Here is a 287,842-nt window from a genome sequence, read left to right as displayed (position 1 = left end):
TATTTAATTGGCTAAGAAATGTAAAGCATCTAGCACAAGCCTAGTATAGATCCTCCAATATTATTTATGGTAAGACTGTAATAGTGTGGCAACTGATGATCTGAGATTCTCTCTGGGCCTCAGTTTCCCCATCTGTGGAATGATGAGATTAGCCTAAAGTCCTTTCTTGAAGAAGCTTTTGGAATGTGGTTGAGCCAGTTATGATGGAATTGACTCCCCTTGCCTTTAGACTTGGGTATCACAACCATTAGTATTCACAGCATTCTTTTTTTTTTTTTAAAGAGAGAGAGAGAGAGAGAGAGAGAGAGAGAGAGAGAGAGAGAGAGGAGAGAGAGAGAGAGAATTTTTAATATTTATTTTTTAGTTCTCGGCGGACACAACATCTTTGTTGGTATGTGGTGCTGAGGATCGAACCCGGGTCGCACGCATGCAAGGCGAGCGCGCTACCGCTTGAGCCACATCCCCAGCCCACAGCATTCTTTTTTTGAACCCCAAATGATAACTTATTATTTTAATAACTTGTCAGACAGACCTCAGGCTGTCAGTTATTAGACCATTCTCAGTCCTGTGGGGATTGCTTCATCTGAAGAGAGCCACATGGTCATGTCCCACTCCCTAGGATAGTTTCCCATGACTGATAGACATGGGAAAAAGCTTTGCACCCTGTATTTGGATAGCTCTACAGGGTCACCCCATCTTCCAAACTCCATGAAGGGTTGGCTGAGGTTTCTGTTGAGATCCCAAGGCAGTTTGACTTCTCCCCATTACAGCTTCCTCCTTCCTGCTTCCCAGTTGGAGTGAAGCACTCCATAACAAATTCCTGAGTGCTAAATTTCCTTGTTTCTTGGGGAAGTCAGGTTGAATGGAATAGTATGGAAAGAGCATGGTAACTGGTACAAGTGGGGAGGAAGCACTGAGGGTCTGCTGCATAGGATGACTGAGAACAACAGGGGAAGAGGAGACAGGTCCTGGAACACCACGTTAATGACATCTAGGTTTTACTCTCAAGATAATGGGTAGTCATTAAAAAATTCTCCAGGGAAGATCATGAAATCATCATAGTTCCGAATTTTTGAAAGAGCTTTGGCAGTGTAGGGAGAATTCTAGGAGGGGTATGGGAACAACGATTCAGAGGCAAAGACCCATTAGGGAACCAATCCCATAAGGACAAGACAGAAATGATCATGTTGGTGGTGGGTCAGTTGGTGCCGTGGCAAAAGAAATGGAGATGAGAGGCAGATTCAAGGCATTTTGCTGAGATAAAATTAGCCTCTCTTAGGATCAGACTAGAGATGACTGGTTTCAAGATTGGGTCCACATGGAACTTGGAGACTGTTTCCCTGGCATCAGAAAGGGAATTAGATATGGAACCTGTAACAGCGAAGGGGCTGAGTGAGGTATCTGAGGCTGGTGAGTTCCTGCAGAGGCTTGTGGGAAGGCAGGGGGGCCACAACCACCTATGCCTTCCCTAGCTTCCATTCTCCCCAAGTGCAGCTGAATTCTGGACCTCAGCCCCTGCCTGTTCACCAACTTTCTCCCTTACTGCACTCCTATGACCCCAAAACCTGGCATTCGATTCCGTTATCATTGCCTTGCCAGAAACTTCTCCCTTGGCTTACAGAATAAAGGTCTCTAGCTTGGTGTTTCTGCGATATGTGTGAAGTGTCACTAAATTGTTGACTATGAAGTAAAATATGATAGAATAGCAAATTGGGAGAATGAATGAGAAATAATTGCAATAGTTTGGTGTTTCCAGGTCATTTCTATGCATTTACACACACACACACACACAGAGTTTTAGAATTTAGAATTTATGTTGTACGCATTTTGAACACTAATTTTTTTTGAGAAGTTAACCCAAAAGAGCCTCAAATGAATAATATCAAAACATTACATCTAATTTTCAGAAACTGTAGGTGAGAATTCTAGTTTTAGAATATTTTTTGGGGGGGAGTTAATCAATCTCTACTTTTCACATTATAATGACAATACAAGTCTATTCACAGTTGAGCTGTGTACCATGTATCTTATGAATCCATTTATTTTCTTGTGTTCCCTAGGATAATACTAAGGACAAAGAAAAGACCTTACTAAAATTAAAAAGATTTATTTTCAAAGTGATAAGAAGTCTAATTTCCAAGATTCAATAAAAGAAAAAGCTGTTTGGGTTCTCACACACCATTTTAAGGTCCTTATTTTTCTTTCCCATAAATAGGTTCATACTATACATATTGTTTAGTGACTTTTTCCCCATTTAACAGTGTGTCTTTGAGATCTTGTTGGTACTGTTCATAGACGTACTTATTCCATTAAACTCAGTATTTTAGAATTGGATGTATAATAATTTGTTTAGCCATTCACTTATTGGTGTATGCTTATTCTCCTTCTCCTCCTTCTCCTCTTTCCTCTTTTCACCTTTACCAATATATTTCTGAGAACTTTCTTGTGTATATACTGATATTCTTGAAAGTGGAGTTATAGGGCCAAAGGATATATATATTTTGAAAATTTTAGTAGGTACTATCAAAAGTTGAATGATTTATATTCTCACCTACAGTTTCTGAAAATTAGATGTAATGTTTTGATATTATTCATTTGAGGCTCTTTTGTGTTAACTTCTCAAAAAATTAGTGTTCAAAATGCATACAACATAAATTCCTGAAGTTATTGCAAAACCTGGCTGTTCCGTTTCTTTTCTGGATTGATTATTCATCGTTTATATAATTGAAACCTTACTAAAATTAAAAAGATTTATTTCCAAAGTGAGAAGAAGTCTAATTTCCAAGGTTCATTAAAAGAAAAAGCTGTTTGGGTTCTCATTCTAAAGTGGCAACTAACCTACAGTTTTTTTGTTTTTTGTTTTTTAGTTGTCAATGGATCTTTATTTATTTATATGTGATGCTGAGAATCCAACCCAGTGCCTCACACATGCTCTCTGCCACTGAGCCACAGCCCCAACCCCTCAACCTACAGTTTATTGACTATTTTCCTTGATTTCTTAATTCCTTTCATTCATCTCCTCTTTCTACCTTAGCTCCTCTCCTCCAAACATCTCAGTTAAGTTTTAGAATTTTGCGGGGGAGTTAATCAATCTCTACATTTCACATTATAATGACAATACAAGTCTATTCACAGTTGAGCTGTGTACCATGTATCTTATGAATCCATTTATTTTCTTGGGTGCCCTAGGATAAGAGTTTCCTCATGTTTAAAATTTCTTCTCTGTATGCTAGTGAGTAATTCATTTCTTCAAACTCTACCATGAGTGTAAATCTCTCTCTAAACTCATGCACAGCCAATATCCTCCCAGTCCCATCTTTCTAGAGACATCTAGGTGTTTTTGTCCTGCACCAGACAAGATTTCTGATTCACTTGGCCTGTGACACAGTTATTTTTCTAGAAACTTTCTTCACCATTAATTCTGAGCACCATTATCCTCTCCTGGGGTGAATGTCTTATTTCTGAGATTCCAATTCCATGTCTTCTCTTTGATGATTTACTCCTTTGTTTTGGTGGAACACTTCCTTCTGTAGCTCCTTGAGGAATGATACAGGGATTTTTTTTTTTTTTTGAAGTTTGTATGTCTGAAAGTATTTCTGTTCTAACTTTACACTTACATAATTATATGCTTAAATAGAATAGTTGGTTGTAAATACCTTTTCCTTAGCATTTGGAAGACATTACTTTATTGTTTTCTACCCTCCAGTGTTGATGTCAAGTCCAATGATCTTCTGGTTTGTGATCTTTTAAATACGACTCTTATTCCTTTCTCAAAGATTTTAGGGTCTTTTCTTTGTCCTTAGTATTCTGCAGTTTCACCAAATGAGCTTGGAGTTGGCAATTTTTATATCCATTGTGCTAGTATTCAGTGAGACTTCTTGGTTGGAAAGTCATTGGAAATGTTTCTTGATTTTTTTTTTTTCATAATTTCTCTCTCTCTTTCCAATACTGGAGACTGAACCCAGGGTCACTCAACCACTGAGCTACATTCCCAGCCCTTTTCTATTTTTAAATAGGGCCTCACTAACTTGCTGAGGCCAACTGAAACTCGTGATCCTCTTTCCTCTGCCTCTGGTGTTGCTGGAATGAAGGGTGAGCGCCATTTCTGGCTTCCTTCCCTCTTTTTCATGTGGTCTTTTTTCTCCAACTTTTTCAATAGTCTTTCTGGTTCACTGTGTCCAGAAAATAAACCTCGAGTCTTCGGTTGAGATGACAGAAGTTCTGTCCCCTGGCTATTCAGAGTAGAGAGGATGGGATCAAACTGGGAATCCAGCTACCTCCTTTGTGTGTTGGGGATCTTGTACCCTGCCAGATCCTTACGAGATCCTACAAGACCCTGTACCCTGCAACCTTGCCTAACTCATCTCTTAGTTTTTACAAGTTTATTTGGGGTTGGAAAGTCATGCTTTTGTTCCTTCAAGATGAGTTATGGCACCTCATGAAAAAGTATGAGTGTGGTTGGGATTTACTGAAGAATGAAATGAGTTTATTTTTCTTTCTATAAAATAGAGACTCTGCTTCCAGGTGGGGCAATCATTACTAAATTTATTATGACATGCTCCATTCTCCGAGTTATTGGGTTAAACTCCTGGCCTCGCTTCTCCAAGACGATAGGGCCTGTTCTTACAGTATCATGATTATGATTCAAGAGCCAGTCTCCTCCTTGTCCAGCGTGTTATTTCTCAGAAGGGAGGGATATTGGGTGACTAAAGGAAATTCTCTCCTCAGGATCAGAAAAGGCAACAGGAAATCTCTGAAAAGGAATGGTGGTAGGTTTTGTAACTGGCCTTCTACTTCTCGTTCCCATTAGGCCACCATGGCTGCAGCGCCTGGGTCAGCGAGGCAGTCTCCTCCTTCACTGCTCGCTCGCTTTTCTTCTCTACCGCTGGTCCTCCACGTTGCAGCCACAGGGATGTTTCTCAGGAATGAATAGAGGCAAGCTACTCCTCTGCTCAAAACTCTTCCATGGTTTCCCAATGGCTTTAGGGCAAATCCAATTTACAAGGCCACTTTCGACCAAGCCTGGGCTATTTTTCTCAGTTTCTACACCCCTGTGCTTTACACCTCAATCTTATGAACTTGAACGCATTTTCAGACTCGGCACAAACTGTTCCCTGTGGTGGAGCTTCTTTCTCTATTAACTCACTCTTCCTCCACCCGCACCCATATGCTAGTCACCGAATGGCTTCCATCCCTCGTTAAGGCCTCACTTAGATGTCCCTTCTACTGAGAAACCTTCTCTCACCCTCCAAGTCTGCAACAGATGCTTTTCTTTGGGTTCTCCTAGAACCTGATGCTTTTCCTATCACGTTTCAGGCTTTAATGTAACTATTAGTTTCCTTGTCTATCTTCCCTAATACTCTAAGTCCTGCGAGGGTAGGGATCACATCTTATCAACGTAGCTCACCATTACAGTGTACCTGGACCATAGTCGTTGTTAATAAGTATTAGGTAAAGAATTATGTATTATATGTATGTATGTATATAGGCACTTTAGCATTTGTTGACTAACACACCAGAACATGCCCCACCCCATACATGTACATCATGTGAAATTCAGCCAGAAAAGCAAATCACATCTTGTTTTGAACCTGAAGAATCAGTATGCGAGTAAAGGGAATGTAACTTTAACTTTTTCTTCTGAGTCCTGATGTACCACTCGAAAGATTGTGTTTAACTAGAGTTTTGCTGTTGCCACATGTGCTCTGCCATCAAGCTTTTGGCTTAAATTGGGGGTCCTTTTCACCCATTGTCCAAGTCCCATTAACCCCAGGTAGAAGCCAAGGCCATTGGTGTGACGTTGAAGCTTAGCAATTCTTTCAAGTCAGTATACCAGCTGTTATGTTTCTGCAATATGTTTGAAACAGTAATCTGGAATGCAGAATCAAGTTGAGGTCATGTGGAATAGAAGATGCTGGGTGGCCCAAGATCAGGGGTCATTTATATCATTACTGGAGGCCGATAGTACCAGTTGCTCACCTCCTACCCCTCTGGCTCGAATCAACTGAAAACTAGGTACCAAACACAGTTCCACATTTAAGTGTCAGAAAATAACTCTTGAAATTCTCTTTCTCTCTCTGCTAGCATTTTTTCTTTTCTTTTTTCTTTCTTTTTTTTTTTTTTTTCAGTTTGTCAAGGTTGACTCCTACTTTCCATCTGGAATTGAATTTACCCATCCAGTCACAGGTAGAGAAGGGTGGAGAGGGACAGCCCCCCTGCTTTGTCAGGTACCCAGGGAAGTCCTTACCTATCAGGTTACATCCTCACTTTTCTCTGGACTTGTGAAGACCCGAGGCACTGGAACTTCTCCAGGAACCCTCCTAAGTGGTAGGAGCATTGGCTGGACTCTGTAACAAAGTGCTTTAATTATCATCCATCTTAACAATCTACAGAAAAGTTGAGAGATCTCACTGTTCTCTTAATTTGTTTTTACAGTTCAGATTGCTATTTCTAGGTCTGGAATGATAAAGTTGGTTTATTAGGACAGCTTATTTAGCTTCTAGTGATTTCTAAGTGTACTTTGAAAAGCATTTTTGTGACAGGTGTGAGGTGATTTCTCTTTGTGGTTTTGATTCAGATTTCTCTAATGGCTGGCGCTTGTTAGATCTTTTTTCCTGCACCTGTTGGCCATATGAATATCCTCTTTGGAAAAATATCTGTTCAGGTCTTTTGACCATTTTTTTAAATTGTTTTTGTTTCATTGCTACTGAGTCTTAGAAGTTCCTTCTGTTTGGAGGGTATTTGTCCTCTATTACACATACAGTTTGTAAGTATTTATCTCTTGTTCTGAGGTTGCCTTTTTATTTTGTTGACTCTTTCCTTTGCTGTGCAAAATGTTTTTAGTTTGATGAAGTCCCAGTTGTTTATTTTTGCTTCCATTGCCTACGCCTTTAGGGTCATAGTCATTAAATCATTGCTAAAACCAACATCAAGGAGCTTTCCCCCGATTTTCTTCTACAATTTTTATGGGTTAGGTCTAGTGTTTACATTTTTAATATATTTTGGGTTGAGTTCTAATTTTATTTTATTTTATATATTTTATTTAATTTTATTTAATATATTTTTAGTTGAGTTCTAATTTTATTTTATTTTTGATTTTCTACGCAGATATCCAGTTTTTCAAACACCATTTATGGAAGAGAATATCTTTTCTCCTTCGTGTACTCTTAGCGACTTTGTCAAAGATTAATTAACCTCATATCAGTTAGGGTGGCTATTGTGAAAAAAAAAACTGTTAACAATTGTTGACAAGAGTGTGGAGAAAAGGGAACCCCTATATGGTTTGAAGGATTGTAAATTGGTGCACATTATGGAAAATACAATGAGAGTCCTCAAAAAACTAGAAGTAGAACAACCTAATGATTCAATAAACACAGTTCGGGTATACAGTGTACTTGGAGGAACTGAAATCTGAAGCTTGGAGAGACTCCCCATCCAGTGAGGCATTATTCACAATAGCCAGGAAAAGGAGACAACTTAGGTGACCAGGCAGGGATGAACAGATCAAGAAAACATCATGTGTGCATGGGTGCATGTGTGTGCACATGCATGCACACACATGCACACACACACGTGTCATCGAGCCTTAAAAATGAAGGAAATCCTGCCATTGGATGAGCTTAGAGGACATTACACTAAATGAAATAAATCAGGCAAAGGAAGACAAATACTGTGTGATCTCACTTACACATGGAACAGAGCAAAAAGGTGGTTTCCTGTGGGCTAGGGGTGGGGGAAATGGGATTTTGATCAAAGGGTACAAACTTTCAGTTATAATATGAATAAATTCTGGAAACCAAATATAAAAGAAGATTGCTATAATTAATAGTAATGTATTAGGTACTTTATAGTTGCTGAGAAAGTGCATCTGAAGTGTTTGGACCAGACACACACACACACACACACACACACACACACACACACCAAAAAAAGGTGAGGTGTATGTTAATTAGTTTAATTTTGGTAATCAGTTCTCAATGTATATTATATAAAACAATATGCTGTATTCCTTAAATAAATGCAGGTTTTGTCAATTATACCACAATAAAGCTGGAGGAAGAAACTCAACACATGTCTACGTGCATGGTCTCCCTCACTTTTAATGCATACTTCACTCTCCACGTCCCCCTGCTAAACTATCTGAGCATGTGCTGTCCACATTATGACACTTATGTCAAATATGTCAGAATGTATCTCCTACACAACTGTAATAATGTAAAAAATCATCATTTTGAGATATCACCTAATATCCCCTACATATTCGAAATTTCCCAATTGTCTCACCAATGTCAATGATGTCTCTTTTATTTTTGTTTTTCAGTGTCAGGGTTGAACCCAGGGCATCATGCATGCTTGGCAAGTTCTCTGCCACCGAGCTATGCCCTTATCCCTTTGTCTTTTTTTTATTAATTATTATTATTTTTTTTATTTAGCCCTTTGTCTTTTAAATCCAGAAGGCTGGTTTCACTCTGGGTTCAGAGATTGCATTTGTTTTATTATGCCATCTGTGTTGCTTTTAACCTAGAAGAGTTGTCTGATTTATTTTTCTTGAATAGTATTGACTTTTGGGGAGTCTGGATCAGTTGTCTTATAGAATAAAATGTGATATGGATGGATTTGGTTTGTCTGATGGTTTCCTCATGGTGTCATTTAACTTGTCTCTCTATCCCCTGTATTTCTCACGACCATATTTCTTAGACATAGTTGGCCAGAATATTTCGTAGGTGATATGTTGCAACTACCTTCTCAAATGGTCTGAGGAATCTGAAGAATTTGAGATTCTGAAGGAATCTTACAATGATCCCACTTCTCCTGAGCTCCTGTAGGTAGTCTATACTAAGCTAGACCAAATAGGGGAATATAAAGAAATAATAGTCCCTGACACATAGTAGATGCTCTATAAGTGTTTACTGGCTGCTAAATTACATTTAAAAAGAATATAAAAGTCGGATGAATGCTGCAATGGACCTGTGATGTGATTTAACGAACATCTAAACACCATCATGCAGAGTTGCGGCTGCCTGCCGTGGTCACTGCCAGGTACTGGAAATGCAGCCATCTGGCAACTCCAGGCTGCTTGGCCTTTGAGGAGTAAATGCCTCATCATTCAAAAGTTGGAAAATAAATTTAGGTGGGAATAAAGAATTTGTATAAGCACCCAACAGTAGGAATTGGAGTCAGGTTCTGGGAGACTTTGAATGAAGGCCAAATAACTCAAGACATCATAACAGACATTGGCTTTCTAATACATAGAGATTTGGAGGGGTAGCAGTTTGATTCGGGACTGGTGCTTTACAACTTATGTGGGTCTTATTTTGCTTGTTTGTAAGGTGAACAGAACAATGATAGATCACATAGCTCATATCTATTGAGCATTTACCAAATGGCAGATTCAAATCTAGAGTTTCTGAATTCCACATATAAATATAAAATCTCTATAAAATATAATGTACATTACATATAATTTAGAAACGTATAATCTCCTTTGATGGTCATAATGGCTCTGTAAGCCAGTTTCTATCTCCCCTCTACAGATGAGGGTGCGAAGGGGCACAGAGGACAAATGATTTGTCCAAGATTATATAGCTAGTGAATCAAGGACTCAGGGTCAATATCAAGTAGATTTTAGAGATTATACACAATATACTACATTGCCCATAAGACAACAGAGAGGGTTAAATGAAATCTGTTGACTTAATCAGTGTTTGGTTTATAGTAAAACTCAATAAAGCGAGTGCCATTTTATTTCACTTGAAGAAATCCTTAGAGTGGTACTTGCATCCATGTGCTCTGAGGAGTGTGTCACAATTTAAGTGCTAATTTCTGGAAGATTCGAGTGACTCTGTTGAGAAGCATGGGACACAGAAAGAGGGGCCTAACACGAAGACAGATGGAGACTTGTGATAGTCCAGCTGAGCACAAGGAGAGGGCCCAGAACTACCTGCAGAGAGAAGCTAGAGTTGACGATCAAGCAACAGTACTCAGGGACACCTGAAGTGCACAGATAACTGAGGTTTACCGCGGGCAAAGGGAACATGACACAGTTCCAGAGCATGTATCACAAGTGCCGTTCCTTTCTTCTTTATCTGTCATTTTTTGGGCAACTGCTATGAGCCAGGTTCTTGTATGTAAATGGTTTTCCTTCTCATAACAATACTGCAAGGTAGGTATTATTGGTATTATTTTTCTGATTGAGGCTCAAAGGTAAGAGACTGGGATGGGTTGGGGGGGGGGGGAAGAGGTATTTCCAGAGTTCAATTCCAGACCTGTCTGACTTCAGAGCCCATATTGAACCAAGAATTTTGAACTTTAGAATTTCCATGCATTTTCTGAAACTGTAGGCCAAATTTTATGGAGAGATGGGCACTTAGCATGGATTCTTAAAAGGAATCTATGACTCCAAAAGAGTGAGGAATCATCCTCTTAGACTGTCAGGAGGACGGCAGAAATCAAAAGTCCACTGCCCTCATTTCAAATTTGAGCAAACAGAAGCACAGAGAGGGGAAGGATCTGTAGCAGAGGGACTTGGCGGCAGAACCACCACTCGAACCCTGTCCTCTGGACTCCTGAAATACTGCTTTTAAAAAGGACTCTTTCTGTGTGTGTGTGGTCAGGGGAATTGTACCCAGGACCTTGCCCTATGTGTGCTCTAACGCTGAACTTCATCCCAGCCCTTGATAGTTTATTTTGAGTCAGGGTCTTGCTAAGTGGCCCAGGCTAAGCCTCCTCTTCCTCCAGAGGAGCTGGGATGACAGGCATGTGCCACCACCACCACCACCACCACTGGCTGCACTTCAATTTCTGATGCCTCACCGGAGGGCAGCAGAAGCCTGGGGCAGGTTGGGAGGCATGCGGTGCTCTGGACCACCTCTCTAGCCAGGAGTCACTTAGGTACCTCTAGAGGGAGGTAAGTTAACTCTTCTAGGACCAGGTACTAAATTAGTACCCTTTGGTAAATTGCCACTTTGAAGGGTACCATTAGTAAGTGACTGCTCTAATGTGAGCTGCGGTGTAGAAGAGCAACCCGGCTATCCAAGGGCCTGCTTCCTGCCGGGTGTGTAGTTTTCTCCCCAGGTAGAGGAGGCGCTGAATGTGCTGTGGGAAGTCAGGCGCCTTACAGGAGGCTGCCATGAGGGGAAGCAGGGCCAGCTGCTTTCTGCACCAGCCCGGGCTCTGTCTGGATGCAGGAGTGACTTTCATGTAAGTAAGTGCAATTGGGCTTCACGGACCCTCCTCTTTTTATCTTCCGTGTAGCCCCACCTTCTTCTCAGCCTGAAACCTCCGCCCCTGGTCTACATGGTCTCTTTGCACTCCTCTATTTTACGGTGCTGGGAATTGAGCCCAGGGGGCGCTCTACCACTGAGCTACATCTCCCCGCCCTTTTTATTTATTTATTTTTGTTTCGAGGCTAGGTCTGGATAAATTTCTGAGGATCGCCTTGAACTTGTGATCCTCCTGCCTCAGCCTCCCACCTGTAATACTGCGATAGAACCCAGGGTCTTGGGCATGCTAAGCAAGTGCTGTACCACTAAGTTACAGCCCCAGCCCATCCATGCACTCTTCAGGATCATTTTATTCTACCCATCAACTAGCTGGCTTTTAATTGATATTTACTGACTCAATTAATGGATGAGATTCTACCCGCGTCCAAATCTTTTTTTTTTTTTTTTTTGTAGTGGTGGGGCAGCTGAATCTTGGTTCCTCTACTTATAAGCTGTGTTGTTGTTGTTATTTTGTTGTTGTTATCATCATTGGATCTTTATTTTATTTATTTATTTATTTGTGATGCTGAGAATAGAACCCAGTGCCTCACACATGCTAGGCAACTGCTCTATCACTGAGTTACAAACCCAGCTCAGCTGTTCTTCTAATAAGAAGTCAACCTCTCTGAGCAATAACACATATGGTTACTTGGTAGAAAACAGATGATTTCTTCTTGGGACCTGGGCCCAGAGTTGGTCCCTAGAGGAATGTAGAGGCAGACTGACAGCATTGCTCCAACATGCTCCAGGGGTAAGTGTCCTTAGATCTGATCTTGGGATTAAGCTGGAATTCACTTTTAGGAAGGTGGAGCTCATTCCTCATTCTTTTCCTGCCTCAGTAATGCAGGAGAACTTTGACCTTTTTTGCTGCTTTGACTCGAAAGCCCTCCAACTTTCCCTTCTCCCAGGTAAAATCAAATTTGTGTCAGCATCATTCTTTAGGATTCTTTAGGTTGTATCTAGAGGATATTCCTGCTCAAGGGAATTGAGGGTGCAGGTTTAAGGTTTCTTAAAAATGGCCCTTCCCACTTCAGATAAATTCCTGCTACTTCTCTGTCCAGAAAATGATTTTTGTTTCTAGATTAAAGCCTCTGCAGTTTCATACCTGATCGTGGTAAATCTACTAGGAATTAATGCCTGTCTGACATTAGACCAATTGCCTAGAAATCATGACACTCATAAGAAGCAGTCAGCTCTTTATTTGAATGAAAACAAAGCATTCCAGGGCAGATTAAAAATGTATTATTTTAATTTTTAGTGGAAAAGAATTCTTTAAAGAGAATTGTCAATGATCAAAACTGGTTGATAAATCACATGTGTAACTATGTAATTAAACATCTCCATTCCAAGACCTGCAATTAGAGTTCTTCGTCTACTTACCCATAATGATTCATTCTTGGTAATATGCTAAGGAAGAAGGGAGTCAGGGAGAGAAATTTAATTGGAACTTTTTCATAATTTGGATCAAGAGGCAATGGAAATATGTCTAGGGCTATGGGGACATGGGTTCTAGTTGTCCTGACTCTATTTCCTATTAACTGTGGGGCTTTAGCCAAATTGTTAAACCTATGTGAGCCTTTGTTTCCCCAGTGAGAAAACAAAATAATAATGCCTACTTCCGAGTTTTATTATGAAGCCCTGATGAAAGGCTGGGTGTGGCAGTGCTTTGTAAATTTTAAAGCATCTGCTTTAGAGTGTGGGGCTCTCTTTTTCCTCATAGCAGGCCAGGCCCTCTGTCGGTGGAAGGAGGAAAAGGCTTTCATGTACAATGTCAGCCTTAGTGAGGTGGGAAAGGACAACAACCAGAGCCAGGGTGCTTCATTGCCTGTGTGTGGGATTGACGGAAGTGCTGCTTATGAGAACCAGGGATAGATTGTTAAGAGAAATGCTGTGTGCTCCCAGGGTTGGGACTTGGTTGTGCCTTCCCCATTGTGGAGGGTCCCTGCAAGTACCTCAGGGGCTGCAGCATTAACTTTGCTGGATTCATATTTAAAGAGAAACTGCCCATTGGGAGATTATGGGGGATTGTGACCAAAACATTGGGGATTTATGGGGTTCATCTGGAAGTCTCCATGTGGGACCCTAGGATAAGAGTTGGGGGCTTGAGTTCAAATGAGTGTCAGAGGTAGAAAGTACTTAAGATAATCAGTGTCCTCAAAGTGTGGTTGATTGCAGCATCAGCATCACCAAGGGAACTTGTGAGAAATTCATCCTTGGCTCCATCCTAAGAATCTGCCGAATCAGAATTTCAGGCTAAAGTTTGATCGTCTATGTAACAAGACCTCTAGGTGACTTTGATACGCTCTAAAGTTTGAGAAACACTGTTCTCAGCCTCATTTTGTAAATTCTTTTTTTTTTTTTTAAAGGCAAAAGGGGTAGGTGGACACAATATCTTTTTCATTTTTATGTGGTGCTGAGGATCGAACCCAGTGCCTCATGCTTGCTAGGCGAGCACTCTACCACTGAGTCCCAGCCCCAGACCCACAGTTTGTAAATTCTTATAAAATTTTGAGCCTAGTGCCCAATATCTAGTGAATAGTGCATACATGGTAGTGGTTGCTCTAGAACCCAAATTGGACCCTCTGGCTGAGACTTTTGCAGTGTTCCTTAGCAATCCAAGTAGCACGATGTGCCAGTTCTTCTGTGGTGACAGCAATATGTAAGTACAGTTGCTGGGCCGTCTTTGAAGAGGAGGGTGACATGGCCAGTTGGTGACAGAGATTCAAGGTAGCACTTAGGTAATAGGTGGACTCAGCCCTTGGTCCTGTTTTTATTAGAACATTATACTTTTACATAGCAGTTGGGTTCATTTTGACAAAATCAAACAGGCATGGAATTTGATTTTGGTCTCTTCCCCTCTCAACTTTCCTTCCCCTCCTCCTCTCCCTATGCTTCTTCCTTTACTGATCTTCCTTTTGCTTATTTATTTATTTTTGATTGGTACTTTCTACATACACATAGAGGTGAAATTTCCGGTGGTATAGTTACATATGCAAATAGCATGATTTTGTTTGATTCATTTCATATTTCCTCCACTTTTCTGTTCTTCCTCTCTCTCAGTCTCCTGTTTCTACCCCACTGATCTTCCCAGTATATCTATGATATCCGTTACCTCCCTTCCACCCCTTCACCACCTCCTTTGCCTTATTTTGTTCTAGTTCCACCTATGAGAGAAAACATTTGACCCTTGATTTTCTGAGCCTGACTTATTTCACTTAGCCTAATGTTCTCCATTTCCATCCATTTACCAGCAAATGCTATAATTGCATTCTTCTTTATGGCTGAGTAAAACTCCATTGTGTATATATACCATCTTTTTTTTTTTTTTTGATCCATGCACCTATTGATGAGCATCTGGGCTAATTCTAAAATTTGGCGATTGTGAATTGTGCTGCTATCAACATTGAAGTGGCTGCATCACTAAAATAGGCTGATTTTAGTTCTTTTGGATAAATACTAAGGAATGAGTCATATTGTGGTTCCATTCCTAGTTTTTGAGGAATCTCCATGCTGCTTTCCAGAGTGGTTGTACTAATTTGTAGAATGAGTGTAAGCTTTCCCTCCACATCCTCACCAGCATGTATTATTATTTGTGATCTCCATAATTGTCATTCTGGCTGGAGTGAGATGAAATCTAAGTGTAGTTTTGATTTATATTTACTTGATTGCTTAGGGATGCTGAGCATATTTTTTGTATGTTTCTTACCATTTGTATTTCTTCCTTTTTTAAAATATTTATTTTTTAGGTGTAGTTGGACACAATACCTTTAATTGATTGATTGATTAATTATTTTTAGGTGGTGCTGAGGATCAAACCCAAGTCCTCCACGTGCTAGGGGAGTGTTCTACTGCTGAGCTACAACCCCAGCCCCATGTATTTCTTCTTTTGAAAAGTTTCTGTTTAGTTCTTTTGCTCATTTATTGATCAAGTTATTATTTTTCTTTTTTTGGTGTTAAGTTTTTTGAGTTCTTTATATACTCTGGATATTAATCCCCTATTGGAGGAATAGCTGGCAGAGACTTTCTCCCATTCTGTAGGTTCTCTCTTCACACTCTTAATCATTTCCTTTGCTGTGCAGAAGCTTTTTAATTTGATAACATCTTGGTTTTATTTCTTGAGCTTTAGAGGTCTAGTTGAGGAAGTTGGTGCCTGCACCTATACAACCGAGTGTTGTTGGTCCCATTTTGTGTCATACAGAGAAAGAAGACTGTTCTCCTGAGGGACAAGAGAGATATTCCAAAGAAGAGTAATTAGTTGCAATTATTATATTATCTCTTTTGACCATAACAACCAGGAGAATCCGGTATAAACTTGGCACACTCTCCTCTGATTCAGTTCCTCCATCTGTAAAATTAAAATAATGTGATTTCCTCATTGATTAATTGACACAGAGAGGATAATTATAAGGTAAGAACTCAAAAGACTCTTTCCTCTATTAAAATTTAGTTTCATTTAATTTTGTGATTATAAATGGAATATATGGCTATACCTCTGTAGAACTTTAGAAAAGTAAAAAAAAAAAATAAGAAAGTTTAAAAATCATCCTAATTTTACAACTCAGAGAAAACCATTGTTGGTGTTTTGGTGAATTTCCTTCTCACCTGGAATTTTAATAAAAACAGTATCAAATCAAAAGATATTATGAAGGAAAGCCTTTATGTATTGGGTGTCTACCATGTGAAAGACAGTGTGCTAATTGCTGAAGATATATTAAATCAGTTAATGCTGAAATATTTCAGGAAGGGTTTTGACCTTGACTGCATTTTAGAATCACCTGGAGCAGCAGCAGCAGCGTGTGTGTGTGTGTGTGTGTGTGTGTGTGTGTGTGTGTGTGTGTGTATGCGTATATATACGTGTGCGTGCTTCCTGGGGGTATGGCCCATGCCTCAGACTAATTATACCAAAATTTATGGAGCTGGGACCAAGGCATCATTTCTTTTAGAGATTGTCTAGATTATTCCAATACAAAATCAAGGCTAAAAATCTGTTACGGACCAGTGGTTCTCAAACTTTAGTTTGCATCAGTATCATCAGGGGCTCTTGTGAAGGTGCATGTGGCCTGTCCCCTCCATTTTCATCCACAGGTCTGCAGGAGGCGTTGAGGATCTTGCATTTCTATCAGATTTCTAGGTAATGTGTGTGCTGCTGGTTCAGACACCACTTTGAGACTCTCTGAGGAGGATTATATAGACATTATTTTACAGATGAGGGAAAAAAATGAGACTCATATTAAATAACTTGCCCAAGGTATACAGCTAAAGATTTCTAGAGCCAGAATAGCACCTGAGCTGGTACAATGCCTAAATTTTTCACCTCTCAATTTCCCTCTTCCCATCAGGATCACTTAGCTCATGTCCACTAATTTAAAATAAGTTTTATCTGTGGTAATATAAATTTTTAAGCCTCCCAGTCCCTCTATCCTTTGGGGGTGGGCAGTCAATTAACCCCAGTTAATCTGAGACATGCCCCCAGCCACCGAGATATACCCCCAGCCCTTTTAAATTTATTTTGAGACAGGGTCTCCCTAAGTTGTCAAGGCTGGTCTGGAACTTGGGATCGCTCTGCTTCAGTTTCCCAAGTCACTGGGATTAGTGGTGTGTGCCACATCTCAAGGCAATCTCCATAATTTCAAGTGGTGGTTAAGAAAATAGCTCCCTAGCTAAGCTAGGGAACAAAATAGTAATCAGAAGCCCAGGGTAATATTTTACAAGGTTTAACCCACTCTTCAAAAGTGACCAGTAGTGGGCAACCCAGGGAAAAGTTCATCTCATCTATGAAAACTTCACAGAATCGCTGAGGGAATTCCCCTTAGCTTTTCTCCAGACTTCTGAAGACTTCCAGCAAGCTGTCCACTGAGTTACAGAGTTAGGGTTGCTGTCCTCTCACCTGCTCTTCCTGCCTATTGGGCTTTGTGGGTTCCCCTGAGACAGGGTAGGTAGGGCTTTGCCTCAGTTGCAGCTGCTGTCAAGCACACTCTGAGTGGTTTTCAGTCTTTGGTTTTCATCATATTATGACAGTTTAAACCCAGATTGACATACATATCTGGAGTAAATTAGATAATTGCACATACTTTCCAAACTGATTCAAAAATCACACGGGAGCTGTGGAGCTGGCGTGGTTGCTGTTGGTGACAGTAGAGGGGAGGATGGGGTTGTATTTCACTGCCTCTCTTTCCAGGGGAGGGCTTCCGGAAACTGACTTGCTGGCTACAATCTGGGGACAGACTGCAGAGGACATCATCCTAATATCCTGGGTGCTTTTGTTTTGCCTTTTTTTTTTTTTTTTTTTTTGCAGTACTGGAGATCAAACCCAGGGGCCTCCTGCATGCCAGGCAAGTGCTCTACCACTGAGCCACACCCCTAGCCCCAATATCCTGGTCTTTTGAGCCTCACTGAGCAGTGTGACTGTGGGCAAAGGACTTCACCTTTCTGAGATTATTTCCTGATCTGTAAAATGACTATAATGACATCCTGCCTTTTAGAGTTGTTATGGGAATCATTTAATCACTCTGCTGTCCACCCAGCAGACAGCACGTGCTCAGTGCTTCACTAATTTTATTATGGTCTTCATTACTAGAGATAAGCCAAAGCTGGGGAAAGAAGTGGAGGATTTTGGCTAAGGTATTCTCTTTAAAGTCATCTTCATTGCAAATACTTATCGAGAATTTACCACACCAGGCATTATTTTGAGCACTTCACATGCATTAACTTATTTATTTTTCAAAACAACCATGCAAATAGGTTCGTCCCTCCTCCCCCATTTTAAGTTTGAGGAAACTGAGATATAGAGAGGCTAAGTCATTTGCCAGGTTTTTTATTTTTTTTTTTAAATTTTTCATGGTGCTGGGGATAAAACCCAGGGTGTTCTACATGTGAGGCAAGCACTCTACCCACTGAGCTATATCCCTAGCCCAGAGTTTTTTATTTTTTGCAGTGCTGAGGATCCAACTCAGGGCTTTGAATGTTAGGCAACTGCTCCATCACTGAGTTAAGCCCCCAGCCCCAATCTGACAGCTTTTAAAGGACAATCTTGGGAGACATAAGCATGAAAAGCACCCTGGAGAGAACAATGCAACTCGGTTACAGGGATGGAGACAAAAATGTGTAAGGAACATGACCAACATCTGACCTGCTCCCCAGAATTATAAGGAAGGGAGGAGTCAAAACCCAGGGTGAAAGGGCATGGAGAACTTGTTTTTGTTGACTGTGACCATCAGGCTGGGGAGCCCACGTTGCAGCCTGCAGGAGCTGCTGCTTTGGACTCCTAACTGTTTTCCCAGGTTATTGATCCTGAAGGCTTACAGCTGAGAAGGATGCACACAGGTGGAGTCATTGGGAAGCTCTGTTTCTGCTGCCCCTCAGTGGCTCTGGCCTCAACAGAGGACACTGTTAGAACTGTTTCATTATTAAATTCAGTTCATTGATCTGGTACTTTAAAATCATGATCATTTTGAGGGGATAAGGCCAAACCAGAAAGACTGAAAAGCAAGCCTATGCATAAATGTTCTTACCTTGTTTAGAAAACATACTGTCAGCATGGTTTATGACTGGACTAATTTGGTAAAACCTACTGTAGCAAACAGGTCCTATGCTTATGAGGAATAGGGCTAGTATCAAAAGACCAGCCAAATACCAGCCATGTGACTATGGCACGTCATTTGACCTTTTGGATCCTTGGTTCCTTCATCAATAATAAGAACAAAAATTGTTAATTTGTTTATTTAATAAGATTTACAGGAATACTCTGTATGATCATCCAAGGAAAAGATGTTTGCTTACCATAAAGCACATGTGTGAATGAATATAGTTATTTTATAACATTTGCTTATTAGGACCTGTCAGTGGCTCATATGTATTGTATACCTTTTAGATGTCATTGTGCTCGGTGCTGTTGAGGCCTCTGCAGTAAAGGTCCAGTCTCTGCCTCAGAACACTGGCTGTGCAGCTGGGGAAGTGATGTGTTCACATAAACATAGCATCACCTCACCTGAGATGTGCAGGGGCAGCTTTGTGGACATCGCTGTGGGTTCAGGTGGTCTGGGACAGCTCTCTGGGCAGAGATGTGGATCTGGGCCATGTGGAGTGGTGCACACCTGAGGTCAGGGGAACCTTGTGTGGTAGTGACCAGAGGTGGTTGCAGTGGGGCTGAAGGTGTCAGACGTAAGGGAGATAGCCCAGCTGGGTTCTCATCCAACCATGTACTTCCCCCAGAAAGTCAGACATATCAGACTTTCACTTTGGAGGCTATTAATAGCAAATAATTTTAATGATAATTGCAAATTAATGAGCAATTAATATTATCAGTCTTAGGGCTGAAGCTTTTAGTAAATTTCACAATTGCCTCATTTACGAAACTGACAACCTGGTGATGTAGTAGCATTATCTCCATCTTGTGGGTGCAGAAACAGTTTGTTGTGAGCCCCTGGCTGGTCAGAACCAGGAGTCAAATGTAGGTTTACCTGGCCCCAACCCACTGTCTAATCCACTGACTTTTGTTATCATGCCTCATCTGTTTTTTTTTTTTTTAAGTGTTCTCTGCATTCATTTCTATCTGAGGGGTTGTGGTAAAGATCATTTCATTTGGCTTCCAAGGCCCCGTACAGATACTACCTCTTTCATGAAATCTTCCCTTTATCCTGAGTAGGCAGTTTTTCTTAGTAAAGATGTCAAGAAATAAGTCTTCTTAGTTTGTACTTGCCCAGCAATACACCACACTTCATTTTGTGTTATTTGGGTACAACAGGGTCTTCTCCATCAGTCTGATCCTCAGCCATGTATCCAGGTAAGCATCTCTGTCCAGCATAGATTTGCTAATAACTGTATTCCAGGGCAGGATCAGGAGTTCTCAAAATCCATAACTATCAAGGCAAATCTGTGTAAAACATACATAAGAATCTCATGTGATTTATTGGGTTCTCTTTCCATCAGGTAAAAAAAAAAAAAAGAATAAGGCAGGGAAAATAGGAAAGAAAGAAAAAAAGAAAGAAAAGAAAGAAAGAAAGAAAGAAAGAAAGAAAGAAAGAAAGAAAGAAAGAAAGAAAGAAAGAAAGAAAAGAAAGACCTCAGTTTTTATAATTGTTCTGCCAAAATGGTCCTGAAGAGGCAGGTGACGATAAATTCAGTGGTGTGGAGCTTCACGTGGGTCTGGTTTGCCGAGCGCTGCTCTCCTTGCCCTTTAATCAGATAATAGAAGTGACTGAAAGAGTGAAGGATTGGGGCCAATAGTTATGCGGGGTCCATTCTTCCCATTGATGCTTAAGGGATTTATGGAGGTAAGTCCCATTAATGTTAATGGAAGTTACATGTGTAATTCCCCCTTTTTCATCACTGAGAGAATAGAGCTTTCTATTCCTTGGGTAATTATGGTACTGGCACTGTTAAGTTTTTTCAGTTAACTTTTTCACCTGCCTTTCCTGCTTGGACTCTTAAGAAAGGAACTGAATTCTTCCGTTCTAAAAGGAAAATTGCCAAAATATCTGAGAGGTGAAACAAATGTAACCAGATCCACTTGGTGAAGGGGGAAAAAAGGCAAGAAAACACTAGGGCAGGAAGCTCAGGGTGCGCCTGCTAATTTTCAGATCCCAGGAAGCACGTCGTGGTCTGGATTTTCTAACAATGCAGGGCTTTTCACTGGCAGCCCATTTCCTCAGGTATTTGAAGTGAGAGGAAAATAAGTCCCTGAACATTTGGCCAAATTCATTTCAGCGTGTCCGGTTTAAGTAGCAAGGCCTTGGTCTCTGCAGAACCTAATCGGGAATTAATCTCGGTCTCTGCCTTAAGAGAAATACTTTGGTATCTGAGATTTGGCTGACTTCCCATCCTGTTAGAAATGTAGGTACTTGGGGTATTCTCTGTCATGCCAGGCACTTTGCTTAGAGTCTTCAGCAGGTCCAGTGTTCCTTAGGATAGAGCAGTGCCCATCCCCCAGCCGGACATGGGAAAGCCAGAATCCTAGTCTTGCTATGGAGATAGGTCGGTTTTTAAAAACAGGGACCAAGGCTTGATTCCCCTCATGATGTTATTTTATGCCATTTTTTAAAAAAATCAATTACTTTTGTAATTGGTACAGGACATTTTCAGGTTTTGTGGCAACCATCAAATCTCATGTTGGAATGGACTCCAGGGTCCCCTGATTCAGCCAGCAGGGAGCTTCCTTCTAGCACTTGGTTTGGAATGAGGTTGAGTAAGTAATTTCAGCCACCCGCCCAGGGTGGCTCTTCTCTCTTTGGACAGCTCTTGAGTTAGAAAGTTCTTACTCCTAGTGAGATAAACTACATCTTGCTCGTGTTTTCCTTTTCCCCTGGGACCCTCTTCTATCCTGTCACCCACTGGCCCCTGCTCTGCCCTCTTGGGTCCCTCTTTCACTTGAGGATTCTTCACTGATTTCTCAGAATTAAACACAAGACAATTCAGGGCCTGCCCTCCCCCTCCTAGATACATGCTACTTTGCTTCCCTGGGTCAGGGCTGTGGCTCTTCACTCTCCAGATGTTCTCTTGTCTCTTGATGTTGAACCTAATTTCTCCAACTTGCCTCATTTCCTGAGGCTTGCAACAGAAGAACTTGTAGCCACCACTTTGTCTTTTAAGTCTTCACACCCACATGACTCGTCTATGTAACTGCCTGTCCCTGAAGCCCCATTTGGATGAAATAATCAAAGCTTGGAGAACACTCAGATATACATATCATGTGACTACCTTCCCCAAAACAGCCTAGTGTAGTAAAAAGAAAATCAACTGAGACATAGGAGACCTAGAGTTTAGCCTTTTCTCAGCTGTCGAAGCTCCCTATTTCAACTCTTGTCTCTTCTATCCATTTAGTTATTATATTATGTCACTTTAAATCCTCCTGCTTAGGTCTTAGCCTAAAATCCAAAATCTTTCCTGAGGCCTAAAAGGTCTTCTGTGATCCTCTCTACCCCACCCTCAATTTTTACCTTTTTTTCTGCTATGGCTTGGATTTGGTTTGTCCCCCCAAAGATTCATATATTGGAAGCTTGGTCTCCAGTGTGGAGTTATCTTCTTCAAGTTCTGGCTTTTTTCTTTTTTCTTTCTTTTTTTTTTTTTTGTAAAGGGTCATATAGAAAAGATGGTGGGCTTTGGGGCCTATTGTCTCTGTTACAGCCATTTGAGTCAGCCATCATGATGTGAAAGCAGACATAGGCAATGCATAAAGAAATGAGTATAGCAGTGTTCCAATAAAGCTTTATTCATAAAAGCAGGTGGGGGGCCAGGGATAGAGCTCAGTGGTAAAGCACTTGTTTCTCATATGCATGGCCCTGGGTTCAATCCGTAGCACCATAAATATAAAACAGGTGGTGTTGGCCTGACGGTCATGGTTGGGCTCTGACCTCTGTGTGTCTGGTGGTTTACATGCATGTACTCTTTATGACAGTCTGATAGACAGTTATTTATCCATTTTATGAGAGACTTAAAGTAACTTGTCTGGAGCCACTTGGCTTTGTAAAGGAAGAATTAGACTTCTAAACCAGACTTCAAAGGTTAGAGCAAGGAAGGATCAATAAAATTGAATTCAACAAATACTCATTCAGCATTTGCTATATGATTATGGTAGTGATAGACACTTGGAATGACTAGCACCTTTAGATCTCATTTGTCTCTAGGAAGTAAGAGTTTAAAATAATTTAGGGAGGCATCAAGGTGTGGTTAAAAATATTGTGAGTTTTTATGACCCAGATATGGTGCAAATCTTAATCTCATTATTTTGTGAATTGGGGAAGTTACCTTAGTTCTAGCCTTAGTATCCTGAGACCCAAAACAAACAGTGTGACATGGATTGATGCTAGGCCTCCATTAAATAATTTTTAAATGAGATTTTATAGTCAAAGGGAAATACTCATATTCAGAGTGGACTTTGGTGGGCTTGCTCAGTGGTTTTTACAGGTTGTGGACATTTAGAAAAAAAAAATGCCGCTGAAGAAGTTCAGTTTATGGGAAAGGAGTTTCTGACCAAATCAGGACTGCTGATACTTCGGAATTGTCTTTAGTCTTTGATTACATTATAGAGACCGCATCTTGATATCGGAATCTCTTATTCCCTAGGTGAGGCCATTTCACATTGCAGGCTCCTAAAGGCAGAAAACCTTATCTTCTGTGCCTCTCTAGTCCTGAGGCTACTTGCTTCACACCACATGAAGCACCTTTCTGTGTCCTCTGCAGGGCCTCCCAACTCTCTGCCCTTATCTGCATCTCTTGTGCTAACAGGGGCGGGGGGGGGGGGGGCGGTGGTGGTGTTCAAAAATCAGCAAGGAGATTAAAGTATAAGCTGGGTCATGGTTGAAAATCTGGCATTTGGTACCCTTTCAGTATTCCAGAACCTTATCTTTCTGCTTTTATTAGGTGAAAGGCAAGCTCCTTTGACCCAAGAAGTTGATCATTGAACTCTGTCAAAAACTTCAAAATCTCACCATTGTCCATCAGGCACCTCATTAGCATAATGTGCCACCCAAGGTGTAAATGTATGTTCTCTAAATTGGCACGTAGCATAGATAGTACTTGGCCATGTGCTGAGAAGGAAGGTTATTTGTTTGACAGGTGATCGAGTGAATGAAAAGTTTTCTGCAACAATTACTATTCTTTTCTTTTCACCTTTTCTTCCAGAAACTGGGAATGAGTTGTCATACAAATTTAAAGGAAGTCATTGAGTTGGATGCTACACTTTAACCAAATGAGACCATGCATTCCCGAAGTCCTTCTGGGTGGGACAGGATGGGGATCTGATTTTCATAAGCATGTCAGTTTGGTCAATTAGGATAGAAAAAAACAAATGTCACAACTAGCCAAGTTCAGCTCTCAGAGAACCAGATTATGAGCTGAAGTCATAAAATGGAGAATCTGAGAATCCACATTTCCCTTTGCCCCACTCTGGGGCTTCCTATCCTCTCTTTGTGTGTGTGTGTGTGTGTGTGTGTGTGTGTGTGTGTGTGTGTGTGCGTGCGCGCGTGCGTACAGCTTGGGTGTTTGTAGAACTCACTTCACTGGTATTAAAGCTTTGTGCGATTTCTCTAGGATCTCCATGATGATGTTCCTCTTTTTTAATTCCTGAAATTAAAATGTGTTGGAATGCGTGGCTGCCTTTCACTCCCTCCTCAATGGACCCTTTAGTTCTTCACACCAAGGTGTCCTTCTTCAGGGTGCCAGGTCAGGCTACCAAAACAGCTTCTAGGAGGGGATTAGGACCAATTAACATCTTTGTACACAAAAGCCACTGGCAGCTGAACAGGCAGCCTGGTGGCGGCTCCGGAGCTGCATTTTAAATAGGGGCCTTCTGTACTCGGGTTCAAGTAGGAAGAGGTGGAGAAAGTTTTTATTTATAATTGAAAACGCTGTTTTTGGATAAAGTCGAATGAAAGAAAAGCAGTGTTCAGAAGGATCTAACAAATACCATTTGGATGTTGGTCTAGATTGTCTGCAGTTCCATCGAGGAGGATGCACTCACAATATAGGCTCCTGGGCACACACTGAGATGTGGTGACGCTGCTGCTCCCTGTGACAATTTTGTCTTTACACTTCTCTTGTTCCCGCTTAAATTAAAAAAAAAAAAAAAAAAAAAAAGTTCAGCTGGATCCAAAGGCACAAAAAGGAGCTGCTCCAAAGATATAGGGTCTTAAAAGCTGGTAGCCTTTTCAGAAGAAATCTATCATATGGATACCTGTACCATAAAATCTTTGTTTGGGGCTAAATAAACTGGAGTCATTGTGCAAAGTTTGTTTGCTTTTAACCCTTCAGTTTGAGAGAGGTCGAGGTATTTTTGTTTTCCTTTTAAGCACAGTAACCATTTCTTTTCTTTTTTCTTTTTCTTTTTCTTTTTCTTTTCTTTTTTTTTTTTTTGATAGCAGCACTCTTATCTTTCTATGTTCAAGAAGACTGGAATCAATAAAGATATTAGAGTAAAAACAAAAGAGCTTTTTGTGAACTAAGTCATTGGGCAGAGTCTTAAAAAGAGATCTGGGTGGAATCTCTGTAGACGACTGATGTTAAAGGTGTAATGGGACCTGTTTCTACACGTGTGGACGAGGGTGACGAGTTTCCAAATACATTTTTAAAGCTCAAGGGACAAAGTTGGAGTGTTTTTAAATCCACTTAGCGAAGCACCTTCTGGGCTCCCTCTGTTGCAAGGCATGTAGCTTTCTCTATGAATGGAAGTACTAGAAACTAAAATGCTGCTTTCAGAATCTTGTCTAAAAGAAGACAGTGGGAACCCATGAGAAAAAAATAGAGACCTGAAAAGAGAAATCAATGAATATATGGGAGTCCAGATGAACGATGCATCCCAAACTTACTGAATCCGGGTGGCACGTATGAGGAAAAGTGGGACCACCTGATATTCTAGTCCCCGTCCTGTTATATATTTTGGTTTTATGGAAGGAAACGATGAAGAGAATAGTATGCATTTCTCTTTCAATGGCTTGAATGGAAAATGTTTTTAAAAAGTCAGCCTCCTGGTCCCTAATCTAAATTATGGTCATTTTCAGTTTCCTGGGTTTTATACATAACTCTAGATTCTTCTTAGTGTGATATTTTCGAAGCAAACCTTAATACAGTCTCAATGTGTGGTTTGCCCCCTGGGTTTTAGTTTCAGATACTGTATTGTGAGTCCTCAGACATGTTGAGTCCCCCTAATGTTAAATGGTAATTGCCAGAAGTATAGGTGGGGATGGAAACATTGTTATATTTTGTTCATTTTTCACACTTCAACAGTTATGCCTTTTTCTCTCTTGCTGTATGCTTATTAGGGTATGAAATGCAGGTGTGTGGGAAATGGCTAGCGGACATTGACAGGTTATTTTGTTGGTCACTGCCTAATTAGTAGCATAGTGGATGCACCCTGCTAAGCTTTAGTGCGGGGCAGCCGAGCTGGTCTGTTCTAATTTCCTCAAGGCTTTGATATTCGCCAAGAGATTGACGGTTTACACAAAAAGCCAAGGCCCGAAGGAGGCCTGTGGAAACAATGAGCCTTCTTGCTTGTAGACACCACAGATGTGAGAGAAAGCTGGCTAAAAACAATCGGCTGACACTGTCTAATTGTCTCTGATGTCAGCGTCATTAATATTTTCCCATGTAAAACGGAGAAGGCCAAGGTTGTATCCTCCCTTTATTTTCAGGCACATGATTATGTAACTTACCGAGATTAAGTGTTAATTGTATTTGAGCAATAAAGAAACTGACGATACCTTGGGTTTAATGAATATGTGCTTAATTAATTTTGACAGCTTTTATCTTTATTACCTTTGGAGTAAACCTGATCAGAATTAATAACATTTTTTTCCCAGTAATTAAAATCGCAACTCACACTGAAGGATAACATATACTTACGTTTCTTTCTGAGTGCAAACCAGAGAAATGAGGATGGAACTTGGCTTATCTTCGGAAAGCTTCTTAGGAGTGTGTTAAGCAATGATCAGAACAATTGCTTTGGGATGTCGGCTGAGCTTTTCAATTAGACTGACCCAAGTATTCTAAGGAGATGTGCGGTCATAGTCTAGAGGCACAGAATTACAAGCTACCCCTGTGAAACTCCAAACCTATTTTTATCTACGAAATGGTTTTAAAGATTTTCTCCTGAGGAGGGGAAAACTGGGGAAGGTGAAACCCTAGGAAGAACTAACAGATTGTACTGAATTTCAACATTTATTTTTGCAGGGTAAGACCTGTAGTTCCCTGTGGTGCTGATCATACTTCAATCCAAACCGAAGTCTATGCTTTGCCATTGTAATCAGCAAGTATTATCATACAGTTTGCACCGTGTGGCAACATCTGTGACACCAAAATAAATCAAGGCAGAAACTGTCATTTATGCTCCTTTTGATATTTCTTAGGTCTTTTGGGGGCAGTACATTTTTTTCCATCTGAGCAGTGCAGAGCCCCAGAGTAGCAGCAGAGGGGCGGAGTGTGCCAGGGAGAGAGATTCTGTGATTTGTTTTGTGACATTTGTGATTTGATGTGTCTGGGAAGCTCTTGAATTGGGGAAGACCATATATCCTGAGTTCCACATTCAGTTCAAATATATCAAATTTGGGATGGGGTGTAGCTCAGTGAGAGTGAATGCTTAGTGCGCACCTCAAAATCTATATGTATATAATTTATTCTAAAAACTAATTGCTTTGAAGAATTAGTCTCCTCCCTAGAAATCACTTTTCCAGGAAAGCCCCATGTTTCATGTATCCAGATTTGTCACTCAAGCACATAACCGTCCCTGCCAGGAAGCATTGGTTTTTGAACTTGGGGTCATGCATGGAAAATTCTTCACTGACTGTTTACCTGGCCACATTCCTTCCTTTTTGCACAACAGCACCTGCAGAGTGCAGGGCCATGAAGGGCCAGTACATGTGGGCCCAAGCAAGTTCACCGTGTTTGACAGAGGATGAGCTAGGACAGCCTGGTATCATGAAGGGCACAGGCTTTGGGTCCAGGTAGAACAGAGAAGAGTTTGGATTCATCCTTAGATGCTTGCTAGCTGAGAGACTGGGCATTGCCTCTTCAAGCCTCATTTTTTTTTTTAATTTAAAGGGAAGAATAATAATACTTTGCAGGGCTGGTCAGTAAAGGTGATTGTGAATGCTCAGCACAGATGGCCTTTAGTGGCTGTTCTACAAATGGTGGCCACCATGACTCTTACGATGGTAGCTCCTGCACTCCAGGGCACCTGTGCTTGGGCTCTGCTGCCTCTGTTTTCTAAGTGTATATACTTGAACAGGCCACTAAACCTGTCTGAGCTTCCACATATGTAATATGGAGATGATCATAGTATATACTCATGGTGTTTTGAGGAACAAGTGAACGGACAATAGCAATATTAACACGAATACACATAATAATGGCTATTGACATTTAGTGAAGGGAGACTCAGTACCAGATGCCATGCTGAAGTTTTCACGTACATTATCTCATTTCATGCAGATTGCACAGAATCTTCAACGCAAACATTAGTTAGTGTTGAATTTATTGTGAAACTTTCAGAGTTGTTGAATTTCAGCTCAGCCAGATTCTTCACTTATCACTATTTGGGGACCCTGGTAAAACAGTTCCTCAACCCAGCTTTTCATCTCTAGGAGGTTAAGAAAGTATTACCCATGAGCCCTGACCCTCTTTTTTAAACCATGTAGCCTCAGTCCCTCCCTTTTCTGCCCCTCATTTTTCCTAAAATTTGTTCTCTAAAGTCAGCAACAGGGTGATGCTTACCCTGAATAAGTCTGCTCTTCTCCAGAAAATGGTAATTATGTATCTTGATTTATTCCAGTATATGAGCTATCTGCATGCAGCTTTTCTCTCAATGACCTGGACCAGCTGGGTACTGTGCCTGGTGATTGGCAGATCCTTATGCACTGGGTGCAGCCAGATGGGCCTAGAGAATGCCCTCTTCGACCCTTTGTGTTTCTTGGTTTAATTTGCCCCCAAAGGGGATAAAGTTTCACAATTTTTAAATACTGTACCTACATTTGTGTGGATTGGTTTATTTTAAAGACAAAAGATATTTTATTCCTACAGGTTTATCAAACTTTTTCATTTGATGAAAATTCTGGACATACGGTGTGGGAGAGTGGTGAGCTAGGAAACATCATCCTTCATTTACCAGAATCTGTTCAGCTAACATGTCACATATCCTCATACCAGGTCATTTAGCTGATGGCTTCAAATCAGCTCAGTAAACACTTCCTAAACATCAGTTATTTGCAAGCTATGGTGTTAGACATAGAGAATACGAAGCTGAATGTGGGAAATATTTATAGAGATTACATGTACAGGTTTTGGGATCACACCTGTGATCAGCCTTTATCTGTCTCCTATTGGCTTAGAGAACCTACCTGCTTCAAAACATTTCTCCCATTTTGAAGGAAGGGGTTGAGAGTACCAACCTCGTGATTGTTTGGGGAGTTAAATGAGATGCTGTATGTAAAGCAGTGGTCACACAAATCATAGTCGCTAATAAAATAGCCTTGGCTGCGGGTGCAGCTCAGAATTAAAGAGTGCTTTCTTAGCGTGGGAGGCCCCAGGTTCAATCCATAGCATTGCGAAGGAAAAAAAAAAAAAAGATATTGTCTCTGCTTTAACTGGAGGGGCAGACACGGAAAAGAGATCACTTTTGTGTCATGTGGTAAGTGCCCTGGGCTTATCCTGGGGGTGGGTGGGGGAGGAGGAGGAAGTCTTCCTATGGACCCTGGTATTTGACCTCCATCCTGATAGATAGGCAGAGTCCTTCAGGTAGAGTGTGGCAAGGTGTCTGTCCTCCCAGTGGAACAGGAAGAAAACATGTCTTACGCCAGAAACTGCAAGAAACTCAGTGCTCTCCGAGCCACAAGCCCTGAGGCAGAGCTGGCCTGGTAGAAAAGGCCCCTGGGAGGTGGATGGCAATCTTCAGGCTGCCTCCTGGTTTTCCTCCCCTCAGGCCAACTTAGCAGGTTCCAGCTCCCTCTGGAAGGAGATGGCCTCCAAAGAATGCCAGCCTTTAATTTGTTTATTTTCTGTTTTGAAAGGAAAGGTCCTGTCTGTTATTTAAGGAAAAATCAAGTATGTATTTCCAGATCTTTTCTTTTTTTTTTTTTTTTTTTTTGACTGTGCGACCTCAGGCTAATTTTTTAACCTGAGTCTCAGATTCCTCATCTACAATATTTAACATTTTAATGATACAGGCTGGGGGTGCAACTCAGGGGCAGAGCACTGGCCTAGCATGCACAGGGCCCGGGTTTCACCACCAGATTTGGAAAAAAAATAGAAAAAAAACTTGAAAAAGATATTAATACTATTTAGCTCATCTGGATTGCTTCAGGATTAAGTGATATATTCCAAGTAAAGTATTTGGACCAGTCCTTGGCACAAAAAAATAAGCTTAAATATTAACATTGATGTGTTGACTATTCCCAGAAGTTTTTCCATTCAGAAGAAGGCGGTATCTGACTGAAAGAAAGGGCAGAATTGTTCACCGCGATGTCAGTGGGAAGAAGAAAAAGTCATCCAGGTCTTCAACTTTACCTTCCCAAGAAAAATCTGCTACAGCTCCACACACAATACAGTTTGAAATGGGAAGCATAAATCCTAAACAGTCATTCTGAGCCACTCTGTGCTATTGTCTCATAGGTTCAGATGATTTTAAAGCAAAAGTCCTGGGAACAAACCCACCAGACATGGTAGGACCTTGTCCTTCTTCAGGCCGCCTCCCCACTCCTCCCTCCCTCCCTTTCTCCCTTCCCCTCCCTCCCTCCCTCCCTCCTTTCCTTCCTTCCTTCCGTAGGGTGTTTGGCTTGGAGAACAGAGTGTAGGTTGGATTTTAGACCCTAGCTAGGTGCTCTGCTGCAGGACAACCTGTAGTCACAGGTGATGGCTTTCTCTCCTTCTGAATTCTTTTTTTTTTTTTTGGTACTGGGGATCGAACTTGGGGACACTTGACAGCCACATCCCCAGCCCTATTTTGTACTTTATTTAGAGACAGGGTCTCACCAAGTTGCTCAGCACCTCGCTTTTGCTGAAGTTGGCTTTACACTCACAATCCTCGTGCCTCCACCTCCCGACCTGCTGGGATGACAGGCGTGAGCTCCGGAGCCTGGCTTCCTTCTGAATTCTGAACTCCTGTCTGAGCCCACTCATTGGTTATGGTTTTAACTGCAGTAAAATACACATAGCATAAATGTCACCGTCTTAACTATGTTTAAGTGTACAGTTTAGCAAGGTATATTCACATTTTTGTGTCACCAGTCTCTAGAACTTTTCATCCTGCCACACGGAGACTATACTAAACAACCCTTCCTCCTTCCTGCCTCCAGTTCCTGAAACCACCATTCTGTCTCTGAATGGGGCTTCCACAAGTGGAATCATATCCTATTTGTCTTTTATGACGTAAAGTTGACGTAGCAGGATGTCCTCAAGGTCTCTCCAGGCTGCATACAGCACGGGTCAGGGTTTCCTTTCTTCTGGTGGAAGAACACATTCCATTACAGGATTCATCAGGGATGGACCTTTATACCCTTCCACCTTTTCCTTACTGTGAGGGATGCCGCTGTCCTGCTGCTGTCCTGGTGTTCAGATGTGTCTTCACGACCCTGCTTTCAGTTCTTTCCATGTAGAATTGCTGGGTTGTATGGGAATTCTATGTTTAATTTTTTTTTAAAGAAATGCCAGAGTGTTTCCATAGTGTTTGCACCGTTTTTCATGCCCACCAACAGGGCACAAGTGTTCCAGGTTCTGCATATCATCGCCAGCTACCGTTATTTTCAATTTTTTTTTTTTAAATAGTGTTCACTCTCCCACCTCATTGTGGTTTTGAATTGTATTTTCCAAATGAAAAGTGATGTTGGGCATCCTTTCAGGTGCTGATTGGCCTTTCAGGCATCTTTGGAGAAATACCTAATTTACGAGTTTTTCTTTTCTTTTTATGATTTGGGTTTTTCCCACTTAAAATTTTTTTTTGTTTAACCCAAGATCATAAAGATTGTCCCATATTTGGGCTGGGGTTGTGGCTCAGTGATAGAGCACTTGCCTTGCCTGTGTGAGGCACTGGGTTCGATCCTCACCACCACATAAAAAAATAAATAAATAAAATAAAGTTTTTTAAAAAGATTTCCCATATTTTGTCTTTGAGAAGTTTTATAAGTTTGACTCTTAAATTTAAGAGTCTTAAATTTAAGACTCTTAAATTTAAGTAGCATTTTTGAAAAGATTGTCTTATACCTATGAATTTTCCTGACACCTTTGTTGAAAATCAATTGACACTTGATGTATATACTTTTGAACTCTCTTCTGCTCTGTTAATCTGTATGTATCTATCCTTAGGCCGATGCCACACTATTTTGGTTGCTTTAACTTTATATTAAGTCTTTTTTTTTTTTTTTTTTTTGTACCTAGGATTAAACCCAGAAGCTCTCAACCACTGAGCTACATCCTAGCCCTTTTAAAAATATTTTTATTTAAAGACAGGTCTTGCTAAGTTGCTTAGGGCCTTGCTTAGTTGCTGAGACTGGCTTTGAACTCATGGTCCTCTTGCCTTAGCCTCCCGGGCCACCAGGGTTATAAGTGTATGCCATTGCGCCTGGTTTTTTATTTTTTTTATTTATTTTTTAGTTGTAGTTGGACACAATACCTTATTTATTTATTTATTTATGGTGCTGAGAATTGAACCCAGGGCCTCACACACACTAGGCGAGAGCCCTACCACTGAGCTACAACCCCAGCCCTGCATCTGGCTTTTTTTAAAAATTAAATCTTGAATTTAGATCAGGCAAGCCCAAGATTTAAAGACTTAGGTCAATCTTCTAGCTCTTTTATTTTTCAAAAGTGTATTGGATACTATAGGTCCTTTGCATTTCCATGTGAATTCTGGGACTCTAAGCTCTTTAGGTGCAAAACCATTTATGGTTCCTGATGATACATTTCCAAATTTGTTGATTGATTAAAGTTAATGGGAACCGATTGAGTCAGTAGGATTTAACTCACTGAGTTTAGAACCTTAAGATTGGAAACAGACTTATGAGGGCACCCGGATGAAGATTAGAGCAACCACCTCATTAAATAGATAGTAAGACTGAGGCCCAGAGAGATTGACTCACTTGTCTATGCACAGATGGTGGTTTGTGTCTGCTGGGACCTGAACTCAAGTCTTTGACTCACCTGTCCCTGGGTTAGGCACAGGGCTTAAATGAGTTGGTGGGTCTATAGAGCTCTATTATGTATAGATTATAGGATTTCATTTTCCCTTTAGCACCAGCATTCATCAATAATGTGCCAGGTCATAGGGACACCAAGAGCCATGGGACCTGGCACCTTCATGTTCATGGTCTGTTAGGAGCTACTTTTGTCCTCTTTACTGAAAGTGCCCCAGACAAGATCCCTATGTGTGTGTGGTCTAGGAAATGGGCCTAAAAAGAGACCCAAGTATCTGTGTTTCAGCAGCAGACTTAAGGCAAGTTCGTACCTGAATGAATTTGATCAAAGACTCTTTCCAGAGACACAAGCGATAATGCTGTGGACGAAATTCTTGCAAAGTAAACAGGCTGCACATTACAGGTGCCGTCATCTGCACACCTGTATTGGAGGACTTGCTGAGTACAGACATTCTGACTTCTTAATGGATGGCCGTGAAATTGACAAATTAAGGGGAAGGAAATTGCATCTGTGAAAGCTGGGAGTTCATCCTTCTGGGAATGACTCAGCTTCTCCTTCCCCTCAGGCTAGAATTTCAGTTTCTTTTCTAATGGATGCGTTGATATTTTGTGCTTATTTCTCACCTTATGGCCTACTGAAAATTTTCTTAAAGGCAAAAAGAAAAGTTAGAAGGTATAATTTGAAAAGTGGCTTTTATGTGAACCAATTCTCCCAATATTAAAATTTAGGCAATGCCTTATAATGGAACATTTCTAAATTTTAATCACCTGTGAATAAATGTGACCATCTTACTATGACAAAGGTGATTATTTTCATTTCCTTTAAAGTATTTTTATCTATATTTGTTAAAAATAAATGTTAATTATATTTGAAAGCATTAAAATCTGCTCTTTCCTTTATCAATGAGAATGTGTTTTCCTGATACTTTGTATTTGAACCCCAATTAAACAAATTAGATTACTATAATGAATATAAAGTTGGCTCAGGAACTAGAAATTTTCAATAGCAATTACTGCTGCTTGAATGTTCTCCCTCATCCCACTCTTTAATCTCTTTTTCAGAGGTAACCACCATCCTGAATTTTGTGTCCATCATTACCTGGCTTTATTTTGTTTTAAAGTTAGACACCACACACACACACACACACACACACACACACACAGGCCTAAACAACCCATTCTTTAATTTTGCATATCTTTGAACTTTATAAACGCACCTCATGTTCCATAAAGTCTCCTATGATTTCCCTTTTTCCCACCTGCAGTCTGTTTTTCATTTTATTTCCATGTCACAATTCATTGTGTGACTATTTCACATTTTTGTTTCCCTTTCAGTACTCATTTGCACTGTTTCCATATTTTTTTGTGAGATCACAAATATTTATGTTATGAGTATTCTTGAGCCTGTCTCCTGGTGACATGTGCAGGGCTTTCTTTCAGCTGTCCATGTCAGAGTGGAATTGCTGAATTACAAGATGTGTCAATGTTCAGCTTTACAAACTACTGTCAAATTTATTTTCCAAAGGGACTGTGCCAATTTAGAATTATATTACCCAAATATAAGTGATTCCATTACCCATGTATTGCTAGTTCTGCTCTGACACAATACTTGTGTACTAAAAATTACTGGACTATTTAAAATCACCCAATAAAGGTGGAGCGTACAAGAAAAATGGGGTTAGGGGAAAACTCTCCATGGCACAAATGTGCTTTTATTTTTTTCAGTGCAGGAAAAAGAACCCAGGTTTGCTCTACTATTGAGTTAAATCCCCAGCATTTTTCATTTCTTATTTTGAGACAGGTTCTTATCAGTTTGCAAGGCTGGCCTTGGCTTGTGATCATCCTGCCTTACTCTCCCAGGCAGATGGGTTTACAGGTGTGTGTGCACCACTGTGCTCCACCACTTTGCCATTCTTCAGTTAGTTTTTTTTTTGAATCTTTATCTTTTCTGTAGAAGATGTTTTGTATATCCATGTTATTGAACTATTATAAGTTAGTTATAATATTGCAAAATCTTCTCTGATTTTATAGTTCATCTTTTTACTTTAAGTCACCTTTTGATGAATAGGCACTCTCCGTTTTAAAGTAGCCAGTTCTGTTAATTATAACCTTTTATAACTCATACTGTGTCTTGTTTAAAAACTCTTTTCCTCTCCATCACCTATTTTTTTTTTAAGTTTAAAAATTTTACTTTCCATTAAAATCTTAATGCACTTTTAGTTTGTTTCTGTGCATGGTGTGAGTTAGGAATCCATTTTTATTTTCTTACATGTAAGAAAATAAAGGCCCAATGATATGTTACTTACAGAAAATCCATGTTAAATAATTCCATTTATCAGTCACCCCTTATCCTCATGATCTGCCATGTCATCTGTCAAGTGTCAGTTTTAAATAAATATGTCTGCTTTGTATTCTCTGTTAATCGTTTGTCTAGCCCTGATTTTTGTCTTAATTATTAAAGCTTTTTTTTTAAACAAAGTCTTCACACATAGTAGGGCTACTTACCTTTCCTTATGCTCTTTTAAAATAATTGATTTAAATACACATAACATAAAATTCCCCACTTTAACCATTCCTATGTGTATAATTCAGTGGCATTAAAGTACATTCATAATATTAGCTAGCCATCACTATTATGTATTTCCAGAATGTCTTCATTACCCTCAACACCTAAACCTATTGCCTGTTTGGTGCCTGATTGTACTCATTAGGCAATAATTCCCTATTTCCCCCTTCACCCATCTCCTTGTAACCTCTAAGCTACTTTCTGTCTCTATATATTTGCATATTCTAGATATTTCATATAAGTGGAATTACAATAGTTGTCTTTTTGTGTCTGGATTATTTCCTCCAGTGTAATGTCTTCAAAGTTCATTCATGGTGTAGAATGTACTGAAACTTCATTCCTTTTATGACTGAATAATATTCTATTATATGTATATTGTCACAGTTAGTTTCTCAGTTCACCTGTTGAAAGACATTTGGGTTGTTTCCACCTTCAAGTTATTGTGAGTACCACTGCAGTGAACCCTGGTGTACAAATATCTGTTGAGTCCTTGTTTTCAATTCTTTGGGGTATCTACCTCGGAATGAAGTGCTGAGTCACATGGTAATTATGTGTTTAACTTTTGAGAAATCACCACACACTTTTTTTTCCTAGGGGCTGCCCCATTTTATATTCCCACTAGCAGTGCATGAGGGTTTTCTAATTTCTCCATATTCTTGCTAAAAGAAGTATAATTGAGAAGTATAAGAAAAGAGAGAAAATTGGATCTTATATAATACTAGGTTAAAACCAGAGAAGTCAGAAAACAGTGGAGAACAATAACAAAAAAGAACAGAATGATGAATGAAAAACATTTACAAATATTGTAGATACCTGTCCAAATATATCAATAATCATTTTAAATGTGACTGATCCAAATATATCTATTAAAAGACCGAAACAAAACAAAACAAAGAAAGTCCAATGATATGTTACTTACAGAAAATCCATGTTAAATATAAAGACTCAAATGGATTTAAATTAAAAGAATGGAGAAAGATATGTCATACTACCATTAATCAAAAGGAAGCTGGAGTAGCTATATTAATTTCAGACAATGCAGACTTAAGATCAGGGAAATTTGTCATTGGTATGGAGACAATGGATAATGATAAAAGGCTCCTTTTTTCAAAAAGATACAACAATTTTAATGTGAGATAATAATTGAGGCTTGTGAGGAGAAACAGGTAAATCCCGTATCATAGTTGGTGAGTTCAACACCCCTCTATCAGTAATTGATAAATCCAGCAGGGAGAAAATCAGTATGGACATAGTTGGACTGAATTATCAAGCCAACTGTATCTAGTTGACATTTATAGAATACTTCATTCAACTGCAGAAGACTGTATATTCATAGCCTAGATCACATTCTAGGCTATGAATCACATCTTAAAAAATCCAAAAACTATGCTTTCAGACCAAAATGAACTTAAATTAGAATCTAGAATAAAGATAGCTGGAAAAATCCCCCAAATAGCTGCAGATTGAAAAACATATTTCTAGGTGTTGGCAGTTTAGCTCTAATATGTGTGAAGCTCTGGGTTTTATCCCCAGCACCACAAACAAACAAAACGACACTTCTAAGCCAGGCAGGTGACATGTTCCTGTAGGCCTCTCTACATGGGAGGCTGAGATAGGGGGATCTCTTGAGCTTAGGAATTTGAGAACAGCCTAGACAACCTAGTGAGAACCTATCTCAAGAAGTAACATTAAAGAAAAAATAAAACCTACTTCTAAATAACACACTCATCAAAGAAGAACTTTCAAGAAAAATATACAAACATTTTGAGTTAAGTAAAAATGAAAATAAACATTACAACTTCTGAGAGCAGTCCCTCTAAACACCATTTAGAGGGAATGTTATAGCACTGAATGCACATATTAGAAAAGGAGGAAAGTCTATAATCAGTAGTTTAATATTCTATATGAATTTTAGAAACCAGAAAAAATGTAAGTATATTAAATCCAATGTAATTGGAAGAAAGGAAATAACAAAAATTAAAGCTGAAATAAATGAAATGGAAAACGGTAGATAAAATCAATGACACCAAAAGATAGTTTTAAAAAAAAGTTTTTTAAACTGCATAGGTGCTAAAGATAGACACAATGGATCAGAGCAGGATTGTTTATTACTCACAGGATAGCAAACCCCAGGAACATAAACATGGCACCCTTGTTTCCAAAATTATGGCAGAAGTTTATTCTCAAGTACTATTATGATGTGACCAGAATCTGCTACTCTCATAGTTATGAAACTTCCATAGCCAGAGTAAATATTAAAGGCACAAGATCCTGTGGCAGGAATAGGCAGATACTCACTACAGAAAGAGGTAAGTCAACTGCTGATAGGAATCACCATCCTTACAGACCAATTTGTTTCTTTTACTTACAGATGGAAGCCCATATCTTGAGCCCATTGGGTTATGTTGGTAGGTTTGCTGTGCCTGGTCTAATGATGAATTGGGTAATGATGCTGACTGCCATGTTGTATTGGCTTTATTGGCCACTTGGTTCCATTTAGTCTGGTCTGGGTCTGGATTCTTCCCATGGGCATCCATGTAGGTTACATAAATATCTTCTGGGCTGCAGTAGTGGCTTTCTAGTGCTCATGACAGAGAACATCTTTAATATGCCAGTTAGTCATCAGCCAAGGGTCCAATCAGGTATCTAAGCCATTAGCTATAGGCTAAGAGTCAGTGAAAATATGACTCATCTGGTCTTTAATATTGTCTAGGTGGAATCAGGGGAATGACTTTCAACTTTGCCCATTGTGTTCACTGGCCCTTACCACAGTCAAGGGTCCAGGACACTCATGTCATTGAGGCTGGAGGGTTACTGCTGCCCAGTGGACACGATCAACTTTTAGTTTAGCTCAGTCATCAATAAAACAAGTCAAAGCAGCCTTTGAAACTTCATGGAAGCAGAGTCCCCAGGAAGCCAAATGCTGCCCCTGTGAGCTCTTAACATGTCCTGGGAGGAATTTATACCTACAGGATCCAATTTGATTATCCTTTGCTCCTTTCTGACTTCGTCTGAGTAGACCCAACTCAGGAAGAGGGATATCTGGATTCAGTGTTTCTTGGAGATCCTGAGTAAGATATTGGGTCTTTGCATTATGCAACAGCCATCCAGTAGCTGTTTTTTGAATGGAATATGGTAGTTGACCATATTGGAATGATGGCACCTTTGGATGGAAGCTGCTCCCTTTGCCAGAGGCTCTTATCAGACTAGTTATCAGCAACAGATACCTATAGTTCAAAAGGGTTCTTGAGTTTTCAGGCCCTAAGGACAGGGCTACTAAGGCAGCCTGTGGTATTCTTTATAATGCTGCCTGCTAAATTTGGCACATCTTCTGGTGGAAGTTTACATGGGGGCCAGCAAAAAGCATTGGTGAGGCAGAGACTGTTTCTGGTACACAAACAGTTCAATTAGTGCTAGACTTCCTTTTGGTAATGGGAAGCTATAAGTAAGAAACTTTTCTTTTACTATTTTAGGGATTGATCTCTCAGCCTCAGACCATATTGCTCCTACAAATTTAAGTTGCGTGGCTGGTTCTTGTATCTTGTCAAGATTAATGTGCCAACCTAGGGGATTCATCCCTTGACCACTGCACAGCCAGACTAGAGCAGCTGTCACCCTCACAGTTTGGTTTAATGTTTTTATTAGTGCATTAGAGTGATACATAATAGTGGGGTTCATTTTGACATAATCATAGGTACATGGAATATAATTTGCTCCATTTCAATCCAGTGCCTCCTCTTTCCCTTCCCTCCTCCCTCCCCCTTCTCCTTCCTCTACTCCACTTCTTCCTTCTATTTATTGATTGTTTTTTTTAAATTGGTGCTCTATAGGTATGCATAAAGGTGGAATTCACTATGGCATATTCATACATGTACCTAGCATACTTTTGTCTATTTCATTCTATGGTTCCTTCCTTTTCCTGTCCCTTCTCCCTCTCCCTCAATTCCTTTCCTCTACTCCATATATCTCCTCTCTATTTTTATGGCATCTAGTCCCAAAGTTTTGAATAGCTTTGGTACTAGATATATAGGTAGATCTAAGAGTAAAGATCTAAGAGTAAAGGATATATAGAGCTAGAGCAAAGGATATTAGATAGATCTATCTAATACAATAGATCTCCCATGGATTTTATGAGCTTCATGGAAGTCTCTCCAGGTTGGCTGTCATGTAGTGATTGACAAGGGAATCCAAAGTAGCAAATCTTGTTGTGTGGCATGATTCTGGTCCAGCTGGACAGTCTGTATGAAGGCTCACATATGATATAGTCTTTTGCTGCCATTGACTCTCTCATCCTCTTTTCAGAAACCTAGCAGTGAATCTGTAATAGTACCCAAGCAGCCCTAGATTTCCCTCTCGTTACAGTCCTGAATCTCATTGCTTGTACTCAGAGCACTTTTCTCATCCTTATTCTGTAGAAGAGCAAGCCACCAACAATTATATCATTTGGGAAGCTTGTTTCAATCACACCAGTCACTACTTAGCCACAAACTATTGACGCAGTTCATCTGTATTAACAGATAGTGTAGTGAGCCATGTCTTATTCCTCCTTTAACCCACTACTCCGGTGGGAGCATTTGTTTCTGCCAGAGAGTTTTGTCATATCTCAGAATCCAGGGTACAGGATCCTCACCTTTTCTTTCATGAATTCTTATCTATCTTGGTACCCTAATCACTGTTCCAATTTTGTCAGGGAAGAAACTCAATCTTACCAAAACTCTGTGGGTGCCCAAAGAGGATAACAAGACTCAGTAGATTCAAGAAAACTGATTACTCACAGCACAGCAAGCTGTGTTAGTTTGAGTGTGATCGCAATGGTTTCCGTGCCCACAAGTCATCTGGTACAATAATGGATCACGCTGCCATCAATAGATTCACATGATGGTCGCAAACATGGCGGGCGGCGTGAAGAACCCATGGCCAAAGGCTATAGTAAGCAATAAGCAAGCCAACCCCCTTGTACTGTCCATGGCCCGGTTGCGCTAGGGCAGTGGGATAGGTGGTTGAGAGACCAAAGAAGCCACCTGGAGATGGGATGGTAAGATATAAGGTTTAATGAAAAAATGGTTGTGGGAAAGATGCAGTGGCAAGAGGCTGGAGAGTTGTACTTCTGATTCACACAGTGCCACTGGTTCTCCACCAGAAAATAATGCGTCCGTTCCCTCTGTTCAGTGGCAGCTGGCTAGGTAAGCACTTCCCTCTCCAAGGTGTTCTGATCCACTGCAGGGAGGGGGTTTTAGAAGTTAGGTTTTAAAAACAACATCAGCTTAGCTTGCTTTGTCCCATTGTATGACCAGCCCTAAGGAACTTGGCATGCAGACAGGAAAGCAGCTTTCTACAGATACTACTAATTACTTAATTCCCAGCCTACATAACAAAAAGCCAGTGTCCTTCAAGATAATATTTATTTGGACATTCCAGCCCAGGCTTACTTTCATTGTTCTCTTAATTTGGTTAGGTTCTTTGGAACAGAGAGGGCCACTTCAGGGACAGGGTATTTAATTGTCCTCCTTTTCTCCAAGGATGACACACCCCTCCCCCAGGAAGTGACAAGCTATAAGGTAGTCATGCTATAGTCATGTGACCTACTTAATTGCCTTTGTGAATAGCTACAGAAATAGCTCTGGACAAGCCTTGAAGTTTGGCATACACAGCAAGGATGTGTGGAGGTATTCAGGACCTGGGCAGGCTGGTTCGCTTAACATTTTCTTTTTCTTTCCTTTTTTGCAGTGCTGGGGTTTGAACCCAGGATCTTGTGCATGCTAGGAAAGCACTCTATCACTGATTGATACCCCCCAGCCCTTTACATAACATTTTGTTGATCTGAAAATATCTTTACTTTAACTTGAGTTTTGAAGATTAATTTTACTTGGCATAGAATTAGAGTGACAGTTTTTTTTTCAGCATTTTTTAAAAAATGCTATTCCATAGTTTTCTGGCTTCCATTGTTTTGATTGAAAATCTATCTGTCCTGCAGTTGCTCTCTATCTAGTAGGCAAAGCCTTTTTGTTTGTACCATCTTTTACTTGCTAGGGACACAAACGCAATGGGTTTCATCAATATGGGGACTTCTGATGTCTTTTAATATACTAACAAGTCTTATGAATTTTCCAGAAGGGCCCTAGATTATGTGCCTTTTTGAGCATTTCAGGACTATGGTTTTATGAATCTTATCCTTTAAAATAGTGTTGCATGACTGTGGACCTCATGCTAAATGGTTGGATGACCTCTTAGAGTCTACAAACAGAGATCAATGGCAGGTTCCCAATCTGTCTCATGGTGGGTGGGGCTGATTCCTAAGTCTTTCCATCCTCCTTGTCTGATTTTCCTCATGGATTTACTGCTTTAGTTACTATTTCAAAGTATAGAGGTTAGTAACTTGGCCTTTGGAAAGAGAGAGATCTAAATTCAAATCTTTGTTTTGCTAGACACTGGCTGTATCACTATGATAAATTACTTACTGAGGTTGTTTTCTCATTTGTAAAATGTATACTTACCTCCCTGTCAAGTCCACACAACATAGTTGTGCCACAGCAGTGGGACAGGTTGCTTAGAGACCAAAGAAATCACCTGGAAATGGCATATGAGGCACGTGGTTTTATTGAGAAGTGCTTATGGGAGGTCCAGTGGCAAGAGGCTGAACAGATAACACCTCCACCCTTGCCATGTATTGTCCTGTGGTGGCTCGATGTGTGACATGTGTCTTTTCCATAGTGCTCTCAGTTCCATGCCAATAACCACTGAGAAGGGGGTTTTATATGTTAGGCTGCAGAAGCAGTGACACCATCACCATTAGCTTGCTTAGTTTGCTTGTATGATCAGTACCTGTCCAGCCATACATGCAAGAAAGTAGCTTTCTACAGATAACATTGCTTTTCCTAGCTTCCAATGTGCATAGGAAAAAGCCAGTGTTCCTACAAGATAATATGTACATGGAAATTCTAGGCCAGACTTGTTCTCATTGTTCCCTTAACTTGGCTAGGTTTTTGGGAACAGAAGGAGGTCTTCAGGAATATGGACTTTTACTGTCTCCTTTTCTTTAACACTGATGCACTAGCTCATGGATCTTTTGAAGCAATTAAATAAAATGATACATTCATTCATGGGATACATTCATTCATGGGTACTGAGTATGTATCGGTTTAATTATTTTTTTCTACTTCCTTTATCCAACTTAATAAATTAAGAAATATATAGTTATAAATTCTTTCCTGACTTCTCAAGTAGAATCTGAGGAAAATGGAATAGACTATAAAATTCCTAACCCATATCTTTTAAAGCTCAATTTTATGTTTAAAGATTCTCTTTTAAAATTCTACCTTTTAGTTTATATAATGAACTTTATAAAATTCATTTTATGAACCTTTCTTCCACATACAACTTAATATGTGACCTTTTATTTAGTTAAAAATTCCTGTAGCATCAGTATTATTTTAGAAGGGTTTGTTACTTGGTGTTTTGAGTGTAGAGAGAAATTGGACTTTCGTTCATTTGCAGTTTTTTCTTTTCTCCTTTTGGGCATGTGGAGCTAGTGATCAACATAAATCCTCCAAAATGGAACCTTGTCCATCAAAACCATAATTTTAAAGATTTGAGTGATTGCTCCATAGAGGCTGATTGCTATAAATATCTAGTCATCCTTTCTCCTGAGGACAAACTTGCCCACAAAAGCCTTGTTTTCCGGGTTGGGGATATAGCTCAGTTGGTAGAGTGTTTGTCTCACATGCACAAGGTCCTGGGTTTAAATCCCTAGTATCACAAAAGAAAGAAAAGCAAAATGAAAATCCCTGTTTACATTGGTCCAGACAGTCATTCTCCACAACTTCCATTGATAAGCCTGACCTCGTCACTTGTTACAAGTCACATGCCATTCCAAACTAGGTCTTTTTACCTTAACTCTCCATGATCTTCAGTCAAAATGCACATTTAGCTTCTTTCATTCCTCTTTCCCATCAGCAGTTGGGAAAAGCTTGCATTCTACCACGCTTTCTACTTGGTGAGAATGCTTATGAAACCCACAACATATTGTGCCTGTTCACAGAAGTGAGACATTTTAATATTTGTCACTCCATATTCCTTCTTTTGGGCTGGGGGAGTTTAAGATAATATGAAGAAATACAACAAGAGGTACTGGGGTCTGAGTATACCAAGGAAAGTTCTAAGAACTTTTCTTCTGCTACAAGAAAGCAATAAGTTAGTACACTAAAGACAGCACTAATGAGATTTTTATGCATCTCAAATTAATCATAATGGATACTGTGCAATTACTTTCTGTTTGCCACCATTTTTTTTCCCAGAAACTTGTAAATTGGTTTCACTCTCATGCTCATAACATGAAAATTCAGAGGCTTCTACATGACCTCGGACCAATTAGCAAGAGGCATTTTTTCCTCCCTGTTCTCTTTCCACAATGTTAAGTGTTTTTCACATTTTAAGAATCAGAATTCATGCTGATTTTTTTTTCTAGATGCCCCAACTTTGAGTTGGAAATTCAGATTAACTTTGAATGCTTGAAATGATGACAATTCTTGGTGACTTTTATACACCATACCTAAAAGCCTCTGAGTAAGCTTAGTAATCTGTTACCATATATGAAACTGTGGCATGCATGTGTTTATTGATGCATGTAATTGTTTCATCTGCAGACTTGAGTATTTCTGTTATGGTATATTTCCCTTATGTTGATATCCTCAGATGATGGGTTTGGGAATGGGCATTGCTCACTTTTTTAAAGTGAGGGATGGAGGAGGTTTTTTCTAGTTTTTCCAGTGAAATCCTAAGAAAAAGACATAAAGTTGAAGCAGAGGGAATCTGAGCCTTAGGTCAGCACTCTACCAGGTAGCACCACAGATGGAACTGACCACCCATAAAATCCATTAGCTTCTTTCTACCGCTACTGATTCTCCCTTTCCTAAATTAGACAGCTATCACTTCCCCCTTGTAACTGGGCTCTCTGCCCTTCATCTTGGCCCTTTCAACACATTTTGATGCAGAACTCAAAGTTATATTTCTAAATCATTCTATCAGTATCCTGTTTAAAGTCCTTCAACATCCTTCCATTGGTCTCAGGGAAAAGTCTCAGTTCTTTAACACGACTCCCACAGATTTCACACTCTGAGCCCTCTCTGTCTTTCCTCTAGCTACTACCTCTTTATGTGATTTTTCTAATATTACTGCACTTAATACTGTTATTAGCCATTGTGCTCTCAGTTCTTCCTCTGACCCATACTTTTCTAACTAATTTCAATTTTTCTTTCATGTCCCAGTTAAACCATTACTACCGCTGACCACTTTCAGCCACATTTAGGTCCCCTTTAAATGTGTACCCTCACTCCCACCACAATGCTTATTAAACTGCATGATAATTGCCTCTAATTATTGGTTTGTATGCCCCACCAGATTGAAAATTCCATGAAGTCCCATGGAATTGGACACTGTTTGGCTGGTCTTGGTTACTGCTGTACCTTCAATGCTTAGCAAAATGCCTGACATGAAGAAAGTGTTTAGTATTTATCTGATAATAACTGAAGAATAAGAACTTGTGATTTTGGTGCCGGGCTGACTCAATGACTTAACCACACAAGCTATTTTGTGGTATTCTGTGGTTTGTACCAGGATCACTGTAAGACTCACAGATAGAACTTGGTATAGAAATGGACAGCACTGCCTTATCTAATTGGTAACCTAGGGAGCCCCTTTTTTGGAGAGCCGGACTTGAGGGACAAAGGATTCTCAGGACCTAGTGTCTAATAGTGAAGCAAAGCAGAGTCCTAAGTGCTATGTTGGAACTCTAGATAAAGGGGATCCTAGGACATTTCTACCAGCCGGGAAAAGGTCAATGGAAAACAATAGTACATTTCTATTTCTACTAATTAAGATGTGTAAAGTTCAGTTCATTAGGTCTATATTTTTATTTTATAATACACAAAAGGATCTTTTTCTTCTAAGATTTTTTTTTAATCCCAAATTCCCTTGGAGGTGTTGAGGAATGGAGCCCCAGGTAGCACTAGTGTTTGTCTGGATTCCTTTGGTAGAGTCTTACTTTTACCCAGAGCCATAGTAGGCCACCTGCCTGTTCTCCCTGTGGACCATGAGTGCAAAAGCAGGTCATTTTCCCTGGTCTTCTTATGTGTCCCCCAACGTACCATAAAAACTTCTACTCCTGCCCTCCTGACTATTGCATTTCCTGTTCCCATCCTTGGTTTCCTGTTCTTCTAATTATTCTGATAGAAATGACACAAAGTACTAAAATCGAAATCCTTATACTTCCCCAAATGGTCCAGAAATAAATTTATATATATATATATATATCAAAAGTGTACAAGGGAGGAACTAAGATTTGTGGTGATACCACTGAAATGCTGCAATTCTCAACTTTGGGGAAGTGGTGGATTCTTTGAGAATGTGATGGAAGTTACAGATCTTCTCCCTGACAAGATGCATATAATTTTGCATATAATATTGAATGTTCAGGAACTATAAATTAAGGACTTTTGCTGAATGTGTTAACTGAAGGACTCTCCTAAGCTTTAAGATTTGGATCCTGGGGGATGAGGAGTATTTAGAGATGCTTATGCCTATGAATTTGTTATTAAAAATGAAATACATTTTAAAGGCATGCACCCCATCACAGAGTTTGATTATATGCATTGACACATGCTTTATTAATTTCTGACACTGTCAGCACAAAGACTATTAGGGAGTCACAACAGGGTCATTTGGTATTTGCTGAGAGTGGTTTGAGACCATTAGCTTTCTAATGAAAATATATGGATGTACAATTAGAAAAAAGAGAATTAGCTAAATTGAGCTAAAAGGGAGAAAACTATGTGCTTTAAACTAATATTTCCCAAATGCCTGGACTTTTTTTTTTTTTTTAATAGAGCAGCGCCCTCTTCCCCTCCACCCCACCTAGTGCTTACTCTGCCCTTCCCCCATTCTAAAAATCCTGACATATTTTGTGGGGACTGGAGGGATTCGGGGCTGTGGGTAGCTGGAGCAAAAACCTCAGCAAGTTCAGGAGAGGGATAATGTCTACAGGGTGCTAATGCTGGTGGCCATCTCAAGGACCATGACAAGGGGCAAAATCCACTGCTTAAATTTAGCAGAATGGTTCTCCAGGTGCTTTACTGTAATACCACCTGGCTTTACATGACCATTTCTCATTTTTAGCTGTCATCTTACAGCAACCTCTTTTTAGGCCTCTGATGATCCCAGTCCAAAAGGGCTTGCTGCCCCTGCTCCACTGGTTGCATTTGCCATATATATATCTTGGTTGTAGATGAACACAGTACCATCATTTATTTATTTATTTATTTATTTATTTATGTGGTGCTGAGGTTTGAACTCAGTGCCTCACACGTGCTAGGCAAGTGCTCTACCATGGAGTTACAAACCCAGCCCTGCCTTTTTCTATCACTATCATTTTAAATGCTCAGAGCATTTATAATTATATGATTTATATATTATAAAATAGATAATCATATCTTTTTTTAAAAAAAAAAACTTGTTTGTTGTCTGCCTTCATTGTACTCTACTTCAACAGAGGGCTGATTTATTAATTAATCTATGGAGAGACGACACAACCTAATGAGCAGAGGTAGGATTCAAATGCTTGCAGTCTGATTCCAAATCCTGCCTGCATTCAAATGCCTGCTCTTCCACTTATTAGCTACATGACCTGAGATGGGCTATTTAACCTCTCATCTAATTTTTCTCATCTTCAAATTGTGGATAATATTAGTATCTTCTTCACTGAAACCGCTATTGAGACCTGGGTAACCAGGTTCCTGCCCTGGGTCTTGTGCTTTAGTTGATACAACTCACTCTACCCTGGTTACATCATCCCTCTTGCCCCCCAGCAGTACATAGGGCTCAAAGAATCTGCTTCTATCTCCTGGTATATATCATACTTCTAATAAAAACTTTCCTGCCCAAATAGCTCTAAGGACCCTTCTAGAGATGGCTGGGTTTGCTCTAGGTCATCCTCCTGGAGCCAGATGGCAGCAGTAGTGTGCATATCCAGAGACTTTATGGTAACCCAGGGTCTGCTCTTTGCAGTGGGAGGGTGGCCAAAGCATCCAAATGTGGGCCACACCCACTGACGCAGACCTCCTTGAGTGGTGCAGAAATGATTCTGTGGATGAGGAGAGAAGGGAGTAGGCGAGGGTCCTCCTCTTTGTTCTTGCTCCTGTCTACTGCACAGAGCGTTAGGAGGACTAAACAATATATTAGATGTAAAGCCTTTAGAAAAAGGCCTGATGTGCTAAGTGCTCAATAAATATTAGCTATTATTATATTTCTGGTTGGCTTAGCATAGGACTTAGTGCTTAAGAGGTTTAAATTATTTTTTAAATGATTGAATAAATAAACGATTGCTTGAACTATTCACAATTCATTAATTGGGGGTCCTGTCTGGTCCTATTGTTATGTAAAATCACCCATGTATTTGAACTAAAGTTTCCTTCCTTTATTGTAGACATGATTGTTCAAAAGAAAGAAATACTGTCTTGACATCCACAGTTAAGTATGAATTGCAAACTTCCTTTCAGGAATAAAGTCTTGGTTATTAATCTTATAGAAGGGCATTCCTTAGAAAGGGTCTGCATTTTATTTGAGCTAACAGATCATTGTCTTTCTCAAGAAAGCCACAGAAATTTGAATTTATGCACTATCAAATATTCCCTGCTAGCACAAATACATTTGCAGTGACATATACAATAGATAGAAGGATTTGCAACAGAATCCTAGGCTTCAAGACAATTCTGATGATTTTTTTTTTGTCAGCTTAGAGAACCATTATCAGAAGCAAAGTAAGTGGCTGCCTATTTATCTTAGTTAAGGTCCCCAAAGCCCAGCCCTTTGGGCTGACCTGCAGCTAAAAATCTCAGGTTTTAAGTCATTTTGTAGTTCATTAATATATATGAAAAGAATGTGGACTTCAGAGAGAGAACGGGGATAAATCCTACTTCTATCATTTATTAGGTAAGTGATCATAGGAAATTTCTTAACTTCCCTTGGCCCTGGTCTTCTTATCTGTATGATGGGATAATAAAATCCATTGGGCTGGATTTGTAACACCATTGGAGGTCCTAGTACAGTTCCTCCATGCAGTAGATTTCATTCCCTTCACTATCAAATCACTATTTAGGGGGTCCTGACACATATCTTATTTTGACAGTATAGTTATACAGGAGATACTGAGCATACACTTTCAAATCTGATAAAATAAATATTTCACCAGTGCAAAGTGTCACACACAAACAGCATAATCATTGTTAGCAAGGGGGCACAGCAGAGTACTAAAAGACGAATGTTTAACTCCAACATTCATTTTGCTTCAACTTTGTAAAATGGCTTTTTATTAGATGACATTTCTGATTCATGTAAGATAATCACTGTTTTGTTGTTATAGCAAGTAGAAAAGACAAACAGAATATTTTAAAAATGAAGCACAATTGTATTTTAGCTTTGATCTTTCAAAACCTCTTTTGGAAAGAAAAAATTCTTGTTCAATTCTTGGCAGTCACCTTGCTGGGGATAGGGAGGTGAGGAAGAAAGTAGAGAACGTGGACAGAAGGGCAGATGAGGATGGAAGGACACAGGCAGTCGATAGGGAACTCAAAAGAAAATCTCCACTGACTGTGGTTTTAAAATAGAATCTGGAGTTTTGAAAATTTTTAGTTGAAGCAATAGACCATAATTTAAACAGGGGAAAAATCCCACCAGAACAGACACACAGAATGTTCCTCTCATATCCACTTAGTGAGGGTTTGCTGCAGTTGAACTAATATTGACTTCAGGGTCCATTATGAACATCAAGGCAGCAGCTGGATTTTTTTTTTTTTTGACAGTTTGATTTTGAAGACTTTCCTGTAGCTTTTAGTACTTTTTTTTTTTTTTTGGATTCATCTTCATTAAGGATTTAAAAGCAAAGGTCTTTGCTTACATTGAAAGTGCTACTTTTTCTAGCACCATACTTCCTTGCTAATGGGTTTCTGAATACCATTTTCATTATTTCATTTTTATAGAACTCTACTTCCTTTATTATTACATTTGCTTTTGTAATGTGTACGATCTGTTGGCTACATATTACTAGGCTTTAAATATTTTTCCTGTTTATCATTAATAAAAAATGGTTGCTGATTCATTTGCTTTGAAGAATAAATCACTACCTCATCCATGCCCAACAGAAAAATGGCCTGTATTATCTCTCGATTATAGTCACTAGCTATTTTGCTCTGATCTTTCTCTTTTCCTCTATCCTAGTGAAGATATAATGTTCCTTGGTTATAAAGTAGAAACGAGAAGAACAGTAAGGCTGCTTGGACTTCCTACATTTAGCAGTGATCATTTACCTACTTAAATAACATCAGCACTTGACAGTTAACTGAGGACCTTACTTTGTATTCTCTTCTTGGAATCATGAAGGGTTGTCCCAATCATTGTCCCAATTTACAAACGTGACCTACACAAGTTCATGATTAGTAAGTGACCCAGGCTACCACCCACTTCCTTTAATCACACTCAATTCTTTTCTTTCTTTTTTTTCTTTTCCCCTAATTCTTTTCCATCTAAAGAACCACAGTTCCCTTTCACAGTCTGACATTCCCATTGAGCCACAACCCTCTTCTTCTCCCCTTTAGAACTAAGTCACTAAGTGGTCTGTACCCCTTTCCCCGCTACCTGGTTTCCCATTCAACCTGAAATCCCTGGTTGGTGCCTGCTACTGTGCTGGGCGACCCAGCTGGGATCCTGGCAGCTTCTCAATCCTTTCACTGTCTGATTTGACATTATCGATTATTCCTGCTGTCTGTGGCTCTTTCTTGGCCTTTGGGTCCTCGCCTGCTTCCTCCAACCTCTTCAGCAGAGTCTTTGTTTCCTCTTGAGTAATTCCTATTCTTGAGGTTTTTCCTTAAACACTGAGATTCCTCGGGACTCCAGCTTCCACTCACCTCCCTTTCCTTTGTTCTCCTTCCCCTTTCCTTCTTATTCTAGAGCAATCTTATCCGTTTCTCACTGTTTCCTCTATAGGCAAATGAGTCTTTGGGAAAAAAAAATAAAAACTATTGCAGATGTTTTCAAACACAAGCAAAAGTAGAGGCAACAGTGTAATGCATGCCCATGTGCCCTGGCTCAGCTGCAGCAATTACTCCCATCGTGTAGTTACACTTGCAAATACCATTTCATATGGGCTTTTGAAAGTCACAACTGCCATGCCATTTTTATACCTATGCGAAATTAACAGTAATTATTTAATGTCATTAAGTAATGACATTGAACCCAGATTGAAACAAGAAATTGATGGTTTTTCTTTACTTTATTTTTTTTGAGATGGGGTCTTGCTATGTTACCCAGCCTGGCCTCGAACTCCTGGATTCTTTCTGCCTCAGCCTCTTGGGATTGCATGTACATGGGTTTTCCGCTTCTAGTCCTGCCGGGCTCCACACCTGAATGTCTATCTGGCCTCTGACAGTTTCACTTGGAGACTAGAAAGTTGCCTCAGATTCTTTACAGGTCTACCTTAATTTCCTTTGGCACACAGAGCTACTCTTTATCCCATGTTTCCTTTCGGTAAATAACACCTTGGTCCACCCAGTTGCTCATACTAGAAACCCAAGGTCCATCCTTGATAGCTCCACCTCACTGATCTCCTGCACCCAACGCATTGCCAAATACGACTAATTCTATCTCCTAAATAGATTCTCAGTCTGCCTTTCCACTTCTATGCCGTTATCTCGATTCAGCTCTTTATTTTTCCCCTGGATTGCTGCAGGTCACTATTTCTAGTCCTGCCCCCTCCAAATGTTCTCCTCCTTACTGCTAGGAATCTTACTAACATTTAGTCTGCTCCTGTTTTTCCCCTTCTCAAAACTCTCCAGTGACTCCCCATTGTTTTCAGGATAAATTTCAACTCTCGAGGCCTTCAGAACCTAATGCTTCCTAGCCTCATTTTTCTTTCTCCTTCAGGCACACATACCCCTGATGATCTTAGTTCTTTCTGACCGTGGGCCATACGTCTGTGGTCCTTCTGTCCAGAAAGCTCCTTCATTTTCTCCCACTCTCCTTTCCTCATTGGGTGAGGTCTTGCTGGTCTTCCCATCTTTGCTTAACACTTTAGGGAAAGCTTGTCGCCCCCCAAGCCTGAATGAGGAGCCCTCTCTCTGGATGACTGGGGCATCTGTAGGTATCTGGTTCTAACTCCTTTGGTAGCATGTATTCCACAGTTTTACAATAATGTGTTTATCTGCTGTCTGCTGTCTTATTTTTGGTGTTAGTCTTAGTGTCCAGAGTAGTGTCTGCTATGAGGCAAATGCACTCAATAAACATTAGTTGAGTGAATGAAATCTAAGCCCCATGTTCTTTCCAGTATACCACTGGCTTTCTTTGAACTGTATTTTAGGTCATAAGCAGTTGCTATGGCATCAAAGTATACATTGTTGAAAACTCAAAAATTCAGTTTAAGTTTTCAGAAAATAGTTGAAAGTGACAATAATGTGGTATGGGGATAAAGAATATAGCACTGAGGTGGGGATATAGCTCAGTTGGTAGAGTGCTTGCCTCTCATGCACAAGGCCCTGGGTTCAATCCCCAGCACCACACACACACACAAATACAGCATCCATTCTCTGCATGCCAGGCAAGCACCCCATCACTGAGCTACACCCAAGCCCTCCTTCTCCTTCTCTTGAGGAGTTGTGAAGAGCTGTCTGCTGGACACTGTCCATTAGGCCACCTTGCTTCAGTGGGATGATGATCATGTGCTAATATTAGCAGAGTCATAAGAGAAGCAAGCACTGGGAGAAGCGCTCACGAAAAAGACAAACAATCAGGGAACTCTCTGAAAGAAACCTTTTAACAAACGGTAGCGGCAGCAGTTTGCCTACGTCAGCTTTGGAAAACCAGCTTGCAGAGACTCATGCGAGTCTCATTGATTTTGCCCAAAAAACAATCAGTCGGGTTCAATTAGACACTGGCTTTCTTTTGATACAATTGTGTGGGACTTTGGACAGTAATGACAGTGGGGCAGGGGAGATTGCCTGGGAGGATGCGGTTTGTGAAAGAACATTCCTATTGAGAGGCAGAAGCTCTGCCCTCAGAGACAAGATGGAGCCCGAGGCTCTGAGAGTGGGTATGGAGGGCTGGATTAAATGATCTTCCTGGGTTCCTCCTGACTCTTCCATAGTCCCTGGCTGGTTTCAGGATAGTGTCTGTTTGGCAGCCACAGATACCGCAGGGTTGGCACATCTACTTGCAAGTCCAGCTTGGAACCAAAACACTTGTTTTATCTAGTTCACTGACAATTGAATAAGAATAGATGACTAGAAAATTGAAGAATAAGAATGGATGACCCCCATCTTCCTGGTTTGTGGTCCTCCGTGGCGGCTGCCCCCTGAGCCTAGCTGAGCAGGTGGAAATGAGCACAGCAGAGAGACTTCTTCATAAAACTGAGTATTTAATCTCCAGGACTATCCTTTAATCTGAAGTTACCCTTTTAGTTATTGTTTTCCTTTGGTGGAGTATGGTGAGAAGTATATGTTTTCTTTTTTTCTAATCAGGGATTGAACTCAGGGGTGCTCGACCACTGAGCCACATTCCAACCTTATTTTGTATATTATTGAGAGACAGGTTCTCATTGAGTTGCTTAGTGCCTTGTCATTGCTGAGGCAGGGGCCTTTGTTGTTTTTCAAGAACAAAGGCCCTGGAGATTCAAGAAAGGAAGGTCCTAGTTGAGGCTTGGGAATCTTGAGACCACACCAAGGGTTTTTCACTTTTTCCCAAGAGAAATAGGAAGCAGTGTCAATGAAAGACAATTAAGAAACTCAGAAACCTCTTTACATATTTCAGCAGAATGAATTTGATCCAGGAAGTCCATTGTACTGTAGGACCAAGAGGGCCGGAGAGCCTGTGAGGGAACTTGATATTAGTGCTATGAGTCTCCACGCCACTAACTAGAACCCAGAAGGACCCTTGTGGCAAATGGTGGGATATTGGAGTAGGGGGTCCTAAAGGACAGATCCACTTAATTTCCAAAGTTGCTGTCTGAAGCAGGTGTGGGCTGGGGGTGAAGTGGGGCTCCCCTCGTTCTCTTTTCTGCTGACCTGCTGATGCTTCCTATAATAGAGGCTCACAGGAAGTGTCATTTAGACTCCCAGCCACAGCATTATGAAGCAGAGTGAAAAAAGGGGGGGTTTGGGACTAAGAGACACAACAATAGAGAATGAGTTAGTAAAAGGTTTAAATGAAGAGAGGGATAAGAACTTCTGAATCGCAAAAGGACTGATATCATGTTAATGACAATTTCTCTTCTGGCATTTACAAGATCATCTCCATGTGGGGGTAGTGTTCTCCAGCGAACGCCCACTTGCTTAACTCAAAGCCTGTTGATCTTATGTCTTCTTTCCAGTGAGTTATACAGGAAGATCAGGGAGCATGGGGTACCATTTGTTAAATACCTGCCATGTACATTGCAGTGTCTCAGTGAATCCTCACAACAATGCTACTATTATTTCCATTTTATACTAAAGGTAGCTGAGGTAAAGGGAGGCACCCTCAGAGATGTCAGTGCTGATGTTTGATCCAGGGCTTTCTCACCCAAAACCTATGCTCTTCCATCATAGCCCAGAATCTGGTGGGATCTCTTCCACATAAACCTCTAGATGGAAGTTAATTCACAGATGTCCAGTTTCTTAATTGTGAGAAGATTCCTGGTAGGAAACCTGGTTTAGTGAGGAGGAAGCACAGTTTTCAGGATTTTTTTGTGTTTTGAACTTTATTTGACCGAGAATACTTGAAATTTATGAAGAAAAAACTTTTTGACTGTAGGGCAAATGTTTTCATTTTATGAATAAATCATATAATTCTCTTCCTGGCAGAGGAGAGCTAAGATTTATTTTCCCCTTCACTCTACTATTAGTATTTTATTTATAATCAGTTTTTTTTTTAAATCGGGGAGAGAATACACAGTTGGGTTAAGAGGTAGACCAGTGTAAAATGTTATGCAGATAATTTGAAGAGGCCATGTTGCCTGGAATAGGAAGGAATTCTTCTTGAGGGAGAGCTGAAATTCCTTATTAGTACTTATCGGACCCTTTTTTTTTTTTTGAGTTCAATGGCAATGCAAAAGCTAATAGTGTTCGGAGATCATTTAAATCTAAAGCAAATGCATGAAATACCATTATAACCTACCTACAGTTCAACTCAGAGGAAGAAATAACTGCACACACATTAGTCAGAGAATGCTATTTTGATATATATGTTTTGTAGAAGTAGGCTAGTTGGTTGGTGCTGACTCTTCGGTTTCTCAGAGGCTTAAGTGGAATGACCTGCCCTTTCTGTAGAAAACCTATTGAAAAAGGAACGGTTATCTAGATATACACCAAAGTTTCAGGCGATATAATAACAGTGGAGTTGTCTTGAATATGCATAATAATGGAGTGTTAACATAATATGAACAATATCAGTAGGCCTTGACCATTTTGTTCAAAAAATGTGTTGTCGTTTCTTCCAAATTAGGTTCCTGTACTAGTTCAACAATAGATGATTTTAAAAAAAAATTTTTATTAGAAGCCAAGGTCTTTGGCAGAACCAAACATGCAGAGATACTCTGTATTAGGCACTGCACCCTGTTGGGGTCCTCTCACTTCCCATGTCATAAACCATTTTAAAAACACCACAAGTGGGGCAGGGGATGAGACTCAAGCAGCAACGTGCTCGCCTGGCTTGCACGGGGCGCTGGGTTCGATCCTCAGCACCACATAAAAATAAAATAAAGATGTTGTGTCCGCCAAAAACTGAAAAATAAATATTAAAAAAAAAATACCACAAGCTTTCTGTAACATTTGTACTTGAAAGACCTCTTGGCTCTGTAACAAACTACAAGACAGTGGAGTTATCTTGAAAACAGTGCCACCCCGCTTGGAATTTGATTCCTTTTGTATTCCATGTTATCTACCCAAGAAATTCTTGGGTGTGGTATACATTTCTGGAAGGTCTCCTTGGTTATGTAGATGACTGCTGAAGAGAGAAACAGGGTGGAAAGCCATTACATTTATGTTGCTCTGTTTTTAATTCTTAGAAGTCACATGAGTTCTAGGTTAAATGCAACTACTCTTGCCATAAATGGAGAAGTGCTTCTAAATCTATTGGCCTACTGCAGGAGAACCATTCTCACACCATTCTTAAAAATTATTCAGGATGCCCCAAAAGCTTTTCTTTCAGCCAATTATATCTATCGACATTTATTCTGTTAGGAATTTAAAAATATATTTCATTTCACTAAAAATTATAGTAAGCATGCTGCATGTTAATCATATTTTTAAATGGCAAGTAACTAAGTGTATTTAATTTAACGTTTTATCTTGAGATACTTGTAGATTCATATGTAGTTGCAAAACAGGATACAGATTGATCCTGCGTATCTTTTACTCAGTTTTCCTCAATTGTACAATCTTCCAACACTGTGATACAATAACATCACAACCAGAATACTGGCATCAATACGGTCAAGATCCAGAACACATCTATCACAACAAGATTCCTTCTTTTGCCTTGTATGGTCATATCCCTTCTGCCTCCACCACCAAGACCTGGCCATCACTGATCTGTCCTCCACTTCTATAGTTTTGTCATTTCAAGAATATGATGGAAGTGGAGTCACACAGTATGGAAGCATGGGATTGGGCTTTCTTCACTCTGGACACAGACCCATGTTGCTGTATGTGTGAAGGTTTGTTCCTTTTCATTGCTGAGCAGCATTCCACGGTGTGGATGTATCACAATGTATTTGGCCATTTGCTCATTCAAGGTCCGGTTTTTGTCTATTACAAACATGTCGGCCGTGAATAGAGCAGGTTTTTGAGTAACATAAGTTGTTGTTGTTTTTTTTTTATTTTTTTATTTTTTTAATTTCTTTGGGATAAATGCCTCAGAGTGTAACTGCTGGGTTATATGGTGGTTGGGTGTTTTTGTTTTGCAAGACCCTGACAAACTGCTGTTCAGAGTGGTGAAATATTTTACATTCCCACCAGCAATGTATGAGTGACCCAGTTTCTCTGTATCTTCACCAGCATTTAGTGTTACCATTATTACTATTTGTGAATTGCCATTTTTTTTCAGCTTTATAATTATGGTAAACTACACAAGACATAGCAAGTATGCATTCGGTGGTGTTAAGTCCCTTCACGTTGTTGTCCATTTCCAGAGCTCTTTTCATCTCACACAATGGAGGCTCTGTACCCTTTAAACCCCAACTCACCATTCCTCCTTCCCTCCAGCTCCTAGCAACCATGTTCTTTTTTTTCTGTGAATATGACCATGGAGGTGCTTCATGTTACTGGAATCCACAGTGTTTATCATTTTGTGACTTACAACATCTCCTCAAGTTTCCTCCATGTTGTAACACGTGTCAGAATTTCTTTTTTAAGGATGAATAGTATTCCATTGTGATTACGTGCCTCATCTTGCTCATCCATTCATCTGCCAATGAAGACTTGGGTTGCTTCCACATTTTGGCTCTGATGAATAATACTGCCATGAACATGGGTGTACAAATATCTCTTCCAGACCCTGCTTTCAATTGATTCTTTAGCGTATGTGCCCAGAAGGAAAATTGGGGAATCATTTGCAATTTCATATGAATTTAAGGTTTTCTCTTTCTGCGACAAAAAGCCATTGGAATTTTGATAGTGATTGCACTAAATTCATAGATAGTCTCGGGGAATATTGTCATCTGAACAATAGTAAGTCTTCTAACACATGAACATCTATTTAGGTCTTTTAAAAGGCTTTTTGTTGGGGCTGGGGTTGTGGCTCAGCAGTAAAGTACTGGCCTAGCACATGTGAGACGCTGGGTTTGATCCACATAAAAATAAATAAATAAAGGCATTGTGTCCAACTACTATATATATATATATATATATATATATATATTTTTTTTAAATAAAATAAAATGCTTTTTGTAATGTTTTGTAGTTTTCAGTGTAAGTCTTGTATCACATTGGTTAAATTTATTCCTAAGTATTTCATTCATTCATTCTTTCTTTCTTTTTTTTTTTTCTTGGTACCAGGGATTGAATCTAGAGGTGCTTACCTGCTGAGCCACATCCCCATCTCTTTTTAATATTTTTATTTGGAGACAGGATCTCACTAAGTTGCTTAGGCCCTCGATAAGTTGCTGAGCCTGGCTTTGAACTTGCGATCCTCCTGCCTCAGCTTCTTGAGTTGCTGGGATGACAGGTGTGCGACACCACACCTGGCTTCATTCTTTTTTTATGCTCTTATTAAAGAAATTATTTTCTTTTTTCTCTTATGGTGTTCGTTGCTTGTCTATATAGCAACCTAAAGAATTTTTACGGGTTGATTTTGTATCATACAATACTGGTAAATTCATTTATTACCTCTAGTGTTTTCTCTGTGGATTTGTAAGGTTTTCCACATGTAAAGTCACGCCATCTGAGAATAGAGAGTTTTACTTCTTCGTTTACAATTTACGTAACTTTTCCTTTTCCTTGCCTAATTACTCCCTCCAGGGCTTTCAGTGCAGAGGTCAGGTAAGCTTTCAGTCTATTTTGTCCTGATTGTGGGTGGAAAACTTTCCGTCTGATACTATGTTAGTTTTAAATTTTTGTAAATGTCCTTTAACTGGTTGAGGAAGTCCTTTTCTATCAATAGTGTATTGATAGATGCAGAGTTAAAAGCATTGATTTGAGATCTTTCTCTTTTTTTTTTGGTGTAGGCATTGTCAGCTGTGAATTTCCCTCTGAGCACTGCGTTCACTGTAAGCCCCCCACCCCTTTGGTACTGGTGACCGAACCCAGGGGTGCTCTACCACTGAGCTCCATCCCCACCGCTTTTTATTTTATTTTGAGACAGGATCTCACTGCCTTCCCCAAGCTGGCCTTGAACTTTTGGTCCTCCTGCCTCAGCCCCCTAGTAACTGGGATTCCACAGTACCACTCCCAGCTATCCCATGTGTTTTGATATTTTGTTATTTCATTTTCATTCATCTCAAAGTATTTCTAGTTACTCCTGTGATTTCTTCTTTGACCTCCTGGTTGTTTCACCTCTTACAATTTTAAAGGCTACAGTAATATCCTTGGTATCATTTCTGATATTGATGACTTAGGTATTTTCTCTTTTATCTTTCTCAATCTTGCTAAATGTTTATCCGTTTTATTGATTTTTTTTTCAATGAAGCAGCATTTGCTTTATTAATATTTTCTACTGCTTGTGTTTTCAACTTCTTTTAATTATTTCATTCTTCTATTTGAGTTGGATTTAATTTGCTCTTCTTTTCCTAGTTCCTTGAGATGATTATTTAGATTATTGGTTTAACATCTTTCCTATTTTTTGATGTAAGCATTCAGCAGTTTAAATGTCCCTTTCGTTATTATTTCAGCTAAGCCCCACACAATTGGACATGAACTTTCATACAGAAAAATACTTAAGATACCAATTATATCACAAAATCTGCAGTAATTAGGCTAATGACCCTAGTTTTCTCCACCACAGCCCCTCTCTTTTATTCATACTTCTCTTAAATACTGGTCCCTAGAATGTAGAATTCTGGATTATTCCAGATATTGCAAAATAGACTTGGACTTTCTATTTATTTATTTTTCATCCATTTACTCATTCATTAATCGAACAGAAATTACTGAGTTCCTACACCAGGAGCTGTGCTGGTTAGGAATATACAGATGATTAAAGCAGATGTCTTCATTATTCTAATGACCCTACCTGACAGAGATGACAAATAATCGAATAATTTCAGGGGTGACCTCTGTCTCCCTTTTACAGAAACGCTATTCCCATCAACAAAAAGGTAGTTAAGATAGTTAAACCCCATGAGTTTGTTTTTTTTTTTTTTTTCCCCCAACCATTCTGTCATTTTCTACCCTATTTCCAGAACTCTCTGGTGCTTTGATGTAAGGTGATCCTTAGGTGGTGTGCACTCTACAGGCTACACCAGTTGCTTAAAACTGTCTTCTTTCTGATTAGTGGAGGCTGTGGTCAAATGGCTTGAACATTCCTGGTTTGATGATTGCAAACATCTCTGACACTTCCCACTGATTCCTCTTGGGGGATACAATCTCTGCCCACAATAGAGTAACATCTTAGAATTGGATAGAATGACCAACTAGTGAGGAGTTCTTTTGTTAGTTAAGCTTTTTGGTCCTCCCTAAAATCCTGGGTAGAAATAAGCCCCAATTGGCAGATGAGGAAATTGAGACTCAGAGGCTAAGCAGCTTTCCCAGGTGGGAAAAATCAAGAACAGACACTGGTTTCTAGACTCCCACCAGGCCTTTACTTCTTGTCTCCATCTCGTTGCCTCCCCATAGCTGACCATTAAATATGTTTTAAAGAGGGCAAAGTCCAATTGCATAATAGATCTGCCTGTCTAAAACATGATGATTAGTGCTAATGGTCGGGTATTACCTGGCATGCATGTGTTAGGTTTACAGTAAAGAATGTCTACTTTTTATTAACTGTCCTTTTAGATATATTAGTGACTGTCACACCTGAATTATAACAAAGAAGCACTAGAGAAATTCAATGTGGGCGGCAAAATTCTTTGAAGAATAACTAGTTATAATTGGGGAGTCTGAACACATTTCAGAGTTGCACGTTTAATATGCAGTATGGTTAATTGCACTGTAATTACAGTATTTTAGAATGCCATGCTAAATGTTTAATCCTTTTCAGGTTTGCCCTCCAATCAGTGGTCTGCCTTCATTTTTCCAGATTGATGAAGTCTGCCTGAGAGAAGGGGGTAGGTAACAAGATTGTGTCCATGTGTCTAATCAGCTGGGAAAGTTGTAAAATGAATCTTTCCTATCTGGAATTTATATTTAATCATAGTGACGCTCTCTTTATGAATGAGGGCTGATTAGTTAGTTGTTGGAGTAGGAAAACAATAAGAGCGTTTATTTACGCAGATAAGTTATGCCGAAGTCATTATTTGGTCTGATTGAGCTGATGGGGATATTCACATTACCTCAGCACACAGACCCACTTAATCTTATTCATAATGTTAATTATATACTCCAAGAGTTACTGCTGTGCTCTTATTTACCGTGTTTACTATTAGAGTTTGTTTATCCATGTGGGATTTTATGGCTTCCCTCTCTTTCACTGGACTATGCCCCTTTTACAGAAATAAAATGCATTTCTACTCCTAGAAACCTAATCTTCTTTAGTTTATTCTCAGCCATTCTGATGACATCTAATAAAGGAAAGGAAACTCAGTTTAGTTGCACAGAGTTGGTTAAGACTGTACCGTCAAGCTGAATTTTTAATAGTATTTTTTTTGCCTTTGTGTATTTGCATATTCTTTTTCACTGTCTAGAGTTTTCTTTCCCTGTATATCCCCTGAAAAGCAATTATTCATCTTTGAAATCCATTTCTTGGGGGAATAGTCCTTAATCCTACCAGAGAGTTGACCATTGCTTCCTTTCTCTCAGTAGAATCACAGCCCTGGTATATTGTATTGCAATTATCTTTTCTTAATTGTTTGCTTTCCTTGACAGACTGGTTTGTCTGTTGTATTCGTCTGTCTTATCAGCTAAGTCTAATAGTGCATAGTTCTCAGTGCTGATTGACAGTTTTTGAAAAATAATTTTCAAGATCTACTTTACATACCATACACTCACTCTTTCAAAATGTACAGGTAAGTGGTTTCTAATGTACTCACAAAGTGGAAAACCATCACAACCACCCAATTTCAGAATATTTTAATCACCTCAGAAAGAAACCCCATTCCTATCAGCAGGAGTCATTCCTTATTACCTCTTTCCCCAGCTCCTGGAAGCAACTCCTCTGATTTCCATCCGTATGGATTTTCCTATCTGGACATTTCATGTAAATGGAGTCATATAATGTTCCATGGCATATTTTCCAGGATATCCATGTCCTTGTATGCACAAGTACTTTGCTCCTGCCCAATGCTATTCCATTGTGTGGATATATTATATTTTATTTATCTACTTTCAGTAGTTTTTCACTGAAAAACATTTCAGTGGTTTTCACTTTTTGACTATTATGAATAAAACTTCTACAAACATCCACGTACAAGTTCCTGTATGAACATACACTTTCTGTGATCTGGAGTATATTCCTGGCAGTGGAATTTCTGGGTCTTATGGTAACTCTGTGCTGCACTCTTTGGGTTGTGGCCAAACACTTCCCAAATGGCTGAACTGCTGGGTACGGTGGTGCACCTGTGGTCCCCACTAGTGGGGAGGCTGATGGGAGGATGAATGGAGCCCAGGAGTTTGAGGCCAGCCTGGGCAGCCTAACGAGACCCTATCAGAAAACAACCAACCAACCAAGAAAGAGTCAAGCAAACAGAAATCTAGAATGCCTACACCATTTTATATTCCAAAGCTGGCAACGGATGATGCTTCAAATTTCTCTGCATTCTCCCCAACCCTTGTCATTGTTATCCTACTGATTACAGCCATCTTAATGGGTATGAAGTGGTATCCTTGATGTTTTTATCTGCATTTACCTATGACTCTTCATGTTAAACACCTTTCACGTACTTATTTGCCATTTTTTTGGCCTCAGCTTTTTTGACATTTTGCATGTGATGTGCCTAGGCGTAGACTTTTTTTTTTTTAAGTATTTTTCCAGCTTGAATTTCTCTGTGATACTGGATCTACAGTTCAGTCCCTGATATTAATTTTGGAAAATTTTTAGCCTTCATTTCTTCAAATACTTCTCCTATTCCTTTCCCTCTTCCTTCTCCTTCTGGTGTTCAATTACATCTTCCTGTTACACCATTTGTAATTATCAGCTGTTCTTGGTTATCGTCTTCTTTTTTTTCCCCCACTTTTGTTTCTTTCTGTTTTTTTTTTTTTTTTGGTTTGTTTTTTTTTAGTTTGGGAAGTTTCTGTTAACATATCTGCATAATCAGATATGTTGTGTCCAGACTATTCGTGAGCCCATCTAAGGAATTCTTCATTTCTAATATAATATTTTTATTTCAAACTTTTATTTTTATTCTTTCTTGGAATTTCTATTGCTCTGCTTGCCTATTTCATTTGTTCTTGCATGTTGCCTGCTTTTTTCCATTTGGTCTCTTAGCATATCATACTTATTTTAAATCTCCTGTTTGATGATCACTAAATCTGAAACTGGTTGTGATGTTTACTATCTCTTTAAGCTGACTGTTTTTATCTTTTAGTATGCCTTGTAATTTTTTTCTTTCAAAGCTAGACAAGATATATTGGGTGAAAATAACTGAGGTAAATAGATCTTCCGTGTGAGGTTTTTCTGGCTAGAAGTCAGGTTATGTTTATTGTCTGCCCTAGCTCCATGTATCAGAACCTAAGTTTTCCTTTGTTCTTGTCTCCCCTGTTGCTTATGAACTAAAGACCCCTTAAATCAGATCTGAGACGTGACATTCTTTCCACTGTAGTTCCCTCTATTACACAGGAGCCCTGTATAATGTAGAAGAGGTGGTGGGGTGTGGGAAGAGGGGACATATGCTGCAGTCCTATGATTAGGCTTCAGTCTTTCTGTGAGCCTACACCCTCAGGCCACGACCTTGTAAATGTTTCCTAGCTTCCCTCTAGTTAGAGAGACAGGAAGACTAGCGGACTGGCATTGGGTATCTTCCTTCCCCAAATCAGAGGCATAAAGAGGTTGGTTTTGTTTGGGTTTGGTTTTGTTTTGCTTTTTGGAACCACTTGGAAGGCTGGAGCAGGACAGAGTTGGGCAATTTCGTTGCCCTGGCCGGTTAGGCTCTGATAAAACCTTAGTTGTTTGGACTTTGATAAAACACTTTCTTCTGAAGGCAGGCCTTGTTAAGGATGAAAGAATGCCCTGGACATATTTAAAAATGGCTACATTTCTGCTCTCCTTGGGGGGAGTACAAGGGGATTTTTCTTCCATATTCACTGTGAGAATCTTGAAGGGTTACTAATGGTAAAACTCACAAAAATGTGGGCCCCTCCCCGCCACACCTGGGTGGCCCTGAGGTTTTTTTTTTTTGTTGCTGTTGTTTTTTGGTACCGTGGATTGAACTCAGGGGCACTCAACCACTGAGTCACATCCCAGCCCTATTTTGTATTTTATTTAGAGACGGGGTCTCACTGAGTTGCTTAGTGCCTCACTTTTGCTGAAGCTGCCTTTGAACTTTCTATTCTTCTGCCTTAGCCTCCTGAGCCCCTGGGATTACAGGTGTGTACCTCTGCACCTGGCCTGCCCTGGGGTTTTTAAGCAACAAGCTTGAGCACACTGAGCCTCCACTGATCCATGCACTACCCTGTAAGTTTTCCAGTGGCAGCTGCTGTGTCTGACTTGTGCTCTAGGAAGTTGGGATTCTCTGTACCTACCTGTCTTTCACCAATTTGAGGGGTGAGGGTACTGTTTTACCCTACTGGCCTCAGGTTTTGGACTTGTCTAGATTTTTTAGTTTGTTCATATTTTAATTTATTAGAACTAGTTAACAATTTCTAAGCTTCCTATATGCTATATCCAAAGGTCTCTTCTTTTTTGGGGGTGGATATTGGGGATTGAACTTAGGGGCATTCAACCACCAAGCCACATCCCCAGCCCTATTTTGTATTTTATTTAGAGACAGGGTCTCACTGAGTTGCTTAGTGCCTCACTTTTGCTGAGGCTGCCTTTGAACTCGCGATCCTCATGTCTCAGCCTCCTGAGCCTTTGGGATTACAGGCATGTACCCCCGTGCCTGGGGATCTCTATCATTTTTAAAGAATAGTTTTGCTGGATACAGAATTCTTGGTTGGCAATCTTTTATTAAGCATATTGACTATGTCTTCCCACTTGTCTGACCTCTCTGACTTTTGACAGTTTGATGTAACTAGGTGTGGATTTTTGAGTTTATCCTATCAGGAATTTATTGAGCTTCTTGAATATATAGACTTATATCCTAAGCACTCATGTAACCTTTTAGATTTTTAGGACTATATCAGAACTATTTTTTCCCTTTGTGGTGCTGGGGAACCAACCCACGTGCTAGGAAAGCATGCTACCACCGAGCTACACCCCCAGTCCTTATTTCAGAACTTTTTAATATACCCAAGCACCTCTCATTCCCTAAGTGTTCCTTCCAAGTGTTTCATTTGGCTTATTGGTTACCCCAATTGTTTTTGTCACCTGAATTTTTGCTGATTCTTTTCAATAAATGCCCTGTGATTGTTGGCAATGGGTGAGCTCTGAGTTGGAGCAAATAAAGATAAGCCTTGTGAATGGGATTTTCTGGGCAACTGCCATACAGACCAAAGGGTAACCGTATCTGGAAAGGGGGTTGTGGAGGAACTCTAACTCCATTCTGCTTCCTCCAGAGGCCCCTGTGATACTGTTCTCACTATAGTTTTAGGACCACTGGGCTGCAGATGCTACACCCTAGGAGTTGCGCGCTTCTGACATTGTCTTCACAAGACTCTTGCAGTGGTCTGGAGAGCCTTCTCTTGCCTGCTTGAAGTGGTGACCCTCAAGGAAAAGCTCATTGCACCAGTTGCCGAAGAGGAGGCAGAAGTTCCCAAACAATAAGATCACTGTAATGGCTGCTGGACAAGTCGATATGGCGTGTGCAATCAGCATTCTGGGAATTTCTCTGGCTGATGAACTTGCCCTGGTGGATGATTTAGAAGATAAGCTCAAAGGAGAAAGGATGGATCTGCAGCATGAAGCTTATTTCTTCAAACACCCAAAACTGTAGCAGATAAAGTCTAGTCAGTGACTGCCAATTCTAAGATCGTGGTAGTAACTGCAGGAGTCCGTCGGCAGGAGGGGGGCAGTTGTCTCAATCTGGTGCAGAGAAATGTCAATGTCTTCAGATTCATTATTCCTCAGATCATCAAGTACAGTCTCTCAATGGCATCATAATTGTGATTTCCAACCCAGTGGACATTCTTACATATGTTACCTGGAAACTAAGTGGATTACCCAACACCGTGTGATTAGAAGGGAGTGTCGTCTGGCTTCTGCTAGATTTTGCTATTTTATGGCTGAGAAACTTGGCCTTCATCCTAGCAGCTGCCATGAATGGATTCTGGGAGAACATGGCAACTCAAGTGTGGCTGTGTGGAGTGGAGTCAATGTGGCTGGTAGTTCTCTCCAGGAACTAAATCCAGAAATGGGAACAATGATAGTGAAAACTGGACAGAAGTATGTAAAATGGTGGTTGAAAGTGCCTATGATGTCACCAAACTAAAAGGATACACCAACTGGGCTGGTGAGTGAAGTGTGGCTGATCTCATTGAATCCATGTTTAAAAACCTATCCAGGATTCATCCAGTCTCAACCATGGTGACAGGGAGGTATGGCATTGAGAAGGAAATCTTTCTGAGCCTTCCCTAAGTCCTCAATGCTCAGGGATTAACCAGCGTTATCAACCAGAAGCTGAAGGATGATGAGGTTGCTTAGCTCAAGAAAAGTGCAGGTACCCTGTGGGACATCCAGAAGGACCTAAAAGACCTGTGACTGCTGAGCTCCATGCTATAGAAATTGGAACACTGCAGGGTGATTAACCCTGAGCCTTTATTCTCCATCCATGTACAGGGGTCATTTGCTTCTTCTTTAATATGTGATATGGGCTACAGAATCAAATCCCAGGTTTGCTTTAATGTGCTTAAAAAAAAAAGACTACTGGTATTTAATTAAGGCTACTATGGAGTTGGGGAGAGATGGATGAGAATAGATTTGAGTTAAAATGCCATAAAATTTATAGTTTTTACTATAATATTTTATATATTAAAAATATAATATATATTTTTTCTTTAATACATGCCCACTAGATTGATGCAAACTTTTGCTTATTTTCTAGATTTCTGAAAAAGTTGATTTTTTTTGCAATTCTTTTCAGTGTTTGCATTTAATTTTCTAGTGCATTATAATTATACATAATAATGGGGCTCATTTTGACATATTTGTAAATGCAGTTTTCTCCCTTTCAATCCCCAGCACTACCCTTCTCTCCTCCTCCTTCCCCACTTGATCCCCTTCCTCTACCATACTAGTTTTCCTTCTATTTATTTATTTTTTAATTGATGTGTTATAGTTATATAGAGTATTGGAACTCACTGTGGAACATTCAGACACACACCTAGTGGAATTTACCCTCCTTCATTCCCCAGCTTTCCCCCTTTCCCTTCCCTCCCGCCTTCCCTTGTTTCCCTCCATCTACTCATTGCTGTTTTAAAAAGGAGAATTTCCAGGTTTTGTTACTCTTCCATATTGGCCAACACCATTCCAGACTATTTTTAAACAATGAATTGAGAACTTGCAAATAAGGGCCCAGATTGTGGCTCAGTGATAAAGTGTTTGCCTAGGATGCATGAGGCACTGGGTTTGATCCCCAGCACCACATTTAAATAAATAAATAAACAAACAAAAAAAAAATATTAAAGAAAAGAATTTGCAAATAATACAAATTTCCATTTCTTATAGAAAGGCTTGGCAGTAATAATCCACCAAGATAGATTTTGTAAGTTTGGGAAGATGTCAGAATATCCTGCAAATATTAATTAAGATGTGGATTGGTGTCTGATCTAAGCCCTTGCTCTCTCCTTTCCCCTCTCCATATATATATAGTCTTATGTAACTTAGCTGAATTTTTAAATGACACGAATCACTCAGAAACATCCTTTCTTTTTAGCGCTTTTTAAAATATAGGTGGACACAATGTCTTTATTTTATTTTTATGTGTTGCTGAGGATCGAACCCAGTGCCTCACACATGGTAGGCGAGCCCTCTACCTCTGAGCCACAACCCCAGCCCTCTTTTTAATGCTTTAGTAAGACAAAATTGGAACTTTCATTAAAAAAGATTATAAGCCAGTGATGAGATTTCATTGTTTCTCCTTGTTGGGTTTTACATTGAAATATTCTGACTGTCCTTTCACTTCTTCTTTCTTTTTTTCTTTAACTTTTTTTTTAGTTGTCAATGGACCTTTATTTTATTTATTGATATGTGGTACTGAGAATTGAACCTAGTGCCTCCTGCGCTCGGCAAGCTCTCTACCACTGAGCCACAACCCACCCTGTCCTTTTCACTTCTTCATGGGTGTTTTGGCACACTGTGCTCAACTTTTCCAAGAGGTTTTCAGAGACATGTTTTTCAATTCTGATGTTCCCACTCTGTTAGGTCAGAAAAATTCCAAGCTATAATGCTTTTGACCCTGTTTTTGGGGTACTTATAGGTTCCCAACTAAATTGCTTCTTTGACTTCAAATTGATATAGAATAGTCAGCATAGATTCCAAGAATGGATTCTCTACATCATATATTTATGGCAGTTTTGAGAATGATAGCTTACATGGAATATCTTATTCAGACACAAATTGCATCATTATCATCAAAGTTGTTTATAATCTATTTTATTCAGTTTTAAGGGCTCTTGTTTTCAATATCTATAAGGTTATTATGTAGTTGGGTAGACAAGTAGTCTACTTACATATAGTTGAATGCCATGTAGCTTTAAAAATAAGGCAAATGTAACTGATTAGAACTATTAAAAATAAGTTTAAATAATAAAAAAAAATTTAAAAAGGCAAATTAATGTGACAATATGAGAAGACCTTGAAAATATATTATAAAGTGAAAAAGCAGAGGGTAGAATAGTGCAAATGAGCTGTGTTTATAAAATATGTATATAGAAGTATGTATTAACATTTCCAGAAGAATATCTATGAAACACAGTAACAGTCATGCTTGTGTAGAGTGTATGGGTTGGGGAAGAGCCAAAGACTCACTTTATTAATATACTTGGACCCAAAAGAGCAAACATTACCTTTATAGTTTTCAAAAACTATTTTAAAAATCAATTTTCAACGTGGCATGCAATCTACAGACTAATAAAATAGTTCTGGAGCTAAGCTGACCCTGGAGAATCACTTAATGTTTGCAGCATTAAAACATATGCAAATTTCCCCTTTGTTTCTCATTCTTCTCCATATATACAATTTTCATTGTGTTTTCCTTTCCTCTACCAAGCCCCTCTCTATTTTATCAAGTTATACTCACCTGTGTGAAGTTACAGATCAGATCAGTAATTTCATACTTACCAGTGTAAAGTTACAGATCAGTGCAGTAAGTACATTCACATCTTAGTATAATTGTCTCTGTGGATCTCCAGAACCTTTTCATCTTCCTAAACTGAAACTCAGTACCCAGTAAACAATGAAGCTCCATTTTTAGGAGATGGAAATTTGTCTGAAAATCAAGTGAAGTAAATGAGAAAAAATACATGGAAAAATAAGAATGGATTTATCATGTCCATCTAAAATACTGCTTTCAATGATCTTTCATTACTACTTAAAACACTGCTTTCAATGACCTGTGCTTATTAGGAAGGTTTTCAACTCCATACAGGTTAAGTGATTATGTTTATCAATGCCACATTATTTGGTAGAGTAAGAAAGAGGAGTTGTGCAAGAGCTATTGATCATGAACATAAAGAAAAGGCATCCCCAAGGGAGCCTTATCTGGGAATGCTTTGCACCAGATTGGATGGTTGTCATGATAAAAGGAGGCATTTACTTTTCTCTGTAGAGAAGTCAATGAGTGTACTGAATGGTTATCAAATGTAATTACTGAAACATGGCTAATGTTGCTGTGGGACTTTCTGTATTAGGATAGAGGCCAGTGGAAGGAACATCTCAGACTTATCACCAGGGAATGTATCCTTGGCTCTGGGGAGTAGCCTGAGTTCTATTCTATCACAGGCAATAAGATGTACCCCGTAATGAGGGGGTGGAGTTCCTCAGCATGAGAGTTGCCTGATTACATAGGAAATGCTACTTTTGAGCAGTTGTTTTGAATATCAAATGGCCTTTTGGTTTTGAAGCCAGTGAGCTACCAATCTTGGCAAAGATGGCTTGTAAATGTAAAAAAAAAAAAAAAAAATGGCAAAAATGTGCTGTGAAAAACCAAAATGCAGTTTTGCTTTCCTTCTCTCCCTCCTCACGACTTCCTCCTCCTCCTCCTCCTCCCTTTCTCCACCAGCATAGATACACCCGAAGACCTGAAATCAACTGACTTGCTTAGAACAGAAAAGCTGGGTATTAGCTTTTGATTTTCCCGTGCACATGAGAAAATGTCATTTAATCTTTGTGGATCTTATTTTCCACTTCTGTAAAAATGAGAAAGTTGGACCAGATGATATTTTAGGTTCTTTCAGTATTATCATTTGGTTAGTTCTATCAGAAAAAGGATTTGGAAATTTAAAATTAGATGATTTGTCATATTGGTTATTTTAGAGAATGAGTAACCCCATGTTTGAATTTTTGCAAAGAATAATGTAGTCTTCCATCTGTATCATCTGTGCAATAATACTAATGGTAATAAAGGTCTGCTCATGTAATGGGCTAGTGGTAGACCTGTGGGATGAGAGCCACTCTAATTTATCTCTAGAAAACTAAGAAAATCACAAGTGCTTTTAGTTCTCAAGTGCTTATCTGAGAAAGTAATCTGATTTTTCATGACAGTGAGTTTTAAGCCAGGGAACCTCTCCTCTTCCCTGGACTCCAAGTCTGTGAGTATTCTCATATGAAATAATGTCTGTCACTCAAACAGTTGGGATACAGAAAAGAAGTACATGTTGTAGGGTTGAGCCCTGGGCTAAAAATAAGCTTTTGGGCTCCCAGGTATTACATCCTGATTCATTAAGAGTATCACTTATTTACTGACTTTATTTTTCTTTTGATATTCAAGATCAGTTTTAATAAAAAACGGGTAGCTACTAATTTTGAGAAGTCAAATAAAAAAACAGTCACTTTCTGTTTCAATGTCTCTGGCATCTCAATAGTTGAACTTAAGTTAGGAAAATATATTAATGAAGTCATACTTAGCTATAATGCTGGACTGAATATTATATTTTAAAAAAATGGGTGAGCCAGGTATAGTGGCATATGCCTGTAGTCCCAGCTACTCAGGAAGCTGAGGCGGGAGGATCCCTTGAGTCCACTTAAAAAAAAATTATCTTGGCTACTTTAGTTCCTTTATATTTACACATTGTCTCATTCTTGAAGAAAGGGGGACAGTAAAACACCATGTTGTCCCTGAGTGCTTCTTTTCTGTTCTCTACACTGAGCCAAATTAAAGAACAATGAGGGCAAGCCTGGGTCAGAAAGCCCAAGGTCCAGATTACCTTCAAGGGTACTGGGAATCAGGGCAAGTTAGTGTTATCTGTAGAAAGCTACTTTCTTGCATGTATGCCAGGATGGTTGCTCCTTGGATGCTGGACAATCTAACTAAGCAAGCTAATGCTGATGATGTCACTGCTTCTGCAGCCCAACTTGGAACGGAGAGCTCTGTGGAAAGGATTATGTGTCACTTATACTGGGGATTGAACCTGTGGCCCTGAGCCTGCTAGGCAAGTGTTCTACCACTGAATTATATCCTCAGCCCCTTTGTGTTAAGCAAAGATCTGTATGTCTATCTTTATGCCAGTTCCACGCTGTCTTTATTATTGTAACTTAAGTCTTCAATTCCTTTTATATAAGTGAACCAAATTATTCTTGTTTTTCAAGATTTCTTTGGTTATTCTATGTCCTTTCTTTGCCATAAACTTTAGAATTGACTTTACATTTTCTACAAAAAACACCTACTGGAATTTTAATTGGAATCACATTAAGTGCATAGATGAATGTGGTATTTTAACCATATTGTCTTCTAGTCCATGAGCATGGTATAACATTTTATATATTTATGTCTTTGACTTTTCAGCAGTTTTTAAAAATTTTTCAGTGTATAGATCTCACATAACATTTTTGGTAAAGCTAAATGATTTCATTATTTTCAGTGTTATTAAAACTGGAATAATTTAAAAGTTTGACTCTCTGCTAATTGTAATTACATAGACATATAAATTATTTATATGTGATCTGAATCATATTGATTTTTATTTTTTGCCATTAATATGGTGGATGCCAATTGACTTTTAACTTCTTATTCTGGAATAATTTTAGATTTATAGAAAACTTGTGAAGATAGTACAAGTATACCTAGAATTCCTATGTACCCTTTACCTAGCCCATGAGGTAAATGATCATTATATTGGTCAAAACTAAGAGATTAACATGGGCACAAATCCTCTTAAATGTAACTCTATTAGGATTTTACCAGTGTGTCCACTAATGCCCCTTTTCTGTTCCAGGGTCCGCTCCAGGATACCACATCACTTGGTCATGCCTCTTTCCTCTCCTCTGGTCTATGACAGTCTTTCCATGTTTTCTATGATCTAGCAGTTTTGAAGAGTACCGGTCATGAAGTTTGTAAAATGTCCCTCAATTTGTGCTTCCTTCACATTTTTTTCTTAATAGATTGAGGTTATTGGTTTAGGAAAAATACCAAGAAAGGGAATACCTTTCTTATCATGTCATATCAGTGGGCACAAGCTGTCAACATGACATATCACTGTGACTTAACCTTGATCACTCCATTCAAGTGCTGTTTGCTAAGTTTCTCCATTTTAAAGTTACTATTTTTCCTTTTCCATTTCTTCTCTTTGGCAGCAAGTCTCTTAAGTCTAGCCTACATATAAAGGAAGGAGATTAAATTCTGCCTCATGGAGGGGGACTATTTACATATATTAGTTGGAGTTCTTTCTTCCTCATTATAATTATGAGGAATTATACATAATGATTTGACTTCTATCAATATGGACAATATACTCCCTGCTCATGTTGTATCATCTTATATCCCTCCTGCTTCAGCCTCAGAATTAACCATTTCCCTGAGGAGTTCTGGCTCCCTTTCTTACATAATTGCATTTAGGAATCAAGATCTGGTTTAGGTTGTGCTCATGGATACTGGTATAACTCTGTGTCTAGGCCTTCTCAGTGGATGAAGAGAGGAGATAGCGATGTGCATTAACCCATGCACACACACACATCTTCATCTACTTACCTATTTGTCTACTATTAAAAGAAACGTGAATTCACACTGATATCTTTGATTGTGCTCCAGCATCACAACATTCATTTTAGACTTCCTTTCTTCCGTATTGATATGGTTCTGATAGCAATGTTTGCTTTGGAAACAGAAATTCACTTTTGCATGATTTCATCTACGAGGAATGCTAAATCAATAGAAGAAACTACACCCAGTGTAATTAGGCTGAAGTAGAATACAAAAAAACCTGTGTGCACACTCACATTTCAATAGCTACCTTAGTCATCACGTGTCTTCAACAAAGTTATCTTTTGTTGCTCTTTTGCATTTATGAGGGAGTGACATATACATCACACCTCCTATACCCCAAACACATTTAAGTGTCCTGGTTCAAAAACACCAAGCAATGAATGCAAAGGGAAAGCCATATGTATTGTGGAAAAGATTAGAATAATAAAGCGTTTTTGAAAGAAATAAAAGGACAAATAATATCTCTCATTCAACAAGCATAAAAGGATCCACATGTGGACCATCAGAGATGATACTATGAAAATAAAAATAATCTACAATGGCATAACCTCAAGTACTGTGACGTCAATAAGAACAAGGTCTAAAGAATTAGAAGAAATGAAAGATTGTTGAGTTTATGAATTGAGCACAAACAGAAAAAAACAGAAGCATCTTTTCTCACAATCACAAAGCAAGCAGGATATCTGAAATTGCCACATCCTGCAGAAGTGGTTCCTTTTGGTGCTGATAGTGGCTGGGTTAGTGGTTGCAAATATGACCACAATTTCCAAAACCTTCAGCTGGTAGGTTCAGAGTTGAGCAGGGAAAAGCAAGCCCAGCTGAGAAAGCAGGAAGAGAAGTTCTAATGGTGGTTTGGAAGTTAATTGGAGAATGCTCTATATTGTATTGGTATTCTAATTTGGTTATAAATGCTTTCCTTGAAAGACCTACGAATCAAATTCAGAAAAAAAAAAGCCTCAGGAAATAATACTGTGAAAGACTGTGATGTTGGAGTCCAAACATCAAACTGTGGACAAGGAGTTACACCCATCCACAGACAGTGTTACCACTTTCCCAATGGATTTCAGACAACCCTTCCCCCACCACTTCACAATGACTCCAAAGATGCAGCCTTCAGGATGCCCATGCTCATGAACACTGGGTGTTTTTCAAGCCAAATGCCCAATTAATTGTAGCATTATGCATTTCTTAATCATTTAACCTGTGTAAAATGATGCTACTGGTTTTATTAGGTTCTCTATATTTTATTTATTTGTGGTTGGAGAAGCATTTAAGTGCTATGCTTCTAATCTCATTTCCCCCATGACATCTATGGTTTTTATTGTGCAGTTCTGCACAGCATGATGATTTTTAAGAATGCATAAGACATGCTGCAGCAGAACTGGCTAACTTATCTATCTGACAGTGAGAAACCCACGGCCCATCATCTATGGTTTATTGACTTATTTATTCAACTCTACTATACCTGTAGAGAAGTTTTAGAATTGCAAATCCATACTCCAGTATGAGGCAAATTTATCAACTTGTATTTATGGACAGTTTCTTTTCTCTTTAGATTTACAGTATTCAGTGAAAATTCTGTTTTTTTAGATTACTCGGGTAAGGTTGTTTTTACTGTTCCTCTTTAGTGAAGTAATGTCATGCATTAGTAATACTGTCTTTGGGGTCTGGATTATTCAACTTAACAAAATGTATTTAACATCTATCCAGATTGCTGTGTGACTAAGTAGCTCATTTTTTAAAATTGATGTATATGTTCCATTTTGTGGATGTACTATAATCTGCTTATTCATTCACCCACTGAGGGACTTCTTGGTCATTTCCAGTTATTGGTGATTATGAGTCAAACATTTACAAAAAATTATATATATATATATATATTTATCTATGAACATAAGTTTTTGTTCATTTGGATAAATCTGGAGGTGTAAGATTGCTGGATTGTATGCTAAATGTTTGTTTGTTTGTTTATTTATACCAAGGAATTAACCCAGGAGTGCTTGAGCACTGAGCTATATCCCTAGCCCTTTTTGTTAAATTTCTATTTTGAGATAGGGTCTCACTAAATTGCTTAGTATTTTAGTCAGTTTTTTTTTTTTTTTTTTTTTTTTTTTTTTTTTTTGCTGCTGTGACTAAAAGACCTAATGAGGACAGTTTTAGAGGAGGAAAGGTTTATTCAGGGGCTCACCATTTTAGAGGTCTCAGTCTATAGACAGCAGGCTCCATTCCTCGGGCTCTAGGTGAGGCTGAACATGGTGGCAGAAGAATGTGGTGGAGAGAAGTGACTCACATGAAGATCAGGAAACGGAGAGAGACTAAGCTCAGCTCACTCAATATATACCCTAAAGGCATGCTCCCAATGACCCACTTCTTCCAGCCATCTCCTACTTGCCTTCAGTTACCACTCAGTTAATCCCTATCAGGGAATGAATTCACTGATTGGGTTAAGGCTCTCATAACCCAATCATTTCTCCTCCAAACGGTGTTGCATTGTCTCACACATAAGCTTTTGAGGGACATCTCACATTAAAAGCATAACACTTAGGGTCTTGCTAAATTGCTGAGGTTGGCTTTGAACTGGTGATCCTCCTGCCTCACCTCCCAAACCACTAGGATCACAAGCGTGCTATACCTGGTATGTTTAATTTTATAAGGAGTAACTGATTGTCTTTCAAAATGGCTGTGCCATTTTAAGTTACTTCAGTAACAAGAGAGTTTTTGTTGATCTGCATTCTTATCAACATTTGCTATTGTCCTTTTTCAATTTTAGCCATCCTAACAGAAATTCAGTATTATCTCATTGTTGTTTTAATTTTCATTTCCCTAGTTTCAAATGATGTGGAGCATCTTTTCATATGCTTATTTGCTGTTTAAGAATCTTTTTTGGGGTAACATATCTATTAATATTTTTGCCAATAAAAAGTTTGGTTTTTTAATTATCAAGTTTTAAGAGTTCTTATATTTTGAATACAAACACTTTATCAAGTATGTGACTTGCAAATATATTAATCTATAGCAAGTCTTCATAATCTCCAACTTCTTTTAATCTTAGTAGAACCTAAAATATCAGCTTTTTAAATTAATCATGTTTTGGTATTATATTTGGAATTAATTGTCAAGCCTCAGGTTACACGATTTTCTTCTGTGTTTCTCTTTAAATGTTTTACTGTTTTAGGTTTTGAATTTCAGTCTATATTTTATTTTGAATTAATTTTTATGTAAGGTATGTGTTGAGGTTTATTTTTGTATGTGGATTTTTAGGTGTTCTACACTATTTGTGAGAAAAAAATATTCTTTTTCTATTGAATTGCTTTTGCTGCTTAAAAAAGAGGTTGACTGCATTTTGTGGACATACTTCTGACTTGGCCATTCTGTTCAATTTTTAGTATGTCTTTTTGCCAGTACTTCATTGTCTTGATTACTATAGCTTTATGCTGAGTTAAAGCTACAGTAATCAGCTACCTGAAATCAGTAGCTTAAGTTTGTTCAAACAAAGTCCGACTTTGTTCTTTTTCAGAGTCATCCTGGCTATTCTAGATCTTTGGTCTTTCCATACAAATTTTAGAATCAGAGGGTTGAGACTCTAAATGAGCTTGTAGGGATTTTGATTGGGATTATATTGGATCTAGAGACCCACTGAGGAGAATTGATGTCTTAGAAATATAGTCTTCAAAATGAATATATCTCTCCATTTATTTAGTCTTTGATTTTTCATCAATGCTTTATACTTGGTTAGCATCTAGATCTTCCACAAATTTTGCTGGGTGTATACATAAGTACATTTTTTAGTGCTATTGTAAATGTATACGTAATGTGTATTTTTCCTTGGTTTTTGCTTTTATTTTTCCCCCAGTGCTGGGGATTGAACCCAGGGCCTCACATGTGCTAGACAAGCACAAAATTACCGTTGAGCTACAACTCCCGTCCTCTGTGGCTGATGTTATCTTTTAGCAGCTCCACTACAATATGTCTAGATGTGGGCCTTGTATTCATGTGCATTATTTACAAACAGACAAATTTTAGTGACAACCCAAATGTCTAAGAATTTGAGAATGGCTAGTATTACTTGATTAATGGAAGAACAGGACTAAGTTTGCTTAAGAAGAAGTACATACAAAATACTGTTTAGTTGCTGGGTGTGGTGGCACACACCTATAATCCCGGCTACTTGAAATGCTGAGGCAGAATGATAACAAGTTGGAGGAAAGCCTGGGCAACTTAGTGAGCCTCTCCCTCAAAATTACAAAAAGAATAAAAATGTAGCTCAGTCGCAGAGAACTTGTGTAGATGCACAAGGCCCTCAGTTCGAACCACAGTACTACACAAACAAGAAATACTGTTTAGTAAAAAATAGAACAAAGTATTATGTACACAAATATTTGAAAAATTAAAATATTTGCAGAAGAAACATGTTTAAGAATGTGAAAATCTGATTTTTTTCCACTTTTTTTTTACTGGTGCATTATAATTGTACATACTGATAGGATTTGTTACATATTTGTACATGTGCACAGTACAACAATATAATTTGGCCAATATCCCTCACCAGCACGTTCCATTTTCTTCCCCACCTTCCACCCCTTGGTCCCTTTTCTCTACTAATGTCCCTTTGATTTTTAGGTGATCCACCTCCACCTTTCTTTTTCTCTTTTCTCTCTGGCTTCCACATGTGAGAGAAAACACATGACCCTGGACTTTCTGAGTTGAACTTATTTCACTTAACATAATATTCTCTAGTTCCAGTCATTTCCCTGCAAATAACATAATTTCATTTTTCTTTATGTCTCAATAAAACTCCATTTTGTATATATAACTACATTCTTTTTTATTTATTCACCTATTGATGGACACCTAGGCTGGTTCCATGGTTTGGCTATTGTGAATTGTGCTGCTATAAATATGGGCAGGCATGTATCACTGTAGTAAGATGACTTTAATTCTTCAGGATAAATACCCAGGAGTGGTACAGCTGGTTCATACGGTGGTTTCACGCCTAGCCTTTTGAGGAACCTGATTTCCATAGTGGTTGTACTAATTTACAATCCCATCAACAGTATAAAATTCCTTTTCATCACATCCTCTCCAGCATGTATTATTATTTGTATTCTTTTTTAAAATAAGTTTATTCATTTTATTTCCCCTAGGGAGATTGATGTTGCCAAATCGCCAAAGGTTCTGGTTCCTTGCGTGTGCTGTCTTCAGATGCAATGGTATTAATTATATATTGTTCATTTATTGTATTTATTTCATAGTGAATTTTAAGAAGGACAGCGAGAGTCTGAAACATATCCAGAGGAAGATGACAAGAATGGGGAGGGTTTCCAAAATCTTCACGTCTGAGGAATGTGTGACAGGCTTGGTGGTATTTGGAACAGAAAAAGAGAAAACCTTAGTGAATCCATGCTCACTAATTTGAGTCATTAAGACAGTCCTGTCGACAACTCTCCTGTGTCATTCTGGAGGCAGGAGGGAGACAGAAGTAGGCGTGGTGGAACAGTTTAACTAATATCCTCTAGCAATTAGAGTTGTTTAAAAATGGAATAAACTGGTTTGAGAGCTTCATAAGTGTTGAGAGCCACAGCCCAGTCGGAATGGCCCCAGGCATTTTGCCAGAAGTAATGGTTGTGAGTCGAGCCATTAAGATGATGCTGGATTGATTCAATTGTATATAGACCCCTGCTGCCTGATACTTTGGAGTTCTCGGGGAGGATTTCCTGGGGAGTTGCATTGATTGGGGAAGTTCTGGTAGAGGAGCTGCGTGGGTGGCGTTTGGGAGAGTTCCCGGGGAGTGTGCTTGGAGTGCTGTTGGAGTTCAGGCAATAAAGTTTCCTGTTTGAAGATACAAGTGCTTTGTGGTGGTTGGGTGATTTGTGCCCAGCCAGACTGCGGCACATAAGTACCCCTTTACTGGAAGCAAATGTTAAGAAACTGAATGATCATCAGTGAAAGATAAGGAATCTTGGGGGGAGATTGGACAAGTTTATTATTTGCATTCTTTCTTTTCATAATCATTTTGAAGTTTATTTTACAGCACTTTTATTGAGACATCATGTAACTTATTGACCAGGACTGTTTACAAATGTAATGTTTGGCCTTTGAGACAATTAAAACCGTTGAAGTACTAAAATTTGACATCGTGATTTGTTTAACTTAAGGAGGGTTAAGATGATGAAAACTAAAAGAAAAATTTTCAAACAGAAATATAATTTTCACAAAAACCCTATATTCCTCCCTTACATGAAAAGAAGGGAGGGAAGGAGAAAGAAAGGGAAAAAAAAGGTGTGTGTGTGTGTGTGTGTGTGTGTGTGTGTGTGTGTGTGTGAAAACGCAAAGAAAAAGAAGGCAAGAAAATACTCTTTTTTCCCTGTTTGCAAAATGGAGGGAAATCTCTGAGGTCTCAGCACATAATGTAATCAACCAGGTCAGTTTATATTAAATCATCTTCTTTACATATTGTTGAATCCCATCATGCCTTTCACATTGGCAGCTGCACCCTGTTGAAACTGCCTCTTCACTGACTGAGGTCCTGCCATGGCACCCATGTGATGAAGAACTTGTGGATCCATCATTTGGGCCATTTGTTGATTCAATTTTGCCATCTCTGATTGGCTCACATTCTTAGGCATGTCATCACCTTTGAAAAGTCCCTTGATATCTCCCATCTTTTTTACTATCTGTGTGAACTTGATATATTACCTCAAAAGTTCCTGAACATCTCTTGTTGACATGCCTGATCCTTGTGCTCCTCTTTGGGTTCTTCCTGTTTGCTTACTACAAACCATGGTGCCATCTGTACTGTTCAGTTCTTGATCATTTATACTATCCATTATTGTCATTAATTTCTTTATCCTTGACATTGACTCCTTTGTTCATTTCCTTTGCTTATAAAATCTGTTCCAAAAACCAGGGATCAACCCCAAGATCTGACTGAACGGGCCCATTTTAATGACATCTTGAAATCATTCATACATGTCTTGCGATGTAAACTGACCATGTTTCAACTTCTCTATGAGTCCTTCATTTCATTCAATTTCAACTCATTGACTTTATCTATCAGTTCTTTAATGTCACCCATACCCAGAAGTTTGCTGATGAAAGGCTCAAAGTCATCAATATGTTCCCCTGTACCCATGAAAACAATTGGACTTTTTGTGGCAGCAACCGCACTGAGTGCACCACCTCCTTTTGCATGACCATCAAGTTTCATCACTCTTTTTTAAAAAAAAAAATTATTTATTTTAGTTAGGTATAAATGACAGCAAAATGCACTTTTCTAAAATATTTTTATACCTTTATTTTGTTTACTTTTATGTGGTTCTGGGTATCAAACCCAGTGCCTTATATGTGCTAGGCCAGCGCTCTACCACTGAGCCACAACCTCAGCCCAACAGAATGCATTTGATTCATTGTACACAATATCAGCATAACTTTTCTCTGATGGTACACGATGTAGTGTTGCACCCTATGTGCAGTCATACATGTACCTAGGGTAGTAATGTCCATCACATTCCACCATCTTTCCTGCCCCCATACTTCCTCCCCTACCCTCACTCCCCTTTGCCCAATCAAAGTTCCTCCATTTTTTCCCATTCCCCCCAACCCCATTATAGATCAGCATCCACTTATCAGAGAGAACATTTGGCCTTTGGTTTAGGGGGATTGGCTTACTTTCCTTAGCAGGATATTCTCCAATTCCATCCGTTTATCTGGAAATGCCATGATTTTATTATTTTTTAAATGCTGAGTAATATTCATTGTGTATATATACCACAGTTTCTTTATCTATTCATCTATTGAAGGGCATCTAGGTTGCTTCCACAGTTTATCTATTGTGAATTGAGCTTCTATAAACACTGATGTGGCTGCTTTATATAGACAGAGGAGTGGAATAGCTGGGTCAAATGGTGGTTCCATTCTGAGTTTTCTAAGGAATCTCCATACTGCTTTCCAGAGTGGTTGCACCAATTTGCAGTCCCATCAGCAATGTATGAGTGTGCCTTTTCCCCAGATCCTTGCCAACACTTATTGTTATTTATATTCTTGATAACTGCCATTCTGACTGGAGTGACATGAAATCTTAGAGTAGTTTTGATTTGCACTTCACTAATTACTAGACATATTGAACATTTTTTCATATATTTGTTGATTGGTTGTATATCTTCTTCTAAGAAGTGTCTGTTCAGCTCCTTAGCCCATTTATTGATTGGGTTGTTTGTTTTTTTAGTATTAAGTTTTTTGGGTTCTTTTTTTAATATTTATTTTTTAGTTGTAGGTGAACACAATATCTTTATTTTATTTTTAAGTGGGTGCTGAGTATCAAACCTGGTACCTCAAGCATGGTAGGTGAGCGCTCTACCTCTGAGCCACAATCCCAGCCCCCAAGCCACAAGCCCAGCCCCCTTGAGTTCTTTATATATCTTGGAGATTAGTGCTCTATCTGATGTGTGTGTGGCAAAAATTTGTTCCAAAATGTAGGCTCTCTCTTCACCTCATTGATTGTTAGTTTTGTCACTCTTACTGAGGCTACATCTACTTTATCTTAGCCTTAGCTTGGGCTTCACAAGCCTGACCAATGGAGGCATCTATCACATAAACAATGTTATCAGGTTGTATAGCATTAGCAACTTGAAGTATTTCTTTGAATAATGAGTCTTCTTGTTTGTGGCAGACACTTGTCTCAACAACAATAATTTCAAAAAAAATGTTATTTTTCAATTTCTCTACTCCTTTAGAAGCAATGACAACAGGATTCATTTCTGTACAGCTTCCATAGAATAGAATTCTTGCTTTAGTAGCATTCTGGTTTAGTTGGTCAAAAGCCCCTGCTCTAAATGCGTCTGCATGTATCAAGCAGGTCTTCCAACCTTTCCTCTGGTAATAATATGCTAATTCTGAACACATTGTTGTTTCACCACTCCCTTGGAATCCAACCAACATAGTCACATTCTGTTTTCCTTCACTGGGTGTCCATGCTTTAACTCCAGGGTCTACAAGCTTCACAAGTTCTTTAAAGACCACATGTTGAATCATTTTTCTTTTTGTTAAGATTAGATGCTATCACTTCAAGATCAATAGGAGACTTAACATTTTATTTTAGTTGCTTCATTAGTTTAACATCCACTTCTAACAATGCTCTACATACTTCTTTTAGCATAGCACTTAATACCTCTTCATTGATGATGGTGGCAATGCCCAAAGAGTGTAATGATGTTATTTTTCTTCCAAGGTCTGCTTGAACATTCTTGAAGACTTTAAGATGTGCTTATGAGGAACTCTTTTGCCTCATGAGGAGATGACATCATTCAGCATAGTTCAGTCTTTCTGGAAGAGGACATACTTCCAAAAGGATCTGGGGAGATGTTTCTTTGTTTTGATTGGCTTTGGTTTTACTTTTTTACTATTAAATAACTGAGGCAGCAAAGTTAGTGGCAAAATAGGGTCTCTAGGGATACAAACTAGGAAAGAAAGCCAGGCCTCTAGGAGCTACTTTAAGAAAAAGGGATTAGATCCAAGGAGGTGCTCTGGGGAAACTCCGAAATGGGGCATCTATTATTTATATTCTTGATGACTGCCATTATGACTGGTGTGTAATGAAATCTTAGTGTGGTTTTGATTTGCATTTCCCTAATTGCCAATGATATTGAACATTTTTCATATATTTGTTGGCCATTTATATCTCTTCTTTTGAGATTTGTTTGCTTAAAATGTTTGCCCATTTGTTAATTGGGCTATTTGATTATTTGGTGTAAAGTTTTTTAGTTCTTTATTCTGGATTTTAATCCTCTGTCAGAAGAGTAGCTAGCAAAGATTTCTTCCCATTCTGTAGATTCTCTCTTCACATTCCCAATTGTTTTCTTTGCTGTGCAGAAGCTTATTAATTTGATGCTATCCCACTTATTAACTCTTGCCATTATTTCCTGAGTGTTAGGGGTCTCATTGAGAAAGTCATTGCCTGTGCCTATATGCTGGAGTGTTGACCCTATGTTTTCTTTTAGGAGGTGCATAATTTCTGATCTATTTTCTAGGTCTTTGATCCATTTTGATTTAACTTTTGTGCAGATTGAGGAATTAGGATCCAGTTTCGTTCCTCTACATATGGATAACTAGTTTTCCCAGGATCAGTCATTGAAAAGTCTGTCTTTTCTCCAATGTATGTTTTTGGCATGTTCGTCAAGGATGAGATGACTTTATCTCCGTGGATTTGTCTCTGTGTCTTTTATTTTGTATGATTGGTCTATGAGTCTGTTTTTATGCCCAGTACCATGCAGTTTTCGTTACTATAGCTGAAAAATCTGTTCTTTTATAACTGGTTTATTGAAATATAATTTACATGCCATCAAATTCTCCCATTTGAAGTGTATAGTTCTATAGTTTTTAATCCATTCATAGAATTGTGCAACCATGAGCACAATTTTTCTGTATTTTTATTGGTGTATTATAGTTGTACATAATGGTGGGATTTGTTGTTACGTATTCGTACATGCACACAATATAACAATATAATTTGACCAATATCATTCCCCAGTATTTCTCCTTTCCCTCCTCTCTTCCCAACCCTGGCCCTCTGGTTTCTTTCCTCTACTGATCTCCTTTCAGTTTTTATGAGACACCCACACACACACCTTCCTTTTCCTTCCTCCTCTCTAGCTTCCACATATGAGAGAAAACATACAACTCTTAACTTTCTCTTCTCGATGGCTGCCATTTTGAGTGGAGATGAAATCTTAGTGTATTTTTGATTGGCATTTACCTAATTGTTAATGATTTTGAATCTTTTTTTTCACATATTTTTGGTCATTTGTATTTTTTCTTTTGAGAAGTGTCTGTTTAGTTCATTTGTTTATTTATTAACTTTTTTGTTGTTGTTGAGTTTTTTTATTTCTTTATGTATTCTGGATATTAAACCTTTGTCAGAAGAGTAGCTAGCAAAGATTTTATCCCATTCTATAAATTCTTTCTTCATTTCTGTTTCCTTTGCTGTGCAAAAGAAGCTTTTTAATTCGATGCCATCCCATTTATTAATTCTTGGCATTATTTCCTGAGTTTTCAGAGCCTTATTGAGAATGCCATTGCCTGGAGCATTTTTTGAGCATTTTTATCACCCCAGAAAGAAACCACATACCTATCAATAGCCATTTTCTATTTTCTCTGTAATCCCCACCATGCCTTGAGTTTCATACAAATTTCTAATCAGCTTTCTCTTTCCATGGATTTTCCTATTGTGAACATTTTATATAGATGCAGTCATACACTATCTGGACTTCTCTGTCTTTCCCCACTCAGTATAATGTTTTCAAAGTTCATACATGTTGTATCATGTGTCAGTACTTTTTTTAATTGCCAAATAATATTCCAATGTTGCATTTTTGCATCATAATTACCATTACAATAAGTAGCTCTGTACTGAAGCCTTTTAAGATGGACCCATTAATATAGAATGAGTGGATCAAGGAGGGCCAACTTTTAAAAATATTTTAATCTTATTTATCTGTATACTTCAATGGATTACATGTAATGTGATTTTACTTTAATTACCTGAAAAAATCAAACAAATATTAAAGAAAGAATCCTTTTTTTACTACAGCACTCTCCCACTCCACCCAGACCCCTTGGACCTGTTCTTGTAGCCTGAAGAAAGTAATTTTCTTGAACTTTGTACAAATATTTTCAATTCATTTTTAGAAAGCATTTTTTCTCTCTCTACATATACATATATGTATGTAAACAAACTCATTTTTAAATGTTTTAAATTGCATGTTGTATGCAGGTTAATAGCTCCAATGTGATGCCTGTAACATAAATCCCTATGTGCATTATTTAACAGAACAAAAACTAATTATACCACTTCTATCCTCTCATCAATATTCATATCATATAAATAAACCATAAAGTAATGGGAGATCTGCATCCCAATAAGTAACTCTAATAGTCATCCTAATAATTCATACCATGCCCTCAGGATAATACCATATTGTATTTCAGGTGGCTATTTTAATTTCAAGGAGGGTAAATGGAATTAATTTCAAGGGGCTTCGGATTGAGTGTGGGACCAGAACACTTAGTTTGATTATAGATTTGATAATTAACTCATCCTTAAACTCCAAAAATATTACCTAAGGGTAATTGGAGTACACAATAAAACCAGATATTTAAGAGAATGGAATTTTGTAAAAGAATACAAATACCTAATGGACACTCTGCTTATGTTTGGTAGAATGTGAGAAAATACTCTGGTTATTTAGGTTTGGAGGGAACTCTTCCAAATTGCCCAGCAGTCAGAATGACAGCTCAGGTTTAGCATGTTTCCCCACTGCCATGCAAGAGCTACATGGCCATGATTTGACACTCAGTTCTCCAGTATTTTACTCCCCTCTGGAAAGAAATTATTTCTTTTCACAAAATACCCAGTGGCAGGACATATTCGTGGAGCTAAGTTTGGATTGGCTCATACTTCTAGCCCCTTCTTTCAATTCTGAGGACTAAAATGCAGTTTCAGGGAAAAGGCCACGTGGTTGTCTTCTGGAGATCATCACTGCAGCTGATCTGCAAATACTTTGAATTATTTTATGAAAAATTAGGGAAAGGATTGAATGATTAAAAACTCAAACCAATTATTTTTTAATTTTTAATTCACTCCACTAAAAAATACTTTGTTGCTATTTTTAGATCATTCTACCACCAAATGACCCATGCTAAAACACTATATTGCCATTTTTATAAAATCAGAAAGCAGTGCAACCATTTTTTCAGTTTATTTCGAGTCAATAGTTAGTAATATACTAACTATTGACTCGAAATAAGAGAAAGATACTGGTTACAGGATTCATCAAATTACCAGGCCTCCTGCCCATCTATCCCGGAGAAAGGGACACAGCAAATACAGTTGGATATTTGCATAAAATATCAAATGAAGAGTGATCAGAAGCACTGTGCTGGTGTCCTACTTATGAGCTTAGGATAGAAAAATCAAGATGTGCAATAGGTCTAATCCAGGTTGGATTTATTTTCTATGCTAACTGATCAGTGTAAAAGAACTTTGCCTGTTTCAGTTTATAATTAGCAACCATAACCCTTTCTCATACCGGTAATTAAAAAAAAAAAAAAAAACCAGCAACTAAATGCTGCATTCTGGTTTGGCGTTTTGATCTTTTTCTTCTCTGTTCAATCCTTACCCTTCTCCTGGAGAGTAGGCATTATTACTTTTCCCATCCTTTAGGTGAAGTTCAAAGAGCACAGGAGACTTGACCAAAGGTTAGCCAGCAACCTGGGCCTGGGGAAAGTTGCCCTTCAACCAGTCAGACCTACAGCCTCTCTCCTGGTCAGGGTCTATTCTAGAGCTGGGTTTAAATAGTGCAGAGGGCAAGAGGGCAGTGAAGGGGAGCAAGTGCTGGGCTTCATTTCACAACACCAGGCTCTCCTGCCAGGTAGCTGTTTGCCTCAGGCATTTGAGAGGCAGTGGTCGCCCCCCCTAGAGTGAAGGTCCTCTCAAGCCAACCATAAGATCCCTACGCGCCTCAGGGCCCACGTTCCAGCCTCTCAAACCTGATGTCAGGTGGAGAAACCCGCCAGGGCCCCAGAACTGTTGTCCGACTACCACGCCTCTCTCCCAACTGAGTGGTGACCTTACCAGCTGGGCGGCCCGCAAAGCGCAGGATGGCCTATTTCGCCCCTTGCTCTATTTCGCAAGGTGCTTGAGGTATAACCTGAGGCTGCCTTTGCAGGCCCCTAGGTTTTCCAGCCCCTAAAGGTCTCCCCGATAGACCACTGCGTGGGAACTCGGGGCTTCTAGTGCCCGCCACTTCCCGCTCTAAATCGTTGGCTCTTAGTGGCGCGGGTAGTGACCTTCGCGCTGCGTCCAAAGCGGAGTTCCCACAGGCGCTAAGAACCCAAGGCCGGGTTTCTCTGAACGCGCGTGTCCGGGGGCGGAGGCGGGGAGAAGGGGGCAGCAGCGCCCAGCGGCCGCACGCAGGGCCGCGCGCCCCCCGCCTGCGCGTCCTGGGCGCGGGCCTCCAGGGAGGATCCCGGGCCGCAGCGGCCGCCGCGGGCTGGGACACTTGTTCCCGCCCCCGCCAGCCGCCGCCCCCACCGCGGCCCAGCGTCTCGGGGCCCCGCCCGCCGCCCGCTGCAGGTGAAGCGGCCGCCGGGAAGGTGCGTGGGGATGATCTCACTCGCGCGCTCGGCGCCGGGAGGAGGAGGAGCGGGAGCGGATCCAACTTCCGGGTAGTGCCGCCGCACGCCACCGGCATCTTGCTTCTTCTTCCCCCTCCCCCGGGGCCCCCTCGCCTCTCCTCCTTTCCTTTTATTCCCAGCCCCACCCGCCAAAATGAACAGCTCGGACGAGGAGAAGCAGCTGCAGCTCATCACCAGCCTGAAGGAGCAAGGTAGGCGGGCCCGCGGGCGCCAGGTGTGGGAGCCGCGGCCCGTGGGCGGGGACGGCTCGCGAGCTGGGTCTGCGGCAGGTGGGAGCCGGGCGGGGGGCGTTGCGGCCGTCGCGGTCACCCGGTAGCTCCGTCACCTGGCAGTAGAGCGCAGGCCGAGACGAGGTGCGAGTGTCGGGGAGGGTCGGGCCCCGCCGTGGGAGAGGCGCTGCCGCCTTGGCCCGAAATTGGAGATCCGGGCCAGGGACAAGGACCTGGCGCGGACCGGGGCGCGCGACACCCATTCCACGCGGGAGAAGCGGGTGGGGCCGGACGCTGGGCGGCTCTGGGCGGCTCAGCTGGCCGTGCTCCTGGCCTTGGCCCCACCCTTGCACATTTGGGGCGCTCGCGGGCCTGCAGCGCTGCTTCACAGCCTTTCCAGCATTTCATTGGGGTCGGTGCAGTTCCTCTTTCCTTAGCCAGGATTTTCAGGCCGCGATGTGTTTTTATCACTTCCCATTTTTAGCAGTGTATTAGTCAGTGAATCAACACCCTGTCTGTGCGCCTGGTTTCCTGAATGAACAGTGTTGGCGCTGGGCACAGGGCAGCCAGGCCCTGTGCACACGTTTCTCTACTGCTTGTAACTGGGGATTATCCCTCAATAAAGAGCTGTTTCAATCATTTTCATCATACCACCCTTCTGAACAAAGCCAGATCAGAGAGCCATTGTTAATCTAACACATTTTAAAAATTCTTATTACCCTGATCAAAGGGTGGTCTGAGAATGTGGGTCAAGAAGGAGCCGAACATGGAGATTTAGGAAGTAAAAACGAGTAGGTACTTGTGCTTCTCTGAGTGACTTGCTGACATGGCCAGAAAGTGAAAGGGGCCCTGCTCTTTGGCTAACCCCTGGTTTAGTCTCAGTTCTTCTGCTTCTCTTGGCTCAGCTCAGAAGCTTTGTGAACTTGGAGGAATGTCCGCCCTTCCTTGGATCTTGTGGTTTCAGTCAAGCCTTACCTGTCTAAAAACAAGGACTAAACCAGGCGTCACATTGTCCTGTCCAGTACTATGTATAACCTGTTGCTTCTTGATTACACCATCTTCCCATCTGCAAGGGTACTCCTTGCAAAAAATTCTTAACAGGACCATGTACTGTGTGACCTTGGAGGAAATTACTTAACTTTTCTAAAGTGGACATTGCACATTTCTCTTTGATATCTAGTATCTGGAATGTGCTGGATAGATGTTAGTCTTCTTGGTCCTAGCACCCTCACTTCCCAGCCTAGACTAGCCAGAGGGCATGAAGTCAAGAACCAGTGAATCTGCTGGATGGGCAGAATTTCCTTTATAGGAAATCTTAAGTTTTATTAAGGGCTGCATTCTATTTGAATGTTATTTCTAGACTCTTGATTCATATTCCTGGACACATGGAACCTTCATTATTAGTATTACTGGATATCACATCTCTTGATGGATGCTCAGTCTTCGAATAATAAAAAGTTACTTCCTTTTCATTCTGTATATATTTTTAAGGGTAGATTAACAATGCAAGTAACCCACAAATTGTTTTTATTTGATTTTGGAACACGTTCTCTGTCTCCATGTTGGATTAAGGAGTGAGGAAAAAGGGTGTATTTCTAAGTTTATGGTTCTTCTGTTGTATTGGGAAACATCCATGGTGTTGGTATTTTCAGAGGCTATATTTCCTTGATTAAAGGCATATCAAAGGTAATAGAACAGTTGACTTTGAAATTTGTGTTTATTAAAAGTACACTTTTTATAATGATGTTGAGTCTAGTTATCCAGGTGTGAGGATTTTTTTCAGCCCATAGTATGAATTTTATATATCTCAAAGCAGGGCATTTACCATTGGATCATTGACTGTGATAACAGTTAACTTATTTCAAGAGTATTTAATTGTTACTTGACTTGTGGAACTAACTGGAAAGCTAGGGATTTGAAATGAGAACTCAGGCTCTTTGGGTGTCTCCAGTATTATGATCAATTTTGTAAAGTTTCGGTGTGTTCTACCCATTAACACTTTGAGTCCTCATTTCACTACCCCTGTTTGATAGGAAGGAGAAGAACCATCATTGAGTAGATATACTAGTTTCCTTTTTTAATTCCAAGTAAACACATGTTTTCCTTCCTTTAACAAATACCATGTGGTTACCACAGGTGAGGCCCATGTGCTAGGCACTGGGGGCCCAGGGAGTGAACTAGAAAATTTTTGTCTTTGCTTTTTTTCTTTTTTTGTCTCATAGATATCATTAATCAAATAATCACACTGATAAATGTCCAATTACCCATTTTTTTCTGGTATAGATTCTTAGACGTGAAATTGTTGGGTTAGAGGTCATGTACATAATAAAGTTCTGCTAGATAGTTAAAAAAATTTCCTATGGGGGCTGATTTTAGCTCAGTGGTGGAGTGCATGTGAAGCCCTGGGTTCAATCCTCAGCACCACATAAAAATAAATAAATAAAATAAAGGTATTGTGTCCAACTACAACTAAAAAATAAATATTGAAAAAAATGCCCCCTAATATGGCTATATCAGTTCACATTCCCCAAGTAGCCTCTCTATCCCCACGTGCTGGTTAACATTGACTGTTAGCCATCCTTACTAATTTGACAGCTTGACAAGTTTCTGAATTTTTGCCAGCCAAGTGGGCAAAATGGTACCTTTAAAAATTTGTATTGCCCTTGTTATTGGTGAAATTGGAGGTATTTTTATGTGCTTATCGGGCATTTGAGTTTCATCATATGGTCCCTTCCTTAGTGAGTTTTAAGTCTCAAATTCGAACCCATTCCTCAGGAGGGTATGCAGAAAGAAGGTCTAAACTGCAGCTCTGACAGCAGTTTCCCTCATGTGACGCCTTCAGTGGTGTGGTGAATGAGGTTGCTTTTGACAAAAAGTTGTGAAATGCAGTGACGGAGTCTGTCATAATATGAACAATCTCTAATTTATACTTACCATTCCCTAGGCTCTGTGTCTTATAAATCACACCCACTTCTGAATTACTTCAAAACATTGTATGTTCCCTTCTAGTGAATGGTATAATTAGCTATATTATGTCTTTCTAGAAAGTTATATTATGTCCCTTAAAAAAAAATTAGCCAGTGTGTGATTGCTTATGTTCAAGCAGATGTTGAGGTAATGAGGTAATTCTCCTTTTGTCTTTTTTTCTGGCTTTATTTTATTGGACTGATTGACATCTTCAATGCACAGAGAAATGGCAACTTTGGATACTATTTCCGATGCATATTTCCTAGCTACTAAAGTGGACATTTCCCTTACAAAACACCACACAATTTGCTCCTCTCCGGAATTCTGTTGGAAAATGATAGACTTAGTTCAGCATTTGTTTAAGGTGCCTGATTTTCTGTGTAATTCATTGAACTCCCATGTGCTGAATATTCATGGCCAGGCACTGTGCTAGGCATCAGAGATAGAGAGATGAGTAAGACCTGGTCCCTGCTGGTGAGGAGTTCTGGCCTGAAGATGATGGCAGGCATGTATATTCCAGGAAGAGTGTCTGATTGGTCTAGATGGGGTCATGGATTCACATCCTTTGGCCGGGAAGCACTGTGATTGGCAGCCACGGTGAAGATCCATGCAAGGGAGTAGTTGTCCAAAGCAGAATGAATGACCTGCCATCATCAGAAGAGAGGATACAACTGGAGTGACATAAACAACAGGTGCCCACTAACCTAGTCAGAATAGTAATGGCCACCCTGTGGAGCTCAAAAGTTTTGAAGAGAGTGATTGCTGCTTACTAGTAGGGATGTTCTTTTTTTTGTGGGTGGTCCTAGGGATCAAAGCCATGCTAGGCAAGCACTCTACCACTGAGCTGTAGCCCTAACCCTAAAAGGATGTTCTCATGTAAGACCAAACAACAAATTCCCCGAATGTATGGATCATTCTTGGGTAATACTATCTAAAATGGATTTTCTTTAGCTTTTTTTTTTTTTTTTTTTTTTTTTTCAGTATTGGGGATTAAACACAGCTCCTGGTGCATGCTAGGCAAGGGCTTTTCCACTGAGCTTGCATCCTCAGCTCAGATGATTGGTTTCATAACAAGGAAACCTCCTTTCACTTTTATAATTAATATCATTTCCCCCAAGTTATTGAGCTGGCGCTTAAGATACAGATGGAAATTCAGTAAAGCTCATTCTTAGAGCTAAGCTAGTAATTTATGTATGCTTCTAGTGTTCTCTTGGCTTCTGGGTCAGAGGAGGATTATTTTGTCAGAAGGGGCCCACACTGTTGCCTATCACAGTGACCCTATCAGTCTGGAAAAGCTAAAGCATTGCAGTCACTGATCCACATGAAGTCACTCAGTAGAAAGCAGTTTGGAATTAAATGGTTGCCTTGGTTTCAAGCACAATCTTGGCCTTACACCAGTGTTTTCCTAAGTGTGGTCCAGGGACCAGCTACTTTTGAGTTATCAGATGTGTATTAGAAACTTACTTTCCTCCCAGATGAAAGAAAACGGGTGCAGGACTGATCACATGGGCACATCAAAGGTAGAGGCATAAGCAGATTTATTGCCAGGCACCTGACAAGGCTCTCTCTGGCTCAGAGAACAGCAGTAGGAAGGGAGAGCAGCGGGAGTGGGGAGCAGCAGCAACTCCCCCTTGAGCATGACTTTTAGAGGCCAGAATCATGGCCACCCGTTAGAGGTGGGTTTAGCCCTTGTGACTGGCCTAGCAAGCATCACCTGGTTTTTGTGGAAGGCAAGTTACAGTTCCTTGGGAACAGAGAAGAGCAACTTTTTATCGCTCAAGGAGAGAACACAGACTAGCAAGTTTCTATCTCTTGAGAATAAGAACAGTATTCAAACAATGGGGGTGGGGAAAGGAGGGTGGCTGTAGTTATGCCAACCCCAGAGTCCGTGAATCATTGCCGAAGAGACGCCAGGCAGGCAGCCCTCCAGGACACCGGTGCTTAGCATGGCTGGCGAATAGCATCTTCTAGTCAGAATTCTTCTCTTCACTTAATACTTCCCGTAGGTAGGTGAGTCTTGTATTTTTTTTTTTTTTAATTAAATCATAATGGGATGGGGTTGTGGCTCAGCGGTAGAGCGCTCGCCTAGCACATGCGAGGCCCTAGGTTCGATCCTCAGCACCACATAAAAATAAATAAAGGTATTGTGTCCAACTAAAGCTAAAAAATAAATTTAAAAAATTAAATCATAAAATAATCTCATGCTTATAAAGTGAAAAATACAGTTATCTGTTCTATCTAACTCATTGTTTCTCAGTAGTTCTTTTATTATTCTTCTCCTCCTCAGGAGCCTTTTTAGACATTTTATGTACTGTGACCCTTTGAAGGGCCACAAACCATCATAATACCTAAGATTTTTTTTTGCCTTGTTGAGAATGATATTACTCCCTATTGACAATGCTTGCTCTACCCCATTCCCATTTCTCAAAGTTTCTGACTGTTAATCTTTTGCGGTGTTTCCTTCCAGAAATTGTGTATTTCTATGTACACACATATTTTATTACCTAATATGTAATTTATGTCAGCACATAGAGAGTCACGTTATTAAAAATTGATTAGATAGTGTTTCACTGTATTCATCTACCACAGTGTGTTTAATGTCCTCTGGATGGATATTTCTGTGTTTCTTGTTTTTATTTTTTTGCTATTTAAAGTAATGTTTGCAGTAATGGATTCAAGTTGGAGACATCAGTATGAATTCATATTTAGTTTAATGTAGATAAAGATGGTTATCTTTAAAATTCTTACAGATACGTACACGTAGTTGGGTAGTGCAGACAGATGTGTTTTCTTGTTCTGCCAGATGAGAGTCAGGATGCACTGGTAGCAATGAACACATCTAGCACCCAGAGCTGGGTACTAATACCATGAAAGGAACAGGGTTATTGGGAGAAACGGCAGATTCTAGAATGAGGAAAGAAACATACAAGATGAGCCTGAGTCATCTAGTAGTGCTCAAAACTAAGGAAGTGGGACAAACTAATAACCCTACAGTGATGGGGCTATCAGAGACACAGGAGCCAACTGAAGGAGCTTCCCGTGGGCAAAGACAGAACGATTTGAAAAAAAAATATTGTATTGTAACCCAAAGTATGAAATAAATATTTCTGAGTCAGTACTAATAGAAGTAATTCAATACATTAGCAGGGAGAAGAGACAAATTTCTAATGCAGAACAATTTCAAATAATTTATGTAGCTCCTCCCACTTAAAAAAGGTGTGGTCTTAACTCCCCCATCCTTAAGTGGGGGCTGTTCGCAGTGACTTCTCTCCAGAGATTGCAGTGTAAGAAAGGCGGAGTAGAGTAATTTCCATGGAAATCTGGCAGATGCTACCTCAGTGAGGTGATGCTGGTCAATATCAACAGGGATAAGTCATGTGGATAACTCATGTCTTTGATACAGTATAATAAAAATGGCACTTTATCTCTGTGGTTGTCTCCTAAAAACCTGTAAGCCAGTCTACCTGTCAAAGTCAAGAAATGCCTAAGGATATATGACATCTAAATACAATTCGGCATGTTTGATGGGATCCCAGAGCAGAGGAAGAGGACATTAGGTAAAATCTAAGGAAACCTGAATAAACTGTGGACTTTAGTTCACAATAAGGTGTCACTGTGGGTCCATTAGTTGTAACAAATGTGCCATAGTAATGCTTATGTTCATGACAGGGGAATACAGGGGAACTCTGTACCGCTGGCCCTCCAGTATCCATGGGTTCCACATCTGTGGATTCAACCAACTTCAGTTCAAAAATATTTGAAAAAAAATTGAACATGTACAGGTATTGTTTTTGCTTATGATTATTCCCTAAATAATACAGCATTCAACTATTTCCATGGCATTTATATTGAATTAGGTATTGTAAGTAATCTGGAGATGATATAAAGAACATGGGAGTGTATGTGTAGATTGTATGTAAATAGTACATCATTTTATATAAGAACATTTCCAGAGTTTGGTATCCACTTAAACCACCAATTCCCTGTGAATACCAAGGGATGATTTTACTATCTTTGAGTTTTTCTATATCTCTAAAGCTTAAAAAATTAAAGTTTATTAAAAATAATAATGCTGCATACATTCTTGTACATATATTTGTAACTACAATTGTAGGACAAATTCTTTTTAAAAACATCAATTTTAAAAAAAATTATATAATAATATATATTCATGGGTAAAAGGGAAAATTTATCTATGGGTAATAGGAAAAATTCTTAAAAGTGAAATTGAGGAATCTAAAACATTTAAACTTTGCCCTGCTTTACATTTTATTCTTACTTTTGTTTTTGTGGTGCTGAGAATGGAACCCAGGGCCTCATGCATGCTAGACAAATTCTGAAACACATCCATAGCCCTAGATTTTATTCTTTAAAGCTGTTACACAGCTAGACTTTGCTTTAAAATGTAAAACATATATAACTTTTGTTTTTTTTCTTCCTTGCTGTGCTGGCTAAACATTTCAAACATACATTCTGAAGTTTTTATATGGTACCATGAAGAGTAATGTACAAGATCCTTTTAGTAACTTGGTTTTGTCTCATGTCCTGTATGACACAAATCTAGGTATGATTTCTGCTTGCAATGTGTGTTGCTCATTTAGGGTTCTTTTAAAAAAAGACTTATTTTGAGAAGTAGGTTTACATAAAAATTGATCTGAAAGTAGACAATTCCCACATATGTCCTCATTTCCCCTCAGCCCTATTTCTTCTATTAATATCTTGCTTTAATTAGTGTGGTGAATTTGTTAGACCCGATAGGCGAATATTAATAAATTATTATTAGCTAAAGTCCAGTTTACATTAGGGTTCACTCTTTGTATTGTACAATTATGGGTTTTTACCAATATATGATGTACATACAAGTCTCATGCAGTATAGTACAGAATAGTTTCATTGTTCTGAAAATCCTGTGATCTACCCATTCATTGTTCCTTACCCCAGAACTTGGGGCAACCACTGATCTCTCTTGTTTCTTGCACAGTTTTGCTTTTCCCAGAATCTCACATAGCTGTTTTCATACTAGATGTAGCCTTTTCAGATGAGCTTCTTTCACTTAACAATATGCATTGAAGTTTCCCCTCCGTGACTTGATGGCTCATTTATCTCTTTTTTATCACTGAATAATATTTTGTTGTATGGATATACCACATTTTGTTTTTCATTCACATCTTGAAGAACATCTTGGTTCCTCCGAAGTTTGAGCAATTATAAATAACGATGTTCTAAACATTGGTGTGTGGTGGTAGGGTATGAAATTAGTCTGTAGTTCTGGTTAGATCAGAATCCTCGGGTTGGGTTTTAGGAGGCTGTGCCCCTGGACTGTGACCTCCCACTTCTGTTCAGCTCCCACTTCCCTAATTAGGCGGAACAGAAGCTGGAGGAGGCTGCACCTGGACATTGCCCTGCCTTAAATCCATTAGACTCTAATACGGCTGTTTCTCTTGAGGCCAGGCTTTAAGAACAGAATGCCCCTGAGCATATTTCAGAATGGCTGCTTTCCTCCTCAGCCTGCTCTCTCTGATCTTCTCTGAACAAACCTGGCCAGGTTCTCGAAAGTAAAACCAACAAGTGTGCACCCCCACCCAGATACCCACTTTTAACTTTCACACTTGTCCAAATGGAGCCTCCAGCAATTTGTCAATTATAGCTTAGATTTTCCTGTCTTGCTGTTGGTTTCTGAGGAGGTTTCTGCTCCTGGGATCTGTTCCCATAAATTGTGGTTGTCTGTATCTGCCTGTGGGTTCCTCTAATTTTGGGGGGTGGCCTTGTGACATTAGTTCTCTGACAGACCTAAGAGGAGTTGTTGATTTTCAGCATGTTCTGCTTTTTTTTTTCTTGTGAGAAAGAAGTGATTTATAGGATCATCACATGCCAGATTAGAAATCCGACATATATGTATTTTAAAGATACTCCGTTTCCTTCTTTTCTGTTGGTTAATTTGAAGCCATTAGTACAGTTTTGTGGCGAGTACTTCTTAATCATCATTACTTCATTAACACCGGACTGTATGTTCTACCAGGTATTGAGTGAATTTCTGTTTTGCCATAATTTCTTTTCAGATATGAAATCTGTTACCTTTGTTTTTTGATCAGTTTTTTTTCCAGCAGTGTTTTTCCCAGCTTTTATAATGATTTAATTAACAAGTGAGGTATAAATGACTTCTCTTTCTACTCTGGCTTTAAGAGGAGGACCCATTGGGATGCGTGCAGAAGGGAATCTAGCCCTAATTGAACACCGTCTTTTGTGACTCATGTCCTCATTCCCCATTAGTAACATTTCAGGGCTCCCAGAGTCTCAAAGGTACAGACTCAATGAATGTAAAGCTACATTAGAAGATCTCATGAGGCAGTGTTTCTCCGGTTACATTTGGTGGCTATTTAAAGTTTCATTTTGATTAAGGATTTCCATGTAACATAGGATGCAGAAGACCTATAGGGAGGAGAGTATGTGCTCTTTCATGAGTTGCGGGTGTGAAGCCTTAGTCATTCTTCCTTCCTGCTCAGTTTATCAAATGCCTGTTATATGTCAGGCATCATGTGGATGTGGGTGTCTGGATGAACGAAGGCACTGTTTTCACCCTAGAGGATTATTTCCGACTTAGTGCTTTATTGCATTGTGCACAGTTATGCTCAGTACTGTCTTCTTCCCTGAATGACTTTGGGAATCAAGAGACAGGTTCTGCTTTCGAAAACTGTGGGATTTGATTTCTCTATGGATTTCTGTCTTCCTTTGTAAAATGGGGATGTTAATATTTGGCTCAGTTGTTTTGCATCACAGATTCGAGTGGACATAGCCTTTCATTCAACATAGGCAAGAACTCTGTGTTTGGTATTTTGCACAGGCATAGTTCAGTCAGTTGGGTGGAAAGAAAGATGAGAAAACAACCTGTATGCAGCTAATTTATGATGGCTGTGTGTAGGGGCTCTAACAGAGCTACAGGTTTAGTTCCTGTATCCAGGATGCTTACTTTGTATTTTTAAAATTTTGGAATATTTGCATAGACATTACTAGTTGAGTATATCTAACAAGAAAATTTTAAGTCCAAAATGTTCCAAAATCTGAAACTTCGGTGCTCAAAAGTTTCATGTTTCGAAGCATTTCCAGTTTCTGATTTTTGGAGTAGGGCTGCTTAACCTATATGAACAGGGCCTTCTGGTGTTAAAAGAAAAGTGCTGACTTTGCCTGAGATACGTGAGGAGAGCCTCTTGGAAGACCTGCATTGCAAGGAAGGAGATGGGGAAGACCTCGCAGGCAGAGGAGAAAACATTTGCAGAGGCACCTATGTATGAAAGGTCTTACAGGATTCAGGGAAGCCCTGGACTCTGGGTGTGATGGAGTAGCTTGTGGTGGACTCTGAGACTGAATGGCAGGCAGTCAAGTGGGTTCCAGATTGTGAAGCTAAGGTTTTGGAGGTTTTAAACAAGAAGATGGAAGAAGAGGATTTTTTTTTTTTTTGTCAATATGCTGACCGCCCACTGTGTAAAGAACAAACTTGGGATAAAGTGAAGTTAGAGCTGGATCGGAGGGTTTTGTTAATATTGAGGGTCTGAATTGGGACAGAGATCCTGGCTACAGAGGAAGGGCAGATTGGAGAGACATTTTTAGATACAGGAGTTTGATGCTGTGTAGGTAGAGGGAAGTGGACTCAAGGGAGACCCTGTGGGTAGTAGCTTGGGGGCTGGGTGGAAGGTGACACCAGTGAAGGAGACCCTGTGTGCTGGAAGCAGGAAGTTTGAGTGAAGGGGGATTGCTGAGCTCACTTTCTAACATGTTGAGTTGAGGCGCTTATAGGACATCAGGACAGAGATGTGCAGAAGAGTACTGACCAGTAGAACTTTCTGCTGTGTTAAGAAGGTTCTGTGTCCAGTGTCCAGAGTGGTATCCAGTAGCCACACATGGATGTTCAGCACTTGAATTGTGACTAATGAACCTAAAGAATAGAACTTTACATTTTAATTGATAAATATTTAAATGGCTACTGGTGGCCAGTGTCTGCCTTATTGGACAGTGCAGGTTTACAAAGTGCTAGTTGGAAATGCTTGTCTGGAGATACCAATAGAGGTAGTCAGTCAGTCCACATGGGACTGAGAAGTGTGCAGGGATGCTGTACTTTCAGTGCTAAAATGGACAGTCCCAGGCAAGCCATGAAGGTTGTTAATTCTCGCCAGAGGCATTGTTATTGACTTGTGGTTATGGACTTTAGTTGTCACATTTTTTTAAACAAATATGTCTACTCAGCAGCCTCCTGAGCTGTTTCGTGATTTGCAGCTTGGAATGAAAACTCCTTTTCTTGGTATTAGGGAGTTAGAAAATGGAAAACCAGCATGGTTCTGGATACACGTGCTCTGCCTGCTATTCTCCTTGTTTTCTCCACCATCTTCCTTTTTCTTCCATTCCGTACAGTTATGTGGGGTTCCCCACCTTGGCTACACATTAGAATTACCTGGGCACTCAATTCTCAAGAAAAGCAAAGGGTGCCTGAGCCCCACCTAGACGAGTCAAATCAGAATCTTGGTGTGGGAGGTGAGGGGACTGGAGTCTGTGTGACTGCAGTGCTGCCCAGCCCAATCTAATGTGCAGCAGGATTGAAAAGTATGTCTCTCAGATGTGCTTCCACTGCTTTGTAGCAAACGTTTCTTTACAACAAATGATTCACACTTGATCTTTAACCCCTTTACCCCTCCTTTTATTTGGTGAAGGATGATGGTGCCCTGGGTTTCAGATTTTTCCAGTTGGCCATCTTTATGGGCCCTGTGGGACAAAAGTAACCCAGGATATCAGGGCAACCTGATCTCTTTTGTCATGCACTCAGGATTTGATGTACTTTACTGTTTGACAATAACCACCGCTAACATGTGTGGAACACTTCATGTGCCTAGACACACATGTTAACTCTTCTCTTAATAACAGCTCTGTGGGAGACACTGTTATCAGATGAGGTACCCCGAGACTCTGAGAGATTAACTGACTTTTCCCAGCTCCTATAGCCAATGAGTGCTCAGCTGAAAGTAGGCTGTACATTTTAATGACTGTCCTAGATGACCCTTTGGTATAGTGACATTTGCTATACCCGTATACCTAGGAGATGAAGTCTCCCCAAGCTGTGAGGATCTGTCTTATGGCAGAGAGTTGGGTCAGATTCCTCTCTTCTTAGGCATTGATCAATCCAGGATTGGAGGATCTCTGTTGTCAAATCACTTAAACTGTGCAGGCTTATTATTTAAAATTTGCAAACTCTGAGCCAGTCCTGAAATAAGAAGAAACTCTATGACCCCTAGCAATGCTGTCCACCAAAAAAGGTCTGAATAATAGTTTAGGTCACTTCAGTTTTCACAAGTTTTGCTGAGGATGGGGTTACCTGTGTGTCCCCTTGATACTTGTGTATATGCATTGTGTATATGCATGTATACGTATTATTTATGGCAGCAAACTTGGTTTTTAAACCCCAAATACATGCTTTGTTGTTCTTTTATGCCCATTTCTCAGTTATCCCCTGCTTGGTGCCAAGTGGTTGAATTCTTAATACTTTCCTTTCCTTGCATCTTGCTTTTTTTTTTTTGAGTCTCATGTAGTCACAAGAAAGCATATTTTCTGTGTTTTGCACTAAAATGTGATAGGTGAAGGGTTCTTAATTAATGCTTTTAATAAAGAGCCAGTAATTGAGAGTTTACAATGTTTCATCTGGGTTCTATTGGCAATATAATGGAAGAATAGTATGGGTGTTTTAAAAAGGCTTTCAAAGCCATTATCCGATGTTTTAAATAGAAAAAAATTTCTTAATGTCAATATGAGATTATGGTTTTATAAGCCTTTATTGTTTGTGCGGAGGTCTATAAAGTAGGGCACCAGTAATAGAGTGTTAAATCAATTTTGGTTTTTCAACTTCATCTACAGATACTTTTAAATGTCAAGTAATCTAAATCAAAGTCTCTTAATAAAATATTTTTGTTATTTTTTTGAAGCAGTATTAGATATATTAATAAGATTCGGGACCATGACCAATGGCGGAAGTGGATGTTTGTAGAATCTCTTTCTTAGTTAAAAGGGGGCCCATCTCATTGATTTTTAAGATCCAAGGACACTTTAGTTTATCCTCAGTGGTGGGGGCTGATGAGGGGCTGAAGTGTAAAGGGCTTCAATCTGAGATCAGTCAAATCTTTTCTGTTGAAAATATAATTGTTTTCAAAGTGCTCTTATCTCTATGGATATACATTCAGAGCTATTTAGTGGGCTATCTAATGTTCAAGGATTTGGGGGTGTGGGGGGCTTTAATAAAGTTGACATTAATTCTTACTTCATGTTTACGGGGTGCTAATAAAACTTCTGGACATTGTTGGTGTAATCTCATAAACGTGGGATTAATAAATGCCCTTGATAAAGACCCAGTGATTGGGAGTTTGCAGTGTTTCCTGTGGGTAGAATTGGCAGTATAATGGAAGAATAGCATGCATGTTTTAGAAAAGCTTGCAAAGCCATTATCGGATGTTTTAAATGGAAGAAGTTTAGATTAGATGTTAAAATTTAGGTGCTGCCATCACTGCAAGTTCTCTGAACCTGTAGGCTCACTTGAAAAAGCAGAGTGCCCTTTCCCTTGTTGGTTGTTTATTTCTGGGATGTTCTCTGCTCCAGTACTTAGAATCGCACAATCATACATTTCTAGAACCAGTGACCACATTATCTGGAATGTTCTTGAAGCCACTGGTTTGATTTTTTATTTCTGTCTGATTATTCGAAGAGATAGGAAGTTTTTTTTTTTTTTTTTAAAGAAAAATAGAGTTTTTTAGGAGCTAAATCCCAATTAATTTTTTAAAAGATGAACGTCTAGCCTGATAATTCACTGGCTTTGTGGTTGGGGTAGCTGGGGTGGGTGAGAAGCAGTTCTAGATTTACCTTAGATGTTCTGTTCCCTCCATGATCTTAGGTGGTTGCCCAAAACTTTGTCTCAGGTTTACCTTGAGGATACCTAAGAATGGGGTTTTTGCTAAAAGCTGAATGAAGGGGTTCAGTTATTTTATTTTTCTAGCTACAGGGAATTTTCAGTAGGGAACTGTTTTTCCCCCCACATAGTTGGAAATATGTCTGATTTACACGTATTCCTGACTCAGTGAACTGAGCCTGGCAATTCCTGGTGGTGGCTTGGTGACTGCCAGTCTTGCCTGGAAATGGTTGTTCTTAGCCAGATGTTCATGGGGTCAACTTTTTGCTCTGGAGAAAGCTGATACGTGACATTGGGAGGTATGCTTCATTTTCTAGAGGTCCATTCCCAAATAAACCTCTTGGTTGTGACACCACAGACTCAGTGTTGGAGGAACTTCCCGGAACACCTCCTGAATCTTTTCACAGGACAGGGTGTTGAGCCTGGAGGAGGAGGAGCGGCTTGTCCTGGGGCACTTCTGGCTCTCACCTTCCTAATGACCCGGGACCGCTGAAGGTCAGCGTGGTGGGCCATGTTTTCTTCCTTACACTCCAAAGCAGAAGCCCTCCTGGTTTCTTCTCCATTCTTCCCAGCCTAGAAAAGAGCCGGTGGGGTTAGTTGGGTTCTTGGGTTTTCCCACAGTAAACTTTCCTCTGAGTTGTAATGTTGCTTTCCTTTTTCTTTTAGCAATAGGCGAATATGAAGACCTCAGAGCAGAGAACCAGAAAACAAAGGAGAAGGTTTGTACTTTACCCTTTTCTTCCCTTTTCTTCCATGTGTGAAAGCCTAGGCAGCGTAGTGTATTGTTCAGCCACCAATTTCAGTTAAATGTGAATGAGGGTTTTTTTTCCCCCTTCTTTTCTCTTGCATGTGTGGTTCAAGCTAATATCAACTCCAGGCTCCAGATGGTAAAGAATAGCAGGCATGCCACAGTAGGCGCAGCTCTGGGAGATTAACGACACAGCTAAATGTGTGGTGAGGCACTGGGCCAAGCAAGCTAGTCCCCAAGAATTGCACTTTTTCCTGACAGTCAGATTTGTGATTCTGGGGATGAAATTGAAGGCCTTGGACATTTGCCTTTAGGACCTAGACATGTAAGATCCTGGAGAGAACTCCATGGAATTAGTGCTTAGTGGTTAGCCGATACTGCCATAAACCTGCTGTATAGATACTTCTTCTGCCTGTGTGAATAATATGAGAGAAGTTGAAAAGCACCCAGTGTGAAGAAGGGAAACCTGGTGAAGGGGAAGTCTGGCAGTATAATTTTTTAACTGTTAAGTAGCTGAATTCTTTATAAACTGTATCCATTTGACTCTAGCAATGTCCATATAAGATTTGGGAATGTTTGCTGATATCTGTCTGTGTATCCATCCCCCCACACATGTGCATACCTACATATACACATACACACATATACATACATGTGTGGCACCTACAAATACACATACACACATATACATACATATGTGGCATGTATGCATGTGTGTATGTGTATGTCTGTAGCCCCCTATAAATTTAAGGGAGGACAAATAGAAGGTCAGAAAAGTAGAGGGAGTGAGTAGAAAATGAAAAATAAGAGGTAGCAAACAGTATTGTCTGTGGTTGTTTTTAGATATAAATGAAATTTGCTTTTAAAAATTATTTTTTTTGTATAGACCAACTATTTTAAAGCATTATAACCCTAGTGGGAAATTAATAAAAAAGGTCCGTAGTGGTTATTAAATAAGAAGGGTAGTTGTCACTACTATAAATTATGAAATCTCATCATTAAAATTTCAGAGTAACATTGTAGTAAAAATTGGTAGTGAGCTAAATAGTTGTGAACCTTGTGGCTTATTTGGTATTATTTATTGGGCCATGGAGAATCGTGTTTAACTGTTTCACTCATATTAATTTGCCACCTTTAGTTGTGGTGTGGTTAGTGATATTAACAGTAAGTACTCTGTTTCAAAGCGGGTTATAATAGATTTTTGGATAATTACTTTCCACCTACTTCTAAGGGTCCTTTGCTCTTTTATAAGTTAACCCCTGGTGGTCTGTGAAATCTCAAGTTTCTTCTCTTTCCTTCATCATACAATTCAGGGAATGCTAGGTGGGGATGATTAAAATGTCCGTGATAGAAGTGGCTGGTCCTCACCTCTGTGTTAAGGGAAGAGTCCATAGAAATTGGCTTGGCCAGATATTTCTCCTTCCCTCACCATAACCACCCTAGTAATAGATGTCCTGAACGTATCAACAGGTGAAGAGGGTGTGTTCCATCTGGCATGCCTGGATCCTGATAATTTCAAAACACATGTACTGCATGGTGCTTAGATTAGATAGCTTGATCCTCTTTCATGAATTACCCATCCTCCCACTAGGGAGGAGAAAGAGGCTGCCAGGTCGTCAGCTCATGGAGTCTTGCTTAGCTGCTCCTGGCCCTGGAAGGGTGAGAGCAAGGCAAGTTGGGAGGTGGTTGATTCAGAAGAACACTCTGACACACCCCAGGAGACGTGAGGGACAAAGCAAACCTGTGTCTTCATGTGGTAGAGAAAGAAGGATGCAGACAGAAGTCAGTAACAGAGGAATGAGAAGACTAAATCATAAATCATTTTTGCTTTATCTTTTCTTCTTCCTTAATCCTTACTATGTGTAGACCTAGCAGCACCCTAAAAATAGGAGGTGCTCTGTAAGCATCTCTTGGTGGTGGTGGTGATGGCTGTTTAACTGAGAGCCACTTTCTGCAGGGAGGTTTTAAGTGAGCCGTCTGTTATGCAAGTGGAATTATAGGTAAAATGCATTTGGTCAAAGAAGGATTATACGTTACCCTAGCCCATTAACTGTTTACATGCGTCTCTGTGCAGAGTGTGGCCTAATACTTTTGTAACATCTGTAGGCATTGTTGACCTGCTTCTGTCCTAATTCTTAAAAATAACTATTAACAGAAAGGGGAAGAAAAGAAATGAAAGCAATAAGGAATGCTGTGTGGTTGGGTAAAACAAAGTAGAGTGGTTTTAAGTTCACTGCACTCTGTTTACCTCCTGTTAAAAGACTAGCTTGCTTATTACTGCAGATTTTTTTCCCCAAAAGGGGGGCCGTGTTACAAAGGAGGGAAGCATATAATAAAAGCCTTTTATACAACATAGAATGAGTAAAAGCAGCTTTAGTTCCGGAGGTGGTAAATGGAGGACACCATTTTCTCTGGGAAAGCACTTTCTTGTGCCGGGCTGGGGGAGCTTTGTCCTGTCCACTTCAGGAAAGACAAGCCGCCATCTTTGTCTGATGGCCCCCACCTAGAGTCCAGTTAAATCTGTCAGGGATAGCCTTCTAGAGTAAGGCTTGTTTTTTTTTTTTTTTTTTCCTTTTTGCCGTTTTTAATTCGATATGGGGAAATTCGGCAGGAGTAGGGGAAAAGAAAAATAGATGGCAAGGTATTTCTGCCTTCCATGTGTTTCTGTTAGGTCTGATTATCTTAGCTGCCAGGCAGGAGCCTTGTCAATTGGAAGAGGCAGTGGATGTGACTCCTTTGGGTAGGGTCTTCTTGCCTGATTTGGGTCTTCTCTGTTGGGGCAAGTGTCAGGATCCATGGTCTTCAGGGAAGGCAGTTGCTTATGAGGTTGTTTATTAAGAAGCCATTGTGGGACATCTGTCCTCCTATCTCCCTCATCTAATGCACCAAACAGCCCCATGGGCTCCATTTCGTCCATGCATGAATTGGACCTCAGCTGGAGTGAGTTTCCTGAGGTCAAACAGGTAGGTAGTGTCAGAGTCAAGATTCAAACTTGGGTCTTCCAACACAGTGCTCTCTTACAAGCAGGTAAACTGATGGGAGCAAAGTGACTCATTCCCCACAAAAGTCCTCATTTTATTCTTTATCATTGGTGTGTGAATTTCCCACAGCAAATTGTCAGACTCAGTACTTTTCTGGGTCATGTGCCTTTACCATTCATCAGTTTGTGTTGAAAAATTGAAAAATGAAATCAGTCTCATGTCAGAAGAATTCGTGTGTGTGTGTGTGTGTGTGTGTGTGTGTGTGTGTGTGTGTCTGTGTTTCTGTATGTCTGTCTCCCTCCCTCTTTTGCAGGATTCTGACTAGGAGCAACAGAATGTTGACGATTTTATGGTTTTTATCAATAACTTTAAGGTTGGAATCAGATTCTGTTTGAGTTTATAAGGAAAGCTTTTTTGAAGGAAAACCTTTCTGTCAGATGCCTTCTGAGCACCAAAGTATAACGAAAAATACATGAATGTTCTACTCTTGAGTTAAAACTCTGTCCAGGGCACAGACAAGTTGACAAGTATTCATGATGAGTTAGCAGTCATTGTATAAGCAGGTGTCTGGAGCCTGGTGGTGGAATGGAATAAAACATAAAAAGACAAGGTTTCTGTTCTTCCCAAGTGACAAAATTGGGTCAACTTGAATGTTTGGATTATATGTCACTTATTTTTATTTTAAATCTCTTCGAACTCTCTCACAAGCAGAATTAATTGCTTTTTATAGTAAACCATCTGCATATTTCTTATATACTTGTCACATTTATCAGCCAGAATTCATTATTATCAAAATATTAAAAAGGTTCTAAGCAGTTGGTTCAGGTTGCCTTAAAGTATAAAATAATCTTGAGACTTTTGTGTTTTAACGTCAAGGTAAGTGGGAATTGTGAAAGAGTGCTATTTGCTACTTTTACCATTAATTTTTGTCCATTTTCTAAGTAGCATCATCAATTGTATGTGAAAAAATCAGAGAGCCTATCACATTTAAGGTAGCAACTCTTCTAAGTCTGTATTTGGGGGCCTGGCAAAATAGATGATGATATATTTGGAATCAACCAAATAAAAATGTGTCCCTTTGCTTGTGTAGCAGTTACCATATTTAAATGTCAGCCATGCTTTTACAATTGAAGGGCATTCTCTTCTGACTCACTCAGGATCTTTGTCATAATCCTTTGGGTTTTTTGCTTATATGGGGGAAAAGTCTTATTGGGCTTTGAATGGAATGGCTTTCACATTTCTCAGGGTGGCGGGGGTGTGTGTGGAGTGTGCAGAGAAAGAAGGAACTCTGTATAATAGAAGAATGTCTGTCGTTAAATAGTAAGTATTTATGTTTAATATTATGTTCAGAGATCGAGTTTTGAAATGCATAAATGTTTAAGTGGCTGATTAGGAGCCGTTTGGGTGAGCTGCTGTACCAGTGCATCAGGCGGCTCTGTCAGCTTGCCAGGAACAATGACTGAAAAGGGAATGAGGCAGACACTTTCCAAGAGTTGTGTTTCAAGAAGCAGGCTATATGATAGTGTTTGCGTGTTGGCTCAGTTGTCTATTGTTAAAATTTCTTCCTCTTGTGTAATATTCAGAGGTGAAGGTCCCAAAGTATTTTATTTAAAAAAAAAACCATAAAGAAGCCACTTTAAAGAACAAGATATGCATCCATTATGCTAACTATTCATGCATAATACATCCACATACATGCAGTTTCTTTGAGACAGAGTGGCAAGTGGTTGTGCCAGAGAAAAAGTAATTACTTAGCAGTTTGAAAGTGAAAATGAGTCTCTTATTAACAGCAATCTATCCAGAAACAAAGAGCAAGGATCTCAGTTCTGATGACATGTGTTTCCATCTAACACACAAGACCTAGAATTTGGAGAATGCTGTGAGACAGCTTGGGGGGACAGCTACTACTTCTTTATTGCCTATGAAAATTGGAGGGAAAGAACTTTGAATTGGAAGAAAGAACACCAAAAGAGAAAGAGAGTAAAAGGAATTCCATGCTAGTGGGAATGATTTAATGTCTCGCATTCTTTAAGGATACACCTGTAGAAATCCAGAAAGCACAGTTGAGTACTAGCCAGACTTACACAGGTGGAACAGTAGAAGTGTCAGTTACTAAAAATGTTTCGATGGTCCTCTCACCGCATCACCAAGGATTCTAAAAGCAGGTAAATAGGTAATTCTGCATAATTCTGATGCCATGCATGTTTACAATTTAAAATATGGTAACCAGATGTGAAAGAAATGGACTGCAAGAGATATGACCTAGGGTTGAGACCTCTCCATACCTGGTGCCATTGCCTTTGCTCTGTGTTCCTGCAGCAGTGTGGCATTTTTCTCGTTTTACCAGGTGTCCTCACAAATTGCTTGTTTTATTGTTGGTTTCTTGGTAAAGATACGTTTTATGAGCACACAGTGTCTGTGGGGTTCCACACTCCCCTCAGTGCTTAGCACGGTGCCTGGCAGGTATGGGTTTGGCATGAGTTTGTTCAGTGCTCTGAGGACAGAAGTCCAGATATTCAATAATCACAGGTGGCATGTGATTAGAAGTTCAATTCAGTCAACTGTAAGGTATTTGTATATAGATTGTCCCCTCTTGGTGATGTTTGCAGGCAGGTGCGTGTGTCTGCCTCTTGGGTCGCAAATTGTCCTGTCTAGAAGATGGCAACCTTCCATTGCATTGTGTACCAGAAAGATAAAAATGAATTTTATAGTAACTAAAATTAGACACAATTGAGAATGTTGAAGGTTTTTCTTGCATAAAATATATACAAAGCAAAAGATAAAGCTGTCTTGCTACTATCAGTATCAGTTATCTGTGCTTCAGCTGAGCCTGGTAAACAGCCACTTTAGTGTTGGCAATAGTTGGATGATGGTCGAGGGGGAAAGAACTGAGTAGCCCATGGTGGAGGGGGGAAAGTACGGAGATGCTAGTTCACACTAGAGGGACTTTGCTCTGCACAGCAGCCTGCCAGCACTCTGAGATCCTGGTTTGGTTTTATCTGCCTGGATGAGGCTCAAGGAAGAGATATGGAAAATAGCCGGAGCTTCTGATATTAAGGATTTTCAAAACTAGCGAGGCCAATGTTTGGTCAATTCACTACTCCACAGAGAGCCAGAATCGAAACTCTAGAATAGCTGTAGTGTTACCCAGCTTGCTTAAACCAGCCAGCACTCACGCTGCTAAGTCTTACCCCAGCCTTGAGCTGCAGAGAATTGTTGGGCATCCTAATTAAATGACGTGGGCCCAGGAACATCTGTTGCTTTTGCAAAGTCTTCATGAGCAATTCTCAACACAAAAAGAAGCAGTTTTTATAGATGGTGCAGCTGCATGGGCAGGGCAGAGCAAAGGGTGGGATGGGTGAGGGGCCTCTGTGTGGCAGAAAGATGCATCTCTACCAAAAAGACCCGTAATCTTTGCTAACTTCTCCCTGTTTATAGAATGATAGATTGCAAGAGATGTTTCTGGATCTACCTAAAATGAAATAAGTGGGTGTTTGAATTCTTGTTTAGCAAATGGGTACATCTTTCATATTTTGATCAGTTCTAGTTTGGAGTAAGTGAGCTGCATTTGTAGCATGTGTAAACTCACCCCCCCACACACACCCTTTTCAGCGTAGCAGATGGTAAATTCTGTGACTGCCAGTTCTATCATAATGTGGTTGCAGAAAATAGAAAGCAAAGCGATATGAAGGCCCCTGATGGAACACAGCTGGGCTTAGGGGGAGACCATGTGAATCTGTTGGTGTTAAGTAGAGGGCTAGTGTGAGCTGGACTACAAAACTGCTTACCTGCATGGCAGCCTGCGACTGATGTGGAGACCTGTTATTAGCTAGAGCCTGTCTCCCTGGGCCTTATGAGTAGAGAGCATAGACAAAAAGTCTGTCTTCTGGGTAACTGGTACCCGCCTGTCTGAGACGACCAGCAAATGGTAGCTGTGTTGGTGGCTGGTGGTTGGTCTCTGTTTGTTTGTTTTTCTTAGCTGTTCATGTCTCTTTTTAAACATTTTTTATTATTTTGTAATTTGCTCTAATTAGTTAAATATGAATGCACTTTGATACATCATACATAGATGGAGTATAATTTCTCCTTCTTCTAGTTGTACATGATGTAGAATCCCACTGGTCATATAGTTATATATGTACATAGGATAATAACATCTTGATTCATTCTATTGTCCTTCGTACCCCCATGCCCTCTCTCCTCCCTTCACTCCCCTCTACCTAATCTAAAATAACAATATTCTTCTCTATCCCCTCACACCCCTTATTGTGAATTAGCATCCACATGTCAGAAAAAACATTCAACCTTTGTTTTTTGGGGATTGACTCAATAAATGAACCAAGGAAGTGAACAGACACTTCATAGAAGAAGAAATATAGTTGATCAATAGATATATGAAGAAGTGTTCAATATCTTTAGCAACTAGAAAATGCAAATCAAAAACTACTCTAAGATTTCATCTCACCCCAGTCAGAATGGCAATCATCAACAATAAATGTTGGTAAGGATGTGGGGGGAAAGGCACACTCACACATTGCTGGTAGGACTCCAAATTGGCGCAACCCTTATGGTGAGCGGTATGGAGATTCCTGTTTATGTTCTTGTCATGCAGTCTTAGTGACAATTCAAGCTATGTGAGATTTGGATGAGCCTCTGGTTCCTTCAGAAGAACCACTCTGAAACACCAACTCTTGGATGATGGCAGTTTTCACAGGGCATCCCACGCTTTCAGAAATGCCAAATTAATTCAGGAGTAAAACAGAAAATTAACAGAAAATTAATCCAGAAGTTATACAGCAGATATAGATATTTCATCAGCACTCATGACTCAGGCCCTTGAGTCCAGTCACAGGTTGAAGATTTTTGTGCCATTCATCCCTAATCTTTTCCCTGTTTCCTAGAGTACAGCTTCTGTCATAAATTTTATATTTATCCTTCTATTTCATGCTCATATATTTTTGTATATACCATACATATCAAAATATATGTACATATAATATAAATATATGAAATGTTTTTGTGTGCTGAAGACATCATTTGATATGTGTTCTGCTACTCCTTTTATTCAACATTATAATATACGTGTGCGTGTGCGTATATATGGCTTTAAGTTATTCGTTTTCACTGTTCTATAGTGTATTTTGTGAATATACCAAGACTGTCATTATTAGAAATGCGGAACATTTGCTGGGTGTGGTAATGCATGCCTGCAGTCCCAGTGGCTAAGGAGGTTGAGGCAGGAGGATCACTAGTTCAAAGCTAGGCTCAGTGAGGCCCTAAGCAACTTAGCAAGATCCCTTTCTCAATATAAAAAATAAAGGGTTGGGGATGTGGCTCAGAGGTTAAGCACCCCTGGGTTCAATCCCTGGAATTAAAAAAAAAAAAAAAAAACTTGAACATTTTTGTACAGTTCATCTTGTAACATGGCTGGAAATTCTCCAGGTGTAGACACCTGGAACAGCAGTGCTGACTCAGAGGGGATGTGTGTTATCAATTTTGATAGAATATTATTTCTAAAGTAGTTATCCTAATTTATACATACAGCAGAATATGAGTTGCCAGATTTTAGAATGCTCAAGTGCTCAGATTTTTTTTTTTTTTAGTTTTTGCTAGTCGAATAGATGCTCTCACTATTTTAATCTGGATTTGTCAAATTATTAGTGGCATCATAATTTTCAGATCATTGGAATTTGAAATTTAAAAACGAGTTGAAATCCCACCGTATTTATTTGACGTGTTAGTCATCAAATGCATCTTAAAATTCTGCTTTATTTATTTGGTTCTTTTAGGGAATTAAGTATTCCCAGGAAATTCAGTTTTTTTCCTTGCGGCACTGGGCCTTAAACCCAGGGATGTTTTCTGCTGAGCTACATCTCCAGTCTTTTTTATTTTTAATTTTGAGTCAGGGTCTTGCTATTAGACCAAGCTGGCCTCAAATTTATGATCCTCCTGCTTCAGCCCCCAGTTGCTAGTGTGTACACCATGCCAGGTAAAAAAATCATTTTTAAATTATTATCCTGATAACTAAAAGTTGCTTTTTAAAGTTTCAGGTAGCTTTGATAAAAATATCTCTAATCATGTCTTCCCTGTTTCATGTAACTCAGGGTGAACTGAATTCAGTTCTCATAATGACTTTTTGATTCCTAAAAATATCACTAATACCATCCTGGGCTGTTGAAACAGGAGATATTTGTTTCTATACAACATGTCTAAAAATTGTCACGTTTTAATAGTTATTTTTGCCTTTTATGGTCTTGTCCCTCAAAGTCTTTTCAAGGACTTCTCTCACCTTTTTGAATTAAAAACCAGTTTTATAAATGATACATGCTTATTGTGAAATAAGTTTATCTTCTCTCCTTTGCTACCTTGCAGCCAAAATACTGGGGGGTTGGGAGGGAGCATGGTATATCGTGTTTTCCTGGGTGAGAGTGTGCAAGGGTGTGTGGCAGCACCTTGCCTTCATTCAGTCCTCTCTCCGTTGGCCCCCAAGAGTACAGCAGTGAGCTGGGTTGCTGAACCCATGGGGAACTCAACTTGTGGATGAGCAGGGTGTTGGCTGCCAGGGGCACCTGAGAAAGATGCACACTCCCACAAAGTGGCACAGTGGAAGGGTCTTTGCTAGCATGTGCTACACCCTGGGTTTGATCCCCTACTCTAGGGAAAAAATGATACAAACATACCTACTTAAAAAGAAGTGCAAACATTCTCTTAAAGAACGAGTACACTTTAACTCAAGGATATTAAATTGGTCTGTTACTGAGGAGATAATGAGCTATAGGGTGACTCATTATCTTAGAAGGTCTAAGAAAATTGGACAGTTCCGTACTAGTTGAGCCGAACAGCCATCTTGTACTATTGGTGCTTTTTAAAGATGTTTTGTTTTGTTTTGTTTTCAGAAAATTGTTGCTGCCTATATGTTTACTCTTGCTCACCTTTCCAAACTTAAAATTTATGATATAAATTTAACATTTTTTTTTCTCATTTCAGTGTGACAAAATTAGGCAAGAACGAGATGAAGCTGTTAAAAAACTGGAAGAATTTCAGAAAAGTATGTAAGCACTTCAGTGGAATTATTATACATATATACCTATTTTTGTATTATGTAAGTAGAGATATATAATTAAAATTGTCTTTCCATTTGCCCAAAAGGTGCCTTGACATTACTGGGATCTTTTTTTAAAACATTTTTTAGTTGTAGATGGACACATTTCCTTTATTTTTATTTATTAATTTTTTTATGTAGTGCTGAGGATTGAACCAGTATCCTCACACGTGCTAGGTGAGTGCTCTACCACTGAGTCATATTCCCAGCCCATATTACTGTGATCTTTAAAGAAATGGAATAGTATTATTATTTTATGAAGGCATTATTATTATAGTTTTAGTAGAAAATCTTACTGTACAAAAAGTTAAAAGAGAAAAAATTACTTTGTTATATTGGCTACTTGAGAAAAGCTAATGTTACCATTTTATAGTCTTGTCCTTCCTGTTTTTTTTTAAAATTTGTGTAATATGTTTATATCAAAATGCATATTTTGCATTTGGTCTGGTGGCCTACTTTTCTCAGTAGACAGTACTTTATCACATTTGCATGTCGGTAGAGCTGTACATTTTAATTGTTGCCCATAGCATTCCATCATATAATGGTACCATGTTCTTTCATTAATAGATTATTTATGGGTTTTAACTATTATAATTAATGTCATGGCAAGTACACAAAGTACACAGCTTTATAGTAATCTGATTAGTTTCTTAGGTTAATTCTTAGAAAGGAATTATGTTGGAGATTTATTCTGCATCTTTGTGGCTATAACTAACAATACGGTGTTATATACTTAGAATGTACTAAGAGGATAGATCTTATGTTAAGTGTTCTAAGTAAATCATAGGGGTTGGGGTATAACTTAGTGGTAGAGTGTTTGCCTAGCATGCATGAGGCATTGTGGTGGATGGATGGATAGATGGATGGATGGATAGATAGAGTGGGAGGAGACTGTGGGAGGTAATAGATGTATCTAGGACTTAATGGTGAGTGATGGTTCATGGATGTGTATACTTGCCCCTAAACTCATCAGGCTGTATACATCAAATACATATAGCTCTTTACATGTCACTTAATGCTTTAATAAAATGGTTAAAAAAAGAGAAAAGCAGTTATAGGATCACAGAGCTTAGATATGTTTAAGAGTTTGAATGTTTGAAATAGCGTTTTCACCAACCAAGGAAAGTTATGTTCCCACAAAAGTAATAATAATATTCTTCTAAATTTTTACTATTATTTTTTATGTGACATAAATCTGTTATTTATTCCCTAAGATAGAACATAGCCAATCAGACCTGAAGTGTCAGATGGAAATATGTCACCGGGAAAGAGCCAGACAGTAGCAGGGAAAGTGACCCCCTTCCTTTGGAAGCCAAGGCTTTCTCTGTCATTCTGCTGATGCTATCTCAGTCAGGTTATTTGATTATATCATAAAGTGTTGACTTGGTAACAGCACTTCAAAACATTAGACACTTCTGGAAGGTAAAACAGCCATAAAAATGCAGCATTATAGTTAAATTTCAATAACCACTTTATTTCAGCATCTGACTACAAGAAAGAAAATCTGAGGGTAATCTTGTGGGTATAACCTATCTTGGGAGGCTGGTATGCTGTGATAGAAATACCTCTTACTTGTGAATGCATGAATTGCAGTTGCACGTGACTTTCTCCTTGGCTAGTGCAGGATCAGTGGGATATGCTTACACTGTGCTGGCACCCATCACCTCTGAAACAGTGATCCCACTGGCATTGTTACCAATTAATGTACTTGAATTACTGATAGAGGATTGGAGTATTGTGTACAGTGGGGATAGTTCAAGTTTCCTATGGTTGGATTTATCACAAAAGATTTTGATCCAGATTTTGCTTCTTGCATTATGCAAAAATGGAAGCAAATCCCCCCCTCGGCCTTTTGAGTAACAGGTAAACTCGGCTTCCATCTTCCATTTCCCTTTCCTTTGTGTCTTCCTCTAAACACCTTTGATAGTTTAAAGAATTTACATTTTTTTCCTTCTGAGAAACTCAGGTTAAGACCTGAAAGGATTAATTGAAGCTAGCACAACAGTCGGTATCGTTGTATGCCTTTAATTTTTACCTTTATTAGGCCTACTAATTAAAGTTAAAAAAATGGAATAAGAAAACCTTAAATATTTCTTTAAAAAATTGTATCTGAGCTAAACAATTCATGACTTTTGAACAGAGGTAGAATTTCAGATCTGGAAGGGGGTTTGGCCATATTTTTCACCAGTGAAGAGCTCCATTTGGTGTGAATCCATGTAGTAGATACTTATCTGCATTAGTAAAATTGAGATTAATGGTCCTGCTTTATAGGCTAAGTATTAAATGAGATAATTTATGTAAAAACACTTAACACTATACCTGTCATATAGTAAGTGCTTAATGAATGTTAGTGGCTACTACCACTGTTATCTCCTAAGCCATCCAGAATGTCAGGACTCCATTAAGTAGTAAGAGTTCATGTTGCTGACCTTCAGGAAGTTGGTGTATATGGGTCTGTACATTTGGACAGCTGTGGGGAAAAGTTTCTTTTGGCACAGGGTTGAAATCTGGAATCCCTGTGATATTCATGGGCCAGGCCTCGCTCTCCAAGTGTGGGAAGAGCAGTTCAGTAAGGCTCAGGAACACCTTTGTCAGGCCCCAGAGCAGTGTGCTTTTCCTAGGGGACATATGTTCCTATCCATAGTTCCATGCCATTCTTGGTCCTCTGCCAGTTCTCCCTGAGCCTGCCTCCTGGTCTTTCTACACAGAGCAATGCCATGTTTCTGCAAACATGGATTCTTGTGAAAGGAGAAGTAAATAAAGTCCTTTCAAGTACTTGAAGCCCCAGAGTTGGAGTCTGGGTTCTGTTTTAGGTCATACCAGTTTTCATACATGTGTGCCAACTTCCTGGCTGGTTCTTTTTTTTTTTTTTTTTTTTTAAAAGAACATATAGTATAATTTCATTCATATGAAAGTCAATACAGGTAGACTAGACCAATAGTGATAGACACCTGGATGTTGGTTACTTTTTTTTTTTAAAAGAGAGAGTGAGAGAGGAGAGAGAGAGAGAATTTTTTTTAATATTTATTTTTTAGTTCTTGGCGGACACAACATCTTTGTTGGTATGTGGTGCTGAGGATCGAACCCGGGTCGCACGCATGCCAGGCGAGCGCGCTACTGCTTGAGCCACATCCCCAGCCCTTTTTTTTTTTTTTTTGAGATGGGGTTTCACTATTGTTGTTCTTAAACTCATGAGCTCAGCATCCTCCCGCCTCAGTCTCCTGAGCATCCGGGACTTCAGGTGTGCGCCACCACGTCCCACTCCCTGGCTGTTTCCTGAGGAGTCTGATGTTGAAGGAGAAGCTGTGTTGTGTTCACCGTGTGTGCTGCAGAGATGTCTTTCTACATATTGCTGGGAGGTGGAGATGGACAGGAATTTTGCTCAGGAAACAACGCCTTGTAGTTAAAATGATGCCTTTAACTATAATGAACTAGAATGGATAGTGAAAAAGTGGAGTCACCTTGGGAGTGAATTTGGCTTGGCTTTTCCTGGTAGAACTCTGTGATTTGGCATATGTCAAACTCATGAGCTCAAGAGGTCCTCTCTCCTCAGCCTCCTAAACAACTAGGAGGCCTTGATGTTGTCAGATATAAAACTACTGTGATGACACCTACTTTGTAGGATCATTGTGAGGATTTGTAGGGGAACAGGTATAAAGGGTTTAGCACGAGGCTGGACACATAATCCGGTTCAGTAAATGGTGATGATAGTTGTTGCCTAAGCATTTCTCCACTACAGGGAACGTTCTTGTAAGAGGGTATTCACGATGAACTCCATCCTCCCCACAAATAGGAGCACGTCCTTTGTACATAGCATCATGCTGGATTCAAAAGCACCAGACACATGTGAAACAAAAATCCCTCTTTTAATGGTCACAGTTAGTGGAAGACAAGAGCAAAAATTAAAACAAAGCCACCCCGTTTCCCTGCAATGTGACATGTCCTGTGGGTGGCATAAAGGTGAGAGTGCTTTGAGGTCACAGATGAGGAAAGACCAACTTTTCTAATCCAGCTAGACTGGTGGAAATAACAGCTTATGTGCTTTTAGTTATACTATTGAGTTCTTAGGGCCTTTTTTTATTATAAAAAAATTCAGAGTTTTTCAAAACTGAGAAAATAGTTCAATGAACCCTCGAATGTCCATGGTCCAGCGTCAACAGTTGTCAGCCTGGCTGATCATGTTTTCTCTGTGTACACAGGCCCTCTTACTACTGACCTCTTACTTTACAACTGATGCCAGTAACTATATCATTTTAATATTTCCTCACTACCTATTTTACTATGGACTCCTTAAAAGATTAGTTTTTTTTTCTTTAAAGCATAACTGCAGTATTAAATTCTCTTAGAGTTTATCTTTTTTAAACCTTATTTCATTAAAATGTGCAATGGCATAGGTATGGTAGCTGTAGATCATGGATGTTAGGAAGAAGACCTACTTCAGGACCATAAAAATAGACAGCTAAAGGTTTTAAAAACTTTCATTCTTTGAAAGGATACACATAAATTTCTGTATTAAGACTATTTCTGCTTTATATCATGTGACCTGACTTTTGCATTTGGAAATGGAGTCCTGCTTTTCTAAAAATATAAATGGCCTTTAAAGTATTCTTCCCTTTGGAACCCAGGAAGTTGGTAAGTGAGCTATCTAATTTAGCATTGGGATAATTTCTTAAACTAAAAATCATAGCACAATGAAGAATTCCTACTCTTCCCTCTTTGAGGAAGAAATGAAGACCCCACCTGATGGAGTCTACCACATCAGCCTTGGAGAAAATGTGGGCAGGTACTCCTTGGCCAAGTCTATCAAGTTAAATCACAGCGCAGCTTTTACAAAATACTTAGAAAATAAATGCCCCCCGCCCCCTTTGCTAGGCCTAAACCTCAATACTGTGGAATGATTTTTCTTACTCTTTCATGAGCAAGAATGTTATTGAATAAAAAGTCAAATTCCTATGAAAAATGCAGAGTGTTTATGTTTTTGTTATGAGAGTAGAAATACCAGATTGTGGCAGAAGATGTCAAGTAGTTAAGGCTAAAAATTCAAAGTAATATTTGATGTTGTAAAAATTGTATAGGTTTCTTTTCTCTTTCCTTCACATTTTTGAAGAACCTACCTTGTAAACATAGTGATAAAATGCCAGGAATATTAGGATTTTAAGGAAATAATAGAGCCTATTATTTAAACTACAATATAAAAGGCAATTATATTGATGAAGAGCTACATGGGCTTTGTGTGTGTGAATAAACTTGGCCTGTGTTCAGCTTCTATTTGTTCTTCTGGCATAAACACATATTGTGTGTGATTCCAGTTTAATGGGGACCCGTTTGTATGCCAAGCAGCTGCATTTTAGGACCTATTGCGTGATTTCATAGCTCTCTGAAAATTGGTTCTATTCAGAACAAGAGATAGAAGAGGACAAGGGGGGTGGTGTGGGGGAGCTTCAACACACAATCATTTCTTTTCAATTGGAGCCAGAAAGGTTGATGACAACATGACCATTGTGTTGTAATGATAAGACCACTAAGGCATCTGTACCTCTCATCAAGGCTTTCACACCACAGCAGATACAATTTAATTCACTGCTCTGTCAGTAGTGCTGATACCATTATGCCGTCTGTCTCCACAGTTATAATCACTGTCCTCTGAGAAATGCAGTTGAAATGATCTTGAGCAGTCAAAGAAACTCTCAATTAAGGCTGCCACTTCCAATGTGTCAGATTGTGTCTTATGCACTTGGTACAATTTTCACTTCCAATCCTGTTTATTTACAATGTCTACCAGTAATTACGCTTAACGTGTCATTTAGTGAGGGGGGCCCCTGCCAAGCCGATTGTTGGGTGCTGCTGTACCATTGAGTGGGAGTTTCTCGAAGTCAATGCCATCAGCAGCTTTTAGGCCCTGATGGGATGCAGTAGTAATGTTGATAATGCAAGTATCGTGCTCATCAAGTCATAATTAGATGCCACTCAAATGTGCCACTTGTAATAACAGTGTTGATTCATGTTTTTCTCGGTGACTGCAACTACTAATTAGTTAAGTGGTTTTTGGTTGGCCTGCATTTGCGGCAGATTATTATTACCCCTGAAAAAATGTCAAGGTTAGAGATGTTTCTGGCCATTTAGTGCTGCTTTATGAATTTGAATATTAACATAATAAGAACTTTGGACAGACTTAGGAAGTAATACATTTTTTGTATTTAATTTGGAGAGAATTTTTTTCCCTCTGAGTTTAATCATAATTGCAGGTTAATTAAGCTTAAATGAAGCAAAAGTAATCTCTCTTTGTGTTATGTGAGCCCAGAGCTTTTTGCCTAACTTTGTTGAGTTTCACATTTGGGTCCTTTAATTTTTTTTTTAAAGCCAAACAAATGTCAATAAATATACATGTCTACAGTTAGGTGTAAGGTTCTGGGGATTTTCTTTTAACAAGAAATGTGGGTGAGTGGAATTGGCATTTTCTTAGTTGATCTTGAGCCTCAAAATATAATCCAAGTTCTGAATGACTCTGTACCTTTAAATCTCAATTTACATAAACCAGCTACTTAAAAATCTAAAACAGTTTCTTAAATGTTGGTAAAAAAATCAAGTAAAATTTGATTTTTTTCCCTTATTCCTACTGATAGCCTATGATAGAAACAATTTAAACCCCTGTTTTCATCACATGCTACATAAATCTCAGTGCTATGCTTCTGTGCTCTGGTGTTTGAAATAACAGTGACTGGCTTGTCACTCTTACAGAGTAATATTACAACTCTGAGTTAAGCTGCCACATAGTTATGTCAGTCAACTTAAGATTTATTTTCATTTTACTTCTTATTACCTAATTTTCTTTATTAGATCCACATGTTATATTCTTCTAAGAAAGACATCTTGCTGCTGTTCATTTGTGGGAGAGTCTTTTATTTGAATTAGCCGATATGTCTGTAGTGTCCATAGCCACATAGAAAATATATGCTTTACAAACCTCCTAAATGTATGTTAGAGTAGTGCCTGTTCTTTGTTGTGTTCTTTTTTTTTTCTTTCTGTGTTCAAATATGAACTAAGTTAAGTCAGGGCAGCTTCTTAAAAACTTTTCTTGATAATGGCTAAAGGCTAGCCAGAGAAAGAATTGAAGTATTTGTAATCATGGGACGATGTGTGGGCTTCTGGAATAGCTGACTAATCCTTGAATGCTGAGACTTTTTTCCCCCTCATTCCTAGTTTCTCACATGGTTATAGAGGAAGTTAATTTCATGCAGAACCATCTTGAAATCGAGAAGACTTGTCGAGAAAGCGCTGAAGCTCTGGCCACAAAGGTGAGTCTCTCTTCAAGGTAGGGATATTTCTTGAGTTTTCAGATTTCAGCTTGTTTTACTGGGGAGCGGCTTCTGCCCAGTTTGGCTCTGCCAGTACTGCAGTCACTCATCTCCCTATTCTGAGGGTGAAGAGAGGGATGCGGGTCTCAGAATCCTGGAATGGGATTATGTAAATATTTGCCTCGATGCAGAGGTGGTTTTGATTGTAAAAGGAGGGTTTGCCTGTGTGTATTTCCACAGTTGTGCTTTTTTTGCCTGGGACCAGGGTTCCGGAGTAGTCTGTTAATGTGCTGGACTTTCCATCTCTGCATTTGGTTCAGTGCTAACCAAGTTTAAAACTAACCAGGTGTGACATGAAAGAGCAGTGAGTGGGCCCTGCTGGGACTGATGGGAAAGCCAGCCTCCAGCCTTACATTTCAGGTGATTATTTGTGAGAGCAAAGCGAGGGCATGCAAAAGGTGACCTCGGTGCTCTGCTGATTGCCTCTAGCTGATGAATTTACCAAGTGTGTAATTTTCTATATTCTGTCTCATCAGAAGTACATTATTATTAAAGAATGTTTTTATCTCTGTCTTATGTATTTTGGGTTGGGTAAAATGCATCTGAACCACTTCATCAGAAAATGGATTACAGCAATTTTCAACCAAATTTCATTAGTAATGCTGGTTGTGTTTCTTTTCCTCCCCCAACCTCCCAACATCCACCACCTCGGGAGTATTTCTTTGGATGTGACTGAAATCCTACCACCAATAAATAAATAAATAAATTTAATTTGTATGCATTAGCAGTGTGCTTGCGAGAGGTATTTGCTTAATTGTTTGCATAACGACACTGCATTAGAATTCATAAGATATTCAATCAGAACTTAACTAAGAACATAAATGTGTGTGTGTGTGACTTCTCTCCTTTTATTTGTCTGAAGGATGCATAGCAACCAAGGCCCTTGGTTTGAAAACACCAAGAGCTTGGGTGCTCCTACTTCCTTTTACTCTGGGCCACAGCACCGGAGCTCCCCCGTCCACGATGGTGTAAGAATTCTCCTACCATTTCCTTTATCTCTTTTGAAATAGGCAGAGGGAAAAAAATTATATACAGAGCAGAGTAGCCGCTGTGACTCTTCTGGGGCCTACAGATAGCCTCTATACTCTCTCTTATTCTTAACATTAATTCCAGTTGGATTATAGACACTGGTCACCTCTCAGGATTGGCAGAGCTTATGGCCCACCTTTATTAAACAGGTAGCCTTTGGCAAGAGAATTGAGCCATATAGTCCAAATGTTCTGAGTGTCTGTGTGGATCAAGGTTGTCATCTTAGGCATTCTCCAGATCCCCTTGGTCCAGGAGCATGGTCCAGGCGTGTGTATGTTGGAAAGCTGCCAGGTATCCAGTGCTATCTCCACTTAGAAACCACTCTTGCCTAATCCCTAAGGTCATTCTTGCACCTCGGATTTTTAACTTACACCACTTGTTTCCTATCCTAAGAAGCCTTCTTGAAAATGGACATGTAGTTTGTTTCTGAGGGTACGATGTGAATTCATAGGGAATGGAGTGAGAAACAAATCAAGAAGCAGAATTAATCCAGCATTAATTAATAGATTAACCTATTAATCTATAGACATGCTCAGCAGATATGAAAGCAGAATTTGGAAGCTTCATTTTATGTGTGACACTAAGTGATAATAGAACATTCTGTTTCAGTATCAGTTCTCATTTTTTGAAAGTAGACTTCATTTTCTGAGCAGAGAATTTTCTGTAAGTTAATTATTTTCCTAAACTTTTGCCTTCAGATAAATGACAAATGGAATATTTAATTCTTACAATGTAATTTGACCTCAAAATTTTCTTAAAAAAAGTGTGGATAGTTTCTAAAATGTGGAAGCTAAACTGATAAATGTATACCAATTATTTTAAGTCAGAAAATTCAAAGCCATTTAATTTGCTTACTTTGTTTCTTTAAATATTCATTGAACTATGACAATATAAAAACTATTTAAATTTGAATATAGTAATAGGTTCATTTGGTGGGGGGGGGTCATGACTTACAAGGATTCCACGCAACAGGCAGTGTGCCGTTAATCTGTAACTTGATGAGTAGCTGCAGTGAAATTGCTTAGCCAAAATCAGTGAGTACAGACTTCTCAAAAATGTTCATAAGACATCAGGCATTGCAAATCTTGTATTTCTTCTTTCAAAATATGAAAATGGTGTTTGAGAGAAGACTTAGGATGCTGTGTGGTTGGGTTTTTCCCTCAAGCTAATGACTACTGAGTAGTTGTATTACAGATGACCCATAGCTGATGGATTTGAGTGCCTGGTTTGATAGAGGCTTGAAGCTCTTTTGAGAGTAGAAACTGTTAACTCTCAGGTTACCAAGTAGTACTGTGATGGTCTGGGAAGAAATATATTAAGTACCACATGGCAAAAATCAGCATTTTAATGAATATCCTGGAAGAATAAAATGTATAGATGCACACCTTATTTGAAGAAAACTAGCTGATAAATGATTTTTCAAAGAAAAATAAAAACTAAGCCTCCTTTTTTAGTAGAAGTAGCTAAACCACTTGCTGAACTCTAACCTGATCTGTAATATCTCATTTGATCTTCATATTGGGGATAGAAACTGTTTTTATCCTTAGTTTGCTGATGAGAAATGAGACACTGAAGGATTATATTAGTTCTCGAGACGTGTGTGCTAAGGCATCCTGTCAGTCTGCATCCGTGATGCTCAGTGTTGATTCACTGAGTCTGAAACAGTACTATGCTGGCCGTGTGGTCAGAGACTTGGATAAGTTACAGCGCATTTTTAAGGGTTTTTTTTTTCTTTACATGAATCTGTTGTTCTCCAGAGATTGTAATGTGCAGGGATGGGAGTCATTTGTTTAAATATTAGAAGGCAGAGTTATAATTTGTCTTCATTTTAAAAAATTTCTTCTTAAATTGATGTTTCACACTCAGAAAAGATGTCGTAGTATAAGAATTGACAAGATTCCTTGAGCCTCTTGGAAGGCTGAGCTGTAGCATTCATGGTTCACAGGACCCACGACAGCGTCTCCTAAAATTTTCCATCTTAAGGAAGAGGGGTTGGGGGCTTATGGGCCTCATCTCTTATCCCTGATCCCGTAGAGTAACATGGGGAGATAGGGACTAGGGACTGGGAAAAAGGAATTCCCTGAGTAGAGCTTCTGGGTCTTTCCTGGAAGAATCCATGGAATTTTTATAGCTTTTTCTAAGAGATTCTTCCTGATTCCTCAGGGAAGTTAGGGAAACCTCTTGGGCTCCAGACCATGGCACTTTGTTCTAAATTATTGGGATAAGAATCAGATCTTCCAAACTGAAGTGAGCTGTGAGAAACCCAGAAGGGCCAAATTATGATCACAAATGGGCTGAAGCCAGATGTGTATCATACTAAACTTCTTGTTCTGGTGTCAAGTTTACAATAAAGAAGATAAGCTAGCATCCCAGTGACATTATGTTCATTTATTTCCAATGTCAGTTATTAAACTCAAACCTGCTTATTCTTTATTAAGGAATAACAAATACATTAACAAATTAGGATTCCTTTTTACTGCTGTGAATTAGAACTCTTTTTGAAGAGATAATAGGAACTACCTTGAATTTTCTTGTATTGTGGTTTATTAAGATTCTGTGTACAGGTAGTGGAAACACATCTTGAACAAGCTCAAGCAAGAAAAGAGAAAGATATGGGAACTTGTTAGAGACAAATATTGGAGAATCCCAATTGTGAGTCAGGAGCAGTTTGGGAGTGGACTGGGGCTTGTGGAACCCTCTCTCCTTGCTTTTCTCTGTCTCTCTCTCCATATCAGCTTCATTTTCACCTTTGCAACACACTGCATTTCTCTCTTCCTCAGGTCAGTAGTAGAGTGTGGTTGCCAGCCCCTGTTATGTCCAGACACATGGAAACTCATTTCTATTCCAGCCTCCAAATTCCTAGAAAAGAGATCTGATTGGCCAAACTTGGGTCACGTGTCTCATCTCTGGACTTACTAGCTATGGCTAATGGCTGGGGAAGGCTTTGGGGATGTATAGTCTTCCCACAGAAATCACATGCTCACTGGAGATGAGTGGAAATGTCCAGAAAAGAAAGGATTTAAGCAAGCAGACACTTAAGAGGTGTTTTCAGTACAGCATCAAGATGAAAATTTACTTTAAATAAAGAATGTATATTAAGACTATTAATAACTAGAAATACTGGTGTTTTAATTCCTTATATGTATTTCCTCTTGGTCATGACTAGCATTTCCACTTGCTGCTGGCTGTAATCCAGGTACCAGTTCTTACTTAAAGTCACACATCTAATATTAAAACGTGTGAACACAACCTTGTTTAGTGAATCTGCTAATCCTGTGTCCTGCTGTGACTGTTGTGAATATGCAAGACAAAAACCTGCTTAATTTGTCTATTGTTTAAAAACCCAAGATAATTATTTGACTGCTGTTAAAATAACTATGTTTGCATTTTTTCTTAGCTAAATAAAGAAAATAAAACACTGAAAAGAATCAGCATGTTGTACATGGCCAAGCTGGGACCAGATGTCATAACCGAGGAGATAAACATTGACGAGGAGGACCCTGCTGGGGACACAGACGGAGCTGCGGAGACATGTGTGTCAGTGCAGTGTCAGAGGCAGATCAAAGGTGGGACCCTGCTCACTACCGAGCATGCTTCCATCTCCCTGACTGCATGTTGGAGCCCCGTGAGAAGCTGTGAAATGCTAAATAGTTAACTTAAAAAAAAAAAAAAAAAACCCGCTGATGCCTCAGGCCCACCCCTAGAAGCTATTTGAGAATCACAGGGTATAGCACCAATGCTTTATGGGTGGCTTTCTTGTTTGGAATTTGACACCTTTGAGAGTGTTGTCTCCAGAAACAGCCAGTTAGACCACATCCATAAGAGTATGGACTGGGTGTTAAGAGAATTTTAGATGTGTTATGCAAGATAGAAATTCATTTCTCTGAGGCTGGGGTTTGACTCAGTGGTAGAGTATGAGCTTAGTGCACTAGATGCCCCGGATCCCATTCCTAGCACCAAAAGATATGTGTGTGTCTATGTGTTTAGTTAATATTCCCTTTCAGTTTAGTTCTGTGTTGGAATCTTTGGAGGAGATTCCTCCTTAAATTACTTAGTCTCTGCCTTCTAAGAATATCTGATTTAAGCAATGAGCTAAAAGCATACTCAGTATTAAACAACTGTGTTGGCTAGCAAATAGTGCCATAGAGTCAAGATCATAGGAGACTTCTCTTCAGTGCAAATTAATTTTATTTATGTTTATATATATACATATATGTATATGTATATAATATGTGTATACACACACACACACATTGTTTCTGTTAAAGATGTCACAAAGCAGTTTCTGGCTTAATGACTATCAGAGCATTTTAACCTGGTACACATTCAGAAGTACTACTCTTTTGTTTATTTGGTAGATAAAATTTCAGGTACAGGTAGAAACGTGGAAGGGTTTACCTGGCTTTACCTGACTCTTCAGCCTCTTAACCCAAGACAAAATAGAGTTGATGCTGGCTGAGAGGGAGAGGAGGTTTAAAGGATTTCCTTTTGTTCATTATTCTCCTTTCTTTAGGTCTTGAGCAATATGGTCTCATGTTCTTCCTTGGTAATTAGCCAGCCAGTGGAGAAGGTGATTTAGAATCGAATCACTGAGAACTTCTTCAAGCTGGGTCCACGTACAAAGTTTAATGCAATTTATAAATAACCACATAGCAGGTTTCTTACTGCCCTCAGAGAAGGATAAGAAATTAAAAGCAATTAAAAACAAGTGGCAAAACAGTAGGCCTGGATAAAAACTTAAGTAATCTGTGCTAATCCATGTGTATTTTTAAACATTTGAGTGGCAGAGGTAACTTTTAACATCAGAAGCTTTTGTACTTAAAGTTGCTAATATTTGCATTATTTATCATTACATCACAATAATAAAAAGTAGAAATAAATTAAGAAATGAAGCACCCACAACTCTGGAGAGAAAGTTACTAAAATTAACCCTTCTTTACATTTTTGAGTCAGTTGGAATGATGCTTATGGTCTATAAATTGGCAGGAAGTCAGGACTTTTTTCCTTCAAATCAAATCTCCAAATTATTAACTGCCCAATTTTTTGTTTATATTGTATTGTGACAAGAGACATGGTCTTTATGAAATAAAAAAGAAATTAGTATGGTGCATTAAGCATAAGCCGAAGAAATTTAACTTCCCAATTGCTGGATAGTTTTCTCAAATTTGGATTTGATCAATTGCAAAGAAAACTCACTTTGGTACATTTAACATGGTGAGATCACCTGGTATAGAACCAGGAGTGTTTGGGGTGGGGCATGCAGGTGAGATTCCCATTGTCCTCTGCTTCTTTATTTTCCTTATTTTTGCAAAATAACCTTGATCATAAGCTGTAGGGCTGGCATTTTCAGTTCTTTTGAATATGTTTTATTTGTTTATTTTTTAAACCTTTTTCTTTTTTTTTTCCTTTAAAAATGCAGAGCTTCGAGATCAAATTGTATCTGTTCAGGAGGAAAAGAAGATATTAGCCATTGAGTTGGAAAATCTGAAGAGCAAACTTGTAGAAGTAATTGAAGAAGTACGTATCTTAGGCCTGAAAGGCAAGGCCTTATGTGTTTTCAAACCAAAAGTCTTTTTTTGGGATTGACTATATCAGACACTTGGTATTGCTAGCTAATTTTTGATATAAGAACTGTGTAACAATTTTGATCTTCTCCTTTGCCCCATTTCAGACATACAAAAAGGGTTAGGAAACATGGTCATTGAACGTTCAGGTACCCATTACCTAGCTGAATGACGCAATACTAGATAGCATGACATGCTCCCTGTTGTCCCCATTTTTTTTTCTTACATGGGGCAGATTTGTAAGAATGGTAGCGGTTTCAGGTCACGCACTTCATTGCTTCTGGCAAAGAAGGAAGAGAGTATCTTGCTTCTCCAGTGGGATGGTCTGGCTCCGTTTAAAGGGGGCTGTCCCTTTGTGTCCCTCCAGCACAGGCAGATAGGGTAGGTGTGAGAGGGGGTTCAAGCAGGGATTTGGAGACTCTTTCTGTTGTCCCTTTGAGGTGTCTTTAAGAACAGGACCACACAGTTGCCTTGTATTTGCTCGAGGCTGAGAGTCTAATTTCACCAAATGGTTTTAACTTGTCTCTGGTTCTCAGATTCTGTAGCTCAAGAATTTCGCAGTGTATGGGCAACAGCACTTCAGGTGGCTGCCAAACGTGCCAGGGTTTGATCCCACCAGCGAGCAGCCTTCCCCAGTTTCCTCCATTCCTGTACATATATCACCAGTTCCTTGAAGGCCATGATGTAAAAAAGATTGGGAAGCAGTACCCACCAGCCTTCCCAGCCCTGCTGCTTGTCCTTCACTATGGCAGGACATTATAATGAATGGGAAGAAGAGTGATTATACTTGTGTAGGGACTTTCCTGTTGGATAGTGACAAAAAGCAAAAGTAAGGCTTCTAGGAAAAGATGCCGGTTCACAGTCTCTCTGGAGGTGCTGCTGGACTCACGGCTGCTTTCAGGATCCTCATCCTGGCTTGTTTGTCGAGTCACCACCAGAGAGGGGCAGGAAATGCATTCTTCTGCCCCCCAAACCATAGTGGGGGTCATTTATTGATGATTCTCTCTCCTTCCTCCTAGAGGTGTCATTGGAAGACAGTTCAGAAAGTATTTTTATTGTGACTGTCTCAGACATCTGAAAAGGTACAACGAGCACAATAACGAGCATCCTCTACCTGCTGCCCGGCTAAGCACACACAGATTGGCGAGTGAGGAAGCTGGTGCCTCTCCAGCTGCCTCTTCTCACTCCTGCCCAGCTCCCCCGAACTTGGTGCTCACCATTTGCATTTATAAGTTTAGTACAATCCATAGTGTTTGGAGTATTTTTAGATTACATAAACAGACCTGCTTAATGTATTTGAGCGGTGATGGATGTCAAATGTTCTTTCAGACATTTAAGTTTGGGGGAGAATATTTTCATGTGTATTCTGTGTAAGGAAAACAGTCATCAAAGTTCAAAACTCCTCCCCTCATTGAGTATTGGATCTCTTGACTAAATGATTTGTGTATTTTCTGGGTGACCCATCATTAGATTTTTGTGTTAAAAATACAAAATACATACATTAAAGGGTTAGGATATGGTCATCTTTCGAAACTGGTGCTGGTGCCAGCATGACTGAGTTAGGAACCAAGGGATCGTCCTTGAATAGCCACCTCTGAAGCTGTGGGGACAGCGCTGGCGGTGCCTACCGTCTCGCCTAGCACTGCAGCTTCCTGTTGAAAACTCCGTGTTGAAAACTGAACAGCCATTTGAGAATCACACGTTGCCATATGTCTCGTTTTACAATGTTGGGTGTTTTCTCCCCTCAAAATCTTACATTTTTAGGTAAATAAAGTTAAACAAGAAAAGGCTGTTTTAAATTCAGAAGTTCTTGAACAGAGAAAAGTCTTAGAAAAATGCAACAGAGGTATGTCGTTCCAGTCTTTCTTCTCGACCCACCGCGTGTGTCATTTGTTTTGTTTACATGTATTTTGTGTCATTTTGCCTAAAGACTCTCGCAGTCCAAAATCTCCTGGACTGTTTTCCTAGCAGTGGGTCTCTTTCATTCCCACTCTTTTGTCATTGGGGGCATGTGAAAGTGGTTTCATTGAGGAGCTCAGAAACTACTTGTTTTGCAACTTTAGACATAAATGCCACATCTGTCCTACATGTGTCCTGGGACCACAGTCATCTGGGCTGACACTTCTGCATTTATGCATTTGATAAGTCATTTAGTGAATCTCAGTGCAAAGATTGGGACATCTACAGTGATTACTTGCAAAGAGATAACATTTTAAGTTATGAGGATGGGAAATGGAACAAAGGGGAATTGAGAGTATAAATTGATGTAGAGAGTGGATGCATGCTTGCTCTCATGTCTGTGTCTGAAATCCGGCTCTGAGCTGCAGGTCATGAAGGATTCATAACCATTTAAACGAATTAGTAAAAACAAACTAATGACCAGGAAAGTCAGACCTGGTCTCATGGTGAGAGGACAATGTCTCCAGTGACTACTTCCAAGGAAAACTGTGTAATTCTAATTGTCACAGTGACCATATCACTCTTGTAAAATGTAAGAGTCTTCTGGGGGCTGTTGCTTATGTCCCCAATTGAGGGAGTGATGCTAAGTACAGATATGGAGAAAGTTTATTCCAAGGGAGGGGACTCTGTCAGTCCATTTTTCATTACTGTAACAAAGTACCAAAAGCTGAAAACTTGAGAAAGAAAAGATGTTTATTGTTCCCAGTTTGAGAGGTTCAAGAGCATGGCACAGCATGTGTTTGGTGCTGGTGAGGGCTCCCTTTGGTTGAGTCATAGCATGATGGATGGCATCATGGTGGGAATGCAGGTTGAGAGGGCAGGATCACATGGCAAGATGGAAAGCCGTAGCTGAGGAAGGGACCAGTCTTGCTCTTTTAATAACAGTCCATTCTAGTGAGAACTCACCTACTCTGTGAGAACAACATTGCTCCTTTATGAGACACAATGAGGTAATTACTGAGGCTAAGCCCCTCCTCTTTAAGGGTCTTCTTAATACCACCACATCGGGGACCATGAACCTTTGGGTGGCAAACCTCATGCAGACCGTATCAGAGACCCCAGTATGCTTCTTGTTCTCCCCCACCCCCACCCCCAGCCACTTGGCTTCCTACTCTAGAAGCTGAGACACTAACAGGAAGTCTTTCAGACCTAGGGCTTTCCACATTGTCATTGGTGACAGCTGTCAATCCGTGCCACTTATCAGCTGGGATTTTTAAACAAAAGACCTGGTAGTTAAGTGTGGGAGACGCATTGGATGGTAGCATTTCTTTAGGTCCTGATCATTTGTAGGTAGAAATGTATTGAGGAATTTGCCATCTTGAGGCTCTGCGCTGGAAACAGGGTTCTGCAGAGGTGGATCACACAGCCCTGCCTTCAGAGAGCCCCCCGTGTGGGCAGAGAGGCGGCTATCAATAAACAGCACCAGGACCAACCTCGTTTCTTTCAGAATCCAAGTCAAAGGGACCTGGACATGTGGAAATTCACTTTTTATTATAGTGTTCTGGACATAGAAAAGAGTCAATTATCTTGCCCAGGGCTTCAGATAGTCGTAGTCTTCTTTGTTTTCTTCACAAAATTTCTTTTCTTAAATAGATTTTAAAAATCATTTAGCTCTCGGGGACCTATAATTCACACCACAAACCACCACTTACATTACTTTACTTGAGTAAGACTATTCGTCCTTCGTCTGAGGAGGCAGTAGATTTACAGAGTGGAGTTTGAAATACTATGTCATTACACAGCAAACCCGTCCTTAGTCAGTTAGAACTGAAGTGCCTGAGGAAAAGTGAGTGAAAGCAGCCATTAAGAGGGCCTTTTGAAGGATTTTAGTGACATGAGTCAGCTCAGGACAGGGTGCCTCACCAGAAGCAACTGGGTGGTGCCAGGAGTCATTCCTAATTCTAGTGGCGTTACTATCCCCTTCATTCTGTCTGTGCCGTTATTTAACAAAGTAGGCCATTAAATGGCAAGAGTAGGAAAGAAGGCGCGTCACTTTTATTTGAGAGGACCTTCTTCTTGAAGGCGTCTGTCCTGTGGAATCATTTGGTCCTCTGGGCCTGGATGTCTTTAAGGCTGTTTCCCTTCATTGTAAACATAGAGAACACTTGAAAATAACACACACAGATACACACATAACTTAAAATTTATATGTAACGTAAAAATATGTATGTGTGTGTGTGTGCGTGTGTGTGTGTGTGTGTGTTTACACACATATATATTCCTTTTATTGGGTAACACTTTTTTTGGTAGAAAATTTAAATTTGTTCTAGGAAAAGGAAACTTTATAATCCAGAGATAAGCACTATTGACATTTTAGGATATGGGTTTTGTGTGTGTGTGTGTGTGTGTGTGTGTGTGTGTGTGTATGTGTGTGTGAGTGTGTAGGAAACATTTATTTGAGGGCTCACGGTTTCAGAGTTCTCAGTCCATAGACAGCAGGCTCCATTCCTCAGGGCTTGAGGTGAGGCAGAACATCATGGTGGAAGAGTGTGGCAGAGGGAAGCAGCTCACAGGATGATCTGGAGTAGAATATATTCTTCTAATTAAAAAACATATGTATCCATTAAGTTTTTTGTTACATATGTTTACAATATATATATGGAAGAGAATACTAGTAAAGGAAATCTCTCTTTACCTACTAATACCTGACAAACCCATAACCATCTTTCTCTGCTTATTCCCCTCTGTTGAATTTTATCTTTTTCTTTCTCTTATTTAATAGTTTTGCCAAATATATATGTATCCCTAAATAGTACATTGTTTAATTTTGCATGTTTTTGGACTTGCTATAACGGAATCATTTTGCTATAACCTCCGCAGATTTATTCACGTTGGGCATTTATTTCACTACTACCTAATATTCCACAAGATGACCCTATCAGAATTCACTTATGCATTGATCTTTTTGCAGATATTTGAGTTATTTCCAGTATTTTGCTATTCTAAGTTACGTGTTATGAAAGTTCTCATACATGTCTCCTTATTTCTCTAATATATATGCCACATGTAAAATTTTATCTTCAGTTTCTCTGTGTAAGGCCAGATTATTTTGCAAATAGATGTCATTTTACACTCCTCTTAGCAGTATATCTGATCTCATTCTGTACCCTTCCCAAACAAGATATCCACACTTTAATTTTTGCAAATTTCTTCTTCTTTCGGTAAAGAAAAGTACTTCACTTTGCATTTCCTGATGCCTAATAACAGTGAGCATTTTTCTACATGTTTATTGACTTTTTATATGCTTCCTGTCCTGTGACATGCCTGTTGATGTGTTTTCTGTGGCTTAAAAAGAAGAATTAATTTTGCACTAATTTTTGAAATTCACTTATTTTAAAATATATATCATAAATGTCTTCTCATTCACTAATTCTGTGTTTGCAATATTATAATTTTGGTGGCATAATAATTTTTTGCTGATCCTTTGATGTTAGATGATTTCATTGTTTTCAGCAATAGTGCACATAGCATCCTTGCTTCCATGCCTGTGTGTGTATATGTGATTTATTCTTTCAGGATGTGCATTCCCAGAAGTGGAATTGTGGAATCAAAAGATATGAATAGTTATAGATCTTTGAATCACATTACCAGGACACCCTCCAAAAAGCCTTTATCAATTTACATGCCAGGCAGGAATGGATGAGGGTCCCGTAGGCCTCAGTCTCTTTCCCACATCATTTCCCGTCTGTGTTCCTGATAACTTGTATGGCACACAGTCTTACTTTTCCTCCTCTTTTTAAGTGTCCATGTTAGCAGTGGAGGAGTATGAGGAGATGCAAGTGAACCTGGAGCTGGAGAAGGACCTCCGGAAGAAAGCAGAGTCATTTGCACAGGAGGTGGGTATTTCGCGGAGACCTGGTGTTTTGTTTTTGTTTCTCAAGGGACTTTGCTGATGACACACAAAAAAAGAATGAGAATACATTCAGATTAAGAAGAGTGAGTTCTAGGGTTCTGCAGCACAGTAGGATGACTATAGTTTACAATTTATTATATATTTTATAAAGAACTAGAAGAGGGGCATTTGAAGATTCCCGGCACAAAGAGATGATAAATGTTTAAGGACATGGAAATGCTAATTACCCTGATTTAATCATCATACATACACATGTGCACATACACAAGTATCGGGTTATCATACTGTACACCATAAATATGCACATTTATTGTGTATCAGTTAGAAATAAGGAGGAAAACACCTTTTGAGGTTAAATAAAAACCTACCAGTTTGCAATAAGGAGTACCGGGGTCAAGACATAGCTAGAGAATGGTATCAAGTTCACCGAAGTTGGTGCAGGAAGGTTTGGGTTCAGATTCTGGCCATGTCAGATACTAGTCTTATAATTTCAGAACAACCCTTATTCTTTTGAGAGTCCACTTTCACCATCTGTAAAATAGATACTGATAACATAAACTGAACCAAAAGGATTTTAGAACCCAATGGCATGATTTTTAAGAAGTATTTTTTAAACTATAAAGTGCTCTATGGGAGGAAGGAATTGCATTTAGTGGCACCCATCACTTGTGATGAGAAGTCTGGCTTGAGTCCACCTGTCATCTGAGATAATAGTACCACGGAATCCTCCTCTCTCTCCAGCTTCTCTCTGCTGCACTCACTACATGAGTTGATTCTTCCACTGGCTGTGGAACACCACCATCTTGTACCTCCATCGTCTCAGCCTCTCACCAGTGTGATGATTTTCCTCTCATGTTAGAGATACGCCTTGAGCTTCTCTAGTCCTGACTCTGTTGATATGCAGTCATTGGGTGTCCCCTGGCTCTGGGGATAGTTTCCAGGGGAATGAGGAATCGCTAGTTGGTTCAAGTCATGGTGTGGAGCTGATCTGCAGTGAGATCTCCAAGTTGTTTAAGTATTTTGTATCTGTGTGTATAACCTGGGGTGAAGGAAAAAGCTAAGGAGGTGTGAAACAGACCGAGGGAGAGGAATCAAGGCTGTAGACGAAGACAGGGTTTTATGGGAATGATGTTTCAACAATGAGATTACGGTTTTGTGTGGGGGGTTTTTCTGTGCTTGAGCATAGCTGTGCTAGCAGTGAACTCTACACAGGGTTAACTCCAAGTACCTCTGATTTGAAATATTATGATTCATTTTATTCAGAGAGTTTAATGAAAGATGAGTGAATACTGTTCTTATTACTGGTAGAAAGGAAAACAGAATTGAAGTGTGTTAGAGCCCTGTGGAAAAGCTTTAGCAGAATAAATAATGCAACCAGATAAACAGTGGAGGGGGTGGGAGGGTGGGGAGAATGCAAAGACACCTCCATTGCAAAACTGAAAAAGAGAGACTGAGTTTGACCCAGATGCCAGGGTCTTATCTCAAGACATTTTCAATTTTCCATGTGTTGTTTGTAAAATGATGTTATAATACAAAGCAGCTCAAAGAAAACTCAAAGGCGGTGCAGCAGCAGAGGAGATAGATAGGAGAAGCAAGACTACAGCAAGAGCTTGGAAGTGAATGATTTACTCAGCCATTCAGCTGCTGGGCCTTATGCTCTAGCAGGGGCGCGAACATGCTGCACTGTATTAGCCTGGAGTGAGGAGGAGGACCTCTGAAGAGGGAAGGCCACAGGGTTGGTGCTTATGTTACTGGTGGCATAAACATCTAGCGTTGATCTACAGAATAGTGAGAAGAAAACTTTTTAAAAAAATAGTGCTCGACTGGAGCCAGTATGTTTTCCCCTGCCCATGGCTTGCAGATTTTCAGGTTTTCAGCAGACAGTTGCTGCTAAGAGACACATGGCTTAGTTTAGCACAAGGGTCTCCCTCTTTTACATTTTGTTCTTAGTACCTGTAGCAGATCTGATTGCACTAGACGCTGTTGACGTGATGATCAAATGCTGAAGAAAGCAAGATGAGCTCTGCCCTTTTGGATCTTAGAGTCTCGAGCCTAGAAATCAATTTTTAAAGTTTATTTACTTTATGTTTTTAATTGCAAAAGGGATATTCGTACTTGTAAAAAACACAAATCAGTCCTCAAATGTATAATGGCTCCTACTCATACTAGTTCATTTGAAAAATACAATTCCCTTCAACAAAAAGTCAGATGTTTTCTTAGCTGTGTTAAGTTTTTAAAATTTCATCAACATATTCAGAAATTTTAACAAGACTTTTGTATAATTAAAAAAATTCTTTTTTGCTCTTCAGTGTAGTTTTTTCCTTTTCTAAGATACAGATGCTTTATTCTACCTGTATTCCCAGTAAACTATGAGACTGTTACATGATTCTTTTTTCTTTCTGAATACTTTAGATATTTGAGTATTATTTTGAAAAGAATGAATTAAATTAACAACATAAGATTTTTTTTCATTATTACTCTTTGAAAAGATTTATAAAATTTCTCAGAAATTCTTATTCCTGCAGTGTTATTCATCTGAAATGAAACCAGCTTCCTGATTTGAACCAGCAAGTTCTTACAGAGCTGAAAATCAAATTCATTAGTGTTTGGTGACTGAATTCTCTTGAAATATTTTTTATTTTTAGAAGAGGATTTATTTGTAATTTTTTATTTAGGCATCTTGAAGTTCAGAGAAGATAGTCTACTGAGTGCTTTTTTCAAGTTATTATTAAAGGAAATCTTCTATATATGTCTTCCTCTTACAATACTACTGTTCAGGGATTAGTGTGAGGTTTTGCAAAAGGAATTCATGTTATTAACAACCTTGACTCGATGTCACATGTGTTGATGACGCAGTTGAGGTGGTTGTACTCAGGCGATCATGAACAGTTTTCCAGAGCGCTGCCTGGATGAGGAGCACTGTTCCTTTTTGCCAAGAGAGAGCCAAGTCCAAAGCTGTCGCCCTGCTATCTTGATGGGCAGCTTGTGCCTGCTTGGTTTTACTGCTGGGTGGTCACCCTGCTGGCTTGGCCTCAAATACACCTGGTAGAAGGAAACCCCAGGTCAGTGGCTGTTTGCAGGCCCCTCCTGCTGACTGCCGGAGGCACTTTCTGAGGTGGGCCCCAGGAGCCCAGCTAATTATGTTTCAAGAGGGGAAATGTATAAGAAGGAAATTATTATAATAATAGTAATGGTAATCAGAAATAAATTTCTTTAGTTAGACTATTGGTCTAAAATTCTAGGTACTGTTATGAACTATTGATTACTCTTCTGGACTTTCAAGCCTCTAGGCTCCTTCTTCCCTAGCCCTGCACGCATGTGCACATGCACACTCATGCTTACTCCTATAGAGGTGAGGAGTCAAGTGGAAGGATGCAGATTACACATACTATGTATAATTGTGGATTTACCTGTTTGGCTTTGCAGAGTTCTGGTTTTTGCATTACACTGTCAGAGTTGAGTGAGCTTTTCATAAATCCTGCACAGGCAAAGAGTGCTGGCTTCAGACAGTTTTTCTTCCTCATAGGAAGATTTAATGGGAAGACAGTGTGAGCATTTTAATATACTGTGTTCACAACTGGATTTTGATTTGGAAATCAGTACTGACCAGGGATTAAGTTTAAGGTTTGCATTGGTCATTAAAGCTGTGGACTTTCCATATGAAGGTTGATAGAAAGTAATTGTTTGTCCTGAATTTTATTCGCTGACTTTTTCTGTTACATGATAAATGGAAGTTATTGGACAAACGAATATGTGCTGTACAGAAAGTCATTTTACATACAGATCTTACCATTAAGTCAAAATATTTTTTTTAAGATGCTGTTAAGAATCTGAAAGTGTGAAACTCGACTGTTTAGAGATTTCAGAGTTTGTGAAACATTTTGTGCTTGGAATCACCCACTGGCCAACTTGGATATGGTATTAAGGAAAAGAAATAATAGGTGAATAGAAAGTAATGTTTTCAATCATGTAAAGTTGTGAGAATTAGATGAATAATAGTGTAAGTTGTTTATAAAATGCTCAGCAAATAGGATACTGACTCCCTTCTCCCCTTGTCTTCCTACTGTCAACTACTTTCATCACTGGAAGGGAAAACAAATTTTCTTAAAACGTTAATTCTAGTAAATAGCAGGCATTAGGCAGGTGGTTAGGAATCTGAGCTTGTAAATCAGACAGATATGGATTTAAATCCTGGTCTTGCTATTTATGTGTGTCCTTGGGAAGGTCACTTAACCCCTCTGATCCTCAGTTGCTTTATCAGTAAAATGGGATGACAGTCTCTACTTCACAGTATTGGCCTAAGGATTAGATAATGTAATGATTATAACTATGGGTATCATGTAGCATTTACTAAAGATTATCTATTTGTATCAGAAGTATTTAACTCAGAGTTGATGTAAGGATTAAAATTAGGACTGTGAAATACTCTGTGGAGTATTTGGCACAAGAGAAGTTCTCGATATTATCTATGACAGTAATTGTATTTTAAGGCAATAATAAAATATTAGACAGTTAAGGGGTAGGATTGTTGTATATATTTCCCCTTTGAGGCAGATGAAGATATGAGGATTGTTGGAAATGAAATCTTAGCAGTCACCTCCTCCATGACTGTTATACAATTCAGGACTTCCCTTTGATGTCTGAATACTTTCCTGTTGCTTAGGTTGCAGTTGAGGACATGTGTGGAATTGGTTGGTATGTATATTTTTGTAATTAACTTTTGCAGATGTTCATAGAACAAAACAAGCTAAAGAGACAAAGCCACCTTTTGCTTCAGAGCTCTGTCCCTGACCAGCAGCTTTTGAAAGCTTTAGATGAAAATGCAAAACTTACCCAGCAACTTGAAGAAGAGAGAATTCAGCATCAGCAAAAGGTAACAGACTTTATTATGGGGGCTGAGACACACACACACACTTACACAGGCATATTAAAATGAAAGGAGTCAGTCTAGTCTTTTATAGTTCCATATTGACCTTAGTTACTAAGTCCTTCCAATCATTTTTTGGGAAAGAATAACTACCGAATTAATTTATTGCCCAATTGAAATTGTAGCACACTTTTTTTTTTGGAAGGGGGTACCAGAGATTTAACTTGGGGCACTAAACCACTAAGTCATATCCCCAGCCTTTTTTTGGATTTTTAAATTTTTTTAATTTGTTTTAATTAGTTATACATGACAGTATAATGCACTTATATACTTTGATATATCATACATAAATGGGATATAATTTCTCATTTTTCTAGTATACATATTTAGAATCACATTGGTCATACAGTCACATAAATACAGTAATAATGTCTGTTTCATTCTACTATCTTTCATATCCCCACATCCCCTGCCTTCCCCTCCTTTCAATTCCCTCTACCTAATCTAAGGTAGCACTATTCTTTTTTTTTTTTTTTTGCATTACAATTCTTTTAATACACATATATACCACAATTTTTGTATCTCTGTTTGTATATAAAGAATGTTGACACCCAATTCAAGTCTTCATACATGTACTTTGTATAATGATGTCCATCACATTCCACCATCCTTGCTAATCCCCTGACCCCTCCTTTTCCCTCCCACCCTTCTTCCCTATCTAGAATTCATCTATTCCTCCCATGCTCTCCCTCCCAATCCCACTATGAGTCAACCTCCTTATATCAGAGAAAACATTCAGTATTTTTATTTTTGGGATTGGCTGATTTCACTTGTATTTTTTTTTTTTTTTTTAGAGGCAGGGTCTGATTCAGTTGCTAGTGCCTTGCTTTTGCTGAGGCTGGCTTTGAACTCATGATCCTCCTGTCTCAGCCTTCTGAGTCACTGGGATTAGAGGCATGCACTACCACATTTGGCCTTGCAGCACACTTTTGTAGACTTTATAAAGATCTTGAAAACAGTCATTGAAGAATATTCTTGAAGAAGCAAGGGGAAAGAGCTATGATTAAAAAATGTCTCTGGTGATGCATAGTCTAGAAATCTTTTTTTTTGGGGGGGTGAGGGGGGATGGAGAAGAACTTAACTGGTTTTTAGAGATGACATACATGAGGATGGTGTATTAATCTCACAGAGCTTGCAGGGCATAGTTCTTATTCAAACAGGGAGAGAAAGAAAAATCCATGTTAGTAGTAATGATTTGCTTAGAGAATTTCTGATTGTGCAGCATAATGGATATGTGTAAAAGTCTTCCTCTGTGGTTATTTCAGTGCACAAGTGGAGGTCTTCAGCTGACCTTTGTGCTGGACAGAGAGGACAGTCATTGTGGTTGGTGAGAAGGAGCAGGAATGAGGTGGAACAAAGACTTGCAAATTAAAGGAGCTACTTAAGGAAAATCACACTAATATTTATACTACTTACAATGTACCTAGCAGTGAGGAAAGGCTGTGAGCTTCTGTTTGTATTCACCTGTCAAATTCTCCCTGAGCAACAATATGGACATGTAATCCTTGGAACTTCTCAAGTTTTCCCCAAGGTAGTAGTGAGGTCTGGCTGATGTTTTATTTCCTCAGTAAGAAATGTTGGCCTAGGTATGGAGAACCTCTTGGTGGACAGGTGGTGACAGCGATTGCCCCCAGGGAAAGAGGACTAGGGAACAGGTGGGAGAGAAGGAATTTCTTTTTTCCTGTTCCATGATTTCAAATACAGAGAGAGAGAAAATGCGTTTGTTCAGCTTATACTGGAATGTGCCCATGCGCAAACACACACACTTTTTTTTTTTTTGGTACTGGAATTTGAAACCAGGGGCCCCAGGGGTGCTTAACTACTGAGCCACATCCCAAGCCCTTCTTATTTTTTTATTTTGAGACAGGGTCTCACTAGTTGCTTAGGGTCTTGCTAAATTGCCAAGATTGGCTTTAAACTTGAGATCCTCCTGCCCTCAGCCTCCTGAGCTGCTGGGATTACAAGAATTTGCCACCAAGCCCAGTTTGTGCTGGAATTTAACCTTTGGTTCTGAAAAGTTGAACTACTTATAGTTTATTTTGTATATAATACATGCTTGCAACCTACAGACTTGAACTGAATACAGGACTAAATTGGTTTTGGAAGAGGTAGAGATACTGAAGTTAGATAAGAGTTAGGAATGATGTAGCAATCACTACTACTGAACATTTATTTTGGATAATCTTTCATGTATGTGGCTTAAAATATTTCTTTCTTCTTGACAAATTCCCTAGGAAAATCAGTAAAAACTTTTAAACACAGCTGTATTCTTTTTGCAATTATAAAAATAGCTTATGGTCATTAATAATAAATTTTTGAAATATAGAAAAGTTTAGCATTACCCAAGAATATCATATTTTGGTGCATATCTAAACTTTATATGTAGACAATTTAATGAATATGTGTGTGTGTTTTAAATGGAATCATACCATGCATAGTTTTCTATAACCTGATTTTTTTCAGTTCACCTTTCAGTATATAGTAAGTTATATGATTTTAAAAGGCTGCATAGTATTACATTTAATGACACATCCTGATATCATAAATCAGTAGAGAGACTGGTAGACATTCAGGTAATTTCCAGCCTTTCATTGCTGCTATAAGGAACATTTTAGTGAATCTGTTTGTACATTTTTGTATATTTGAGTTTTTTTTTTTTTTTAATTCCTCAAAGAAGTATTACTGGATCATAAAGGCCTTTGGGTCTTTCCTCTTCTTTTACTTTTTTTTTTTTTTGAAATGGGGTCTCAGTCTCCTGAGCAGCAGGGACTATAGTCATATACCATCATGCCTAACTTTTTTTTTTTTAACTTATTACCAAATTGTGATCCTCAGGGACCTTTTTAGCTACTACTTGAATTTTTATCTTGAAAATGAGCATGAAAGTATATGAATCTACTTTAGGTATTATTTTACTTTTGTGACTCACATTTAAAAATTTAAGTGTTTGGTATATAACTCCTTAGTAAGTTTATATGAAATCAAAGAACCAGTAATGATTTATTATCAGAATTTGTGTGACTTTAAGATGGGTTACAATCTTTCTGTAAAGCCACATGAAAATTCCCTACTTGTCAACAAAGGAAAACTTACAACCACATTGTTTGTTTCTAATTTACAGGTCAAAGAATTAGAGGAACAACTAGAAAATGAGACACTGCACAAAGAGATCCATAACCTCAAACAGCAACTGGAGCTTCTAGAAGAAGATAAGAAGGAACTGGAATTGAAATACCAGAATTCTGAGGAGAAGGCCAGAAATTTAAAGCACTCTGGTAAACTTGTTGAGTAGGCTCCTCTCTCTCTCTGTTCACCTGTGGATCTCATGCCAAGGACAAAACCTGGCGTATAGTTATACTGAATAGAAAAATGCCAAAATTTGTTTTTCAATCCCTTCATTTCTAACTATGACCATTCAGCAGAATAGTGTCTATAATCCAGTCATTCACACATATTTAGACTTCAATTTGGGACACGGAGCCTTTGTGAACATCACGTACAGAATTAAGACCTAAAGATGCCATTAGCGTGGGGAGACCAAAAATGTCAGCATTTCTCAGGGCTCCAGAGATGAGTGTTCATTAAGTACTTTATTTTGTTCATTTTAGAGTGCTTTTTAAAAGGAATTAAACTTTTAAAAAATAATACCTTCATCTTTGGTGCTTATACTCCCATTTGTCTTCGGTGTCTAATTATACACCTGAAATAATACTTCCTGTGCCACACCTAACAATGAAGTGGGCAACAATATATATATTAAATGGAAAAACTTTTAAAGCACCAGGGGATGCTTAAATCAAAGGATTTATTCATTCAGGGCTGGAAGGCTTAGCAGGAATGTGCAAGTTGGATTACTACGCAACGTAAGTCTAAGTCTCTGTGAGAAGGTGGGTAATTTAAGAAGGCAGGGCTATTCGCTTTATAACAGCTTCAATATTCGCTTCAGATACTTTTGGTTAATTTTATACTAGAATTTTGAAATCTGCAGAAGAACCATGTAGGTTTTTTTCCCCTTTTAAAAACATTCAATGCTTTTTAATCCACAGAGAAAATTGATTGCAATTTGTTTTATAAAAATTGATCCAAAATTAAGAATTTTTCCATTCTTTAAAGCAAATAGCAGAGTAACCAAGGCCATCTTTATGATGAATGGAAGTGGCAGAGATTTAAATTCAATTTAAATGCTTTTATGTAGAATCTGCTGTGTGTGTACTCAGTCCTACTCCAGGATATAAAAAAATATATACAGAAGAAAAGAAACCATGCCTTTTGTCTTTGATGATCTCAGAATCCCTTTAAAGAGAGTGAGGCATGCACAGGGAATAACTAGAGGATTCTTGGTGTCGAGAGCTTGGTCCGCACTGCCTATTGTAGTGTGTAGGGGAAAGCAGAAGTCAGTCATGGACAGTATGCTCTACCTCTGGGTGCACACAGTACTCCGTGGTATCTGTCATCCATTAACCCATATGACAGGATTAGCATCTGTATGTAATGGACCTAGGGCCATGGGCTTGCTCGGCAAGTGCTGTACACTGAGCTGCATCTCAAGCCCTGTGATATACATTTAAATTGAGCTCCTTAAAGCCAGGAACACTATGTCTCCAATAACACTATTCATGGGGTCTTTTACATTGTGGGTCCTTAATAAATGTGTCTCATTAGTGACTTGGATGAATGGAATGAATACATTATATCTCCAGAATGCTCTTCAAAAGAGCAGAAAGTTTCTGAGTTACAGGCATTTAGGAATGTGAATCTGGTTAAAATCAAGGACATTCGCATTTACAATAAGTTTCTGAAGGAAATTAAGCGGAGGAGAGAAGTATGCAGCTATTAAAATCCATCACTAAATGTCATCTTTAAAAGTAACTCTTGATCCACACACATTTAAAGTCAAGCATTAACAATTTCTTAGTGTTCCAGTAGTATGCGCTCCATTGTTACAAATATTTCTTCAACCTACTCAATCCTTACTTCCCACCCCTTAGTTTGAATTTTTTTCTGAAGTTGCATATGCAGGAGAAAGACTGTACCATTTTGTTGTACCAGATGGAAGACCTTTCTCGTCTTAGTGATAGACTAGATAATGAACAGTTTAAAATGCCTGCAGTTTCATATTGAAATTTCTAACTTTGCCTCAGTGAAAAGTACTTGATTTTGAGGGAGGTCATGTTTCTTCTTCTACATGGATAAAAGATGTTAGGTTGCTTACTTCTGTTCTGTTTTGAATGCTTGCCTCTGTGCAGTCGATGAACTCCAGAAACGGGTGAACCAGTCTGAAAATTCAGTCCCTCCTCCACCTCCGCCTCCACCACCATTGCCCCCTCCTCCGCCCAATCCCATCCGGTAAGTGCTAAGGGACTGCTGTGGCAGTGCTGGTGGTCACCTTTTTCTTTTGAACACCAGCTTATACTGAATCATGACAGGGTTGGTAAAAAGCGTAAAAGAGTGACGGTTGCTTCTCTTGGGAGAAAAATTAAAGACCAATGTATTATTCCCTCCTTGTAATATGTAGAGTATTGGCTTTAAAAAAAAAAAAACACAAACACTTGGTAAAGAAGTTCTCATGGCCAACGTGTTCATCTGTTGTTGACCTTGAGATTCCTTGTGGGTGTTCCAAACCCAGGATCTAGAATCTTGCTTTTTTAATCTTGGATAGTCCACTTTAAAAATTTCATTCCATTGCACTGGGATTTTCTTTGTAAAATTCCTGTAGGACCAAGGAATGTTTCCAGGATATTTTCATCATTTTCTCTCACTAATTTGAATTTTAAAAGTTGTAGTTGATTTACTTATTTTAAAAATAAAAGTACTGAGCTAATACCTAAGCCCACTAATTGTCACAAACTAGTAATTAATCTGGAAGTACTTGTTCTTTTTAATCCTTAGCCACACATTTAAATTTTGAATAAGGCTGAAAGAGGAACCTTTTATAAGGAAAATAATTTACACCTAAATTATTGGGAAAGGAAATCATATATGCAGACAGGAATTCACTGTTTCTGAAGACCAAGGTACATGATGGTAGTGAAGGGCCTCTCTGGAGCATCATGGGCTCAGGAGATCTAGAGTCATTTTTGGCCTCTGTGGTTCCCCAGACTGCCATGCACAATTAGAGAAGACAGCCTACCTGCAGTGGTGACCACTTGCCTCCTCAGGCCACAGCGTTAGGTGCTTTGTGTACTTTATTCCTGAACAAATGGTATTTAAACTTTTGCAAGATTTTTTAACTTTCATTAACTCATGCGATTTGTTTAATCCTTTCACACAGAGAGGCCATTTGTTCCTGCTTTGCACCTTTGCTGATCCATCTGAATAGAATGTGTAGCATGTTCCTCCCACATGACTATGAAAATGGAACTTTGCCTTTTAAAAAGATTCTCATTACTTTTCCTTACTGAGTAGGGGATGACATAATCTACTTGAAGCCATTGAAGTAGCTAAGGCTAAATAATTTTTACACGTGATCGATCCAAGAGTTAATTGAAAGAATTTCAGGTATTTTAAATTCTTTCTCTCCTGGGTAGCTAAATCTGTAGGAGATATTCCAAATTTGACATTTAAAATTAGACATTCATCTCTTTGATCTTACTCTAAGGTCTAGAATTTTGAGCTGATAGGAAAGGTCACTTCTCTGAGGAGGGAAAACTGTTAAAAAGCAATTACAATCTTGCTGTTGGCCTGTAATTTTTAGTCTCAGAAATGTTGAGAGCCCCTAGAATTAAAAGTAAAGTATTACCTAAATAGATTTTTTTTTTCCCCCAAAGAGTACTTTACAAATAGACTGAGAAATGGATATAAGTTCAGGACTTCGTATATCTCAGACATGAACTCTTTCATAAGCCTCTTTCAATACAATTTTTATTGAATAATATGAATGGCTTATATTTTAAGATGAGTTTAAATAGTAGAGGAGATAATTTTTAGAAATTTTTTATGCATGAGAAATACTTTCTTGTCAAAGAAACATATTTGCATGTGTTTTAAACGTTTTGATGGACTTCAAACCTGTCAATCAAGGTTTTCCAACTTTGTTCCTGAGCCATGTGCTTTATTTACCCTGGTATAGATAATAGGTAGAAGGGAAAGTGTGTTGGGGGTTGAGGGCTAAGACCCATAGCTTAAGTGGCTTTATTACCTTTTAGGAGAAAGAGGAAGAGCCATACCTTATTCATTTTGTATCAGAGGAGTATTTTAGTCAGCTTTTTTGGCACTGTGACCAGAAGACCTGACAAGAACAATTAGAGGAAGAGAAGTTTCTCTGGGGCTCCTGGTTTCAGAGGTGACAGCCCTTAGATGGCTGATACCATGGCTCTGGTCCCAGGCAGCACATCAGGGGAAAGGTGTGGAGGAGGAAAGCAGCTCAGGACATGGCTATCAGGAAACAGAGCTCTGCTCACCAGGTACAAAATGTGTGCCCCAAAGGCACACCCCCAGTGACCTACCTCCAGCCATTCCCTACCTCCCTACACTCATCACCCAGTTAATATTCAAGTGGATTAACATACTGATTAGGTGAAGGCTTTCATAATCCCATCATTTTACCCCTAAACTCTTTTGCATTGTCTCACTTAGGAGCTTTTGGGGAACCCCTCGACCTAAATAACAAGGAATGTAGGAAGGACAGGTCCTGGACAAGTACGGTTCCTGGGGAGAGGGCTGGGTACATTAGTTAGAATTCTCCAGACCCAGCAGGAGGTGTGAGTACAGATGTAGATGTCAATAGCTATAAACAGAGTCATGTATTGTTAACAATGGAGATTCCGTCTGAGAAAAATGCAAATTAAGACAGTTTCAATCTGCAAACATCATGCTGTATACTTACACTAACTAAGATGGTTATGATGTCACTAGGCAATAATATACTCTTTTGGGAGCATCACTGTATATGTGATCTGTCATTGAAACATTGTTATGTGGCACATGACCAAGTAGAGTCAGTCATTCATTACAAGGAACTGGTCCAATATAGTTGTGGGAGGCTTATAAGTCACACGATCTGTAGGGGAGTCAGCAAGCTGGGACCATAGAGAAAGAATGGTAGTACAGTTCCAGTCTGAGGCTGGAGCCCTCAGAACCTGTGGCATAGATCCATTCCAGAGGCTGGCAGGCTCAAGATTCAGCACGTGGTGATGGTTCAAGTTTGAAAGCAGGAAAAGGTTGATGTTCCAGTTTGAAGAGTGTCAGGCAGGAGCAGTTCTTCCTTACTGGGGGAAGGGCCAGCATTTTTGTTGTGCTCACTGTTGGAAGAGGCCCCCTACATCAGGGGGGGTAGTCTTCATTGCTCAGTCTTCTGATTAATTAAATGTTAATCTCATTTAAATCACCCTCACAGAAACACCCAGGACACCTTTGATCAAATATCTGGGCACTCTCTGGCCCAGTCAGGTTGACATACCATGTTCCATAGTTCATAGGATATTGTGTCTTCCACTTCTAACAAGAACAGTTCTTGAAGAACTACGAGGTAGAAATCACCACTGAATAATTCCATGTAGGGTGACAGTTGTTTGAAGCTTGATATGGTGAAGTTGAAATGGTGATGCACAGAGGCATAATTTTCTTGCCTTTATTAAATGCACTTTTGTCTTGTCTACATATGTGTCCTGTAGGGATAGAGAAAGGCATCATACCTTTCTTCACTGGTGGTAAGGGTCACTGCTGACACTCCTATTAACAAAAGACAGGCTAACAAGAGATAAGCAAAACCATTTTACTTATGTGACACAAATGTCTTGAGAGTAGAGTCCCAAAGACCTAGGGGAAACTGTTGATATGCTTAGGTTTAAGGAGGAACAGCCAGCCACATGGAAATGAGACTGGAGGGAGGGGTAGAGCTAATGGTAGTAGGCCAAGGAGGGACCCAGCAAGGCCTGTGTGTTCAGTAGTTCCTGGCCTCTGTAGCATTCCTTCCTCTTGAGGATAAGGTTGGACCCCTCTGAATGAGAGTGTCATGGCCTACTGTCAGACAAGTAGGTCAGAGGATCTCGTTATGGCCAGTTCCTAAATAGAAAGACCAGGGAAGGTTAGAGTATTATTGCTAGTTTCTGTGTCCTACCTACTTCTGGGAGAAGAAGAGGGGCGGGAGACAGGAGGGCAGCAGAAGGTCAGAGAGACCCTCCAGGGCCATCTCAGTGTCCTTCAGTTTAAAGTACTAAGCATGCCAGGGTGCTGTACTTTGTAGTAGTGTGTTCTGAAACCCAGTGGCCTCTATACTACTATAAATATCAGTGTGGCCTGTTGTTGAAGTTTGTGTAATTGGAATTTTCATATGTCCATTGTGTCTTCCTCTTCTTACACCACAATAGATTCTGACTCTCCGTGTTATATTGTGTGACTGAGGTTCATTCCTGTGCATGATATGTAATCCACTTGATGAATGTCTCAAAAGGTGCTTATCCATCACGGTGCTGATGGGCATCTGAGTCCTTACCAGTGCAGGGAATTATAGAAATTCAGTGTGATATTCTTGCACATGTATCCTAGAGCACAAGTGCTTGCTTTCGATTCTGTGAAGTCTGAGGTTGTGGATTCTCTGGATCACAGGATATGTACATCTTCAGCTCCACCAGATAATGCCCATTTTCCAAAATGGCACTATCAGTGTATATACCCTTGTGGTTTGAGAATTCTTCAGCACCAACACTTGATCTTATCAGACTTACTTTTTTTTTCATACTTGATGAGCAAGTAGTGATATCTCAGTATGGGTTTAACTTTTGTTTCCCTAAAAATTAAGGGAATCAGACAGCTTTCTTGTTTGTATATCAGAAACTTGGATGTCCTTCTATAGTAGCTAAATATTTTTGTCCATTTTTTTATTGTGTTGTCTGCTGTTTTCATTGATTTTTAAAAAAAATTATTTTGTAACTTGTCTTTCTTAGTCCTTATAATATCCTTTAACACATGGAGGTTTTAAAACTTTAATGTGGTTCAATTTATCATAATTTGAATTTTATATACTTTTTAAAAATAGGCTAGAGAAACAGTGGTCTAAATATATTTTATCCTTAAATAGTTGGTCTATCGCATATAGATTCAGATATTTTTATGCCAATATTTGACAAGTAGAGATTTATTGATAACATATATTGCTTTTTTATATGAAACATTTCCTAATTCTCTCATCTCTTCTTTTTCCCCAAAATGTAGTAAATCGATAGCCATTTCTGAATTTTACATATGAATTTTTACATAGTGAATTTTTCCTGTATCTGTTTTCCTTTGTAAATATGTATGCATTGTCTCAGTAACCATAGCAGTCCCTTCCTCTGGTGATTACTTTGGTTTTGCACAGAAAGAAATGAGACATATTTCTTTCCCTCAAAAAGATGAAAAAATTTAACAGTATCAAAAATGAAAGTAGACTACATAAATTCTGTGTTCATGCATCTGCAGAAGAGTTGGACTTTGATTATTTAGGATCTGTACATTTTTATCTGTTGGATCGTAAGGTACATAATAATCTCCAGTAAGATCTGTTGGTCTTTTTCTTTTTACCAAAGATCCCTCATGTCCATGATCCGGAAACGGTCCCACCCCAGTGGCAGTGGTGCTAAGAAAGAAAAGGCAACTCCACCAGAAACAGGTAAGCATCATGTCTGTCTGGGTTACCTTAAGCAGTTGGTGATGTCAACTTTTCAACAGTTCACACATTTGTCATATGAATAGTGTGACTTTGTGAACAGGTTTTTGGAAGAGTGAAAGCAGCTGTAAGAGTGAAGCAGGTGGCCGGGGGTAGAGCTCAGTTGGTAGAGTGCCTGCCTTGCATGCACAAGGCCCTGGGTTCAATCCCCAGCACCAAAAAAAAAAGAAAAAAAGAAAAAAAGAAAGAGCGAAGCAGGTAACTGTCCTTGCCTTCCTGCAGTCGATTGATTGGAGGAGATAAGTGCATGCACATGGAAGGTACACTGGGAAATATGTTTTCATTAAAAACCAAGTACTTTGGGGTGTAACAGGCAGTGATCCCAAATGAGGGATTAGAGGAAAGACTTTGTAGAATTGAGAGCAAGCGAATGGGACTTTATCAGGGACTTAAGAGTGGACTACAACAGTGTCAGGTACTGGAAATGTAAGATATAAAAGTCACATTCCACTGTGACTACACATAGTATGAACAAGTGAGCATCTGTGCAAATATGTGATTGTTTAAATACAGGTTTTGGCGAGTACAGTGGAGGAGGAGTACAGGTTTCTTGGAGGTTATAGAGTGGACCTCTGGTGTCAGAGGTGATGCTCAAGCTGAGTGGCCATACATTTAGGACATCGGGGTGAGGTGTTCAGGGTCAGTGCAGTCCAGGTAGTGAGCAGGATGTTCAAAACTGCAAAGTGAGGTGGGAGCTTGGTGTGCTAGAAAACCAGGAGAGCACTGCTAAGGTTGCAGCATGGGAGCCCAAGAGGAGGATTGACAGTAGGCAGGAGCCAGATTCTGGAGGCTAGAGAGAAGATTTTGGAGTTTCTCCTAAGAGCAGGAGACTTTTTATTTTTTTAATATTCATTTTTTAGTTGTAGTTGGACACAATACCTTTATTTATTTATTTATTTTATGTGGTGCTAAGGATCCAACCCAGGGCCTCACACGAGCCAGGCAAACGCTCTACCACAGAGCCACTACCCCAGCCCTAGAGCAGGAGAACTTTTAAAATAGGGGTGTAACATGATGAGGTTTGTCTTTTCTAAATTAAGAAAAAAATCACTGTCTGCAATAAGTAACAGAGAATAGACTGTAAAGGATGAGAATAGACAAGAAGAGATTGTAGCCATTCAGGTGGATGTTGACGGTGGCTTTGATCAGTTGGTGGCATGATGGATGAACTCAGGAACTGCTGAGAGAGGCAGAATACACAGGACTCTGGAAGTCATTGGAGATGGAGGAATAGAAGACAGCACCAGTAGACAGAATGGAGGGAGAAGATGCACAGAGCTGTCAGCAGTTTGGGGGCAGCCACTGTGACAGCAAAGGCTTAAAATTGCAGGGCCAGACCTTGCTCCTTTTGTTAAGGTTTGGGCCTTCCAGGAAACTGAGGCAGCACACAGGCCCTCCTTCAAACTCAGATTTTTGTGATCAAGTCAGAAAGATTACAGATGTGTAACTCAGAATAACAAGCATGAGTTTATTGAGGGACAGGAAAAGGGAAAGGGGACACTATCAAGGGAGACGTCCTCTCAGGAGAGGGATAGCATGCCTCTCCTGAACTCTAGTTTTATTGGGAATTCCAGAGAAGTTTCCAGAGAGTCCAGCCCAGGTCCACCTCCTGACTTGTGACTGATAGCAGAATGACATCAGACTTTCAAGTCCCCATTGCCATGACAACTCTGGGTCACTTGGCCCATGCTGACTGGTTCTAATTGGATTCTTAACCATACATTCTTACAGATTTTATGATTAGAAGGAACTATCTTTATATCCTTGAGCTCTGGAATCTGATCTGTGAAAAGAGTCACAAAAGTCTCCCCCTTCAGGGTAACTTGGGTTCCTTTTTTTTTTGGTACTGGGGATTGAACTCAGGGGCACTCGACCACTGAGCCACATCCCTAGCCCCATTTTGTATTTTATTTAGAGACAGGGTCGCACTGAGTTGCTTAGCGCCTTGCTCTTGCTGAGGCTGGCTTTGAACTCATGATCCTCCCGTCTCAGCCTCCTGAGCTGCTAGGATTACAGGCATGTGCTGCCGTGCCCAGCTTGGGTTCCTTCTATCAACATTATTTGGGGCCTACTTTTCTCCTGCAGATAACAGGTAGTCTGCTGAGGAATGTGATATATACTATCCACTTAAGCCAGATAGGGCTGCAGGTAAACTGATTTTTGGAAAAGAAAGCATGTAGAGATCAGCACAGTAGGCCCACTTTATGGAATTATCCCCTTAGCCTCCTGTTCCCACCACTCACTTCTGTCCCTATCACTTTAGGCCTGTAGAACCTGACCTATTAGAAAGCATCAGCATTTGCCTAGATGGAGCCCAGGTATACACATGAGCTCCTTCTAGAACCTCTTTTCCCCACTTCAGGCCAGCTGTTGCATGTCATTGATAGTGTGACAATTTCTGATCATAGATCTAATTGTGTTGTCCTACATTTTATGACGTGCTTCTCCTTGCACCAGCACAGAACTCACATTTTATATTCTGCCTATAGATTACTTGTGTGTTCCAGGAGCTTCCTTCTCCTCTTCCTACTAATTAGTATTAATAATACAAATGAATGGCTCATTAGTATGAGTTACTATAACATTTCACTTTAATTTTTTTTTTTTTTTTTGGTGGTGCCAGGAATCAAACCCAGGACCTTGTGCATGCCAGGAAAATGCTGTACCACTGAGCCACATTCCCGATCCGACTTCATATTCTTTTCCTTTAAGTATTTAATGTCTTCCACTCTGGAGTCTGGTGTTGGAGATATTTCCAGTTACTTGTCTGCTCCATGAGCAGATTACAAGCTTTTTGCAGGTTTACTCTTCTCTGCAGCTGCCGACAGCACTCATGCTTTTGAATGGGTTGGGTTTGGATTTAGTCTTTTCTTTCTGATCAGGAACCTTGCAACACCAAAACAAATGAAAGCTGATTTCATCTCTGGGAATTGGCTTTCTATGCCTGCTTCCTGCTGCCCTTTGGAATCTGTTCTTCTGCATGTTTACCGGACTTTGAGGCAAATTCTGTTTTGCAAGAGGCATTGCAGGAATCTAAGCAGTCCTGAGGCTTTTGGTGATTTCCAGGGCAGCTCTGCTCTTGAGTTACGGGCTATTGATTTTGCCTGACACAGGAATGAATTTTTTTTTCATATTTTTAGGGGAATAATTAGTATATTTTCAAGGAGGGCAGTCAGAATAGAATGTTTTTTCCTTCAAAATAGATCACATTGTCTTGTCAATGTCAACAAAAAATTTAAGTATTTTTAATTTAAAATCTTTCTAATTAAAAAACGTATTCTAGAACTTCTTAACCCTCAGCATCAGGAGCCATAGTATTTTCCTCATGCAAATGACATTTTATTAACAATTGATGAAATGTGGCAGTATTTCCTCTCATATCCTTGAGCTATTGGATTGTTATTTTGGGAATCTTAAATAATTACTGACACAGAAGTTGCTCATGAGATTTTTGCAATGAAGAGACCTAAAAATTATGCAGCTTGAATGACATGTACTGTAGCTAGAGGTGGCCGGAGCAGCATCCTATCTGTCTGGCAGAGTGGTTACTGATAGTGTCTCCTTAATTGTGCACATGGTTATTAAATATACAGTGAACAAATGAGAGCATCAAATGTTAGGATCATCTGGGACATGTTGGGATTCTCATTTATAATGTAGGGACTGTCACACTATCACTGTGTTTTCTTTCTTATGTCAGTACTGTATGATGGCTTTTAAAATTTGGTAGATAAGGTTTTCAGGTTATAAGTGGGGAATTCCTAGGTTTTTTCCCTTAGAAAGCTTGGTAATAAATTAGGCCAGTGGAATATTTTAGTTGTAGTTTTAAGATCTGAGTAAAATAAATTATTATAAACTTTGAAATTAATAGCGCTGATTGTTTACAAGAATATTTAGTAGGTCAATTCTAAGATTTCAAAGTTATGCCTGCAGTTTATGATATATTTCAGGAATTAATTTGTTGATTTTATTTTAACCTCTCTGTGACTCAGCTTGCTAATCTCTATAACAGGCATAATAGTACAGTAGTCCTTCTTTTCTATAGTCTACTTTTCTGTATTTCAGTACCCTTGATCAACCACAGTCTGGAACTATTAAAGGAAAATTCTAGAAACAAATATAAGTTTTAAATTGCTTATTTAAAGTAGTACTGTGATGAAATCTCATGTTCCCAGTGTATCCACACTGTATATGCTACCAACACAGTGGAGAGAAAAAGACCACATTCACATGAGTTTTAGTACATTATGTTGGTACATAGTTCTGTTTTTGGTTATTATTGCTAGGCTTTCACTATGCCTAATTCAAACTGTATCAGAAGTGTGTATATATAGGGAAAAACATAGTATACAAATGGTTCAATACTTTCCAAGATTACAGGCACCCACTGGGGGTCTTGGAACACATTCCTGTAGGTAAGGGAGAAATACTATAATTCCTATTTTATGGAGTTGTTCTGAGGATTTCTGGGTCTCATAACATGAAAAATGTAGGACCCAGCACATAGACAACACTCAAAATGGTAGCTAAGGAAAATGGGCAAGATAGCACCTGCTCTATGGGAAGACAAGGAAAGTGCTGATTTCAGTAGATTCTAGCAATGTTGTAGTTAAGTGAATTTCTTTAACTCTGTGACTTTACAGAAAATTTAAATTTATTCAGCCACAATGTGGTTGTTTTTTTTTTTTTTTTTAAGAAATTTTGTACATCATGGCATAATGCCATGAGGGCTTTTTTTTTTTCTTTTTTAAAAGAAAGTTAGCAAAATAGAAAAATAATTCTGTGGGATTTAGAAATTTATTTTAGCTTCTTCTAGGTAGTAACAGAAGATTTTATTGAGTAACAAGGTGATGGTTTCATCTGTGGGGGTTTTTTTCCTCTCTTTTTTATTTTCTTTTGAGGAGCTAACTTATTTTTCAAGTGGGTCTTAAAATTTAAGCCCCAATTAATTACATGTAGCTTTCTGATCCAAGACTGACCTTGAAGCACTAACTCAAAGAACATTTGATTTTATTTTCCTGTGGCAGTTCAATAACATTAGACCTGTTGTCTTCATTTGTCCCTTTTCTTTAATCTCCAGTATCCTGCATATTTCTATTGTCCCACTGATTACATGCTTTTGTGAGACAATTACCAACTGCGTGATTGCAGAAAGAATTACAAAACATACCATGAGCTCTCTGTAGGCGATTCTTGCCAATTTATTAGAACTGCTTAATAGTTTAGAAGTTCATATAGATTGCTTTTTGCGATTTCAAAAACAGGGTCTGTGAGAGAGAAAGCTTGTGCAGCCAGCCTAGCTCTGCCCTTGTGTTGCGCCTGAGTAGGGAATCTGATAAGAGCGATTTCTTTTCCTTAAGACCAATTAAGCTTTTACATTTGAAAAAGGCTGAGAAATTAAAGCCTGGTTTATAATCTGTACACAATACAGATAGTGGCACTTCTCTGAATTATCACTATGATTCTGGCAAGCAAATATAAGAAACTACTTTAAATTCCTGCTATGTTAGATGCTGTAGCAGATTTGAATGGTGTTGACCATAATTCTCCATCTGTCTGCCTTAATTAGTTTTTGTATGGTGCATTTAATTGGGTTTCAGTCATTCCTTGCAGAGTGCTAATCTGTTTGTAGGCGGTGTTCCTATTGCCACGCAGCTCTTCCCAGTCTCACTCAAAATGGCAGCCTCTCTGAAAAATCAAATGTGTTTTGTAGCTATTTTCTCAGTTCCCAGGAATGAATCTCATACTCATGGCAGATGTGGGTTTTATCTCTCCTGATTTTGAACAGGGTCAGCAAAAGCACCAGAGTGTACAATAGAGATTCAGGTAGCACATGAATGAGCCGGTGAACAAACGAAATTTCACCCATAGCAATGTATTGTCTGTCCACCTGATGGTATTGGCGGACTATTGGAAGAAGATGCCCTTAAGGGCCCATGATTGATGGCCCTGCAGTTTTGTCACTTTTCATTTACTGGTGGATGTGTTCTACCTTTGGTGACCAGGTTTCCCATGTTGCCTGATAAAGATACTATTTTGACTTTTGAAGGGAAAATTGTTATTTGGATATTGAGAAATTTTAGTTCCCAGCTTTTTGGTGACTTCTTAGGATGACAAAATGCTCTTTGAAGTGAGGAGTGCATCAGCAGCCTGCATGACATGGTGAGTGTGGCAGAGATGCCGTCATTGTGCTGCTGCAGAGGTTGGGGGACCTCCCGATTCCCTCACTATTCTCCTGGGCACTCCTATATGAGGAAGGAATACCCGTAGTTAACCTGAGACTTTTCCAAAAGCACCAGCCAAAATTTAGGCCTCTGTGGCTCAAGGCCTAACACAAGTGCCAATCTGCTGGAGGGTACAGGTGTGATCTCCTCCTATTAGAAGCCAGCCTTTGGGGGTTATTTTCACTCAAATAGTAAACATATTAATATCCAGTTAAAGCCAAAACTTCAGAGGTCATCTGTCAGTTAAGTCCTTGTCAAGTACCATTTGTCAGGCAGTGTGGTATCTACTGAAGGCACCGACTAGAAGGTCCTCATGAGACACTCCAATTTAATACATTGGCTGAGTTAAATGGAGATAAACAGAACTTCTAGAACCACATCAGTGGTGACAAGTGTTCCAAAGTGTTTCTGTGCTTTTGGCCAAGATATTCTACAAGAGAGAGGTTTAATCAACAGGTTTAAGCTAAACTCAGTTGCATTCATCTAGTTGATATACATCTCAACAGGTTTATTTGTTTTGCAGCAAAATAATTCAAAGGTTAGATAATAGTTGAAATTTTTAATCACATTTAATTACCTAATCACAATTATTGCTGGCTGTATATTTTCTTTAACATAAAGAGCTTTAAAAGACTTGAAAAGGTTTGTTTAAATGTTTCCATTCCACATGATTCGTAAACAAAAGGTGGGAGTTTAAAAATAGATTTTATTTCTCTGCTATCCATCTTTTGACTATGGATTTCTTCCAACAAGAAAAACATCTCTTTGATCTTTTTTTCAAATAGGCTTTGGACTGATTTCTTTGACATAGAATGTATTGTAACTTATAGAAAAGAACTTTGAGGAAAAGATGAATGATTATTTGGAAAGGGACAAAGTCTCATTTTTAAAATACCTAGAGATATCCAAGTTTATTCTTATGTTGATGAATGAACAAAATCTACTTTAACCTAGGTGAAACAATATTTACTTCCATGTTACAAATTTGATCTTAATCGGTATAAGTTTTACTCTTCAGATCTTTTAAGAATTTTTTTTAAAAAAACCATTTCTACCTGGTGACTGCTAACTTTAGTAAATTATTATGTTCAGCAACTGTCTGAAAAATCACTGTGATTAATTACATAGTGCAATCTTCAGTCACCAAAGATAGGAATTAGCTGTTTTCTTGTAACCTAAGATGATTTATGTCTGTGTTCTTTGAACAGCGGAGGAAGTCACGGATCTGAAGAGGCAAGCAGTCGAAGAAATGATGGATAGAATTAAGAAGGGAGTTCATCTTAGACCTGTTAATCAGACAGCCAGACCGAAGGCAAAGGTATGCAGTGGCCACTTGCTCCTTTCCCCTTGATATTTCCTTTTTTTAATGTAAAAATTTGAAAGTTACAGGACCAACTTTTGAGTTTCAGATAAGGCTAAGGTATCATGAAAGCTTTTTACTTCTGTATAAGCCTGTTTTGGGGGGACTTTTTGACCCTTGGTGTGAACCTAATCAGGATAGAAAGTAAGCCATGTATATTGCAGGGAGCTGCTGTCCCCTCTAGAGGGACTTTGATATGTACTGTCACATCAAACAGGGATTAACAATTGTGACTCCCTTTCCTTTCTTTGTCAGGAATCTGCTGAGTCCTCTGTGCCAGGCACTGGGCCATGAGGCAGTAGACAGAACAGACAGCACTCTTGCCTTCTGAGGCTCCACGTTAGTGGGGTCACAGGATAAGGGGAGAGCAGAGCTAAGGCAGTACAGAACTGAAGGAGCGAGCGAGGATGGATGGTCTGCCTGTGCGACCTGTACCTCATCTGCTGTCTCCCAACCCAGAAGCAGCCAGCCCTCGGGGTCTGCCGAGGTGCTGAGTCCAGTCAGTACTGCTCCCCTCCCTATGTGTGTGTCACCTGGAAAGAGACCCAGTAACAGTTCTTGACATTTTTCTTGAAAAATGTTCTTTCTTTTTCTACTCTGATCAGGTGTGAACAGACAGGTTTTCTTCCTTCTTTCTCTTCCTTTTCACCAGACTTTCTGGTTTTTCTCTCTTGTACTCAAGGGTACCCCTCTGCACTTCCTGAATGTCTCCTGCTGTGGTGACTAGTAGTAATTCTGGTGAACTGTTAAGTGACCATTTTGTCACAGGCAGGCAAGATACTCAGGCAAGGAGGGGTGGCTGTGGCATGGCTGTGCATGGGTAGGTGATGAAAAAGAGGGCAGAATGACAGCTCCAAGAGTGGAGGTGCACCTGGTGGGACAGAAACTTCAGCCAACCAGGCAGAGCAGGGCAGTCTGTGCCCCAATGACCTGGAAGCCATTTCCCAAGCAAAGGTCACAAAATAAACCAGAAGGGAAGCAGTGTAGAATGACCATGGAACGGGTCAAGGGCTGGCATCAGGGCCCTGGCACTGCCACCAGCTTCCCTACAGTTTTTTCTGTACAAAATGGGGACAGCATCTGCCCTCTCTGATTCATGAGTTGTTGTCAGGATCAAATGAAATAAAATATGAAAACACTTTAGAAAATGCAAGGTCTGAGTGCTGTCTTAAACAGAATACATTCTTACGACTGTCGTGTCACAACTATTATGGAAAGAATAAGTAAAACCAGACTATTACTAGAGAAAAATGCAGTGTCATAAAGAAGCAAAATTAGTTTAGAGAACAATGTTGGAAACTTCTTAAACCGTAAGCAATTCATGTTCCACACGTACCTTTCATTTTCAGAATATCACTCTGCAATCTTTCTTTCCTCCCATGACTCTTCCAGCAGTTATACATGGTTTAATGTCAGTTCAAAATTGAGAAAACATCCCTTATCAGTGGATGCCGGGGTTATTCGCTGGTAACTATTAAACTGTGTAGACTAGGGCTGAGTGACCGCCAGGGTCACTGCTTGCTGGAGTGTGGACTGCCTCCCCAGTGCCACCAACGCTTTTCTAAGCCATCCCATGTGAGAGGCTACCAGAGGTGGCCACCTCAGGGCCGCTCACGGGGCGAGGCAGCACCTTCATGCCTCTCGCAGGGCAGTTTGTTCAGAAATGAGAGTTGAGGTGTGCACAGCTTCCCTGCAGGAGTCCTGCTGCCTTGGGAAATACTAATGTACCTGCAGGGTCTTGAAGTTCCTTGACATTGCAGTGGTGCCGATGGACAGCTGGAGTTGGTGTCTCAGAGCTTGGGCTCCACTGCGGGCGTGTGTGATTCACAGAAAACCCAGCCTATGGGAACTGAATGCCTCAGTTTTTTTCTATCTTCATTTTTTAAAAAATTGGAATGGGATCTTATTTTTTTACTATCTTTGGAGGGGAAAGGAATGTGGTGTTATTGATTGCTTCCCATTTCTTGAGTCTTTTTCTGGGCATGGGAGGCTCCAGGGTCCCATCACTATATCTTGCCAAGTTTTCTCTTTATCTCAATCCTTTGTGGAAGGAAGTGGGAGTCAGGGGATCTGAGGCCTTTCCTGAGCTGCTTTTCATAAGGGCCCAGGTTCAATTTGCCCTCCTTTAAGGTGGCTGAGAATTCAGAGACTGTTAGGTATTGTGGAATAGGCAGAAATTACCCAGAAGTTCATTTAAAATTATTTCATTGTTGGTGTGTCCAGAAGAGAGCTGGACTTGGATTCTAAACACCTGCCTCAAATCCTACCTTTCCTCGTGAGATGCAATAATTGGGCTGCCCCTCAGAGGCCCCTGACTGCTCTGGCAGCCAGGCATGCTAACGTGAGCTATATTCTTCCCAGTTCCTTCTCTCCTAACTCAGTCCTCTTGTGAGATTCATGAAACAAGACCTGCCAGTCCCTCCTGGAGCTACTGGAGCAGAGAGAGGCTTAGCCCCTCACCAGCTCCCTGCTCTGCACCCTCTTCTCTTTCTTCCTTGCTTATTGGCAGAGGTCCAGCCGTGCATGTAGAGAACAGTTGATATAAAAAAATTCTGAGCATTTTGGAACCAAATCTTTCAAATCTGATGTTTGCCAAATCTTTCCCATCTATGATGATAATCAAGAGGTACAAAATGATGTTTAGGAGATGGTAACACAAGCCCTTTTGTTTTAAATGTATAACTTCTAATTTTTGGTTCGATTCAAGCTTGGGGACATTAACATGGCTAATATTTTTTCCAAACCTTAAGATGTAGATGTAATTTAAAATTATATAGCCGTACATTGCACCAATATAAGCTGTCAACAATTTGCAATACAAAATATCGTTGGTAATTTTAAACTGAATAACTAGTAATTTTTTTTTCCTTCTCAAAATTGCAGCCAGAATCTTCAAAAGGCTCTGAAAGTGCAGTGAATGAACTAAAAGGAATACTGGTAAGAATAGATACTGGTTTATTGTTTAATTAATGGATAAAGGAAAGGAAAATATTGTTACTGTCTATTTTTTTATGGTGATTGTTTTGGTCTGTTTTATTTTCATTTAATTCACCTCATTTCCTTCGACAGCTCACTTGATTGTACTTATGGATTCCTCTATCGCATGTGCGAATAACGTATCAAATATCACTTTGCTCTTTCTACTCTGAAAGAGTGGTTACACTTCCACCAAAGTCATTGTTTCCTGTTCTTGCCCTCTAATCCTGGCATTGTAGCATGAAGGTCAAGTGTCTGGCCATATGTGGGGATCAGTACGTGTCTGTGAATAACAGCACTATAATAGATGGGTAGTGCTTTACATGGAGAGCGCTTTCCCTTGATGGGTGAAAGTGGGATTCTTGACACCTACATGTAAACCTGAGCTCCCACCCAGATATGTTCATCTCAGGGTCATAGTCTGCTTTTTCCCACAGTTGAAGCAATTATTTAGTGAAAAATTGGAGGGTACAATAAGAGACCCTTTCTATATGCTAATTTCATTTTCTAAAGGTAATTCATATTTGTTGGAAGTGTGCATAACGTCCATCTCTAGTTCTATTTCTGTTTTCCAAAGTGGGAGCTTTTTCCAATGGAGGAAATTGCTGCCCTCTCCAAATGTCCCTTTCAGAGACAAATACCTCACGTAGCAAGTGCTTCAGACACAGAGCTCTATTTTCAGACCCTGTTCCAGTCCCAATCCCCTTTATTTTGCACAGTGAGTCTGTGATGTGGGGGCGGAGGTGCGGGACTGATACGCCCCTGTTTGTTGTTACTGTGCTAATTATGCGTTGCATGCAGACATCACATAATGACGGCAAACAGAATTATTTTCATCAAGCGTGTCTTCAAACAGTAGACTTAACGTAGAATGGCTTAATTAGTTTGCTTTAGTTTTAAGTGAGTGGGATTAGCCCTGAAGAGAGGTGTATCACTGGCTAACAGTGGTGGTCTACCTACAGAATCAAGGATTAAAACCACTGAAAAAAAAGCGATGTGGTTATTATCTAATGGCTTCTTTAATCAGAAGATTTTGTTACCCAGTGTTCAGTTAAGGAGCACTGCCTAGGACAGTCCCTTTTATTGTCTGCATTAGGATGCTAATTAATGTTGATGAAGATGTCCCCAGGAGCACTATGAGGTGCTGGAGAGAGTTCTGATCCTCTCTATTAGTATAGAGAACATACTGCACTTGACTTATATGTTTGGTTTATTTTTAAAATTAGAAATTTATATGAGAAACATGGTAACACTTGATTGTTCAGGATACTCCCCTCCCTGACAGTTCTGGATGGTGGCAAGTTACTGGATCTCAGCAATACTTTCTTGGGGGAGAGGGAGGCCCAGAACAACATGACCCTTGTCAGGCAAGAGCTCTACCACTGAGCTACACCCCTAGCTCCAATGATATTCTTGAGTATAATATTCTCTATAATTTTTTGCCACTCCAAGGAGAGAAATTTGAGAAATTATTTACAAATTATAAAAATTTTAAAGTCATATTTTGCAAGTTGCTCCCATCCTTTTTGCCCTAGATCTATTATTAGATTGTTCTACCTTATTTGGCATTAGTGGATCTCTAGTAGTTATTATTTTGGCAATATAATTTCTTTGTATTAAGTATCTTTTAAAAATGGACCTCATGATCCTGTCCCCACCTCTGCAATAAGCTGCAACTCTCCTGTACCCCAATAGAAGTTTCTGTTGAGGGACAGCAGACTCTTTATAACTCCCAATCAACTGGAGTCAGGAAACTAGGCACATTCTTATGAGAGGCAGAACCAGCCCCCAGCTCACCCTGCTTCTGGTGCTTCTTGCCAGGATTCTGACTATTAGGATTATCAAGGGTAGTACCCAGCGTTACAATCACAGCAAATGAGAAGCAAATGTAGAAAAACACCAAAAAGCTCATAGTTTCATGCTGAAGTGGAGAGCAAGCACCTGTGTGTGCCAAGAGGCACTAGGAAATATGTGTTCAGTTAGTTCTCTTCCAGGACTGAACCAGGAAGCAGCTCAGTAAAGGATATTTTGCAGTGGAATGTGACTCAAGGTCTAACTAAGCCTTAGAGATTTGGTCGGCTGCTGAGCAAATCTCACATGAAGGAACAAATGTCTGATTTGGGGGGAGTTGGAAAACTCTACTCTATATTTTGAGTTGTACAATTTTTAAGGTATTAGTATGGTGCAACTCATTATTCCAAACCTACTTCCAGTTAATTTTTAAAGCTGTATTATTTTTAGATAAAATATGTATAGTTCATCTCTCATAGTTACACAAGTTTTAAGGTTTAGGAAATGACCGAATCACTTCAGTCATTTTAAAGCCACTCTAAGTGGCAGTGGTGATTCCTGAAGAATAAATCAATATAAATTAATCTAAATGTCTCAAATTCAGTTAGCTCCAAACCAAAGAAACAAAAACAACTTTAAACAAATTGTCTTATGGGTCTTTTTCAAACATTTTCAGTTTTTCAAAGTACATAGGAATTGTTGAACAGTTCATTTTGCCATCTGAGATCAGTCAGTGTAGTGAGCACTTAGCAAACATGGAGCCTGAGAGGGTTTCATGTTCAGGGTGGTGTGACGTAGAAGGAACCCTGGTTTGGGAATTAACAGAAGATTTTGTTACCCAGTGGTCAGTTAAGGAGCACTGCCTAGGACAGTCTGGACCTTGCCCAGACCCTTCAGCTCACCACTGAGTTTGAATTCTCTTTGTAAAATGAAGGAATTGTATGTACCACATGGTTAATGAGCCAATTTCTCATTCTCAAATTCTGTTATTCTACCATAGATAACCAAGATAATCTCCCATACTTTATGAGCTCAACTCTTTGTTTCTGCTGAGAGTTTAGAATCTTTGTCATCCACAGTTGCCTGTAGATTTAAAGTTTGCTTTTGTATTTGTTTACTCAACCACATCAGGCGGTAAGTGGAGGAAGAAGTTAGGCTCAAAGGTAAGAACTTGGAAAGTGGACTTCCTCCATCTCAGGTGTGACAGGATAACTTACTATAGTCAGGAATTTGGGGGAATAATTGTGTTATCCACATGAAAAAAACCAAATGATGTTGTGAAAGATAAATTTAACAATAGAAAATACCCTACACTTTTTCTTTGAATTAATACCAGCGATTAGGAAAAACCATAGTGTCCTTGACATTCAAACAAAGTATTAAATTTTATAAGTTATTTCAGTAGTGATAACTGTAAGTTTTCAAACATCTGGTAGCATATTATACAGATGGTATTAAGTATTATAAATACACATGATATGGGGATAGTTGTTCTAGTACACGCTTTTCAAGTTTTATAAAGTAGCTATAGTTCTGTTTTGTCAATGACAATCATACCTCACTCTGTTTCTCTTCAATAACTAAATACTGACCTGCAATGTTAAATTTAACAGGTCATCGTGGTTTTTAATTATAAAATAAGCTACTGTGGTATTATATATGATGTGACTTTCCTTTTCATATGTCTTATGAATTTTTGTAGTAAGTGCAAAGCAAAAAGAGGTACTTCCATAGAAAGAAGTACTATATTAAATATGAGCCTTATCTGATTGAAATATGAGCCTTATCTAAGTATTTCACACATGAGTTGTGAAGGTAGCTGACAGCAAAATAATATAGTCTCCTAATCTTATTAGTCAATTTCCCTCCAGACAGCAGGATACTTTTTTTTATAACTTCAAACAGATAGCAGGGGGTGGGGGAGTGGGGCACTTTTCCTAAACAAAAGCAACATAATAACCTATATCAATGTGAAATTTGTAAATGTCTGATTTTATAAGGACCCTTTTTTTTTTGTTTTATAGTCTAAAGAAGAAACACAGGTTACCGTTTTTTAGCAGGTAGAATTCTTAGAATCTTCCAGAAGTTGGCATTAGGGAGGGAACAGGAGTGAGACAAGAGCTTAGTGAGTTCAGCTGGTCAGACACTGGCGTGGTAATTAGCCTGGGTGGACAAAAGCTCCTTCTGATTCAGGCATGAAGTCTGGCCAGTTATATTGGACTTGAGTTCCTTTATCCTCTGATCAGAAGACCATGGTTCTCCTGGCTCCTCCCTCCACCCCAAGCCTCTGGCATAGCTGAGGAGAACCACTTCACAGAAAGTGGACCTTTCTTCTGAAAACCTGGTAATGTTGAAGTGCTACATCCTTAATCCAGTGGAGAAGCACATCACCCATATTCTCTACAAACCCTTGACTAGAAGTGGAGGTGGAAAGCATAGCTCTCCCTCTGTCGCAGGGGCAGGGAACCCCTGCAGGGATCTTTGTCTTCTTGGAAGTAGGTGCCAATTTAAGCAGGAGCACAGTGGGATGCTTCTCTTGTTTCCTCCAGTGTCTTCTGGGCCCTGCACAGTACCTCCACTGTCATCTCTGTTAGGAACATGGAGTTGGATGCCTCCCTGTGTACTTATAACTCTCTTCTTGCACACTGAAGTCAAGGTGTGATCAGGGCAGTCCTTCTTCAGACAGGCCACCTGGGAGAACATAGCCTGCTTCCTTTGCAGCCGCAACACCATTGTCACCAAGTGTGCAATGGGGGGTCCCTCTCTCTGAAGAATCAGCCACACACTTTTTTAGTGCCACAAGGATTTGGGTTCGGTGGCTCATGGCTGCTGTATCAAGATACCCTCCTAAGGTGAGTTTAATATATCCATTCTCTTCTCCACCGATCAACACGTATCAGAATCTTAAAGGTCATTGGGCAAGGACTTTCCCAGTGGTGAATTTCATAGTCATCTCATCATCAAGAGGTGTTCTCGTTCTGCTCTTCTGATGCAAAACCAGCATCTCCCTCGTCAGCAACATCTTCTTAAATGCTCAACCCTCTGTTGAGGATGTGCACATTTAAAATATATGTACAGCAAATTTGTTTCCTAATTCCATTCAAATTCTGGTAATGTTCTGTTGGTTTGATTTTTGTAATTTTTTGTATATTGTATTAAGACATTAACCTTTTTGTTTTTGTTTTGTTTTTACTTTAGGGGACACTTAACAAATCCACTAGTTCAAGAAGCTTAAAATCCCTTGACCCCGAAAACAGTGAAACTGAGTTAGAAAGGATTTTGCGTCGCAGAAAGTTGACAGCAGAAGCAGATAGCAGTAGTAAGCCGTTTGAATTCTCCATAGTTCTGCTCTTCACCTCTTCACCTCTTCCTTTAAATCCCTATTTAGCTTGAAATAATCTTTTAAAAATTACTGTTAAAATGCTTATTTTTAATATGAGTGAGAAGTAGTGGATGGGCAGAGGTATTCACGGATATCTCATAAGAACTCACATATTTTTATTCATTGGTATGTCTGTTTACTTATTCATTTGTAGGTAATCAGGCATTTATAGACCTGATTTGCTTAATGTGAGATGCCCTGGTGTTTGGCCAAGAATATAGCATTGAGTCCAGGCTCTGGAACCAGACTGCCTGAGTTTGCCTCCCATCTCTGTCACTTGCTTGCCGATTGTCCTTAGGCCTCAATTTCTTTATTGATAGCATAAGGACAATGTAAGCACTGTTCCATGGGCTTGTTCTCAGGGTTAAGGAAGTAAATACAGGAAAGGTGCTTAGCACTGTGCCTGGCCCAAGTAAGCACCTGATGATTGGTAGTTTTAGTAGTAATTACATATTAGTTACAAATGCAGAGAGACTATCTTTTCTCTTCATGGCCAACCCTGTCCCAGACTAAAGGTGTACCATCTGAGCAAGGCCTGGGCTCAGTATGGGTTCCAGTCATGTTAGCCACATTTTAGGCCTCAAAATGTATGCCAGAACTGACTTTGTATATCTTTGGTTGTTTTCATCAGCTTGGTCCTGGGAATTAGCAGAAGCCTTTATGAGGTTCCCCCTTGTGGAGGTGGAGGTGGAAATACAGCCATAGCCGATGGGCTGAATCTCCTAGGCTCAACTAGGTTGATTCTATATAGTCCATTGTAACTTTTAAATCTGCAAACAATTGAGCCGTGTTGACCAAATTTAAGTTGTAAGAATATTAAAGATGGGATTTTGATGACTAGCTTCTAGTTTTTTTTTTGTTTGTTTTTGCAGCACTGAGGATTGACCCCAGGGGCACTCTACCACTGAGTTACATCCCTAGCTCTTTTAATTAATTTATTTGTTTTAGACAGGGTCTCACTAAGTGGCCCAGACTGGCCTCAAACTTGCATTCTTGCCTCAGCTGCCTCGGTTGTTGGAATTCCAGGTGTGTACCACCCAGCTTCAAGCACTAGTATTTTTTTTAAAGACTTTACTTACACAACTGAGTGAATTGATTCCTTGAATCAAAATCTGCAACATTCCAGCCAAACTTTATTATAAAAGGATGAAGCCTCTGTTGTTGTTGTTTTAAATTTAGCTATTCAGTCTGCAGTTTGGTTTGCAAATCCTGTTAAAATCCTGCAAGGACTCTTCCTTTTAATCCCTAAAATAACCACCTGTCAGGAAATTTAAAGGGGTGCATGAGACACTCTTTTCTTAGGTTGCTATACAAGTGTTTATGCAGCTTCTATATGAGTTATTACTCATCTGGTGTCTTGTGCTTGAGTCACTCATTCCAGTATTTCAGCTTAGTGTTTTAGGACTTTGTGGGTGACATTTTAGTTGCTGTCATTTACAGTTCGTGCTTTGCCATAGACCTTTTTGTTCCTCCAGAAGTATTTCTTCATTCACAAATTTGAACAAACATGCAACTCTCACAGTTTCAGTTAGTTTTCATTGGAAGAAATGAGGATCCACTTTCATTTTAGTCAGATTGGAAATAGGAATAATTCTAAGTGGAGAAAGGAACATATTTTAGAGGCGTGGTGAGGACCTTTTGTTTTATCTGATTATATTTCACCAGTGTCCAAATAGTCAATGTATCACTTGAGGGAAGTTAGAGTTAATGATATAAATTCAGTAGAATCACTAATAACATGAATAGAGAAATAAGAACTATCATTGGTGAGGTGAAGTGGAGATATACTGAGAGAGTGACTTGTAATTGAACAGAAATTTTCTTTGAGCTTCCTAATAGCCAAGGGAAAAAGGGAAACAACAGACTGGCAAGCTCTCTTCATCCAAATGAAATCATACCATTGTGGTGCAGACATTTTCCTTGCATCAGTCTGGAAGAGGCATTTACTCCCTGCATCTTTTTCTAGAGGTCATGGACTGGCAAAGTGTAAAGTTCCAGGGAAGAGATTGAGGAAGCAGCGGAAGCCTGGCAGCTGCGTGGCAGGGGTCAAATGACAGAGCTGAGGTCTTGGATTGATTTGTGCCTCTGGTGCAGAGAAGTCTTTGACATTGTTTGCTTCTGCACACAAAATCGTACAGAAAAGTAGATGGGAGGACACCCTGGACAAAGGAAGTATCAAAAGGGAGGTGGTCCAGACTGGGCAGGACTCAGATCCTGGGTTGGAGGGTGTCGCCCCCAACAGCCGGGCATGCACCATTGTTTCTTGAGTTTTTCTTCTGGTGCTGAGTGATGTTCCCCTGCTTTCCTTAGCCTTGGAGCCTGCCAAACTGATGACTTAAAGATCAGCCAGTGCCTCTTAGAGAGCATCGGTTGGCTCAAGCAGGGTGCAGCAATAATAATCTCAAACATGGTGCATTTTTTAAAATTTCTTTTTGTATGTAAGAAAAATAAGAGCTCTGGCTCAGCTCACTACTCTCCCTCCTTTTGATTTGGCTTCAGTTGCAGAACAAGCAGCAGGGTTGGTGTGTTCAGAAACGCATCACGCCTTCCCACAAGGGCAGATTGTTTCAAGCTATCTAGGGCTGAAGTCATCAGTTACCCGGAGGCAGAAGAGAGCTGCTCTGCAGAAAGTCTGGATTCAGCTTCTTTTCTGTGTTTCCAGGAGCTAGCGCTCTGGGTCTTTCTGCCCTTCTCTTTTTACTCTCACACCCCCTGCAACACAAGGCTTAACAGAGCCAAAAGGAAAAGGCTTTTTCAATCTGAATATTCAGTAGTGTCACCAACCGTCTGCCCAAATGGTTCAGATGAAATATGTAAGGAAGTTACACACCAATGCTTTGTGGGCTGGCACTCTCTCCAGTCTGGAGGGTTGTGTCTCCCAGGCAAATAATTTTAGCCAAATTTAAGAATAAAATTCCAGAGGTAAATATTAATGACCAGGGATGAGCTAGCATTTTAGACTGTACCTACCAGAAGCTTCCATCTTGAGAGATGATCTGACATCTCTTATGGATATGGAGACTCCCAAATTATGTCCTCCTCTTAGTATTACCTTTCAAGGTTGTTCTCAAACAAATTTTTAGAAATTGTCATTGAATTTTCATATTTATGGCTTATCTCATAAATCTCTTTGTTTCAAAAGCATGCCTTCTGAAGTTTCAGGAAAGACATACTGGAAGTTTGCTTTAAGGAAAAACTGCCTTGGATACAGTCTTCCTATAGAAAGACAGAAGGAAGCCAGGATGAGGTGTTGTTCACATGCCCAGCATTTTTAGACCAGTTTGCCAGTAATTTCAATAACAAGCCCTATTGTAGTTGTTAAATGCCATCCCAAAGAACAGAAAAGTCAAAAAGGTAAACAGCCAAACCCTTTGCCTCTTAATTTTCATAATCCTGTGTCTGTATTTTAAGAGGCAATAAATCCACTTACTTCTCATTCACATTAAAATGAAAATGTTCATAAAAGCTGTTTAATGCTCAAGAAGCCTTCATGAGCCTTTTAAAAAGAGCCTTTTGACATCGTTCCATTTTCCATGTAAAACACAGAGCCAAGTTTTGGGAAGAATTAACTCTTGAAAGGCAAGATGGCTTGGGCAGGGCTGCCAGAAAGCCATCCTCTGGGGGCAGAAAAGAGTTTTCGCAGTTCCAGGGTCACTGCGGACTCTGGTCCTCGAGGGAGCCATGGCTGGGGTTTGTGGTTTCCCAGAGCTCTGTGCACAATTCCTCAGCGTGTTCCTGGTACTTTGAAAAGCAGCAGCTGATTTCCAGTAGGAACACTTTCAGCATGCTCCTGAAATTTTTTAACCAACTTGTCCTTTTCACTTCTTGAGGGTTTTCACCTAATCTGTTTTTCAGTACCATATTAATAAGCATCACACAGAATAATTAAACTTGAGGTATGTGTTTGGTTTTAAGGTCCTACCGGGATATTAGCCACCTCAGAGTCCAAATCCATGCCAGTGTTGGGTTCTGTATCCAGTGTAACAAAAACAGCCTTGACCAAGAAAACTCTGGAGGCAGAATTCAACAGTTCGTCCCCCCTAACACCTGAGCCAGGTGAAGGGCCCCGTAAATTGGAAGGATGCACAAGTTCCAAGGTTACGTTTCAGTAAGTAACGATGCTCTTTACTAAGTAGTATATAGAAGAATCTGTAATGACTAACGTGTGTTTGTTTGGTTTGTTTCTCTTCAGAGAGGTTTTGATTTGGCTAGACAGTTCTCTTCCTCCTTCCTTTGATGAGCCAACTTTTGCTTCTGAGCACCTGCCCCAGAGCTCTCCTTCAGATCCAGAGCAAATACCATGTCTAAAGGGAATTCCTTCCCTAACCTGGTTTGGCAACAGGTTCTTTTTCTACACAAAGAATTGACCTGGCTGATACTCAAATTCCATATCAGGAGACACCTAGTCCTTCAAAGTTAAATGTTAGGTTCATCTGTCTTTCATGGTTCCTGAGCAGCCGGAGAAGGTGCTAGATCTTGCAGAGGCCACTTTGAAGCGTTCTTTTGTACAGACTTATTTCCTGGTCCTCTGTGAAAGATGTGCCTCCACCCTGCTGTATCCTGGGATGAAAACATCCTATGTAAGGAGTCGTGTACGCAGACTGGCTCTAAAGTGACACTTTGTCAGTGAGTTCTCGTGGAAGATCAATTTGTTTTATAACAATGGCAAGCTCTTTTTGAAATTAGTCTACACTTTTGCTTTAGTTCTCTTGCCAGGACGTCAGCTAGTTTGTCAGCTGAAGAAAAGGAAGAGGTGAGGCAAATCAGATCAGCCGAATATTGTAATCGCAGTTAATTAAACCTCTGATTTCCTGTTCTGTCAAGAGAGAAAGAGCCCCCCTTTTTTTTTGTAGCTTTAGCTGTCTTAGCTTAAAAGGTGAAACCTGGACAAATGAAGTTGAAATTCAATTTGGATCTATTTTTGCCAACTGGTATTTTCTTCCTCTCTTTGCATTTCTCTCATTGGTGCTATTAACTTTCTCCCCCCCCCCCCTCTTTTGGAATGAATGGCCTTCCTTGCTGATTTACAGTTTTATCTAATTTCATTGTGTTTAAAAGCACATTTTCTCCTGCAGTCGTGTGTTTCCTTTCTTTTGACTGGAGTCATTTGCACAGTTCTAACAGAAAGATGATCTATATTCACTCTTCATCTTTCCTATTAAATTTGTTTAACACCTAATTTGACATCAACAGTCTGGCTACATTTGAACCAATACCCAGACACAAAAGCAATTTAGCTGAGACAAGTTAGTTTCTGAGAAATGCTTCAGTGTGTGTGTATAGATTTTTTTTTCCTTTACCATTTTACACAGATAATCTTAATCAGAAAATACTGCAACTCCTTCTTCCTTTTGTCTGCCTTTTATTCTCCAAAAGTAAGTGGAAATTACATTTCCAAGAAAGGAAATGAAATAATTGCAGGCCCAAGGTCTGCAAAATGTGCGTTGAATTGACAGTGAAAAGGATCCATGTGTTGACAGACACAGTTGTTAGATGCCATAAAGGCCGATGTGAAGCTCAATTTATTTCTCATCTTGCTCGTTCAATGACTGCTTAAGGGACACATTTCAATTTAATTTATCCACTTAAAGCACTAATACAAATACTCTGTGCTGCTGTATTAACTTTTAAACTTTGTAACCTAATGCTTGATTATTCAGTTCTTGACATCCTGTAGCTGAAATAACTACTGCCACCTATTTTCATATTGACAGGCGTTCAGCAAATAAGAGTACCTTTCTGAGAACTCCATTCCCTCAATACAGCTAGACCAAAGGAATCCGAGGATTTGGGGTATCTACAGGGCAATTATTCGTTTCCTAGACAGGCACTCTTCATTCATCTGTGTGTAGATTAGCAGTGTAATGACTCAGAGTTTAACTTAATGTAGTTACCTGCAGGCTTTAAAAGTAAAAACTCGTGTTATTTGTTAGGATCTCTCGAAACCAGGAATGAGAAGGGTTATTTCCAGGGCTGCTTCTGGCTGGCTCTGCTATACTAATATGTATTGTGACACCACCACATTGTGCCGCCTTATGGACTTGAACTAGCAAAGCACTAGGAAGTCAGGACAGCAATTAAAAAATGAAATGTTCCTTTACTTTTTAAAAAGCAATTTCACACCCAAGGATTGCACTTTGGTTTAGATCAGTGGCAAGACCACCGTGGCTTTTCAGGTGCGTGCACCTTCTGCCCTTGACAGGAGTCAGGGTCAAGGGTGCCTGCCCGTCAGTGGGGCCTCTGGTACATACATCTTTCCCCAGCATGTGTGTGTGTGTGCCCCTTACCTCCTCTTCATCACTCACCCTCCTGCTCTCCTCTCCTCTCTCCAGTTTGGCCTCTTTGGCCAGGTCCCATTCCCCACTGGGCCCTTTGCTTGTGTGGTCTCCTCTGCCTAGCACACTTTGCCCAGACCTGCCTGGCCCACCCACTCACCTCTGTCAGCTCTGTGCTTGGGCCCCATCTTCTCATGCAGTCTCCTGGCCACCTGCTTACCTGTAGCCCCTCTTCCTCCAAACTCTGGTTGCCCACCCCGCCTGCTGGCAGGTGTCACCTGCTGGTTTTCTCTACACAGATTCTCTTCATTGTTCACTTTTTCTCTCCCTGCACTGAAGTGTAAGCTCAGTGGACTTTTAGGGACATTTTGGTTTGATTTGTTCTCTGGTTTTCTCAAACACCTGGGGCCATTCCTGTCCTGCAGTAGGCTCTCAAGTGAATGGGTGAGCACGTTTTTTTAATATGAATAAAACAGTGGATGGCTCAGATAGACAGGAAAGTTTGCTAATCAACCAGAAAGTTTTCCAGCGCGAAGGTAGACATAAAGGTGTTTTCTGTGTAAGGTTTTCACTTACCCGGAAAATTGAATAATTTCAAACTCTGCCTGGAAATTTTTTTCCTTTCAATAAGTTCCTAAAATCAATACATGTGTGCTCCCCATGTAAGTAATTCCTGTGTGAAAATTATGTGTCAGATACATATTGGTTTATTTCCTAAGGACCGATGACAAAGCAAGAGACACTTTTGATACTTAATTACAAAGAATAATTAGAATCAGTGTTCTTGTCACCAGTATAAGCAAAGCAAGGTTTGGGGGTGTTTTTTGTTGTTGTTGTTGTTGTTTGTTTTTTATTTTGAAACAAGAAGATAAAAGATAATCAGAGCATGGAAATCTATTTTTTCTGTTTCTGTTTTAATAATAACTTTTAAAATATAACATCCTATTATTTCCAGTAAGTATATACTACGTAGTCATGATGTCTTAAATCTCAGGGTGAATTTAAATTTTATTAACTTTGAGTGGCTGTAATGCAGATGGGAATTATGCTCGCAACCTCCTTTTATGTTCGGATGGGTGAAGAGTCAGCTCTGCAATGAACAGGGTTTACACCTAATTTTTGCTTTTGTGCTCTTTCCCCTGATACTGTTAAAATCTAATAATCCAATAATGTTAAAATGTAGTAAATTCTTTGATTCAGGCTATTCAGTGGGTGAGATGGTCAGATTAAAAGAGGGGAAGTTCTAAATTACAGAATTTTTAAAAGAAACTATCTTTTGGGGTCTAGGGTTTAACTCAGGGCAGACCACTTGCGTGATCCCCAGTGTGGCGAAAAGAAACTATCTTATTACTTTCAGGCAGCTGTAATACCTGAAAATAGGCTATCTAAGTGTTGCATAGTCTGAAAAACTAGAATGGTAGTGTCTTTATTAACAAAAGCCTGGGAGAAAGGGGACTCAACAAGGAAACAGTGTGATCAGTTTTCTAAACCTGGCCTTTTCCACCTCTGCTCAGGGTGGCAGATCAGATAGACTAGTGTTCGGATCTCACATCTACTATTCACTGTCTTTGACCTTGACAAATTATTTAATCTATGACTTAGTTTCTCTTACATAAATTGTGTTTGGTAACCTCTGTCCTGCATGGTTGTCATTTAAATCAGATAATATATGAAAAGTATTTCAGTACATTCCTATCTTAAAATTCTAATGCTGGGATAATGGATCACCAAGGACAAGAGTTAGAGCTGAAAGCTAAGATACCGGATACTTTGGTCAATGTGGGCCAGGTGACCTTGGACAAGTCTTAGTGAATGGGTATGGTGCTGGGGATGGAACCACAGGACTGGCGCATGCCAGGCAGGGGCTCTGCTGCCATGCCACCCCACAGCCATGGATGTCACTCATGTCTTGTTTTCCTTTTGTTGTGATCCTCATGCTCTGATATTGAGTCTGCTGAGTCCCTTTTGGTTCCTCCAAATTCCTAACAAACATGATTGCTTGGTAGAAATGTTCAATTAGAAACAAGATTTAAGTACATATTTTCTGCCTACAACCTTGTTTCATTACTTTATAAACTTACTGTAAAACACACACAAACCTAGAAGTATAAAATAATTAATATTTAAGTTAAATGATCAGAACTCACAGGGTTCACACCTAAGTCCTATTCAAATTACTGTTGTCCCAAGTGCTTTTAGACCTGTTTGGGTTAGAAACACCTGGTCTCAGAGGAAATCATTTTCTATCTGACTATTTTGTGGTGGAAAAAGTAGAAGAGAAGGAAGGACCACTTCAGAGCCATTCTTGGTCCTATAAGAGACTTAGTTAAGTACTTATTTGTATCAAAAAATGTTGTGTCCCATTTTAATTACCACTGACTATTCAGCATGTTTCCAAATGACTTTGGGTTTTGAAAGTGGATTTAATTTAGGGGAGTAACCATCAGTTTTCCACCATTGCTGGCATGTATGTGGTTTATTGTGACACAGACAACTGATCAAACTCCCAGCAACATACACAGAATGCCATGCAGCACAGTCAGGCTGAACCTGGCGCTGGGTAGCCTTCCTGCTTTCACTCAGGTTGCCTAGTCCCACGTGCCTGCGCACTGGCACATTGACTGGTGGGCAAGGAAGAGATTAGTATTTCAGAAATAGAAGCACAGGCTGAAAAATAACTAAGAAAACCCAGTGGACTTAGATGTGGGTGACCTTTGTCTTCCATTTTAATCCTATGCAAGATCCTGAAACTCTGTTATCAACAGAATGCATAAGTCTGATGTTCTTGATTGATGTAGCCACAATAAATTAGAAAAACTCTACAGCATTAGAGTGTGTGCGCTCAGCACAGTGTGCATGTGCTAGAAGTTAATATTTTCTCTATTGTTCACCAATATATAGTCTTAGTAAAACAGTATACATCCAAGAAGAAAAGTGCTGGACTTGTAGCAGGTAGGAGGTATTTGTTGATTAGAGACAGAGACGATGGGCAATAGAACAGGCTTGTAGTTTGGAAGTTTGGGATTTGGGAATTTGCTTCCATGATGGTTTGTTGTTGTCACTGTATTTCACTAAAGTTTATTAAGCCAGGCATTTTCTTGTGTTATTTTAATTCTCCCAAACTTATAGATTAGATGTTATCCCTGTGTCACAAATGAGAAAACTGAGGCTCAGTGGGATAAACAGCTTGCACAGAATGATACTCCTAATTGATAGTTGGGTCAGATAGCATATGAACCTTTTTTATTCTGTCTCCCGAGCCCATACTTTTTGAGCTGTAGCATTCTGTGTATTAAGAGCTCGAGGAAGGGTAGAGGAGCAAATGATTAAAAGCTTTCTCCTCAAGGAAGCAGCGATTCTGCAGTTCCGTCACTTCCTTGGCCTTGTAATACATCCTGCCCTCGGATCCTCCACACAAATGGGTAGTGTCCTCCTCCTTTGCTCCTCCCCCTCCTAAGGCTGGTCTAAGCAATCTTCAAAACCAAGATTTCTGAAAAGGAGAGCCAATATGAATTAGCAAGAGTCTTAACAGATAATTGGGAAGAGATCATTTTAACATTTTTCATGCCAAATACCCAGTGAAGAGGCATGCTTCCAAATGAACTTTGGAAATTAGCCTAAGCTACTTTAGTCCTCAGTGTATGTTTCATTTACACCTTTTTTATTTTATTGGCTGCTTCAAACATGTCAAAGAATAGTTTATTTCTAGAAGTCAAATACTTTGAAACTGTCTGGCTCTAATCATTGGATTAGGAAGGTGCTTTAAGGTGCATCACTATCTGTGAATCTACTTATTTTAAAAACATATATTCTAAAGCCCCACATAAATTTGATCATTGTGTCCACTTTGCACTGTGCCCTTTTGAGAGAACACCGTGTTTGGTCCCATTACTGAGTAAGTCTTTCGAGTTTGTGCTTCATTGTCCTCTGACCCTGAGGTTTAGGACACCTTATCAAGAGGCAGGACAGATGGGCCTGCAGCACGGAAAGAATGGCGCTGACCGTAGAGCTTTCTGCCTCACGGTTGGCCAGAGCTGGGGTGTTTTGTGGTGTTGCTATCTTGCTTTTTGTCTCTGAAACTGTCATCTGGAGGTGGCCTGGCTCTTCTCAGTTGAGCTTTTTCATCCATATCCACATTTTCCACTAATGATTCTTAGCAGTTACAATTAAACAAGGTGGTCAGCCTCAAGATGATTTTCCAAAAGGGAGAGCCCCTGTCCAGGGAGCTAGGTTCCCCTGTCCCCCCGTGTGATGTGAGGGTTCCCAGCCCTGCCCTCTTCTCCCGGTCACTCTCAAAGGTCCTCTTGAGGCCCACTTGCCAGAGGCTCTTCCAGTTAACATTTCTCTAATTTACCACCTTCTCTTCCACCCCATGTGCCCCCAAACTGTAGGCTTCACCAAGTGCTTTTCAATTTCCTTTTAAACCACCAGGCAGTTAGCTTGCTTTTTTGTTTAGGGGGTCAAAAGAGGTCACATCCTGCCCTAGGATAATTTAAAAAACAAAAACCCATGTAGCAATTAGAGGACTTCAATTTCCATAGAAAAATGTCCCATTTCCAGTGAAACCATTTTTATTTTAATTCACCTTTAATTTCTGTATCTATGGTCTCTCTAAATAACATGTGACTTTTGGCCCCACACAAATTTATTTTTGTAAGAGTTCATCTTTTTGGGGTCACTTACTGAATACCAAAGGGTAGCCGATAAAACAGAAATTTTAGATGTCTCATGGTTTGTGTGACCAATCAAACATTTCCATGAAAAAAAAAATCTAATTGCCTTTCAGGTTTTTAATTAAAAGTGGGATCGATTTGTCATTGTTTGACCTCTACCTGGCCCTTCAGTTTTATTCATTCTTTTCAGTGTGTTGCTAACACAGAAAAATGAACTGGAAAGTCCTGTATTTTAAGTTGGAGCTTTTGAAAGATATTAGCAAATAGAAATTGAGATTCTTAATTTTCTCTTAGGGAAACTTGGCATAAAATTATTCTCTCCAGTGTTGCTTTTAGCTGAAAATTAATTTTGTTGGCCAAATAACCATTTTTACAGAGAGGTTTAGATCCCCATTTTGTTCAGTTGGAGACCAGGGAAGTTTTAGCTCTGCATTGGAAGGATTGGTTTTCCTCCTGTTATTCCCAGCCCTTCCATTTTCCTCATCACTTCCTATTTCCTTCTGTCCTGCATGGCAGGAAGCGGGGAGGCACCTTCCTGGTACTTAGTAAACATTTATTTCCTCAAAAGGTCCGCCAGCCCGCAGAATGAAGCACATGGACTTTGCTGCTTAATCTGATGCTCTTACACAATTAAAGGATTTGCTGTGCTCTCGCCTGTAATCTCAGTACTGCTGAATTGTGTACTGACGCTGCAGGAAGCAGCCCTGTTCGGCCAAGCGCCACTACAATGGTTCTCCATGTGGCCTATACATGGACAATTAAGTTTTAACAACAAAATTAGCAGAACAACTGGATGTTCTGGAAGTTGAGATCCCCTCACTTAGTCTTTTCTTCCTCCCCCCCAAGGAGTTATCCTGTGGGTTGCCGGAAAGATCAGCAGCCGGTATTGTCTTCTACTGTGTTTCGAGGTGCTGTGTAGACAGCAGCTCCTTGCAGATTAGTGGTTGAGGATGTGTTACAGCGAGTGTGAAAGTGGCTGGTAAATGCTGCCCAGTAAATCTGGAAGTCACCCTCACCCTGCTGATGAGTAACTCAGTTCTCCCCAAGAATTAACTGCCTTGCAGACTCAAGCACCTAGGATTTCACAAGACTTTGTATAAAATGTATCATTTGCTTTTGGTACTTTGTAGTTTTTTTTTTAAACCAATTTTCAATAGTCTTTGCAGTATTTGTTTCTTTTTATTTGTATGTAGTAAGTCATTTTAAAAACTTATTCAAACAGAAGTAGCCCACTAGAGCGAAAGGAATTTCAGATCTCAGCATAAACTGACCTAACTTTACAAGCTGATCAACACCATTTCATTGGGCATATACTTTATCATTTCACATAAGTATATGAAAAGTGGCCAACTGAGTTTTTGTGAGTTTCCATCTTAAAACAGAGTTTGAAGTATAGAATATAAATTGAAAGAAAAATTATAATTAAAAAAATTATCTTGAAAATACAAGCATTTTTTTGTGTGCATGGCAGCTTTTTTAGGGAGCCAGTGTCACTTGTGGTGGGTTTGTGGAAGACTTTGTTTCAGCCCTGTCAGCACCCTGCCCCTGACTTTTTCTTTTTTTTTTTTTTGGTGGAGTTGGGGATCAGACTAGAGTCCTGCACACTGGGCAAGCACTCCACCATGAGCTACATGCCTAGACCAACACTCGGCTTTTAATATCTTGGATCTGGATGTATTTTTCATGCTGACTTAAAGTTGTGCAGAATTATAGAAAGCTAAAAATGTAGCCTCTAAAAAGTATCACAAGTGTTCCATAACCTTTGCCTGAGCTAAAACCAGTTACTTGTCTCATTGTCAGAGTTGCTTTTGCCGATGAGGATGGTCCAGTTTCAGAATCTATAAATGTCTGTGGTCCACGTAACACAAGAGGAAGAAAAGAACTGGTACAGGCTTTGTAGTGTGCCCCGTGCTCTGGGATGTAAGCCCAAGGCTGGGATGCCTGCATGGCAGTCACCAAACGAAAGGAAATATTTCTGAGTTGGGGACACAGGGGGTCCTTGTTCAGCCATTTTTATCTGTGTTCCAAGGAACTCTTGTTAATCTTGAGGGCAAATCATTTTTAAAAGCTGTTAGGTTTTTAAACAGTCATATTCTGTTGAACAACATTGTTATTTATAAATAAAAATTATGTATTTTTATTTATTCTCCCTGCAAATAAATAGAACTAAATTGAAAAAGTAGTATACATCTTAAGCTGAAAGAGATTTTTTTTTTTTGTAGTTGTAGATGGACAGCATGCCTTTATTTTATTTGTTTATTTTTATGTGGTGCTGAGGATCGAACCCAGTGCCTCACATATGCTAGGCAAGTGCTCTGCCACTGAGCTACAACCCCAGCCCTAAAAGAGATTTTTTAAAGTACACAAAGCCAAAGAAACCAAGCTTTGTTCTGCCTCCTTTGTAAGTACTAGAACTGTTAGAATTTCATCTTTATGTTTGAAACATTATTTTGTAAAATTTTAGACAGGTATGGGAGAAGCTCCTACAAAATAGAGTTTGAGAAAGAAGTAATAAAAACTATCCCAGTTGTAATGCCACTTCTGTTCACTGCTCTAGTATCTGTAAAGGGCTTAAAAAAAAAAAGTAAGACTTATTTTTACACTAGGGAAAATAGAAAGCTGACTTCCTCTTTGGAGTTTTCCCAGGAAACTACTTTGTAAAGACAAATTTAAATCTTTCTGTTTTCTGGCCTTGAAGGTGGTAAATATGATTGTGGTTTTATCCATTTTTATTGAAAATGAAACAGAGTTCAGACCGTCCGGCTGTGCGTCATTTGTTGGATGGCTGCCACAGACTAATGCAGACGTCCCACTGGGAGACCAGAGAAGAGCTATACTTTGATTCACCAGATTGTGTTAAATAGTCCAGCTGTTGCGATTTGAAAGATAGTTACCTCAGAAGTGAAATAAAAATGAACTTGGCATTTATGCCTCAAACCATTTTTATACTGTTTGGCAATCAGCTTTTCAGAGGTAGCATTTTATAAAATAACTCTCACCGCTTAAAAGTTTCATTCACTGTAATGTTCAAAATGTCCCACCTTTATATTATCAGTAAAATTAAGCTTGAGTGATATGCAGAATTTGCATGAAATAAGCATTTCCCCCTTCATTTCATGAGCTTTGATTGTATTCAATTGAGCTCAGAACCATGTCGATTAGGGCTCTTTTGGGCATTAGTTAATTTGAATTGCAGTCGAAATGTTAGCTCGAATGTTGTTGAATATAATTGGAACGTGGAAAGTTGATTTTGAAAGGAATTTCATTGAATGCAAACAATGATGTGCTTTTTAAAAATTAGAATGCTGCGCTTTCCTCTCTTGTGACAGTTTGAGAAATCACCAAATCCTTTTATCAAGTTCAGCTTTGGCAGAACCATTTGCAGTTGTTCTGATTCTTCTGGTACTGGTACGCTTCGGAGTCAGGTCTTTCCTTTTGCCAGCAAGGAGCCCCGCCTGCCAGAGCCCCACATCCTGGCTCTCCTGCAGTTGGGAACAGTAGCTGCTTTCTAAAAGGGCACCCACGTTGTACTTGGGCATTAGGCTTTGTAGGGTAGATTGGTATATTGTGTCCTCACTTTTATTTTGCTTGTCGGTTTTTGTTTTTGTCTCAAAATCACCTTTGAGCACATGGTCTAAAATGACTCATGAAAAATAATCTGTTTGAATGGACCATAAATGACTGCCAGTATGTTGTAGCAAGAAAAAGTATTGGCCAGGAAATCAGGATTCCAGAGTCTTTGTCCTTTACCCATTGTTAACAGTGTGTGCCATTGGACAAATCATTTCACCTCACTCTTCTGGAGTCTTCTCCTGACAAGTAACAGACTTAGACTAGCTCACATCAGTGATCCCTTCTGGTCAGAGCGTCCCAGGGTTGAAGTCTGACTTCCTGCCACCAATAACATGTAAGTTTTACTTGCAGACTTGGCTGCATATGGGAGGAGGGCTGCCATTACTTTTTATGAATACTGACTTGTCATTGCTAATTTTTGGTCAGTGTCTTTAGTTGCTGTATTAAAGTAGAAAAAAAAATGAAAAGAATAGTAGTCGAGCACATTCCCTATTGGATTGCTGCAGTTGTGCTTCCAGGATTTCTGTTTGGGCAAGAAGCTTAGACTTATCCCTCTAGAACTGCCACTGTGGCTACCTTGAACAAGAGCCTGGGTTCGGCACTGTCCCCGAAGGGACAGCTCTCTCGCTGTCCCTTAGGGTGGGATAGAATAGAATGAGGCACAGGAAGGCCCCTCATTCCAGAAGGAACCTTGGGCAGCTCCCCAGGGAAACTAAGAATGGGCCTAATGATGTCAAACCAGGGGAAGTCCAAACTACAGAGGAAAGAAAAACAAACCAAGGGGTAGCCTGAGGGGTGGACTATTTTTTCACAGATCTGAAAGACGCAGATGTAAATGGGAGTTTAGAAGGAAATAAATCCATAAAGAGGCTAGAATTAGCCTGTGGTATCCATGCCACAGGAGAAGATGCCTTTGGGAAACAGCATGGTGCTTGTGGACGAGGCAGGAGACGGGAGCCAGTACCCGACTCTTACCCTGACTGCTGCTGCTGAGCTGTGTGGTGTAGGCCAGGCTCTCCCCCCTTCTGCACACCTTGTCATCTTCATTGCAGGACAGATGAGACTACAGGATTGCCCCAGTCCCTTTCTGCTTTAACACACTGGGGTTCCAAGGCAGTGGTCATTATCCTTGAAAAAACATTTTTTCTGCTTCAGTGAAGATTCAGAGAAATTGTGCACTGTGCCTCATTCAGTGTCAGCTAACAGAGGGGTTCTCAGGCTGGCCCACAAGTGACCTAGGAGGCTAACCTGCAGTTGCGAAGCTAACTTCAGGACAGATGAATGGTTCTCTGGACTGAGATGATTCCAGGACAGTTGCAGTTTGACAATACAGGTTTCTGAGTTTTCAGTTCAATCAACCTTTTCCTTTTTGCCATTGTGGAGACTTGAGAGCACTGCCTGCAGTGTTTATCTCCCAGCTGCTGACAACAGCTTTCTCTAAGGATAGTTCACCTGCAGATACACAGGACATGAAAACCTCCATGTTCTGCCAAAGTGATGAAGGTTGGTATGGGTTCATGGAAGTTGCCCACCCAGAATGCCAAATGAGACAAATACCTCCTTTGCATGCTTTGAGTGGACTGGCTGGCTTTTGTAGCAGAGGTCTCGGACTTAATCTGGTGGAGTCAGGCCAGACTTGACCTGCAGACTTCATTGTGGCTTTCGTGGAAACCTAAGTTAGGCTGCAGCTTTGCTTCCTAGAATTTGCTTACCCATTCCATTTGTTTCCAGAATTGGCCAGAAGAGAAATTTGCATGAGATTTAAATGGCAGAAGTGAAGTTGTCATCCTTAAAATGAGCTTTTTTTAGCCCTGTGAAGGTCTGTATGGGGAAGGCTCTGGTGGAGCCCATGCGCAGTGTCATTGATGTGCTAGCATACCTAACTGGCATGTGGCAGTGGCTGGCCCTTGGTTTCTCCAGCTCTACCAACTTCCTCCTCAGCTCCTCCACACCCTGGGGCCAGGTGCATGTGCAAGCTTATCCTGCAGGTGTGTGCATCATCAGGATCAATGCTTGTGGGTGACAGATGCATCTCTAATTTGTCCTCAGTCTCTGCCACTTTAAAGCCATCCCCCCACCCCAGGCCCCCAGTTGCCAGAATAGCTGATTTCAGGGCCTGCATCACATGCCGAGGTAAAAGACTCCTATGGACTGTCTGCTAGCGCCCCCCAAGGCCTAAGGTCTAATTCCTGTGATAGATTCTTCACCTCACTTAGTTCTGCTTCTCTCATCAGCATTTACATGTTGCCTGGGTCAGAGAAAGTCAAAATGGTACCAGTGGGGGAACTACATCCCATACTGATCCCCAGAGCATAGTAGCATATGTCTCAAAAAGTGACTTGTTGTCCAACACAGATGGACAATGTCATGATGGTGCAGATGAAGGATCTGTCCACCCTGCAGCGCGGCCCATCCTCTTGGGTTCCTGATGATCTCTTTGATCTTACCACCCCCAAGGAATACAAACTCACATTTTACTCATGTATGATGGATGGCCAAGCCATGTGGTTAATATAACCCAGTGGCCACAGAGAATGATTTCCAAGCCTTTGATAAAAATGTGGTCCTTGGGTTTTAGTGTTTTGTGCCTGTGAATGGGGTCAGGCAGGCTACTTTCTCTTGTAGTGGATCATTTTTTCTGTTGTTTTTGTTGTATAAGAGACCTCCAACCATTCACACCAAACCTTGGTCTCTCTCTGTTTATTCTGCATCTTTGCTGGTTTGTTAGCATTTGTGCATTCGGTTATTCCAAAAATGATCTGTGCTAGGTGCACAAAACTGAACACCCCCACCTTGTGGATGCTTGCATTCTATTGGAAGAGGCAGACACGAAACACCTACTAATTAACTGTGGTAAGTCCACCAAGGGAGAACTACTAGGTGGTAAGAGCGTCTGCTGGCCAATCCCACTGGCTCAAGAGGCCAGAAGAGTGGGATCCAGCTCCTGAGGAGGGGCTGGCCAGCAGCACCCCAGCACAGGTCAGGCAGGACAGTGGAGTGTGGGCTAACAGCTAACACTGAGTTCTCTGAACAAAAAGGCTTAATTCTGGAACTGTCCAGGAGGACGAGAACAGTGTGGAGATCCCAGCCCCACACCATGGCTGCCTCGACCTTCAGGCCCCTTGCAGCAGCCCATGCCTCCCATGGGGACTCAGGCCAGAGCTTCTGAGGACTGGGTGCCAGCAGCCTGATTTCCAAGAGAAAACACTTGAGGGACACCTTGTTTCCACAAGGAAACTCACCCATCCAGCCCAGGAAGCAATAGTTTCTTACATCAGAAGACAGATGGCTTCTGTGGGAAAATAAACTGCCTTGAAAATTCAGTCAGAGATTCCTCAAGGAGCTAGGTCCTCCTGGTTGGAGAAGTCGATGGTGTCTTAGCATTTGAGCCTATTTCCTGAACTCTCTGATTCATCCCCTGCCACCCCTGAGGTCAGGTCTGTCCTTATTGGTAATGGCTGCAGCTGGCACTCCTCACCTCTTCATGCAGTCTCCTTGCAGCTAATCTGCAGCCAGCTGTACCCAGGGGCCAGAGGAGGTAGGGAGCAGACTGGCTCCTTCCAGCTAAGCAGGGCAGCAGGGAAGGGGTCTGGGCAGCAGGCCCTGGGGGGGATGCCCAAGGGATCCCTAAGCTTTGCACTTCCTGAGAAGAGCAAGCCATTAAGCAGGTAGGTGCTTTGGCTTTTTAACGCTCCTGTAGTTAATCGCTCTGACTCTTTCTGCCTTCCTCCTTCTGGCCTTGTGCTCCTAATATGTAATCTGATAGCTTCGTTATTATTTTTTCTTTAATGGCTGTCTTCTCAAAGACTGCTATGTGCATGTTGATTAAACTTGGAACGTTATAGTTTGTTGTTGTTGGTCTGAATTCAGAAATATGGAAGACAAATATTTTCTCTCTCTGCTTTTTATGTTTCTTTTTAACTCTTCATCCACAGGCCTCCCAGTAACATTGGATACAGGAGAAAATACATTGGCAGTGAAAAACAAGATGAACCAGTTATAGTTTTAGATCCTGTTTCCTCACATGAACCCCAAACCAAAGACCAGGTTGTTGAAAAAGATCCAACTCAGTGCAAGGAGGAGGAAGGCAAAACTGAACCAGAATTCAAAGAAGACAGCGTTGAAACAACGAGAGAGACGGACAGCTCCAGCTGCTGATCTGCAAACCAGAAGGCTGGCTGTTGGGAAGTCCTTTTCAATAAGCACATGTCTCATCTTGGTGTATTGTCAAGGGCTATAGACACTTTTCTCTGGTCACTGTACTCAATAGGTCTTTCCTGGTGTCACTTTTGTAAGTAGCAACTATAAGCATAAGTGAGCTATTTAGCAAAATACACATTCTAAGTAGTTTTTGTTTTTTGATCTTTATAGGGATAAGGTATTTCCTAGTTACTATATGTATTAAGTATGACTTCTTTTAGAAGGTTACAAAAGACTCAGATGTTGATATCTTTTTAGGAAATGTGCATACCACTCATCAATTTTAGTAAGACTGAAAGTTCAAGGTGTTTGTAGATAATTGGGTAAACAGAACTGACCAACTCCACATGATTTAAAAAGCCACCCCCCCCCCAAGAAGCTTATGTTTAGGGTCTGGTCCTCTCTTGATGGACAAACTGCAGCAGCTTGGGAATGGTTGGGGTCTGTGGCATGCAAATTATATTCAAGGATAGATGCAGATAAACTTCAAACTCAGGAGCTGGCATCAAACTAGTAGTCCCTTGGGTCTGTGTTAACTGTTGGATGTTAACTGTTGCCCAGTGCCTCCCAGGGACTTCAGTTGGAATGTTCTGGTTGCCTGAATACAGAGTGGAGGGGCAGGTCCAAACCTCGAATTTCACAGTAATATCTTGGTAAACCATGTTTTCTGTCCTATGAGTTAATTGTGTTTTCCCATATACGAATGTGGCACAAGTACCATATTTTATCACAGTTCTTATGTACAGTGAAGATAAGTGACAAGCACACATTTTTCTTGCTTCACTGCTGTTCTACATTACACAGGTTTATTTATTTTTTTCCCTTAAAGAAATTAAGTGGTAGTTAGTCTCTAAAAATACAATGTTTCAGGCTACCACAGTGAATAAATAGAAATGTAATCAGGGATTTTTTTTAAAAAAACTTATGCAGCTTTTCAAAGTTGATTGTTTCAAAATTGGTGTTTATTTAAAATAAGTGGTAATGTACTTGAATGCACTTTTTTATGACAACGATTCAGTAATGGTAATTTTACTATTAAAGAAAGTGAAAGGTTTAGTTTTGTTAGCATGACTCAGCATGTAGCTGTCAGGTGTTTCTCACCTAAGGGCAGGAGAAAATGATAGTAATAATTGCAGTAGTCGTATTGTATTTTTGCACGTGTGCTTGAGCATTGGAGAGGTGGGAGGCAGTGAACATACTTCCTCCAAGTGGAGACAATTATCTTCCTGTAGGTTCCTTATGCTCAACTCCTTCCATGTTCTTCCAGTGATGATTTTCCAGTTTCCTATCAGTTTACTCGTGGGGAATTAAAATGTAATGATTTTCAACTGTATATTTCCCTAACTGAATAATACTGCTATATGGTATTTAACTGCAAACTGATGAATTCGCTTAATGATGAGTTCTGTTATGCTGTGATTTGAACTCTCCTCACCAGAAAGTATTAAAAGATAGAAAAAAAAAAAAAAAAGCACCAACAGTTTCCATTAAGGGTCAATTGTGGTTATTGACTTGTTGTTTTGGTTTTGGTTTTGGTGGTGCTGGGGTCTGAACTCCAGAGCTTTGCATATGCTATCTCGAAGCTACATCCCCAACCCCAAAACTCAGCCAACCTTGACATTCTTTAATAAGATATTTGTATAAGTTGATGAGTTTAGTAATTTTTGATGACACACAGAATGGTTTCTATTGAGCAGCTCTCCTCTGTTTCTGCCATGGCCTGCTGGTGTGTGCGTTGTTTGCGGTTAGGAGTATGAACACCACGCACACCAGCAGGATAACATGGTTATAAAAACACCTTTGTGTCCAGCAAAAATACTTCCTGTTTGGTGAGACGTGCCACCTGGGCCAGGCTGTAGTCCGCATCTGGTACTTTCCATGTTCTCTTTCCAAGCTGCCTACGGCACTTCCCCCGTGACCACGAAACACCTTAAGTTACTGTGACATAAAGATATTTGAAGATCGTTTACTCAGCTTTTTCCTACAGTTTTTCCCTTTTCACCTCAGTTTTCAGATTTGCCCCTGCTGGGGGTAACTGTCAACAGAGCAGCTGGTCCCAGATAGTAAGAAATGGGGAGACCAGTGTTTCTGTCTTTAAGGTATGTTCTTGGCTATTTACACCCAAAACGTATACCACTTTAAAACTGGGAGGAACCCCATGTTTTTGTTTTCTCTAAAAGGGCATTTGTTTCTCCTTCTGTCTGGGGGATAATAGAGTAAATCTCTGCTAGTTTTCTTAACTAACGTTGATATACTTTCATAACCACAGTGAGACAGAGGAATAGAGGTCCTTTATGCTGTTGCTTCTTAAAAAAAGAAAAAATGTCTCTCTCTTCTCTGGAAGAATAAGAAGACTTGAATTAAAATTTTTGCACCTTTTGTGTCTGAGCTAGTTTCAAACTCCTCACCCACAGTCATTTTAGCAATTGATCAGCCCCATGGAAGTTCTGATTGTCAGGGTCACCAGGGCCATTAGCACCCAGCCTTGTTAGGTCTGAGTAAAAAGAAGATGGATATTTTGGCTCCAACTGTTCATCAATAATTCCTCCTTCCTTACCTTTGTTAACAGTAAAAGGTTTGTTGGAAATGGAGTAGTACAGGTACAAATTACTGTTGATTCTTTTTCCAGAACATTCTTAGGTTGAGTGTCAGGTAAATGATAAGTCTGTGTCAGGGAATCTTAAAAACAGAGCCTGGGTTATTTTCCTAAATGCACACTCGTGTGTGTAATCACTTCATCATGTGATAACCTCAGCTTCTGTGCCGACAGCTGTGGGCGGTGTGTAACCGCCCGCCATCACCACTGACCTCAGAAGGGCAGGCAGTCCTCGCGATAGGGTCAGAATGGTTGGAAGTTTCTTCCAGGCACTCGCGTTTCCCCATCTCTCTCATTTTTAAACTGGGATATGCCTAGTTTCTTTCATCTATTTTGCAGATAGTGGTATTATTATTATATGTTTTTTATATTACATAACAGGGAGACTATAAATAGAAAGTATTCTTGGGGCCCTAAGTCTAAATTTAAATGCTTGCTGTCCATAGGTGAGCCCAGACCTCAAGTGAGGTTATCGTGAGTGGACTGTGCTTTGTGTTGAAATTAAAGTGCTGATCTGGTGAAGGTGATAAGTCACCTCTTTGGTTAATTGAGTTTAATTAGTTTTTGCTCTGGTTTCATTGATTTCATTATAATTCATGTCACAGTTTGGGGGCACACTTAAGATTTATGTATGTGTGTGCATCTGAGGATATTCGTCCTCCCTTTAAAATGAACTTTCCTTCCAGTTTGTCCTGCCTAGTGTTGGTTGCTAAGCCTCAGGAGAGGTGGACACAGTTCTCCCAGCTTAGAATGATACCAACCAGTTCTCTGTCCCAGTCCAAGTCCAACTTGAACTGCTCTGAGTCTGCCATGGAGCCAACTTTAGATGGTAACTTCAGCTCTGCCAAAAGGTCATTAAGTCTCCTTGTTCATACTTTTCAAAAGGAGAGGCCCTCTGTGTGCTTGGTAAAAATGTAGAGACTGTGTCTGAAGTCCAAGTTCAGCCAACTCTCCTACAGGTCAGTTCATGGCAATTTATGTAAATTTTAACTAAAGGAAATGGTAGCCCTTTTAACAGAGAACCCAGCCATATAAAACAGTGGGACATGATCATATCTATAGGTGTGTGTTTGAGTTTATTTACTATCTCCTCTGCTGTAACACTAGCTTTCAGAGAGCCAGGTCAGCAGCATCTCACTTGTAAACACTCGCTGATCACTTTTTAAATGGTGCTGTATAAACAACTGGATATTTAAGAACCACAGGATTATTTATTCACCGATGTACTTATTAATCTATACCCATTCTTGTTCTAAAAAAGATCTAAGGAGATTTACAAAGATAATATATAAGGAAAACTAAAATTTAAGAGGAAGCAGGAAGGAGAGGAAAGGGAATTGCTTGTAGAGAAGTGAGATAAAGCTGTTTGGTGGTTGAAAACAGGGCGACTCTCTGTGCTCCTATGAGGTTGGCCACAGAAAGGACAGGTGGGGTTAGGGAGCAGGTGAGCCCAGGAGATGGCACCTACTTCAGGCACCAAGAGCTTCTTGCTGAATTAGGTTTTTGCTTTTGAGATGTTCTGCTCGGTAAAGGGTGAGGTGTTTGACTGAATGCCAACATGTCACACAAAAGAGGGTGCTCCAAAAGTGTGACTCCAATTGTAACTAAATGAACGAAACCAGAGCTAAACTAATTATTTTGTTTCAACAGTACAAGTATTGGCCTCTTTTAAAAGCAGAACATGATCTTGAAAAGTGGACAAAAGATCCCGTGTCCCCATGGAAATATGATGGCTTAAAAAAAAAAAAGTTCACAGATAAAATTTCAGGCAAACACACCATATGAGTATATTACCAAACAGCTAAATTAAAAGAAAAAAAAGAGCGCATGAGTTGGTGGTGCTTAGGAGCAGACTCGGTGCAGGGATGTACTTCACAGCTGTCAGCCGTGCCTTGCACTACTGCCCCTGGCTGGAAGAAGCTCACATTTTGGCCAACTCCTCTACAACCTCCGTGGGGAAGATGGGCTCTGGAGGCTCAAGCAGCTCACCAGCACCAGCAGCCGCCTCAAGGGCCTTCTCAGCATCCTCATTAAAGTAAAAAAAAGTGTGTTCTTCTTTGAAACCTATTAAAAACAACAAAAATAAATTTACTGTCTAATGTAGCTGTGCTGATATTATATATCACATGATTTGAATGATATCATCGCCAAAACTATCAATAGGAGTCATATCACTATCAGAAAAGTACCCAGAACCACTTAAACCAGGTCCGTCTTTGGTTAGGCATTAATTGTGCTATACCATACACACCTAACAGGACATTCTACAGTGTATGATGTGTTGTGACAGAGCTTAGCAGAAAAGGGTACCAGGAAAAACTAGAGGAGAGGCCCACATTGCTTGAATGCAGACCACCTGCTCCAAGAGGACCAGGGGCAGACTTGGACTATTCCAATCAGGCCCACAGTGGTAGTTTTAGTGGTTGAGATTTTGCCAATATCCTCTAATCAAAGGTGGTAGTGGAGAGATTGGTTTTGCCTGTTTTGGGTCCTCTTAGCATGTAGTGACCAGTGTCTGAGAAATTCTCAACTAATCCCTTAATCCATTTGGAGCCCCCAGATGGCTGCACTAACACCTGAGGAGGGCTTGTCCCTCTGGTTCCTAGGTTTGTGATGCTCTGAAGCAGCTGTGTTCCTTGTGAAGTGGCTGGAAATGTGAGAGGCCATTTAAGGAAACTGTGGCCTCTTCTAGTCAAGATGACAGACAACATGTAGAACAATATAATTTAACACATTTGAAAAAAATGAGCTTTTGTGTTACACACTTTTAAACAACCAGATTCACTGTTGATGCCTTTACATGACTCAAAGTTGGTCTCTCAATTATACTTTCATTTTCTGTGGATCTGTGTGTATATGTAAACATGACAAAATTTTTAAAAATCACAATTTTTACTGGTCTCTTTAAATGTCCCTGCATGCCACGGTCTCCTTTCAGGTATCACAATAGTAATATAAAAAATAAAAATGCATGTTTAGGATGTTTCTCTCCAACCACTACATAAGGTGCTTCCTCATATGCAGATTTATAAAGGTAGCATTTCTTAAACGATCAGTTGATTTCTCTTGAGATCTTAGCCTTCCCAATATACAGTAGAATTAGCACACTGCCTCCTGGTTTTAAGTAAACCAAGTTGCCTCCAAGAACCATCAGAAAAACATCTGCCTTTAACTTTCAGACTGTGCAAAGAAACCTTAAGGATAATTTGGACCATGACAAAAGGTAGGCTTGGAGATTCCAATCAATTAATTCTATTGAAAAGCATCAGGCCAGATTTTAACACTCAGGTAAACAGATAATCCATTAAGGCAACAATGTGCATTGTGGCAAGTGCCATCTTAGTTTTGTCAGCACTTATTTATAGTCTTTGGATTCCCCTGCCCTCCTGCCGAGGGACTTCTATTCCCCCTGGTCCAATCTTTGTTCTCTTATTCATGGTGAAGTGAAAACAAAGCGAGAAGGCAGCACGTACCCAGCGTTCCCTCTTGGGCCAGTTCCTCCTCTATAGTCAGAAGGCGGTTGTATTTAGTCACCCATTCACCACGAGAAAGGCCCCCCAACTTGATAAACCGGACCCCGAGTCCAACGGCCTGAAGAGGAAACATTTTGGATGGGAGGGTCATGTTTTGCTGAGCTACAACAATGATTTGAAGAGAAGAGCTGTCGAGGTGTTGTGCTGGGGTTTCCCCCTTGTATCTTCATATTGTATCTTTATGGAAGTAAAGTGACCTGCTCACAAGCCGAGAGTTTGAAAGACAGGCAGATGGTGTGACTGACTGTCCATCGGGCGCTTTACTAGTTGTGTAAGCATGCTGATTTTATCTAAGAATAGGCTGGCCTTTCTCACTTCATTTTAGGAGGGAAGATTGCAGGGACACACCCCAGTCATTTAAGTGCGCTCGTCATTTTCCTTGGACTTCAATTTTGCTGCTTTTTTAAAAGTTCAAAGATTAGCTCTTTATAAAAGGTAGCAGTCTGGGAGGAAGCAAGTCTATTTCATAAAAGGTTACATGACTTTCTCCACCAAAGACAGCATTTCTCTGAAATACCAATTCGTGATAAAAGCAGTGTTTTGGCAATTCTGCAATTGACCAGTGTTCAGCACTTACCAAATCGACAAGGCTGTCATCAGGAGACTCTCCTTCTGTACTTCCAAGGATGGTGAGGTGCTTCTTACCTGGGAGAGCAATTCCTGTCAGTTTTGTGTGGTGGCAGAAGCAGTTCACACATAACAGTCATGGGGTCCAAATTAGAAAGTGGCCAGAGATTTAAAACTTAAACTTAAAGAATTTAAAACTTTTAATTTTAAGAACAGAGAGCAGAGTCAATTATTTGACCACCTAAGAATTCTAAGGTAGACACTTGCATTTTCTCATCTGAACATTGCGCTGGGTTTATCTGTTTAGTCTTCTTTCTAGTAGCTTAGATGCTGTGGGTACTATATACCACATTTCATCACATTTAAGATTTGTTACTTATGAGATGCACTGCCATTTTATCACCACTAGAAAGGAAGAAATGTTCACTTCGGATCGACATGTTTCTAGGACCTCAGCTCCAAGACATGATTCATTTTGTTGCTGTTCCACATAAGAAAATATGCATCTTCAAGTCAGTGAACTGTGGTAAGTACATGGGCAGCGACTGTGGAGTTGATAGCCTGTATCATGACTTTCTCACTTCATATAGAATTTTATTCAAAGGCATCTGTCTTTATGAATATTTAGAAGAGCAGTATGGGTAGTATTTAATCATTTGAAGGCCTCAGGACCCTTAAAATTTGCCAAAGCCTATGAAGGGCACAGGCCAGAGTCCTTACTGTGGCGACAGTTTGCCATCTCCAGTGATGACAGAATGCCTACTGAGGGGTGGGCCTGAGGGGAAAGGCCATCTGACTCAGATGACTGCCCTGCCTGCCATTCCGTCCTCTGGCACCTGCCCTGGCCCCTGGCTGCCAGTCAGGCTCTTAGACCTGCTCTGGGTCTGAGACTGCCCTTGTGTCCAGTTTCCAAAGCCCGTTCATGGTATTCATGTGTCTGGCACCGTACCTAAGGACCCGCGATGCCCATGAACTCACTGGGGTTCACAGTCCAGGGGAGATATCAGCCATTAAATAATCAGACATTGTGGTGAGCACTACAAAAAGAAAATATTTGATGGTACAAGGAAGGTTCGGAGCAGAATCAGGGTGGGGGAGGTCTGAGGAGGCCTATGCATTCACGGGCATTTCACTTAGGACCTGAAGGATGAGTAGCTAGCCAGGTAGATGGCCCAGAGAAAGGCTTTCTAGAGCAAAGGAAAAGCATGTGCGGGCTGAGAGGTAGGAAAGAGTTTGAAAGTTGCGGAATTAAAAAAGTAAGCATGGGCAGTGGGATGAGCACAGTGTTGTGGAGAAGCTATTTAATCCCGCCATGGCTCATGTCTCTTAGGTAAATGGAGGGACAGTGTGTGCTGTGCACTTCACAGGGCTGCTGTGAGCATTAAATCCAAAGCTAAACGCGTTATGTACTACACAAAGATGCTCTTCTCTGCCATTCCAGGCCGATAAAAAAAAAAAAAAAAAACTTTTCAGCTGTCCCCAGAGCTGGGCTAAGGACCTGCTTCCAGATGCTTCCTTGATGCTACCCAATTTGCTCACCTGCCCAGCAGCTTCCCATTGCTGTAGGTGAACCTGCCTCTGCCCCTAGTCGCTGTACTCAACAGAAAACTGCCTGCTTGTGCTGATGGGGTCCTCTTGCTGCCTGTTTTCTTAACTGGGGAAGTAGACCCATTCCCTGCTGTAGGTGATCCAGTTCAAACTCTGATCCCTCCACCAGACTTCCCTAAGGCAAGGCAAGTTCAAGTGGCTAAATTGATTTCAATCAAGTAACATTACATCCTTACTCTGTACTTAGGCTCTGCTCTCTGTTCTTAAGTTGTTACAGAGAGGAACCTAGAGCACAAAGTGATAGTGAACAGAGAGAATCTGTAACACCTTAGCCAAGTGACATAGGCCAACTGCCTCTGTCTCTGCAGAATCCGTGAGGGTGCCTGACACCTTGTCCTTTGTGAGTGCTAAGCTGACTTCCTGAGCTTTCAACACTGTGCTCTGTCTAGAAATCTGACTGGAGTACCAGCTATTCTGTCCACTATTCAGAGTCCGTGACCTAGCCTTTAGCTGTAAGGTTCTGGGTTTCTCTACAGCTTTTCTATCACCTAACCTCACAGCCTCAAGCAAACTGAGAAATGTGCTAGTGGCTGTGCCTTATAAGAAATCAGGCCTTGCTCCTCCTGTTAGGGGCTGAAAAGCCCTTCCCACTGTGAAGCTGATGGGGTAGCCTTGACCACACCTGTGTGGTGGCCCTCAGTATGGGGGATGACCTGGTAGACTAGGGCTGTTTCTGGAACCTTGTGAATCACTAAGTTATGGTTTGTTTTCCAGCACTGAATCTCCCATAAAATGGCTGGGTTTTCTTTTCTTTGGAGATTTATTCCTTGCTTTTTAGTAACTTGGGTACACTTCATATTTTTGGCTTCTTGTATAACCAAATCATTATGAGTCTTTCAGATCTATATTTTACTCACTGTCAATAATGTTGGTTATTTCCACCAAGTCAGACATAGTAGTTTGGTTTGTATGTTTTATGATCAGTCCATGGGATCTGGGGCTGCCGATGCCTCCTTGCTCTAGAAGTTTAGAAATGCTTTTGGATGCAGTTCCTGCAATTATGTAGCACCTGGAACTGAGAGCATTATAGATGCTGTCCCACTGTTCAGCGTCCTGGATAAATATTTAAGAATTGATCATTTCTAATGTACAGTACACAATCACAAGCTACAGGAATCATATAGCACATAATCAAAGTCATACACTTTTCCTGAGACACACAAAACATTTTCTTTCACATCCATGCCTGAGTGATTCCTGTACCATAGCCACACAAATTAGCAAGCTTCAAGGAAGATAAACTTCAAGTGATTTAATTTGAATTTAAAGATCTTGTGAATAAAATGTTAATGTGCTAAATGCCATTCCCACATTGACTGTGGTGTTCTGAAAACCCAGGCTGTTCTCATCCACTGTACCACCCCTAATGCTGTTCACAACTCACTGGATAGAAGATTTTTCTGTTATTTCTGATAAACATAAAACTGAAAAGATAGGACCTTGTCAGGGCTCTCTGCCATCTTTCTGAAGGCCCTTCCCTGTTTTTATTGGTGAGGGTGTCATATGAAATGAAATGCTTATTTAACAAATGGTGTGTGTGTCTGTATATATTTGTATATGCACAAATCTACACACAAGGTCATCCACTAGGCTAATTTCAACCTACCCCATTAGAACTGACCACACAGGTGCCCCCTATCACAGGAAAAAAAAGCTGAGGCTGGGGGGCTGGGGTTGTGGCTCAGCAGTAGAGCGCTGGTCTAGCATATGCAGGGCCCTGGGTTCGATCCTCAGCACCACATAAAAATAAATAAAATAAAGTTATTGTGTTCAACTACTTCTGAAAAATAAATATTAAAAAAAAAAAGCTGTGGTCAGAGCCTCAGAACTGTCCTCACAAGGAGAGTCTGGCATGAGTTCAGTGGGTGTCTTGTGAGAGTACTGATAAGTAGCAGAGGCCAGGAAAGGATAGAAGGAACTGTCCCCAGATCTCAATAAGAAAGGATGTTTGTCTGTCTTTTCAATATACTATGGACTCTCAAATTCATTAAATCAAGAATTCTAATTTTGGAGTTTGAAGTGGGGGAGAGATGACCTTCTATGATCTGTAGACAATGCTTATCGGGTGCATTTGTTTAAACAGAGGACAAAAATCTCAGTATCTCAAACCCTTTTTAAAAAGATGGCTTTTTGTTACTTTTATGCATATATAGTAACTGGATTTAGGTTAAAAAATATTTGGCCTCGCAGAAGTCCTGTTTCCATGAGCACATGAAAATGACATATGATTAACCCACTGAAGCACCAGCCAGCGCAGCGGGGGCGGCTTCCATCAGCTAGTTTGCTTGTAAATACACAGGTACTCCTGAAGGGCTGGCGAATGGCTTGTTTCATTCCACAGACAGGCATGCTCCCAGGTAATTGTGTTTCTGCTATTCATTTGCTTAGTAAGTGCCTTTCTCATAAATGCCAAAAGAAAGCAAGTTAACCCCAGCCCAAATTATAACACATTCCAAATGACAGAGATCCAAAAGAATGAGGTTTTATTCTGTTTTGTTGTAAAATGCAAAAGGTAAGCCTGCTTACTTTATAGCTTTTAAAATATATGTTATAAAATATAAAAGGTGGGCCCTGCTTACCTCCTTCCTGAAAGGATCAATTAAGGCTATAATGTAAGGGTACTTGTTGATCAAATCCACATACAGGTCAACCATCTCGGCGGCGCTCTTGTAGACGCCCGCCATCACCTCGTACTTTCCTTTGCTCTAATGAGTATAAGGAAAACGGTAAAACAAAGAATAAGTAATGGACTCTTCAGATGTTAAAGATGCAATTCAAATTCCTTTCTGTTCATTTCATATGAAATACTGTCAGCAGATTCAAGTCACATTCCTCTAAGAAATTTATGCATTTGGCTTCAAATATCTTTAAGAGATTATCCTGGGAAGCCAAGTCACTGTTCCTCTTGATGCCTTTGGAATTCTTCCCACAGACATTGGATGGAGCCTTCTGCACAAAAACCCAACAGGTACAGAGTGGGAGGGGACTTGTTTTTTATTTAGACTTCTGATATGGTGCCAGGTGCCCAGCTGCCTGGGTAGGTGGACAATAGCATGAATTCGTAAAACAATGAACAGAATAGCAGTGCAAACCTGCCCACTCTCTAGAACCCACTGTCTTGCAACTCACTGTGATCAAATGATTTGTTTCCTTTACTGTAAATATTCTAAACTTTGAAAACAGGGCTAGGCTTTGGAGTACTAACAACCAATATGGAATGTGAACGAAGGCACTTTGTTTTCAGGGAGTATGAAACTTCCAGAGGGGACCATACTGTCCTAAAGTGAGATTCTAGGGCAACCCCACTTAGCTGAGTTATTAAGTATGAAATAAACCGGGCTGGAAGATTCAGGGTTGTCTTTTTGCCAAAGCTCCCGATGTTCAAAGCTATGTGCAGGGGTAGTGCCTGGGGTATCCGAGCTCTGGGAGGGAGACAGGACAGAGAGATGGCTGTTTTGCTTGCTGATGGCTTCCAGCCACTGCTGCTGACAAACCGTGGAATTAAGAAGATTCCTAAGAAGTCCATAATTGAAGAGATTTTTATAGGGCTTTTTCCTTCCCTTATATAGCATTAAGAACTTTTAGCTTCTGTGATGCATAACTTTAAACTCCTATCTTGTCAGGGAGGAAATGCTAATGACTTTGAACTAATATGATTATAAGAATTATATGATATAAAGCTAATACATTTTACTGAATATAAGCAATAAATACCCATCCAGTCAGCTGTAGCAATCAGTATCTTCATAGTTCTGGGTATACATTGCTGATGAAAACATGCAATTATTTTTCTTAATGGTATGCCTAGGAACCAATCATTATGTGAAGAATAGGGAATTAAACATTCCTTTATGTGCTTAGTTTCTTTAGAAAAGTAAAAGAACTTTAGAAATCAGCCCAAACTTAGGGCTCTTATATACCATTAAAAACTTCCTTTGTAGTCAAAGTTAGGATCACAGTTAAAGAAAAAAACGTATTTTGTCATGTCCCCTGAATTTGACATTAATTACCAACTCACTATAAATGCCTGTCAATATGCTGCCATTTTATAAAACTGAGACTCAGTATTTGTATATTTGGAAATGGGAAGTATATATGTGTGTGAGACAGAAAGCTTCCAGAGTAGAATACAGATTTCCCAAGTGTAAAGGTACTTAGTTGTATGAATCTGAGGAAGTAAGGACAGAACCTGTTTTCCATTTTCTTCCTCTTTAAAAGATCTCTCTAGTGGCCTGATCAGCAGATAGTATGTCATCACTGAGAGTCTGTTTCCCCAACCAAGGCTGGGGATGATACTTTAATGTATCTAGTTGGATAAAAACTTCAATCACCTAGAAATATTTTTCTATAAAAAGTGAGGGCTGGGGTTGCATCTCAGTGGTAGAGTACTTGCCTAACCAGTGTGAGGCCCTGGGTTTGATCCCCAGAATTGCAAAAATAAGAAGTGAGTCACAGCATAAATTCTTAAGAACCACTTGCCTATCAAGTCCTTGCTACAACTGATCCACTTTTCATGCTTGACAAATTCAGCATTTACCAAGTGACTACACTCAGTAAAATATACCAGTTGGTTATTTTTCAGTAGCGTTCATGATTGCAATGTAAGTTACCTATTTTATTCATTTATTATAGAATTCCTATATATGAGCATGGCATTTTATCTTATTATTTTTAAAAATTATATAGTTGTTATTCATTGGTGATTAGCTAATTTGGTTTTCTCAACTCCATTTAGATTAGATCCCTCACACAATATTAAAACCAAAAAAAAAAAAAAAGGCATCTGTTGGAAAATATTCCAGTAAGCCCTTCTTTTGAGTTTTCATTTAAAAATCATGGACCTTAACAAGAAGTGAATGTTCTCAAATAGAAACTTACATAGTCTATCAGCTCATGGCCAGCACAGTTGATGGCTAGATGCAGATTGGTTCCCAGTTCCAGCCCCAAGTTGGCACAGATTCCCTGTATTAGAAGCAGCAGCTGTTCTACGGTGTCGCAGGTAATGATCAAACAACCAAGATGGGACATCTTGCTAGTGACGGGTGGCTACACGGTCAGAAGAAAATGATGAGTGTCAGCCCAGCACATTAAGGTCCTGAGATAGTCCTAGCTCATGACGGGACACAGCTCTCCAAGACCAAGTCCTTCCATTCTTGATTAATCCTACTTTTCAGGTCCCACTTTCAGGACTTTGGGCATATGATTCACCTGCACTATCTGCCTATATTATTGTTTTATCAGCTCTGTCACTGTGCATGGGGCTAGCTAGCCTAAGCCAACACCACCAGGTCAGTAAATCTCCAGGCTGTCCCTGTAAATGTCCACCAGTCTCCAACTCACCAGTCCTCTTCCTCAAAACTTGCCCTTTCTTATGTTCTGTTTTCCTGTAAATGAACATAACTGCTAAAACTTAAAAAATGTAATCCTCCTTCAGCATAAGTTTTATTTTCAGAAGGATTGAAGACTTTGGTTAAAAAGATGCATTACTGGGGATAGATTTTAGTAAGGAAGATCTGGGGACCCAAATGACCCCAGGAAAAAGCAGCTGTTTGTTTCTACTGCAAGGTCAGCCTTGACGTGCCCTCATCTATATTGCTACATTATGATTGCAAGGTGAAGCAATACCCGTGGTTCTGAGGGCTTAAGAATAGATGTGAACCTAGGTATAAATATTAATAATGGCACTAATTATAAGAACATCCAACATTTTTAATGTCATTAATAGGAAGCTTCTATTGAGCAAGCAAAGAAACAACTGGGAAATTTTTGCCTATTGATTGAGTTTAGTAAAGCTTCAGCTGAATTCCATGAAGCAAATGCACCTGTTCCTTATGCTAACACCATGAAGCAGGACTGCCATTATCTCCATTTTACCAAGATGACGTGATCTGGGACAGATTTTAATGCTGGCAGAATCCACCCTTAACTCTGGTGTGGTAGCTTCTCCAGAACCTATTATCTAACCTGTTTCTAACAGGGAAAAAAACAAATTTTTTTAAAGGGAAGCTGATCACAGGGCAGATATTGGCCTCAGCCTCTCAGTACATGCAAGACAACCTGCTGGAATGAAGAGGACAATGTTAATTGGTCAACGCTTCTCCATCCCCACCTCTCTTACAAGGCCTAATTAGAGTGTTGTGCTCATTCCAACATATAACTGCCAAGGATTTTACTTGCTGGTGAATTTATTCACATTTTCTTAAGTTTCTTTCTGAGCTGCCCCCTCTTTGTTGACTTCAACAGACTCTGAAGTCCCTGACTGTGTGTGCTGGGACTGCTGCCTTACCCAGAGACGCTGTAGACCTGAGAGGCCACCCGCCTGCATCACCTCCAGAGTTCTCACTGAAGATACTTTGGAAAGTTAGACACATATAATAGGTACATGTATCAGAGCATCCACAATCACCAAAGTGACTGACCAATGACGTTAGCTGACCTCCCAAGGCTCTGGAGGCCAAGTGGCCACTTTTCACAAGGATGGTTTGCCTGAACTCTCCTGGCAAACTCTTGAGTTCCCACAGTGGCTCCTCTCGTGTAGTGCTTTTCAAAACCAGAGAGAACGAATGGCTATCTTTTTGTGCCGTTTTCATTCTATCATTGGTAGTGGCAGAATTAAAATTAAAACATCTAAAAGCCTTTCAGCTAGTTAAGGGGACATTCAGCTTCCTAAGCCCTTCACTGTAGGGTCAGATATAATCCTGTTCCTCATAAATGCTCCCGAGTCCTCTGAGACTTTGGCAGGCTGACAGCTACTGGCAGCCATGGCCAGGTAGCCTGTTGCTGGAAAGGCAGTGGCCAACTGATGTTCCAGCTCTGGGTTGGTGCCCTTAAAGCAACATGTTTAAAAAACATGTGTTTTCCATTTGTCTTGAAGCAAAGTAACTATGGGAGAGAAAACGAAGCAGGTTACATAAAGCACCCTACAGAAGTGTGGTGAACGCCTTTGTATACGCACTTGACCTCTTTTGCTTCCATTATGTCCTTTTTTGGTCTCCACTTTTGGAGGAGGGGGCTGTGGAATAGAAGGTAAAAACATAACCACTTGGGATTTTGAGACTTAGCTGTGGCAGCAAGAAGAGTTAAGATCTTCTAACTATCCACTTATGGGGACTGCGCAGCCACACTGCAAATCTCAGACACAAGACACCCACGCACATACACACAAGGAGGATAAGTCCAGCTACTCCCTACTTTTTTAAGTCCCATTCTGTAAATTCAGGCACATATTTCCTTTAGTTCACCCTTACCTTCTGCCCCCAATCACACACAGGGGTGTGCATACCCATAGATTTGTGTTTCTACTCTTGGGAATGAAGTATTTGCACATCAAGTGGAACTCCTGCTCTCTTTTGCCAAAGGATGCAAAATCCCCTCTTGGTCTTAAGGAGTATTATTACCTTCTACCATTGGATTTGCTTCTATAGGCCCAACATATTGTTTCTAATATTCTCAGGGTATGTGTGTATATATATGTGTGTGTGATACACACACACACACACACACACACACACACACACACACACTTGCAGAGTGGATTTGGGTTTTGGAAATAGCCAATGGTCCTTAAATCGTTTACAAATTCCTTAAGGATGATGTTAGCACAGAGCCAGCTACCTCAGAAATCAAAATGAGAGTCTGTCCTCCCAGCTTCTCAGGAGGCTGAGGCAGGAGGATCACAAGTTCCAGGCTAGCCTGGGCAACTTAGTGAACCCTGTCTCAAAAAAAGAAAAAATAAATCTTCAAACTGAGATTGTTTAATACATTTAGAAAATGGATCCATAGCAAATGAGGAATGTATGCACTTGGTTTGCATAAGAAACCCAAAATAAATGTATTTTCTATAGCAGTAATACCAATATTGACTTAATGACAAAATGAAATAGGAGTTCGATGCTAGAAGGCAAAGGTCAGTAACTAGACACCATGGATTGTTACTTACCGATTCTATTACTTTGTTAATTTGTTTCCGAATTTCCAGAAGCATCTCCACACCCTGTAAGTAGAGTAACCATCATCTTCTAAAACTGTCGTCTACAAATATTAAATGCGAACACTTACACCACCTGTCTGTTCCTAACTCAGAATATTTGTAGAGTCCCTGAAAATGGCCCCCAGTTGGTGGACAGAGTGAGCTGCAGAATTGGAAGATTAAATGTTAATCTCCAGCCCCCAGCTTGCATTTGACTGAGCATGAGCAAAAGCCTCTGTCTCAGCCTCCTCATTGCTCAGAATTGACTAGCCCTGTGATTGGACCAAGTTAATTTCAGACTCTTTCATGGTCTTTAAGCCAACCTAGTCAACATTATTGCAATACATGTCACAGGTCAACAACGTAGTCTGGATAAGAGTGACCAAATCAGTTTAAATCCACTTTCACTTAAAAATTCAAGAGTGTGCTCTGAGGATGATGACATCTGTGTAAAGAAGGCATGCTGAGGCCTCTGGTACCAAGCAGCACAAGTACTATCCAAAGGAAAGATCCTGGTGAGGGGATCCAAATCTGACCTGGCAGATGGTGAGCAAGACAGCAATCTGTCTTCTGTGACTAATCAATTGCAAGGTAATAATGATTTTGCTGAAGAAAGAATTCTCATAAAGAAAGCATCCTGAGGGTTTATTTTAAAACCTAGTTCCACTAACTTAGAAAAATATCAGTCTTTATTCCGGGAGGTGTGAGAGGAAGCTTCCTGAACTTTTTCTGAGCGTGTAGACTGCAGAACATACACCTCTTTAGCTCTCCTGACTGGCAGAACAATTCGTGGAGATCCAAAGAGGCATAATGGCTCTTTCAGGCCACTGAAGAGCAACGTAGACAACACTAGCCCACCTCTGAGAAATGAGGATGAAATTTAGGATTCCTTTCTTCCTTCCATATATATGCACTAAACATCCCTTATGTGCCAGGCAATCTGCTAGGCCTGGAATTCTTCACAGAGTGGGCTGCCAGGAAAGTGCCAGCTTCCACTAGCTACTGCCAATTAAAAAAAAATGAAGGGCACAGACTTCCCAACTCCCCCAGGTAACAACCATCCCTCACCACAGAGGTCTCCAGAGTCACCCGCTCCTTGCTTCTCTGATTCAGAGGCATGAGCCAGTGCTGTGTCAAACCAGACATCAACAGGGTCTGCTCCCTTTGGGGGTCTTACTTTCTTCCCACTTCCCTGATTTCCCTAAAATATTTTTTCTTGTTTTTAATTCTCTTTCCCTTTGGTGTCATAAGGGAGCTATGTTTTAAAAAAATCATCAGTGATGGAGTATTTGGTTTTTTCTTTACTTTAAAAATTTTTTTTTTAAGAAAATGTAGTCTGGGAGTAATATAAGATACTTGTTTGGTTGTCAATCCAGGATGGGGAATGCAAATCACTTCTTTCATTAAATTTAATTTTCCAGGTGATGACTTCCCACAGCTGGCGAGAGATACCATCAGCAAAGGCATAGTTAGTGTTGTTGGCTGTTCCTAAAATAAGAGGAAAGAAGGGGAAAATGAGAAATGTGGTTCATTCACATTGAGCCCCTCAGGGCTTCTCATGGTGGAATAAAACAAATCCTAACCTGATTGTGCTTCAGCAATGCAATGTTCAAGTACAGAGGAATACTGCCCAGTATGGCGCTGGCTTTGGCAATAGCTAGTGACACAGCTCCTATGGCCATACTGCCGCAGAGCACGGGTTCAGCAGGTTCTGCAGGCGGGATAGGTTTCTCTGTGATGGTTTCCTTCCTTCCTGGAGGAAAAAGACAGGAGAAAAGATTCTAGGAAGTTGGACTGTCACACGACTGTATCTTAAATGCTTCACGGACAGCTGGGAATGCCCAGCAAAAATGAAGGTTAAAAACAGGCTAGGAAGAACCTGTTCTCCACCTCAAGTGCCCAGAAGTTTTCTGTTTGATTTCACTTACCGATCCCCCCAAAATTCTGAACTGTGAATTTGTCTAAGCAATTTGAGGCCAATGCAATATCAACTCCTTCAGTTGTCAAATGAGGTAGGTGTTTCTTATCCAACATCCTATGTAAGTGAGCTGGGGCTTCAAGAGATGAAAAAACTTGTGCAATATGTTACAAAAAGTGAATGAAGAAAGGATTTGGATGGTTTTTTTGAATTCTAACTCCTTTGCTTCTCTGAATTTCTTTGAGCTGCTGCATACCCCACCTTCTGTTAAGCATCTAGTCAATGTGTATACCTAACTTGCCACCTTCTTCACCAATCCTAAACTCATGTTTGCTTCCGTGTTATTTACCATCTCTAGAAATGCCTTAGGCCCAATAGTCTACCCAGAATCTTTGCCATCTTTCACAGGTTCTCAGCCATGCTGTCTGATCAGGTACCACAGAATTCATCATCAACCTGTAATGTTCTCTTGTCCTCCCCCCCACAGCTACTGACCCTGGCTCAGGTCCTCAGTGGAGATGAGATGCCTAAGCAGCCAGCAGATATCCAGATACCTAGATATCTAGTGCCTAGCAAGTTACTGTCCCCTCCTACATTTTCTCCTCTCATAAAGTCTAAGTTCTTTCAGTCAGAAGCAGCTGCCAAATTAACATCCATTGGTGGCCTGTATTATAACTCAATAGTGATCATCTCACTCTTGGGACAGAAGACAGGTCTAGCATGATTCTGTTCGTAATGGGGCCCATTTAAAATTAAAAGCCCCAAATTGTTTTTTCCTTCTTAGCCTCAGCCATTTCCCCTTAACCTATTCATTAAGCTATTTTCTCCATCACAGCTTCCTACAGGTGATAGTCTCACACTGAGAATGGAAGCTAAACTGCCCCTGCCCCCAAACCCTGGCACCAGCACAATTTGGAAAATCAGAATCATAACATAATCGTTCAGCTAGCACAGCCTGGCTGAATCTACATATGTATATTTCCTGGCTTTGTTCCTATAAATCATAATATTCAGAAGGCAGATTAGCTGTCTTTCCAGTTTGGGCCAAATTATGATTAAATTCATTTTTCTTTTTGTATCATTTTCTCTCATTTCAGATTTGGGTGGGTGATTGAATCTAGTCAGTTGGGACCCTGGGAGGCCTCTGGCCTGGGTCCCAGGAACATTTTGCCTTGGTCAATTCTCTTTCCTTTGCTGGACCTCAGCAGCTGCTATTAATGAAATAAAGGACCTGTCTCCATGGTCTCTTTGGTCACTTTTTGGTCTGGTGCTCTCTTATTCATCGGTACCCACATTTACTGGGTGGTTGGCTGTGCCTGGCATCATGCTAGACTTTAGCAATGGCAAGCTGAATGAGGCAGGAGTCACTCATCCCCGCAGGGAACCCTCAGTTTAGTAGACATAAAAGCACAATTACAGCAGAAGTTCCAGCACTAACACACCGGAGGGGCTAATGTTAGCTACCTATTGGAAGACAGGAAGCAAAGGGCAAAGTGATACCTGTATAATGTGCTTTAAAATACCAAAGTTGCTTAAAGAAAATGTTTATTTACGCGTGACATAAGCCCGAGAAAGTGTTGGTTTTGGAAAGTGTCGGATTTACATTATATCAAAGGATTCAGTATTCTAAAATATGGAGTGGCCCTTTGATTACTTAATGGCAATTTACTGAGGAGGTGAAAGTTCCCCAGTGTCATCCCATCCCCACCCTACCACTCATTGCCACTGTTCAATGTACTTTAACTTCTTTATTTTTTGTAGTGCTGGGGATCAAACCTCTACACTGACCTTCACCCACAGTCCTCAATGCACTTTATTTACCAAGTGCTCACTTCTAAGTGATAAACTAATCATTTTTTCTCAAAAATAAAAATGGAGGGTAATGTGGGTCTGACTTAGCACAGCAGCTTCAAGCAGGGACATGGCATGGAGGGTGGGTGGCACTTGGCTGGGAGCCAGCCAGCCTTTCTTTCTCTCATGTTTGTCACTAAAGGTTCTGAAGATATCTGGCCACCAACCTGGCTTCTGCCCTTTCTTTTTGGCAGGAGGTGGAGCGGATGGCGGTGGCATTACAGGTGGAGGTACTGGCACTACTGACTCTTCCAGGCTCTTCTCTAGTTCTTTCCTCTCCTTGTCTTCTTGTACTTTCTTTACGAAGAATAACCTTAATGGCGAGAAAACAGCTTTACAGTGACATTTAGGAATACCACTCTGTGCTTTTGGTTGAGTTTTAGAGTTGACCTGACCCCAGTGTGCTTCAATAATATACTCTATGGCAACTTAAGGACAAATCAGCTTTAATTTCCAAGACCTAAAAAGAATGCTGGTGTTATAAAACTGTTCAAGAACTGAAATTCATTTTGGCCTAGAAAGAAATGTTTAATGATTTTCAGGGGCTCTTTTTTTAAATTACTTGAGTTCTGTTTGCATTTTTAAAAATTACACACACACACATTTTAGTCCGATGAACCTTTATTTTATTCATTTATTTATACATGGTGCTGAGAATTGAACCCAGGGCATCACACATGCTAGGCAAGGGCTCTACCACTGAACCACAACCCCAGCCCTCTGTTTGCAATTTCAAAGTAAAATTTAAAGACCTGGGGCTGGGATGTGGCTCAAGTGGTAGCACACTCACCTGGCATGCGTGAGGCACTGGGTTCGACCCTCAGCATCACGTAAAAATAAAATTAAAAATATTATGTCCACCTAAAACTAAAAAATAAATATAAAAAATTTAAAGACCTAATTTGATGAAGGGCTACTCAATTATTTTTGTATAAATGACATTCAGAAGACAAATCCTTCAAGAATACACAATGGAATACACAAAAAGCAGTATGTGGCTGATGTCTTATTTTTGGAAGAGGAAACTGGGGGTCTTTAAAGGGAATACTTTTAAAAAGTTTGGAAATGCTACTTAAGTACAACTAGGTAACAATTTTACTCCCCCAGAATAAATAAATTTTTAAAAAAGAGACTAAAAATTTCCATAGACAAAAAGCAAGCAAATAAAAAGACATGGGAGTCAGATTTACATTATATTTGTGAATAATCTAGATGCTAGTGAGGCAGTGCCTTTAACAGACCGAGAGAAATTGATTTGGACATAGAATTCTATATTCAGCCAAACTATCAATCATGAAAACAAAGTAATAACATTTCCACATATATCAGAACTCAACAACCTTACTTCCCATATACACTTTCTCACCTGTACTTTCCAAGAATAGAATCCATCAAGTCAAAAAAGGAAAATATGGAATCCAGAAACAGGAGAACATAAATCTTTATGATATCTCTATGGTAGACCCAGAGAGGAACCAGTCCAGGAGCAAGCCCCCCTCCCCCAAATTAATATGTGGAATGGCATTCAAAACCTCCAAGAGAACCAAAAACTACTTTACCAAGTCTTTTACAAAGGTAAAAGACTTTGAGGCAAACTAAAACATTATACACAATTTAAAAAGTGATAAAGCTTAAGGAAAGAAAATCCACTTGGCTTTTGCTTGGCCAAGGGGGTTGAGGCCTTAGGCCTGCACAACAGGAAAAGTGATTAACCCGTTACTTGGTGCAGTACCGAGCTGTACTTACACAGCCCTTTCTGAAAAATGCTTCCTTGGTTTTTGATTTTTGGAGTCAACCCATGAGCTAAGCATGAAAAGACTTGGTTGTTGGAGGACAGGGTATAAGCAACAGCCATTGTGACTACATGGAAGGACATGAGCAGCTCAAAAGGTGGCCCCTGAAGGGGTGAGAAGAGGGAGAGAACATTATCTGGATTTAGTAACTTGATCCTTCCCTTGTGCTGAATCCTAGGGATGCTCTACGCCTGAAAAAAAGACAAAAAAGCCCTATGTAACCTTACATAGTAAGATTTTAATAGCAGGATTTTCAGCAGAAAGACAATATTTTATGTTAAATTTTGCTGCCTTAATATATGCTTTTTAAATTGACTTCCCAACTCTGTAAATTTCTGACTTATTAGCAGGTGAAATGTAGACAATAGACTCTATATATTCTTGATGGTTTCTATTTCAATGGAGGCTGTACCTGAGCATGTGATCCACCTGGGCCTGGTTGGAGGGCACCAGGCCCCGCAACTCCTCGGTGATAGTCTCATTGACCCACTGTATGGCGGTGCTCACTGCCAGGCCCCTTTCCACCTCCTCTGCCTCCACCACCTCTGGCAAAGCATTCTCGTGGACCTCAAAGTGAGTGGGGATCATGACGGAGCAGATGTTCTGAAAATAACATGAATGTGATCTATGGTTTCCCTATTTCTCACAGTAAATAGGAAATTGGATTAATCCATCTTTTAACATGCATGGTCTTTATCACCAATTCCAAAGGAAATAAGAATATGTATAATTTTCTTTGAGATTTTTTATAGTTGTTGAAACTGTAAAACCTGACTTCATGAAACATTTAAAATTACTACTTCTTAAAATGTAGTAAACCCGGGCTGGGGATGTGGCTCAAGCGGTAGCGCGCTCGCCTGGCATGCGTGCGGCCCGGGTTCGATCCTCCAGCACCACGTACAAACAAAGATGTTGTGTCCGCCAATAACTAAAAAATAAATAAATAAATTTAAAAAAAAAAATGTAGTAAACCCTACACTGAACTTTATTTTTTATCACTACCTCTTCAATAAATAGCTATAAGGATATAAACATGTTTAATCATAATTATTCTCCTAGAGTTTGTAGCAAAATTAATTTCTAACAAATGTGCAATTAAGGCGAATTAAAATGAATTTCTGAAATTATTTAAATGAATCATTTAAATCAATCTACATATCTATAAATCTATATATAAATATATAAACCTATAAACCTGTATGTTGATTTATTAAACTCATCACATTAGTAATTTCAGAGTTTAACTATTTTTACCTCATTTTTTTTTTGTTCATCTTGGATATTCCTCAAGTTAGCATGTCACATTTGTATCAAAATTACACTTAAACATAACAAAAATATAAATTATGGTTGGTTGACTCACATTTACACGACTAGCTATGAACTATATTTTTTACAAACACTAGATTTCAAAGCATTAATTTTCTACAGTTTAGACAAAAGTTGCTAATAAATGCAGTGGATTCAAGATGTGTTAAAGAACACATTTTAAACTGGCTCATACCTTGGGAAAATTTTGAATGGTGCAGAATATTTCCACTTGTAGGGTTGGAAGCCCCAGTCCATCCAGTACATTTTTACCCACTATTTTGCATAGGGTGGGAGGCTTTGCAAGTTTAGAAAAGTAGTTTGCCTTCAACACACACAGACACACAAAAACAAAAATCAGAATAGCACATCTAATTTATCTTCAAAAGGTTGTTCACATTTACACTAGTTTAACAAAACCTCTCCATGAGTGTCCTTCCTGGCACTGGGGTTAGACTACAGCTCCACGGGAACAGGCCTGCTCTCACCATCATTGAGATTTGGATTCTACCCTACGATAAGTCTCTGGCACATGGGGCAATGTGTTGTCATTCGAAATCTCAATGGAAACCATGATACTTTTCTTAATTTAAACTTTAAGGTCTCATGTCATTCCTGAAAGCCTTCTGATAGTCAACTCAATTCCCTAATATATCTCTAGAACTCTGTGACACGTTCTAATTTAATAAACCTGAGGAGGACTGAATTTTATCCCTCCCAGCAAGGCACCTGATCTTTAAAGGATGAAGACTAGTGCAGTCACTGCATCTCACTAGCTCATGCGTAGTCCTACGTGGGCAAAAAAGCTCATAGGGAACTTAGAAGTAGCCATTTCATTGAGGTGGAAAAGCAGAAGCCAGCTGGAAGTGATCCAAGGAAAAGAGTGAGGAAAGAGAAGGAAGCTAAGGTGGAAAGCCCACTCCAGGACCCTGAGTGAAAAATCTCCAGGTGGTGGTTCACTGCAGAGGAACTGGGGTGAGGAGAGGATAGAAGCAAGGAAAGCAAAGCTGCACCCTCCTCACTCTCTTTATTTCCATTTAGCAGATGAGGTCTCTGGTCATTCATTTAAAGAGCCAGTGGCTTCAGCCTAGACAACAGATATTCTAACACAGCAACAAGCCAGCTCAAAGGTGGGGCCTTGCAGACCTGAAGCAGAAGCAATTTCCAGCCATCTGAGCATTTAAGGATGGTGGTTTGTGTGCTACAAAGTAAGTGCCTAAATGAATGTGGATATACTTAAGGGATGAAAAATGTTACTAAGCTTATATAATTTGTGTTCAACAAGTGCCAAGTGCCTAGGACCTTCAATGTACTATATTGTGTTTGGAGGGGAAGGGAACTAACATTTCCAAGTGCTTAATACTTTTCATTGACCCACTCTATGGCCGTGCTCACTGCCAGGCCCCTTTCCACCTCCTCTGCTTCCACCAGCTCTGGCAAGCATGGTGGAAGCATTCCTATGGACCTCAAAGTGACTATGTCTTCCTTTCACTATGGTATCACACACCATAGTGCTTGGCATAAATAGAATTATTATTTAAATTAATGATTATCAAACTCATCCCTGGGCACTCTGTGTATATTTTGTTATCAGATTCCCAATCTAGTTAAGGTAGGTGGTATCATCTCCATTCCACAGAGGAGCAAATTGAGCTCCAGAGAAATAAAATGTCCAAGATCGCATTCCCATGTTTTAATGATCTAAAGCTTTAAACAGTCTTCCTTGGAACTTAGTGGCAGAAACCATTTATTGGCTCAGAATTCTGCTGAGTTGCACTCAACTGGGTCATTCTTTCACTGGTTGTGTCTGGGTTCTCCTATGCAGATGAAATCATCTGGAAGCTTGACAAGGGCCAGAATAGCCAGAGGCTGGCTGGGCAGCCGTCTTTCTCACAGGGACCCTGGCTGCGTGACATCTGCCAAGGCCTCTTTGTATGATCTCTCTCTCCAGCAGGATAATTGGACTTCCTCACAGCATGAGGACTAGCTTCCAAGAAGACAAGTCTCAATATGCCAGCACTTACCAAGCCTTTGGACATGCTTGCCAAGGTCCTATTGATCAAAGCCAGTCACATGGCTGAGCCTAGAGTCAATGTGGAAGGGACTTCCATCAGAGGTTCACATTGGAGATGTGTCCATTGGGGGCCCAGAAATGTAATAATCTCCCACAGCTAGTAAGTGCTGGAGCTAAGGATCAAACCCAGATCTGCCTGATTTCCAACCAAGGCTCCTTCATTCATAAGTTTTATGATGAGGAAACACTATATTGCTGTTGCCTGCAGGGATCTTCTCCATCCCTGAATTCCTATGAAGCCTGAGAAACAGGAGAAATGATAATTGAGGTGAACACTTAGATGATGGATGGTATTTCAACAGGCAGACATGCAGGAAAGTGGAGGATTAGATACTTCAGGCAGATGAGCAAGAAGAAGCAGGTGAAACTTCAGGCAGTAGGGGACAGCAGTCCAGTGTAGAGGAGCAGGGATCGGGGAGTAGAAGATAAGCCTGTTACTGGAGGGAGCGGCTAAACACCATGTACCACAGTGTGTGATCTTATTTAGCAAGGAAAGGGAAATCTCGGGAGATTTCTGAGCAAGAGAATTAGGGTGAGAGAGTGTGAGGAACTCAGGCAGCACTATGAAGAATGGACTGGAAAGACTAGATGAAATAGGGATGGCCCAAACTAGGGAATGACTAAGAAAATGAAAGGAGGTTGTGTTTTTGCCATTGCAATTTCTGAATATCCTTCAAAGCTCTCTTGGCCAATACAGACTACAGGGATCTTCCCCATCCCAGAATTCCTTTAATAGACAAAGTGAGCTATTCCTCAATCTAGCACACAATCCTTTATCACCATAGCTTTTCCTCCATTTATTATATCAGTGACTAGTGTCCCTAAACAATTTATAAGCTGCCAGATACCTGTACTCTGCTAGATAAAAGGATGCAGAGCTGGCTTGATTTTTTTTTCCCCTCATCACTGAAAAATAATTTAAATTCAAGGATCACAGGCTCTTTGTTTGGAAAAGGAGAATCATTTTTACCTCACCGTAGTTCTAAGGATTAGTGAGATAACATTCAGCACAAAGCACAGGGTCTCAGTGAACATAAGGCACCTGGACCCTCCAAAAACCTTTGATGTATACACCATGGAGGGAAGGAACATTCACAGTGTTCTGTCAACTGCTCAGACGTAAGTTGGTGCACTCACAGCACATCATGCTCCGTCACAGCACTTGCACACTTTGCTTGTCCTTCTGCCACCTCCTCGCTTCCCATTACCATAGTGCAAACTTCCACTAGCCCAACCACACTTCCTTCCAGATGCTGTGTTGCCTAGTAGTTAGGGATCTGTAAACACATGCCTTCCTTTCAACTGCTCACCACTTAAGGAAGGCTAAGGCATGTGCCAGATTTCAGGGTTGGGCAGAGGACTGTGGGACATGGTAAGAAAGGCCCCTATGCTCAGTTCTCTAGAGCTGATGCAAAGGAATACAGTACACATAGGAAATGCGATATATCCACCCAAAGACTCCTGGTGCAGGAAAATGTGGACAAGGCTTCTGCGCGAAAGGTGAAGTTTAAGGAGTAGCTGGCCCTGATAGAGGAGCTGGCACAAGCCAAAGAGCATAGGCCTGAAATTCGAGTGACACTTGGAAGCAAGGGGAGCCAGCTGGATGAGGCCCTGGATGGGTTGAGGCCAAATCCTAGCAAATGCCAGGACGTTGGTCCCACGGTCGAAATGGGGCCATTGAAGGTTGATGACTGAGAAGGAGCCACTCAAGTCCGCATCTAAAAGACCACGGGGCAGGAAGGCACAGGGGCAGCCAGGCTCTGAGCTGTCGCCGCAGCTACAAATCTGTATACAGTCCTTTGTGTTGTGGCGCCCTCCTTTCCGGCACTTTCCCTGTGGAGAGCCCTTCGCCCCAGGGGTCGTTGCCACGTTCTCTCGCCGCCTCCAACGTCTCCGAATCCCTACCACCAGCCCCAGCGCCGCCGCGCATGCGCGGCTCTTGGCGCAAGCGCAGCGCGTTGCCGCAGCGTGGGGCGGGGGGAGAGGGGCTGGAGGGAGGAGGGTGCGCGTCCCAGGTCCCTACCAGGTGTCCGTAGACGTCGGCAGGCTGGAGGTAGAAGGTGGAGTTGAGCAGCTCTTCCAGCTTGCGCGGGACGTCGTTCTCCCGGTAGTACTCCATCGCCTGCTGCTTCAGCTTCTGCAGCTCCCTAGTGATCCCACAGCTGCCGCCGCCGCGTTCTTCCCCCATGGTAGGAGATTTAAGGCTACAGCGGGGTTTAGCCTGGGGGCCCGCGAGCGTCCTTTCGTCGCTAGGCAACGCAACGCAACGAGATCCCGACCCCAGATCTCGCGAGGTTCCACCTGCAGCTGGGACCTCTCACTCCTTCCCGACCCCCTCGCGCCCCTCTCCCTCCCTCTCCTCAGGGGTTGACTCAGGGGTTGGGCTCAGAGACTCTCCCAGCTTCGTTTTCACCACTTTTTCCCGACGATTTTCCAGATGGGGAAACATTTAACTATTTAACCATTCCCTGAAGGGCGTTTTGCAGGAGCAGAGGAGCGTTGACCCCACTTCTACTTGGGGCACGAACCCCGGGTGGCGCGTCGGCTTCCCAGTGGCCCTGGGACTCGGCGGTGCAGCCTTCGCCGTCCGCCTCCTCATTCCTCGAGGCCAGCGAGCTCCTCTGGTTTCGAAGGTGGCCCGCGCCAGGCAGGCCTCGTCCCCTGGAGGCAGGGACATGAGAACCCAGGCTGTCGGTACGCAACTGTGGCGGTCCCAGGAATTCGTTCAGTCAGCTGATATTTGTAAACAACCTGCTCTGAGCCGAGCAATGTGCTGGCTGCACACACTGTGATGCCCAGGAGAGAAACGGTTATGCACTCTTATGCACTCTCCCCGGGGAGGTTAGTGGGAGTGAAAGCAATGCGAGGAAAGCACAGTGTGAGCTGAAAAATGGTTGGGGGGCAATGGACCTTAAAGGATGGTTATGGTTAGGATAGGCCTAGGAGTGGGGTAATGCAGGCAGGACTTTGGGAGATGAAGGGGAATGGAGGAAGGGCCTTGGCTCATGTTCCCTTTCTGGGAGGCTGCCTACTTCCTTCCCTTTTAAGTCCAAACTACCTGCCTGGCTTCCTTACACCTTACTGAGCACCTTACACAGGTATCATTCATGAGGCCTTCCTAAAGTGCGCCTTCTGCTCTAGATATTTCCACTGCAGCAAAAACGGGCCGAGATGGACAGGGTGTACTTGTTCTACTTTTGCCTGTTTACTTTCCCAACTTACGCAGTTCACTTAAAACATCTACATTGCTCTTGTTTGTCTGGAAAACATCATCTTACCTACTCTGCCTGCTTCGTAAGTCACTTAGCATAAAATGAGGAAGCAAGTTAGAAAGCACCTGGAAACAAGATAGTTATTTTCCATAAATGCACGTGTGAAGGTAGATGAATAAAACTAAGCGACTATAAATATTGTAAACAAACACAGATATGCACCTACCCACAGATATGCTCCCTCGGTATTTTCTCTGAATCTCTCATGAAATGTCTCCCTCTCTGTGGTATGAGAGCATCACGGACCTACCTCATCCTCCTTGCTGGATGGAAATCCCTTGATGCTAGGAGCTGATGCTGAGTCATCTGCTCGTCCACTGCAGAGCCTGGGGCCCTGCCAAGAAAGAGTCTGTGCTCTGCTGACTAGGGGCCCAGGGAACTTTTGTACCAATGGAGCCAATATTGTTGCCCTTGTTTCCATTCCACCTTTGAGCCTTTCCTCTGTCCCCGGATGGACGATACCCAGAACTCTCCTACACCCATCTTTGAATATCTAGGTTGAATCCCACATCTTTAAAGAAGCTGCAAGCCACAACTCTCCCTCTGGCCAGCCCTTCCTTTCTTCTGAACTCTTTCCCCAATTTCAGTCTTCACGGATATATTGACTTATTTGACATTTTAATGGAAAAGTGGAAAGTGTCCTGGGCTGGGACCATCAAGTCTCAGGGGCTGCCCTCAATAACCCATTGACCTCTAAGTTCTTTGAGGACACAGACCTGGTGTGTCTCATTCACCATTGTGTCTACAGCATCGGTACATCACCTGACAGAACAGGTGCTCAGTAAATATTTGTTGGATGAATTAATGCGTTTTTCCTATAATTGGTTAATAAATGCTTAACTCACAAGTGTTTGGGAGTTGGATGATACACCAGCCTGGTTTGGAGCAAAGGGTTTGTTTTGAGGAATAATGAGAAATGGGGATGACAAATTGTCTGGAGAGATTGTATAGGAACTAAAGTCCCATTCAGTAGGAGAGAGAAGCACAAATTTCTGAATGCAGGATGGACAAGATAGAAGCAGTTAACTGGCGTTAATAGGTAGGATTGATGGGTGTTTGGTTGTACAGAAAGTCGGAGACCCAGGTAGAAAATAATATAGGTGTAAGGGTCTAAATGATAATGGTAGGAATGAGAATAAATGGATGAGCCAGAACAGGAAGGAAGGATGGAAAAGGCTCTGTGTGATTGGATGGGGATGGGAAACCAAAGACTCCTGAGGTAGGGTTTAGTTCTCTGCATTTGTCAGAAATGGGTTAAATGAGTTGTCTCCAGGGAACATGCTGCACTGGGTTAAAGATAGGTGGTACTTGAGGAGCACTGGCATCCCAGTGCAATGGGAAGACCCAAGTTGCTGATCAAAACATCCTAATGGGTTTCAAGTTGGAATAAGGACAGATGAATGCTCTGGAGGGTAATGGGAGGGGGGAAGAATCCTCTTGAAGTAAGGATATAAATATTAGAGAAGGAGAGGAGTAGATTTAGGTTGTAGGAGAAGGACAAGGAGCCTTACTGGGAAATGAACAAAAAAGACATAAGGAGAATGGAAAAACTCTAAATCTCAAAGTCCAGGGCAAAGACTTTTGGGAACATATTGAGTGGGTGTTTGTGTGGGTGCATATGTGTAGAACAAAGTCTGAAAGGCTGGCCCTGAGCAAGTTAATTTTGTGGCCCTTGGGGGATAGGATCGTAGGGAACTTTTAGTTTCTTTTAATATATGGGTCATATCTAGTTTTCCTAAAATGAATGAGTTTCTCATGTAACTTTAAAAAAATCCATTAAAAATATTTGAGGGAGCCTGGGCAACTTATCGAAATCCTGTCTCAAAATAAAAAGGGCTGGGAATGTAGCTCAATGGTAGAGCATCCCTGAGTTTCAATCTCCAGTACCAAAAAAAGTAAAAAAAAAAAAAAAAAACATTGAGGGAAGGATGTTAAGTCAAAGGTTATAGGAGGATTGAAGACTGAGAAGAGACAATTTGAAGATAAACAGTAATAATGGTGAGCTGCCATCCTGTTCTTCTTTCATCATTCAATTAACAAATACTTATTAAATGCCTGCCATGTGCCAGGCACTGTCCTAGGCACTGACAAAAGAGCAATGACACTTAGAGACTTAGAGTGACACTACAAGTTCTGGTGGTACAGTAGCACGCACATTGACAGAGTCATTATGCAATAAACTGAAATAATAGAAGTGAAAGCCTTTTGGAAGTTTGTTTGCATGGACTTATTAGCAGCCTGTTAGTGTTGACAGATCCAGAGTCAATAAAATGATGATTCTTGAATATTCCCATTTTCTTATTTTCCATAGTTATTAGAAGCACCAGCAGTTTTGCTTGTACTTGTGCTTTTTTTTTTTTTTTTCACATCACATATTCCTTGTTTTACCACCTTGCTGATCAAATTTCCATTTCATGCCGATACTCAATGTCCTGGCACAGTTCCAAAGCATGAAAGGGGTTGAAGGTGTTGCTAAGCCTTAAATTATCAACCTGGGAGTTGGGGATGGGAAGGAAGGAAAATAAAGAATCAATCTGGAGAGGCTCAGTAGATCTAGAAAGTTCTTAGAACTTATCCAAGTAGAGAGGGTGGGACTGAGCTGTCCTCCTTCAGAAAGAGGAAGTGGGGAGAGGCTAGAGGCCCAACTGTTGCCATCCTGTGAGTTGGTGCCTGCTCAGGAAGGCATGCATGATGTGAGGCAGGGAGAATTTGGGAATGAGAAACCCTGGAATGGGATCCCAGTCATCTCAAAGATCTTGACTTCTCAGTAAAGAGGGAGGATGTTTGGACTGATCAGGTTTTATAACTTTTCAGATATGAAGTCTCCTTTTTAACAACAAAAATGAAGCATTATCACCCCCAACATTTCCTAGGAGTTACATACAATGACCATAAATTCGGTAGTACTTCTAGACGCCTTTGTATTTCATTTAAGGAATGAAATGTGAAAAAGAACACATGTACCAACAAGCCCTTATTCAGTGTTGGGGGTTGTTGTTTGGTAAATGTATGGAGTTGGGGGCCCCTTCCTCAGATTCCAGGATGTTCTCCGTGACCTTGGTTGAGAACCACTGAATTGGATCTTTCCATCTTAGATCTCTTCTGCTTTGTAGCTCTGATCCATGATAAAATATCAGGATATATTAGCCTATTCCAACCTGCTACTGGAAGACCCTTAGTTAGAGGAAATTAATCATTCTTCATTCAAAAAGAATTGCTAACTCTATCAGACATTTCCTAAATGAATGAGGATAAAGGGAAATGTATTTGTTCATTTTCCCTTCTTCCTACCCAATACCTTCATTTAAATTGGAACTTGTTTGCCATGACTTTAATGTTCAGAAGTGATTATTTAGATGTTATTTTGGGGTTGTTATCAAGTGCTTATTAATTCTTCTTCCCTGCATTTGACATCTGTGTTGAATATCATTTTCATAGGGAACTAATGAGCATGATTGCAGGTGCCTTTAATCATAGAATCTTAGAAACTGGAGACAGAATAGACAGAAAGTTCTGCCTTTGCTCATCCAGAAGATGGAAGTGATGATGTGCTAACCTTCCCCGACCAATAGAATGGGAAACAGGATCGCCAACCAGGGGTCCCTGTAAAACGAATGGTGCTAAGTAAAAGTATTAGGATGGTTTAACCAATTAAAAAAAAAAGTAGTTTTTTTTAACCTTTTTTGGTTTAATTGCTGATATCTCCTGACAATAGTCAATACCCCTGTGGTAGTAATACTGTATACAAAAACAAACACACACACACACACACACAAACAAACAACAGCTGCTTTTGAGCTTTTTCATAAGCTTGGAACTTTACTTCCACTGTCCCACTGAATCTGCAGAACCACTGTCAAAGGTAAGTCACGGGCCAAGCTAACACCATTAATAAATAGCAGAGGTAGAACTTGAACCCAGGTCTAGCTGATTCCAGTGCCGATGCCTGTGGGTTGCCTTCCCATCCTGCTCCACTGCTTCTGCAAGCTAGAATTCTTGTAGGTTCTGCTCTTTCAGGCCTGCTGTTGCTAGACTCTTGTGCCCTTGTCTGAAGGAACCAGAGTTGGTCACCTTGAGGTCTTAGAGAAAGGACTCTGAGTAAGTAAGTGGTGTTAACTCCCTCCATCACCGGTTCCCAGTCAGCACATTAGATTACCTAGGGATTCTATTCTAGATTTTACTGGAATCAAAGCACCACTAGAAGTTTAGCACTATAAAGACACACATTATTTTATTCACTGCTATCATATTGCAAAATACCAATGCCTGGGCCTTTCTCCAGGCCTGTTAAATCAGAATCTCTAAAGGATGGGGCCCACACATATTTGTGTGTATTTGTATTACTATTAACATGCAGCCAAGGTTGAGAACCACTGTTCTAAAACATGGACCAAGCCTTCACCTGGAAATGATTTGATAATGGATGCAGCCAAGAAAGCCTAGAAGTGTTGAATGTTGGAATCATATGTCATGGGTTCAAATCCTGGTTCTTTGAGTTTCCAGCTGTGTGACCAAATTACTTAACCTCTCTGAACCCAATTCCTAGATGACTTTCATTGAATTATTTCCATTTCATAGTATCATTATGAGATTAAATAAAAATCCATGCAGGCTTCCTTCTTCCTATTGTGCCTTACACAGAGTAAACAATGTTATTATTGAAAATAATGACAAAAAATAAAGGAAAAGGAGATGTGACATTTTTATCCATTTTATAGTATTTTTTAAAAACCTTTATTTAGTTTTGTACGGGAATCCTGATTTAATTGAATAAAGAGGGACCCTTTTAAAAACAACATTTGTGACCTTTCAGGTGGGATTAAATTTGCTGGCAATCTAACACTTTTATTTTAACCTTTTACATTCATGCATTATAAAGTTGATGTGTTATTTCTGTCTTGGCTTCCCAAGTAAAGCAGAGAGCTGGAGCCCATAGTCAGGAAGTGAGTGTTTGAGCTGGCATCCCATCAAAGGCTGTTTTAGGTTCAGCCTTCCGGTCATTTGTTCAAAGGCCTTTGACACCAAAGACCCAAAGATACTGCTGGAGATGCTACGCGGGCAGTTTAATTGGTATTTTTCAGGGAACAGACACACAATTTCTGTATGGGCAGAGTGAAACTGGAAGTAGGGCAATTATCCAGTGAATTCAGACAGTAGAGAGAAGAGGAAGAGATCAGGCAAAGATATTCTTTAAGCAAGCTATTTGGCCATTTTTAAGTAGATAATTTTTTAACCTCATAGAAGTAGATGCAACTTACTGGTATTTTCATGGTGTAAGTGCTGGACAAATAAAAGAATTGCTTATGAAATGTCCTGTAAAGCCCGAGTTTTTTTGTCTGTACTTCTTTTCTTCATATACAAGTAGCGAAATAAAGATGGCTATTTAACTTATTGTGGGTGAAGAAAATGTTAGACATATTTTCTACATAGAGGCAGAGAAGAGAAAGAATTTGAATGAAGAGGACCAGCTAGACGTTTCATCAAGTTGTGGCTGAAAGTGTTTCCTCTGTTACTGTTGCGAATATCGATTGGGTTGGTGTGCCAGCCCCTGGGAGATGCGCCCCTTTCTGTCTTGTTGTGCTTGAATGAGAGTTAACAAATTGTTTGACTTTTCGTAATTAAACTTAAGAACCTGATTGAAGGGGATTTTAACTTCCCTGAAAATGTACTTTAAGTTCATCTGCTTAAGAGGAATTATCTGTTTCTTATTAGCACCAAAATCAAAAGACCGTCTCTGCCTTTATATCTGATGATTTCTACAGGCCTGGCCATGAATCTCATGGCGGTATTAAAGCTCCCGCCAAATTATTATGCATTTAAAAAAATCAGTTGTCAAAAAATTGAGACAGGACTTTTAACAATAATTATTAGCCAACTATAGGATGGTGGTTGTTTTGTGTCATGATTGTTGTTTTCTCTTTTTTTCTGCTTTGATTTGCCCTTTGGAAATGACACCTATTTTGTTCTGTTTAAGCAATCTGAGAATTCTAGTTCTTTCAGTATTTTTTTCTTAATACTGGCCACAATGCAGAATGAGAATTATGTTTCTTGAAGAATTATGATTTGGGGGGAGTACATTCCCAGGACTTGTAGCAAATAAGATCATTTTAAGCAAATTTCTCAATTCTGATTTAACCACATCTTTTTCATATATGACTGTCATATAAATTATCATCATTGGACCCATTTAAGGTGACATGTAAATGAATCTTGAATGCATTTGGTTAAATTTCCATATCGAAATTTTGATGCACCAAATTATGTTATATTCTAGCAAAGGAGAATGTGATTGATCCTGATAATGTATGATTTGGTGGCAAAATGGTTATATTTTGTGATCGTGCATTTAAAACCTTAAGTGGATATTATAGAAATAGTAGTGTGATCAGAATCGCTTTTTCAGAAAATGGTATTTCCATTAATACTTGAAGGAGAAAAGTTTGTTGAGATGAAAGACTGAGATGTTGCTCAAGTGGAAGTGCTTTTAACACGTCACTAACAATGCTCACGTTTGGCCTGGACTGTCATTGCATTGCTCTTTCAACTGCTGCAGTTTGCAGATAGGAAAGTCCAAGGAGTTTAATGTAGTGATACTCAGGATGGAAAACTGAGTCGATGGTGGGAGGAGGCTTTTTTGAGAAGATACTTTGACTTGAAATAAATATTGAGACAAAGCTGAGGTTTGCAGTAGAAGTTTCTGGGTGCCTGCCTTGATCCCATTTCTTCTGTTGTGCCTGTAAATGGGGCCAAGGTGAGCTGGGGAAGCAACCCAGGTCTACATTCTCCCTCTGAACTCCAGCAGCTGCCTCCCCTCCCAGGCTGAGCACGTTCAGCATCTACTGTTAGACTCTTGTCAGACGGAAGAACAGTCCGTTGATCTATAGTATCACCAAGCTCTCCTAGGTGATCGTCCTTCTCAGGGTTAACATCCAGATATTTGCACTCTAATCTTTTAACCTTGACGAGAGTTTGAAAATAGACAAGATTTGAAACTAACTCCCAAAGCAGGGCATTTTGTAGAGAAGAGCCATCTCAGTTAAGCTCAGATCTCTGTTCCTCCTACGGGAATTTTCTACCTTTAGAATTTTTAAAGAAGAATTTCTATTTGAGGTAACTACTAACATTTCTTTTTGGTGTAGAATTATTTCATGCCAACAATTTCTGGGACTTAATTTGTGGATCTAATCTGAACTTCTTGCCTGATCTTAAATGTTTTTCTTTATAGCCAAGCTGTCAGTTCCTGTACTGATTTTAAAAAGACAGAATCAAAAGCCATAATTTTTAAGATAAGAACAAAGTTATAATTGTAACTTTTTTCATTTTAAAGAATATTCAAATAAACTATGCCTATCACTTTATAAGCTTTAGAATAAATAGTGTTCTAAAGTATCATCTGTGTTCTGTGTATCATCATTTATTGCTTTACCACAAATACAGCCATTTAAAAATCATTTTTTTTTTTTTTTGGAACTGAGGTTCAAACCCAGGGCTTTGCGAATGCAAGGCAGATGCTTTGCCACTGAGCTACATCCCAGTCCTAAAAATCTTAAGGAAGATGTTTGCAAAGAAAATATTATCCGTTCAATTAATATTTTTTTGTGCTTCAGACACACGGAAAATTAGTTGCCTTTTGGGGAGAGATAATTATAAATCTGCAAAAGCCAGAGATGGAATCAAAACAAAGAATTCTGAATTATATGAACTTTTTTTTACTTATGTGTACAATAGACTTTATCCCTGAATATTATTTGTTGTATAAGAACAAAAAGAGTGTGTGTGTGTGTGTGTTTGACTCAGATTCACTAAGGGCCTGCCTTGAACTTTTCACATTCTTTTTCAAGCCTTAATGCCAAGGGAAAAAAGAGAAAAAAAGCACTATCCTTGGCACAAACTAGGCCCTGGCTGGTGGTCAGATATGTCACACACTTGCCGGAGTCCTCTGGGGTTAAGGCTTAGCAGTCACGTCCAGATTGGTCCATATTATGATTCTTTGGTTTATGACAGATTTACCTGGCTCTTTAAATTTAGGCTTGGGGATTACGTAGCTCATTACATCCTGCTGTCTCATCTGTTTTTGACAAAACATGTAGATAAGATTTTAGGCTTTGTTTAGAGGAGGCATCTGTAACTGGTCCTGGGAATCAGCCACACTTGTGTTACTCGTAAAGCGCATCCATTTTAAGTGGATATTTTTAAGTAAGCTGTAACTCTGGAAGGATCTGATTGGAGGAGGGAGCTGTGATCTGCTTCAAGCTGAGAAAACTAGGAGTACGGGAAATTCCTTGGGTTACTCAGTGCTCTCTGACTTTTGAAAGACTGGAAGCTTTGCAGATGGAATACTAAAAAAAAAAAAAAAAAAAAAAAAAAAGTAGGGAATGGAAACGTGGAGCAAGCCTGCTCCTGAAGGAGGGAGTGGCCTGAGCTCCCGCAGCCTCAGTGATGTCTGCCTGCAGCACACAGCCGTGCTGAAATCTTCATCTAGAACAATCCCATGCATTCTGCAGAGGCATAACACTGTAGAGTCTTTTTCTCCCCTGAGCTGGTGGTTCTGTGCTCATTCAGGAGCCACAAAGCAAAGCTCAGACTGACATCATTCTCTAACTGGAAAACACATGAACCTTCTATACTAGATACAAATGTCTGGATAGGTACCCTTACCCATCGGCCTGAAGTTAGCTTTTTATTTCTTATATAAAGGATCTTAGCATTTCTATGTGTTAACTTTTGGTGGATGAGATCCTTGTCTGTAATAAACATATGGATATACCAAGTAAATAAAGTGTTCAGGGTGAAGTGTCTGTGACTCTTATTACAGAGCAAACTTACAGGTCTGAGTTAGGAAGAGTTAGCAGTTACCACTCAGGGCAATCCCATATTAGCCTGGGATATAATTCTCATCACTCTGGGTACATTTAATCAGTTAGGTGTACATGGGCACAGGAATAACGTAACATTTGAAAATGCATTCTTTTAGTTTTAAATGCCTGCCTGACATCTTTACAAGCCCTGTTTAGTATGAAGTTCAAACCTCCATAGCTAAAGGTTAATTTCAGCCTTGTGGAGTCAGGTGGTCTAAAACGTGCTGCAGAGGTCCCGTGAAGAACAGGCTGTAAAGCAGGATCTCATGTTGGGGAACTTTGGATGCTAGTCAGACCTCTTAATGCACAAATAAAGCAGAAGATGATACAGAAGTGGAGCCTGTCCATCAGATTTGACAGTCATTCCTCTGATGTGGAGCTTGTGTGGCTTGATTTTCTCCTCTTCAACGCACCCTCTCTCCCAGAGTCCTGCAGAGGATGCAGCCCCAGCCCAAGGACCAGCAGCAGGCAGGCCACCCTGGGCTCCTTCCCAGCCAGAGAGCCACCTTCCCAGGCCTCCCCTGTGCATTCCAGCTTCCTGAGCTGTTCTCTGCCAGTGGGGCTTTGGTTTTTACCCCAGGATCTTCCAGACTCCCCTGTTCTTGAGCTAACCTCAACCCACTTTCCTCTCCTGACCTCCTAATAGGCAAAGTTGCTAAGAATAATCTTGTGGTCGTACTTACCACTCATCTATTTCCCATAATATATTTTTTTGATAAGAGGCTGTCTAAACTGTTTTTTAGATAAGGGACTCAAAGCCAGGCCGAACTTTTGAAATCATTTAGTTCTATATTTGATCTAGTTCTATAGTAATTGTCTAATTATATATCTTATTATTTCATTTTACAGACAAAAATAAAAGATCTTCCAATAAGAGTTAAAATTTCAGCTTCTGGTTTCAACCTAATTTTTACATATCCAGGAATTAGTTTACTTAATGGACTTAAATTTAAACACACCTCCCCCTCCTTTTGAATTCTCACTATATGAGAAAAAAATACATTTTAGTGTATGTTGTATATTTTGGTATTGTTTCTGTAATCGCCCTGAGTATCTTATATAATCTTACAATATTAAAAGACTTTAAAATGTAAGATCCCAAGTCCCTAAATTCCAAGAAAATAAAATGTAAAAACCTATGTACGATTATGGAACTTGTACCCATGACCTTTCACAAAGTTTAAATGTAAAAAGTCCTACAGGTTTTTCAGATTTATAATTGTAGACAGTCTTTTTATAGCTCAGTTCTCTTTGTCAGTAAGCAGGTGGATGTTTTTGCCTTTTTAAGAAAGTACAGTAATGAGCACATCGACTGCCCTTAGTTCATCAGCTACCAAAAATAAAAACTAAGAAAACCCTTGGCTCGTGCAGATGAAAGGTGATTCACCTGAAGCTTTGTTCCTAAATTGGTCACTGGCAGCCTGACATGCAGCAAGTGGTGCTTCCCACCAATTACCTTGAAAAAGTCTCTCTTATTCAGATACAAACTGAGGCTTTCACCTGTCAGAGGACAATGACACCATCACTAACAGGCTTCGTGTTTATTTCCCCGGCAGTTTCCTCCCTATCACAAAGTGATTTTTCCCCCAGGTGAATTACTCCCTCACATTGGCGTGGCAACGACTATTTAATAAAGCTATTTATGAAAACTCCTCAAGTGTGTGGTCCCGTTCCCACAGTGTGTCGCTGCTGCCGCCAAGTGACAGGTCAGAAACATCAACCCTAGACAACTAGAGCATCATTCCCTGCTTCCCAAACCAAGGCCCCCGCCCCCTCCTGGGCAAGGGTCTGGTTTTCTTCCCTCTCCTCCTAACCCGCCCTGGGTCCATGGGGGTGTCTTTCTGAACCCATGAGAAATTAAGAAAACAATTTCTTTTCCTGAATGAAAATATCTGATTTTTAGTGTTGAGGGAGTTTTCGCTTTTGGTTTTGATGTGTCTGGTGAGTTTCCCACAATCTCGTGCAAAAATCACACCCTACCACCAGAGGTAAATCCTCTGTCTTAAAAAAAAAAAATCCGTCACACCCCAAAACTTGTAACTCTCCCAACACACGAGTACTTGGGGGCTGAATGCAGACTGTTCTCTTCAGCAACCTCATTCTTGAACTGGGCTAAGAGCTTTTCAATTGCTGTGACATTTTCAGCCAGGGAAGTAGTCGTACGTAGTTGCTGCAGAGCAGTGTTTTACAGGCAATTACTTTATATGATCAATGGAGCAATTCCCCTTCCAGAAAGGAACCAAAGCGATCAAGTTAAATCATTAAAGAGAGAAAGAGGGAGCGGGAGAAAGGATTCATCTCATTAGCAGGTGCCAGTGCTGCAGGCTCTGCGGTGGCGGCACACAATGTCACTGGCCCTTTAAGACAATGACTGTGCCCCCTCCACTCCTGCCCCCCCTCCCCTGTAGCTGTTGACAGGTCTAAACCTCCCGAGCAGCCCATTGTGGCCGCAGTAGGAGGCACCTGCGGAAAATGTGCCAAAACCAGGCAGGGAGTGAGAGCTTTTCAATAAGCCCCGCAGCTGGAGGGGAGCGGCTATACTAAACAAGCAGGCTGGGACCAGGCATGTGACGGGAAAAGGGGTCAAAGCAGACACCTCCTAGAGGCTTTCTGAGCACTGCGCGGTTCAATTTGATGACATCTTCTAGCTGGCTTTTCTCTATTTGCTTAATATGCTGAGGTATTTAGCTTAAAAGCACTAAACGCTCCATCGTGATGAGCAGTTTCCCCCTCTCCATTTGCTGTTATTAAGGACGTTTTTCAGTATTTTCCCTCTTTCTGCCCCAAACTCAGATTGTTTTCTTTGGCTTCGCTCTCACGGCTAGTCACAGGCATGCGGCACACACCGCCTGCTTGGTTTTAGTCATCTTCAGTTCAGGGACAAGTCCAACTCCCAATTTAGGACCTGGGCTGCCTTTGCAGAGCCACATCTGGAAGCTGTGCTCTTGCATTTGAACTTGGTTAAACATCCACTGTGCATCTGAATGGACCCGCCGCTGTGTGCTAACTAAGGGACCACGGTGTTGAGGCATTTGTTTTACCCAGCTGCGCTTGTCTTGGTGTATTTACAGCCCTTTTGAGAATAAGTAGAGTAGCGGGGAGGACAGGACAGGTGGGGGCCTGGGATGGATGTGCTGGTGACTTGGAAGAGTGTGCCTGGGGAAGCAGGGGGACACTTTCTCCATGCCACCTCTCCAGGATAAGAGAGTGACAAGAGCCTGGCGCGGTTCCTTGGTTTTAGCAGCTCTTATCCATCGGCCAAGTCCTTATGGGTACACTGTGCTTTCCGGTTCTCGTGGTACTCATCTATTCTCTTCTCACTTGACACAGTGAGGCATTATCTCTGTCTTACAGATGAAAACATCTGAGACTCAGGGCCAAACACTTTGCCCAAGGCCACACAACAACAAGTGGGTGGTAAGTGCAAAGGCCCCCCCAGGAGCCCACCTCCTCTGCGGTCCCCCTCAACTTGGTCTTCTCCTCCACCTCTCCCGACTGTCAGCCAGCAGGAGTGGGCGACTTTTGAGCCATGGGGGAAACCGACAAAACGACCTGTAACACGGTGAAACTCTTTTCCCCTCCCACAGATGGAGAGTGTTGGCGTGTACGGATTCTGTGGGTGTAAAGCAAAGAACAAAATGAAGTGTGATTCGAGGTGGGAAATAACGGCTGCAGGTAGGAAATGAGCTCATTTGTGTAAGTATCCAACTGGTGTCTGAGAAAACCACCCCCAGAACTGTGCACCTTCCCAGAGGGACTGGGTACATCAGAACTGTCACACGCAAGATATTTGCTAAGTCACGGCCACATAGTCTGCTGTTCAGAATGCCAACGAGTCAGAAGAGGTTTGGAAGAGGGTATTTCAGAGGTACCCTTGAGCCAGGAGATGACTCTTGGGGCTGTGGCTGGCCACACTCACGAGTACCGGGCACCTGGCTGCAGCCTGGCCTCGGGGGTGGGGTGGGGGAGTGTCATGCCGTCTCCCTGCTCTGCTCAGGTGGCCCTGGGAGATTGTCTCTGTTCAAGCCCTTAGAAAGGCAGGGAGAGGTGGTCTCTCTGCTGTTCTGAGCTTGTTTATGCTCTAACATGTCTCTGAGCTCAGAGGACCAGTCCTCTTCCTCCTTCTTCCTCGGTGCCTCCCTCCAATTCTGGAGAAAACAAGTGGACTATTCATGTAAAAAGAGAAAGAGTAAGGAGGGGGGAGATGCCACCGACAAACTCCATTGAAAGCCACTGGCTGTTCATTTACATTCACACTTTTAAAAAATGTTAACTAATGATGTTAAATGGTTTGCCAAAGGTCCTGGCAGGTCAGTTGTAGAAGTGTCATTTCTGCCTAATTAGGGCTCTTGTGGCTGCCCGGGGCCTCCCAGTGCAACTGGTGACAAGCGAGAGCTGACAGCTTCAATTGGTGCCAATAGGAAGGTTGGACCGGTCATGTTTTCCAACTCAGCCAGGTGTTTGCTGAATGGGGGAGGGGGCTTGGCGAGATCTGAGCGCTTCTATGATCCTTTTTCTTTCAAGACCCCCTCCCAAGTCCTTCCCCTTTGCCTGTCTTGTCTTGTGTCAAGGTCAAGAATGGGCTTTGCTAAATCAGCAATTTGGGTTATCTCTGGGAGGTCATTAGCAGTCCCAGCCCAGACTGTTTCAAGTGGTCTCAGACCCCAGATGCTAGTTTTTTTTTTTTTTTTCTCCCTAAAAATCAGAGAGCAGGAAAAGAAAAGGAATGCTTTGGGTAATAAACAACAGCAGCAAGAAAAAACAAAACAAAAATCTACACAGAAAGCTCTTGGTACCCATTAAAGTGTTAAACTGTTGCAAATAATAAAACTGCTTAAAGGGAAAACTGAAGTATTCTGATCTCTACCTTAAATATCTGAAGAAAGAAAAGATGACAATGAAAAAAACATCCTAGAAGGTTTGCTGGATTGGACAGTACCTGTCTCATAGTAGGTGCTCACTAAATAGTTTCTTGTTTGATTTGATTTTTCAGGAGAAAAATGATGCCTGAGAGACAAATAATGATTGTTAGAGATGAGGTTCTCCTGATAACTTCTAATAAATATTGTGAAGTGCTCTTTGAATTTCTTACTTGACCATAAAGTACCTGCAGAGGTGGAGTCCCACATTATGGGCTGATATGCTCTTGCTTTCTGTTTTGTTTTGATAACATCATAAAACAAGCATAATGTCACCCCCAGGCTGCAGCAACTACAGCACAAGGAGATGGTCCCATGACGGTGATGGGACACCTGTGCCAGCTCGCCGACTCGATGCTTCGGCGGGTCCTGCAGGGATGATGGCTCTCCTTTGCTGGGTCTGAGCAAATTCACGTGTACATTCAGTGGCTCTGTGAACCACGATGACAGGATTCACACAAGGGCATCTGGGGAGGGATGCTGCATTAAAATTAAAGGAAAGCATGAAATGGAAAAGTCAATGTTTGTTTTATGAAAATCTAAGCCCAAATCCAGAGGCAGTCCTGGGAAGGAGCGGGAGGTCTAACATGAAGGCATCGGGAGCTCTGGGCTCTCTTCTTCCTTTCCTTGTCTGAGCACCCCTTTCCCACTTACTGCTTCTCTATTCTCCAATACGACACAGTGTAAATTGGGGCCAGGAAAAGTAGATTGTCTATTTTTGACAAAGGAGAGTGAAGAAGACAAATGAGGTAAGCACACCTAGGACGATACCTGGGACACGCCAGGTGACCTCCTCCCGCCCTCACAGACCCTCGTGGTCGGGGCCACGTCCCCGTGGTGTGGAGTTACCTTCTCCGCCTGCCAGCGGGGGAGCTCCAGGCCACAGACCAGAGGCTGATTGGGCTCCGCAGCTTCAGAGTCTGGGACACATTTGAACAAAGAGAAATAAATAGAATTGACTAATCGGCTGACCTCATGAATGATGAGTGAACAGATTGATGGAGACAGGGTCCAACGGTTTCATTGACTGTCTCAAAGTCCCCACCACCAGGGACCTCCTTTGTCACCAACTTCCCTGTAAAGATCTACTTTGCACTTTTGCCCTGTCCTGTTGGGTCCGCCCCTTTCCCGCCACAGCACAGGTTCTTGTTCCTCTTTCTGGGTGACCTCCTGGTCTCTCGGCTGCTCCTGTGCCTGGACTGTTGTTTACTCATGCTGGTTTTGTCTGGGGCATTGTTTGCTCCTAGGAACCTGTTCTCACTCCTGTCTTGGCTCTGCCCCCCACACCCACCTCTGTCTCTGAGTCCTGACCTGCAGAAATGCAACTGCTGCTTGTTCTCCGAGGGCAAACGATAAAACAAAAAGCTTTTGAAGATTTGTGAGCAAAGGAGGATCGGGCAGATGAACAGTCCTCTGCCTTAAGACATAATGTCCTCCTGGGGTATTCAGGATACCTGATCCCAGGGGGGAGCCTGCCCTCCTAAAGTGAAATCACATTCTGGTGACTATCTCCTAAACCTTCTGACAGGCAGATCTGAGTTGTTATTCCATGGTGAAGGGTTTTGGGTGGCACTTCCAGAGCTGGCTCTAGCTTCTCTTTGTCCGTGAACTCTTACTCTGGTCCTGATCTGCCTGCAGTTCTCTGGACATGCTGGGGTGTTTCATGCCTCAGAGCCCTTGAACAAGCTCTTCCTTATCCTCAGAATGAGCCCTTTTCCCTTTTGTTCTCCTGACAAGCACCTGTTCCTAGGGACGATTCACCTCCATCTCACCTCTGCCATGAAGCTGCTGCTGATCCCTCCCAAGTGAGATTGACCTTTCTCTCTCTGGTGCCCCTACACAACCTTATGTCCTTCATCATTGTAACAATAATCATAGTAATCATGACAGCTTCTTTTTCTTGAGGGCCTCTGGATGCCAGGAAGCATCAGGGCTTTCCACTGGTGTGCCATTGAAGCCGGTGTGACAAAGGCACTATTATGGATCTTTGTGTTGATGATGAAGATCCTGCAGCTCAAGCTGCATGTTTGATGTTGCACTGGTTCAAAGTGGTGGGCCAGGAGCTGGACCAGCCAGCGTGGCTGATTGAAGTCCTTGTCATCAACCACCCTCAACACAGATCCACCAAGTTATGCTGCCTTCCTTTATAAATGCCACCATGCTGATAGATTGGGCACTAGGGGTTTTAGTCTGTCTCCTCTCTGGGTGGTGAGCTCCTTGAGGTGGGTGACACTCATTGAAGTTTGTGTTCTTGTGCCCAGGATAAGGCCTAGACATGGCAGAGACTCTTAATGTTGGTCAAATTTTAGAAAATTGAAATTAATTGTACTGTATATGTGTATGTATGTGTATATGATACTCACATTCTCCCTTAGCCTCCCATGCTCTTTATATATACATATAGATGTGCATATATGCATAATATAACATATTCATATTTATTATGTATTTCTATACAAATATATACACATATGAATATTTTATATCTACACATATATGCATACATATATATTCCTGTCTTCTTGCCTTATGTATGCATATACATACATATTTAATATATATGTACATAGATGCATATTTAATATTTAATATAGACATATATAACATATAGACCAAACACATAGAGATACATGTACCAAAGTTTACACATATAGCTATATACATAAATTAACATGCTCATGTATTTGTATCTCTAAAGAGAGCAAGAGAGGTGGGGAGAGAAGAGCAGTTGCAGCCTTTTGGAATTTACCTGTGTTACCTGGTCTCTTTGACTTTGAATCCTGCTTTCCTCTGGCTGCCTGGTAGCTGGGATGATGCAATGTGACCCTGGCCCAAGCTCTGCCTGGGTGCATCGTGATATGTGTGGGTCAAAAAGCTCAGCAGAGGAAGAGGAGGCCCAGGTGGAACAGTATTCTTGAGCTTTCTCCCTGCACTGTCACAGGTAGTGACAAGTCCTCCTTTGTTCAAGCATTTCCTCTCATCGTTTAGTTCCCGGAGCCTGCCCTTATTAATGATGGTGGGCACAGGTGCCATTGTCTGCCACAAACACCCACAGTGCTCCCTGTAATGGCCAGGCTGACTAATGACCAAGTACCGAGGACAGCCTGAGTACAAAACAAGTCAATGTTGGTCAAATTTTAGAAAGTTGAAATTAATTACTGCATATGTGTATGTATGTGTATATGACACTCACATGAGATCTGGGGAGTCGGGTAGAGTTCCAGGACAGCACCCTCTCCTTCACCTCTGTTGATGGTCTCTGGTGGGAACAAGGGCCTCACTCCCGCCTTCCCTGCCTTGCTGCAGCACTCTGGCAGGGTATGGAGGCTTGGATGAAAACATGGTAACAGGTATGATGGAGTTCCTCATGCTTTGGCACCCAAAGAATCCAGATGGCAGCGCTGAGCCAACTGGTACCTCTGTAGGAATGGCATGACTGCAAGGTTTTCTGTTCAGTTTTTTAAAAATACTTGCAAATATTCAGCATTCTTCCATGAAGATCAGAACTTGCGGTTATATATAAAAATAACTTCCTGAAATACACCTTTATATATCTTCAGTGCAAGGCTGTCTGGACACCTGCCTGTGCGGTCACATAAAGCCCTTTGGAGGTCTGATGGTCTATTGTTGTCATCTTGAATTTGATGTATTTGTTTTGTGACTCTGGGAATGAAATCCAGGGCCTTGTACACTCTAGACATGTCCCTACCACTCAGGTACACCTGCAGCCTCTTGAATGAGGGGTCCTGCATTTTCATTTTACATTGGGTTCTATGAATTATGTGCCCCCCCCCTTTGGGGATCATGCCACCTGTCTGCCGGCAAGGTGTGGAATTGCAGCTTTAAAACCTAACCGTGAATTAGTTATTCCAGCCCACCTGGGCTGCAGGACTCCAGGAAAGGAGTCTGGGTGGAGGAGGTGGAGGGTGGGGCTGTGCCAGCCAGGTCCAGCGGTGGTCTCGATGACTGTCCATCAAGGGCGTAGAGGTGAACAGTCACCTGTAATTCTGGTGCAGTAAGCGTCCCAGAGCTCTGTGTTCTAACTGGAAATACCAAGTCAGTTGGCCAAGATTTTCAGCTTATTTGAAGCCTACAGGAAAAAAAAAAAAAATCCCTAATGAAACACAACAAATTTAGAAATGGGCTTTTCTTTTTAAAATGTGTAACATAACATTCTTACTCCAGCTCTTCGTTTTTAATTTTATTTTACTTGTGTAGCCTTCTGTATCATTCTACAAGGGACATTTTAGACATGTTACAATAAAATGATACAGATACTGTTGAGAAGCAGGACTGACAGGAGAACTGGGCAAAGTCAAGGGTAAGCTTGACTGCCATGAGGTCCTGTTGACTCTTAAAAGGTGGGCCACCAATGTGTCCTCAGCTTCGTAACAGCAGAACAAAGAGACACCTGATCGGCTACACCTGGGTGGGGGGGGGCAGGAAGCAGGTCTCAACTTGGCCCTCACTGTCTCCCCCCACCTGTACAGAGGTCTTGGGAGTGAGTTGGGCATTCTAGGAATCTGTTTGCCTGGGGGACCAAGTAATCTGTCTCTTGAAAATCCCAAGAGAGTCCTGAGTGAAGCTTTATTTGAGTACAGTGGGTCCCTAGCATCCTCTAGTCCATATCCATGGATTTGATCGACTAAGCATGGATGGAAAATATTTTTTGGGAAAATGTGCATCAGCCTTGAACACCTATACTCCTTTGTTCTTGTCTTTTCCTCTAAATCTGGCATAGCAATTACTTACACTGTATAAGGTATTGTAAGTCATCTCAAGGGATTTCAAGTATGAAGGAGGGGATTACAGGTCACATAAAAATACTGTGACATTCTGTAAAGGAACTTGAGATTTTGATAACTGCATTGGTCCTAGAACCAGTCCCACCTGGATAACGAGGGATGACTGTGCTTCATGGTGTCCTGTCACTCAGTCTGTCCCCCATCTGCCTGCAAACTTGAGCAAACAGCACACAAAAGCTCCTCGCTCCTCTACGCCACCTAGCAGCAGCGGCGGTGAGCCCGGCGCTGGCAGTGTTGGTGGCACTTGCGTGGTGGCAGTGGCACCAGCACTGGCGGTGGCGGTGGCACCAGCACTAACAGCACCTGTACCAGCAGGAGAGGTGGCCCCAGCATCTTTGAAGTGGACACAGCAACGTAGCAGCAGCAACAAGTGGAGGGTGGGGAGTGGCCAGAAGTGGCCAAACATGGCCTTTACCAGCAGAGGAGGCCCTGTGAATAGCTCTGTGGGTGCCAGTGGTCTGGACAGTGGGAGGCATGGAGAGTCTTACCCCAGGAGATATTTGAGGTTCCTCTCAAGGAAGGCTTCTCCAATAACTGGGGAGTAGGAGCCAAAGTAAAGCTCTTGGTACTATCAGAATTACCCATTGTTAGCCTCAGGATACTGTGACCCAGAAGATACGAGTGGCATGAGATTCAGAGCTTTAATAAGGGACTGAGAGAAGCCCTGATGGGGCAATTGAGTGCACATTCATTCATGAGTGATGGCTGGGGTCAAAGTCCAGTTCTGCTACTCACTAGTCTATGATCTTGAGCATGTTTCTCCAACCCCCAGTTTCCCTGTCTGTAATATGAAATATGGATAATATGAGGGTTTTAGGAGAATCGAGTGCACTTGGAGTGTAGAGCACGGTGCCTGGCACAAGCTAAGCATCCAGTAACATACTCCCCTGTTAACTGAAGTTTTGGTCATCAGTATAATGGGGTGCTGCACAGATGAAAGCCAGGCCGTCTCATGCTACCCATCTGATCATCTGATCCCATCTGATCATCTCTTTGGCGCTTTCCTCAGCTCCGTAGGTGACACCTCTGGCCCTGTGTGCTCAAGTGGCTCCAGGGCAGGGAGGTGCAGCTGTATGGGACAGTGCATTGCACCTGTGGACAGCGCTGGCTCTCAGGAGGTTGTTTACGACATCTAGGCTTCATTCATCCACTCAGTTAACAAACGCTTGAGTACCTCCTACATGCCAGGCATGGGGATAAGTTTTGGGGAGATAAATGACATGGGAACACCAGGGTCCCTTGATGGGGCTGGTTATTAATAAGGTTCTCAGGCTGTCATCTAATAATTCTGTCATCACTAGGGGAAGCGCTCTGAAGGTGAGGAGCATGGGCAACGGGCAGCAAAACTGAGGGCCGAGGGCACAAAGGGAGGCTTCACCGGGAGGTGACAGCCAGGCCGAGACGTGACCAGTGCCTCGGGGCTCTTCGGTGTGTGGGGTGGCGAGCAGTGCAGACGGGGAAGCAGAGGCTGCCTCCCGGCCACAGAGATCCACTTCCCTGCCCACATGATGCAGCTGCAGCTCCCTGAAGGTGGCCTCTTCCCTGGAGGCTTCCCATTTCACTTACAGCCTCCTCAGCTTTTCTTCCTGGGACGGGATTCCAGCCTTCTGAGACCCCATGTGTTCACCGCGCCTCCCTTTATAAGAATTCTAACTTCAATGAGCTTCAGGCACAGACTGCACAGTCCACTCCTTCAAAGGTACCACGCGGGAGTTTGAGCAGGCCACAGTCGGGCAGCCGTCACCACAGGCAGCTCTAGAACATTTCATCCTCCCGCAAGAAACCCCACACCCATTAACAGTCACTCTTCCTTCATTTCCCCTCAAAACGCTAGCCCTGGGAAGCCACTAATTGCCGCTTCCTACTGCTATAGATCTGTTGATTCTTGACATTTCATATAAATGGAATTAAACTATAGGCTGTATTTCTTTCAATTAGCATAATGTTTTAAAGTTTTTTCATATTATAGTATATATATCAGAACTTTTATTATTGAATTGTATTCCATTGTATGTTTGGAGATATATATATATATATATATATATATATATATATATATATATACATACCCACACGTATATATAAAATTATATATACGCCCACACGTATATGTAAAATTATATATATATATATATACACCCACACGTATATGTAAAATTATATATATATACACCCACACGTATATATAAAATTATATATATATATATATACCCACACGTATATATAAACTTATATATATATACACCCACACATATATGTAAAATTATATATATATACACCCACACATATATGTAAAATTATATATATATATACCCACATGTATATATAAAATCTTATATATATACACACCCACACGTATATATAAAATAAAATTTTATATATATATATATATCTTGTTTTCATATATATATACGGATGGATATATATATCATATTTTGTTATCAGTTGATGGACACTTGAATTGTTTCCATTTTTAAACTATTATAAAGAACACTGATGTGGACTTATCTTTTCACTTCTCATGGGTCTATACATAGGAGTGGAATTGCTGGGTCATATAGTAATTCTACATTCAACCTTTTGAGAATTTGCCAGACCATTTTCCATAGTGTCTGCACCATTTTATATTCCCACCACCAGTGTCTGAGGGTCCTGACGTCTCCACGTCCTTGCCAATACTTTATGTTATCTGTGATTTTGGTTATTATCATCCTCATGGATGCAAAGTGACAGCTCATTGATTTGCATTTTACTGATACTTTATGATACTGGCATCTCATCATGTACTTATTGGACATTTGTATTTCTTCTTTGGAGGAATACCTATTCAAATCCTTTGTCCAATGTTAAATTGGGTTATGTCTTTCCACTATTGATTTGTAAGAGTTCTTTATATATACTAAATACAACTTCCTTGTAATATGTATTATTTGTAATTTTTTTCCTATTCTGTGGGTTGTCTTTTCACTTTCTCGATGATGTTTTTTGAAAACAAAAGCTTTCAGTTTCAGTTAAATCCGGAGTATCCGTCTTTTCCATGTTGTGGCTGGTGCTTTTGGTATCATGTTCTAAGAAACCATTGTATAATAATAGGGTCACAAAATTTTATATCTATGTCTTTACTCTTTCTTCTAATGAGAGTTTTGTGACTTCACACTCTTACATTGAGCCTTTTTCACCCATTTTGAGTTCTTTTTTATACATGCACACCTTGGAAATATTGCTGTTCAATTCCAGATCTCCACAACAGAGTGAATATCTCAATAAATCTAGTAATGTGAAATTTTGGTTTCTCGGTGTATATAAAAGCCTGTTTACACTATTCTGCAGTCTGTTGTTAAGTGTACAATAACATCATTTAAAAAATATGTCTGAGTTAAAACCATTGCTAAAAAATACTAATAATGATCTGAGCTGTTGGAAAAATGGCACTGATAAACTTACTTGGCAAAGGGTTGCCACACTCTTTTAATTCGTAAAAACTGCAAAATCAGCGAAGCACAAGAAATGGAAGCACAATAGGTTCAGGTGATGTCTGCGTATGGTGTGATGTAGGAGTCCAGTTCCACTTTTTTTCATGTAGTTTGTTCCAGCAAGTGGATGTGCTACTGGTTGTCCCTGTACCATTTATTTAAAATACTATTCGCTCACCTATTAAATTTTCTTAACATTCTTTTGTCAAAAATCAGTTGACTCTATGCCAGGCACTAAGGCACATGCCTGAAATTTCAACTCCTGGGAGGCTAAGGCAGGAGAATGGCAAGTCTGAGGCCAGGCTTGGCAACTTAGAGAGATGTTGCCTTAAATAGATTAAAAAAAAAAAAAAAAAAAGACTGGAGATGCAGCTCTGGTAAAGTGGCCCTGGGTTCAATCCCCAGTATGCATGCACGTGTGTGTGCGCACGCACACTCACACACACACAGACACAATTCAACTGGCTATAAATGGGAAGCTTTATATCTGGACTCTCCATTCTGTTGCCTTGATCTACTTTCCAGTCGTATGCAGGTACAACACTGTCTTGATGATTGAAACTCTATAGTAGGTTTTGAAATCAGAAAGTAAGTTTCCATCTCTCTTCTGCTTTTTCAAGATTGTTGTCTTACATGGATCCCTTACATTTCCTTATAAATTTAGAGATTGTGTTGAAACCGTAGGTCAATTTGGAGAATATTGATATTTTATAAAAATCTTCTGATCCATGAATATGAAATATCCTCCTTTTTCCTTAGTTCCTTTTCAACAGTGTTTTGTAGTTTTCAGAGTTCTGCATTTCTTTTGTTAAATTAATTCCTAATATTTTTTTCTTGTTGCCATTATTAAATGGATTGGTACTACAGATTGAATCGAGGGGCACTTTACCACTGAGCTACATTACCAGCCCCTTTTATTTTTTATTTTAAGACAGGGTCTCCCTTAGTTATTAGGGCCTCTCTAAATTGCTGAGGCTGGCCTCAAGCTTGTGATACTCTTACCTTAGCTTCCAGAGTCACTGAGATTACAGGTGCACACCACTGTACCCAACATGTAATTGTTTTCTTATTTTCATTTTTGGGTTGTTCATTTCACATCCCTTTTAAAATATGATCCAAAGAACCATCAGTGGTAAGTTGCTAGGGTGATGGAGCACAAAGAAATATTGAACAGAGACTCATTATGTGTAGAAATGGGAATGTTGCATTGGACTTCCTCTGCCAAAGCTGCAGAGGAGCACAGGGAAGAAGAGACCATTCCTGAACTTGCATTATCAGTTGGGCTGAGATGGCTGCATGAGGCTGTGCTCCTGTAGGCTAGTGCCCAGCACATTAAGCAGCACCTTGCTTCCCATTGTCTCCAGAACTCCGTTGTTTTAAGAAAGCTGACTTTGTAGCCAGGATTCATTCACTACAGACAAAGCCTCTGTTAGGAAAAAAAAAAAAAATACTGATCTCAGAGGCTTCAAAAGAGCCAGAGAAAATCATAAGCCACTAGCAGTAGAAGTTTCAATTCCAGATACCCAGACTCCCCCCTCCCCATAGCATATTTGGCTTCTCCTTTTGTTAATTGTAAAATAATAATAATATGAACTAAGTCTGATCAGAGGGAAGGGGGATAGGCTGCAATAAATACTATTCCCATCTGATTAAAGAATACAGTTTAAAGTTAACAATCCAGATGATTCTGGCAAACTGCAGGTTTCCTTTTTCAATATTCCACAGTACAGCTGATACGTCTAAACAAAGAAGGATACTAATCATGGAGGTCATGACTTCGGTTGTTGAAATTGTGTCTCTGTTTGCTTTGGGGGACTGGTTGTCCCCCCACCCCACCTCGTTGGAATTATTCTCTCACACCCCGACGATGAATTTCCCCATCAGAAAAATAAACGCCATCACGATACAATGGCTAAGCAAATGTGTCGTTGGAAGCATTTTGTAACCCACAGCAGGAAAAGGAGCCTCTTAGGCTCTAATCCCCCGCAACGGTTGAGGATTCATTTTAGACCTTGTGACGTCTCTCGTGAGAAAGAGGACATCTCCCGGAAAAGAAGGAGACCCCTGTTTTTAAGGCATTTTTTTTTGCAGCAGCAGCAGCAAAACATTTCTGGGGAATGGGCGGCTCAGGCCTTGAGTTCCACTCGGGCGCTGCTTCCCTGGAGCCAGGTGGCACCTTCTGTGCCTCCAGTCGCGGCGTGTCAGCCGGCCCCGGTGGGTAAGTCTGCGGAGCCGTCAAGCGCCTCCTCCGCGCTCCTTCAGAGGAAGGATCTGGGCGCCGCGGAGTCGGGGGTGGGCGCTATTGAAAACTCCAGGGCCTGGGAGAAGAGGTCGTGAGTGCATTGATCAAACACTAATTTGGAGCTTCGTCAGCCTGGCACCTGGCCAACATTCTCTGCTCCGGGTGCCGGGTGGGTGCGGAGACCCGCGGGCGTCCTCTCCCTCTGGAGGTGGCAGCCGAGCTGGAGAACAATGCTTTCTGGGATGTCTGCAGTCGCTCCTCTGTCGTGGGCCTGGGGATACAAATGTTGCAGAAAGAATAGATGATCTGGAGCTGGAAGGGGCTGCAGAGGTGCTGCAGAGAGGGTACACGGGTGGCTTCAGGGCGGTGACTCAGATGGCGAGGACCCAGGATGGGATGTGCGCTCACCAACTGCCACCCGCCTGCACGTGCCTAGACTTTTTCTTTTTGAATGATTATTAACATGTATTAATCGTACAAGGTAATGGGTTTCACTGGGCATCCCCATACATGCTAATATCCGTGCTTTGATTGCGTTTACCTTCTTTTCAACTTTAAGGGTTTTGTTTTGTTTTTAATTTTTAACTCATTCATCTGTCGACAGGTACCCATGCTAATTGCGTGTCTTGGGTATTGTGAATAGTGCTGCAATAAACATGGGCATGCAGGTGTCTCTTATACGCGGACTTCTTTTCCTTCAAGTACACATCCAGGAACGCGAGAGCTGGACCAGATGGTAGTACTACTTTTAGTTTTCGGAGGACCCTCCCTGGCGATTCCAAGCGGCTGAACTAATTTACATCCCCATCAACAGTGCATGAGGGATCCTTTTTCTTCACACCCTCCCCAGCATTTGTTACTTCCTTGATTTCTCAAGCCTTGGTTTCCTCCTTCCTAAAATGAGGAAATAATGTCCTCGCCTGAGAGAGTGTGTCGGACGGAGGCCTGACTGAGGCTGTAGAGCTTGGCACAGCACCTGGCCACACTAAATAAGTGCTCAAATAACATTTGTTCCTGTAAGAGCCCAAGGCCTCCGTCTCAGGAGGAAGCTGAGATCCAGAGCAGAAACAGGAATCCTTGGTAGATGCATATTGTGTCTGAGAGGTGTACTGCTTAGGAGTGCAACAATTCCAACCATCCACCATCATTCTGTTTGTTTGTTTTTAGTTGTCAGTGGACCTTTATTTTATTTACTTATATGTGGTGCTGAGAATGGACCCAGTGCTTCACACATGCTAGGCAAGCTCTCCACCCCTGAGCCTCAACCCCAGCTGCATCATTCTGTTTTTGAGCCTTGTCAACAGCAGGAGTTGAGCAGCTGGCAGAACACACACGGGAGAAGTTGTGACTGGCAGCGTCAGGGTGGGGGTGGAGGTGAGCAGGTCCAAAGGAAAATGGCGGTTCCCTGGCTGTGCCTGCATTATCCTGGGTAATCCGCACAATTTTGCGAAATGGCAACAATCTCCTAGCTCCTTTCCAGGATTTTTGTTTGTTTGTTTTATTTTATTTTTGTATGTTGGACCGGAGGCAAATGGAATCCACTCACTTTAGCCAGATTTGTGTGACTCGGAGTTGGGAGAGGATGGCTGACTGATTGAAAAGAGTTGATGCTAGTAAAACAAAAAACATTTTGGGTTTGGATAAATTTAGAGTTCTGTGTTTAGTTTCCAAAGTCAACAGCATAAATCAACTGCATAGCTACACAATGAGGCGGCCAACTGAAAGGTTTCTTCCTCATCTGATGGATTTTAGGAAATTAAATTATAGCTCTGGGACTTCCTTTCCCCTCTGTAGCATAGGCTGTATTCTGAAAAAAAAAATTTTTTTCCACCAATCATCATTTCTGTAGAGGATAGGAGTGTTACTAGGTTGTAACAGGAAGGTGGGAGTCGAATGAGGTATGATACCAGTTTTTCACTGGTTTATGGCATTTATTCCCTTGTCCCTACCTAGAGGTGGCTCAGTGGTCCCAGAAATGTCCTTCCCCTTTTGTCATTAAGTAGTCTGGTGTGGCCCTTTCATTAGGCCACAGCTAAATAAGGGATGTGTTTCTAGCAGAGAATTTCCAGTTTTTCCAATTTAGCAAAAATCTTGAAGCCCACCATTGACTGGAATTTGGTACCAAGTCAAATGGGAAAAACATTCACCTATGGTTGCAAAACATACACCTATGGTGTAGATAACAAATGTGGCTTTTTACTTGCTGAGATATGTCACAGGTGAGCAAGATAAGGGAATGGCTAGGAGGCAAAAAGAAGGGTCTCTGTAAGGACACCCATTGGCAGCTGGTCCTCTGTCTTGGTAACCTGACTTTTACGCCTTTTCACAAGTTTTTATAAGTCTCTTATAATCTTCTATGGCTCTTCGTATTTTTTCCTTGGGTGCCTTTTTTTTTCCGAATATTTTCTTCTCACATCTTCACATTCACTGATCTTCTCTCCTATTGGGTCTAATCTACCCTTAAAACCATCTTTTGACTTCTTGATTTTACTTATTATACATTCAGGTTTTGAATTTCCCTTTAGCCCTTTTTTTAAACACTTGTATTAACACTCTTCTGAAATTCTCCATCTATTTCCTCCATCTGTTTTTCTGTTTTCTTGAACATTCTCATCAGAGCTACTTTAAAACCTAGGTATGCTAATGCCAGTGTCTGGATTGCCTGTGAGTCTCTGTTATCTTTTCCCCTGGCTGATTTTGATGATTCAGTTCTGCTTGAGTGCTTGTCTAGTCTGCTACTAGATGTTTTTAGATTTTTTTTTTTTTTGAATATGAGACATTGTGTATAAAAATGTGAAGAACTCTGAAGGGGCCTCTGTCCTTTGTGGCAGATGAAGTGGCAGCTGGGGACTACAACCCTGTCAAGGTCTCCGCTCTTTCTGTGTTTAGCTTGCTGTTGTTGGATGGTCATACTTACAGGTGCTACAACTGAGCCTAGAGTGCTCACCAGGGCCCCTCTTCTCTGACAGGTCCTTATCATTTTAGCATCCCCAAAACAGGTGGAAACTCCTCTCTGGCTTTTCAAAAATGTCCTGCTTAGCGCCTTAGCCTTCTCCCACCTGCGCTAGTTTTAGAACTTGGCAAACATCTCACAGGGAAAGGGGGAGCAAGTGGGCATAACTTATGTGCCCTGCCTTTTTGGAGAAATCTGGACCCCACACATCCCTCATTTGGGGGTCTCATTCCCATGACACTGCCAGCTCCTCTGCGTCTTGCTTCATACCCAGGATGAGCAAGTTCCCTGCAGTAGAAAACAGCAGCAGGGTGTCAGCTCATCTCACCGTCCATTCGTCCCTCCTCTGAGACTTTTTGTCCCCGTAAGCCCAGGTTGCTGCTGCATTCTCCAGTTCCATTGTGCAAAGATTCCTGGATTTGATCTCAGCTTTGCTTGCTGGTGCGAATCACGGGGAAGGTCTGCTGCGAGCCACTCCATCTCACACAGAGGACAAAGCCAGTTTCCCTGAGTGCTGTGGGGGTCCAGCTCTTTCATTAGAACAAGGAGCAAATATATACAAAATGTGTTTATGTCACAGCCTCTGGAAAAGGGGTCATTTCCCTGAAGGAATAGAGTGGCAACCCTTCTTTCTCTCTCAGTCAGACCCTGGTTTTATTCCAGAATGCACATGGCCAGAGGGAGCAGGAATAGTCCCACCATATTCTGGCCTGGCCTGGCCTGCCACCTGGGGGTGACTGCTGATCCATGGTGCCCGACTGTGGGGTGCGGTGAATGGGAAGTAGCCTTTGAGCACTTCAGGAGCAGCTAACCCCCACCAGATGCCTACTGGATCTCTTCCAGACATTTAAACATCACAATAGAGTGACAGCACGAGGGTTAGTACTAGTAAGTCCATTTTACATTTGGGGAAACGGAGGCGCGGGCAGTTTGATTGTGGGACTCACTTTCTTCACCACACTGTCACACCATCTTGTAATGGACATAAAGATGTCCAGCCTGCATTAAGAGATGGTGGGAAGGACGAGGCTGATCACTTCTTTGAATATCCAAAAGAGAAATCCCAGTCAGACCCACGGAGGGAGAACAGGAGAACTGTCCAGAGCTTGGCCGGCTGCCTTTCCTCCAGGTGAGACAAGCTCCTTGGAGGGAGCTCCTTGGCCCTGGAAGGTCCAAGAAGCTAGACTGGTGTTTTGGACCAAAGGCCCTTCCAACAGGTGGAGTCTGAGGGCAGGTAGCAGGAGTCCTGAGGAGGTGACCTGAGGGCCAAGGGTCCTAGTGTGGCTCTGTTGGGAACTGAGTGTGTGGCCCAGAAGCCCTAGATGACTCCTCCTCCATGTCTGTCTGTCTGTCTGTCTTCCTCACTCACCAAGTCCCCGTGGCGTTTTCCTTTTCTGGAAGAGGCCAAGCCTTTTCCAAGGCCTTTGCCTAAGTTCTGGCCTCTGCCTCCTGTAAATGTGGGAGACTTTAGCTCCAGTGGAAGTGCCACTTCCTCCAGGAAGGCGTCCCTGACCACCTGGTCCCGGGAAGCTCTTTCTCAGTTCATCTCAGATTTATCCCTGTGCTTATTCCCCTGCTGGCGCTAATCATACCCTGTGGTGATCTTCTTTGTTTGGTGTTTTGGTTTTTTTTTTGCTGTTTTTGTTGTTTGTTTGATTTCAATTCCGTGAGGACAGGGCCACATTTACATGGGTCTTTTTCATGAATAGATTTCTAATCCCTAGCGTGGTGTTGCATACTTGGGTGAATAGACAAAGGAGCTAGACCACATTACCATGGGTCTCGGTTTTCTAGTCTGTTAAATGAGCAGAGCGGCAGGGGATATTTGAAGATCACAGGTCTTCCCTTTCTCCAGAGATGGGCAAGTATCCTGGGAAGCTGGAGCCAAGCCTGGCTTCTTCTGGAGCTGGGGGCAATGGAGCTGGGGATGGCAATCATTAAAGGAGGAGGAAAACTAGGGAAGGAAGCTCCTCCTGGCCTCTCTCCCCCTCCCCACCATGCTGGGGGCTGACACTGAATCATTGCCTGGTGCAGGCGCCACCATGCCCTAGCCCTACCCTGGTCAGGTCTGACCAGGACACAGGGCAGGCAGCGCAGGGATATCCATAAATAAACACTGTACAAGAGTATGAGCTGCAAAAGTCAAGGGCCACCTGGATTTAAAAGTCATTTGTCCTCCAAAGAACTCTTAAATCATAATTCAAATGAAGCAAGAGGGCAGCAGCACGGTGGATCCTGTCGTGATCACATCGGGCTGTTCAGTGGAATAGGATGCACACTGGACCTGAATCCATTGAATGACAAAAAAGCAGGTTCTGGAAATAGGCTGGTGCAGGGAAATGCTGTGCTGAAGCCTCGCAGGCCCCTGACTGCAGGACTCACGGAGCCCTTGATGTGCTCACGGGTTATTGTAGAGCTCAGCCTGGAAGTCCACCTCGTACCATGGCACCTCCATGAGCACACATGTCACATGGCAAAGGAATCACAGTAAGGTGGTTTCTTACCAAAGGTTTCTAGGGGTAACCAAAGGAGGAGGGAGTCACATCATCCTGCTTGCTTCTAAACTTCCCAAAATTCTCTTTTTTTGGGGGGTTCTCCAGATGCTTCCCCAAAGCTCCCTCCCCAGTGGCTGCAGGCATTTCCTTTCCATCTCAGAGCGACCACTAGCCAAGCTCCTTTCTCTACCTTGTGAGCCCCTCAGCCGATGGTCCTCTCCAGCCACAGAAGGCTCCCTAGCCAGTCTTTGATCCCCCTCAAGCCTGGTGGCCCTCAGATAATCCACATACCCACAGCTCTCTCCAAAGAAAAAGATGGCATTGCCCTGGAACCTAGAGAACTAGTGTCCTTGGGAAACCCTGCCCTGTAGACATCTGGGGGAATCCAGAGGGCATTTAGGGAAGCCCACTGGATAGGAGCAGAGACGGCACCCTTGTGTAGCAATGTTGATCTATTATCTGGCCTCCCAGAGCGCTACAGAATGAGAAGCCTGGTCTCGGTCTGAGCAAATGTCATGATTGATTAGCGATGTTGCCCTGGTAGTGATGTGAGGCACTAGCAGCCAGCAGACCGGGATGTGCCGCCATTCCTGGACTACAACCTAGTCTGGAAAGACCCTGGCAATGGGGGTTGTGGCTGCATTGTGACCTTCTTTGCTCCACACTTGCAGCACAACAGTCGTGGAGACACTTCACCTCTGTGATCCGCACCCACCATCCCTATTTCACAGAGAAACAGACTGAATGATCTACTGACCTGTGCTGAGTGAAACGCCCAGAAGTAGGTGTGCTGTACAATAAATCACACGTGCCATAAAGTAGATGGAATTAAATGTGCAATAAAATAGATAAAATATGGCATCAACAGATCAAATGCACCATAAAATAAGAAGTCCTGCTGCTTCAGTGAACTATATGAACCAGGCTTTTGGCAGGATGCTCGCGAAGAACTCAACTCAATTAACTTGAGGATGTTCTGATAAAGGGACTGTTTACAAAGGAATGGGCAGAACAGCAGGTAAGACCAGGATGAGCAGCAGAGCTGAGCAGCTGGAAGGGGAGGGAAGGGGCCAGTCCAGTGGTCCAGGAGCTGGGAATCCCTTGAGACAGCTGCGCTGAGGGGAGCTGGGTCCCTTGGGCTGAGCACCGTAGCCGGCTCACTTCCGTGAGGAGACACATTTCACATTTCTAGGAGCCCAGCCAGAAGCTAGGTGGGCCTACCGAGTGACTCTTCAAGTCAGCTTCCCTGGATGGAGGGCAGAGCGGGCATGGGGTCACTGTGACTACCATAACACATAACTACTGCTGGTGGCTTAAAGCAACAGGAATTTATTCTCTCACAGTTCTGGTGACCAAAAGTTCAAGATCACGGTGTTGGCAGAGTCACGATCCCTCTGAAGGCTCCAGGGGAGAATTCTCTGCCTCTTCTGGTTCCCTGTGTGTTGCTCGGATCTCTACCTCCATCTTCACGTTACCTTCTCCTCTGGGTCTGTGTGTCCGTCTCTTCTAAAGACACTTCGTTGGATTTATGACCAGGTAGTCCAGGCTGATCTCCTCGTCTCAAGGTCCCCAATTTAATCACATCTCCAAAGGTCCTTTTTCCCCACAGCATAACATTCCCAGGTTCAAGGGTTTGACATAAGCACATCCATTTTGGAAACCACTGTTCCCACTGCTACACCGAACTTCCGCATCTGACCTTGGTCACTGAGGAGTGGAGACGGAGGGGCCATCTGTCATCTGAAGGCCTCTGAGAACTGGGCTGGGGTGAGAGCTCCGTGTCTGCTTTAAATGATGATCCTTCAGTTGGGGGGGTGGCAGAGGGGTGGCACATTGTCCTTTGCTTCTCCAAATCACTCACATGACGGCCTTTGGCAAATCAGGTGTCTTCTATGAGGCTTGTCTGACAATCTTTAAAATGAAGCGGTGAGATCAAGGATGTCTAAAACAGTCTACTCCCCTAGAACCCCACGGGGCTGTTTACCCATGCCAGGGCGAGGTGGGCTATCTCTCTGGTGGCTTGGTACCCACCAGACACACTGCTGGCACCCGGAGCTCAAGCTCAGAGTCATAGACATCTTCAGGCCCTCTAGGGCCCCGTGGGTTTTCACCTGCTGCCTTTGGTTGATCACACAGAGACCAAAGATGACATTCCACATCTCCCCTAGGACGGACGTCCCAGCCTGGGTGCCCTCCCAGGTGGTCCAAAGCAGTGTTCAAGTGCAGGCAACCCGGTTAGCTCAGGTTTCCAGCCAAGTGATTCTTGAATCCTTTCATGCCACCAAGTGTAGCAGTGACACCATGACACCTTTTCTAATTGTGTTTTAATTGAAAAGACTTGATTTGATTATAGAAGCCTACACCGGAGTTGAAGGGCTTGTTAAAACACGTATTAAATCAGAAAGATTGCAATGTTTTGCCGTGTAATTATGTAAACAGTCACACAACGGAGCCGTTTGCAGTCGGCAGGCACACTTTCAGCGGCACGGTGACGAACTGGCATCCTTGATCGGTGACAGGTGAATGTATTTTTTTTTTTTTCAAGGACAAACATAAGTTGGTGTCTCCCCCACCCCACATCAGCCGGGCCAGCTTTTCCATTTTCTCCTTTGTATACATTTTTCCCTTGAAATCTGTTGTGGTTTTAAATAGTGTCTCCATGTCCTCCGGTATGTGTGAATTTCTCAGCATTGTGAAAGAAAATAAAATGGGCTGCGTGGCTAAAATGTTTAGATTTCTCAGCAGCAGAAATGATCCAGGAGTTTAAAGGGAAAAAGAAAAAAAAAAAAGAAGAAGAAAAATCCTCAACTGTAGTTTTAAAATAGGCACCGAACTACCTTAAAATTCCCTGCAGTTTTAATGAAAGTGTCCATTAAATTTAGTGAGGATAAAAGAGTAATTTACCTCCAAATCCACTCTCTGTGCCTTCCCACAGGCCCTGAGACGCTCACCTATCTTTTTTGAACTTCAGAAATAAATGAAACATTGATCAGAGCTGTCATGGAAACATTACTTCTTCATGTCCGTCACTCGTTCCAACCTGGCCTCTTCTGAGGAAACGGGCCCCACAATTGCGGTCTCCTCCCAGCCCCAAGAAAATAGGAGCTGCAAATGGGCTGGCGAATTATGTGCTTCCAGTGGTTTTGAAGGGAAGCATTTACTGAGGGAGAAAATTGTTTTAATCTTATAACAACCAAGGAGGAGAGTTTGTAAAAACAGAACCCTACACATACCCTCGATTTTGTTGCATAGGGACACGCGGGAACATTTCTTCTCACAAACCTCTGCTGAGTGGTCCTGCTGTGGCCTGGGCAGGGCTGGGAAGGTGAGGGTCAGACTGCGGCCCACTCAGCGGGGAGCTAGGGACTCAGGGAGGGCACAGCCGGCGCAGGGTGAAGACTCTTCAGCCCCTTCTGGAGCTTGAGACTCAGAGGTCGCCCCGATTTTTTGCTTTCCTAAGGCCCAACCCCTCCCATAGCAGGATGCCAAGGAAGTCTGGTGCCACCTGTGCCCGCAGGTGACCTGGATAACTTCCTGGCAAACCCAGCTTCTGTTCTCCTTTCCTTGGGCGTCTCCCTGCAGAACCGAGTGCAGCTGGGTGTTCTGTGAGTTTAGTAGCTGACAGCCGCCCAAACTGCTCACCAGCAAACAGACACTCAGAGCTTCGGGAATGAGCCCTAGACATGCCCAGGAAGAAAATCAGGAACAAACGGTTTGAAAGAAAAGCGTGCACTCCTGGAAGGAAGAGGAAAGACGGGCAGGAAGGGGGGAAATGGGCTGCAAAGGTACCTCTCACCTCCCCACAAAGGAGACCTCCAGGAAGGAGGCCCAGAGGGTGGGGCGTGGGGCAGGGAAGGAGGCCGGGTCGGGAGGCTCAGGTTTTGCTCTGTGTACTCACTGGACGGTCCTTTACAGAGGAACCTGACAGTGGCCTACCTGTGACATTACTGGAAAGGAGCAGGAGTGGGGAAAGTCTGAGCAGAAATGTCCAGGTTTGGAGGGCAGTGTAGCCCGTCGGTCGGAAACAGATTACGAATGAACCGTGAAAACCCAGTGAAGAAAGGGGAGGGAATACTTGAGTTCACACCCTCTGTGGGGCTCCCCGCCCTCTGTCTCCTGCAAGAGAATGGCTTCTCTAGAAAGGTGCACCTTGTCCTAAGGAGAAACAGCTGGTTTCTGGAAACAAGTCGCGCTCTGGTCGTTTCCAAGGCAGAACATAATCACCCCGAGGGCCCTTGAGTAGTCAGTCCATCTCCCTGGAACCAAGGGCCCACCCCGAATCTCCAGTGCTGAGCATTTCCCCGGGAGCTTGGATTTGAAGGGCAGAGGGTTAACCTGTCCGATTGCTTTCATGTCTTATTAGTGCCCTGATTCAGCCTGGCCAGTGCCTGTGGTGTCAGATACAGACACACAAAGGGTGCTGGGCCTGGAACGTGGGCTCTTCCTCCTCCTTAAGGTGTCTCTCTGCAGTCCCACCATCCCTCTCTCCCCGTGCACCCCAGAAGCTCCATGCCAGTGCATCCAAGAACCAACATTCCCTCCCCCACCCAGTGGCTTGCTCCAACTGTGCTTTATTTCTTGCCCTCATTACATGGCCGCTGGCAGCTGCCTGTCAGTCTGCAACTGGAGTCTCCTTCCTTGCAGGGCCCAGACCAAAGGGGCATCCCCCTTCAGGGACATGCAAAGAGACAAGAGGCCCCGAGCTGGTGGACCCAAGCAGTGGCTCTTAAAACTTCTGGTCAAACACTTCTCCATTGCTCACATCCCACTGGCAGAAGCCAGTCATGCAGGCAAACCTAACAGCAGGGCAGGGAAGGAGGTTCTCCCCGTGAGAAGGCCCCTGCATCTCTCATGGCCATAGACCGGGACATCTGTAGCTTCTCGCTTTGCACAGGGACAAGGGCAAGTGAGCCAGGATGGGCTCAGCCTGCCTCTGGTGCCCAGCCACTTGGGCTACACCATCTCCTTCTTGTGGCCTGGTGGGTCAGCCTTGCCTGGGTTCTCAGCTCAAGTCTCTGCACACTTTTCATGGTCTCCCACCACGCCGCCATTGTCTTTCTTATTTCTCTCTTCTGTTGTTCTAATTTTGAAAGTAACACATTCTCACTGTCGTATATTTCAAACAAACTCACAGTGACCTTTATCATAGCTGTGAAGAACATCTTATCCCAGAAGCAATCGCTCTGGCCTGTCGAGGGTGTGCCTTCCAGATGTTTCCATGTTCGCAGAACTACATCAGTGCATCACATATCTAAGGCTCCCTGGAAATGGGGGCTACACCCACAGCTCTGCGGGCTTTGTGACCACATTTTGTGGATGGTAGTGAACCAGAGGTATCTTCACGCGGAGCTCCCTGGGCTCTCTGGGTGCGCCCTGTTTCCTTGGTGTTCCACGTTGACCTCTTCTTTCCCTACTCCTCGAGATTGAGTTTGCTTCCATCTTTTGCCCTGTGATAACAATGCTGTGAATAATATTTCACGTGCACGCGTACCCGTAGTTTGATACGCTGGATTCCTAGAAGTGGGATGGCCGGATTAGTCTATTTTACCTTTAGATGGATATTGTCTGATTGTTGTCCTGAAAGTCTGTGCTGGTTTGTACCCACATCCAGCAAAGTGAGTGAGCATGCCTGTCTCTACCCAGCCCATATGATTTTTTTTTTTCATTTTGAAATAATTTTAGAGGCCACAAGCCTAGAACAACCCATGGTTGTACTCTTTTATACAGAAAAATTAGCCTAATCAGTGTACTCTTCACCCAGCACCCTCCAAAGAGAGCCTCTCACATAACCTCAGCTCAGTGACCCGAACCAGGAAAGTGACTTTGCTACCATACTATGAACGAAGCCTTGATTGTTTTTCATCAGTTTTTATAAGCACTCTTTTTTTTTTTCTTTTGGTGAATAGTTCTATAAAATTTTATCACATCTATAAATTTGCCACAAAGCTTTTAAAACTTAAAACATGTTCGGTATGTTCATAAGAAATAAACTCCCCCCACCCCTCTGTGTTATGTATTTTTGTTTGACACGCCCTTCCTCGGAGTTCTTGCTTGAATTTAGATCCAGGACAAAGCAGGCTGTCCAGTTTTTCAATAGGGTGCCCAGGTACCAAGAATTCACTTTCTCCAATGTTCCCTCAGTCACCTTCAGCACAGGGACTCTTGGCACTCGGGACACCTTCTGACCTTAGCAAGCACTTAAATGAAAATCCCAAAGTGTGCTTTCAGTTTGCAGCGTGATTGACGGTGACACCTGAAAACCTCAGATTGGCATGCCAGGGAAACTTGGTGGGAAATAACCTCTGAGAAGCAAAGCACACCATCTTTTATTATTATTATTATTATTATTATTATTATTAAAAAAAGGCGAGGGGCAGGGGACTAACGTGAGTGCATGCGCTTTCTGCATATTTATACCGAGTCCATTCGCAGAATCAAGCCATTGTGGGTATGTTTGTTCTTGATGAAAGGAACCCAGCATTAGACTGGAAATAGGACATGTTGGATTCAATTTAGGGTCAACTCCATTGAGCTTTTCTAAAATTGTAGGTTTTACAGAACTTTAAAACGTAGCTTGTTTATTGGGTAGAATTTAACTGTGATTCATATCCTTCTGCATCAGAGAGTCAGAGCAAATTGCAGGCAGGCAGTGTCCTGGGCCAAGAAATGAGATTTTTGTGCACATGTGCGCTGCCACCTGGCCTCTGCCCTGCCCCCACTGTAGTTGTGGTACATTAAGGGTGAAATGAGAATCGCTCACGGCTTCGTCTTTGGATGACTGTTTTGTTGTTTGCATTCAGAAAGCTGTTGATGAGGGGCTTCGTCTGAATGTAGAAAGTGTTGGTGTAGCCTCGAGACCTGTAAGGTGACAGCGCCTCAGAGCCCAGCCTGCCCTGGACAGCAAGGCAAGGTGCACCCTGTAAGTTACCCCACTTCCTTCCCCCTGGGAGACAAAGTCCAGGGCCCCTTTGGGCTTCTTGTCCTCAGCTGGCATTCAGATGACAAGAGACAGACTGTGAGGCACCGCAGGCGCCCCTGGGTTTAGCATGGCCGTTGCAAAGCCAGGCAGTGCCGGGCAGCTGGGGGCTCCTGCTCGCCCATGCACCAGCCTCTGTACCCACAAGGGAGTGACAGGGTTTCATACAGAGCTGCGACTCCTGCCCTCGGGACACAGTGGGATCTAGGAGCTGAGTTGGACTTGGGAACCCACACAACCTAACCCACTCATAAGGTGGCCTGGGACATGGTGACACACCAAGCTGTCCTGTGATAGGGAAGGTTTGGGGTCGGAGGTCATCAGCTCTGGGAGCTGGGATGAGTGGGGGGCAAGGCTGAGGCCACCAAGAAAGCTTTTGTTTCCCTCCAAGGCCATCTTGTCACTGAAGGGACGCCCTTGCTCTCACTGAAGCCTTGGCTTTCACGGGGAATTCTCTGCAAGCGAGGATCAGGCTCCCCGGGTGTGGGCTTTCTTGGCTTTCATCCTCTGGGAGAAGAGGGTTTCTGTTTCATCCTTTTCCATTTTGGGTATTAGGCGGGCGAGATGGAATTCCTGTAAGAGGAAGTGGGTTTTCCTAATGGATTTCCTTGGAAAAAACCAAACCACAGCATCGAATATCCTTCACCTGCCCACTTGTTCATTTGCTGGCTGAATTCTAAGCACCACTGAGGAGGGGGTTTCCTGCTCTCTCCACTGCTGTATTTTTGGCCCCTGGTGCAGGGCCTGGCCCATAGGTTCCCACATATCACTCTGAATGAAGGGAAGTAAGTTGTTCACCAGGCAGGTGCTAAGCACCAACTCCATGTGGGGCACCGGGAGGCTGCCAGGCCCACCCCGTAATGAGCTTGCAGTTCGAGGAGACAGGCAGTGATCCCGTGGGTGTGGGCTCAGCAGGGACCTCTCAGGAGACGGCACAGCATGTTCTGAGATCTCCTAAAGCTACGCGGTTTAACCTGTTTTCTATTAGGATCTTCCAGCCCATTTCCACTGGGTCAGTCCTGGTAAGAACAGAGGAATGACCCCAGCGTGTCTGTGGGTGTGCACACGCGCCCAGGTCACCCAGCAGTATGTGGGAAGCTAGAACTGCCCGCATCTCTCCTGCCTCCAGACGTGCTGTTTGATTCACAAGCTGGGCCCCAAGATGCTGTCCAGTGGATGAAGCCACAGAAGCCCCCTTTTTCAGGGAACGCCCAGGAAGCTCTGTGCCGAGACTGTGCCAAGAACTGTGCACATGGCTGGGGGGTGGGGGGAAAAGGACAGGTCAGGGCTCAGAGATGGCCTCTTGCTTGTGGCTGAGGGTCAGGGCAAAGAAAATTGATTCCCTGTCTAGAGGTGGAAGATGCCTCTGAACCTGGCAAACTGACCAGGCTGTAGGATGGACAATTGGGCCCCTAGGGATGGCATAAGGCTCAGTGAGTGTCAGGGACACCAGGAGCATCTCATCATTGGTCCTTCTCTGCCCTCTCTGACCATGGCCCAGGTTGAAGACAGTGGTCATGGATGGAGCTGGCTGGGCAGTGTGCTGTCAGCCACTCAAGCAGAGGAAATGGTCATTTGGTTCAAGGTCAGTTCATAGGGGGATTGGAGCTAAGTCCCAGACAATAATCGGAGAAACAATATGGATTTAGTTCCAGTTCAAAGAGGTGGGCCAAATATTGGAGTGGGTTTAAATTTTGCTCCTTAGCCTGCTATTGAACCAAAACATTGGTTTGAATCCACTGGGTTTTCAGTTCAACAAATGGCTGTAGGCATGAAGCTGGGTGGAACCCTCTGCTGTCTAGGTCAGTGACTGTCACACTCACTGGGGGTTTGCAGAGGTGAGCTGTGGCCCCGGGATGGCAGGTCAGTCTTCTCCCATCCCGTTCCATCCTCCCCTTCAGCCCAAGTGGCTGCACTTTTGTGTGTTCTGTGTTGAGTTTCTGAGTAAGACTGTGTCTAAAGATGGTGCTCTGCTGCTAAACTCACTCCACAATTGCTGAGAGAGGGGCACAGCTTTGTCAGTGGCTAGCCAGGGGACCAACATGCCCCAGTTTGCCCAGCACTTTCCTGGTTTTAAAACTTCGTCCTGGGAGTCCTCTTCATCCCAGGGAAACCAGAACAGCTGGTCACCTTGGTGGCCACCTAATCTCAGAGGGCTTCTAGAAGATTATAGGAGCTTCCTGCCTCTCCCCCTGCCTCCCATTCCGACCCTCTGTCATCCACGCTGCCAGCAAGTGACCTGATCATGTCCCTCCCCTTCCAAAAGCCCACATCATCACTGCAGCAACAGAGCCAGTCCCTCCAGCCTGGCCTGGAAGGTCCTGCATGTAGAGTCCTGGCCTCTACCATCCCTCCAAAGCCCCTATTTCCCCCAAATGGAAACTGTATAATTTCCACTGCTGTGTCTTTGCCCAAATTACCCTCTGCTGGGATGTCCTTCTGTCTGGGCTTCTGGTAAAGCCTGTTGTGCCCTCTGGTCCCCAGGCCCAGTCTTTAGAGGGAGCCGATGTATTTTCCTCCTTGGTGGCTCCAGGGTGTGGTGTGTGTTCTCCCTGTGCTTTTAATTACAAGTGACACGTTCACGACTGTCGTTCCCTTAGGCTCCCTGAGCGAGCAGAATACCTATTCATGACACGGATTTGAAAATCATTAGTGTCTGACTCCTGGTCGCTGGGTCCTTCCACCACCCAGCAATCAGACTATAAACCCTGTGGGATCCACGACGCTGGCCCACAATCTAAGTCTCCCCAATGAGGAAGCAGCCCTTAGCAAAACTGTCTGCTCTGTGCATCCGCCCCCAGAGTAGATCGGGTTCATACAGACATGTCCCCTCGTGAGTTTCTCTTGGTGTCCCAGGAACCTCTCTGCTTAGCAAAATGACAAGAAACTAAGGCTGCTGAGTTCAGTTCTTTCTCCGAAGAGAAAGCTATAGCTCCCCCTGGCGGCTGCAGAAAGTCAGTGCTCCCATCCAGCTGCTGGGAATGAAAGCGCATCCCAGGGTGGTGGTGGGTTTCGCTCAGTGGGGTTTCCCGGGAGGACCTCAAGGACGCCGCCAAGGGCAGGAACAATCGTTAAGGGAAAGGGAAAATGTTGCAAAGGAAAGACCCACGTACTATCTCTGCTAATCATCTCGGAACGATGCGAAAAAATCATGTAGAGCGTATTGGAAAATGAAAGATTGGCCTGAGAGCCATAGTGCACCCCTGTAATCCCGGAGACTCCGGAGGCTGGGGTCACCTTTAGCAATTAGCAAGGCCCTAAGCAATTTAGCGAGATCCTGTCTCAAAATAAAAAGTGAAATGGGATGAAGATGTAGGTCATGGAAAAGAGCCCCACCCCTTCCATCCGCAGTAGCCCCCCTCCCCGCAAAAGGGAAGTTTGGAAGTTTTCCTGGTGCCAGGAGGGCTGCAACCATCTCAAGAAATCACTCTTGCCAAATTATACAGGCCAATTACCCTCAAAACGGGGCTGCTCCCACGACACGGTTTGCCTCCAAGCAGAGGGTAGGCTGGACGCAGGATCTCAGCTCTAGGAGACGTACCAGGACTGGACACCCTGCCCCCAGATCTCTGCCCTGCATCTTTCTATTCTTCTTGTTTGGCACTTACTGGGTTTTTAAATTCAGATATTGATAGTTTTAGTCAGTTCGGGAAGGTTCTCACCCTTTTCTCCTCTCACATCACCTCTATTCCTTTCACCACTTTCCTCCTAGAGCCCCTGATCTCTACTCTGTCTCTTCACCTCCTCTCACGCTGTCTGGTTCTTGTTCTTGAATGGATAATCCACTCGGATGCGTCTCCCAACCACTGATTCTCTTACCCAGGAGCAGTGCCCGCACTCGTCCTACCCTGCAGCACCGGAGCCTTTGTTCTTTCCCAAGTCAACTTGGTCTCTCTTTCGAGTTTCTTGTTCCCTGCGCATACATCTAAGCTGGTCTCTGGGTAAACATCATTGATTTGCAATCTAAGACTGTTAATTCCAGAAAAGGAGGGACCGCTGCCCCCCTCATTTTATCGGAAGCATCTTTTCCCCAGGAAGAGGAGAGGCAGCGCAGGCCTCCACCCCAGGTTCCTCAATTTGCAACTGGTTCCACAGACAACTTTGAAAATCCACCATTTCCTAAGGCAGAATTGCGCCGTCCAGCAAGGCCAAGGTGGGACTGGGATTCTGGCTGGGATCGCATCCTGCCTCTCCTTACCCATGTCTCTCTGCTGGGGAGAAGGAAGAGCGTGGTTTTAATCCCCGAGAGAGACATCAGTCCAAAAGAGGACAGGTGCCCCGAAAAGCTCCTACCCACCCGGCAGCCTCTTAAGATGTGAGGTTTGGCAAAGGCCACAGACTTCAAACAGCAGAAGGGGGACCTGAACAAGAGAGCAGCTTTCCCGTGGCTCTGTCAGGCCCCCCAGTTGCAGATCTGGGGCTGGGACTCCAGGTGGCCACCCTTGGGTGCACAGATCTGCCGAGCATGCGCACGGCGCGCATGGGTCACATCACACCCATGGAGTTCCTAGTGCCCTGCTAGGACCTAAGAGGTTCCAAAGGTCTGTCTGGCCATGGTGATTTTTGCTAATGTTATCATTACACTCCCAGGAGATACTGATTCGTTGAATTAACCATTTCCAAGGCAACAAGTTGTGGGTCTTTTCAAAAGAACAAGGTCACATGAGGAAAAAAGAAATGATTTGCATCTTTTGTCTACCTAATAGATAAGCTTGGAACCATGCCTGGACACGGGCAGATGCTGAGGACAGGGCAAGAGTGAGGCCTGGGTGCAGAGACAGAACACCCCAGCATTCGGCAGCCAGAGGAACTGCGGATCCAAGGGAAGGGAGAAGGGAACCCAGGAGCTGCTGGTGGGAGCTGGAGGTGGGAGCCAGGAACAGGAGGTGCCAACGTCTTCTCAACAGTTTTGTTACATCTTGGGGAGAATGGGGGCTGAGGAGGGCCCTATGATGACAGCCTGAATTGGGTAAAATTTGAGGATAAGGAATTACTAATTAGTAATAAGGTGGAAGACTTAAGTGTATGAAATGAATAATATGTAGCTAAAAAATAATGAGAGAGCATTAGGCGTTTGAGACGTGTGGACTCCAAGCAATTAACCTCTATTCTTCTTCTGAATCACAGTTGCACTAATTGGCTCCTTTACCCTGACGGGGCGATATTAACCTTTCTGCTTCTCTCTAAAGAAGTCAGTGCGGTGGGTAGATGTGCTGCTTGGGTCTAGAGGAAAGGTGGTTGTTTTTTTTTTTTTCCCTGTAATAACCTATTTGCAAATTTTCTCCCAAATTGTTGCGTTAAAAAGGTTCTGTCAGGTCTTCCTGATAAAATCCCGTCTGTGGAAGCGATTTCAACACGCCTGACCTCATTCTGGGGCAGTCCAGAAAAGTGGCAGATTTAGGCTTTTCAAGTGTCGGCCACCCAGGGGATGACAGCTTCCCAGTGGCTCCTGTACTATGGGCCTGTGTGCAGCAGCCTTGTCCCGGGTGCCATGGCACCACAAGACTGTCTCCTGCTCTTGGGAGGTTGATCATTTCTAACTTAGAGAGGAACTTCAAAGACCAGCAAACACAGAGGTGTTGACTATAATCTCAGGGCTGTAAAGAGAAAGGAATCTGGTTAGTCTGGGAAAGGAGAGTGTCCTTCATGGCCAAGTGGTCAGGAGAGCTTCTCAGAGAAAGAAGCATTTGAGCTGAGATGTCGACACACAAGGTAAAGAGACTTGTGACTCTTTAAAGAGACTGGCATTCTGGGAAGAGGGAAGAGCAAGTGCAAAGGCCCTGTGGCTGGAGAATGCTTGGAGTTCCAGGAACAGCAAGCTAGTCCGTATCTGGCCCAAGCAGAGTGAGGGCAGGAAGAGGAAGAAGACACGAAGCTGGAAGAGTCATTGGGAGACGTTGTGCCTGGACCTTGGGTTGATTGGCGGTATGGAATAAAGCCCCTGAGCAGGTTCTGTTGTAGAAGGCTTCCACCGCCTGTTGCAGGGAAACTAGACTTGGGTGACAGCAGACAGGAAGATGAGGCCACAAATAGCAGCAGTTTGGTAGGGGACAGTTGGACTAGAAGAACTGAGCCTCCAGCAAATGTCACATTCACTTGCCATATGTTGATGGTCCATGTCACAGAGATGCGCATTTAAAACTGAACCAGGGTTTGCACATCTAGGGATTTCCCCGCAGGAGATCATCAGAGAAGTTCACAGTGACTCGCATACAAGGTGGCTTTTGTGGCTTTGTTCCTAGTAAAAAAATCAGGAATAAACTGAATGCTCATTAACAGAAGATTATTTAAATATGATGTGGCAACTTCAGGCTTCGAAATAAATAAAGGATAATATATTTTTTCCTGAAATCATCCAGAGGTGAGTCAAATTTGTACTCAGCTCTCCATCCTATTCCCTTAGAGAGTTTCTGGAGTATCCTTCAAGAAACACTTTCTCCTCAGATACAGGCATATTTTTCTTTCTATAGGTAATATAAATACTAGATAGTATTTGAATAATCTTTGCGAACTAAAGCAGGATACTTGAATACACATAACTTCATGGTACAATTTTTTTTTATGACGTGATGTGTCAGACACATTTCCACAGCAGCACATTAGATTAGTAGTTGCTCAGTGAATGTACAGACTATGGTGCAGGGAGCATGGGTGGTGGGTTCTATCTCAAAAATTCTTGGAATGAAATCCACAGACACAAGGGTGAGACCAAAGTACTAGGACTTATTAGAGGAAGAGAAAGCAAGTCAGCCAAGCTCCCAAAGCAGGAGGGGTTTCCTGGGAGGGTTGCCAGTGGGGGTGTGCTGTCTCGGAGTTTACATGAATCTACAGGGTTTAGGAAGTTAGCCCCCAGCTCAACCCCGGGTAAGGCACCCGGTGTCTCTGACCTCTTCATATGCCCTTTGGTCCAATCAGTTAGTTTTTCTGCTTACACAGGATCTGGCCTGACTTTGATGAGGCCTGGCTTGCGTCCGTGGTCTCTGAGCCCTATTATCCAGAAACCCTGGCCTCGGAGGGGTTTCTGTCTGTCTGTCCTAGCTCTTTCTCCCACCTGGCTACACTATAAGCAACTCATCTGTGGGAGTTGATCTCTCTATATATTTACACAAATATAACTTTTACAATTTAAGACATTAAAATGATGCTGTAATGTGTTTAATGTTCAGATGTCCACAGTATATTATTGAGACAGAAAAAATATTAATCTAAAAAGCAGTGTGCACTGTAAATTCGCATGCATCTCTGAGCATCCATACTGATAGAGGGTCTGGGTGACTGTGCACCAAAATGCTCACAGTCTGGTGATCACACAGGTGTCTCTTCTCTTTCAGCATTATTTTTTCCACAAGAACACATATTTTTTGGAGAGAAAAAAAACAAGTTCTTTTATTTTTATTTTGGGAGGAGAGTTAGTTGAAAGTCAGTCCGTGAACCACTCTTAAGATGTGCATTTTTGAATGGAGTCTGTGCTTTTCTTGCTGCGGGGTGCTTCTCCCTTCAGAAGGTACTTTTTTCTTCTCCAGGTCTGAACGCATAAGCGGCAAGATTGCGGACCTGTGCGCAGTTCGCCGGCCGCACCACAAGAGGGCGGTGTTTGCAGGACGTTCAGCGCCCGGCCTCCTCCCGCTGCTCTCAGGGGTCTAGATTTTGCAGGGTGTGCTTTGTGCAGCGCCAGAGCAAAGACGGATGTACGTCCTTTGGCTTCCATTTTTGCGCCGTGACACAGATGTTTTTCCTTCTTCTACTTTCGGGGTTGCAATTTAAAATGTACTTCGATGGCGTCCCACGGAGGTGACCAGAGGAAGGGATTTGCCCTTAGCACCCACCCCTCTGGCTCCACAGGGGTGTCACTGCACTTCTCACCCACCTACCCCCGGGACCTGACCTGAACAGGGGGCCTTTACGGTGTCCCCTGCCTTCAGGCTGAGGCCCCTTTGGAGCTCTGTGTGGGTCCCACCTCTGTGACTTGGTCCTTGTCATCTTAGTTCCTGTGCCAAATAGCTGCCACCTTCCCTTCTGTCCTCCCTTCTCTTCTTTTTCACCTTCTAAATTTTTTCTTTTGAAAAAAAAAATAGTACATATTCATGACAAAAAGTCAAGCAATGTGAAAGAGGGTACTGGGTGAAAACCAAGTCCCCGCTTCCCTCCTCCCCAACTTGCTGGTTTCTCCCCAAAGGCAATAACCATTAAGTGCTTTAGAAAGGCATACCTTTTCAGAGATTCTGAGTGCATATCCAAATATAGATGCGCTCGGCTGTGTTCAAAAACCACACCCCACTCCCAGCTCCCAGCATTTCCCAGGGATGTTGGAAACTGTGCGAGTCCACAGGGAGCTGCCTGCGGGGGCTTCTTGCTGGCTACAGAGTATTCTATTATGTGGATGTGCCACGCTTGATTTAACCATCCCCTACTGGGCGACATTTGGGCCCTTTCCAATTGTTTGCTTATTAGGAGCAGTGGGCAGTGGGTATCCCGTACAGAGCGTGAAGCACTGGAGCAAGATCTGCTGAATTCTTAGGAGTGGGATTGCTGGTCAGAGGTTGCCAGAACTTTCAGCTTTAGTAGGCATCGCCAACTGCTCTCCAAAGAACTTTCTAGCTGGTTTGCACTCTCATCCGGAATGCATGAGATGCCATTGACGTTTTCACACTTTACCAATCGGAGGGGCCGCTAGTTCTCAATCTTGATCCCAGTCAGAGTTACCCAGGGAGCTCTTGGAAAACGGCCAGTTCCTGTGCCCTGCTCTGTATGCCGGATGGATCAAAGCAGAGTCTGACTCTGTGTGTGTGTGTGTGTGGGGGGGGTATCTCTGAGGAAGAGGGGGCTGGATGTTGGCCTTTAAATATTTTTTTCCAGGAGATCCTAAGGGGCTGGCATGGCTGAACACCGCTGAAACAGATGAAAAATATCTCGTTGATTTAAATTTACATTTCTTTAATTATAAATGAAGGTGAACATTTTTCTTTGAGAACAGTGATCTAGATCTGGCTTGGATCATAGACGTAAGCATACAAAGGCACTGAATCTTAACGTCCAGGAAAATGTGTGATTTACGTTAACAGACCCCTGAGCTCCTCCTCAGACCTCCTGAAGGGCCCGCTGGGTGTGCCTGGCCTTTCCCACCTCATTGTGCGCAGGCCCAGGACACTCCCCCTGGGGCCCCAGGTGGACCCTGGCCCAACTTGAGCCCCATTGCTGAGATCTTCTGAAGGCTCATTTCCAGAGCCCCCCTCTTGTCACCTGCAGAATAGCCCAAGGTGCTCCGGGGGATGTCTCTGACCCAGCCCTGCAGGCGAACTTCGAGGGGCAGCAGAGATTCGCAGCCCATGTGTGGGCTGATTCTCTGCCGAGAGAATCATGACTGGCAGATTAACCGGGATGTCTCTGGGCCCCAGGGGGAGGAAAAAAGGGGAGTTGGGTTGGGCCACTCTGTCAGGGTCTAGGCAGGGACATGGGAGAGACCAGTAGTCTGTATGGTGGGAGGGACAAGGGAGGGAACAGCCTTGGGGTTTTAGGAGGAGGAGAGCAGGGTTCCGTGGGCTAGTGGGAGGACCATTTGGGCACTTGGCTGCTGGCTGAGAACCAGTGGATGGTTGGGACCTTTGGGGACAGGTGACAGAGGCATTCAGAGGGCAAGTGTGTTTGCCACGGACACCTGTAGACACCTCTGTGGAGGGAGGGTCGGGGGCAGGCAAGGACTTGGGTCCTGAGCTCAGGGCAGGGCCTGAGCCAGGTTGCTTCTCTGGCCGCCTCCCTGGTGCCAGGACTGCCGGGTGCCCATGGCTCGGGTGCTCATGCTGCCCCTCTGCTGCAGCTCTGGGCCCAGCCCTTCCTCCCACAGGGGCACGAGGCTCTGATGGGACCCAAACAAGGAATCAGTGGCTGCCAGTTTTCTAGAAATCACAGCCCCCACCCCAGGCTTCAGCACTCTAACCATGGCAGGGCGAGGATGAGGAAGGAAAGGCGTCGGGAGCAGGAATGGAGGGCTCTGGGCCAGCTGAGGGGTGGGCGCAGTGAGGGTTCTGGGAAACGTGTCCCGTGGAATCCAGCCCAGGGCCTTCTGCTGGTCCTTGGGTGCTCAGGCAGGACTCACTTGGGTGTGAGGACCAGAACTCCTCTGTCAGTGGGTCTTGTGATTAGATCACGGTGCTCCCAGGTGCCCCCAGGCTGGACGCAGCAGAGCCCTGGGCAGCAGGCCTGGCCCTTCTGTTGGTTCCTGGCTCCTCCCCTGGCCCTGTGCAGGAGGACGCTCGGCCTCGCCAGCCAGACACAGCTCAGGATCTAGTGGCGCAGGTTCAGCACACACAGAGACTCTGTCGATCTCATCTCAACTCAGAGATCCCAGGGAAGGAACTCACTCTTCAGTCAATCAGCTGGGCCCAGAGGCACAGACCCTTTTAAGAACATGGTAACTCCAAAGGCAGCCACCTGCAGCAGGAACAGGAAGAGTGTTTCCTAAGGAGGGGCTGGGCAGCTGACCTCACAGGGTCAAACATAAGCCAGCTTGACTTTTGAAACTTGGTTGTTAGAAATCCATCCATCCATCCATCCATCTATCCATCTGTCTACCCATCCATCTGTCCATCCATCCATCCATCCATCTATGTATCCATCATCTGTCCATCCATCCATCTATCCATCCATCCATCTTTCCATCCATCCATCCATCCATCCATCCATCCATCTATGTATCCATCATCTGTCCATCCATCCATCAGTCCATCCATCCATCCATCCATCCATCCATTCATGTATCCATCCATCTGTCCATCCATCTATCCATCCATCCATCCATATATCCATCTGTCCGTCCATCCATCCATCTGTCCATTCATGTATCCATCCATCTGTCCATCCAATCCATCCATCTGTCCATTCATGTATCCATCCATCTGTCCATCCATTAATCCATCTGTTCATCCACAAGGCTTCACTGGATACTTAGAGTCCAGGCACTACGCTAAGTGCTGGGCTTACAGAGTGACCAAGACAGATAAGGTTCTTGCTGCACTGGAAGAGAAAGGCCATAAAAAAAGAAAGAAGGAAGAAGGAAGAAGGAAGAAGGAAGAAGGAAGAAGAAGAAGAAGAAGAAGAAGAAGAAGAAGAAGAAGAAGAAGAAGAAGAAGAAGATGATGATGATAATTATCAGGTCAGGAGAAAGGCCCAGCAGGACAGGGAGACAGGGCAGTGTGCCACAGACACTGGCCAGAGACCCTTGACACTGGCACCTGAATTGCAAAGAGTCACCTGGGTGAAGATCACACTCAGAATACCACAGGCAAGGGTGCAGTGAGGACGGGGTCTGAGTGAGTGGGGGTCAAGCTTGCAGTGTTAAGAGACCAGCAGGAGGGCATGTGGGGCCGCGTGGCTAGGATGGAGTTTGGATTTTATTATGAGCATATGAGGAGCCTGTGGAAAGTTATTTTCTTTCAGCTGTATTTGTTTTTTTAAAAAATATATATAATGTATGCAGATGGCACAAAATTTAAAATACATGAAAGTATATGGTGAAGTTTTCCCCTTGTATCGGTCAGGGAAATTCCCCTGAGCTACAGTAACAAACATGCCCCAATCTCAATGACATGGCACACCAGCAGCACATCTTGTTCAAGAGAGTTCACAGGCTCCCTGGAGGGCATCCTTTCCCTCTCCACTGCCCCCAGCCCCTAAATGGTTCCCAGAGATCCATCTCCTTCCATCGAGCCCCTCTTCTGCCCTGGAGTGCATCACCTCCAGCTTTGTGGGAGGGGGACAGGAAGCAGAGAATCTTTCAGGAGTGGCCTGGCCTGCAGGGACAGGCATCACTTCCACCACTGTCCATTGCCCAGCATTAGTCACATGGCCCCTATGGAACCACAAGGTTAGCTGGGAAATGTGGACTTCCTGTGTGAGCAGGCAGAGGAAATGAGACTGGCTAGGAACACACGGCCAGTCTCCATCCCACTCAGCCACCGGTTCCCTGAGAGGTCACCACTGTAACCAGGCCCCTCAGTGCTCCTCCCAAGAGCTCTCATGGATGTACAAGTACACATCTGCACATGAGAAATTAAAAAAACGACAAACGGTGGTGCACTGTGCTCACTAGTTACACTATTCTGCATTTTTTTTTCACTGAAGAATGTATCATGAAAGAAAAAAAAATCAAAACGATAATTTAAAAAATCTCACGAACACCATTGAAGGTTTATAGTTTGGGGAAAATGTGCTCCAGTTTATACTTGATAAAGCTCACTCTGGCTGGTGGGACGAGAGGGCACAGGGGGAGCAGGACATGGCTTAGGTGGCTGCCATAGCTGCCTCTGGGTGGGCTGTGGCTCTCCGTCCACGTGCAGGTGCAGCCTGTGCTCAGGCCAAGTCTATCCACATGCTCATACTCGATGTGTGACGGTCATTAATCATGTGCAGACCCTGGGCCCCAGGCTGGCCCCATAAACCAGACCCTGTTGCTGTCCCTGCTTGCTGTGTCCCGGACCTTACTGATGCCTGCTGCACCTGGTCCAGGCCAGGCCTCCCTCCCATGAGGCTCCTTTGCTGGCTGCCACGTCCATGTCCTTCCAGGTCCATCTTCAGAGCGGCCTCATCAGGAGCTTCTTCTGATCAGCCCAGGGCCATGTGGGTGGTGTGGGAAGCAGAGCCTATGCAGTCAGAGGGACCTGGGTTGGAGGTGACCCGGCCTCAGTACTTCTCAGCTGTTCTTCCTCCAGAAGTGACTCAACCTTTCTGAGCCTCAGTTTGCCCATCTTTGCACTGGGTGCGATTGGCACTCATTTCACACGTTTCTCTCTGTGTGTGTGTGTGTGTGTGTGTATTACATGTAAAGGGACCTCTCACCCCTTGGGTATTTGTGGGTTCCCTTCCCCACCTTGAGCACTGCTGTTCTCTGCTGCTCTGGGTTACTTCCAAGACTTGCAGCGCCAACCCCACCAGAGTGGCCCTGTGTCCTCTTGGACTTTGCAGGTTGCCTGGCACCTTGCCTGGGAGTCGGACACTCAGTGATTTTGTGAAACAAGCATGGGAAGTCCACTGCCCAGCCCAAGGAGTAGCCCTTCGCCATACCTGTGACTCCATCCATTCGAGTACTTCCCTCCCCCACCCACCACGAGCCACCACCCCAATAATCTGTTATTTATTCCCTTATTACTTAAAAAGCAGTTCACAGCACGTGTATCCAGCCTCACCTGAGCAATCTGTTCAGTCTGCTTGGCTTTGAGCTTCATGAAAGTGAGACCACTGCGGGTGTCCCTCAGCGACTTGCTCTTTCCGTTGTGGGCCATTACCATCCTGAGGCATCCTGTGGCCATGTACACCTGCCAGGGTACTCTTTGTCGTGCTATATAGTATTCCATGGGAATGCCGATGCCAATGTATTTATCTATTTTCCATTCAAAGGATATCTTGTTTTTGGGTTTTGCTGCCCCCCCCACCTGACCCCCAGCATTTTGGCTATTATGAAAGGTGCGGGTGCTAGGATATGCTAAGAGTGGAATCACTGTATAAAAGTTCACGTAGCTTTAACTTTTCCAGAATCCGTCAATTTTCTCTCCTAAGGTTGGAATCATTTACCCTCTCACCAACTCTGCCTAAGGATTCCTAATGAGCACCCACAACTTCACCACCCTTGAGATCATCACATTAATTGCTGCGGATCGTCTAGGGGGTACAGAAACGTGGCCTGTTATGGTCTTTGCATTTTTCGGGTCACAACGGAGGTGGAGCATCGCTACAAATGCCTCTCTGCCCTTTGTGTGCCCTTTGTGAAGTGGTTACTATTTTTCATTGTGTTCCACGTGCGGTGTCTTCTGCATATTGATCTGTAGGCGTCTTTATTCACCCTGTCCTTGGTCAGTTACGGGTCTAATGAATCCCGCCTGCGTGTCCAAGACCTTCTTTCTACTGTCTTTTTGGCATCTTTTGGTGAGCATTGTGTTCTTAATTTTACCTACTAGAATGAGTCCATCTTCTCGGTCAGGGTGTGCGTGTGCTGAGAAATCCTTCCTGTATTGACTCAGGTTAAATAACTGGACCCAGGGACCCAGGTTCAGCTCGGGTGGCCAGGACCCCCAGGGAAGGCAGAGCCGCCGGCCACCCCCGGGGCTCTCGGTGTGACTGACAGCTGGGAGATTGATTAAAAACTGGAGCCAGGCGAGAGAATGACCCGGGAAGAGAGAGGGAGGCTGAGTGCTTTGAATTTGATCCTTTTAGCCACAATTAAGCCATCACCGTGGGCAGACGGGGGCAGAGACTTCCTGAGCACCGCAGCCAGGCGGAGGAGCGGGCACCCTTGGCCTCACCTTGGACCCGCGGCCACGTGGCTCCCACTGCCACCCCTCCCCCGCCTGCCCGCCTAGACTGAGCCCCTTCCTGGAGCCCGCGCTTCTCCCGGGGAAGAGGGGACTCTGAGCGCCCCGGAGAGCGTCTGCGCGTGCGCGATGTGAAAGCCCTGGGGCTGCCTGGGCCGCGTGGATCCTAACAATGATGGACGGTTTCACTGATGGCGGGGAGGCAGACAGCCCCAGGCAGGGGCCGTAGGCTCCACTCCAGCGATCAGTAAATTGAGTACGAATAAATTTATGATCTTATTTTCATTAGTCTCTGGCCGAAATTTAGCATTACCTACCAATTATGAGTGTGGCCACAAACCAGTGTCAGCATGTCACCTATAGACGTCACAGATACTTTCACCCTGGCATTATTGTTTTGGACGATGTTTTGAAAAATCTACTTCGTCGAGATTATGGTTGTTATATCCTTCTACTGGATCTTTGCTATTTAATGTGTGAATGAACCAGCGCTTAGAATTTTTAAAAGAATTTGGTATTCTCATTGACAAAATAATTAGGTTCCTTGGTAATCCTGTGATGTATTTTATGTATTTAAACGTACTATTCTGAGGATGGCTCCCTAGGTTTTCTCCAGTGGTAAGCTGAGGATCAGACTCTGGGGTGAGGACCCTTCTCCCACAAGGAAGACACTCCCATCAGCTCAGGGGGAGGCCGAAGACAGTGCTTGTCAGGCAATTACTGCAGTTCCTTATTGCTCCCTGCTGGACTGTCCCTGTGGATGACAGCAGGTCCCTGCTCTTTGGCTGAGAATGGGTTGGTGCTGACCAGCAGTTTGCTCTGGTCTCTCATAGTGGCCCAGCTGGTGTCCACCTTATCTCAGTAGATCTAAAGTCCTTGTGTCCAGACTGGCACCTGTTCATGTTCTAAGCAATTGGGCTGTTGCAGCTTCTGAGTCCGGGTTGCTGAGGGCCCACAGGGTGCGGGGGTGGGGTGGGGGGGTGGGGGTGGGGGGTGGACTGTGGGAATGCAGTGCTCAGCCCTCCCCAGCTTCCTGGCCCTGCTCCCTGGCCCTGCTCCTCCTTGCTACCTCCTCCTCCATGGCCACAGAAACCTCACCCTGTTTTCCACCCACACTGGGCTCAGTGCTGTTCCCAGCCTGCCCTGCATTCCTCCACTGCCAAACTTTGCTCCGTCTGCTTTATATTGGGCAGGATGGACAAGCAATAGCTTTGGGAACAAAACACCCCCAGATCTCTTCCTGGGCTGGGTGCAGCTCTGCTCCTGGTAGACTTCATTCAGGGACTGAGGTGGACAGAGCAGCTTCTACCCAGTATGGACTGACCCTGCCCCCTAGCAGGGGACCAGGAAGATGGCAGCCAGGCATTGAGTGTCACTTCCCCTCACATCTCTTAGGACAGAGAGAGTCCTGTGACCACACTTGAGGTCATCAGGTCAGGGATGTCATTATCTGAAGGAGGGAACCGTGACCTTGAGGTGCTGTACCTTCATTGTCCCATCCCTGATCATCCCCCCAGACCCACCTGAGACCCCCTGGCCTGGTCCATCAGTGGGGACTTGTCTCACTCGCAGACTCTCATGCTTGGTTGGTGTACCAGAGAGTACTGCAGACCTAAGTTGTGCTGGCCCTTTGGTGTTGACAGGTCACCACTGCAGCTGTTCTAAGGCCCTCTGCCCAAGTCCATCCATGATTCTGTGATGCGTGAGTCAGCAAAGAGAGCGCCAGCAGATGAAGACCTGGGCTGGCTTTGAATCCCGCCCCATGAGTGATGCTGAGAACTTAAGAAGGATGTTTTGTTGCCTCACTTGAAAGGAATTAACCAAATCCAGTGTCTTTGCCACCCAAGGAAGGGCAGATGGACCCTTCCACTCTACCATGGCCTTCCTGATGAAGCCAGGCATGGGTAATGAGAATTACAGACAAGAAAGAAGACTCTCCTGTCCCTGAGTTGTCAGGACAAACAACACAAAGCTGCTGTCTGCATGCAGCACCTTTTGAACTAGCTTCTCAGGGTACTGAGCCTTCTCTGAACCTTCTGTTCAGGGTCTGCTGTTAGAGCGCCACCTTGAGGTTGTAGTGTGCATAGTCAGCGCCATTGTTTTGTGAATTAACAGCTACACAATGGTAAGTGAATTTGCCAGGAGAAAAACCTACTAGAGATCAGCAAGAATGTGCATATTTAAAAGCTCTATTGTTTTGTAAATGTCATCTTGTGTCTAGTGGCAGAGGCATGCTCTTCCCTTTCTTTCCCCAAACTGCCCACGGAGGCCATAGCCCAGTGATGGCTTGGAGTCAGCCCAAAGTGGCTCCTAAGAGATGATAATGTTAAATTTGCAGAAAGTTTGTGAGCCAGTTTTTAAATACAGCTATTATTAAAAATTAAGTGAAAGAATATTACAATTAAATAAATTTTATTAAAACCAAAGATAATAACAAAAACTCAATCCTAATTAATGTCGTACATTTTATCATCTTATGCACTTGTTATTTGTATTGTAGCTAAATGATGGAAACACTACTGTAATTGAGCTGTAATGGTGCATGACACCATTCCTGTAGTAGTACCGTAGCATTAATCATGTGCTGCCTCTCTGCCAGCTCCTTTTTCAGTGACAGCATGTTCATAGCTTAAAATTTACCATCGTGGGAATATGTACGCCCCAGAAATCTGCAAGCCCTATGCAGAAATAAGCCACGAGAGAGCCAGTTTTAAACATTTGCAAACATGCTTCTGGGCATGCCCCATTCTGCAGCAGATGTCCCTGTCCAGTTTGGGTAAGAGGAAGCTTGAGTGTGGGCTCCTTGGAACTGACAGGGTGTGAGGGTGGAGACAGTAGATAGGGAGGGAGGGAGGGAGGGAGGAGAGGTCGGCAGCTGCCTTGTGGCTCTGTTCACTGGAGGACTCCTAATTCTTGGTAAATGTGGAGTTTGCAAAGAAACAGGTGATCATGATTCCCAAAATACTATTTTAAACTATTTCTTTTATTATTTAGATTATTTCCGTCACTTGTCAGTGTGGGAGGCCATTCCTGAGCTGCCCACAGAAAGTTCCTGAGAGAGAAAATTGGAAAAGACTGCAGTGCAGTCTCAGTTGTGGGGCGAGTGCCCATTGCCACTCAGCAAGACTTTAACACCCAGGTGGTGGCGAGGCTGTGGGACAAAAGGAGAGTCTGCAGCTTGGTACCCCTCCAGCCTGGCCATCACCTCTCAGCAGTCAGTGGGATACATCAGAACCACGGAGCACCCAGAAGCTTTCTTTGCTTCTATTTCTCCTTTTGTATTGCTTCTTTGATGCTTTAAGAGTAAATCAAATTAAAAGCAAACTTGAACGGAGGCCAAGTTGTCAATATCTCCCATTCTTGAACCTAGTCCAGGTTCCCAGTACAGCCGTTAACCAATTTATAAGATGCTCGCCATTCCTAACTTATCTTATGTACATCACCCTTTTTAAAGATATCTGCACACACAAAAAATACATTTCTAAATAGTGTTTATAATTCTAGCTAAATGAGATTACATTAAGTCCGTGCTATTACCAGTTTTTGGAGTTTGAACATAAGCAGAAATAATATTTTCTAAAAAATCATCTATTTTTAATTGTCCTTACATTTTGATGCTCTGTACATTCATTGAATCAATGACTTAAGTACTTCCAGGATTGGGTAGGTTTCTGCTAGAATAATAATAAAGCCATCGCTCAGCTTTGACAATCAAATTAGACTTGATTCCATTTTGTCTCCTTGGCAAAACCATAGTGTTGAACGCCGGGCTTTGTTAAGAAATAGGAAATTTTTCTAAATTCCAAAGCTTCCCTCTGAATATGAAAAGTCAACACTGGCAGACTTTGATCACAGGGTTTTACAACAAAACATGTGATGAAAGTGAAGTTCCCAGGCTTGGTGGAAGGTACAGGGTTCTACCCTGGCTGGGAGAGGGACAAGACAGGGGCTGAGGGACCACGACCCCAGCCACTGTGAAAGAAATCCTGAGGTGAGGAGGTGTCCATGTGTACGTGCTCCAGTGTCCACCCCTGAACCTGCGTATGTGCCACAGAAGACCCAGGAGAGGGGCATAAAGATGCTGAGACAGGTTGGGGCAAGGTGGCCCCTGAGGACATGACCAGGGAACCAGGAGCAATGAAGCTCGTCCTGGGTTGTGGGGGAGAGTCAAAGTGTGTGTGTGTGTGTGTGTGTGTGTAGGGGTTTAGTCAATGCAGCAGAGCAGATGTGAGCAGGACAGATGACTTAACTGGAAGCCAGAGAGGACCTGGACCCTCTCACCTACCACCACCCTGAGGCCGCGTTGATGTCCTTGATGGCACTCGCTACCCTCAGCTCAGGCTGGTCCTTGAAGCAGCACATACGAGGGCAGGTCTGTTCCAGGCTGGCTGTGTTCTGGGGCTGTGAGGAACTGCAGAGGGGCAGAGCCATGTGCCACAGTAGCTCCACACCAAGCAGCAGGGTGCGTCCACCTTTGGGGAAGTATCTGGCGTGGATGTCCTGGATGAAGCCCTTGGAGCTGAGGGCTATTCCCTCCAGGAGGAGTTGGGAAAGGGCTCAGAATCTCCCAACTTCCTTCCCTGCTCAACACCTCCAAGTTCTCTGGTCTTCTGGGTGTTGTCTCTCCCTTAAAAGCAAATGAAATGGTCCCAGCGCCATTCCACCCACCCCCGAGGGAAGCCAGCAGTTACCCCAGCATCTCTGTCGGGGAGAGAAGGGAGTGCCTCCTCCCTGGGCTCCCAGGTGCCCTGCAGGTCCAGTACCATGAGGTTGTTAGCAGGAACAGACGCATCCTCAAGACTAGGAGGAAAGGTGTTCTAACACAGGAAGGCCAGGAAGCAAGTTCACGGTCAGTGTTAGATTTCCTGCTTCTAGAAGACTGCCTCCTCAGGCTGCCACTTGATGGCCCCCACTCACTCTGTAGGGTTCCTAAAAGCTGCCATGGGGTGACAGAGCTGGCTCTGGAGCCAGATGGGCAGAAATTCAAAGCCAGGCTCCCATCTTGGTGGCTCTGTGACCCTGGGTCTCCTTCCTGAGCTTCAGTTCATCCACATATAGGTGGGGGTCCTGGTGCCCCCTTTCTGGTTTGTGAGTCGTGGAGATAATGAGTGTGAGGACACATTTTCCTGGCCCCTGGTAATTACTGAGTCAATGGCAGCAATTGCTATTATTGGCTTCTGGCACTGTCCCTTGGGGGGACCCATGCCAGGCATCAGTAAAGAGTAAGAGGGCAGAGAGAGGCCACAGGATGGACTGGAGGAGGGAGCAAGGAATGCTGGGGTCCCCCAAAGCAATAGTGCAGTTGGGAGGAGGTGTGGTGGGTGGGGAGAGCGCTAGGCCATGTCCAGCAGAAGGAGCCTGTTGGTCGGGCGGGGGGGGGGTGGCGGTCATGCTTCACAGTCAGCTGGGGAGTGGGGTGACCGGAAGCCTGAAGGAGGGAGGAGGGAACGACAGGGCAGAAGCTGGACCTGCTAAGCCTTGGACAGTGCTGCCAACATGACATGCCAGCTGGAGGCAGTGAGACAGGAGGAGTGGGACCTGCAGAGGCTGGGGACCAGGACAGGGGGACCTCAGGGATCCAGAGGTCTGTAGGGCAGAATCAGGCCAGTGGCTCAGGGGCAAGGCACACCACAGGGGAGGAGCTTCCTACATGGCACCCCTGGGTTTTTCTGTGGCGGGGATTAGGGGTGCACAGAATTCCCCTCAATCCCCCCTGTAGTATTTTTTCCTAAGAGATGTGTCTAGACACAAACTCCTGCTTCAAAAGGGATATTCGCTGGCAGGGCCACATCCTTAAAGAGTGTGAAGAGTATCGCTGGCATTTCTCCTTCTCTGAGGTTCTCAAACCTTGGGGACAGTGGGAAGCACATCTCTGGGCCTCACCCAGAGTTTCTGGTTCAGTAGATCTGAGATAGGCCCGAGAACATGCATTTCTATTAAGGTCGCAGTATGCTGGTGGTCGGGGACCACACTCAGAGAGCTACTGACCTAGGTCTTGGCCCTGTTTCTCCTGGATCTTCACAGTGGGCTCAGTGGCAGATATTACACAGACACACCCATGTCACCACGAACGATGCTGAAGATCAGAGAGGGTAAGTCACCTTCCCAAGGCATTCCGCTGAATGGTGGGAGAGTCATAACTGGCAGGTAGGTCTGTGGTTCCAAGTCCTCTACTCTTTCACTGTGAAAGTGACCTTCATCATCATCATCGGCACAGGCACTGTGAGCTCCCTGTGGGTTGTTTTGCAGTTTTTCCCTTGTCCAGGGCCTGGGACCGTCAGTGCTTCTTAACTATGAGCAGTTGAGTGGAGTCCCTTCCTGGGGTTGGTCAGTGGGGACCCTTGGCCAAGAGACCCCTGAGAGTTTGGCAGGTTGGTGGGAGCAGAAGGAGGAAAGCAATTTGTTTGCTTATTATTCATGAGTTAATATTATTGATATTAATGTTAGTTAATTAATACTGGTATTATGGGGAGTCAGGGCTGCAGCGAGGTTCAGGTTCAGAGGTGACAGTAGGACTGTGGGACCGCATCCTGGCCATGCCATTCTTTTAATAACCTGCAGGGAGCCGGGAAGACCGTTCCCTCTCACGACTGGCTCCCTCTGAACGAGGCACATCCCCAGGCCTCTGCCCTGCTTGCCTACTGGGCTGGCGTCACCAGGCGGTCTCAGACCGGAGCTGAGTTTTCCGAGAAGGGAGGTGTATGTGCTAGGACTGCTAGATGAAGCGTCCCCATGAGAGGAGGGCCTCGTCCCAGGCCAGAAGTTGACCCAGGCCTCTCTATGGGCCTGCTGCTGCCTCACTGGAACTTGGCTGCTCAGAGGGAAAGGAGGGAAAGGAAGGAGGCCTCAGGAGTGAACAGAGGCACTAGGCCGCAGGTGTTTGGGGTCCCATGGCCCACTCTCCCTTGTAGTCCAGCCATGGGCCTTGGTCCTGGTTAGAGAGGAACCACAGGTTCTGTGAGAGCAGAGGTGACAGGGTCCAGGGATGAAACTTGGAACTTTGGAGCCACACAGACTCAGGCCCCAGTGGCTGTCCTGCTTTCGAGCTGTGATTAACCTCGCTGGTTTCTCAGTTCCAACATTGACAAAAGGACTTTAAGGAATATTCCCAGCAAGTGCCTCCACATAGACAGAGCTCCAGAGGCCAGTGTGCTGCCCGTGGTCCCGGCCGCTGGAGCAAGTGAGCGAGCTCTGAAGGCCTCTTCTCGCCTGAATGTCTGCACTCTGGGGCTCCCACCTTGGCCCTCCTCTCTTCTGTGAGAGGGCTCCTGGATCAGCTCTTCCATTTGCTGACGTCAAGTTCTCCCCCACCCCTGTGCTGCCGGTCCCCTGTGATCCAGCCTTGTCTACACATGTCCACTTGAACATCCCAGAGATGCCCAGGTTGGTTTGTCTCGAGGTCGAACCGCCATCGTCCTCATTGCCACTCCTGCCCTTCCTGTGCCCTCACATCTGGGAATGCCCTGTTATCTGCCCAAGCACAGATCCCAGCCTCTTCCCTGTGCTTGTCCCTCTCCCATGTCACCTGTCACCATGATCATCAAGTGTAGCTCACCTGAAAATGTGAGAAATGGAAAATAAGGTGGGGACTGTCCAAGCGAGTCCTGGGCTGGTTGGGCCCAACTCCTGGGGCAGCCTGTCTGGACTGGACTTGGTATCGGTGTGGGTAGAACAGCTGCCACCTCCCCAGCTCTGTTTGTGCCATCCAAGGCTCCCTGGGCCACCCGCGGGTCGACAGGGAAGTTCCCCTTGACTGGGAGAGAAACCTCTATCGCTGCAGGGAGACGCCGCCTGCCTCCCCCTTTTCTTGCTTTGAGCCCATTTAAAAATGCTGGCAGACTGGGAGTCCCCAGGCTGGAATTTCGCAATTGCCATTCCATCCTTTGGGATTTATTCATTCCGGAAACATCCTCCCAGGGTCCCTCTGTCCACAACCTGGAAATGATTCAGACCCAGGCCTGCCCTGGCCTCTTGCACAGCTCACACTATTCTCCAGCAGTTCCCGAGTTGTCTCTCACAGGAGGCATGTCCCCATCAGGCCTCTGGTTGTCCTGCTGCTTGGCTCATTCCTAGGTTTCCAGGTTTGATCTCAGTCCTCCCCACCCCTTGCTTGTCCTCCTCAGCCAAGGTTGCTGAGGACACCAGCTCCCAGTGAGCGTCCTTGTCCTCCTTTACCTCCAGGACGCTGGGGCAGCCCACTCAGACTCAGGGTGGGGGCAAAATTGGTGGGGCCTCGGAACTGTGGAAATGGGAGGCCTGTGGGTTATGTTGAGCCCAGGACAACCTCTGGCTGCATCCACACTCAGGTGGCCCTTCTTCCTCCTGCCTAACCTCAGTCACCTCTCACTTTCCCATACCTGGCTGCCTCCTGGTCCACTTCCTGCTGTCCCCAGTACCTCCTGGCTCTGAGTCATGGTCCTGAACCATTCTGCACCCTTTTCTGAGCTTCTTAAATATGCCCAACTAAAAAAGAGGGCATACCAGCCTACAAGAGTGGTTCTGGGAGAGACTCCCTGTGTCTGCACCTTCTGCCTCTGTGGACAGAGCTGCAGGAGGCCTTTCCTCTGGGGACTTGCTCTGAACCTCACCAGGAGAGCTCATGGGGTCTACAGAAGGAAACTCTTGAGAGTTCCATGACAGCTAAGAGTCTCTGCTCTTTGCTCTGCAGCTGTTTGACTGGACATCCTCTCTGAGCCCTGATTGCTCATCCACAACGTGAGGAACACACACTGTTGTACCTCCTCCATTAGGCTCTTTGGAGGATGGGCCAAGATAGGCCTTGCTGAGTGCCTGGTGTGAGGAACCACCGAGTAAGAGCAGGACACCTCTGCCGGTTGGTGTCCCTCTGTCTGAACGATCGAGGAGGGCTGAAACCCAGAGCCACTCCAAGGCAGGACAATGGCCCCGGTGATCTTGGAGCTCTGCACCCGTTGGCCTCTCGCAGCCTTATCCCATAGAGCTGGTGCTCGAGTGAGGGGGCCTCAGGTGGAAGATGGGAGGGATTTTAAGCAGGAGAAGGTGAGGCCTGCACGTGTGAAGGTGTCTTCCTCACCTGCATTTTCTTAAAAAAAAAAAAAAAAAAAAAGCAAATTACTATAAAGACCAAAGCTTTGGAGAGTAAACAGGCCTCCGAGTGTTTGTTTGTTTCTCTGTGGTCTTTGGAGCACCGGCTTTCTGCATCTCCAGGGGAGTTGATAACGGAATCAATAGCTGTTTTGCTCTAATTTATTGAGCTCTATTGCCTAAACCTAATTAGCATGTTTCTGAGCCATGCGGGGCTCCAGTCCTGCTCTTAGATGAGGAAATTGATCGCGAAGCTTCCCTGGGCCAAGAAAATGGCTGGGACTGGTGTGGGGGTGGCAATGGGGGCAGATATGCAAATCTTAATGACAGCATCATTCCAAGTAAAAGTAATGACCAGAGAGGAGGACACAGCTCCTGTGGGCAAGCTCCTCCTGCTTTGGCTGCGTCTCTCCCTGGAGATGACAGGGCTCCATGTTGGAAGTTGGGGTCCAAGTCAGGGCCCCACCTCTGCATAGCTGCCTCCTGCTTCCTCAGCTGGAGCAGAGAGGGGAGGAAAGCATTTGTAGAAAATTCCCAGAGAGACCACACCTTAGGCCTATTTGACTGAAAGGGGGAAGATTGTGGCTGGAGGAATGGGAGGCCCAGGCCACCATTGGTCATTGAGGAGAACTGGTGATGGCTTGACCAAGGGACTTCCAAGGACAAGGAGGGGTTGAGTGGTCTGATTTTCACGTCTCACCGGCTGTGCTGAATGTCACTTCCTTCTTCTCTCCAAATCGGCCCTGAAAGTTTGCTCTCATACACTGAGGATGTTTGGGCCTGGGACAATCTCAATGTTCAACCCTGTGGCTCAAACCAAGTACCAACCAGAGAGTGTGTTCCCCGGGGACACATAGGGCTGGGGGAGTCTGGGAAAGCAGGGACTTGGAGTTAAAGGCGACCTAGATGAGCAACCTTGGTCCAGGTGGGTGAAGCTGTGCTGGAGTCAAAGTCAGGGGCCTCCAGCAAGCTGCTTTTAAAAAAAGAGACAGAATTTATATCGCATAAATTTCACCATTTTAACATGTATAATTTAAAGTGGGGTTTCTATATAGTTCATGATATTTTGCAACCATCACCATTATCTAACTTTAGAACATTTCCATCACCCCAAAGAGAAACTGCATCCCTATTAGCCATCCTTCCTGCTCCTACTCCCTCCCCAGCCCCTTGGCAACCACTAATCCACTTTCTGTTTCTATGGATTTGCCTACCCTGCCCATTTCACATAAATGAGACCATACAACATGTAGACTTTTGTGTCTGGATTCTTTCATTTAGCACACCATTTTCAAAGTTCATGCATGTTGTAGCATGGGTCAGTACTTCATTCCTTTTATGAGTAATATTCTCTCATAGGGACATGCCACGTCGTATCTACCCATTCATCTGCTGGTGGACATTTGGGTCGTACACACTTTTTGGCTACTGTGAATAGGACTGCTGAGAACACTTACGTAAAGGTATTTGGTAAAGTTGGGTTTTCCGGTTTCTTAGATACACAGCTAGGAGTGGGACTGCAGAATTACTTGATAATTCTAGTCTAACTTTTGAGGAACTGCCTCACTGTTTTCACAGGCTGCCTTTGTGAGATTTGGGGGTCTGAGATATACAAGAGGGTGCCATGAGGGAACACAGAGCCAAGAGAGACTGCATGGAGCCCTAGAAGAACCTAGAGCTGGCTGAATCCCATGCCTCCCCGTCAGCTGTTTGTGGAAGGAATGAAGGGCTGAGGCTGGAAACCAGGGCAGGTGGGGGGGTGAGGAATGTTGGGGAAGCTCCCTAGGTCCCAGGGCTGAGCCTCCACGAGAGCTCCCATTGCAGGGTCCTGTGTCCTGTCTGCCCTTCCTTGGGAGAGGTACCCTGCCAGAGCAGGGCTGGTTTCCTCCCCATCCCTGGTAGGGGAGGTTTGTGGGTGGGGTCCGTCACAGCCCTGAACCTGGAGCAGGGTGCAGGGGAGTCAGCACATCCCCCTCTCTCATGCAGCCCTTTGCTTCTTCCAACCTGAGTGTCCCAGGTCTTTGCCCTCTGATCACCTTGGCTGCCTCCTCCTAAGGCCTGTGTCCCCTGGGCCAGTTGTCCCTCCCAGTCCATCAGGAGAGAAGGCAGCACTATGGAACCGATTCATCAGACCTGCCAGGGCCAGCCCAGGGCCCCTCCTGCAACCCCAGGAGGCCTGCAGCCCTCACCCCATCCCTCAGCGGGCCCACCTGAGGGTCCTGAGCCAGGAGCAGACTGCAGCAGTCACGGCAGGCACCGGGGACTGCAGCCCTCTGCTCCCACCAGCCTGACAGATCTGCCTGGGGATGGTTGTGGACACTAACCCAGAGCTCCCGGAACTTGCAGGTGCTGATGTTAGCTTTTTCTTTTTAAATCCCTGGCATTTTATCTACAGGAAGTTGCTGTAGGAAATCGGAGGTTTATTAAATTATGAGGTCAGAACAGATGAGAGACAATTTGAACCATAGATACAGGGATGGAGTACCTTGCTCCTAGCTAGAGTGATTTTGAAGAGAAACGTGATTAAATGAATGGGATTCCCATCAGCCAGGCCACGCTGACTGACTTGTGGGGAGAAAAATCACAATCTGGGTTAATTTTTTATGGCATTTAAATCACAGAGGAAGCAAAGGACTTTGTCCTGAATGCTCCTGAGTTTTAAGGGAATGAGGCCATCACGGGGGACCTGAGGCCAGGGGCAGCCTTGTCTGAGGAGGCAGGAAACCTACTTTGTCTCTTACTGTCTGTCAGGTGCTAAGGCCTGGGCAGGGGCATCCCCAGGAACTTTCTGGAGAGGATTGACATCCCCCTAGGAACACATTTTGCCTCCCTCCAAGACAGAGTGACCAATGTAGAATACTCTTTCTATCCAGTCTTTTGTACTTTGCTTGTCTTTAATAATTTAGACCTTGGGAATTGTACTGTGTCAATTCATAGGGATTTTCTTCGTTCATTTCTGTGGAGGTATAGAATTTCATTGAGTGAATATACCATGGTTTATATTGACCTTGCCTATGAATGACCATCTGTGTTGTTTCCAATATTTTGCAATGACAAATCATTCTATGAGGATAACCTTTTGCCTTGTCACTCCTATTTGTAGGTAGATTCCTAGCTGTGGGACCTACCAGATCAAAGAGTAAACTCACTTACAATCATAACTGTACAACAGGGTAGTGCCAGTGGATGGGCTCCCCCTGAAGCTGGTTATAAAGGACTTCAACATGACAGAGGCCCACCCGTGAGTCCTCTGAGACTCAGCCCTGGCACTGGGAGATTCCCAACACTAACTTACCTGTAGCCTGCAGTCTCCCACCCAAGGAGGCAGAGAAGGAAGTGAGGGGCTCAGCAGAGCCTCTGGTAATTTGGTTCCTACCAGCCCCTAAATTATACCCTACAAAAGCCTGCTGTTTCCCAGCTTCCAATAGCTTTCATAATTCATGGTTATTTTGGACAAAAGTAAAGCTCGAGTCTATGCTGTCTTTAAATCTGACTTTCTTGGAAAACCTCAGATGATCTTTTCTTATTGAGCTGAATCTCGTAACCCAGAAAAACTTCCAGCCCAGAGCACATTTTGTACCCAAGAGAAAGAAAAATGACCCCTTTGTGTCTGCCTGGAGAAAGCCCCAAGTTGGGACTTGGGCCAGCTGTGGCTTTGCCCAGGGCCAAGGCCCCTAAGAGAGGGTCTCCTGGCCCCACCCTGCTGGAGGCAGTTCCACCCAGATTCTGGGAGGCTGAGGCCCTGTGGGCATGGAAAGACGAGATCATGTCACATTATACAGACGTAGGACATGCACAGGAAGGAGGTCTGCAGAGACCACCATCAGAATGTCACAGTGGTGTCTTTGGGTGGTATGTTCATAGAGATTTCTATTTTTGTCTTTACATTTATTGTTATTTGGTTAGTGTTTGAAAATAATGGTGTTTCAATGGTGTCATTTGAAAATATTTTCTTTAAAAATTTTAGCTAAAAGTTTATTTTCCTTCTCCTGGCCCACATGCGCCATGAGATGGGGGAAACAAGATTCATTCAGCAAGTTTCCACCAGACATGAGTTCAAGGTGAATGCTAAGCTCCCTCCTTATACCCTGACAGCTCTGTCGCGGTGAGCCACAAACTTCTTTGTGCATCTACACATGCCCGGAGCTGTATGAGAGGTGACCATGGTGGCAGTTGGTGTCAGAGACAGGCAACTGCGGGTGTTCAGCGAGAAATGCCCTAGACAGGGAAGGTGAGCTTTGCCTGGGGTAGGGGTGAGGGTGGAGGATGGCTTCCCGGAGGAGGTTGGCGATGTCGAGCTGGGTTTTGAAGGAGCAAGAGGAGATTTTAAGGTGAAAAGGAAGATTTTGGTGGGACAGAGGGATTCCAGGCATGAGAAAATTCATGCACATGAGATGTAGCGGATAAGGAGGAGGAGGGGTCATGGGCTAGTCCAGGCCCAGATGCCAAGAGCTTGGGCATTATGACTTCATCCTGTAAGGGACAAAGATGAAGTCAAGATTTAAAATAGAAGCAAGCCATGGTCGGATTTGCATCTTATTAAAAAACACTTTGGCAGCAGTGTAGAAAATTGATTAGGGGTGAGGGGTTGGGACAAGAGCCAGGGAGACAAATTGACTGAGTAATCAGGTGAGAAATGACAAGGGCCTGATTGGAAGACACGCCTGTGGGGCTGCAGAGGAACAGTGGTGGAGATCTGCAGGCGACACCCAGGAGAGAAAGGTGAGGCAGGGAGGGGCCGAGATGCTTGGGCTGCACCCTAAGCCCCCCGAACCCAGAGCCATGGTGGATTTGGAGCTGGCACAATGTCTGGCACATTTGAGGAGCTTGGAGAATATTTGTATGTCATCCATAAAAAACTGGGCTGCCACTCAAACCAGCTTAGCACCATGTTACGTTCAAATAGGCCTCAGTGCAGTATTCCAAAATGGTAGAGAGCAAATTAAAACGCTCCTGCAGTTTCTCACGAAAATGCCAAGGGGGACCATCCGGAAAAACTTTTATAAATCATTTTTTTAAATGATCATTGTCTGCCCGCACCCCACCTCTTGCTTCTCATATTCAAGACAACCGCTTCCGACATCTCTCTTCTCGTTCCCGATTTGCAGACTTTCCTCTTAAGATCTGTTTTTTTTTTTCACTTTCCACTTTCACCTTCTTGATCAAGGCTGTTTTTTTTAATAACCTTTATTTTATTTTTGTGTGGTGCCGAGGATCAAACCCAGTGTCTCACATGTGCTAGGCAAGCGCTCTACCACTGAGCCACAACCCAGCCCCAATCAAGGCTGTTTTTAAACATTTATTTTAATTTCATTTTTTAACACTTGAGAATTGCAGTTCTCTCCCCCTGCATTCCAGTCCCTCCCCATCCCTGGTTTCTCCGGCTGTGTACATGTTTAAAGGTATCTTACCCTTTATCTCCACAAATAGCCTAGGAACCCAAGCACCAGGTACGTATGCAAAAAGCATCCTTTTAGAACCAGGGAGGGGAGAAACTGAACACATTTATCACTTAATATTGATTATTTAGTTATTATGTGAATAAATAAGCTGACATCCCCAGCACATACTGGGAATAAGTCTTTTATAAGTATTCCAAGTATTTATCCAAAAAAACCCTATGATTTTATTTGTATCCTTGTTTCACCAGTGAAAAAGCTGAGGCATAGAGAGGTGATGTGATTTGGAATTTGATAATTCGCTAAACAAGTAGATGGAGATTTGTGGCTTATTATTAGGAGCCCTGACTACAGTGAGATTTCTTGAGTTGGATGAAAATATTCATGTGCTTTTTTTTTTTTTTTTTTTTAACCAATTCCTGCTGGAGACAAGGGGATGCCAGAGGATGACTTATCAGGAATGTCAAGTGTCTTCTCTGTGGTCACACAGCTAGTCAGAGGTTGTTGAGAATCCAGATCCGGACACTTGATCCCAGGTTCTAATCTCCAGGGATCTGCTTATTGTTCTAGACTACCACCAGCCCAGAAAAAACGGATCAAGGAGCTCTCGGGGTCTTTGAACCTGGTGGTCTGGTTAGAGTTCTTTGGCTGCAAGCAACAGAGACTGGATCTGGATATTGAAGCTAAAAATGAACATACTAGAAAGATATGGGCAGCTCGTAGAAAAACAAGAAAATCTGATCAGTCCCTTGGAGAGGATGGGCTGCTGGTCTCAAGGAGAGGTGATTCCTTAGAGCCACAAAAGGTGCTGCCAACAGCAGACAGGGAACGGATCTTGGGTGGGCACAAAGCATCAATGTCACCCTTGGAGACATCTTCCACTCTGCAAACCAAGTATCGAAGTGATCAAAGCCACTCTTGTTTACTCAGCGTTAATTCCCCCTTGTTCTTTAGTGAAAGAACCCTGGTTTTGGTCTTCCTCATGGAAAGTGACCCTGTCCTCAGCTCAGGGGTAAACCAGGTCCATCTCAGCCAACTAAGGTATTCCTGTTGTCCTTGGCCATGGATGGCTGTGACTCCAGAGTGGTCATGTGGTTTAGTTCTGCCTATTGAGAAGTGAGGAGAGGCCGGCTAGGGGGCTTCCGGGAAGAAAGACCCACAAGAAGACACACTGCCTTCTTCCTCTGGACACTGTGGCTCAGCAGGACCATGGCTCTGCAGCAGCCATCTTGCTGCCCCCGTGAGGCCAAGCCAACAGTGGAACTGGGCAGAGCCCAGAACGACTTCTGAATTGCTTGTTATTGCCCCAGGACTCCTCATTACTTGCAGCTAGAGATATCCTAATGGATACAGAAACTGTCTTGGTTACAGGGACAGATTTATTCTGCATTACTTCAGAGGATGGAGCTAATAGATCAAAGGAAAGACAGCTATGAGAGGAGAGCCACTGTCATCACTCTGAGATGAAGGGACGTGCTACACCTTCAGGTACTCAGTTCCTTCAAGGGAGACACAGAAGCAAACTGGCTGCCAGGGGTGTGGCAGGAGGAATTTCTGCATGAGCTGGATCCCACAACATCAACCAGGGAGGTTCCTTATGACCTTGAACCTCCAGGATTCTGCGGTCAGGAACCAGGATCTAAAGTCAGCCCAAGCCTGTCTCCTCCCTGAAGAATTTCTCAGGGTCACATTTTTCCATTTTCTACTCATTGGAGTCCATCTTCTTTATTTTCTTGGCTTTAAATTCTGTTTCTCTGATTCTTTGAAAAACCTGAGCAAACTGCTTGTGTTGCTATCTATTCTTAGAGTCTTTGAAAAACATTTGATAAATATATTCTCTCTAAGACACACACAGGATCACACATACATATGCATGTACACCAGCACACTTGTGCACAGTTAACACCCAAATGATCCCAGGCCAGGATTCTAAGCAGGAAACAGGCACCACACCCTCTGGCTCTGGACCATATTCCTGTAGCTCCTGGCTTCTCCAGATCGTGGGGCTGCCCAGTATGATGAGCCTTGGACTCAAAGTGAGAGGATCTGAATTTGAATTCCAGCTGTGTCACCTCCTGCCTGGGTGGTCCTGGGCAAATTGTTTGCTCTCTGAACCTCAGCTCAGAGGTGACCATCATGGTAACTGTCCTTGAGCTTGGCATATATCAGGTAGTCCACAAACAGCCACCAGAAGTCACAGGCATTGTCTACGGGAGGTATGGAATCTGCAGGGTGGAAGGAGAGCTAGTGTGAATGGGGTGGGCAGAGTTGGCAACGCTTCTTTGAAGGCAGGGGGTCAATGGAGGGGAGATGTGGAAGATTCTAAGGGGACTGAAATCCTTGCCTAGAGGTCCCTTCCTCGGATGACGTTAGGCACGGAGCACTGAAGCAGACCTTTGGATCCACTCTTTGTTTCTAAGCCACCTGTCCCCCCTTTTAGAGGGGGTTCGATGTGAAAGAATGCTTTCTGTATTCTGTCCTGGTTACAAAAGAAAAACATGCTCCGTGTTGAAAATATTGTACAAGGGGAAGAGAAAAGAACAAAATAAAAATCACTCATAATCTCAGTATGCAGAGCTACTCAATATGTCAGTACATTCTTTCCAGTCTTTTATTCAATGCATCCGCTGTATGATTATTAGTAGATGGACAGAAAAATAGATAGATCGATGGCATTTGAACTTATCTAGCCAGTGGCTCTGCTCACTCAATCCAGAGTCAATAGTAGCTGACATTTACTGGCACTGGCTGCGCGTCAGCGCTGCTCTGTGTGCAGGTATGCGCTCTCGTACTCTCCACACCCGTCCCTATGCAGCAGGTGCAGTCGTTATTTACAGATGCAGCCAGGAATGAAACCCAGGCTGGTGCTCTTGACCCTGCCCTGCCTCTCTACAGCCCTCGTGTCAGCCCAGAAGACATTCTGTCTTTTTATGTGATGTGGTGTTTCTCCAGGCTCACGGGGACTCGGTGAAACTAACCCGTCGCCCTTCCTGCTGAAGGGAGGGGGCATCTGCAGGGAGGTCAGGTGATCTGGGAGACAGGTGTGGCTGTCTACACAGGTGAGCGAGTTCTAATGTCTGGGCCTGATCCTTAGTCTTGTCCTCAGGTCTGAGGGACTGAGCCCACTTGAGGTCTGCTTGATCTGCAGACTCATGTGGTTAACCCAACTCGCAGGATTTAGGATTCAGGACACCGGTATACAGTCCTCACAGTGTTTAGCCTGTTTTCAGTTGTTAATAGCGCAGCACCCCAGACTGGGAAATTTTTAAAGAGGTTTATTTTGGCTCATAGGTTTGGTGGAAGGGCAAGGGGTCACTTTGGAGGATGGCCTTCTTGCTGGCACAGTCCAGAGGCAGGACAGGGCATCGTATGCCACCCCACAAGGAGTGCATAGCTGTGTTTTGGTCTCTCTCTTCCTATAAAACCATTAGGACTGAATAGGATGGGGTCCGGGTTTTGACCTTATCCTAACACCTCCCCAAAGCCTACCTCTAAATACCGTATCTGATCAGGTTTCCACCTTTCAACTTCACAAGGGGATTAGACTTCAACGTGATTTCAAATCATATTTGAACCATAGCACACAGAGAACCCCAGAACTCCGTGGGGGGGGCTCTTTCTTTTTCCTGATCACCCCTTTTCCCCCTGATAAGCCATACTGTGGCCGAGGCTGCCTGGTTCCCAGCCTAGTCAATAAATAAATACTGCTCAATAAATACTGGTTTCTGATATTGGCTCAGCTTTACACCCAGACTGGCCCCACCTCCATCCACTGAGTGCTGGAGTGGACAGTCCTGCTCAGGGCCCCAGGCCTCAGACTTCACTGACCAGCCTTGAAGAAGTTGTCAAAACTTTCTGACCCTCCGAGACCTTATCTGTAACTTGAGAATAACCCTGTGACCTATCTCTAGGGTCATTGAGAGAGTAAGTGAATTAAGCATGATCTACAAGAGTTATCTACTCTGTGAGGCCCTAGGACCTTGTCCAGCATCTAGTCAGTGCTCAATAGATACTGGCTTCTGATATTGGCTCAGCTTTACACCCAGACTGGCCCCACCTCGATCCTCTGGGAGCTGTATCTTTTTGTTTTCTGTCTCTCCCTGAGACCAAGAGCTCCTTCAGGGCAGGGGCCCTGTTTTCCCACTGTCATATTTATCCTCAGGGCCCGGCCCATAATAGGTTCCCCAGTATATGCTTATTGGAGAGCATAATGAGTGGATGAATGAAGGACCCCCACCATGTAGATCCACAAGCCCCTCAGAATGGCTGGCACAGTGTGAGCTCCCGTCATTCCAGTCTAGGCTGAGAGGTGGCCACGGGCCTGTGGAGATGGAGGTGGAGTGAGCCTCCCCTGGCATGGGCCCAGCCTGTGCGCCTGCCCTGGTGGGAAGCTTGGGGAAGGGCAGCCCTTCTGACCTCACTCTGGGGGCCTCAGAAGGCCTTCTTGGGGCCTGACATTTCTCAGTCCTGGGCCCCCGCAGCTTTCCCTGCAGTGTGTTGGCTCCGACTGCAGGTCTTTGCAGGAGATCCCTTGTCTGCTCTCACATGCCTGCTGGCCAGTTTGCTTCCAGAGCTTGGGTGCCAGAGGAGTCCTGGAGGCAGGATACAGGCCCCGCCCGGAAGTGAGACCTCAGCTTCCGGAGAGCGTTCAGAGAAGGGGTGCAATGATAAAGTCTGAAAGGGAGCTTGGAAAGGACAAGGGCCCCCTCACTCTCCCCACACCTTAGCATGACTGCCTGATTTTTCTGTGGGCAGTAGCTATCCCTAAAAGGCACAGTTTTAGAGCATTATACATATAATATGCCCAGACATCAGAGGCTAGGTGACTGTCTAAAGCCACACAGCAAATGCGTGACAGAGTCTGGTCTTGGAGCCACGTGTCCTGAGACCAGGACTGATGCCCTGTCACCAGGGTTCAGAGTGATTGAGTTATGAGCGCTTGCTGTTCGCAAGGTGTCCTGCTGGGTTGCTCTTGGTCCTTATCCACCCACAGGAGGTCCTGGAGAGAGGCTACAGGGGACCTGGGCTTGCCCACGCCTGACATCCTCACTCTGGGTGTTCCAGCTCTACTGTGCGTGGGTTTGCCCAGCAGGATCATGGAATGTGCCTGCTGGCATGCCAGTGTGCCAAAGTGCCAGCGCCAGCCTGGGAAACAACAGGGTATCTTTGTCCTAGCCCCACTCACTGCCAGATTGTTGTTCTCACACGTGGCCGACATCCCTTGCCAGCCGAGTGGGGAAGGCTGGGTTTTATTTTTTATTTTATTTATTTTCCAAACTTGCCGACTTTCCTAAGGGAGGCTGGTTAAGAAAAACACCCTGGGGACTGGGATCGACGCTCAGTGGTCCAGCGCTTGTGTGGCCTGTGTGAGGCCCTGGGTTTGGTCCCTAGCACCGTGGCAGAGGGTGGGGTAGCACAAAAACAGCATCCTAGAGGACCTGCAGATGTGTGCCCGCCTACAAACTTCTGCTTCACTTAGGCGAGCTCACTTTTGTCACCGAGAGTAGTGAGTACTGGTTATGGGTAATAGCTAATTATAATGGCAACACGGATGAAGAGCTGGCTTTGCCGCAGACACCGGGTCATACATTATCCTGTAATATCCTAACGGCTTTAACATATGGGGGTCCTATCAACTTTTTTTTTTCAAATAAGTGAATCAGAGAGGGTCAGTGACTCATTCAAGGCAGCAAAGTAGGGAAAGGAAGGAGCCAGGATTCAAACCCCAGTATAATCTAACTCTCCAACCCACTCCCTTACCCTCTCTGCTCCTTGAGCCTGCCCTTGCTTCCTGATGGAGGAGACAGAAGGTGGGCAAGGCCTGGAGCAATATCCGTGTAAATTTCACATGCTAGGATGCTTACCAACTCTGCTAGGGATTTTGGTTACATCCGTCTCTCCGTTTCACTGAGGCTCCATGCTCCTGGAGGGCTGGGTCTGTGTCTGGGTGGACTTTATGTTTCTGAGTCTGATGGAGAAGAGGGTGAGAGACAATGGTGAGGGAGAGGATCCGTGTGCTTGGCTGATGGGGAGTGGGCTGCTTCTAGAAACCAAGCAGTTTTAATGCAAGCTTTAGGCTTAAAAGAAAGAGGACCTGCACCCATCCTGTTGCCTTGTCTTAGAGCCTTTGCCTCCAAGGCTTTTGGCCCAGCCCCATGGTGGTGAAGCAGACTGCCTAGGTGACTCTCAGCTCTGCCCCTGCTGTAGTGGAGGTACGCACCTCTTAGAGGACCGTGACAATTAAACGATCGTGTTTGCATGTAAAGTGTGAATGGCAGCTGCTGTGATTTCTTCCTGGGAGTCAATTTACTTAAGAAGTTGTGTCTTAGTCAGCTTTTCGTTGCTGTGACCAAAATACCTGAACTGGAACAACCTAGAGGAGGAAAGGTTTAGTTTGGCTCATGATTTCAGAAGTTTCAGTCCATGAACTACCAACTCCATTGCTCTGAGCCCAAAGTGAGGCTCAAGCCATGGCAGCCAGAAACAGAGAGCGGGAGGAGAAGGAGGAGGAGCCAACAGGACCAGTCCTCAAGGCATGCCCCAGTGAACCCACTTTTCCACCCACACTCTACCTGCCTACAGTTACCACCCAGTTAGTCCATTCAGATTCTGAATCCAGAAAGTGGATTAATCCACTGATTAGGTTACAGCTCTCATAATGTAGTAATTTCACCTTCCGCAGTAACACAGGAGCTTTTGGGGATACCTCATATCCAAACTATAACAAGTTGATTTTTACAAATTAAATAATTTGGGTGATTGGTACCTGGGGGCTCATGATAGCAATATCTCTGCTTTTGTGAATGCTTGAAATTTGTCACAGTAAAACATTCTATAAGCAATTGATAGCAACTTGAGATGTTAGTTTTTGCTTAGAAAATGTAGACATAGAATGCAATAGAAGGCAAAATATAATGCAACTTTTAAATAAAGCACAAGATTTAAAAGAAACAAATAGTTCGAAGCAGCTCTTTAGAATCATGACTGCAAGCCCAGCTTGCTCTTGATCTCACTGGGTCTGCTGTTTTTTCATCTTAAAAAATTTGGGAATAAGGATGCTTCGCTCCCTGTGCTGCGGTAGGATGGTAGGATTTGAGCAAGAGGTGATGTGACGGTGCTTTGTAAACTGTCACTCTCTCTTCCAGTGGGATCATTTGCTTATTTGACACGTTCCTTGGGGCCCTTCCAGGTGCTGTGCCAGATGTTGGAGACAAAGCCCTGCACAGATTCCTCAGTGCAGGAGGATAGACCAGGACACTCTACTAAGAGCAAACTGCTGAGGGACAAATTGTTTCTCTGCCACTTACTCCTTGGTGACTGCAGCTGAGTGCTTCCTCTGGGCGTGAGCATTCTCCCATTCAGCACTTCACAGAGAGGGTCAATGAGATTCAAGCTAAGCTGGGAAGTGGAGGGCTACAACTTGACCCTAGACAAGAGATTTAGCTTCTCTGGCTTCTGGTCTTCATTCCATTATTTGTGTACTGGACCATCCGTTTATTTCTTCCATAAACTCTTACTGAGCACCCATTGCAAGCCAGGCATGGACTGTGAGCTGGAGAGGGTCACAGTAGCTGTGCTTCATGCCTGAAACCTTTGGCTTTGGTCATCTTGGGTGCTGGCAGCCCTGGTGGAAGCTCTCCCAGCCATGCAATCATCTCAGTTTTCCTTCTCTCAACCTTGTCTCTCATTTGCTCTCCCTTCCTTGAGATGTGGCTTTCAGAATGCCCCATTTTATTGTGAACGAGGAGTTCTGTAGGGCCAGGGTCTGAGCAGTTCTGAGAAGGCTGCTGAGAAAGTAACTACAGATCCCTCTGCTGTTTGAAATACTTCTGAAAAATATTTGGATAACCCTCTATCACCTGAGCAGGCATTTCAAAAGTTTACATTGCAGGCCCAAGTGATTGTGATATTTAGAGAAATAATTTCCTCTGGTCCTTGAATTTTTGCCCTGGAAGGGTCATATGGCAGCACATGTTGTATATGTGAAGGGTGTTTTGGAATGTTAATGGAGAGGCTGACTCACACCAGATGGGGTGGGAGACCAGGGGGAAAGGATGTATACACTGGCCACTGGGATTTGGTTCTGAGGTTGGATTTTCAGAATGTGCTGAAGGTCAGAGGACAAGGAGTGTGACACATGCCCAGACTTTTCCTGCAATTTGTTTCCTTGGACATCCGAGTCTTGGTCCTGTTACAAAGGAGTTGCTTTTATGATATTGTTTTTAGACATAATTCTAGAGGCATATCATAAACTCCAAAGCAGCTTTTTTTTTTTTTTTCCTGGACGCTTCCTATGTAAAAGTTCAGATTTGAATTAGTCTTAGTGTTTCTTAAACTTAAAAAAAATACTTTGATAAACATTAAAAAAAAAAAAAAGTGACTTACCCCGTCCGTATCTTCTGCATGTTCTCATCAGGCAAGGACATTTTGCCTCAATCCATTCTGTAACCTTTGCAATGAAAAGGCATTTTGTGGTCCAAATATGAAAATTATATAACACTGTAGCCCTCAGCTGAAGGTTCTCCATCTGTGTCTCCCACAATGATCCTCCCCGTAGCCATCATGCCCTTTCTACAGGTGAAGAAACAGATTCAGCGAGGTGTATTCCTGGGTTCCCGGTCCCCACTGCCTGGTGACAGGGTGTCCAGGCTGCCTGGTGGAGTTAGCTGGGTCTGCCTCTGGGTTCTGGCTTCTCTGCACATGAGTTGGTATGGTGGGGGAGGGGATGTCATTGGTTAGGCGAGAAGTGTCTGTGGGCAGGCTGGCAAAGAGGAGCGTTGAGAGAATGGGAAAGACCTGTGTTTCCTCGACTATTTGGATCTCTGTGCCAGGCCCTGTTGAGGGTCTGGCTGTGGATACAGCTGATATCTTCTAGAGGAGTTCGCATCTGGAGAAGGGATGGGCAACCTGAAGTTGGAAAGACCTGAGTTTAGTCTCAAAGCTCTGCAGCTTCTGGGCTCGGGGATCTTTTAGGACCTTCATTTTGTTATCTGTACAATGTAGTTAATAATGACCCTGACCTCAGAGTTGTTGTGATAAGTGCAATGACAGGATTGCACTGGGGACTGAGCACAGAGGACAGAGGAGGGGTCTCTTGCTGTCTTGGAGGGCCAGGTGGTGTCCTGGGGGAAGTGATGTCCACACGGAGACCTTAGGGGAAGAGTGGATAACAGGCTCCTATGCCAGGTGCTGCTCTAGTTGGGCTGCAGTCTGGGCTTCTGACTCGATTTCCATTAGGGCGAGGTCATAGCTTAGGGAGGTCTGTGGTTCCCTCCTGGGACATGGGAGCAGATTTGCTATATTCAAATCAGGGATGTCTGTGTGCATTTGGGTGGGGGCATTTGGTAATGGAAGCATCAGGAGACCAATTCCTGTAGGACCTGGTAGCAGAAGAGTGATGTGATCTCACTCTGGCAGCTCTTGGGGAAGAAACCACAGGATCAAGGGAAGAAGGTGGGAGCCCTTCTTGATGTTGTGTGACCTCAGCCTTTGGCTCCTTCCCTTTCCTGTCCTGTGAAAACAGCTAGGACTACCAGGAGAATTAGGTGAGAGATCGAGAGTTCCTGGCCAGGGGACCCTGTGCTCACCAGGGTGTGTCTTCATTTCCATGATGAATTTTTAATATATATTTATTTTTTAGTTGTAGGTGGAAACACAATGTTTTTATTTCATTTTTACATGGTGCTGAGGATTGAATGCAGTGCCTCACACATGCTAGGCGAGCACTCTACTACTGAGCCACAACCCCAGCCCTCCATGATGGATTTTAAAGGCAAACATGAGGAAGAGCATACATTGCCTTTTATGCTCCCCTGAATATCAAAACCGCCTGCTCTCTGCCCCTAGCACTGAGGCCTGCGTGTCATCTCCCATCCTCTTCATGCGCCCTCACATCACTGCGACTGGGTTGCTGCTGAGGGCAGATGGAGCCCAAGGCCTTTCCACAGCAGGAGACAGATGGGGGAGTGCTGCATGGTTCCTGCTGGCTCTGACAGGCTGCCAAGGCCAATGTCCTGATGCCAGGCCAGGTTCCTGATGAGGAGGGAAGGGGTCCCATGCAGGTGCTGGAGAGGGGCACACTGGCCAGCCCAGGGGTGCGGAGAGGGCTTCCTGAAGTTGGGAGGTCCATGCCAGGAAAGGTTGCTGGTGGGGGCGGGAGGGAAAGAGGAAACCTGTAATCCAGGCATCCAACACACTTCCATATCTTTGAAATCCCAGCAAAAGAGAGGCAGGGACCAGATCCATGATGGGGAGCTGCAGCAGGGCAGGACAGAGTCACAGGGAGTAGTCACAGGGGCAGAAGAGGAGACCACTGAGAAGGCTGCTGCAGGTCATAGGAGCTGGGGACCTGGACAAAGGGGTTAGGGAGGATGGAGAGAAGGTTTCAGAAGCCACAGGGCCACACTTGACTTGGGGATTGACTGAACTTGGATAAACCTGAGGGAGGAGAGTTAGTAGATGCCCAGGTGTCTGACCTGGCCCCTGGTGGGTGGTACCACCTCTACAGAGATGCCACCCCCAGGAGAGAGGGCAGGAGAGGATGGCGTGGGCTTTCCTCTAGTATGAGCACCCTGGGTAATACCCTTGGGAGTTGCTCAGTTGGTCTGGAGTCCTAGGGGAAGGTCAGCCCTGGGTGTAGAGGTGGGCATCGCTACAGATGGACAGAGGAACCTCCTGAGTGCCGAGCTGACAGAGTGGAGGATGGAGCTCAACAGAGATGTGTGGGTGTGCAGAGTACCACAGGAGCCTGGGGATGGGTGCACAGGACTGGGACCCAGAAGGATGCCCAGATGCAGGCTGCTAAGGGAGGGAAGTGAAGGAGACAAGAAACAGAAGCAGCTTGTAAACCTGACAAGGAAGGGTGGGGAGGAAGGCTTCCTGGGAGACACTATGGATGAGGAAGTTTGGGGCTGTGGGTGTCAAAGGTGTTCAGTATGTCACCAAAGAGTGAGAGCTTTTTCCTGTGTGTGTGCGCGGGGGAGGGGGGAGCTCAGCAAGAGTTTGACACAAGAAAGACTCAATCAGACCACATTGAATAGCCAGCTGTGTGGGGCAACCATGTCCAGACATATGTCCATGGGACTCTGGTACTCAGTGGACAGAGTGCAGGTGGCTCTCCCTGCCCTCTTACATTCCAACTCATGTAGACTCAGCGCAGCCAGATTTTCTCAGTGGGGATATAGGAGCAGAATCCGGAGGCCGCTGTGGAGTGTGGATGAAGGGCCAGGGCTAGCCCTTCCCCCTCTTTGTCTCTTTGTTCTCAGCCTGCTGGGCCAGTCTGTGCCCAGCATAACTGCCTCCACCCTTCCTCCTGTCTGCATTTGGGTCCCATAGGCTCCTGGTCTCCAGGACCCTCACTGGGAGCCCGCTGTGGGTTCTGCCTGACACGGCAGGTATTACCTCAACCAGCAAGCAGTCTTGGTAGAGAAAGTGTGCTCTGTGGGAATACACTGTCCACCCTGGGAGTGCCTTCCATGTACCTCCTCCACTGCCCTGCACAGCTGACCATGGTCTGTCATTAAAAAGGTTCCTCGATGTAATGTGTTTTGAACTGCTTACCATGTGCTAGATCCCAACCTAAGCATACCATCTAATCCTCTTCAGTCTTTTGAATGGATTCTCCTGTTATACCCATTTCAAAGATGGGGGTATTAAAGCTCAGATTGATTATACAACTTGACTATGGACTTACATACAGTGGTTATTTAGGACTTTTTTTTTAGTTGTCAATGGATCTTTTTATTTATTTATTTGGTGCTGAAGATCAAACCCAGGGTCTCACACATGCCAGGCAAGTGCTCTACCACTGAGCCACAACTCTAGCCCTGATATTTAGGACTATTAATGCAACAAACAGAAGATGTTTCTTTTTTATTTTTCTTTCTTCTTCTTCTTTTTTTTTTTTTTTTTTTTTTTTTTTTTTTTTTTTTTTGGTGCTTGGTGCTGAGGATTGAGCCCAGGGCCTGGTGAATGCTAGGCAGACAGTGTACCACTGAGCTGTGTGTCCCCAGACCAAGTTTCATCTTCTGAGCAGAGTCCAGTGTCTGGGCTCTCCCAGCAGCCCCGTACCCACTCCATTAGCATAACCTGGCTGCAAGACAAACCTCCCTGGGTGGCTTTTGGGAGATACCATCTGTGCATCTCAGGAAGTTAGGGAATAGCTGGTAGTTGCCACCTGTGTAGGCGTCCTAGCTACTCCATTCACCTGCTTGTGTGTCCGATATTGAGATCACATAAACCTGCCAAGCCTGGCTTTCCTTATCTGCAAAATGTTTCAGTTATGAGGAGAAAGGAGATATGAACTTGAGTACTTATCATAGTGCTGGCTCAGGGAAAGACCCAGTGACTGTGGACATCACTGCCCTGCTTGCCAAGATAGGGTAGTGGCACTGTCGACACAGCGGCTGCCTAACTAGGCCTTAACAGGTGCCGGTGGCACGTGTGTGGCAAAGCCAGAGGACAGAGAACATGAATCATTCACCATGGAAGCCCTGCATTATTAATGTCGTTTTTCTCAGACTTCTAACGGGGCCAGGGCCGGCTCCCATATATGGAAGGCGCGACTCGGCCTCAGCTGCAAGCACTTCCCTGGGTCTCCAGTTGCCATGGAGTCCCGCAGGCGGC

At 42.1% G+C, this 287,842-nt stretch overlaps 2 protein-coding genes, 1 long non-coding RNA gene, 1 other non-coding gene and 3 pseudogenes across 5 annotated transcripts; 4 read left to right on the top strand and 3 right to left on the bottom strand.

The window, feature by feature from the left end:
* Nucleotides 1–40,325: 40,325 nt before the first annotated feature.
* LOC113182986 (L-lactate dehydrogenase B chain-like) lies at nucleotides 40,326–65,888 on the top strand (annotated as a pseudogene).
* Nucleotides 51,960–52,033, top strand: Trnae-cuc (transfer RNA glutamic acid (anticodon CUC)). Its single transcript has one exon. It is a non-coding gene; the product is annotated as a tRNA-Glu (tRNA).
* A 12,885-nt stretch (nucleotides 65,889–78,773) lies between the features above and the next one.
* Nucleotides 78,774–79,534, bottom strand: LOC144248995 (signal recognition particle subunit SRP54 pseudogene; annotated as a pseudogene).
* Nucleotides 79,535–80,643: 1,109 nt separating this feature from the next.
* On the bottom strand, nucleotides 80,644–86,573 carry LOC113182985 (signal recognition particle subunit SRP54 pseudogene; annotated as a pseudogene).
* Nucleotides 86,574–101,306: 14,733 nt separating this feature from the next.
* Nucleotides 101,307–181,336, top strand: Shtn1 (shootin 1). The gene is made up of 16 exons (XM_026389127.2): nucleotides 101,307–101,348; nucleotides 111,346–111,406; nucleotides 118,661–118,755; nucleotides 123,242–123,410; nucleotides 125,264–125,361; nucleotides 127,173–127,254; nucleotides 131,109–131,203; nucleotides 135,947–136,093; nucleotides 139,269–139,422; nucleotides 141,394–141,493; nucleotides 146,653–146,735; nucleotides 154,225–154,334; nucleotides 157,260–157,313; nucleotides 162,342–162,462; nucleotides 166,441–166,633; nucleotides 180,982–181,336. The coding sequence occupies exons 3-16, from the start codon at nucleotides 118,669–118,671 to the stop codon at nucleotides 181,202–181,204; spliced, it is 1,716 nt and encodes a 571-aa protein (XP_026244912.2). The 5' UTR covers nucleotides 101,307–101,348; nucleotides 111,346–111,406; nucleotides 118,661–118,668; the 3' UTR covers nucleotides 181,205–181,336.
* Nucleotides 181,337–185,763: 4,427 nt separating this feature from the next.
* Nucleotides 185,764–208,651, bottom strand: Eno4 (enolase 4). The gene is made up of 14 exons (XM_026389180.1): nucleotides 208,487–208,651; nucleotides 204,586–204,714; nucleotides 203,494–203,684; nucleotides 201,456–201,601; nucleotides 199,103–199,272; nucleotides 198,876–199,007; nucleotides 197,490–197,543; nucleotides 196,506–196,562; nucleotides 194,429–194,596; nucleotides 192,130–192,255; nucleotides 190,408–190,603; nucleotides 187,953–188,020; nucleotides 187,316–187,433; nucleotides 185,764–185,906 (listed from the first exon to the last, which is right to left on the bottom strand). Exons 1-14 carry the CDS (start codon nucleotides 208,649–208,651, stop codon nucleotides 185,764–185,766), a joined length of 1,863 nt encoding a protein of 620 aa, XP_026244965.1.
* LOC113182999 (uncharacterized) lies at nucleotides 208,482–223,995 on the top strand. Of its 2 annotated transcripts, none has more exons than XR_003300817.1 (3): nucleotides 208,482–208,570; nucleotides 222,181–222,268; nucleotides 223,795–223,995. It is a non-coding gene; the product is annotated as an uncharacterized LOC113182999 (long non-coding RNA). The 2 variants fall into 2 exon arrangements; XR_003300816.1 differs by lacking the exon at nucleotides 208,482–208,570 and adding an exon at nucleotides 208,577–208,652.
* The last annotated feature ends 63,847 nt before the right edge of the window (nucleotides 223,996–287,842 follow it).

This window comes from Urocitellus parryii, chromosome 5 (assembly GCF_045843805.1).
Source record: "Urocitellus parryii isolate mUroPar1 chromosome 5, mUroPar1.hap1, whole genome shotgun sequence".
Lineage (NCBI taxonomy): Eukaryota > Metazoa > Chordata > Mammalia > Rodentia > Sciuridae > Urocitellus > Urocitellus parryii.
This window is presented reverse-complemented; position numbering and strand designations above follow the sequence as displayed.

Bases quoted from the DNA above. Each gene is read 5' to 3' on its own strand.
- Shtn1 (XM_026389127.2), top strand. From the start codon at position 118,669: ATGGTTATAGAGGAAGTTAATTTCATGCAGAACCATCTTGAAATCGAG. The intron at 123,411-125,263 runs GTGGGACCCTGC...TTAAAAATGCAG, and splicing joins GTGTCAGAGGCAGATCAAAG to AGCTTCGAGATCAAATTGTA. The intron at 157,314-162,341 runs GTAAGAATAGAT...TTTTTACTTTAG, and splicing joins ATGAACTAAAAGGAATACTG to GGGACACTTAACAAATCCAC.
- Eno4 (XM_026389180.1), bottom strand. From the start codon at position 208,651: ATGGGGGAAGAACGCGGCGGCGGCAGCTGTGGGATCACTAGGGAGCTG. The intron at 203,685-204,585 runs GTATGAGCCAGT...TGTTATTTTCAG, and splicing joins CCATTCAAAATTTTCCCAAG to AACATCTGCTCCGTCATGAT. The intron at 194,597-196,505 runs GTGCGTATACAA...CTGACCGTGTAG, and splicing joins ATGGAAGCAAAAGAGGTCAA to CCACCCGTCACTAGCAAGAT.